The sequence below is a fragment of the Melanotaenia boesemani genome, chromosome 2 (genome assembly GCF_017639745.1).
Source record: "Melanotaenia boesemani isolate fMelBoe1 chromosome 2, fMelBoe1.pri, whole genome shotgun sequence".
Taxonomy (NCBI): Eukaryota; Metazoa; Chordata; class Actinopteri; order Atheriniformes; family Melanotaeniidae; genus Melanotaenia; species Melanotaenia boesemani.
The window spans coordinates 6,757,279-7,045,636 of NC_055683.1; the positions used below are offsets into that span (position 1 = coordinate 6,757,279).

General features: G+C 41.5%; 6 protein-coding genes and 8 long non-coding RNA genes across 18 annotated transcripts; 5 read left to right on the plus strand and 9 right to left on the minus strand.

Moving 5' to 3' along the window:
- Nucleotides 1-36,476: 36,476 nt before the first annotated feature.
- On the minus strand, nt 36,477-39,247 carry LOC121655436. Of its 5 annotated transcripts, XR_006013201.1 has the most exons (6): nt 39,205-39,245; nt 38,219-38,424; nt 37,756-37,908; nt 37,488-37,569; nt 37,208-37,388; nt 36,477-37,069 (listed from the first exon to the last, which is right to left on the minus strand). It is a non-coding gene; the product is annotated as an uncharacterized LOC121655436 (long non-coding RNA). The 5 variants fall into 5 exon arrangements; XR_006013198.1 differs by having other exon boundaries at nt 37,208-37,569; nt 39,192-39,247; XR_006013199.1 differs by having other exon boundaries at nt 37,208-37,569.
- A 14,887-nt stretch (nt 39,248-54,134) lies between these two features.
- LOC121653840 (NLR family CARD domain-containing protein 3-like) lies at nt 54,135-178,952 on the minus strand (the record flags this gene model as incomplete). Its single annotated transcript, XM_042007537.1, has 13 exons — nt 178,687-178,952; nt 177,785-177,862; nt 173,632-173,724; nt 173,444-173,548; nt 100,398-100,478; nt 100,068-100,169; nt 99,218-99,296; nt 98,853-99,057; nt 96,909-98,706; nt 89,359-89,532; nt 78,415-78,588; nt 54,826-54,872; nt 54,135-54,694 (listed from the first exon to the last, which is right to left on the minus strand). Coding segments are annotated over exons 3-13 (3,375 nt in total), but the record flags the coding sequence as incomplete, so codon positions are not given.
- On the plus strand, nt 110,364-117,142 carry LOC121655763. Its single transcript, XR_006013294.1, has 3 exons — nt 110,364-110,657; nt 116,375-116,378; nt 117,111-117,142. It is a non-coding gene; the product is annotated as an uncharacterized LOC121655763 (long non-coding RNA).
- Nucleotides 126,732-130,261, minus strand: LOC121655263. Its single transcript, XR_006013118.1, has 3 exons — nt 130,056-130,261; nt 127,993-128,167; nt 126,732-126,822 (listed from the first exon to the last, which is right to left on the minus strand). It is a non-coding gene; the product is annotated as an uncharacterized LOC121655263 (long non-coding RNA).
- Nucleotides 131,356-138,737, plus strand: LOC121655778. Its single transcript, XR_006013303.1, has 3 exons — nt 131,356-131,373; nt 135,919-135,922; nt 138,390-138,737. It is a non-coding gene; the product is annotated as an uncharacterized LOC121655778 (long non-coding RNA).
- On the plus strand, nt 142,710-151,489 carry LOC121655816. Its single transcript, XR_006013310.1, has 3 exons — nt 142,710-142,840; nt 148,933-148,936; nt 151,365-151,489. It is a non-coding gene; the product is annotated as an uncharacterized LOC121655816 (long non-coding RNA).
- Nucleotides 178,953-182,344: 3,392 nt separating the features above from the next.
- On the plus strand, nt 182,345-185,143 carry LOC121648663. The gene is made up of 8 exons (XM_041998919.1): nt 182,345-182,360; nt 182,879-182,944; nt 183,152-183,307; nt 183,582-183,897; nt 184,139-184,337; nt 184,474-184,519; nt 184,652-184,743; nt 185,137-185,143. The coding sequence occupies exons 4-8, from the start codon at nt 183,627-183,629 to the stop codon at nt 185,141-185,143; spliced, it is 615 nt and encodes a 204-aa protein (XP_041854853.1). The 5' UTR covers nt 182,345-182,360; nt 182,879-182,944; nt 183,152-183,307; nt 183,582-183,626.
- Nucleotides 185,144-187,415: 2,272 nt separating this feature from the next.
- Nucleotides 187,416-189,052, minus strand: LOC121648670. Its single transcript, XM_041998933.1, has 6 exons — nt 188,945-189,052; nt 188,461-188,714; nt 188,152-188,280; nt 187,926-188,066; nt 187,669-187,789; nt 187,416-187,423 (listed from the first exon to the last, which is right to left on the minus strand). Exons 1-6 carry the CDS (start codon nt 188,979-188,981, stop codon nt 187,416-187,418), a joined length of 690 nt encoding a protein of 229 aa, XP_041854867.1. The 5' UTR covers nt 188,982-189,052.
- An 801-nt stretch (nt 189,053-189,853) lies between these two features.
- Nucleotides 189,854-190,754, minus strand: LOC121655434. Its single transcript, XR_006013197.1, has 3 exons — nt 190,722-190,754; nt 190,120-190,229; nt 189,854-189,931 (listed from the first exon to the last, which is right to left on the minus strand). It is a non-coding gene; the product is annotated as an uncharacterized LOC121655434 (long non-coding RNA).
- Nucleotides 190,755-196,827: 6,073 nt separating this feature from the next.
- On the plus strand, nt 196,828-200,401 carry LOC121654513. Its single transcript, XM_042008690.1, has 4 exons — nt 196,828-197,356; nt 197,496-197,731; nt 198,343-198,528; nt 199,044-200,401. The coding sequence occupies exons 1-4, from the start codon at nt 197,101-197,103 to the stop codon at nt 199,203-199,205; spliced, it is 840 nt and encodes a 279-aa protein (XP_041864624.1). The 5' UTR covers nt 196,828-197,100; the 3' UTR covers nt 199,206-200,401.
- Nucleotides 200,402-212,519: 12,118 nt separating this feature from the next.
- Nucleotides 212,520-218,209, minus strand: LOC121648676 (G2/M phase-specific E3 ubiquitin-protein ligase-like). The gene is made up of 9 exons (XM_041998943.1): nt 218,166-218,209; nt 217,962-218,087; nt 217,690-217,860; nt 217,372-217,595; nt 216,893-217,203; nt 216,543-216,721; nt 215,256-215,428; nt 212,919-213,133; nt 212,520-212,800 (listed from the first exon to the last, which is right to left on the minus strand). The coding sequence occupies exons 1-9, from the start codon at nt 218,193-218,195 to the stop codon at nt 212,556-212,558; spliced, it is 1,674 nt and encodes a 557-aa protein (XP_041854877.1). The 5' UTR covers nt 218,196-218,209; the 3' UTR covers nt 212,520-212,555.
- Nucleotides 218,210-218,324: 115 nt separating this feature from the next.
- On the minus strand, nt 218,325-219,691 carry LOC121655578. Its single transcript, XR_006013244.1, has 3 exons — nt 219,625-219,691; nt 218,462-218,539; nt 218,325-218,391 (listed from the first exon to the last, which is right to left on the minus strand). It is a non-coding gene; the product is annotated as an uncharacterized LOC121655578 (long non-coding RNA).
- A 9,854-nt stretch (nt 219,692-229,545) lies between these two features.
- On the minus strand, nt 229,546-230,574 carry LOC121655432. The gene is made up of 3 exons (XR_006013196.1): nt 230,461-230,574; nt 229,931-230,111; nt 229,546-229,792 (listed from the first exon to the last, which is right to left on the minus strand). It is a non-coding gene; the product is annotated as an uncharacterized LOC121655432 (long non-coding RNA).
- A 19,764-nt stretch (nt 230,575-250,338) lies between these two features.
- LOC121653939 (NACHT, LRR and PYD domains-containing protein 3-like) lies at nt 250,339-266,830 on the minus strand. The gene is made up of 6 exons (XM_042007730.1): nt 266,782-266,830; nt 264,841-266,635; nt 260,425-260,598; nt 254,303-254,464; nt 251,992-252,041; nt 250,339-250,911 (listed from the first exon to the last, which is right to left on the minus strand). The coding sequence occupies exons 1-6, from the start codon at nt 266,816-266,818 to the stop codon at nt 250,388-250,390; spliced, it is 2,742 nt and encodes a 913-aa protein (XP_041863664.1). The 5' UTR covers nt 266,819-266,830; the 3' UTR covers nt 250,339-250,387.
- Nucleotides 266,831-288,358: the final 21,528 nt, after the last annotated feature.

Consider the following 288,358-nt stretch of genomic DNA (forward strand, 5'->3'; position numbering starts at 1 on the left):
TAGGTAGAAGTGGATGAGACAAATATCTTTTCCTTCTTTTCCTGATGTTTCTGTATCATCGTCCTTAAGAATGTCCTTTCTTTTTAAGTGGAAAGGGTAATAGTGGCTGTTAAGCCGTTTCCAATGAATCTGTTATTGAAGTCAAACTGTTCAAGTGTCGCCGCTGATCCAGAGCGGCTTCAGTTCTACTGGAATATCAGAACGCTCCCTGGTTTGTTGGATCATTCTTCTCACAGTAATGGGAACTGCTTTTAACTTTATTATACTCTTGAATTGTGCAGTGAAATTTCAGTTAATTACAGGAATCTGGATCATTTAATAGTTCACCTGTATCGTCCATTAGGCGGGTGATAGACCAGATTCCCTTTCCATCCGACTTCTTAAGAACATTGATTTTCTATTCCAAAGGATGCATCGGTTGTTCCAAAGGGGTGTATTGTGTGGTGTAACATGATGGCAGAACAATAACTTCCAGTAGAGGAGAACTTGCTGGTGGAAATCTGATCATTTGCAGGTAGTTTGCGTACATCATCGTCACATCGTAGTACAAAGTCAGTACCTCCCATTTTTTGGAAAACTGTCCTGGGAATGCAGAACCAGAAGGAATCTCTGTGTCTAGTAAAGGAATTTAAGCATTTAAGTTTTAAAGCTCCTTTCATTACAGCAAAGTCTATGGCGTGTACACCAGAGGCGTTTCTAGCCCATTGTGGGGGCTGAAGCCCCTGTAGTAAAGACTGGGTTGTGGGTGTGTAGGACTGAGCCTCTGTGACGGTGGGAGGGAAGTGACGTAGTAGAGTTGGGGTTCGTTCCGGTTTTAGCCACGAGTGAAGCAGACGAGTTCTGCTGTAGAAGTTCTCCTCTGCCTACGTGAGACGTCCTACAGAGGTTTATGTCAGCTGGTTCATTATCCTGAGTGTTAAGTTGATGAGGAAAGTGAGGATTTCCTGTTGGCTCAGTTCTATCTGATATGAGCGAAGTTAAGCTCAGACATTTACCCGTAACAGGGCGGAGTCTCTGTTAGGTGGATGTATGGGTGTTAGTCAGCAGACACTTCCATAAGTCTGCCTAGATATCCGTGTTCTTCCACGGTGCAGGTGAGGGTTTCGTTAGGAGGAAAGGAGACACGGTGCCATGTTCATGACGGGAGAGCGTGAGCGGCACATGCTGCCACCAGGTGGTGCCAACGCTCCATCTGGATTAGTCCAGCCAGCGAGACGCTCCTTAATAGTAATGCTGACATTATGTGGGGACCAGTTATCTGCTTGGGGCTCTTCAGGCAGGGGGATGTTTATCCTCTACTCCATCCGCCTCCTCCCTGTATTCTGACCCATACACCATCTTGTTTAACATAAAGCACCTAAACCAACTGGTTTGCTCATCTATCTACATAACAACCCCTAAACGGAATCCCAGCCCCCCTAACATTTCTAGTTTTATTTAACAAACTAGAAATGTGTAAAAATCATACTGTGCTTGGTTGAAACATAATATTTTAACAAGAAAAATATTATTCTTGTTTTCTCTAACATGGTGTGATCCCGCCTGCCTTCCCCACCTCGGGCTCTGAGCTCTCTGCACAGAGCGATGCTGCCTTCCTGAGTGTCTGCTGTAGTGGTGGAAGAACCTGGCTTAAACCAGGAGATGTGGCACAATTCTTAACTTCTACCACTCAATACCAACACATTCTTCTCATCAGCAGTCCTCATGTTTGCTGCATTTAAGCTTAGGTTACTCTTTATGTTGGTAGGTAGGAGTTAGCCAACGTTTTTCTAGCTAAGAAACGTTAGCAGTGGTCAGTACCACTGTCCTCTGTTTGAACTGGAATGAGAGAAGCTGCTGTTATGTATGTGCATGTGTTCATATTAAAGCCAAGATGCTACTGACCAGCTAGCTAACTGACTGGATGCACATTAACATTATAACCCTGGTTTTGTGTGTGTGTGTGTGTGTGTGTATGTGCGTGTGTGTATACAGACACACAGACTCATCATGGACATAAAATGTTATTTTTGTAAAACAGAGTCAGGTTCAGGTAAGAGTGTGAGATCAAATGGTGTGTCTATCAAGAATAAGTAATAAGTTGTTGTAAGTTGGATCAGTGTATCAGTGTTTTTATCTCTTATTAGATATAAAACACATCGTTCACATGTACATCCATACTGTTTGTGTATGTTGAGGAGCTGCTGTATCAGAATGAGTCGTTTTTCTCCAGAAATTACAGTTACAACTAGAAAAAGCTGTTATTAGCACAACAGCATGTGTGAATGCTTTCATGCTGAATGATTGGACTGAAATGTTGAAAGATGGTTAAAAATGGTTAAAAATGGTTGTTGAAGAAGTATTTATGAAGCTGAACTGACAAGTTGAAGAATTTAAAGCTCAAACTGGAGTTAAAAGGTGTTGAAAGGGTGAAAGGTTGAACTGAAATATGTTTAAGATTGCTGAAGATGGCTGAAAAGGGCTGAAATATGGTTGCTGCTGAAGTATATATGAAGCTTAAGTCAATAGTTGGAAGGACTTAAAGCTCAAACTGATGATTAAATGTAGTTAAAATGGTGGAAAGTTTACCTGAAATTCGCTTACGATAGTTGAACATGGCTGAAAATGGCTGAAATCTGCTTGTTGAAGTATCAGCTGAAGTAATCATGAAGCTGAAGTGAATAGTTAAAGTATTTAAAGCTGAAACTGAATATTAAATGTGCTGAAATGGTGGAATGTAGGACAAATTATTGTAAAAGGCAGAAAGAGCTGAAACAGAGTTGAACTGGCAGCTGAAATATAGTCCATCATGTAACTGAGCAGCAAAGAACATAATGAGAGGACAGACAGAGAGGAGGACATGTGGTCTGTTGTAATGTGAAGGACAAGGAGGAGACGGGGAAAAAGGATAGAGACATGCCTGGGCTCATTACAAGGACAAAAACAGGTAAGAAGTCCATAATCTGGATCAATAGAAACTGAATGAATTAGGTCAAAGGTCAGCTGGCTCCTGAGCTAAGAGAGTTCAGTGAGTTGTCATGACGACGGCCCCGAACTCTGTTAACAGGCACACAGAGAGGAGACCAGAGCTGCACTGTTCCAATCACTCTGCACACCTCCCGAACAACTCTTCATCAAGAGAAAACTATATGAGATATCAAAATAATTTTTTCACCGTGAGCGCCAGGAGGGTTTGGGGAACGCAGGGATGTGATTTATTTTACTGTAATGCGAACAGAATTTAAATGGTGGCGAGTTAAAAACACATGAGAAATGCATTTTCCTCTTAGAATCCATATTTGAATGGAAGTCTATGGGAGAAGAAGTAGACTTATCCTCGCTTGGAGAGGCATAGCTCAAAATCTGTAAATCCCAGCTCTGTCACGCTTGGTTCTCTTCGAAGCCACTCAAGATTCCTCCGTTTTGATGTATAATTTATGTCTCTACAATGGAAATTGTAGGAATTGTGAGAGTTTGTTTTGAGTATTGGAACAGGCTGAAAAGTTAGAGTGGAGTGAACATTGTAAAATTTCTTGATTTTTAAACTGTCATGTTTCAATAACAGTAAAAGATATCCATCCATTCCTCTTCTGCTGCGGCTCAGCATTTAAATAACCTTTATCAGATTTAATGGTTTCGTCACAGACTTTACCAAAAAGTGTTTTACTTTTCTTTCACAAATGTGGGAATGAAATTGTGTTAAAATATATAAAATGGTGAAATTTCTCTAGCCTGTGTGGTGCTCAGCCCCCCTGAACCTCTGATCCTAGAACTGCCCCTGGTTTACGCCGCCATCCTTGATGGTTTTCACTCTGCTTTCCTTATATAGTGGCATTTATTTTTCAAAATAAAGCTGAAATTAAAGCTGTTAATAAGATGGATTATCTTGTCAGAGATTTCCAGTGAGAATGCAGGATAAATAACCTGATAAACTTTCCATCTTAGTTAGAAGCACTCTTCCACATATAGTTGTGTCCCTATGAAGCCATGAATTAAGAATAGATTTAATTATTTCATTATATTTTACATGCTATCTTTTTTTCTTGTTTCTTTTTTTTTGTGATGGTGATACCCAAATATTTTACTCCAGTTTTAATTGTGATATTACAAACTGACTGAGCTGTTTGGTCATGTAGAGTAAATATCTCACATTTATCAGTATTTCATTTTACAGCTGGTGTCTTAGAAAACTAATTAAATTCAAGGACAATGGGAATTTCTATCTCATCTTCTAAAAATAAAAATGTTGTGCCATCTGCAAATTGGCTTATCAAAATGTTTCTGTCCAAACTGTTAATACCTTCAACCCCATTGTTTGTAAGGCTGATAGCCAGCAGCTCAGCGACCATTATAACCAGCGAGGGTGAGGTGTTGCATCCTTGTCTGATCCCCTCCTGACTGGAAACCTCCGACATGTACCGGGTAGTGATGTGTAGTGAAAAACCCCGACCCGCGGGTCCCGCTCTTTTAAAAAAATTGAACCGCACCAACCCGCCCCGCACCTCCGCTTCTATTTTTTTAACCCGACCCGCCCCGCCCCGCCCCAATAAAACACATCTTATGACATTGACGAATGCTTTTATTTAGTCTGAGAAAGGTGGTCTCCTAAATTGGCACTGGAAACCGGCAACACAAAATGTATTTTCATTTGAACGTTAAGCCTATAAACATAAATAGGCAAATAAATAAAGTGTTTTAAAGCGTTTAAGCGTTTAAGTGTTATAAAGCACATAGCCAATGCTGCTGTTGTTGTCTGCACTGATTACCTCGTTGAACCTGTCCCAAACCTGTGATTTAGCCATTTGACCCTCCTTCTTCTTTTTAAGGACGTAAACTCCCGAACGAATATTATTCAACACTCCTTCCATCTTTTGTTGCTTGTCTGCTTGGCGCTTTCTGAACGTAGTCTGCGTAGCCTACTACGCGCCTACGTGGACATTACGTTATAAAACGGGACCTGTGTTTAAATAACTGATAAATATTTTGTCTTACATATTATAGTAACAAAATGTAGACACTGATTAAGGTCTTTATTTTCAGTTTGACAAAAAAATTAAATTAATAGATAGAACTAGATATTTCAGAATAGTAAACCACACCAACCCGCCCCGCAGTGAAGCGAAAATTCTTTGACCCGCCCCAACCCGAACCGCGGGACCCGCGGGTTAGGGGGCGGCCCGCGCATCACTAGTACCGGGCTCCAAAGCTACACAGCTGTTGATGTCATTGTGTAGCATATCTATTAGATCAATACATTTATTTCCAAAGCCAAATTCTGTGAACGTTTCTAAAATGAAAGGATGTTCAGCTGAATCAAAGCTTTCTAGAAGTCCAGGAATAAAAAGTAGCCACTTCCTGTAAACATGTCACTGTAGGCAGTGAAGTCCAGGACCAACCTGATGTTACTGTAAATTATTCTTCCACCAAGGAAGCCAGATTGTGTTTCACTGATGATCTGATTTATACCGGTCTGAAGTCTTGCTGCAAGTTTCCTGATAAGAGTTTCTACTCTGTGTTTAATAGTGTGATTGGTCTCAGGGTGTCCAGTAGTCTTTGTCCTTACCATGTGTTGGGATTAGTGTTATAAGAACTTGTTTCATGCTTGGCAGTAATTTTTTTTTTCTTTGCATGTGTTACAGCTGCCACTCATTGCCTCCACATGGGGCTCATCCTGCAGGTAAACGCCTGCCCTCTGTTGCCTGTTTGGAGTCGGCTGGTACTGTCACACCTTCGCCTTCACCCGCCTGATTGGATAACTGCTGGTCCAATCCCTGCTCCTGCTGCCTTCCACCAGGAAGTAAAAGACTGCTGCGACCGCTCAGTCAGTAGCAACTGTTTGCACAGACCATGGATGTATTATAGGAACTGGATAACGGACTGAAAAAGGACGGCACGCCGATTTTTCCCAGTGGCCACTCGTGGTACTGCAACAAAAAATCCCATGGGGCCCAAAAAGCATTTTTCCCATAGGCCACAATGGTAAAAGACACGGCTATAAAACTGTTGACAGGACGTCTTCAGCTTTAAACACAGCTAATTACTAATCTTTCTATTCAATATTTTTAATTCATGGACATTTAATCCGTCAATTATTTTTCAAAAGGCCATAAAAGCCACAGAAAAGTCTCTATTTCTCCGGTGACGTCACGGCTGTGCACATGCACTGCCGAAGCGCGGTCATGCTGTGTCGGGAGCGAGGAGGACGGCTGTTGACTTCAATATGATGGGAAAGCTGTTCGTAAAAGTTAAGTTAAAGTTAAGTTTCTTTTTTCTGATATCGAGTAACTAACTGGTCCAGGAGAAACGTGACGTCACAGTGACGTGAAGCATGATGGGAGGTGACACTACTGCGCATGCTCTATGGGCCCAATATGCGGAAGTAACCCGGAAGCCTGAGAACTTTTTCGGCGTATGCGCTGGGTGAGCAACTTCCATAGAAATGAATGGGCCGCCATTTTCAGTCCGTTATCCAGTTCCTATATTACATCCATGGCACAGACAGGCTGCCCTTGGCTTGTGAACTTGATTGTGACCGTGTGCTTAGTTGGTGGTTTTGAGAAGCAAGATTAGTATTTGTTTCCAACAGCGTTAAAACTGTTTGGCTTTTGTGTTCTTCGTTTTGCTGACTGACAGTCTTTTGTTATCTTTGTTTGGTGTGTGGTAATACGTAAAGCCCTTTTGGCTTCTCCTTCAGCTGTATTAGTTAAAGTTGTTAATTAGTTAGTTGTTAAAGTTAGAATGTGCTGGGCTAGGTTAGTTTTGTAATTGTAAGTAGAGTTTTATATCAGCATAGCTACTGAAACTGCTTCACTCTTCGTTAACTTAGATTAGTAGGCCAGTTTCCGTCCTCCCGTTTGGTTATTTCTGGTTTTTGCATTCAACTGGCAGATTTTGAGTTAGACCATAGCGGTTATTTTCTGTTTTTGCTTTGAGCAGCTTCGCTAACCCCAACACTTTTCATTTACCACCATTTGTTTGTTCTCCATTTCCACTTGTTCCAATAAGATCTGTTAGCTTACGTCATGAACATCTGTCTGCAGTTCTCTTCTTTTGTTACGCCTCTCTTATAGAGAGATAATATGGTACGATGACTTTAATATCAATTGGTCTGACAAAAACTGTAAACAAAAACTAAAAGCAGTTATGACACAATTCAATTATCAACAGATGATTCAAGGGCCGACAAGGAAAACCAGACAGACTAAGACCCTCATTGATTCGACATTTACTAACAAACCAGAACGTATAACAAGGACTTATATTCTGATAACAGGAATCTTGGACCACAACATGACTGACTGTTAGGAAACTGACTAGAAACCTGCAGTATTTTGGTAAACCTGATAGTGAAAAAATAAAATGCATTATTCCAAAATCTAAAACTGTACAATTTGAAAGAGAAGTCACTAACATAAACTGGGAACAGATTACGGCTCTAGATGATGTAGAGGAGTGCGGTAATTATATGACAGCAGCTATCACAGGACTAAAAGAAATTTACAAAGCAAATAAAATCTAGACAAAAAGAATTCACTGTAGCCTGGATAAATAATGAAATATACAAACTGATGAAGCGAGATTTGGCTCTGAAAACATCACAATGTTCAAAACTTAAAACTGACCTTTTAATTTATAAAAGCCTAAGAAATAAAGTAGTACTGGAACTGCGCAAAGCAAAAGCAACATTTTACACCCAGTTAATTGACAATGTTAAGGGTAACAATAAAACACTTTGGAAGCATTTAAGTAATTTAACTAACAAATCAAATTAACAGGAAGATTGCAGAACTTACCATTAATGACAAGAATATAACCAACAGAGTCACCATGGCTAATGAGTTCAATTCATGTGTTGTATAATCAGTTGAAGAACTAGCAAAACATTTTCAGCCTGCAGAAAATCTAAATTAACAGAAAAAATTGTCCCAACGGATGTTTTTATATTAATGAGGTCCAGGAAGCGAAAGTTGCAGAAATAATTGCTGTACATGCATGTTAGCATGGGCACCGGCCGCTCCTACTGCAACCAAACCTATAAGCTCGCTATACAATCGAGCACTAAAAATTATGGACAAAAATCCAATCATCATCATTGTATCATCAGTAAATAATATAATCTAATGAGCTTTGATAGCTTTAGCAATAATTGTTTCATTAAATTAATTCACAAATGTATTAATTGTTTCGCACCTTAGCCACTAAGTACATTTATTGAGAGACAAAACAGCAACAGATTCAGCAGAATTGCCACAAATCACAACTGTAAAATCCTGTACTGCAGGACTAGCTTTGGACAGACAGCGTTCTCTGTTAAGAACTCTAAGCTCTGGAACTCACTACCATCTGACATTAAGACCAAACCTGATGATAAAAGATTTACTTCCAGACTTAAGAACTGGCTAAAGACAAACCAGGACTGTACTAATTTTTAAATACTGTAATTTCCTGTGTGGGTGTTAAATGGGTGGGATTGTTGTATGCGCTGATAACTGAAGACATTGTTTATTTTTTTATAGTGTTTTATTGAGGGGTGAGACATGTGAACGTCCCATGTTGTATTTGTGATGTTTTATTGTTTTGTGTTGTAGTGTGTATAGACAATGTTGTCTGTGTTTTGTGTAAAAGCCTAACTAGGGACGGGCATTGAGAATTAGCCTTGGCTAAAATGCTGTTGTGTGTGACATGACCCATGAAACATACTTGTCCCTACCAAATAAATACATTTTGATTTGATAAAAAGAAAATGCAGTAAATTTTGGTTTACAAACACTACATCAGGGGTGTCCAACCTGCGACTCTGGAGCTGCAAGTGGCTCTCTGGACCTTCCACAATGCCTCTAAATACGTGGCTAAAATATTCTTGTCATTAGATTGGAAATTATGGACTTTGTTGTTTTTACTTTACATCATTTTCCACAAATATCTACATCCCTTAGAAGAAAGTCTGTCTATCCTCTTTTTATACAAGTTTTATGTTTTTCTTTATTTTAAAACCGATAAATGGAAATAAAAACGAGACTGAAGATGGGTTTAGCTTTAACTGTCATGTGCACTGTTGCATGTTCTACTAGTTTAGCAGCAACCTGTACACACATGGATTATGAAGAAAAAAGTTGTGGTGTAAGAGACCTAAATCAGAGACACACAAACATCTGATATTCATACAAACAGCTTCCACAAGTTTGGTACTCAGGAATAAAAACTCTTTTAAACTTTTAGTTTGATGAATTCTGACCTGAGAGTTTCCAGTCTGCAGTCTGGACTCTTCAGTCCACCACACAGCTTCTTTAGTCCTGAGTCCTGCAGGTCGTTGTTACTCAGGTCCAGTTCTGTCAGACTGGAGGACTGGGAGCTAAGGACTGAGGACAGAGGTCCACAGCTTCTCTCTGAGAGACCACACGCACTCAGCCTGGAGAGAAAGTTACAGAGAAAATGTAAGACATGAAAAGACTGAATCAGCACTCATGTTGAACGTCGACTCAAAGAACACCTGTAGAGAAAATCAGGTGTAACTCCACAGTGTTTTACCTGTTTCATAGTGTTCTTACTGTTTGTTGACTGTTTCATTTTACACGTGTTTAACTGGTAAAAGAGGTGTTGGTAAAATAATTCTAGTTCAGAAGGACCAACCTGTGACCTCAGAGATGAGTATTAGACACTGATTTGTGCAGCCTCCACAGATGGTCCAGTCAGAACAGATGAGGTATACAGCACCAGTCCAACACACTTCTCCTTATGCCACGCTTTATTGTTGCTGAGTCACATTCTATGTATAAACACATGTATATCTGTAAGTCTGTGGTTTCTATCAAAAGAAATAAAATACACAGAATGATCCTACGAAAGCTGAGAGTGGTCACGCTCATGTTTTTTAACACTGCCTGCCAAAAACAACACTGGCCGGAGAAAACCCACGCAGAGATGGAGAACATGCGTCAGACGTTTTCTGTTATCTTTACTCCTGTTCACAGAGAACCAAAAGACGTCCCATTCTCCTTCAAAAAAGACATCTTCTCTTCTTGTGTCCTTTTATCCAGAAGAAGACAAATATCCAAAGAATGACCAGCTCCACAAAACAAACTAACGAGTTCTCTCCTTTATTCACAGGTTCCACTCTCTTCTGAACAGATGTTCCAGTTGTGGCAAAACTACTGCTTCTAGTTTTTAAACCAATTTGAGACTCGACCATTTTCAGTTATTTTTTCCTCATTCCAAGTTCATCTTGGATAATTTTCTTGGTGATTGCAGGGGATCACCATAAAAACCTGTAGCTCTCGTTTAGGTAAAAGAAAAAGCGACTGTTGTTCAACCAATAAAGATGTTATTTCATTCTGCTTTTCCAGAACTGAGAGGAAACGTTGATCTGTGTTGCTCTCTAATGCAGATACAGATGAGTCAGGAGAACTATGTGTAGCTGTTTGATGTAAAGCACCATTTGATGTTATAGGTAGACCGGCCCCAGTCACAGCAGCGGGAAGCCCAACATTATTATTTATCTTTGGTTTCACAGCAGCGTAACTGAGAGAAAGAACATCATCTACAGCCTCTGCAGTCAATGTTAGCGTGTTAAACTCAGGCACAAACGTTGCAGCATTAGCATTCAACTGTGTTCTCTTTCCTCTTTTCAGTTAGCTGTTCATCCCGTCTGCAGAAACATGACACACAAGAACCTTCCGACGCCTTTAACACACTCACTTTAGCCATAGAAGCAGCCAGTTCCATGTCTAAATCTAGCTCCTCCTTCTTTCTCCGCAGCAACTCCTGCTGCTCCTCTAAAACATGCTTTTCTTTCAGCAGTCTCTGATGAGCCAAAAGAGCGGCTGTCAGTCTTTAATCCAGCTGATGATGTTGTGGAGGAATTGGACTTGCTTACCACTGTACTACGTCTCTTTGTTCTACTAGACACATTAGAAACGCTGTCACCTGGTCTAATGTCATCTATTACATTTTCAATATTACTCAACATCATTCCTCTTTATCATTGGAAACATTGGATCCTTGACATGATGAACCAACAGCACCCACTGCAACAGGTTCTTTTGTCACCTCCAACAACCATTTCTTTGTTTCAGCCACAAAAGCAATTTTATGTTATTTAACACTATCAAACAACATATTTTGCTTTTCTTGTTCTTCAAGACGAAGCATAGGAACTTCCATAGCATGAAGATGATCTGCCTCATTATACAGACTTGATATATTTTCAAGACATGACTGTATTTTTCCAACATTATCAGCACTTTGCATAAGATCTGTAATTTCTCTTATTGCACCTTTGATCCTTTTTACCTTTGCTTGACGTTTTTCTTGGAGCCTTTAACTTTATTTTCAAAAGCTTTAGCTGTAAGTTTTGTTTGTCTCTTCCTAAGTGTTTCATTTAACTCCATTTTTCATTCAAAAAATATCCAGTAACCACAAAAATATTTGCTAATTTCCAACTATACACAGCCTTTATTTATTTATCTATTTATTTATGACTTATGTTTCCACATATACAGTGCGTTATTTTAATTTAATTCCCCTCTACCTCTTCTCCAGGACTATACTAAACTCAACCCTAGTCTTCTGTGTGTACTAACGGTGGGTATTTATGTACCCAAATACTGATAGCCTCGAACCAGACTGACCGTCTTAGAACCAGAACTACGGCAGCATTCCCAAACGCAACGCTTCAGCCGCTTGACACACGAACAAAAACACTCACAAAATCCCAAAATAAACAAACCAGTACAATCACCTTATGTTAAAGTACCGCTCAGCCTAACAGGGGAAACAAAAACATCCTTTATTAAAAAACAACCATAAATGTTTTCAAACACACTGTGTGTGTGTGTCGTGTTATAGCAACGGCTACGACAGCAAACAAACAGCAGCAAATTGTGAATGAATGGGCTTTACGAGACTTCAATGCACGTTCACGTCTACCGCTCACAACTTTAAAAGCAAACTCAAACATCCAGGGTTGTACCGATAATACCATTAAATCTGCTTCAACAAGTAGGCGAATATCTTCTGTTAACAAGATGCTTTTTGTTAACTAAATAACAGAATAATCTCCGTTGACGGATAAGTTACTAGTTGACATTTTTTCTCTTGACAAAAATTATTTTCTGTTGATAAATAATTACTTTCTATTGACAAAATATTGCAGCGCACCAACTTAAATTTGAACCCAATCACCGCGGCAGGATAAGACATGAGGATTTGTATCAAAGACGTGTCACTCTAAACCAGTGCACTTGTCACCATGTTTTATTTTTCTTTATCCATGTTACAATAGTAAGAAACAAGCACTTACTTCAACTGATGAGCTTCAAGTTGTACAAGGATATATCAAACGGTGCATTTAGATGACGGTTAATAGAAAACATCTCCCTAAGCTCACCGTGCCTCCATGCTCCAGGTCCAAACCAGACACAGGTGAGCGTTTCCATTAATGATGATAACACACCCACAATCACCGGTGATGTCACCACGCATGTGCACACACACATTTTATGGGAAAAATAAATAACCTGACATATGTCTCCCAGAAAGGATGCTACCGTGGAGAGGGTTGTCGTGAGAAAGGCAGAAAATTATGAAAAGACAACCTAAAAATTTTAAATAAATAAATAAATGAAAACTAAAGCAAAATTCTTCAGTCAATATTTTCTTTGTTTTTAAAGTTTAATTTTAACAAGTGTAATTAATTTTTTATTTAGGATGTTAGAACACTTAACTTTTTAAATATGTATGTCCACACTCTTCATTAATAAACATTAATATCTGACGGTAAGCCAGCGCGGGATCAACCAGCAGCAGCTTTGTACGTTTCATTTCCAGCCTGGAAAGAACATTTTTATCATGACAGCAGATGTGGTGAACTATTAGCAAATCAGCTCAAACAAATGCAGGAAAAAACAACCATCTCCAACATTAAAGACTCAGCAGGAAAGCCGACCCAGATACCCGAAGAGATTAATAACATGTTTAAAGAATTCTATGCAAACTTAAACTCATCTGGGAAAACAGATGAGGAAAGAATGAAGTTATTTCTAAACAACATCAACCTACCACAGTTAAATGAAGACCAAGTTAACATGCTGGACTCACCAATAACACATGAAGAACTTTACACTGCTTTTAAACATCTGCCTAATAACAAAGCACCAGGACCCGACGGCTTTCCTGCTGACTTCTACAACATTTCTGCTCATTCTAGCTCCCCTAGTTTGCTGAGTCATGTCTGAAATACAACATAATTCCAATATACCAGAAAACATGAATAAAGCTACAATCTCATTCATTTTAAAACCCAACAAAGATCCAACATGACCAGTTAGCTACCGTCCTACATCTCTCCTTAATGTAGACTTAAAATCATCACAAACTGGCTCATAGAGCTGAAAATATAATCTCACCTATCATTCACCCTGATCAAACCGGTTTCATTAAAGGCACACACTCATCCAACAACACACTTCTTAACCTTATAGACCGCTCAATATCACAACAATCCAAAACCATTATAGTCACACTAGACACAGAAAAGACATTCGATAGAGTTAACTGGTCATTTCTCATTTCCACATTGTAAAAATTTGACTTTGCGGAATCATTTATTAACCAGTCAGGCTTTATGTCCAGAAGACACATAATAAACAATATCAGTCTTGTGCTGAACGTTCTTGATCCAGAAATAGTAAATGATAACGGTTTTATGTTATTTCTAGACTTTGATAAGGCCTTTGATACGGTGGAGCATCAATTCATTTTACAATCTTTAAAAACCTTTGTTTTGGGGATGACTGAAAACAGTAACAGCTTTATTAAATTAAAAGCTGGTAAATCCCCAAGATTCAGTTTATCTAGAGGTATTAGACAAGGCTGTCCTGCCTCTCCACATCTTTTCCTGTTAGTTGTTCAACCCAATCTGGAATAAAATACCTCTACATTTTAAAAATCTGTGGCATTGATTCCTTTTTAATGTGTAATTATCATGTTGGTAAAATCCACTCAAACTGTCGGCTTTCATCACCAAGCCTTCTTATCATGGTCACTTATCTATAAACACAACTTTCCACCACACACACTATATCTGGAATAACAAGGACATCTTATATAAACACAAACCACGTTATAGAAAACTGGTTTCATACCAGTATTATACTGGTAGATCAGCTGTTTAACAACGAGGGCTTCTTTTAACTTATGAAGAATTTCTGTATAAATACAACATCCCTGTAACGCCTGTGGAGGACGCCAAGGTGTTTGCAGCTATCCCCTCTGGAGTGTGTATGCTTTGTAAACACCAACAGAGGATTGATACCAGTACACACCCCTGCTGTCTCCTCTTCATCCTCCTGTAGGGAAGGCCTGTCTGTCCAGTTATTCCAGAAATAATAATAGATCAGGAAGAACATTATTTCTAAAGAATATTCTATCATTACCTTGTGCTGTTGGTCAGTGGAACATGTTTGTGGATGATGTGCCATGGAAGCAGGTTTATCTAATTCCTAATAAATCTCTGATCACTAATAAAAGGAAAGAAATCTCCTTCAGGCTCGTCCATAGCATTTACCAGCTAAAGTCTAGATTCAGAACAGATTTACATGAAATATTCATATACTCTGCAGTTTTAGTAAAAACTCTCCTGAAACGATGGTCCATTTATTTTGGTTTTGTCCAGCTGTAAAAGTCTTTTAGCAAAAGATCTGCAGTCTGATTCAGGATGAAATTGATTATGTTTTTGCTTTATGTGGAAGGATGTAGTGCTTGGTCTTGTAGCGAAGGATCTGCACAACAGTCCTAGTGTAAACTTAATTAATCTCCTTATTATTATGGCCAGATTTCATGTTCATAAGTGTAAATTTACAGGTAGGAAACCAGGCTTCATTTCTTTGTTTAATTAATTCAAACATTACATCCTCTCTATACATTATTCTAAAAAACAAAAAGCAGTTAAAACTGTGTGTGTGTGCAGGATGTTTAATATGTAGACATAGTCTTTAATCCCCAGTATGTCTTTTTTCTTTTTCTTTCTCACTTCTCTCTGTTCTCATGTTGAACAAATGTTTCTACATTTAGATACAATAAGTTTTCTTTACTATTTACATATTTAAGTTGTTTATTTTTTTATTATTAGATAGACAACTGTAGTTATTGTCTTTGTAAATGCTTCACGTGTAATAAAGTAGAAATAAATAAAAAGTAAGCCGGTGTCCTGCTTCTGGTGCCTCTGGTCTGGGCTCTGGCCGCCATCACAACCGGCTGCACAGAGCAGCAGTTTTTACTCAATATTAACCTCTTTATCACTTTTTATTCATCTATCTACATCAACTGTACACTATTCATTCTCTTTTTGGTCTTAATCAACGGACATGAACTGTTCAATGTATCATATACAGCTATAAAATTAGTTTTTTAAAAAGCTAACACACAAAATGATGTGGATATGAATTTTAAAGGGTTTTAGATTTTCCCACCGCTTAATGATTAATTAAATGACCATCTCTCAATAACTCCACAGCACACTCTTATATACCTCCGGTTGGTTTTAAACATTGTTTTAGAAGCATAATGACACACATAACAATAATATATCCACAAAATGAGCAATTACTCGTGGTCGGCAGCAGCTAGCATGCTATGCTAGGCGCTAACAGTTATCACTCACTGGAGTTTTCTCTCCACAAAAACACAATAACACAGTGATGTCCGACAACTCAGAAACCTCCTCGTGGGTGTGGACACCTTCCAGAATCAATAATTCCACATGAAATGAAGCTTTAACCACTCTTCATCCAGTTATTAGCATTAGCATGCTCTCTATGGCTGAAGTCTGTTCTCACTGGCATCAGTGCAGAAGAACTAAAAGCGCCCTCTGCTGGTGAAAATAGAAACTACAAACTCATTTAGTCTATAAATGAACATTGTTAACTGGAAAATTTCGGGATTATGCTGTGTGTGTAACTAATGGGTATTACATGCTTCTCTCCCAACACCTTAACTGGTGGATCTAAGTGCATCCCAGTACAGAGCTGGTCTGTACTGGATGGTGAATGGTCTGTATTTGTATAGCGTTTTTCTCCAAAGCGCTTTACATCATACATCACATTCACCCATTCACACACACATTCACACACTGATGACAGAAGCTGTGCTCAACCACAACCCATCATGACCAATTAAGGGTTTGGTGTCTTGCCCAAGGACACCTCGACTTGAACTAATTTTGTCCGAGGATTGAACCGTCAACCCTCAGGCTACAAGACCACTTTACCATGCTGAGTCACGCCACCTCAGTACAGCAAAGAACGCAAGCTGACGTCACATCAAGAAACATCCATCACTGATCAATGCTTCTGATTTTACTCGTATCAAGTCTAACAAAAGGTTGAAATTGCAACATGTCTGACTATTAAGTTTTACCAATCACTCATTCACAGAATTACACATATACACCTGGACTGTAGCTGCTCCCCATCTGTCCTGGGGTCTGTTTTGATCAATTAAAGAAGGTCCAACACTTGCTTTTGAGCCCACCTTAATTGTCTTATCTAGCTAAAACAAACTTTGTTTTGTTAAGATAACAAGATAAATTATCCCGTTATTATGAGAAAATGATTCTCTTCATCTCGAGATAATAATTTTTAAAAGATTAATAATCGATTATGTCTTCTCTGGGCTTCCGTATAGTTCAAATAAAAAGGCTTAATTCCTCAAATGAATGCAGTTCAAGTAAAGAAACATCTGCTTTTAACAATGTCCAGAGATCTTAGTAAAGAAATTTGCTCCAATATAAGATGATGAATTCAGTGACAGTGCCTTAAAAAGAAACACGGCCTCACGTCAAATTTCCACCGGGTCCGAGTGCACCGCTGTCTCCAGAGCTAATTGTGGCAGTTTTAGTAAGAGGAGCAGAGAAAAGCATCTGGTAAATCTAAAAATGAAAGCCCACATGCAGATTTACATGCCTGAACTTTGTAATCATTACATCATTACTGGTGACACCAAGTTAAGCAAATTCAGCGAAAGGCTCCAATAATCTAGAAACACGTAATCACAAACAGACCAATAACAAGGGAGAACTTCCATGTAACCGCACTGCAAGCAGGGATGCACGTCGGGTCTGGAAGATGTCCGTATCAAGCCTCCGCAGACCTACACGGAGCATACGGCAGTGACGCCATAACTGACCTTAAGCAGACGCAGCACGAGTATAAATACAGCTTGAAAAGTCAATCAGTCAGGCCAGGTTTTTTTTTTTTCTTTTCATGATGGATGATGAGACATTTATTCTTGAAGTGGAAAATCCAAAGATTTTATATGACACCACAGATCCATTTTACAAGGACAACAGCAGAAAGGAGAAGGTCTGGACCGAGATATCAACAGTTTTAGGAGCAGATGGTGAGTTTAACATGCTTATTAACATAAAAACATTCTTTTTACAGCATGCTACCCATTCAGTCAGGTAAGCTGTAATACTTGTTAAAAGACGAGTTAAAAGGTCAGTGAACCAAAAGACCAGAAAATGAACGTCAGACAGGCAGAGTGATCTTCTGTTTACATGCAGCCATCTTTATCCATGGTTGTAATTGCGTGAACTGACGGCATCTTGCGTAATCTCGCTACTCTCCTGTGACTTCATAATCTTGTAGAAGCAGATATGTGAACTGCACTCGCGAGCACTTCGTGTCTGACACGTTCCTGGTGACTTGATACGCCACAGAAAACCAGGACGCAGCACACACGGACCCGATGGAAATCGGTTGCGACTCTTCAGCTCTGCAGAAGCAGGTTATAATACCCTGAACTAAGTCCAGAAATAAACTGAAGATTAAAACCAGAATTACAATGACTGGGCTGGTGTTCTCTGCAGAGCTGTGGTCCCTCATCGAGGTGTGTTAACAAGCTGGAGGTTGGAAGCATTTTTTCTTCAGTGTTCACTGTGAAATTTGGGGAGAAGTCTTCAAATAAACTAGCAGCAAGAAAGCCAGAAAGCCTTTGCTTCAAGGGAATTATAGTGGGATGACTGCTTGGAAAGATTGGTTGAGTCCTGAAGTGTGAGGGACCATTAAAAGATTAGATGACCTCAGACTGCGACAGCATGTGTAAGGCTGCAGCAGTTTATATATAGAGGAGACCATGTAATGCTCTGAAGGTTGAGAGCAAAGTCTTAAAATGAATTTTAACATTAAATGGTACCAGTGAAGTTTCTATAAAACATAGAAATCTTCTGTTTGGATGAGGCAGAGGTCTCATGGCAGAGTTCTGGACCTCTTCTTTAAATCAGCATACTGTGACTGTAGTCTAATCATGAAGAGATAAAAGCATGTTTTATCATCTCAGATTCACTTCTTGACACTATTATCTGAGTCTTCTGATAATTCTCCACATCCTGCTATATATGTACTTACAGAGCTTTGCTGGAGGCTTTGACCACTGGCAGCAGCCTCAGAAGAACCTCCTCTGAAGGAGAGTATTTCTGCAGGTCAAACACCTCCAGATCTTCTTCTGATGACAGTAAGATGAAGACCAGAGCTGACCACTGAGCAGGAGACAGTTTATCTGTGGAGAGACGTCCTGATCTCAGGAACTGATGGATCTCCTCCTCTAGAGAATGATCATTCAGTTCATTCAGACAGTGGAACAGATTGATGCTTCTCTCTGCAGACACAATCTCACTGATCTTCTCCTTGATGTACTGGACTGTTTCCTGATTGGTCTGTGAGCTACTTCCTGTCTGTGTCATCAGGCCTAGTAGGAGACTCTGATTGGTCTGTAGTGAAAGACCCAGGAGGAAGCGGAGGAACAAGTCCAGGTGTCCATTTGGACTCTGTAATGCCTCGTCCACAGCTCTCTTTTGGAGCTGTTTTGAAGCTGGTGATTGTTGTTCTTCCATCAGGTTGATTCCAGACTTGATGAAGGTCAGACGGACATGAAGAGCAGCCAGGAACTCCTGAACACTGAGATGGACGAAGCTGAACACCTTCTCCTGGTACAGTCCTCTCTCCTCTTTAAAGATCTGTGTGAACACTCCTGAGTAAACTGAGGCTGCTGTGATATCGATGCCACACTCTGTCAGGTCTGATTCATAGAAGATCAGGTTTCCTTTCTGCAGCTGATCAAAAGCCAGTTTTCCCAGAGACTCAATCATCTTACTACTCTCTGGACTCCAGTGTGGATCTGTCTCAGCTCCTCCATCATACTTGACCTTCTTGACTTTGGTCTGGACCACCAGGAAGTGGATGTACATCTCAGTCAGGGTCTTGGGCAGCTCTCCTCCCTCTCTGGTTTCCAGCACATCCTCCAGAACTGTAGCAGTGATCCAGCAGAAGACTGGGATGTGGCACATGATGTGGAGGCTTCGTGATGTCTTCATGTGGGAGATGATCCTGCTGGCCTGCTTCTCATCTCTGAACCTCTTCCTGAAGTACTCCTCCTTCTGTGGGTCAGTGAACCCTCTGACCTCTGTCACCATGCCAACACAGTCAGGAGGGATCTGATTGGCTGCTGCAGGTCGTGTGGTTATCCAGAGGCGAGCAGAGGGAAGCAGTTTCCCCCTGATGAGGTTAGTCAGCAGCACATCCACTGAGGTGGACTCTGTAACATCAGTCAGGGTCTCATTGTTGTGGAAGTCCAGAGGAAGTCGACTCTCATCCAGACCGTCCAAGATGAAGACAACCTGGAACTCTTCAAAGCTGCAGAGTCCTGCTTCTTTGGTTTCAGTAAAGAAGTGATGAACAAGTTCCACCAAGCTGAACTTTTTCTCTTTCAGCACATTCAGCTCTCTGAAAGTCAGTGGAAATGTCAACTGGATGTCCTGGTTGGCTTTGTCTTCAGCCCAGTCCAGAGTGAACTTCTGTGTTAAGACAGTTTTCCCAATGCCAGCCACTCCCTTTGTCATCACTGTTCTGATTGGCTCATCTCTTCCAGGTGGGAGTTTAAAGATGTCTTCTTGTCTGATGGTTGTTTCTGGTCTGTGTGGTTTCCTGGATGCTGTTTCAATCTGTCTGACCTCATGTTCATCATTGACCTCTGCAGTCCCTCCCTCTGTGATGTAGAGCTCTGTGTAGATCTGATTTGCTTTAGCAATCCCCTCAAACACACACTGGAACTTCTTCTTCAGACCACATTTTAGTTTACGTGGACAAGCTGCAGCCAGATGTTCTGAAAGAAAAGAAGAAATAAGAAGAGTCAGTAAAGATTTGAAGCCTCTGAGGAATGAGGATGTGAATATGTGATGTTCATGTGTTGAGACATCAGTAAATGTGTCATTTATCTAGCAGCTTCAATCTTTAGAGAAATCCTCTTACTGCTCTGCAGACGCTCAGCCAGCTCCTCCTGCTTCATCCCCCTCAGGAAGTCCACTGTGATCTTCACTAACGCCTCTCTGCTGCTCTTCCTCTGCTCCTCATCCTCACCCTCCAACACTGAGCATTCTGGGTAATCTCGACTCAGAAGGTTCTGGAACTTCTTCAGCTCCTTCTTCATGAAAGTGATCATGTTTTTCTGCAGCAGCTGGAAGAGAAACGATATGAAGGACACAATCAGACTGAAATCATGGAGCCAAACATCAGATCCATGTTGGACACACTGACAATCCACTGGTCTACAAAGGTCAGCATGGAGATGATGTGGACAGAAGAGATGGAAAAGTAGTTGTTGTACATGTACAGACCATAAATATGGAGTCCAGCTGTGTTTGATGCTGCTGGGCAGACTGACCACTGGGAAGCTCTGAGCTCTGCTGGTCCAGTCTGTGGAGGAATCAGGAAGAATCACATCACATTCTGTCACATGGAGAAGCTGCTTTCAGCTTTTAGGAAGCTCTCACCAACACCTTCATGAAGCTCTGTGCTGAGGTGCCCTGGAGCAAGGCAGCCACAGCCAGCGTGTGCTTGGATGAGACTGACTGATATCAGATGGAGAACCATGAGAGGAACTGTTAGAGTTTAAAACCAGAAATAGTTTTGGTTTGTTTGTGAGTCAAAGGGAGTTTTAGAGAATATTCTTTCCATGTGGAACATGCAGGAATTCTGTTTCCTGGAAGGTTTGGAAGTTTTCTAAAATAAAATAAAAACTTAAATCTGCCTCTGAATGTTCAAGTAAAATAACTCAACATCAAGTTTAAACTACTATTTTCTCCATGTTCACAGAGCAGCTTTACTGTGTTTAGGAAATGGAAACAAAGGTTTTATTGGAAGCAGCAACACGTTCAGCTAAAGTTGTTAAAGAGACAAAGTCAGCCAGAAAAAGAAGCTCTACATGGAGCAGCATGTTATTTCCTAACAGTGTCAGGACTGGATATCATATGTAACACACAGCATGAACAGTAAGGAGGAGCTCGTTCACACTGGAAACATGAAAACATGAAGCTTTCTGAATTCTTAGAGAAATCTGTCTGAGTTTGGAAAGAACTGGATCAGACTGGTCTGACTGGGTTTAGGGATCAAACTGCAGCTGTTTGCTGGTTGAACCATCTGATCCAACTCGTCTTAACACACTAAGCACATAGAGCCTGACAGGGGACATCTTACATCAGCTGAACTCCTCTTGGACATCCTGCCCACAGGTTTCTTCAGAAAGGTCTCAAAGACTCTGGAGCCAGATCTGGTAGATTGTTAACTTGTCTTTAAAGGGGCCCCGTTCTGCTATCTGGACTTTTTTGAGCTTTCTACAGTGTTATAGTGCTAAATACTCATCTGATTACACTCATCCTGGAACAGCAACAGTTCCTGTCTCAAGCTGCATGTCATATAACTCAGATGGGCTGCTGCAAGTTCCAACCAAAGTTCTCATATCCCCAACAGCGAGTATGAAGTCCTGAGTCAGACCTTCCAGTTATTCTAAGCCAGGGAGCTGCACCTTGTCTAAGAGGGGGAAGTTTGTCTTGCATCAGTTGTAAATCTGTAAATTTCCAGGGTTTATATACCGGAGGTTTTCTGAGGTCAGTGCTGGCTTGGATGAGGGGAGCCTCCAAACGTGGGGTGTTTATCATCATTGATCTGGTGGTCATTATGTGGGAGGATGGAGGGATTTTCTGTAGTTTAGTTACAGGAATAAATCAGAGAACTAAAATATAATTTCCCAGTTTCTACCAATTGCAGTGTTTTTATAATCCTCATCCCTACAGTACATGTTGCAATAAGCTGGTGTTTCCACCTCTTCTGCCCATGGACGAAGCCTCAAAATGTGTCAAAAATATCCTAAATTAATAAAAGCAAGGGATACACAAGCAGAGGAGCATGCCTCTGTTGAGATCCACTACACATGTCTTGTCATATGATGGCTACAATGTTATGAGTGTTGTTATTTTTTGGAAAATTCTTCTCTTTAGTATGCCTTTTGTGAACAGTAAGGAAGAGCTCGTTCACACTGGAAACATGAAGCTTTCTGAGTTCTTAGAGAAATCCAGCTGTCTGAGTTTGGAAAGAACTGGATCAGACTGGTCTGACTGGGTTTAGGATCAAACTGCAGCTGTTTGCTGGTTGAACCATCTGATCCAACTCGTCTTAACATCTGAGCCCATCTCACAGTCCTGATTCTCAGAAACTTTAGAAGCAAAAAGATTCACAACACAAAGTAAAACCTGATTCTGAGAGTTCAGCTTCGACTTTTACATTTTAATACTGACAACTACTTACTGTTTGATAGATCCACGACTTTGATGGAAATAAATTAAATTTCCCATCGAGTGGCTGCCCTTCATGGACACACAGTAGGATTTAGGTTCAGATATAATCTTATTTCTACATCCAGGATCAGATCTAGGTCTAGGTATAGGTCTCAGTCCAAGTTCAAATCCAGGTCCAGGTCCAGGTCCAGGTCCAGGTTGATTCCTGTGAATAAAGATGGTTTAATGATTTTACAGCTGAATTCTGAAATTGTTCAACATTTAGTTTGCAGAAGAATCTGGAAGACAAATCAAATCTATCACATGACGATCATGATGCTGCAGATTCGTCTCAGCAGAGACGTCCAGAAATGATGAACCTGAAACTGGTTTTCATCTCAAACCTGATCCAACCTCCACAAACCAGTTCAGAGCCAAACAATGATGGTGGAGATGTTCCACCTGTACGCTCTGAACCAACAGGTGGTCTGATCACATCATCACATACGTGTGTGTTCAGGTGGGAGTTGTGCATAAAAACACACTTTTCATACATCAACACAAAGTGTTTCCATGACAAAGTATATACGTTCTCTCACACACTAAGCACATAGAGCCTGACAGGGGACATCTTACATAAGCTGAACTCCTCTTGCTGCTTGGACATCCTGCCCAAAGGTTTCTTCAGAAAGGTCTCAAAGACTCTGGAGCCAGATCTGGTAGATTGTTAACTTGTCTTTAAAGGGGCCCCGCTCTGCTATCTGGACTTTTTTGAGTTTTCTACAGTGTTATAGTGCTAAATACTCATCTGATTACACTCATCCTGGAACAGCAACAGTTCCTGTCTCAAGCTGCATGTCATATAACTCAGATGGGCTGCTGCAAGTTCCGACCAAAGTTCTCATATCCCCAACAGCGACTGTGAAGTCCTGAGTCAGACCTTCCAGTTATTCTAAGCCAGGGAGCTGCACCTTGTCTAAGAGGGGGAAGTTTGTCTTGCATCAGTTGTAAATCTGTAAATTTCCAGGGTTTATATACCAGAGGTTTTCTGAGGTCAGTGCTGGCTTGGATGAGGGGAGCCTCAAAACGTGGGGTGTTTATCATCATTGATCTGGTGGTCATTATGTGGGAGGATGGAGGGATTTTCTGTAGTTTAGTTACAGGAATAAATCAGAGAACTAAAATATAATTTCCCAGTTTCTACCAATTGCAGTGTTTTTATAATCCTCATCCCTACAGTACATGTTGCAATAAGCTGGTGTTTCCACCTCTTCTGCCCATGGACGAAGCCTCAAAATGTGTCAAAAATATCCTAAATTAATAAAAGCAAGGGATACACAAGCAGAGGAGCATGCCTCTGTTGAGATCCACTACACATGTCTTGTCATATGATGGCTGCAATGTTATGAGTGTTGTTATTTTTTGGAAAATTCTTCTCTTTAGTATGCCTTTTGTGAACAGTAAGGAGGAGCTCGTTCACACTGGAAACATGAAGCTTTCTGAGTTCTTAGAGAAATCCAGCTGTCTGAGTTTGGAAAGAACTGGATCAGACTGGTCTGACTGGGTTTAGGATCAAACTGCAGCTGTTTGCTGGTTGAACCATCTGATCCAACTCGTCTTAACATTTGAGCCCATCTGACAGTCCTGATTCTCAGAAACTTTAGAAGCAAAAAGATTCACAACACAAAGTAAAACCTGATTCTGAGAGTTCAGCTTCGACTTTTACATTTTAATACTGACAAATACTTACTGTTTGATAGATCCACGACTTTGATGGAAATGAACTAAATGTCCTATCGACTGGCTGCCCTTCATGGACACACAGTAGGATTTAGGTTCAGATATAATCTTATTTCTACATCCAGGATCAGATCTAGGTCTAGGTGTAGGTCTCAGTCCAAGTTCAAATCCAGGTCCAGGTCCAGGTTCAGGTCCAGGTTGATTCCTGTGAATAAAGATGGTTTAATGATTTCACAGCTGAATTCTGAAATTGTTCAACATTTAGTTTGCAGAAGAATCTGGAAGACAAATCAAATCTATCACATGACGATCATGATGCTGCAGATTTGTCTCAGCAGAGACGTCCAGAAATGATGAATCTGAAACTGGTTTTCATCTCAAACCTGATCCAACCTCCACAAACCAGTTCAGAGCCAAACAATGATGATGGAGATGTTCCACCTGTACGCTCTGAACCAACAGGCTGTCTGATCACATCATCACATACGTGTGTGTTCAGGTGGGAGTTGTGCATAAAAACACACTTTTCATACATCAACACAAAGTGTTTCCATGACAAAGTATATACGTTCTCTCACACACTAAGCACATAGAGCCTGACAGGGGACATCTTACATAAGCTGAACTCCTCTTGCTGCTTGGACATCCTGCCCACAGGTTTCTTCAGAAAGGTCTCAAAGACTCTGGAGCCAGATCTGGTAGATTGTTAACTTGTCTTTAAAGGGGCCCCGCTCTGCTATCTGGACTTTTTTGAGCTTTCTACAGTGTTATAGTGCTAAATACTCATCTGATTACACTCATCCTGGAACAGCAACAGTTCCTGTCTCAAGCTGCATGTCATATAACTCAGATGGGCTGCTGCAAGTTCCGACCAAAGTTCTCATATCCCCAACAGCGAGTGTGAAGTCCTGAGTCAGACCTTCCAGTTATTCTAAGCCAGGGAGCTGCACCTTGTCTAAGAGGGGGAAGTTTGTCTTGCATCAGTTGTAAATCTGTAAATTTCCAGGGTTTATATACCAGAGGTTTTCTGAGGTCAGTGCTGGCTTGGATGAGGGGAGCCTCAAAACGTGGGGTGTTTATCATCATTGATCTGGTGGTCATTATGTGGGAGGATGGAGGGATTTTCTGTAGTTTAGTTACAGGAATAAATCAGAGAACTAAAATATAATTTCCCAGTTTCTACCAATTGCAGTGTTTTTATAATCCTCATCCCTACAGTACATGTTGCAATAAGCTGGTGTTTCCACCTCTTCTGCCCATGGACGAAGCCTCAAAATGTGTCAAAAATATCCTAAATTAATAAAAGCAAGGGATACACAAGCAGAGGAGCATGCCTCTGTTGAGATCCACTACACATGTCTTGTCATATGATGGCTACCATGTTATGAGTGTTGTTATTTTTTGGAAAATTCTTCTCTTTAGTATGCCTTTTGTGAACAGTAAGGAGGAGCTCGTTCACACTGGAAACATGAAGCTTTCTGAGTTCTTAGAGAAATCCAGCTGTCTGAGTTTGGAAAGAACTGGATCAGACTGGTCTGACTGGGTTTAGGATCAAACTGCAGCTGTTTGCTGGTTGAACCATCTGATCCAACTCGTCTTAACATCTGAGCCCATCTGACAGTCCTGATTCTCAGAAACTTTAGAAGCAAAAAGATTCACAACACAAAGTAAAACCTGATTCTGAGAGTTCAGCTTCGACTTTTACATTTTAATACTGACAACTACTTACTGTTTGATAGATCCACGACTTTGTTGGAAATAAATTAAATTTCCCATCGACTGGCTGCCCTTCATGGACACACAGTAGGATTTAGGCTCAGATATAATCTTATTTCTACATCCAGGATCAGATCTAGGTCTAGGTGTAGGTCTCAGTTCAAGTTCAAATCCAGGTCCAGGTCCAGGTCCAGGTCGATTCCTGTGAATAAAGATGGTTTAATGATTTCACAGCTGAATTCTGAAATTGTTCAACATTTAGTTTGCAGAAGAATCTGGAAGACAAATCAAATCTATCACATGACGATCATGATGCTGCAGATTTGTCTCAGCAGAGACGTCCAGAAATGATGAACCTGAAACTGGTTTTCATCTGAAACCTGATCCAACCTCCACTGGACTCTGATACTCACTGCTGGTCTGATCTTAGATCAGGAGGATTCTCCATCGGCCAGTCGCTCTTCATGGAGACACCAGGTCCAGATCCAGGTCCAGGCTGGTTCCTGTGAATCCAGATGTTTGGTAATGTGAGTTGTGATCTCTGACATGGAGAAGAGTCATGGACAGTTAGAGATGGACATCTCACCTCTGAGTGGTTTTAGAGGGAGGGACTCCCTCCTCTCTGTCCTGATCCATGATGCTGGATTCACATCAGCTCACACACACTTTCTACCTTCACCTGCAGAGGAAACACACATCATTCATCTGAACATCAACTGAAATCCTCCTTTCCATCATCTGCTGCTCCTCCTCTGATTGACTCTGAGTTTCTGCTTCATATCAGAGTCAGATGGATGCAGTCAGACAGCAGTGAGGAAGAGGAAGCTGCCTTCAGCTGCTGGACTTCTATCAGGACACCAGATGGAGGGATGGAGCTGCAGACCAGCACAGGCCATGATGATGAAACTATTTACAAGACAAAGAGGACCATAATATGCAGAATAATTATAATTCACTTCACTCACATTTTCATAGCAAATACAAAGAAGAAGATAAAACAACAGAAGCACATTAAACACAGTGGAAGTGGGACAGTTTGAGTTAGAAAATATCTCTGAGTGGGTGAACCAGATGTTGGAGCTAAAAACAATCCTCCAGATGAGCTGAGAGTGAAAGTTAAAGAGTTCAGCTTTAAGAAACCTGAAATGAACTGAGGAGCTTGTCCATGCAGAGCATCTAGAAGTTCTCACCACAAAACACATGAACTGGAAACCAGTAAGAAGACCATCAAACAGGAGCCATGTGAGCTCTTCTGTTGCTTCCAGAGCTTTGCTGCAGCATCTTGTACAGTCAGAATGATCCAGACAAGTTAAACATGCATCGCTCTGATTTAAATCAGAAGAAATGAAAGTGTGGAAAATCCTTGTAAAGCCGAACACAATCCATCAGAGACTTCTATCCACTCAGTGTCCACTGAGAGCAAGAAGTTTTCACTCCCCAGTTACAACCACTCGTCTGTTCTTACTCAGCAGATTCAACATGGATTTAAATTAAAGTTCCACCAAACATCTCTTTTCATTTCTGACCAACATGTTGATCATTTTTCAGAAAACTGACGTTTTGTTTGTAAAATGTTTGGAATAAATTCCAGAGATGAAGCCGATGTTTTGTGATGAACAGCATTTAGTTAAAAACCCTTTCAGATATTTAGTTTACCCACATGTGTGAGCAGTCAGTAGATTTTCTGCTGATCAGTGATAAATGGACTGATTCTGGCAGCTCTAAATGAACTGCAGACTAAAGAGGAGAGGGAGCATCCAGCTTGTTATCAGTGGACAGGTGAAAAGCTGCATCTCTGATGGGATGGGGCTGCATTAGTGCCTATGGCGTGGGCAGCTTCCACATCTGTGAAGCTCCATCAATGCTGAAAAGTACATGGAGGTTTTAGAGCAACATCTGCTCCCATCCAGACAAGGTCTCTTTCATGGAAGACCTTGTAGATTTCAGCAAGATGATGCTGAACCACATCCTGCATCCATCACAGCAGCATGGCTTCACAGGAGAAGAGTCCGGCTGCTGAACTGGCCTGCCTGCAGTCCAGACCTTTCACAAATACACAACATCTGGAGTATCATGGATGGATCATACACCGTGCCGAACACCACCCTGGAACTACTTTTTACACAATGCCGAACATCACCCTGGAACTACTTTTTACACAATGCCGAACACCACCCTGGAACTACTTTTTACACAATGCCGAACATCACCCTGGAACTACTTTTTCCAGACGTGTTGCTGCATCAGATTTACTATCAGCTCATATTTTCCATCACATGATATAATGTCTCTATTGCATCATCTGACATGTTGTTTATCTTCTACTGAGAATAAAATATGACCTGATGAGGTTTATAAATCAGTGAATTCAGGTTTTCCACACTTTTACTAACGTTATTGTAACTGGAGCTGTTTATGTGAAACAAGGTGGAAGCGGATTATAATCCAGGAAATAATGTTGCAACAACTTAATTTAAAGAACAGAAACCTGAAAAACCTGCCTGACTGTTTTAACTGTGAACACAGAGAGAAAGTCAGAGTTCAAGTTGTTCTGTGTTTGTTGTCTGGTGATAATGTGGATTGAAGGGTCGTTTTCCTTCTGTCTGTGATCTTTTTGTCTCCTTTCTTCTTTCCCTTTTGTTTGTTTTTTTTGCTATTTTCCATCTTTTTCTGTCCCCTCCGGTCAGGTCCAGCAAGATTACATAGATTCCGTGATTCAAAGTAAATAAATAAATAAATTAATCACATTATCAAGAGGAGCCTTACCCATAGGCCTCCCCTTGGCAGAGCAAATTTGTTCAGCACGATACAGCAACCAGATTATCATTTTGCTTGCTATGATGCTGGACAGGACAAGTTAAAAAAAAAATATATAAGTTGTTCTGTAGAGCCACATTCCCGCCTCATTACACATCAACAAAACCACAGTTTGATCCTCAGAGAAATAACGATCTGATCATCATGTAGATTTGTCTTCAAACAGCAGAGATCAAAGTTGGAGCTGAAATCAGAAGTGAACACGTTCTCCAAACATTCCAGAAACAAAGAGGAAAGTTCACACTTACAGTTTGTTCAGAGAAGAAGAAGAAGAAGAATCTCCACTGATACACAGGTGAGCTGCTTCCTGGAATGAGTCACATTTCTACCTGTGATGGAGGGAGAACAGGTAGGAGGAGAACAGGTAGGAGGAGGAGTGGTAGGAGGAGGGCAGGTAGGAGGAGCAACATCAGATCTTCCTCCTCCTCTTTACATGGCTCATATGTTTTAGTCAGTTTAATCCTGAAGTTTCAGATTTTTCTCATCAGTCTTGTTTTTATCTGTAAATCCACACATCACCTGTCTGGTTCTTCCTCCTGTCAGTCCCAGCTGTTTTTAATTTCCCACATTATTTAACTCGTCTCATATGAAAGTAGAATGAGATCAGATTGGTAATTGATCTTTGGGGGGGGGGGGGGGGGGGGGGGGGGAGTGACCACAGTTTGATCCAGACACCTGTACAGCCACATTGGCTCTGCTCCACCACTTCTTCCTTCTGGATCAGTTCCAGCAGGAAGTGATGTAATCAGCAGATTGGGGCCACATCTGGTGGATGTGTGGTTCGGTTCAGGCAGCCATGTTCTCCTGCCTCTTCTTCTGGATGATGGATCAGCTGACTGGGAAATGTGGAAAACATCCTTCTATGTGAGTGTATTCAGAGGATGAAGAGAGAAACAGAGTTACAGTTTTTACCAACATTCCCTGAAACCTCCATCATTTTCTCACAAACACAAACCCAACAAATTCAAACTACGTTCACAAAAGCCCCGACTTTACCATGAAAACCACACAATCACCTGGAAACCAGTTCAGAGCCAAACAATGATGATGGAGATGTTCCACCTGTACGCTCTGAACGAACAGGCTGTCTGATCACATCATCACATACGTGTGTGTTCAGGTGGGAGCATAAAAACACACTTTTCATACATCAACACAAAGTGTTTCCACGACAAAGTATATATGTTCTCTCACACACTAAGCACATAGAGCCTGACAGGGGACATCTTACATAAGCTGAACTCCTCTTGGACATCCTGCCCACAGGTTTCTTCAGAAAGGTCTCAAAGACTCTGGAGCCAGATCTGGTAGATTGTTAACTTGTCTTTAAAGGGGCCCCATTCTGCTATCTGGACTTTTTTGAGCTTTCTACAGTGTTATAGTGCTAAATACTCATCTGATTACACTCATCCTGGAACAGCAACAGTTCCTGTCTCAAGCTGCATGTCATAACTCAGATGGGCTGCTGCAAGTTCCGACCAAAGTTCTCATATCCCCAACAGCGAGTGTGAAGTCCTGAGTCAGACCTTCCAGTTATTCTAAGCCAGGGAGCTGCACCTTGTCTAAGAGGGGGAAGTTTGTCTTGCATCAGTTGTAAATCTGTAAATTTCCAGGGTTTATATACCAGAGGTTTTCTGAGGTCAGTGCTGGCTTGGATGAGGGGAGCCTCCAAACCTGGGGTGTTTATCATCATTGATCTGGTGGTCATTATGTGGGAGGATGGAGGGATTTTCTGTAGTTTAGTTACAGGAATAAATCAGAGAACTAAAATATAATTCCCAGTTTCTACCAATTGTAGTGTTTTTATAATCCTCATCCCTACAGTACATGTTGCAATAAGCTGGTGTTTCCACCTCTTCTGCCCATGGACGAAGCCTCAAAATGTGTCAAAAATATCCTAAATTAATAAAAGCAAGGGATACACAAGCAGAGGAGCATGCCTCTGTTGAGATCCACTACACATGTCTTGTCATATGATGGCTAAAATATTATGAGTGTTGTTATTTTTTGTGCTCAATAATAGTAAAAATGTCATATGTCAGTCCCTATATAATGTTGTTTTAATTAGGAATGGAGATTGTAGCTTGGCAATAAAAATCTAAAGCTGATCACGGAAGTGACAGAACAGAGATTGAAAAGATTTTGCAAAGTGTTGGAAGTATCAAAATGGGATTTCTGTTATTGCTTTGGTTTTTGTTCCCTCCCAGTTTTTCCATTTTCTTGTTTGTCTCCCCAGCTCTCCCACATAAAAGGAGGCCATTATCCATCCATACGTGTTACTTCTCTTGTTTTTTTGTCTCTCTTTCAACAATAATTTGACCTTTAAGAACCGTGTTGCCTCGGTTTCCTGGTCATGCCGATTTGCTCTCTACAACATCAGGAGGATCAGACCCTACCTGACTGAACACACGGCCCAGCTCCTGGTCCAGGCTCTGGTCATGTCACGCATTGACTACTGCAACTCCTTACTGGCTGGCCTGCCTGCATGCTCAGTTAAACCTCTGCAGATGATCCAGAATGCAGCAGCATGTCTGGTCTTCAACCAGCCTAAAAGAGCTCATGTCACTCCACTGCTAATCGCTCTTCAGTGGCTTCCAGTTGCAGCACATCAAATTCAAAGCTCTGCTTCTGGCTTACAAAACGATAACCCAAACGGCTCCGGTCTACCTTCACTCCTTAATCCAGAGCTACACTCCCTCTCCACAGTTACGCTCTGCCAGTAAAAGACGCCTGGTGCTCCCACCACAACGAGGCGCCACATCAGTAGCTAGACTCTTCTCCTCTGTTGTTCCCTGGTGGTGGAACGATCTACCAAACTCCGCCCGATCCACAGAGGCCTTATCCACTTTTAAGAGCAAGCTAAAGACTCAGTTGTTTAAGGAGCATTTCCACATTTAGCTTAACGTGCAGGGGAAGAAAAGATATAAAACAAGTGCATTAGAAAATCAAAGATTAAAAAGATAAAATTGATTACATAAAAACAGCAGGAAAAAGCTCAGATAAAGAAATAAAGTTAAGATTTCAGCGTAAAGGACCAAATGCAGATCTGGACTCTAAATAAAAACTAGTGAAATGCAGCAGAGAACAGGTGGGTCTTTAACCTGGATTTAAATAAACTGAGTGTTTCAGCTGATCTGAGGCTTTCTGGGAGTTTGTTCCAGACATGTGGAGCATAGAAGCTGAATGCAGCTTCTCCATGTCTGGTTCTGACTCTAGGAACTGATAAGAAACTGGATCCAGATGACCTGAGGGTTCTGGTAGGTTCATACTGGGTCAAGAGGTCTCGGATGCATTTTGGTCCTAAACTGGACAGACAGAAATAACTGGACAGACAGACCTTCCCTACAGGAGGATGAAGAGGAGACAGCAGGGGTGTGTACTGGTATCAATCCTCTGTTGGTGTTTACAAAGCATACACACTCCAGAGGGGATAGCTGCAAACACCTTGGCGTCCTCCACAGACGTTACAGGGATGTTGTATTTATACAGAAATTCTTCATAAGTTAAAAGAAGCCCTCGTTGTTAAACACCTGATCTACCAGTATAATACTGGTATGAAACCAGTTTTCTATAAAGTGGTTTGTGTTTATATAAGATGTCCTTGTTATTCCAGATATAGTGTGTGTGTGGTGGAAAGTTGTGTTTATAGATAAGTGACCATGATAAGAAGGCTTGGTGATGAAAAGCCGACAGTTTGAGTGGATTTTACCAACATGATAATTACACATTAAAAAGGAATCAATGCCACAGATTTTTAAAATGTAGAGGTATTTTATTCCAGATTGGGTTGAACAACTAACAGGAAAAGATGTGGAGAGGCAGGACAGCCTTGTCTAATACCTCTAGATAAACTGAATCTTGGTGATTTACCAGCTTTTAATTTTCTTCCCCAGGCTTTCTGGGAGTTTGTTCCAGACATGTGGAACATAGAAGCTGAATGCAGCTTCTCCATGTCTGGTTCTGACTCTGGGAACTGATAAGAAACTGGATCCAGATGACCTGAGGGTTCTGGTAGGTTCATACTGGGTCAGTAAGGAGGTCACTGATGTATTTTGGTCCTAAACCATGAAGAGCTTTATAGACAAGCAGCAGAACTTTAAAGTCTATTCTCTGACAAACAGGCAGCCAGTGTAAAGAAATCAGAGCTGGACTGATGTGGTCCACTTTCTTGGTCTTAGTGAGGACTCGGGCAGCAGAGTTCTGAATAAGCTGCAGGTGTCTAATAGATTTTTAGGTAGAACCTGTAAAAACACTGTTACAATAATCAAGCAGACTAAAGATTAAAGCTGGACTAGTGTTTTCAGGTCCTGCATGAGATCTTTTAACCTTGATATGTTCATAAGGTGAGACAAGGCTGATTTTGTAATTCCCTCACTCAGCAGTAGTAAGAACAGACAAGTATGTGAAACAAGGTGGAGGTGGATTATGATCCAGGAAATAATGTTACAACACAAAACTTAAAACCTGAAAAACCTGCCTGACTGTTTTTACTGTGAACACGAAGAAAAAGTCAGAGTTCAAGTTGTTCTGTAGAGCCACATTCCCGCCTCATTACACATCAACAAAACCACAGTTTGATCCTCAGAGAAATAACGATCTGATCATCATGTAGATTTGTCTTCAAACAGCAGAGATCAAAGTTGGAGCTGAAATCAGACGTGAACACGTTCTCCAAACATTCCAGAAACAAAGAGGAAAGTTCACACTTACAGTTTGTTCAGAGAAGAAGAAGAAGAAGAAGAATCTCCACTGATACACAGGTGAGCTGCTTCCTGGAATGAGTCACATTTCTACCTGTGATGGAGGGAGGACAGGTAGGAGGAGGACAGGTAGGAGGAGGACAGGTACGAGGAGGACAGGTAGGAGGAGGATAGGTAGGAGGAGGACAGGTAGGAGGAGGACAGGTAGGAGGGATTACAGGTAGGAGGAGCAACATCAGACCTTCCTCCTCCTCTTTAACAGCCTCACCTGCACCACTGAGATGTTCTCCAGCAGTGTTTCTCCATCCTGGTCCTCAGGACCCCGTCCTGCATGTCTCCATGTTTCCACACTTTAACCCACCAGGCTGAGATGAAGGACTCATTAACAGACCTGAAAAGACCTAGACCTGGACCAGGACTTCATTTCATCTGAATCTGAAGGGTCAGATTTTTCTCCATCAGTCTTGTTTTCATCTGGAAGCTGACCACACATCACCTGTCTGTCCACGTCTACCTCACCTGTCTATGAGGCCGTAGAGGCCAGGATTCATTCTCCTCTCACATATACACACATTTACCCTCTTACACAAATATATTGTCCTCACACACATATATATTCTCCTCTGACACACATATTGTGTATTTAACCCTTTTTGTTGTTTGCTTGGTTTCTCTCACTTTCACTGACACAGGAAGTTCTTCCCTGAACAGGAAGTGACTCTCAAACCAGGAAGTCCTTTAACAAGACTCGCTAAGCGTGTCCACGTGTAGTAATAATACACAGAACTACATAAAATACATACAAATGTAAATCTATCAGTACAAGTACTGGATCCACAGTTTTAGGAAAATACAACTAAATGAAACTTTGAAAGAAAAATGTCATTAAAATAGTTTTGTCTTCAAGTTGTGATGTATAATCTGGGCCTTGTTCTGCTTTTCCCACTAATAAATCACTGATGTGACTTTCTCTCAGGCACATAGATGGATAGCACACGCTGGTGAGACTGAAGATGATGTTTCACGGCTGTGTTGATGCTTCAGTTGGACCATTATCTACCTCGCTGGTCCAGACAGCAGCAGAGCCTCAAGTGTTTTGTCCCTTTTCATTGTGGCATCAGAACTTTGGAAAAGCATCTAGAGTGAGACGTGATGACAGACTGGAAAACACTGGTGTTGCCGTTTCATGCATCACAGGAGAGGATTAAATAGACGGCGTTGTTACTGGCAGGTCAGAGCAGAAGAACTGAGAGATTGTGGGCAGAACTGAATCCAGTTGTGTGGTTTCATTTTGCTGATCTGTTCAGTTTTATGGAGGAGCAAGGTGTACTAGTTTCTCTTCATGAGCTACGTTTGTCTTCATTACATCTATTTGCCACCAAGTCAAAGGGCTGCCAGTGAGTTTCAGAATGGGTGGAATAACCATGTCTTTCACCACAAGGAGGACAAACTCCTCTTCAGCTGTGGCAGCAGGGTGTTAACAACAATGCAGGAACACATAACCCAAGTATGAAGGACACTTTTACCTTAGTGGCTTTGGCAACGATGATCCTGCAGCAGTTCCACACAATAATATTGTTATTCATCTATTAATATTCCTCTCAGTGATGCCACAACGTCTTCTCTTCAGCACCTTCATCCATGTGAAGGTGATGGAAATCATGGTGTATTTATTCTGCAGCCTTGTGCATTTTCTTGGAAGGAGGAATTCCTGGTTTTATCCATATGATTGATGCTGAGAAGCTTTTTAACAGTTTTCCATCATGTGACAAATAGAAAATGAATATCATCCAGTTTATAAAGTTCCAGTCAAATAACACTGTGCCAAGCTTTGTAATGGATCCATTTCAAGTTTTTTATTGGTCTGTTCAGAAACTTTGTCTCTAAATGTGACTCCAAGCTCAAACCTCCATGTTGACATTGAAAGATATTTCTTTTATACAGGTTCCTGGTATGAAAAATAGTCCCACAGGAAACATTTTATTGAAGCTTCTGGCTCTGGAGAACTCACTAAACTGCCATAAAGAAATAATCACGTTAACATTTAACATCCTTTGTTGAACAGAAAGACTAAAACAAAAACATCATTAATGCTAAATTTGTGGACTCTGATGTGAGACTAGAAGTTGGGAGAAAAACCGTCTAACAGCTGAAGAGTCAAGCAGAAACAAACATTTCACATTACATGTGCAACGAGCCGCAGAAACAAAGCTTCAGCTTTTATGCAGGAGAAAAATAGAGCCCTGCTCGGCCGCTAGAAGAAGCTTGTTTCACATCGTTCACAAAGCAGCACAAATATATAGAACTTACCAGATGAGCTGCCCTTCTTACTGTACAATATGCCACATGTGTCCATCTACATTTCATAGAAGCTGCACTCAGACGCTCATGAAGATGTTCATGTAAGAGGAAATGGATTGCACATCGCATTAAATCACATCCATGAACTTCTTCTAATTGTTATCCATAAATCAGTTATTATACAGATCATTTAGAAGCACACAAGTTTCATGTAAATGTGAGTTTCATCAGACTGAAAGTTCTGCTTCGTCTTTGCCGGGCTGTCCAGCTCCAGTCCTCCAAGGCTGAACTTGTGCAGGTTTCAAGAGATTTCCTTCACCAGCACACCTAATTCACTTTAAATGGCTTTTCTCAGCAGCTTGTTTTTAAAGTTCTGCCAAAGCATGTTGAGCCATTAACCTGATTCAGGTGTGCTGCAGCGGAAACATCCAAAACCTGCAGGATAGTGGCCCCTGAATAGCAGCCTGGGAGACCCCGTCTTATTGTAAACTTCATTCCAGTTTGTTGCAAAGCCAGAAGATTCTTTCACTTAGTGGCTCATGTGGATTTTACATCATTGTACAGTAAAAATAAAGGCAGTAAGACTTAATGAACCCTAAAACTTTTCCCAAACATAAAAACTGCAAACAAACAAAAGAAGAAGTATTTCAAAGTGTTTGTTGGTTGATCCGTTTGAAAAGCAGGCGATAAAATCAAGAGGAAAATAGTGAGCTGTAGATAAATTTAGAAGTGGAATAGTGTCTGACTAAAAAGCTGCAGTGAAGTTCGATTTCAACATTACTTGCAGAAAGCAGCTGAAAATGTGAAGCGTTCTTCACATCTATTAACTTCAGTTTGACAAATATGCAGCAGGTTTGTATTTATTGTACAAAATCACATAAAAACAAGAGAAAAGAAGAAAAGTTTCACGTTGCTTTGTGTAATTAACTGAACATGAACTTGACCTTAACACAGAAGACTTTGATCCAGACCTGTACACATATTACGCTGGGCTAAAACCAAGGGTCCCGCCCACCGCAGAGCCCCTGTTTTCCTGAAGGTCTCCGTATGAGGTCTGCAGCGTAGCTTCAAGCAGTTAGTGCAGCTGTTTGCAGCGGCAGCTTTGCAGCTTCCTGAATCCTCCTCTTTGTGGAGGAGAGAACCCAGTCGGTGAAGGAGTGTTGGCTCCTGTGGAAAAGGCGAGGATCGTTCCCAGTTTCTGTTCCTTCCTCATCTGGTGGAAAAGGAAGAAAGAAACTGGACAATAAACAGAAAGCAGAACATCTCTTACTATTCTAAACTGACACACAATGACCAGATGCAGCTAAATATTTCAGTTAGAAGAAGAAATGGTCAGATTCCATGGATTTACTTCTGCGTGTGTCTCCAGAAAGGAAGAACTTCCTCAGCAGCTTCTGTTGCTGCCAGCTGGAGATGGCGGATAATGAAAAGACTGTCAGCCACATCAGCTGAGAGGCTGCAGGAGACCAGCACAGAAGAGCTGAGCTTGGATTTAGTCCAGCACACCAAGTGTTTTCAGTCCATCTCTGAATCTAAGACAGAGACAGACAGATTGAAGAGGTTTTTATTGGTTTAAAAAGAAAAAAACTCAAATAAAATTCAGTAAAAATGCACAAAAAGACGACATTTACACGTTAAACTGAAAAGTATGTGAAAAGTCAGCAGTTGGTTTCTTTAAAAGCTGTGTTGTCCAGACTTTGGTGATCGGCATCTCTGTAGAGCACCAGATTCCCTCATTATTAGATCTCAGTCAAATTCCAGAGCAAAGCCCCACATTTACTCCTCGCTAGAAATTTAACACGTCTTCAGTTTGTTCATAGACACAAAGTTTAAAGAAAGTTCATGAAGAGCTGACGTTACAAAGATTAGTGCTGACTGACAATGTTTAGCTTGTTTCACCAAGAGAGCAGAACATCCCAGAATCCGCTGTGTTGGTCTGATGGACACAACTTTCCATTTCTAGACTTTGTGTATCAGATCTGCATCCAGCTGCTGTCCAGCTGCAGTTTGGCTGAAATCAGTCTGTTGCCACATGCCGTCAGAAGCTCTAGGCTGGAAAACATCAAGTACAATGTAGAAAAGTTTCAAGTAAACAGTCCTTAAAAAACACAACAACAACAAACTTATTAATGCACAACACGCAGCTCCAATAAAGCAGCGACACATCTGCTTGTTTTCCATCCTTCATGAGGACATGACTCAGCAGGTCTACCGTCAATAACATGAGTCAGCAGGAATTTACAGGAATTTACCACACGTACTTTATTAATTACTACATGAATCATGAAGGTAAATCCATGTCAGTAGTCAGTACAGCACGTTTACACATTGATAGAAAGAACAATGACATATAAGTGCAGACCTGACATCAGCTGACAGCTTCCCTCCAAAGGCGTCTCTTATTGGTTCAGGAACTCCGTTGGTCCCAGATTTCTGGAATTCAGATCCGTTCAGTTCATGCCCTCGTTCAGCAGCTTCTGCTTTGTGCCACGTTTGATGACAGAACAGCTGGATGTCCCGGAAGAAGGACGACGTCCTTGTTTCCAGTATCATGATCCTGATTTTAGCCTGAAAATAGAACACATTCATTTTATAGTTAATATTTGATGTTTGTAGAAAGTTCCCACAGTTGTTAAATGTTAAATGAATCATGCAAACCTTCACTAACTAAATCAAACTCTAGCCAGTGTAAATACTTTGAGACGTCCTCATGTTGCCGTGGTTACGGAAGGAGCAAACGACCGCTAGTTGTGTAAAACACACACTAAGCTCCAACAGTGATGTGACTGGACTGATGGAAGCAGTTTCCAGAACTCTTTATCTGAACTGACAGAAACATGTTTGATAAAACTCAGCCTAAAAGAAAAGTCACTTTTCTTTGTGTTTTACTGAAAGACTAAAAATAAAAGAGCAGCTTCATTTTACCAGCTTTATTTTTATCCCATCAGCTTGTGAATAAACTAATTATGTAATGTGTGATCCAGATAAGTGGTGGAAAGACGACTGTAACAGCTGCTCTGGTGAGGAGAGTGTGTTATTAAAATAGTCCCATTAACTGGGGCAGGAAGAATGGAGCAGACCCCCAACTGGACCGGGTCTAGAGTCTGCAGGTTATTAGGTGTGAACGCAGCCTCCAGCAAAGAAAGAGTTTCTGTCCTCTGACAACATGTCATACAACACGTTATTCCCCAGCTGCCACTGCTGATGCTTCTATGACTCTCAGAAGTGTGTTTCTCTTTAATGGGAGCAGCAGCACAGCCTGCAGCTACATGAGCAAACACACACTACAGGACGGACTTAGTCCACTGGAACTAACACTTGGAGATTCTATTCACATTTTATTTTCACCTTTTCCTCGGTCGGGACGTCCAGCTGCCAAAGTGTTTGTGAGTTTTGTGTCTTAAAGACCGTGGCGACCCTCCGGTCCAGGTCTTGAGTTCATGCCTGGACTGCTGAGGCTTTAGGTCTGAAGAGTTCTCTCATCTGATGCTGGACCCGGTCTGAGTTTTATTAGGGACGGATGAACCGTCCTCTGCTGCTCAAGAGACCAACACAACCATGTCATGATGAAAGATTTCTGAAACCACTGCGTCTCATTTCTTCCATCCATGTCAGGCGGGAACTAGAGACAACCTGCACCTGCTTCTCAGCCAATCACAGCGCAGCATAAACTGCCTGCCTTTTCCACCAAACTCCTTCCGTTTCCACCAAATCTTTCCTCACACACACACACACACTCTTCTTCTACATACATGTTCTATTCTTACATGCAGATATTACCGTATTAACTACGTCCACTGAATTAGAGAAAATAAATGAAAGAGGGAAAGAAAATGTGAGCATGTGAGAGTAAGAATATATGTACAGTATGTGAGAGAGAAAATGTGTGTGTCTGAATAAAACTGTGTGTGTGTGTGTGTGAGGATGAATTATGGCCTATACAGCTCCTCATACCTGTCTGTCCACTTCTACCTCACCTGTCTAGTTTCCTCCTGTCAGCAGCATCTTTTCATCTCCTCCATCATGTCCTCACTGAGGAGTCTCATATTAAAGTAGAAGCAGGTCAAAGTGGTGATTGGTCTCTTAGAGGCTGGGGGTGAAAGCTTCTCACACACAAGGAGCTCAGACATTTCATTCATTTCCCTCATGTTTGATGAAGCTGCTTAAAAACAGTCAGATGTAGAGGAGAAGGGATTAGATGGAGACAGAAGCCAAACCTGACCCCCCTCCTCCTTTCAGAGTGGAGCCTATTGGAGAGCGATGGCTGAGACCAGGTCTGAGAAAGTGTGTGTGTGTCTTTTCATTGGATTCATCACTTTCAAAGTCAGCATCAAAGTGTCAATAGATCAACACCTGAATCTGGACTGGTTCTGTTCTCTCCATCAGATTCCTGGAAAGTCAATGGAAGCAAACACGGTGAACAGGAAGCTCCACCTGTCTGACAACAACAGGAAGTTTCCATTAGTGGACGTCCCTCAGTCATGTCCTGATCATCCAGACAGATGTGATGGCGCCCTCTTCAGGTTCTGTGTGGAAATGTTCTGACTGCTCGCTGTTACTGGGATGTTAGTGGAGAGGAGACGTTTGTCAGTGAGTTCCAGAGGAACCAGAAGGAGAGGAACCAGTAAAGACGGCGTGTTGGGAGGAAATGAATCCTCATGGAGTCTGAGCTGCTCTCATCGTCATGGTTACGCTGTCTCTCACTATAACAGATGAACAACATGTCCTCCTCCTCCGTCTCCAGCAGTAGCAGCGTATGTGGAGCGTCCTCCTGGAACTCTGTCCTTCTACAGAGTCTCCTCTGACTCTGATCTTCCTCCACATCTTCATCAGCACCTTCATCATCCTCTGCTTCCTGGGTTTGGCTTCTTGTTCAGCTTGTTTTCTTCCTCAGTGTTTGTGTTGTGTAAAGAGTTTGATCCTGTCAGACATTATTAACCAGAGTTCAGTCTGGAAGCGTCTGTCTTCTTCAGAAACAGCCTTTCAGATTCACGTATGAAACTCTTCTAGATGATTCCTTGGATGTTTCCTGTTTTCCCTCCTTTAAAGATAGAAGCTGGGATTCTTCCAGGATCAACTGGACATAGTTTGTGTTTAGTTCTTGTCACTTTCACTTCATGATGCTGGAAATGAAAATCCTCCCAGTGCGTCGCTCTGTTTGCCTCATTCTGTCCTTCATTTGACTTTTTCACTCTTTCACATGTTGAATTAGAGATTTTTTCACATCAGAAATAGTTTCTGAAACAAAAAGTCGAATGTTCAGTTTTCCCATTCTGTCTCCAGATGTTTGACTTTGGATTAAATTCTTCAAACTCCACATTTCAAATAAACTTTCATGAATCTGTTTTCAGTCAGCAGGTGAATTTTAAATGTTTGAGCTGAAAACTTTCACTGTTTCATTTAAATGTAGTTTATCAGCTTCAGTCAGCTTCATGTTTCTTTAAATGAAGATTTTGATGCTTTTATTTGAACATTCCTGACTTTCTTACAGGGATAATTGAAGGTTGGAGCTTCTACCTCACCTGGCAGTAAAAGCTGAACCTGCATGAACCATCAGGGAATTTAAAGATGGAAAAGCAGCTCATTTGTGCACATTGAAATAATTCAGACCTTTAAGGCCTTTGTGAAGTATTGATGCATGTAGCGGCTCAAACAGGGAGAGCAGCTGCTAATCCTGCCATCACCTCAACCAGAGTTTACACTTCAGAGCTAAACTAGAAACTTCTGCCATTTCTACACAATCAAGCCAACAGTGATGCTGAAGCAGAAGAGCTCATTTCTGACAAACCTTTACACGGAAAAGAAGCAGCGACACTAAACCAGCAGAGGAAGTCTGAGGAAACCTTTTAGAAACACTCAGCTTCTAAAATCAGCTTCAACATGAATCACTGATGGGATTAAAAGATGTTTCCATCAGCAGCAGGAACAACAGTTTCCTGCACTTTGTTCTGATTCTAGCTGCCATTTTATCATAGAAAGAAGAGCCAGCAGGACCTGAGACTGGACTCATGAGACTGGACCGCTGTAGCCATGCACACACAGCTGGATGATGCAGATGTTAGAGGGAACGATGGAGACTCAGAGGAGAAAAAGCTTTGATCCTCTGAGTTCAGAGCTCATCTCATGGCTGTTTGAAGGCTCATCATGATCTAAAGTTGGACTTAAACCTGAAACCGAGTTCAGTGTGAACAGTTCTAATGATGCTCAGATGATGCATTAATCCCAGCAGGAAAAACATCTGGAACGTTCTGGCCTTTCCATCAGATTCTTTCCTGCTATCAACATGTTGGTGCTTGTGTTGTGATGATGTCGTTTCAGACTGGAAACTTCTGGAAACTGCATCATGAAGATTCTTGTGTTCAAACTGGAACAAAGACGTGACAATAAACACATTTCATTCTCCTCCACTTCCTGTGTATGAGCGTGACGGCCAGCCACACATGCTAATATCTCCACCTCACCACCAGTAGATTTCCACTTTCACTGTCTCTGCAAGTAGAAGTCTAAACACGATACACACTATTTCACACACCTCTTTCCTTCCTTTCATTCCTCATACCTACAATATTGAACACACCTTCACGCTGTGAGGTCAGATTATGTTCGTATTCATGTGTTTCTTTTCTTTCAGGTACCTGGGTTCAGTCTCTCCTTCCTGGTGCAGCAAAGGCCTGGTCCAGGTCTGAGGACTGATAAACTACTGCAGCTTCATTGGATTCCACCACAACCCCCCTATGACACTGCAGAGTCATTGGGGGGGTTTGGGCTTCATTTTGAGGTTGGTTCAAAATGTAGTAGCCATTTTATTTCCCCTCTTTGTGTTTACTTTGGCTTTTCTAAACTGGTATTTAACTTCCTGTTTGATTGTTCAGGAAGTTTGTTTCTGTTCATTTATTCCTTCATTTCTTTCACTTCTCTTCACTTCGGATTTTCACTCTACTTCTATTTATTTGGCCTCTTGTCAGGCTGTTTAGTTAAATCCTGGATGTGGTGACAGGTTTCAGGTTTTGGGGTAAATGAAGCAGTTTTGAAGCAAACCTGCATCCTGCTGCCTTACTGCTTGGTCCCTGACGGAGCATTAGAGGAGAAATAAACGCTGGGAGGCCTGGAAGTGGACAGGTGGGACATCAGCATGATTACAAATCCAAACTTTGGTCCTAGAGTCGGGAACAGATGGAGGAAGATGAGGAACTTTCCAGGGATAAATAAATAAAAGCAACATATGGAGGCAAACACACGGCAGAAGCAGCAAATATGCAAGTTTGATGCCAAAAAACCCAAAAAGTGGAAGTGAACATTTAAATGAAGAAAAATAAAAACTTCTCAGTTTACTTTCTGCTTCCAAAAAGGCTCTAAAATCTACTTTCACATCCAGGAGCCGTTGCAGGGATTTCACTAAATATTTATTGTAGCTGGACATAGAATTTCACCTTAAACCAGATAATCTGAAGTTTTACGTTTTTATTTCCAGTGTAAAATCCACCTTTATAAAAAGATAAAAACCAATGATTTCTCCCTCCAAAGTCATTTCTAAAGCATCTGTGACCTGGTCCCAATGACATCAGCTCAGTTTAGCTTTACAATGGTGGAAATACGCCTTCAGACAGTCTAGTGCTGCTTCATTCTGATCACATGTTCAAAGCGAACTCACTTGTCATTCCATCAAATGAAGCACAGAGCTAAAAGAAAACAGAGACGTCTGTTTGAGGCCATGAGGAGGTGGACAACTTTCCAGCAGCTGCTTTTATGTATGAATCAAACACTTCAGGCTACTTTGTTAGCATGTATTCCTTCAGGCTGCCCACACACACATCTGAGTCTATTTAGTGGAAATACAAGTCTACTTTTCTTCAAGGCCTCAATACTGTGTCAAAGATTCCCACCGATATAAACTCCCCTGCAGGTACTATCGTCTCCCAGAGAAGGCCCCGTGGTCAAACCTCAGCTATGTGGAAGTTTCCTCTTCACTTTGCCCATGTGGGCTTTTCCCAGGATCTCTGCTTTCTTCCCAAAGTCCAGAAACCTGCATGGTAGGTTTGCTGCTTCCAGACTGGATGTTTTAATGTGGGCATGTTTGCTTTTTAACTGTTTTTACCGACTGCAGCTGGAAGCTCCAGGCCACCATGACTGTAAAGCAGAATACTGATGTTTAACCCGTTCACACTTTGTTTCAACATGGCCTCCAAAAACCAGAGTTTAAGAAAAATTTAATACTTCACGTTTTTATCACAAGCTAAATGAAAATAAAAGCTGGTTAAATGTGTCTTGTTGGTTTTTTAGCGTTCTCTCATCAGTTGTAATAAACATGTAATAAATGTGTTAAAGCAGCGAGTGTGAAAGGGAGACGGCAGCTTTGCATCAGGCTGGAACGTGCTCATAATGACGGATCAAAGCTGGAAACATCACTGACAACTTGCACCATGCAGGAATTTACTGGAAACATTTTACCTGCACATAGAAACATGCAGTTTAATAACTAATTCATCTGAGCTGAAACTGAGTCTAAATACAAGTTTTTATGACGTCTTTGAGCTGAATGGATCCACTGATTTCAGCATCAACTTTTCACTCAGCATTTCTTCACAGGGAAAAGTAAAACATGTACAGGCCGTCTGAAAACATACGTCTACCTACCTGGATATAAGCAATAATCCCTGTTTACTGGTCAGAATGATGCATGCTGGGAAAAACATGACCGTGGCTGGACTAAAGTGAGGCAACCTGAAATATAAAAACATGTCAGAGTTCTTTAAAGGAAGCTTCAAAACTGAGCTTAAAGGTGCAGCGTGGAACAAAAACAAAGGTCACTGACAGAAAATGTCACATATCATCAGAAACTGCTTCTATTGGCATCTAAACACTTTACTAAAATAACATGTTTTATTCTTTTACAATGAGACGTTTATATCTGCGTGGCGTACGTCCACAGACATGCAGCTGCCACATTTGTGCCACCATTTTTACTACGGTGTCTCTGAACGGACAAACTGTGTGAAGTGAGAACCCTCTCAGCTTTAAAACTGCAGTAGCAGCTTTGTTTGATAGGGGCAGGAGCAGCGTTTGGGATAAGTAAGCTCTTAAAAGCACCATAGAAGAAGACAGTCCACATGTAGACAGTGTGGAAGTAGCTACTGTAGTGCAGTCAACGCTGCACCTGAGGCCACCAGAAACACCTGACCTGGACTGCACCAAGAGAGTCAACAATGACGTCTCTTGTTCACAATAAACCTGTTCTCTGATGTTCTCCAGGTTCTGTCCAGACAGGTCCTTCTTCTAGTGGTCCTGGTCTCTTGGTGGTCTTGGTGTCAGCACTCTTTCTGGGTCTGCTGCAGCTGGACGTTACAGGTAGATGTGATGGATCAGGCCGACCCAGAGTTTCTTTCCATCACACATAAAGAGTTCACACTCTAAACATGAAAGCTGAACATTTGTTCTTTTAAATAAAGAAATAAATAAATCTTTATTTGTATAGCACTTTTAACAAACAAGGTTTACAAAGTGCTGAACAGCACACAGCAAAGTAAGGTAATAAAACCAACAAAGAAAAGACACATGCATGAGTACATTTCCACAGACAAATAGAAGTCTGACAATAAATAAGTCAGAAATAAAGTAAATAAGTAAATAAAAAGGTTATAAAAAGGCCAGTGGATAAAAGTGTGTTTTAAGAAGTGACTTAAAGATGAAACTGATGGTGCCAGCCTTATCTCCTCAGGCAGGTCGTTCCAGAGTCGAGGGGCTCGGAGCCAAAAAGCTGGGTCACCTCTGGTCTTGAGTTTGGACCCTGGCACAGCTAAAAGGGACCTGCCTGAGGATCTAAGGCTGCGGGGAGGCTCGTAGGGTGTCAGTAACTCTGTCATGTAGCCGGGTGCCAGACCTAAACGAGCTTTAAAAGTAATCAGTAAAACCTTCAAATCAATTCTAAAACGTACAGGGAGCCAGTGCAGCGAGGCTAAAACAGGGTCATATGTTGTCTTCTGCTAAAACCAGTGAGAAGCCGAGCTGCTGTCTTTTCAACAAGTTGGAGGCGAGAGAGGATTTATTGTCAAGACCAGAGAGGAGGGAGCTGCAGTAGTCGAGTCTGGAGAAAATGAGAGCATTGATAACTTTTTCTAAATCGGGCCGGGAGAGGACAGGTTTGATTTTACTGATGGTGCGGAGGTGAAGGAAACAGGACTGGGTGACTTTTTTCATGTGAAGATGAAAATTAAGACTGGAATCAAGTTTAACACCCAGGTTTCTGGCAGAGGGGGTGATGTTAGAGGAGAGAGGACCAAGACTGTCTTCAATATAGGCGGTGGAGTGAGGAGGGTTGATGAAGATCATTTCAGATTTAGAACTGTTGACTTGTAGAAAGTTTTGTGCCGTCCAGCTGTTCACATGGTTGAAACACTCGAACACAGCAGCTCGGCTTCCAGTGTCTTTGAAAGAAATTAAAACAAATAAATCACAAATAAAAGTCCAGCAAACAAAGAACTGAACACTTTTCTACAAGTCGTCCCGATCCTGGAAAACCCTGATTATAAACACGGATCCTAATTAAATACACAGAACACTAATGAAGTACATTAACTGGTCATACAATATCTGCTATCTGGACGTTTCCTGGTCATGTTGACTGGGAATAAATAATTCTCTACATGTATTTATTTACCAGCCAGAAGGGACATTTTAAATGGAAATAAAAGCTAATAATCCTTTACTCTCAAACATGTTTATTGATCCATACGCTCTTTAGTGTATACTTTTAGGTGTATTGAGGACTGGAGCGTCCTGGGACAGAAGTAAACAGCCAGAACCCAGTCCTCAGTGGAGAACTGCTCCAGTCTGACACAGCTGCCCAGAATGAAGGAGATCAGGAGCTTATATAGAGGAGTCTTCCTGACTGGCCAATCACAGAGACAACGGAGCTGCTGGCGACCAATCCTGGAAGAGGGCGGAGCTGCAGACACAGGATCAGCAGCCAATCACCTGCAAGCACTGGCACAGTCCATTTACTAACTGCTTCATGAACATGGTGGTATCATCTGCTCGCTGGGTGATTGCTGGCTGTTTGCCTCAAACATGAAGTTTCCCAAAGTCTACATGTTTGTAAGGGTCTTTTCAAAAAGCCCGACTATGTGTAGGGCTGGGCCATGTGGCCTATAACTGATATCAAGATTTGTTTTTTCGCTTTAGCGATACATAATATATATCTTGATGTTTTAAATCTCTAAAACAGTAGTTCCCAATCTGGGATCTGGGACCTCCCCCAAAGAGCACAAGGGGTCCCTGTTAATAGTGTCGAATAAGCCAATATGAGCTGGAAGGCAGGTGTATGACACTTAAATAAAATATTCATTCGTTCATTTATAAATAAATGAAACCCAGTGTTTCCCAGATCATTATATTAGGGGGCACCCCAACCCTCCAACATCAACCCCGACCAAATAAAATCCATTTTATTTTCTATAATTACTCATTTAATAACTTGTATATTTTTACATGGAATTATTTTAATGTGTATTCAAATATTATTTTATTATTTAGGTTTTTTCTATTTTCCACCAGATCCCATAGATAGACAGACAGACAGACAGACAGACAGACAGACAGACAGACCCACCCACCCAAATGCAGAAACACTCAGTGAGACAAGGTGGGAGATGCAAACAATGTTTATTACAATGAATGTGGGTGGATTGGTCCAGGTCTGGGAGCTCTTCCTGCGAGGGGACAGAGGATTAATGTGGGTCTGAGAAGGTGCTTGATAATATCTGTTATGGCAGCGGCTTACTGTAATCCAGAGGAAGACTGATGATGAAGGAGTAAGCCAGGAGTTGGTTTATGGTGGTAGTGAAAAGAGTTTGGTTGCAGGCAGGGCGAGCAGGCAGGCAGTCGACTTGGCATGAGGGACAGTCCTTATCCAAGGTGCTGTGGTGATCCAAGGAAGCAAGGTCTAAGGCTGAGGAATAAAGATGACAAGATAAGTTTTACTGAGAACAAGGCACAAGGTAAGACTGGGAATGAGGCCTGGTTACCACGCAGTAAAGTGTGACAATCTGGCGAGGGCTGGAGCTCCTGCTTGCCCCTAAATAGCAGGGAGTAGAGCCAGATAACGAGCCTGCTGATGAGCTGCAGGTGGCGGCAATTGTGGCTCCAGACTCCGCCCTCAGTCCCCATGGTAACCTGCTCACCCCTACCTGCAAACTCATACACACACACAGAAACATGACATTGTACTTCAGAGTGGGACTTTAGCAACAAGGAAAATTTTTTCCCTTCAGCACATAAACACAGCTTTATAATAAGTATTCGTCTTTGAAGAGACTGTGTCAGAAACTGCAACTATTCAGGAGGAGAAACCAACTTGGAAGACGTGGCTGCATTCCTGCAAGATGAAACAGCCGGTAATGGACAGATGCAAGGGTATCGATGGCTACACCTGGTGCAGTACAGAGAGGATATGTGGTAACACAAGACACAGTAAGACAGCTGATCAAGCTGTTTGACCCTGAAGGCGTTGAACTCAGGCGGGCACGGCGCCTGAGACGCAGGCATCACCACAACAAAGGCCCAACGCTCTATGGCATGTGGATTCTTATGATAAACTGAAGCCATATGGCACTGCCATTAACGGGTGCATTGACGGTTTCAGTTGCTATGTTGTGTGGATGGAAGCCTACAGAACAAACAACCACCCCAAAGTAATTGTGGACTATTTCATTACTTCCATTGAGCGCTTGAGAGGATGTCCAGAGCGACTACGTGCTGACAGAGGTACTGAGAACGGCCACATCGAGAACATGATGGTCTTTTTGTGCAGGAATCAAGCAGATAGTTTAGCAAGAGACAAAGTTTCCTCTACGGCTGCAGTACTGCAAACCAGCAGATGGAGTCGTGGTGGAGAATCCTGAGGAAACAAAGGGCACCACTTTGGATAAACCTTTTCCAAACTCTCCAAGGTGATGGACGTTTCTCTGGTGACTTCTTAGATAAAAGTCTTATCCAATTCTGCTTCCTAGATCTAGTTCAGGTAAGTCTCCAGACATCTGTCCTCTTATTCTTCTATAGCTTACTGTCTGTCATGACTGCCCCATGGCCAAAACACACGAACCAACATTTTAAAGGTAAAACCTAGTTTACAGAATAACAATGGGAATAGCAGCTAAATGCACGATGCTCTTCATGTGGTAATGATATAATAATGATGCACAAAGAAAAACAAAACTGAAACATTTTTCTATTAAATAGAATTAAAGAGTAAAACTGTGATGCTGAGAGGAGCGAGCAATCTTACTAAGCAAGTGAAAACTACATTTTGACAATAAAAGCTTTGGCAGTTTGAGTGGCAAAAGAAAAAGAGCATTTTGACCATAAACATGTTTCTACCTGTACGCGGGTCAGCACCTTGGAGAGCAGCGACTCGCAAAGTCCTGTCACCGTCAATTTTAACTTCATGTCTTTGTTCCGTGGCTTTATTACAAAAAATCCCACATCAGTTGGTTTTACGTAGCAACGGTTGGATTGTGTGTGTGTAATGCAAACATTGGTTTATATAAAAAGTTTTTTGTTTGTTTGTTTTTATGCAGGATGAACTTGATGAATTCACACAAGATAAGAGCAAAGTCCGGCCATGGTGTTATTGGAGGTCGTCCTGTTCTCATGTACACACTTCCCGAGATGTATGGTGCCGAGGACAGCATGAAACCCGGTGACATGGTGGAGTTGGTCCTTTGCAAGCAAGAGTGTTCACCCAAAGGCCAAAACCCATGTGATGAAAGTGTGTTTGAGCTCTGCTGTCTTTTAATGCAGGAAAAGGGATGGATGCTCCTACAGATGCATCTTCTGCTGCTGAACTGTTCACCTTATTAAGAAGTGAAATTATGATGAATATCTAAGGCTGGACAACTGTACCTGAGCTCTGGAGGAGCACTAATGCAGACTTCATCATATAAGACTCCATACAGGCCACATAATTAAAGCAGTATTCAAACAGACTGGATAAATGTGATGCTGTAAGATTCTAAAACAAACTTATACAAAAAAAAAAAAAAAAAAGTAGTGCTGGGCAACGATTAAAATTTTTAATCCCGATTAATCACATTGTTACGTGCAAAATGTCTCTTTCCTTTAAAAGAAGGCCTACAGTTATATAAATAAAATACAGTAAATGTTGGTTTACTAACACGACATCAGGGGTCTCCAACCTGCGACTCTGGAGCTGCAAGTGTCTCTCTGGACCTTCCACAATGTCTCTAAATACGTGGATAAAATATTTTTTAAATATTTCTTTCTTGTCATTAGGTTGGAAACAAACTTTTTTTTCTTTTACTTTACATCATTTTCCACAAATATCTACATCCCTTAGAAGAAAGTCTGTTTATCCTCAATTTTTATAAAGGTTTTATGTTTTTGTTTATTTTAAAACCTAAAAACAGAAATAAAAATGTGGTTCTTTAAAAATAACAAACATCCTATGGTGGCTCTTCATTAAAAATATATATTAAGTTTCCTTTTTGAAAAGTCTGGTAACATTTGCAGCTCTAAAGGAGTTTTATTTAGCTGGCTGAGGGAAAAATGGCTCTTTGGATTGGAAAGGCTGCAGACCCCTGAACTAAACACATAAACAGGTTTAGCAGCAGTTTTCTCTTTAAACACCAACAGTTAAAATATTTCTTCATAAATATTTATAAAATCACATATTTATGAGAAAGAAGGATGAAATGTTCAGGATTTACTAACTAAAAGGTAAAAAGTCAGCAGGATGAATTTAAAGCTGTGAAGCTGCTTCCTTCTAAACACAGAAGGAACAATATGTGATGAATATCAGCATCAGGTGAACAGACAGAAAGCAGGATGAGAATCTCACAGCTTCTAGATGGTGAGGAGAGAGAAATAATCACAATATGCACAATAACTTCCATCCATACACCTTCACTGCTTCATTATCCAGATTTTTGCCTATAAATTCTCTAAACTTTCATTTTTAGCTTGACTGCACCTGCAGCCTCCGCTACTGGGAGTTAAGGGTTAACATCTCGTTTCCGGGTGTAACGTCAGGTCTGTAGACGTAAATATAAACATGTGTGGTATCCACAGAAAGTCCAGAATCTCAGCTACCAGCTCAGTAAAATCATTTCTATCACCACCAAACACAGTTAAGACAGCAAATAATTCAAAGAGCAGCTACATAAAGTCTGAAAAATACAGAAACACAGTTTCCCCATGAACACGAACAAACGGCTCCTCTACTGAAAGCTCACATCTCGCCTATCTCTGGGGCTGAGGTCGCTGAGGTGGTTAAAAATCTCCTTGGTGGCAAGGCCCCGGGGGTGGATGAGGTCCGCCCAGAGTTCCTTAAGGCTCTGGATGCTGTAGGGCTGTCTTGGTTGACACGCTTCTGCAGCATCGCGTGGACATCGGGGACAGTCCCCCTGGACTGGCAGACTGGGGTGATGGTCCCCCTCTTCAAAAAGGGGGACCGGAGGGTGTGCTCCAGCTACAGGGGGATCACACTCCTCAACATCCCCGGTAAGGTCTATTCAGGGGTGCTGGAGAGGAGGGTCCGTCGGATAGTCGAACCTCGGATTGAGGAGGAGCAGTGTGGTTTTCGTCCCGGTCGTGGAACAGTGGACCAGCTCTACACCCTCTTTGGGATCATTGAGGGGGCATGGGAGTTTGCCCAACCAATCTACATGTGTTTTGTGGATTTGGAGAAGGCATTTGACCGTGTTTCCCGGGGACTCCTGTGGGGGGTACTCCGGGAGTATGGAGTGCCGGACCAGCTTGTAAGAGCTGTCCGGTCCCTGTACGACCGGTGTCAGAGCTTGGTCCGCATTGCCGGCAGTAAATCAGAGTCTTTTCCAGTGCAGGCTGTCCTCTGTCACCGATTCTGTTCATAACTTTTATGGACAGAATTTCTAGGCGCAGCCGAGGTGTGGAGGGGATCCGGTTCGGTGGCCTCAGGATTGGGTCTCTGCTCTTTGCGGATGACGTGGTTCTGTTGGCTTAATTGGGACGTGATCTTCAGCTCTCACTGGAGCGATTTGCAGCCGAGTGTGAAGCGGCTGGGATGAGAATTAGCACCTCCAAATCCGAGACCATGGTCCTCAGCCGGAGAAGGGTGGAGTGCTCTCTCCGGGTCTGTGATGGGGTCCTGCTCCAAGTGAAGTTTTTTACATTTCTCGGGGTCTTGTTCACGAGTGAGGGAAGGATGAAGCGGGAGATCGACAGGCGGATTGGTGCGGCGTCCGCAGTGATGCGGACTCTGCATCGGTCTGTCGTGGTGAAGAGAGAGCTGAGCCAAAAGGCATAGCTCTCGATTTACCGGTCGATCTACGTTCCTACCCTCACCTATGGCCATGAGCTGTGGGTAATGACTGAAAGAACGAGATCTCGAATACAAGCGGCCGAAATGAGTTTCCTCCGCAGTGTGGCCGGGCTTAGAGATAGGGTGAGAAGCTCGGTGATCCGTGAGGGGCTCAGAGTAGAGCCGCTGCTTCTCCACATCGAGAGGAGCCAGATGAGGTGGCTCGGCCATCTGGTTAGGATGCCTCCTGGACGCCTCCCTGGTGAGGTGTTCCGGGCACGTCCCACCGGAAGGAGGCCCCGGGGCAGACCCAGGACACCCTGGACAGACTACATCTCTCGGCTGGCCTGGGAACGCCTCGGGATCCCTTCGGATGAGCTGGTGAATGTGGCCGGGGAGAGGGAAGTCTGGGTTTCCCCGCTTAGGCAGCTGCCCCCGCGACCCATTCCGAATAAGCGGAAGAAAATGGATGGATGGATAAACCCGTCCAGTGGGACCTGGACACAGTTCAGTTTCCACCTGTGAAGCAGGACCTGGATCCTGTTTTCCTCTTAGGAACACAGGAGTTTACGAGTAGAAAAGAAAAGGATAGAAAGATAAAGAGTAAGAAGAGATGGACTTCATTGTTATTAAATCACTGCAGATCAGCCTGTCAACAGGCAGCAAACCCTGATGATGTGATTAGAAATATAGTCGCCCTGACTGGAGGCCACTTTCATTCATCTCCTGTTCATTGGAAATTAGCTGCTGATGTAACTCACACAATAACATTCATCCTGAAATTATGCTGCTGGTAGTTTTATTTTCTTCTTCATGTCTCGGAGGGAAAAGTACAGAATCTCTCTCATCTACTGGTTCACTGGAACATCATCATCATCATCATCATCATCATCATCATCATCATCACAATCATAAAGAAAAATATTCAAGACGAGTCACAACAGAAAGAAAATTTTATTTAAGATCAGCTTTTTTCATCCCCCAAAGGAAATTTTTTTGCCACTAAAAATCTCAAACATTTTCAAAGAGGAAAAACATGATAAAAACTTAAATATGTAAATATACTAAAAACATGGTTCAACACAAACAACAAAACAAACAAAAAGCTACAGATTCATTAAAAAATCTGACAGCTGCAGGAACCAAAGACCTTCTGAAGCGTTTGGTAGAACATCGAGGTACAACAAGACGTTTCTTCTCATGAAAACAACCTCAGAATAAAAGTTAAATGTTTATTAAACAAAACAAAGAATTAAACATGATGGAAAATATTTAAAAAATTCAAAGAATTCCAATGAGTTACTGGATTGAAACAAAAAATAAAATGAAATTTGAAATAAAATATCAAAACCACATACACTGAAATCCAAGTGAGAGAAATTATAACATTTATTTTTCATTAAACATCAAATATTTTCATAAACCGTCTAAAATAATCTGAATGAAAATAAAGATAAAATTTATATGTGAAAGTTTGAATGAAAATTCTTTAAATTCTACATTTCAAGTAGAAAGTCAAACATTTGTGGTGAAAAATGAAGCAAAACATGAAATTTGTGACGTGAAAATGAATCTTTAATTCAACATGTGAAAATGTGAGAAAGTCCAAATAAAGACAGAATGAAGCAAACAAACTAAGAGTGAAACACTGGGAGGATTTTCATTTCCAGCATCATGAAGTGGAACTAACTGCAGCTGACATGAAGTGAACACAACATCCTGATATTCAGTGTGAAGCTTTGACTGGAAACAACATGTGGATCCTGGAAGAAGCACAGCTTCCATCTTTAAAGGACTGGAAGAGGAAGAAGTTTCCAAGGAATCATTTAGAAGAGTTTCACACACAAACTGATTGAATCCATGAATCTGAAAAGATGTTTCTGAGTGAAAGAGACAGACATGTACAGACTGAACTATCTGTTCACCAGTCAGAGTTTCTCTGCTACCATCACACTCTTTACACTCAACACACACACACCCAGGAACCAGACCAGGGCCAGAACCCAAATCCAGCATAGAGAGGATGAGTGAATGTGGTGATGAAGGTGTGGAGGTGGATCAGTGAGTCAGAGGAGACTCTGTAGAAGGACAGAGAGCCAGCAGGACAGTCCACATACACTGCTACTCTGTTAGAGACAGAGGAGGAGGAGGAGGAGGAGGAGGAGGAGGAGGAGGAGATGCGTGTTTCTCTGTCTTTGTGCCAGACAGAGTAACCTTCATCATCAGAGCATCTCAGACTCCAGGACTGATCATTGAATCCAAACAAACAGTCATATCCTGTGAGGAATGTTCTTAATTTTGTGAAAATGTCTCCTCTCCTTCTGATTTCTCTGTAACTCACTGATATAGAAACGTTTCCTCTCCACTCGACCTCCCAGTAGCAGCGACCAGTCAGAACATTTTCACACAGCAGCTGAGGCCTGTTAAATCTGTCTGGATGATCAGGATATGACTGATGCTTCTCCGTATATGTCACCTTCCTGTTGTTGTCAGACAGTTTGAGGTTTCTGCTCACTGTGTCCATGTGGATGGTGAGTGGACAGGAATCTGATGGAGAGAACAAACACAATCCAGCTGCAGTTATTGATCTATTGACACTTTGATGCTGACTGATGAATGAGTGATGGGACAGTGTGAAGATGGTTGAATGTGATGAATCCAATGAAAAACACACTTACACTTCCTCAGACCTGGTCTCAACCATGGTTCTCCAGCAGACTCCACCCTGAAAGGAGGAGGGGGGTCAGAGCATGCTAACATGGACATTACATGGCTCTCATACACACTTTGTTCTACACTGAGAAAGGAACAGTCCAACATCTGGACACGTCCACCTGATTGGAGCATCTCCAGACTAGAAGGAGCAGAATCAGGAAGCTGATTGGTCCACACCCACACCAAGAAAACTGCTTTGTGGAAGTCCCAGTTTCTTCTTTCAACCATCTTCTCCTTTTCATCTCTTCACAGATGAAGAACTCTGCAGAAACTCCTGATCTAACCAAGAGCTGCATCTTCTCTCTGCCCTGAAGTCTTATTGATCAGCTTCTGACAATAATCTCCTCTGCAGAGCAGATTGGCTCAGATTCTTTGTTGTGACTCAGCTGGGAAATGTTAAAGTGCTTCTTTTCCTGCACATGAAGCTAAATGACTGTCAGAGACTCTGTTTGAGGCCATGATGTGTGTGTTTGGAGCTGTGATGGCTTGTTTCCTACTGACCACTAACAGCTGCTTCATCATCACACTGAGGATTTGTTCCCTCACATTATTCCTGCAGATCCTGCTGCTGTGTGGACACAAACACATTTCTTTCTAAAGCAGGAACAAATCAGAGGGATCAGCAGCATCAACTCACCACACTTCTTCCACATCTGATCCAGTCTGCTGATTCATTTCCAGTTTGAAGTGCAGCCACATCACCAGCTTCTACTGACTCCAACATCTACACTGTTATTGAAGCTGATTGATCATCTGATGGATGATTGAATTAGTAATTACTGAATCAGCAGCATGAGATCATCAAAGCTCTAAAGTCCTGAGTGAAGAGGAGAGGTTAGACTGCCTCTGGTGGTCAGACATGGAGCTGCAGCTGCTGAAATACAGGATGTGACAGGGTTCAGGAAAGTCTGTCTCATCTTTCCTCAACATCAGCTGTGAACATACTGAGTCCTTTCACGTTAACCAGGAAACCTGATGTAACATCATCATCTTCATCACAACACACACACACACTGCCATCTCCATCACCTCCTCCAGCACCCGATCCAGCCGTTATCACATGACTGAAGCAGCATTATCAGTGGTTATCAGTCCATTCCTACGGGACAGTAGGGCTCTACTCCGCCTCCTAGTGGCTCCAGTAGGTCCTTATCATCTATTTACACCACTGATCAGCAGCACTGATACAGGAAGACTCCTGATCCAGTCCCACAGGAATCCAGTCCACCGGCAGGTCTGAAATCGTTAGCATGACGCTGCATTTTCTGCTAAAACAACCAACATTTAAGTCATGTGACTGCTGAGTGAATATTGAGTGTAAAGTGACAAAGTCTGGACAGAAATCCAGTGACTCTCTCAGTCATTTTCATTCATGTCCTCATTATGAGTCCAGATCATCAAACACTAAGCCAGACTTCAGGAGCATGAAGAAGTAAAGAACTTGTGTTTTCCTGTCTAACTCCTCTTTTCAGATCAGATCAGGGGGAGGGGCTCCACTGACTGTCTCCATCATTGTGATCAGCTGTGTGCAGCTAATTGAAGGAAATTGATAAAAACTGCAACGACACTCATGTGTGACGTTGCACGGAGCACCGGCACCAACAGAAGACGACATGAATGAAAGAATCTAGAGCGAACGAGTCTTCAGGGACCAGAATACTTCCTGCTCTATATGTGTCTCATCTAAATTCATGTTGTGGGTCTGTTGCTGTGATTCAGCATCAGGAGCCTCCAGTAAGTGGGAGAATCACTGAGCATCATCATTCATGGGAAGCTTTTCATCCATCATGTGTTTAAATGTATCTATACAGAGGTAGGAATACAGGTCTGATCAACACGTGCACATTTCCACATGGACTGATTTCTAAAGAGAACTTTACAAGAACATGACTGTTCCAGGCCCGGACTGGCCATAGGGAGAACCGGGAGTATTCCCGGAGCGCCGGTCTAGGATTGGCCTGCTGGCCTGCATCTCTTTTTTTTTTTTTTTTTTTTTCCTTTTCTTTCTCTTCCCGCCCAGGAGACAGGCCAGGCCAATCAGAGGCCACTCAGGCCAGTAGAATGTAAGGAGGGCAAGACGATTGGTTTATTACAATTAACACCCGCCCTAATAGTCCGTAGCAACCACACAGACAGCGCGTGTCGAGGGATGAGACGTGTGTCTGGTGCTACGGTGTGGGGGTGTAGCTACTGCTAGCAAACAACGGGATGGACTCCTCCCAACGAGGAAAAAGGAAAGGCGGCGCCGAGAGGGAGAGAGAGAGAAAAAGAAAGGCGCTGGAGGATGATGCGGCGAAATGCCTTAAAGTCACAGACTTATTCAGGCTCCCCATACCATTAAAAAAAGAAGATGCGTCTACAAGTAAGTTACTTAAAAAAAACACACAAAACTTTGATACAAAATACTCTTTTAAACACAGTATGAGGTCCAAGGACCCAAGGGTCCTTGAGGCTGTACACTTTCAGGCTTCACAGTGTAAATATGTAGCCTGTGTAGCCCTTGCCTTGAAATGAAGATAAATAAGACATAGGTTACACCAGGGGTTCTTAACCTTTCATGCACTGGGGCCCAACTTTTCCAGTACAAACTGGTCCGGGGCCCATTCGAACTGGTTTAATTGGTCTCATTTTTGGTATAATTTATATTGAATAACTAAACCAGATCTGCTTCCAGTTTAACAGCTAAAGCCTTTTAAAGTATGACATGATGCAATGACACCACCACAATGATACATATATCATTGTATATATGTGTTATATATATGATTGTATGTGACACTTCACATAAAACAAGAGGCCTGATATGTTGATAATTCATAGAATGTAATCAAATCAACTCCTACAAGAACACATTTAAAGGCTCAAGTCAGGCCGACAGACACAATATATGTAGTAGATTTAACTACAGCAAAAAAAGGGACTTGGAAAAATATGCTAATTTGATCAATAAAATGGTGAAGTGATTAAATATATTCGAACAATACTAGGTTTCGAATTAAATACATAAAAGTAAATTAATTTATCAAATATTTAAATGCATATAAAATATTTAATGACACTGATTTATGTATTTCATAAACTTTTCTTACAATTTTAAGTTTTAAGAGACTTACAATTGAAAGTTGATAACCATGACAGATGTTTTTTGCTCTCTAATTTTGATTCTTCTCTTTTTTTTTGTTTGTTTGTTAAAACTTCCACCATCTTTCCCTCCAGTATTGATATTTGGTTACTAGATGCTGTTGAAGGCTTCAGTACTTCACTGCTAGTTAGCGTTAGCTTTCCCTCTATGTTGGTGTTTGGTTACTAGATGCTGATATTCTACATGACATGATTATGTTTAGCTCTAACCTTGGCACTACTTATTATGTAAAATATTTATTCTCTTAGTACTATCACAAATACAGCATTAAAGTTACTGTATATTTCAACCTTAAAAACTACAGTAGGTCCCATAGGTGGTCTTTTATCTGGAATTCACTATAAGTGTGAGTGTGTGCGCCCAGGTATGCGTGCAAGTTTGCATGTGTTGTGTGCATATATGTGCCACTGCCATGTGTAATAAGGCTGTCCCTCTGTAGATTAATTGTTAGGTTTAGTCTTAGTTGGCTTTGCTAGTTGAGTCATTTGTTATGCTTTCTTCTTGTACATTCTTGTAAACTTTGCTACTGGCCATTGCAAAATTGATATTAAAATATATTTCTATGTTTCCTATGCAAAGGTGAAAATATTACCAGCTCTGGTGCTTTAGATGTTGTGGCCAGTACTAGTTCAGAGCAACTGACAGGTAAAGAACAGACAGTCATCTACAATTGCATGTGTCAGTGGTTTAAGATTTAATAGGCTATGACTATGAAACATTTGAAAAAAAACCCAACATATTTTTGACAATATCATTATTTTAGTATTGATTAAATATATTATTGACAATAATATAATAATTATACTGGTTATTCTTACACTCCCAGCAGATGCTGAGTATACTGAAAAGTCATGTACATGTCCAGGGAGCAGTGCTAGGGAAAGGCCTACTGAGGACAGAGACAGACACTCAGACTCAGAGAGACAGTTTGATTATTTTGCTCGCCCTCACTCTGGAGATTTTGATTTTTTTTTCCGGTACCATCCGCAACAAAATCCCAAGAAAGCCATTCCCAAAGTGTTTTACACTAAGGATGGGACACATAGACAATGGCTAACCTACTGTGATGATTCTCATTCACTGTATTGTTCTGTGTGTCTTATGTTCGCCAAGTCTTCTGATAACTCTTTTGTAAAAGGAGGCATGCAGGCATGGAAGCATGTCCACCAAAGAATAGAGGAACATGAAAAGAGCAAGTTGCACAGAGAGAGTGCAGAGGTTTATTTCCTGAGGGCTAACAAGGCTGACATCCGTAGCCTAGTGAGTGACAAGCAGATGTCAGTACACAGAGAGCAAGTGAGGAAGAAAAGGCAAGTCATGGAACGTGTGGTCAATATCGTCAAAGTGCTTGGTAAGCGTGGCCTCAGCTACAGAGGGGATAAACACGAAGCTGCTTACAGCCTGGAAAACATGGCCTTGGACCATGGAAATTTTTTAGAGATGATATTGCTGCTGAGCAGATATGATGTTTGCTTACAAGAGCATGTCAATGACTGCATAAAGCAGAGCAAGACGGCACATGAGACTGGAGGGGGTAAAGGAAGGGGGTCCCTTGTAACTCTGCTCTCAAAGCAAACAGTTAACAAAGTCATTGATACTGTCAGTCATCTAATCCAGCACACTATTGCTGATGAGGTAAGGGAGGCAAAGATGTTTTCAGTCCAACTGGATACAACCCAAGACCTTACATCTAAAGACCAGTGTGCTATAGTCGTGAGATATGTCACTGATGTTATCCATGAGAGGCTACTAGCTGTCATTGATTGTGAGGCATCGACAGGTGCATACTTTGTAGAGCTAGTGAGAAAAACCCTTGATAAAGTAGGCATTGAGATAAAAAACTGTGTTGGTAACTCAACCGATGGAGCTGCTAACATGCAAGGGCAGTACAGGGGGTTTTCTGCATTGCTCACAGGAGAGTCTCCCAAGCAAGTCCACATATGGTGTTATGCTCATGTGCTTAACCTTGTGTTGACAGACACTACAGGAGTCGTTGTGGAAAGTGCATCACTGTTCTCATTGTTAAATGATGTAGCAGTTTCATTCGGGAGTCATACAAACGCATGCACCTGTGGGAGAAAGTCAGTGAAGACAGGAGAAACAGAAGGCTTGCTCCAATAGGTGAAACTCGTTGGTTGGCGAAAGATCAAGCCTTGAGCAAAGTTTTTGGTTCATTTGGAAAGCCTGAACATGCACTTTTCACTGACCTGGTGATCACAATGAAAAGGATTGAGGAAGATGACACAATGAAGCCTGCTGTACGGGTCAAGGCCAGAGGATATGTGGAGGCACTTCTGAGATATGAAACCATACTCACAGCACAGATATTCCTCAGGATATTTGAAGTGACATCCCCTGTCTCCAAATATCTTCAGACCAGTGGCATGGATATACTAACTGCCCAGCGCTTAATAACGGGAACAGAAGACAGTCTGAGAAAGTGTTCCAGGGACTTTGATGGTGTCAAGGAAGCAGCAGAAGTGTTTGTGCAGTGGGCAAACACCACTCTCCAGGAACAGGATGACTGTGATGTTGAAGTCCAGACTGCGCTCCCAGAGAAACGCACACGAAAAAAGAAAACCATGCCAGGTGAAATGTCACAAGAGGAACCTGTTTTGGATGTTGAGAGTAACTATAACATCAAAGTGCATAATGTAATCCTCGACACAGTCACAGAGAGCATCCACTGTCGTTATGCAGCTTGTGCAGTGCTCTGCTCAGACTTTGCCTGCATGGACCCAAGAAACTTTCCAGACATCAGGGATAAAGGGCTTCCAAAAACAGCTCTGGGAGAGGTTAGCAAATGCCTGGCCAAATTTGATGAGCGTGCCACAATTCCAACCTTGCAGGCAGAACTGACTAGCCTTGCTAATCAGTGGGAGACACTGAAGATGGCATCTGAACCTGAACCTTCAGAAGAGGGTGTGCACACTGAGGATCCTGAGGAGGGCCTGGAGTTAAAGAACAGTCACTGCTCCTCTTGTAATAACTGTCCCATATGCTGCTATCACGTCCTGTCTCATTTCAACTTGCTCACAGATGCCTACCATGTCATTGGTCTGGCATACAAGTTCTTGCTGACCTTGTCTGTAACACAAGTGGCCTGTGAAAGGACCTTCTCCACATTGAAATTTGTGAAGAACAGACTTCGGACCTCCATGAGCCAGGACCGCCTAGAGGCATTTCTGTTGATGTCGACAGAGAAGGAAATATTGATGGAACTAGACAGTGATGGCATTATTGATAAGGTGGCAGAATCCAGTGCTTTGATGCGCCGCATGCTGACCTTCTAAGGAAGCATTTACAAACTTTGGGGTCCAGACCTATAAGTGGGTCAGAGCAGGGGACAAAGTCATATATTTACAGCAGTTTATTTTTGTTATTATAATTTGTTAAGTTGTTGTTTCAATCTAAAAAAGAAATAAAGAGATTGTCTTGTCTACATTATTATTTTATTCGTTTTGAATCAACCAAAAACGTGTGTGTGTGTGTGTGTGTGTGCGCGCGCACATGCATGTGTTTTGTTTGTGCCCATGCATTTAGGTGTGGGTGTGTGAACATGCGTGTGTGGTCAAGACCAGGGTGGCCTGATGCATGAATGACTCTTGGCCTGACAAAGTTTCCCAGTCCGGCCCTGGACTGTTCACACGCTTTTATAAATATCTGTGCTAAGCTAAGCTAAGCTAACATTTCCTGGAGCATCTCTGTGTCTGATCCAGGGTCAGAGGACAGAAAAGATGTTTCTATGACAGAATGTCCCTTTAACCTGCAGAGATGTTTTCAGACTGAAGAAACTCTGAGCAACAGACAGTTATCACTGTTGTTCCTGCAGATGTTCTCCTTGGAGACTCTCCTACTCACATATCGGCTGTGAGCAAAGGAAAAAGGCTCCTACATGTGTGATGGTTCATATAACACTCATATCCAGCATGAAGCAGGACTGAGTGAAGGACAGAGAAAATGTCTGCAGATCTTCCTCCTCTATCAGACATTGTGTGGCTGCAGCAGCCTCTCCATACCTGAGTCTGTGTGGATCCTTCAGTGCAGCCATCAGCAGCTTCACTCCTGAGTCTCCTGGATGGTTGTATCTCAGGTCCAGCTCTCTCAGATGGGAGGGGTTGGAGGTCAGAGCTGAGGCCAGAGAAGCACAGCCTTCCTCTGTGATCAGACATCCTGACAGGCTGCAGAAAACAACACGTATGACAGAAACTCTGAGAGAACTGCTGTGAAACTAAAGCTGAACGTCATCAGATGTTCAGAGAAACTGGACCTGTCTCACATTATTGGCTTTGTGTCTTCATTGTTTTTATGCTTTATTCAAACCTGACAAACAATAAACAGACAGTGAAAGTAAATCCAGTCCAGTTTGTACAAGATGCACATGAAGAAAGAAACGGAATGAAGAGGAAAAATAAAGTAGAAAATAAAATAAAGTATAGAAAGTAAACAAATAGAAAGAGAAATGAAAGAAAAACTGGCGTGACAGACTTCATAATATTCTATATATAATAATAGTATTTGTGACAGTTTATTGGCTGAAAAGCTGTGAATGAATATTAATTATTAATCTGCATTTCTGATTAGAAATCAGTTTTATAGACTTAAAGTAAAAATCAGCTTCAATCAGAAACAGCTTAAATGCTGCTGTTGGATTGTGAAATGTACTTTTATGGATGTGGAATTTTCCTCCTAAAATATAAAGATTGACAAAAGTGCATCATTTTTTTCTTTGGTTCAAACTAAGTAACGATGTTCTTCCTTCTGTCTTCATTTCATGAGTTGTTCTGCACAGAACATCGTTCTCACCTTCTTTCCAACATGCTTTATTGTCTGGAACCAGAAAACAAGCTGCTTTTAATAAAGCTTTATTGCTTTACAACATGTCTACAAACATGTGGGAAAAGCCACTATATCCATGTTATCCGTGTTCTATGTGTTAAGGCGGCTCTTGAACTCAGAGGAATAACATAAAGGAGAACAGAAAGGGGATTAAGAACAAACAGCAGGTGGGTCTCAGCCTAGTAACATGAACAAGTCCATCCAGGAAAGAAGTCTTTGGCTTCTTTTCATTTTCTACAAAGACATTCTGAGAAGATTTTCACTTCATTCTTCCAACCATTAAAGTGGGTTTAGTTCTGGCAGATTTACATCTATGAATAAAATGTTTGGCCAGCAGATCAAGTTATTCCCAAGAAATTCCAAGTTCTTCTCCTTTAATGTTCCAGCAGTGACTCAGCACATATTCAGAGGGGCGCTGGGATATTTTCTGAGTGAAGCCACTTTGAAAGACGTCCGAGATTCATACGCTTGTTTGCAGTAGAAAAATAAGTTCTGTTGTTTCCATTTCTATCTCACAGAATCCACATGAGTTGTTCTCCAAGTTAAATTTCTCATGTAGGAAGTTGTGTGATGGGAATATTCCATTTAGGATTTTAAAGACACTTCTTTAGTTGTAGGTAGAAGTGGATGAGACAAATATCTTTTCCTTCTTTTCCTGATGTTTCTGTATCATCGTCCTTAAGAATGTCCTTTCTTTTTAAGTGGAAAGGGTAATAGTGGCTGTTAAGCCGTTTCCAATGAATCTGTTATTGAAGTCAAACTGTTCAAGTGTCGCCGCTGATCCAGAGCGGCTTCAGTTCTACTGGAATATCAGAACGCACCCTGGTTTGTTGGATCATTCTTCTCACAGTAATGGGAACTGCTTTTAACTTTATTATTCTCTTGAATTGTGCAGTGAAACTTCAGTTTACGTACATCATCATCACATCGTAGTACAAAGTCAGTACCTCCCATTTTTTGGAAAACTGCCCTGGGAATGCAGAACCAGAAGGAATCTCTGTGTCTAGTAAAGGAATTTAAGCATTTAAGTTTTAAAGCTCCTTTCATTACAGCAAAGTCTATGGCGTGTACACCAGAGGCGTTTCTAGCCCATTGTGGGGGCTGAAGCCCCTGTAGTAAAGACTGGGTTGTGGGTGTGTAGGACTGAGCCTCTGTGACGGTGGGAGGGAAGTGACGGAGTAGAGTTGGGGTTCGTTCCGGTTTTAGCCACGAGTGAAGCAGACGAGTTCTGCTGTAGAAGTTCTCCTCTGCCTACGTGAGACGTCCTACAGAGGTTTATGTCAGCTGGTTCATTATCCTGAGTGTTAAGTCGATGAGGAAAGTGAGGATTTCCTGTTGGCTCAGTTCTATCTAATACGAGCGAAGTTAAGCTCAGACATTTACCCGCAACAGGGCGGAGACTCTGTTAGGTGGATGTATGGGTGTTAGTCAACAGATGGCGCCACTGCTCCATCTGGATTAGTCCAGCCAACGAGACGCTCCTTAATAGTAATGCTGACATTATGTGGGGACCAGTTAGCTGCTTGGGGTTCTTCAGGCAGGGGGGTGTTTATCCTCAGACCTGCTGGTTTATATGTTACTGTTTAGTGCAGATCTGCTTGAGGGTATTGTGTGTATCATGCTTGTGTAACACAGCCTGTAATATTGAGTCCAGTTACTGACTGATGTCTGCTTGTTATTGCAGGACTGGTATGACACTGCTGAGCTGAACTACTGTAAATAAACGGAGCTGGACCCACAGTTCAAGATAAAGATACTCCATCCGCCTCCTCCCTGTATTCTGACCCATACACCATCTTGTTTACCATAAAGCACCTAAACCAACTGGTTTGCTCATCTATCTACATAACAACCCCTAAACTGAATCCCAGCACCCCTAACATTTCTAGTTTTTTTTAACAAACTAGAAATGTGTAAAAACCATACTGTGCTTGGTTGAAACATAATATTTTAACAAGAAAAATATTCTTCTTGTTTTCTCTAAAATGGTGTGATCCCGCCTGCCTTCCCCACCTCGGGCTCTGAGCTCTCTGCACAGAGCGATGCTGCCTTCCTGAGTGTCTGCTGTAGTGGTGGAAGAACCTGGCTTCAACCAGGAGAGGTGGCACAATTATCAATTTCTACCACTCAATACCAACACATTCTTATCATCAGCAGTCCTCATGTTTGCTGCATTTAAGCTTAGGTTACTCTTTATGTTGGTAGGTAGGAGTTAGCCAACATTTTTCTAGCTAAGAAACGTTAGCAGTGGTCAGTACCACTGTCCTCTGTTTGAACTGGAATGAGAGAAGCTGCTGTTATGTATGTGCATGTGTTCATATTAAAGCCAAGATGCTACTGACCAGCTAACTGACTGGATGCACATTAACATTATAACCCTGGTTTGAGAGTGTGTGTGTGTGTGTGTTGTGTGTGTGTGTGTGTGTGTGTGTGTGTGTGTGTGTGTGTGTGTGTGTGTGTGTGTGTGTGTGTGTGTGTGTGTGTGTGCGTGTGTGTACAGACACAGACTCATCATGGACATAAAATGTTGTTTTTGTAAAACAGAGCCAGGTTCAGGTAAGAGTGTGAGATCAAATGGTGTGTCTATCAAGAATAAGTAATACGTTGTTGTAAGTTGGATCAGTGTATCAGTGTCTTTATCTCTTATTAGATATGAAACACATCATTCACATGTACATCCATACTGTTTGTGTATATTGAGGAGCTGCTGTATCAGAATGAGTTGTCTAGAAAAAGCTGTTATTAGCAGAACAGCACGTGTGAATGCTTTCATGCTGAATGATTGAACTGAAATGCTGAAAAATGGTTAAAAATGGTTGTTGAAGAAGTATTTATGAAGCTGAAGTGACAAGTTGAAGAATTTAAAGCTCAAACTGGAGTTTAAAGTTGCTGAAAGGGTGAAAGGTTGAACTGAAATGTGCTTAAGATTGCTGAAGATGGCTGAAAAGGGCTGAATTATGGTTGCTGCAGAAGTATTTATGAAGCTTAAGTCAATAATTGGAAGGATTTAAAGCTCAAACTGATGATTAAATGTAGTTAAAATGGTGGAAAGTTTACCTGATATTCGCTTAAGATAGTTAAACATGGCTGAAAATGGCTGAAATCTGCTTGTTGAAGTGTCAGCTGAAGTAATGATGAAGCTGAAGTGAATAGTTAAAGTATTTAAAGCTGAAACTGAATATTAAATGTGCTGAACTGGTGGATTGTAGAACAAATCATTGTAAAAGGCAGAAAGAGCTGAAACAGAGTTGAATTGGCAACTGAAACATAGTCCATCATGTAACTGAGCAGCAAAGGACATGATGAGAGGACAGACAGAGGAGGAGAGAAAGGAGGACATGTGGCCTGTTGTAATGAGAAGGACAAGGAGGAGACAGGAATAAAGGATAGAGACATATCTGGACTCATTAAAAGGACAAAACCAGGTAAGAAGTCCATAAACTGGATTAATAAAACTGAATGAATTAGGTCAAAGGTCAGCTGGCTCCTAACAGCTGAGAGCTCAGTGAGTTGTCATGACGATGCCCCAAACTCTGTTAACAGGCACACAGAGAGGAGACCAGAGCTGCACTGTTCCAATCACTCTACGCACCTCCCTAACAACTCTTCATTAAGAGAAAACTATATGAGATATCCAAATAATTTTTTCACCATGAGCACCAGGAGGGTCTGGGGAACGCAGGGATGGGATTTATTTTACTGTAATGCGAACTTAATTTACATTTTCCTCTTAAAATCCAGATTTGAATGGAAGTTTATGGGAGAAGAAGTAGACTTATCCTCGCTTGGAGAGGCATAGCTCAAAATCTGTAAATCCCAGCTCTGTCACACTTGGTTCTCTGCGTAGCCACTCAGATTCCTCCGTTTTGATGTATAATTTATGTCTCTACGACGGAAATTGTAGGAGTTGTGAGAGTTTGTTTTGAGTGGGGCTAGAGTGGGAGAGAGTGAACAACATTCTAAAATATATTGATTTTAAATTGTCATATTTCAATAACGGTAAAGATATCCATCCATTCCTCTTCTGCTGTGGCTCAGCATTTAAACAACCTTTATCAAATTTGATGGTTTCGTCACAGAATTTACCAAAAAGTGTTTTGCTTTTCTTTCACAAATGTGGGAATGAAATTGTGTTAAAATATATAAGACGGTGAAATTTCTCTAGCCTGTCTGGGTGCTCAGCCCCCCTAAACCTCGGATCCTAGAACCGCCCCTGGTTTACACCCCCGTCCTTGCTGGTTTTCACTCTGCTTTCCTTATATAGTGACTGTGACAAAGTGGGTGAGGTCACACCATTTGCCACTGTTTCGGCTGTTGAAGCGGGAGTCAGTTCTCTGTTTAATACCATTAGGTCTGTTTATTTGGTTAAAACAGTTTTGTTTGTTAAATGTCATTTGAATGCTACTCACCATACTTACCATGTGTTCCAGGGACAAAAGGAGGGAAAGTACATCACTTCCTGCATTTATAGGGTTTGCCCTGATTTGATGATGTCACTGGAAGGGTTTAAGTATGGGGGGAGATTGATTTAGTTGTGTTACAGGAATTGTTTGATTTCTCTATTACCTAGTTCTGTGGGTGGTACCAGGATTAATTTATTACCAATTGTGTTTGTTTATTTAAGTTGACAGGGATTTGGTAATTTAAATTGTATGTTGTATTTAGGTTGAATGAATAGACTCACCTGTTAAGTGAGAGGAACCCAGGGAAGCCATTTTGGTGGATAGAACTCAAGCTTATATAAGGCTGGCCTTTAGTCTGTGTTGGGGGGACCATGATGATGCAGCAGGGTGCATGTCTACTTTATGTTTGGTTTATTAGATTTCAGTTATGTTGGTTAAGTTAACTGTTAAGTTACATTATGTTTCTTTGCTTCTGTTGCGTATATATTTTTGTTGAAACATGCACCGTGGAGAATAAATTCTTGTCATTTTTGGAAGACCTCTGCCTACTGCCATCTTTCTGCCACTCTGGTCACACAACCTACAACATTTGGTGGCAGCGGTGGTTTTGTCCAGGCCAGAAGGAGGCAGTGAAAGGATGTCAACCAGACAAAAGAAAGGCCCAGCAGCTGAATGCCAGCCTAATGAGCCCCAAGATGGAAGTGCCCAGCCAGAAGTGGTGAGTGGCCAATCTTCAGGACAAGAAAGTGTAGCTGATATTTCAAAACTTCTGCAAAGCCTTCTGCAGCAACAGGCTGATCGGGATGCCAGAATTGAGCAGGAGCGCAAGCACCAGGAAGACAGATGGCGGCGGATCCAGCACCAGTTTACCCAATTGCAGCAGCAAATGCAACAGGGAAGTCAAGGTCGTCAGCAGTTCTCAGATGTCCCAGCGACAGCATCTGCTTCACCCAGAGAAACCACGGCAGATTCAACACAGCTTCCAGTGGTTCAAAATCAGTCCCAATCATTGCAGGCACCTGGTGAGTCCCGGCAAACTAACCTGAGGCAGTCTGGCCGGAAAAGTCCAAAAATGCAGCCTTACAATGAAGGTGAGGATATTGAACATTATTTAATCACCTTTGAAAGAATTGCTCATGCTTGTCAGTGGTCGCAAGATGAGTGGGCTCTTCATCTAGCACCACTGCTAACTGGTAAAGCTAGATCTGCATATGTTGCAATGGACATTAATGATACCATGGACTATGCAAAAGTGAAATGTGCTGTTCTTGAGAAGTTTGAAATAAGTGCTGAAACCTATCGTGTGAGATTTCGTTCCAGTATCCTGGGAGAGGAGGAGACTCCAAAAGAACTTCAGGTCCGCCTTAAAGACTTGTATGTGAAATGGCTGAACCCAGAATCAAAGACAAAGGAGGAAATCGGGGATGCCATCATTATGGAACAGTTTCTGAAAGTCTTGAACCCTGAACTTCGCACATGGGTAAAGGAGCGCAACCCAAAGACCTCAAAAGAAGCAGCAGAAATGGCTGAGGCTTTCTTGGCTGCTCGTCGATCATCAAACGACCGTTTCCAAGTTAAGTCCCGTCCTCCTACTTCTTACAATAAATCTTTTGATAATGACAATAAAACTAGACATACAAGACAAAATATTTACCCTCTTAGTTCTGCTAAACCTGAAAACAGAAACCAGGCCCCAAGAGCATGTCATGTTTGTGGTCAGGTTGGTCATCTTAAAGCAGAATGTCCAAGGAAATATGCTAGCAAAAACTACATGTGTTCATCTCCCCAAGTGTCTTTCAGAGAGATTGAAAAGGATGATGTCTTTGAATGTCAGCGTGAAGAGCTTTCAATTGGAGTGTTTATTGATGACAAACCGTGTGTAGCTCTGCTGGATTCGGGGAGTAACCGTACCCTTGTGAGGCAAGATGCTATTCCAAGAAATGCAATTTTTTGTGGAGACATAGTGGATGTTTCTTGTGTTCATGGTGATAAAGTGTCATATCCCATTGCAGAGGTACCTATTCAAGTGGAGGGACGACTTTTCACACTTGCAGTAGGGGTGCTAGAACGACTCCCCTATCAAGTGGTGTTAGGTTGTGATCTTCCCATTCTTACCCAGTTGATAACTAAACATTCTTGCCAAGCTAAAGCTAATGAAGGTTTGTTAGCTATCACCAGGTCCAAGGCTAAGCAGGAGCAGGCAACTTTAGTTGGATGGGAGGAGCTGCCGTTTGCCAAGGAGGATGTGCCTATGGCTGAGTACAGTACACAAGGTAAACCAAAGAAAAGCAGGAGACAAAGAAGACAAGAAAGAGTGAGGGGTACAAAGATAGATGAGTACATTGCAGAGCCTGTGGAGAGTATGCATTTTCCTGTAGATAGTGATATAGCTGGACTGCAGAGAGAAGACCCCGCACTTAAATCTTTGTTTGATAAATGTGCACCAGAAACGACTCAAGTGAAAGGTAGAGAGGAAGTGTTTGTGATCAAAGGAAACCTACTTTATCGCCGTAGTCAGATTGGTGATCAGCTTGTCATTCCCCAGAGTTTAAGGTCCACAATTCTGAAACTGAGTCATTCTGTACCCTGGGCAGGACATTTAGGCCAAACTAAAACATTTGCTAGAATGGTTCCCCGGTTTTACTGGCCCCATCAGTACGCTGATACAGTTAAATATTGCCAGGCTTGCCCACAGTGCCAATTAACGGCTCCAGGCAGGAAAGGAGATAGAGCCCCTTTAGTTAACATGCCCATTATTGATATACCCTTCTCTCGTATTGCTATGGACATTGTGGGCCCACTAGAACGGAGCAGTGCAGGTCACAGATATATTCTTGTAATCTGTGATTATGCCACAAGGTACCCAGAAGCATTTCCTTTGAAGAAAATAAAAGCTCGCCAAATTGTTAACTGCCTCATCCAGCTGTTCTCTAGAGTTGGGATCCCAAAAGAAATCATTACTGACCGAGGTACCAACTTCACTTCAAAACTGCTGAAAGAGGTATACAGTCTGCTTGGAATTCATGGTGTTAAGACCAGTCCTTACCATCCACAAACAGACGGTCTTGTCGAGAGGTTTAACAAGACTTTGAAGTCCATGCTGAGGAAGTTTGTGAATGATTCAGGGTCTGACTGGGACCAGTGGCTTCCATTCTTGCTGTTTGCCTACAGAGAAGTTCCACAATCATCCACTGGGTTTTCACCTTTTCAGTTATTATATGGACATTCTGTTAGAGGTCCCATGGACATTTTGAAAGAGGCTTGGGAGAGTCCCATGCCACAACAGAGGTGTAATGAACTCTCATATGTTCTGAAAATGAGGGACAAATTAGAAGAGTTTCAAGAGCTTGCTAATAATAATCTGGCTCAGGTACAACAGCATCAGAAGCAGAGATATGACCAAGCCTCAAAAAGGAGAGTTTTTCAGGAAGGTCAGAAAGTCCCTTTTGTTGTTACCCACTTCTGAAAGCAGTCTTCTTGCCAAGTGGCAGGGGCCATATAAGATCATGAGAAAAACCGGCCCAGTCACTTATGAACTTTTGCTCCCAGAACGCCGGAAAAAACATCAGGTTTTCCATGTGAACCTGTTAAAAGAATGGAATGATCAATCGCAGCTGGGTACATGTTGTTGGGCTCGCTCTATTGAGGATGAGGAGGACGTTCAGGAGCAATTCCTCCCTTCTTCAGCTGATGTAACTGTGTTTCCCAACATTAGTCATTTAACTCCAGACAAGCGTCATGAACTTCAAAATCTGATGACAAATGAACTTTTTAGTGCGAAACCAGGTCTCACACACCTTGTTGAACATCATATAACTTTGCATTCCCCAGAGCAGAAACCAATAAGAGACACTACATGCCGCATTCCTGCTAAACTTTTACCTGAGTTGAAGCAGGAAGTGGAGGAGATGCTTGGTTCTGGAATCATTGAACCTTCTTATAGTGAATGGTGTAGTCCTGTGGTATTAGTTCCAAAGAAAGATGATCCAAACCTGAGATTCTGTGTGAACTTTTCAAAACTTAATGCTGTGTCAGCTTTTGATCCCTATCCAATGCCAAGGGTTGATGAGTTGATTGACCGCTTGGGAAATGCTAACTTCCTGACAACCCTTGACCTTTGTAAAGGGTATTGGCAAGTACCTTTAACAGAGTCTTCAAAAGATTTGACCACTTTCCGAGTGCCAAATGGCCTGTACAGATTCACGGTGATGCCATTTGGTCTGCATGGAGCACCTGCAACTTTTCAAAGGTTGGTGGACCATGTGTTGAGCGGAGCGGAGGACTATGCAGCAGCATACATTGATGACATCGTCATCTTCAGCCGTACATGGGAGGAGCATGTGCGACATCTTGCTGATGTGTTTCAACGTGTCAAGGATGCTGGTCTGGTCATTAATTCCAAGAAATGTCACATTGCCAAGCCGGAGGTTCAGTATCTTGGCTATGTGATTGGAGGTGGGGGTATCCGTCCTCAGGTGGGGAAAGTTGAGGCGATTCTTTCATCACCACTACCAAATACCAAGAGAAGGCTGAGATCGTTCTTGGGGTTAGTAGGATGGTATCGGCGCCTGATCCCCAATTTCTCATCCAGGTCTGCGGTGCTGACTGACATGACGGGGAAATCAAGTCCGACAAAAGTTAAGTGGACAGAGGAAAGCCGGAATGCTTTCAATGATTTAAGGAACTGTTTGTGCCAAGAACCTGTTTTACAGTGTCCAGATTTCACTCTTCCTTTTACAGTGCAAACAGATGCTTCAGGAGTAGGTCTGGGAGCTGTGCTACTGCAAGGAGAAGAAGGACAACTGTTGCCGGTGCAGTATATTAGCCGTAAACTCTTTCCGAGAGAAAAAAAGTACTCAACTATTGAGAAGGAAGCACTGGCTATTAAATGGGCCTTGGACACTTTAAAGTATTATCTCATTGGTAATGAGTTTGTTCTTCAGACTGATCATCGTGCATTGCAGTGGATCCAGAGCATGAAAGACACGAATGCAAGAATTACGAGATGGTATTTGTCTCTTCAGCCATTTCGGTTTCAGGTCCAGTATAAACCAGGACACAAGAATATCATTGCAGACTTCTTGTCCCGTGACTCAGAGGAGTAACGGTTTTAAGGGGGGGGGAGTGTGACAAAGTGGGTGAGGTCACACCATTTGCCACTGTTTCGGCTGTTGAAGCGGGAGTCAGTTCTCTGTTTAATACCATTAGGTCTGTTTATTTGGTTAAAACAGTTTTGTTTGTTAAATGTCATTTGAATGCTACTCACCATACTTACCATGTGTTCCAGGGACAAAAGGAGGGAAAGTACATCACTTCCTGCATTTATAGGGTTTGCCCTGATTTGATGATGTCACTGGAAGGGTTTAAGTATGGGGGGAGATTGATTTAGTTGTGTTACAGGAATTGTTTGATTTCTCTATTACCTAGTTCTGTGGGTGGTACCAGGATTAATTTATTACCAATTGTGTTTGTTTATTTAAGTTGACAGGGATTTGGTAATTTAAATTGTATGTTGTATTTAGGTTGAATGAATAGACTCACCTGTTAAGTGAGAGGAACCCAGGGAAGCCATTTTGGTGGATAGAACTCAAGCTTATATAAGGCTGGCCTTTAGTCTGTGTTGGGGGGACCATGATGATGCAGCAGGGTGCATGTCTACTTTATGTTTGGTTTATTAGATTTCAGTTATGTTGGTTAAGTTAACTGTTAAGTTACATTATGTTTCTTTGCTTCTGTTGCGTATATATTTTTGTTGAAACATGCACCGTGGAGAATAAATTCTTGTCATTTTTGGAAGACCTCTGCCTACTGCCATCTTTCTGCCACTCTGGTCACACAACCTACAACAGTGACATTTATTTTTCAAAATAAAGCTGAAATTAATGCTGTTAATATGTTGAATTATTTTGTCAGAGATTTCCAGTGAGAATGCAGGAAAAATAACCTGATAAACTTTCCATCTTAGTTAAGAGCACTCTTCCACATATAGTTGTGTCCCTTTGAAGCCATGAATTAAGAACATATTTCATTTTGTTCTATATTTTTTACATGCTCCCTTTTTCTCTAGCTTCTTTTTTGTGATGGTGATACCCAAATATTTTACTCCAGTTTTAATTGTGATATTACAAACTGACTGAGCTGTTTGGTCATGTAGAGCAAATATCTCACATTTATCAGTAATTTATTTTACAGCTGGTGTCTTAGAAAACTGGTTCATAAATTCAAGTACAATGGGAATTTCTCTCTTATCTTCTAAAAACAACGTTGTGTCGTCTGCAAATTAGCTTATCAAAATTTTTCTGTCCAAAATGTTAATACCTTGAACCCTATTGTTTGTAAGACTGATAGCCAGCAGCTCAGCGACCATTATAACCAGCGAGGGTGAGGTGTTGCATCCTTGTCTGATTCCCTCCTGACTGGAAACCTCCGGCATGTACCGGGCTCCAAAGCTACACAGCTGTTGATGTCATTGTGTAGCATATCAATTAGATCAATGCATTTATTTCCAAAGCCAAATTCTGTGAGCGTTTCTAAAATGAAAGGATGTTGAGCTGAATCAAAGCTTTCTAGAAGTCCAGGAATAGAAGGTAGCCACTTCCTGTAAACATGTCACTGTAGGCAGTGAAGTCCAGGACCAACCTGATGTTATTGTAAATTATTCTTCCACCAAGGAAGCCAGATTGTGTTTCACTGATGATCTGATTTATACCGGTCTGAAGTCTTGCTGCAAGTTTCCTGATAAGAGTTTCTGCTCTGTGTTTAATAGTGTGATTGGTCTCAGGGTGTCCAGTAGTCTTTGTCCTTACCATGTGTTGGGATTAGTGTTATAAGCCCTTGTTTCATGCTTGGCAGTAATTCTTTTTTTTTTCTATGCATGTGTTACATCTGCCACTCATTGCCTCCACCTGGAACTCATCCTGCAGGTAAACGCCTGCCCTCTGTTGCCTGTTTGGAGTCGGCTGGTACTGTCACACCTTCGCCTTCACCCGCCTGATTGGATAACTGCTGGTCCAATCCCTGCTCCTGCTGCCTTCCACCAGGAAGTAAAAGACTGCTGCGACCACTCAGTCAGTAGCAACTGTTTGCACAGACAGGCTGCCCTTGGCTTGTGAACTTGATTGTGACCGTGTGCTTAGTTGGTGGTTTTGAGAAGCAAGATTAGTATTTGTTTCCAACAGCATTAAAACTGTTTGGCTTTTGTGTTCTTCATTTTGCTGACTGACAGTCTTGTATTTTGTTATCTTTGTTTGGTGTTTGGTAATACGTAAAGCCCTTTTGGCTTTTCTTTTAGTTAGTTAAAGTTGTTAATTAGTTAGTTGTTAAAGTTAGAATGTGCTGGGCTAGGTTAGTTTTGTAATTGTAATTGTATGTAGAGTTTTGTATTAGCATAGCTACTGAAACTGCTTCACTCTTCGTTAACTTAGATTAGTTGGCCAGTTTCTGTCCCCCTGTTTGATTATTTCTGGTTTTTGCTTTCAACTGGCTGATTTTGAGTTAGACCATAGTGGTTATTTTCTGTTTTTGCTTTGAGCAGCGTCGCTAACCCCAACACTTTTAATTTACCACCATTTGTTTGTTCTCCATTTCCACTTGCTGCAATAAGTTCTGTTAGCTTACGTCATGAACATCTGTCTGCAGTTCTCTTCTTTTGTTACGCCTCTCATACCCCTGAAGTGGGTCGTAACAGCATTCCTGTATTGTATGAAATATAAGGAGTCTAACGTCGTTCCAAGAGAATTTATAAGTCTGCTGTAAGACCGTCACGACCAGGGGATTTGATGGATGCCAGTTTCATAACAAGTGCGAATGAGCTACACTTTCCAGTTCAGTTTTACAAAAGGTACGTTTGTCATCAATGTCTCGAAAACTTGAGATAAAAGTGTTAGATGGGTTTAAGTTATGTAGTTTTTTAATCATCATAAAAAATTTTTTAATCAGGATTAATTGCATGACATGTTGCATTTAATTGTGATTAATTGCATTGTTCTGTGCAAAATATCTCTTTCCTTTAAAAGAAGCTCCACGGCGCAACATCATGCCGGGGAGCGGAGCGCATCAGAGACCCGTTTAAAGACAATGGACTGCGGCCACACCGGTGAGTCACCCCGCCTGACAGATCCCCATCCGAGGACTGAACCGGAAACAACTCCGGCTACTAACCGCGAGGCTGTGGGTGGTGGCGTGGGCTTTTGCTGTTGGTCGGAAGATGGAGCGGCAGCTAACACGGGGCGTGCCGACCTCGGTGGGGGAAAAGACAACACGCTACAAATGCGCTCAGATGGCTCTGACTGTCACGCTGCACAAAAACAAAAGCAACATTTATTCTTTCAAACTGTCAATCACGCTCGTGTGCTCTGGGACGTAAAGTGTAAACCAAAGGGAATACTAGGCGGTCAATTAAACATACACAGCCTTATTTCCAAATACGATCAGATCTCTGCACTTCTGCTGGACTCAAACTTGGACTATCTCTGTTTAACAGAATCATGGCTTCATAGCAATATACCAGCTAATATGATAGACATTGCTGGGTGTCAGTGCTTTAGAAAGGACAGAAACACAGGCAAGGGGGTATTAATATACATCAAAGACAAATTTAAATGTCATTTAGTTGAACTGAATACCCCACAGGAATGTCTAGCCTTGAACATAATTTTATGACCTACTATGAACTTTAATATTGTTGTTCTCTATAATCCACCTTCACATACTGTTACCTTTTATGATGAATTAAGTTATGTAGTGAAGCAACTTGACTCTTATAGAGAGACAATATGGTACGGTGACTTTAATATCAATTGGTCTGACAAAAACTGTAAACAAAAACTAAAAGCAGTTATGACACAATTCAATTATCAGCAGATGATTAAAGGGCCGACAAGGATAACCAGACAGACCAACCAGATAGTTGTTTTCTTAAAAAATACAGAGGTGTGCTAGTTAATCCACTGACACATCTTGTTAACACCTCCATAAGAATTTGTGCATTTCCTAATGCCTGGGAAAAAAAAGCAGTAATCATCCCAGTATTCAAAACAGGAAGTCAGGACTCTGCGTGTAAATATCGCCCTATATCAATTTTACCAGTCTTATCTAAAGTCATTGAAAAAGTTGTAGCAGCACAACTGATTGGGTATTTAGCAGCCAGACAGCTCCTCCACCCACAGCAGTTTGGTTTTAAACCAGGTTATTCAACTGAATTAGCAAACTGCTGTTTAATTGAAAATGTAAAGAAGTCCCTGGACAAGGGCAATGTGGTGGGAGCTGTATTTATCGACCTTAAAAAGGCTTTCGATATGGTCAACCATACTTTGCTTTTATCTAAAATGTCAGGTTTTAATTTCTCAGCTGAGGCAGTAATCTGGTTTACATCTCATCTTCAGTGTAGAGCACAGTGTGTTAAAGTAGATCAGGACATATCTGTACTTTCAAACATAAAAATGTGTATTCCACAAGGCTCGATGCTCAGCCCTCTGCTGTTTAGTCTTTTTATAAATAACTTACCTCTGCACTGCTCAGGTGCCAGCTGTCAGCTCTATGCAGATGATGCTGTTCTTTATGCACCCGCTAAGTCACCTGAGCAGGCGGCAGACAAACTGTCCATCTGTATGTCTGACATCCAGCAGTGGCTCATCCAAAATCAGTTAGTTCTAAATCTTTCAAAAACAGTGTCTATGTGTTTGTCTGTTAAGAAACTAGATTTAAAAGAAACATTTAAATTTACCTAAAAAATTGAAATAATTAATACTGTAACAGAATTTAAATATCTTGTATTAGTCCTTGATCAATTTAAATACAATAAACATATAAAGAAAATCTAAAAAAACAATACAAAGTAATCTAAACTGTTTTAAACTAATCAAAAACTACGTACCAAACCAGGCTGCCCTGCTGTACATGCATGTTAGCATGGGCATCGGCCGCTCCTACTGCCACCAAACGTATAAGCTCGCTATACAATCAAGCACTAAAAATTATGGACAAAAATCAAATCCGCCATCATCATTGTATCATCATTAAATAGTATAATCTAATGAGCTTTGATAGCTTTAGCAATAATTGTTTCATTAAATTAATTAACAAATGTATTAATTGTTTTGCACCTTAGCCACTAAGTACATTTACTGAGAGACAAAACAGCAACAGATTCACCAGAAGTGCCACAAATCACAAATGTAAAATCCCGTACTGCAGGACTAGCTTTGGACAGACAGTGTTCTCTGTTAAGAGCTCTAAGCTCTGGAACTCACTACCATCTGACATTAAGACCAAACCTGACGCTAAAAGATTTACTTCCAGGCTTAAGAACTGGCTAAAGACAAACCAGGACTGTACTAATTTTTAAATACTGTAATTTCCTGTGCGGGTGTTAAATGGCTGGGATTGTTGTATGCGCTGATAACTGAAGACATTATTTTATTTTTTATAGTGTTTTATTGAGGGGTGAGACATGTGAACATCCCATGTTGTATTTGTGATGTTTTATTGTTTTGTATTGTAGTGTGTATAGTCACTGTTGTCTGTGTTTTGTGTAAAAGCCTAACTAGGGACGGGCATTGAGAATTAGCCTTGGTTAAATGCTGTCATGTGTGACATGACTAATAAAACATACTTGTCCCTACCAAATAAATACATTTTTATTTGATTTGATAAAAAGAAAATACAGTAAATTTTGGTTTACAAACACTACATCAGGGGTCTCCGTCCTGCGACTCTGGAGCTGCAAGTGGCTCTCTGGACCTTCCACAATGCCTCTAAATACGTGGCTAAAATATTTTTTTTAATCTATTTTTCTTGTCATTAGGTTGGAAACTATGGCCTTTTTTCTTTTTACTCTACATAATTTTCCAGAAATACCTATATCCCTTAGAAGAAAGTCTTTCTATCCTCTTTTTTATAAAGTTTTATGTTTTTCTTTATTTTAAAACCGATAAATGGAAATAAAAACGAGACCGAAGATGGGTTTAGCTTTAACTGTCATGTGCTCTGTTGCATGTTCTACTAGTTTAGCAGCAACCTGTGCACACATGGACTATGAAGAAAAAGTTGTGGTGTAAGAGACCTAAATCAGAGACACACAAACATCTGATATTCATACAAACAACTTCCACAAGTTTGTTACTCATGAATAAAAACTCTTTTAAACTTTTAGTTTGATGAATCCTGACCTGAGAGTTTGCAGTTTGCAGTCTGGACTCTTCAGTCCACCACACAGCTTCTTCAGTCCTGAGTCCTGCAGGTCGTTGTTACTCAGGTCCAGTTCTGTCAGACTGGAGGACTGGGAGCTGAGGACTGAGGACAGAGGTCCACAGCTTGTCTCTGAGAGACCACACGCACTCAGCCTGGAGAGAAAGTTACAGAGAAAATGTAAGACGTGAAAAGACTGAATCAGCACTCATGTTGAACGTCGACTCAAAGAACACCTGTAGAGAAAATCATGTGTAACTCCACAGTGTTTTACCTGTTTCATACTGTTCTTACTGTTTGTTGACTGTTACATGTTTTTTTTCTTACTTTTTTCATTTTAAATGTGTTTAACTGGTAAAAGATTGGTAAAATTTATAATAGTTACATTATCTATTCAAAACGTTATCTACTGCAAATATATATGATCCAAATGTTGACGACCCCCTCCTTCTTTCACTTCCTCTTCGCCCCACTCCATGGTCACTCAGATAACACACTAATTGTAGCAGGTGATTTTAATATATTAGACAAACACATAACCACAGGAAGTAATCGAGTCTGGAAATCCTCAGAAACTGTAAAACAGTGCATGAAGGATTTTGGTCTCTGTGATGCTTGGCGCTCTCACCATCCCACACTAAGAGAATACACCTTCTTCTCTTCAGTTCACCATTCCTATTCTAGATTAGATTATTTCTTAACTAGCAGCTCGCTGATGAATGACATGTCAGAAATCAGAATCCATCCTATTAGCATTAGTGATCACGCACCAGGATCATTCACTCTGAGAAGTAAGAGCAATAAACCAGCAACTAGAAACTGGAGATTTAATACCTCATTACTTAAAGATCCTGAGTTCATCAGCTCTTTTAAAAGAGAGTGGTCCTTATATCTAGAAAACAATGACTTGCCAGAAACTTCAGCATGTGTTCTTCGCGAAGGAGGAAAAGCAGTAATGAGAGGAAAAATAATTTCCTTGAGTTAAACTCAAGAGTTAAACCTAGCAGTCTGGATGAAACATGGTTAGATGTAGAGCAAGCATTGTGTGAGGATGTGTTTATCTCTGATCTGCCATTCATCAGCTCAACCATCAAAACACATAAGTGTTTTAAAAGCATTAATATCAGTTCCTCTTTAGTGGCTTGGTGGGATTTTCTAAAAGTAACCAAATCCTCACTTTTTCCATGTAAGTTTACACCCCTCTGGAACAACCCTGACATCCTGCAAAACAAAAAGCTTATCAATTTTACTCAATGGAAAAATAAAGGAATAAAACAGTTAGAACATATAATAGAATATGGAAACTTCTTATCATTTAATATTCTCACTTCACAATATGGAATCAGTAGCAAAACATTTTTAGAATATCACCAGCTTAAATCTATTATATGTAAAAAATATACCATTAATCAATTAAACTTACAGCTACCTATTAGGGTGGCAGAATTCATGAATCTCAATGCCCCAAAGCTATTATCAAAAACATATAGACTATTATCTAAACTAGAAGACTCAATCTGTCTTCCAACTTCAAAATAGGAGGGTGACTTATCCAGTAACTTTAATAAAGATAAATGGTCACAAATATGTTTAAACACATTTAAAATGACTAAAAATTCAAATATGCAACTAATACAATTATGGTGCAGCATGTTCTTTAATTATGCTCTCTTCAAAAAATTTTCGATCCATTATTCCCTCGAATATGATCATTGGGCCCGCACCATACCGGGAGATCATTCCCCACACATGCAGCTTCAATGGATGTTTAGGCTGAGGTTTGGCAATGACATGATCCTTCCTGTGGAAACTCTGTCTGGCGTAGTGTTCCAACGCAACTGTTGTTTCATCTGTAAAAAGAACATTATGCCAGGTCTCTCCAGAGGTGTTCCACGTAATTGCCTGTTGCAGCCTTGCTCCTTTGTTGCGTTCTTTCACCATTTTTCTGCGAGCCGAGCGTATGCTTGTCAAACCAACTCGAACACCGAAATCTGACAGGATTTTCTGCTGCACTGCAATGGCGGTCATCTCATCGTTTGACTTTGTCATTTCATCAATGGCAACCAGAATGGCTCTGTGAGAAGAAGGAAAAGAGACCAATCCAAAATCATTAGACTTGACTTGCAGAATACAAGTAAATTTAGCCTATCAATATCAGTTTTAGCTTGTTTTACATGGATGAAAAACTTACCCGTGCATTTTCCTTGGATGTGAACGGCGAGGTTGCGGCTCTTTGAAATGCTTTCTTATAGCTCTTTGTGAAACTTTGATGCCCCGGTCAGCAAAATTTGTCTGAATTTCCCTCGTTGATTTCCCTGTTGCTCGCATCTGACGTACTTGCTGAGAACTTTCTTTGTTAATGCGCGTCATCTTAGATGCAATTAGGCTCCGACTCCGAGTGTGATAGTGTGGGAAGGGGAGCGTTTTGTGCTCAGGTATGTAAATGATGTGTCGTAAATGCATGCATCTGATTGGTGGATGCATTCCCCAGGTGTAAACAACCAATGAGGTTTCACTACACCAAAGAACAATTGTGCAGGTAGACAACAAATAGCGGATAAAATCATCATCTTTGATCATCGACTTTGCAACAAAGATGGAAGCTGGCAGATTCTACGATTCAGCTGCCAAGAGGCCAAAACGTGTGGTAAGCTATAATACCCTATTTGTCTTTCTTTAAACATTTAATCAGAATTAACTAGGCCTACCTTGTTTGGTGAACATACCAAATTAATCTAATTCTACCCTCCAGACAAAGCAGCCGTCACCATCATCACGGAAATCTAAAACTCCGGTGGTGAGAGGAAATGTGAGGCTTGTGAAAAAAAAGCGGTAAGTTATTGAATTAACCCCTAAAACAATAACAATGACCTGTGTGGAGAAAGGGTGAATTTATTTTAATGTTCTCTCTTTATTTTTTTCTTATACAGGCTAACATAGTAAATTCTGCTGGAGGAAGCCATGCTGGTTCTATTAAGCCATTTTTTGAAGCAGAGGTCCGGGCCCTAAAAAGCCGGGTCGCAGCAATGGAGTCTGCGAGGGACAGTTGCCACGGGAATTGTATCACAGAAACAAATAACATTGTGGAGAGACTCGACCAGCTGGAAGCGTCAATAAAGAATATTGAGTCCCGCTTAGAATGTCTGGAGAGGCCCGCACCACAGTCCGCACCACAAACTAGTCCTATTGCTAGACGTTGTCTGGATTTTGGTGTAAGAGAAGAGGACCCCCTCCCACCTCAAGAACCTTTCCCACATACTACGACGGATTTTGAGGTCAGAGCTCTCCCCGCCGAACGTGAGGAGGAGTTTTTCAGACTCTGCCACCGTGGAGGCCACCCTCGACCCGAAAGCTACGCTGCCGGTGTGTTTATGGCGCTCACACCTTTTAGACTTTACAAGGACTGGGGAAAGACCGTCAACAGGAGCGGCTCCAACGGAAAACAACCTCTGCCCGAAAGTCTAAAACAGCGAATCCACCAGCATGTTTCTCAGCGCTTCCCCAACTTGTCTCCGGATCAGTGGCAGAAAGTGAGAAACAGGATAAACGAAAGACTGAGATCTCCCCGCAAGACAGATCCCGAAACGCAGCGCCCAGGCTTTTGCCGTTAAAGGGACTTACTGTATAGGCTACTGTAGGCCTACATCTTTGGTTTTCTGTGTGTTATTTGCTGTGTGAAATTTGCTGTGTTAAAATAAAATATTTTTGAAAGTACTTACACAGACTTATGTTTAAAGGCTGTCTTTATAGGAATTCTTTGCAACATAGCGGATCCATAAGTAACCGGACTGTTAGAAGGCTCGTTGGCTTTCATTATTATGCGATATTGGCAAGTTAGCTTACCAATAATAGATAATATAAATATAGATATTTGTGTGTCTTTTAACACTATATATATGTACAGGAAAGACAGAAAAAAAAAAGAATTGCAGACCTCACTGAGCGAGGAAAGCGTGCCCAGAGGAAAAAGTGGAAGTAAGAAAGAGAGAGGCGCAAACCAGGGAAAAGGCTAGGGCAGCGATACCTTCTCCACACGAATCACCCAATACCCTTAAAACGAATACAACTGCATGTTAATTATGTCTTTTGATTTCTTTCTGTTATAGGCAAAGACAGTTAGGTCAAAGTCAGACAAAAAGGAATAAACAAAGACTGGAAAGAGAAATAGAAAAAATTACAGCTACCTATCACCAATCCTTGTAATACCTGTCATTTCAGATGGCAAAATGCAGGACAATGAGGAAAATCATCAGAATTTGGAATTGGGAACAAATATTTTCCACCCTGTTATATTCTGTTCCACTCTGTTATGTTCCATTCCACCCTGTTAGTAAGGTGTTTTTTTTTTTTTTTTTTTTTTTTACTAAAAACATTGAGGACTGTGAATCTTGTTGCACCATATTAGGAAGTGAGGAACATTAAATTGATTTTGCTTTTCTGTTCCCAGGTCAAAAGGAATGTAATTATCTCACATTTGAAATACTTGATTATGCTTTCCTTCTTGCCTTTGTGGAAACAGAAACGTGATAATCTCTCACTTGAAAGCAAGCTGGGCGTACAATAGTGTGATGACGATGAAAACTCACATGACCAATGCTCAATAAAGGGTACATGAAAATGTGAGAAATGGTCAAAAGCACATATACCGTTTGTGGTGAGTGAAACTATACAGCACAGTCCCTAGCTCTTTTCAAGCACACTCCTCCCCCCAAGGAGTATGCTTGAACAGCTAACGGCAGGTAATGGCTGTGTTTACAAATGTAAAGGTGCTAATTGTTGGCCATTGAATTGTTAATTTCAAACCGGGCAGCCTTTTGGTTGTACTCTGGGCATGGTAGAGGGGTAAGAAATCTCTGGGTTTTCTAGTGTTAAACACTGGAAGCGCCGCCAGCGGTCTTTTGATGACCGCCAGCCATGCTATCATGCTTATAGTGTATTAAAAACTAAATGGCTGAACCTGGTATTTTAGGACTTTTATTAGATAGTTGTTGTCTATAGTTTTACCTGCTTACTTGTTTGGAAAAGTAAACACATCAATATTTACGAGCAGTTTAGCACGTCTAAACTTCCACAGAGTCGCTCAGGGAGACTCTTTCTCAGCCAAACTGTCGTATATAACAAGGCTACGGACTTGTAATAAATGCCCGCCCTACTCTGCTTCTGATTGGCTGTAAGATCACAAACCCTGTGTGCTGATAGGCTGCTGGTTCCTGTCATTCCTACCAGCCTTTGCGCATGTGCCTGCTTCAGACAGCAGGCAGGCGGCTGTCCCACCACTGAGACACAGCTGTATGACGTTTTATCACGTTTTATCACTAGATCGCTATGAATAAAATCCAGGGACACTTCATTTCACAGTATAAACCATTTATTTACTTATCTACTTAGGATAATAGCACTTTGAGGCCTAATTCAGAATATAGGTTGGGCTGGGTCCGGACTTTTGTGATCCCTGCTTTACACATTATCAGTATTAAGTTATTTTTACCTGCCGATATTCCGTTATGATTTTGTCAATATTCAGTTATGCAGCAGCTGTATCAACCCCCACTGTGAATAACTTACGTTGCAGTCAAATGACCGCTGGCGGCGCTCCTCGGGATGTTTAGAAAGCTCGCTGCTAGTGACATTCACCACTTACCCGACTTGAGGAGGTTGTGCTTTGCCTCATAACACCATTAGCTACACATGTCGGCTTTTTTGATACATTTATTTGACGCCATTTTCAAATCAAATCATTTTTTAAATGTTGGCAAAAATGCAACAAATGAGCGACACAGCTCATTATAAACTGTTTAGAGAGCAGCAAGATCAAATCACTGCTCCTCCCCGTGGACAAAAGAGGGATTGCAGCTGTTTTTTTACTTGGGCTGCTTAGGGGCAGAGCCTCGCTGACGACGTCATTGCGGGGGATTACATTACCCCCACAGACCTGTGAAGGATCGGCCAAGGATCAGTCAAGCACCAGTCAAGGACCAGTCAAGAACCAGTCAAGGACCCATCATGGAAACAGGGGAACTTTTAAACCGCTACTACTGTAGATTCCATGATTCAAAGTAAATAAAAAAATAAATTAATCAGATTATCAAGAGGAGCCTTACCCATAGGCCTCCCCTTGGTAGAGCAAATTTGTTCAGCACGATACAGCAACCAGATTATCATTTTGCTTGCTATGATGCTGGACAGGACAAGTTAAAAAAAAAAAAAAAAAAAAAAAAACTCAAAGAGTTAAATCCAAAGAAAATGCTTACCATGTCTCCCCAGAAGAACACACACTGAACCATATAAGGACAGCTAATCATGAACTTAATGGAATAATAGATAAAAAGACACAAATTCTTGATGCAAGGACTTTGTTTGGAGAACTTTGAGCATGGCAACAAATCTGGAAGGTTCCTGGCTAAACAATTAAAAACAAACAAGGAGAAAACAACCATCTCCTCTGTCAAAGATCCAGAAGGAAACATCAGCCACGACCCTGACAAGATAAATAACACTTTCAAAGAATTCTATAAAACATTATATACATCACAACTAACTACAATGGATGACAATACTGATAAATTTCTTAGTAACATCAATCTTCCAAAATTAAAACATGAAAATAAAATGGTCTTGGATTTCCCTTTCAGTCGGCGAACTCCATGAGCTCCAGGTCCAGATGGTTACCCAGCAGAATTCTGCAAAGAATTCTGGACAATGCTGGCACCCACTTTCTACAATATGATATTAGAAATAAAGGAAAAACAAAAAATACCTTCAAATATGAACCTAACCAATATTACTCTACTATTAAAACCAGGTAAAGACCCGACACTTCCATCCAGTTACCGTCCAATTTCATTAATAAATGTAGATCTCAAAATAATTAGCAAAGCTTTGGCCAGAAGGACAAAAAAAAAACTAGAAAATTTCAAAGAAATTTTGATGGGTGCCAATGCGCCGGTTGCCCCGCCGCCCCCCCCGGCGTGCCGGCCCTGTGGCCGCCGCGAGGGAGCCAGCCGGCGCGAGGGAGACGGCGCGAGACGGAGGCAAACCCGCCCCTGAATGCGATGCCGTTAAACATCCCGTACGGCCACTAGGTGGCGCCGCAGTCGCCGCGCGTGCACGAGCGCGCTCGGATCGGGTGTCAGATGAAAACTGCCAAACGTCAGCGTGATCGGAAAATCTGCAGAAATCAGGCGGCCACTAAGTGGCGCTGTAGTCATTGTTCATGTGCAGAAATGTTTACATAGGGACTTTCAATAAAACTGGAAAGTTTCAAGTTCTTTGCTCAGCCCAGTCCAGAGTTAGAGTCACTTCATGTTTCCAGGGGGGGGGGGACATCTAGATGTGTCCAGGATAGAAAAGTCATAGAGAAAAAAAAAAGTTTAATCTTTGCATGATTGCAAAATCTGCAGATTGACAGGTATGAAAGGGATAAACAGTGGCAATCTGCAGAATGACAGCAGCTGAGACTGCTTCCATGGCAACCAAGCCCCCACCCTTTCCCCCAGACAGGCAGCAGAGAGCCACACATGTAGGGGCTCAGGTTACACATACACACACACAGGGACAGGCTGCTGTAGAGCACAGGGAAGTCACTGTCTGCAAGCCTCCGAACTTCTTGCTGCTGAAAGCAAACCGTAATACATATCAAAATAATTCTTTCACCGTTGCGTGCAGGAGGCTTTGAGGAACAAGAGGATATAAGTCTTTTCACTGTACTGCAAACAGAACTTAAATGGCAGCAGTTTTAAAAATGGTTGCATCTCAGCAGAGTCAATGGGGATTTTGCATGGGGAGAGAAAACTTGGTGTCTTTCCAAGCTCTGTAGCTCCAAATCTGTACGTCCTAGCCCAAAATGAGCACATGATAAATTGAAGCCAACAAAAAAACCTACGTTTTGATGTAAAAATTGTGTCTGTAGAGCAAAAACTCTGGCCGTGAGAGAACTTTGTTTAAGCATGTGTTTTTGAAGCAAAAGCTTGAGTGGAGGAGATTGAAGCAGAGGGAGAGGATTTTGGCACTTTTTACTAAAACTTAAACAGTGATTGTGATTAAACTGTGAAAGATATGAAACTGCCCTTCACACCAGTCATAGACTTATCTTTCGTGACCCGTTTAAACTTTGAATGGTGTTTCTAGGTGAATGTATGGCAGAGCTGTAGTCTTCCAAAGTGAGCTATGTTTTTGGACTGATCTGACCCAAATCCCATTCATTCCAATGGGACCAAAAATCGCGGTTTATTGCGATTTACTCGAGAACCGCCAGACTTTTGTACAAGAAAAGTCATACCACACATGTCCCGATCGAGACGCACAATTTGATGTAACTTTTGTGGGGGTAGAGTGAAAGCTGTAGGAGGAGATAGCTGCCAAAGTTAGGAGCGGAAACGGAAAAATAAGCAGAATATACGCAGAGCGATAGTAATATGTGGCCAATGCCGAACTTTTGTGGGGGTAGAGTGAAAGCTGTAGGAGGAGATAGCCGCCAAAGTTAGGAGCGGAAACGGAAAAATAAGCAGAATATACGCAGAGCGATAGTAATATGTGGCCAATGCCTTCAGCATTGGCACCCATAATAACCCCTCTAATAATACATTCTGACCAAATTGGCTTTATTAAAGGTAGCCATTCCTCTGCTAACACGCAGATTAATTAACATAATAGATTATTCTAATCAATAAAATCTGAAATTGACAGTAATTTCTTTAGAAGCAGAAAAAGCATTTGACTGAGTAAACTGGAAATTTTTATTTGCAACATTAAACAAATTTGGGTTTGGGTCACCTTTCATAGATTGGATAAAAAAATATTATATAACAACCCAAATGCATGTGTGAAGACCAATGATCAAACTTCTCCAAGCTTCTGTTTGCAGAGAGGAACCAGACAGGGCTGCCCGCTTTCTCCATCACTCTTTGCTATTTTTATTGAACCCCTAGCTGCTGCCATAAGACAAAATAAAGAGATTAAAGGAATCCATGCCAAAAATATAGAACACAAGATAAGTCTTTATGCTGATGACGTATTACTTTTCCTCCAGAACTCACCGACGTCTCTCCCCCAGACAATCACACTTATTAACACATTCTCATCAATATCTGAATACTCTATTAACTGGTCTAAGACTATTGTTATGCCATTTACTGTGACCTACAAAACACACCCAATACTACAATACAGTCTGGAAATAGATATTTAGGGAACATTTCCCCCAGGTTATCAGAACTAACAAAGCTAAATTATGTCCAGGTGCTTACCTATATCACTCATGCGGAGGGTTGCCACAGTTAAAATGATGGTTCTATCTAAAGTCAACTACCTGTTTTCAATGATACCCACTAAACCATCCTCCAGCTGGTTTAATTCACTGAACTCACATATATCTAAATTTTTATGGAAAAACAAGCCATCACGTATCAGTCTAAAAACTTTACAAGAGACTAAAGACAGAGGTGGATTGGAGTTACCTAAATTCAATCACTTTTTCTTAGCTAACAAGATGCAGTATATCTCCAAATGGCTTAAACCTAGCAGTCTGGATGAATCATGGTTAGATGTAGAGCAAGCATTGTGTGAGGATCTGTTTATCTCTGACCTGCCATTCATCAGCTCAACCTTCAAAACACATAAGTGTTTTAAAAGCATCAATATCAGTTCCTCCTTAGTGGCTTGGTGGGATTTTCTAAAAATAACCAAATCCTCACTTTTTCCATGTAAGTTTACACCCCTCTGGAACAACCCTGACATCCTGCAAACAAAAAGCTGATCAATTTCACTCAATGGAAAAATAAAGGAATAAAACAGAACATATAATAGAAAAAGGAAACTTTTTGTCATTTAATATTCTCACTTCACAATATGGAATCAGCAGCACTAAAATTTTAGAATAAGACCAGCTTAAATATATTATATGTAAAAAATATACCATTAATCAATTAAACTTACAGCTACCTATCAGGGTGGCAGAATTCATGAATCTCAATGCACCAAGCTATTAATAAAAAACATATAGACTATTATCTAAACTAGAAGACTCAATCTGTCTTCCAACTTCAAAATGGAAGACTGACTTATCCAGTAACTTTAATAAAGATGAATGGTCACAAATATGTTTTAACACCTTTAAAATTACTAAGAATCCATACATGTAACTAATACAATTCAAAATTCTGCATAGAACTCATTATACAAGACAAAGGATGTTCATGATGGGTCTGTCACAATCAAACATCTGCTCACACTGCACTGACAACATGACTAACAACTATCTCCATGCCTTGTGGACCTGTACACCTGTCCGCAGGTTCTGGCTTCAGGTATTTGAAGCCAAACCCCACACTGTGTCTGCTAGGTGACTTGGGTGAAATAAACATGGTAATTAACTCTACACGCATGATCCTCATGGTCTTATGCATTGCAAAGAAAACTGTTTGTAAACTGGAAAACCAAAAAAATTCTAGACATTCAGCAATTTAGGAACCTCTTACTAGACCACATTAGCAATGAGAAATGTCTGCCTCCTCAAAGAACCATTTAGCCGAGTTTCATTCCATCTGGTCCCCTGTGATTTTTTCCATCACTCAGTGTAGGTGGATGATTGTGACCTAGTCACTTTGAGGGCTGGATGATTGTGGGGGCTGCTTTCTGGCTGCAAATCTCTCACGGTTTACCGGGGTGGGGATCTGGACTGCTCCGCTGTGGGGACGGCCCTGCTGGGATGTGCTGCCACGGGGTAGGCTGGTGCATGCCCTGATGTCTGGTTGCCGCCCTGGTACTCAGGGTATGGCACGGGGGTAGGAGGGGTGTAGGGGTATGAAGGGAAGCTGAGTGGGGCTTGGTGGATTATAGGGGGAGACACTGAGGTATGGTTAAGGGTGATATTGAGAGGTTGGTGTGTGCGTGTGTGTGTGTGTATGTGTAGTTTGATGAAGTCTGACCTGAGAGTTTCCAGTTTGCAGTTTGGACTCTTTAGTCCATCACACAGCTCCTTCAGTCCTGAGTCCTGCAGGTCGCTGTAACTCAAGTCCAGTTCTGGCAGACTAGGGGACTGGGAACTCAGGACTGAGGACAGAGATCCACAATTCCTCTCCGAAAGACCACACACACTCAGCCTGGAGAGAAAGAGGGAGATAAAATGATGGAGAAAGTTTTACACACAGTTAGTGCATGCACCAACCTGTGTATAGCCTGCTGCAGTCACTCCTTAGCTTTTCCTGTTTCTTTAACTTTTAACCAGCTTTTTGTCTTAATTGTTACTTTCTATATTTTACTTTTCATTGAAGCTGCACCCACTCCTACAGGTGAGGATGTTTTGATGTAAAACAGCCGAAGGAGGTGATATTACAAAAATGGTCTAAGTCAATGTCAGGATCGTAGTGGTGGTTTGTGTCCATGGTCTGATACAGCTTTGCAAATGGAAACACAAAACGCTGCATATGGACCCCTAGTAGGAACCTATAACCCCGTCCATACATGGAGCCCAGAATTCACTGACTCTTAGCAAATAGGTGCTGCATCTGCCACCAAATATAGTCACATATTTTTTATACTCAGGTTCAGTTTTATCAGCCTAGAGGACTGGAAGCTGAGAACTGAGGATAGAGCTGAACACCATTCATCTGAGAGGGAACATTCGCTGAGTCTGAAGAGAAGGAATTTAACAAAATGAATAATATTTGTATTAAACACATGTTACATTTAATGTTTATTAACAACTAAAATACATTCCTCAAAATAACAAATCCAGAATTTGCTCTGTACAGGCAGAATATCTACTGAACTTCTAATGGGGAGCTTTGAAAAGTGGAGATACACAATCTAGTTTCATTGTTAGTTCTCTATCCACAAGTTTTATCTGACTTTCTAACATTTATAGGAGAGATTGTGCAAATATCTCCCATCAGCTACAAATATCTCACTATCCACAAACATGTTTAATGTAATTAATAACAGCGTCTACATCTTCAGTTCACCGTGAAATGAAAGTGTTAAAGGTAGAGCTGGTTTCACAGCAAAGACCTGTGTGGACTGATAATTACATGAAAGTCTGATAAACCATTCCTACAAGTGAAATGTATTTCACACATCTTTAAATCTCTTCTCGGTCTGTGGATGTTATTTGTGGCAGAGCAATAAACCTGCAGAAGATCTGGGGCCTCGTTTATAAACCTGAGCGTAGCAAAGCAGACTACAGGCGGCGTCCGCAGGGAAACAAGGAAATGCAGCACAAAACTTCCAGATTTATAAAAGCATGCGGACGCACGTCCCACGCCTGTTTCCGTTTATAAATCACAATCAACTCTAACGTTGGTGCAGGTGAGGGAGCGCCTTGCTCCGCCCACATGGTGGCTATAAAAGGTCAGGTGAACGCCTGTAATACATTTTCATCACATCATTTCCATGATGGCTCAGGAGGGAAATGATGGAAGAGGAGGATTTCTTTGGAATGTTAGACTGAGATCCTGATGGACCACGTTGGAAAACTAGAACAGGTTTTATCTGGTGGGGGGGGGGGGGGGCGTGGTCATCACCAGGGTCAGAAAGGTGGAGGAGGGCAGCAGGTAGAGATGCTGTCAACGCTGTGTCAGAGGGAAGACACACCAGAGAGGAGGATGGTGCGGCTGGACGTCACAGCTGGCAGGGCATCCGTCTGTCATGTGGGAGACCATATTTCGAATCCCACAGTGGTGAATATTAACTCCACCCTAACGCTACAGCCTACGGTAAGTCGCTTTGGTGAGAAGCGTCTGCTAAATGACAGTAATGATGCCGGTAGTTTAGTCTTTAACATATAAAATAAATATGTACAGATACATCTGAGATTGGTAGCAGTTTATTTAGTGTTAAATAATTCTTTCTAGTTCCTGGTGTTCCAGCTGGGTGGGTGGGGCTCCAGCTGGGTGGGCGGAGCTGCAGCTGTGGTTGGAGAGGGTGAGGCCAGAGGCTCCACCCAGCACCGCAGCAACGGTGTCCTCAGAGGAAGTCCTGCAGGTGCAGACGGACACCATCACCGTTATTAACCAGGTAGACGAGTTGTGGGAAATGTGTGTTTTCTAAGCGTTGCATCACTTCTAGACCTCCAGCCTCCAGTCTGCGTCCCGCTCTGATGGATCTTAGAATGAAGGGCCGAAGCTACTTTTCATATTTTCTTTTACTGACTGGTTCATGCTGGCAGCAGACTGTCCGCCTTATTTAGCTGGATGGATTTTATAACCTCCTCCCTGAGCCGCCACCTTATTGTGGTGGAGGAGTTTGTGTGTCCTGATGATCCTAGCGGCTATGTTGTCTGGGGCTCATGCCCCTGGTAGGGTCACCCATGGCCAACAGGTGTCTAGGGGAGGGATCAGACGAAGTGGAGCTCAAACCACCCCTATCATGAAGAGAAATCAAGGACCAAGGTTTCCCTGGCCCGGACGTGGGTCACCGGGACCACCCTCAGGAGCCAAGCCTGGAGGTGGGGCACGGAGACGAGCGCCTGGTGGCCGGGCCTTTGCCAAAGAGGCCCGGTCGGGCTCAGCCTGAAAGGGTGACATGGGCCTCTCCTCCCGTGGGCTCACCACCTGCAGGAGGGGCCATTGGGGTCGGGTGCATTGTGAGCTGGGCGGCTGCCAGAGGCGGGGACGCTGGCGGTCCAATCCTCGGCTGCAAAAGCTAGCTCTAGGAATGTGGAATGTCACCTCTCTGGCGGGGAAGGAGCCTGAGCTGGTGCGCAAGGTTGAGTGGTTCCGGCTAGATATAGTTGGACTTACCTCGAAGCATGGCTTGGGCTCTGGAACTACTGTCCTCGAGAGGGGCAGAACCCTTTTCCATTCTGGAGTTGCTCCCGGTGAGAGGCACCGAGCAGGTGTGGGCATGCTCACTGCCCCCCGACTTGGCGCCTGTACGGAGTTTAACCCGGTGGATGAAAGGGTAGCCTCCCTCCGCCTTCGGGTGGGAGGACGGGTCCTGACTGTTGTTTGTGCTTATGTACCAAATAGCAGTTCAGAGTACCCACCCTTTGTGGAGTCCTTGGAAGGGGTGTTGGAGAGCACTCCTTCTGGGGACTGCCTCGTTCTGCTGGGGGACTTCAATGCTCACGTGGGTAATGACAGCGAGCCCTGGAGGGGCACGATTGGGAGGTACGGCCCCCCTAATCTAAATCCAATTGGTGTTTTGTTGTTGAACTTCTGTGCTCGTCATGGATTGTCCATAACGAACACCTTGTTCAGACATAAGAGTGTCCATATGTGCACTTGGCACCAGGACACTCTAGGCCGCAGTTCGATGATCGCCTTTGTAGTCGTGTCATCGGACTTGCGGCCGCATGTTCTGGACACTCGAGTGAAAAGAGGGGCGGAGCTGTCAACTGATCATCACCTGGTGATGGGTTGGCTCAGATGGTGGGGGAGGATGCCGGTCAGGTCTGGCAGACCCAAGCGTGTTGTGAGGGTCTGCTGAGTCCCCTGTCAGAAAGAGTTTCAACTCCCATCTCCAGCAAAGCTTCAACCAGGTCCCGCGTGAGGCGGGGGACATTGAGTCCAAATGGGCTGTGTTCCGTGTCTCTATTGTCGAGGCGGCCAGCCGCAGCTGTGGCCGTAAGGTCGTCGGTGCCTGTCGTGGCGGTAACCCCCGAACTCGTTGGTTGACACCAGCAGTAAGGGATGCCGTCAAGTTGAAGAAGCAGTTCTATAGGGCCTTTTTGGCCTGTGGGACTCCAGAGGCAGCTGATGGGTATCGACGAGCTAACCGGAGCGCAGCTTTAGCGGTCGCTAAGGCTGTGCTTTGTGGACTTGGAAAAGGCATTTGACCGTGTCCCTCGGGGACTCCTGTGGGGGGTACTCCGAGAGTATGGAGTGCCGGACTTGCTTGTGTGAGCTGTCCGGTCCCTGTACGACCGGTGTCAGAGCTTGGTCTGCATTGCCGGCAGTAAATCAGAATCGTTTCCAGTCCAGGTTGGACTCCGCCAAGGCTGCCCTTTGTCACCGATTCTGTTCATAACCTTTATGGACAGAATTTGTAGGCGCAGCCGAGGTGTTGAGGGGATCTGATTCGCTGGCCTCAGGATTGGGTCTCTGCTCTTTGCGGATGATATGGGTCTGTTGGCTTCATCGGGCCGTGATCTTCAGCTCTCACTGGAGCGATTCGCAGCCAAGTGTGAAGCAGCTGGGATGAGAATCAGCACCTCCAAATCAGCCAGAAAAGGGTGGAGTGCTCTCTCCGGGTCTGCAATAGGGTCCTGCCCCAAGTGGAGGAGTTCATGTACCTCCGGGTCTTGTTCACGAGTGAGGGAAGGATGGAGCGGGAGATTGACAGGTGGATCGGTGCGGCGTCTGCAGTGATGCGGACTCTGCATCGATCTGTCGTGGTGAAGAAGGAGCTGAGCCAAAAGGCAAAGCTCTCGATTTACCGGTCGATCTATGTTCCTACCCTCACCTATGGTCATGAGCTGTGGGTAGTGACCGAAAGAACAAGATCGTGAGTACAAGCGGCCGAAATGAGTTTTCTCCGCAGGGTGGCCAGGCTCTCCCTTAGAGATAGGGTGAGAAGCTCGGTGATCCGGGAGGGGCTCAGAGTAGAGCCGCTGCTCCTCCACATTAAGAGGAGCCAGATGAGGTGGCTCGGGCATCAGGTTAGGATGCTTCCCGGATGCCTCCCTGTTGAGGTGTTCCTGGCACGTCCCACCAGAAAGAGGCACCAGGGAAGACCTAGGATGCGCTGGATGGACATCTCTCGGCTGGCCTGGGAATGCCTCGGGACTCCTCCGGTTAAGCTGGTGAATGTGGCCGGGGAAAGGGAAGTCTGGGTTTTCCTGCTTAGGCAGCTGCCCCCGTGACCCGACTCCGGATAAGCGGCAGACAATGGTTGGATGGATGGATGGATTTTATAACATCTACGTTTTGTTTCACAACAACAGAACATATTTTAGTGGTTGAGGTTCTTATTTATACCATCTCCCTTTTTCTTGGAAATCCTGTTTTTATTTCTGAGCGTGAACTTTTAGGAAAATTAATATAGAATTATTAATTTCTGCAAAGAGCTTTAATATCTAACACGTGATGTGAAAGGTAATAGTGGATTGTGTACAAATGTCTCACATTTCATATCCTTGATTTTATTCTGGACCGTTGGTGTCGCTGTTTCCCGTTTTCCCAGATTTTGTGCGTACGCCTGGGTCAGAGTTGCTGTGGAGGTAGGAACATTTTCCCACCAAGTTTGGTTTTTATAAATCCCAAAAGTTGACTATGAGCGGCGTACGCTGGATTTTGTTGCTGCAGCTTGATGCAGCAGCAGATGGCAGCATTTCCCACATGAGCTGACAAAACTACAGTCTCCACTGAGAGAAGAACAAGAGTCTTTACAACACCTGGTCTAGTCTAGTCCATCTAGTCTAGGGACAGCAGTACCAAAATCTTCACCGTCAATACAATAGCATTAGTTTATGGAACTTTTCATCGATACTGATACCGATATTGATGCTTCTTGGCCCTTAAAGGAGAATCATGATTGCACAGTGTGCATTATTATCTTTATTACAACAGCAGCATGAAACAAAAATAAAACTCACAAATGTAAATACTTCAGAGGTTTTTAAAGCGATAATAAATTATACTGATTTACATTTAAAAATCTTTTTAGAATAATGGGGGCGGCGTGGCTCAGCAAGGTAGAGCGGTCGTCTTGTAACCCAAGGGTTGCCGGTTCGATCCTTGGCCAAGTCGTGTTCATGTCGAGGTGTCCTTGGGCAAGACACCGAACCCCTAGTTGCTCCTGATGGGTCGTGGTTGAGCGCCTTGCATGGCAGCTTCCGCCATCAGTGTGTGAATGGGTGAATGTGATGTATAATGTAAAGCGCTTTGGGTATCATTCCAGGTACAGAAAAGTGCTATATAAATACGGACCATTTACCATTTTACCATTTAATGATAAAAATAGTTAAACTACAGATTAATAAGATTATTCTAATTAAATGGGAAGTTAATAAACTATAAGTAATAGTAATATGTTAAATATAATCAAATATAATGTGTAATAACCTGCATTAAACCAGTAAAATATCTAAACCTCATCATCACTTACAGAAGCAGCATCGTCATGACATCCTGACATCTGAAACCACGATCAGCTGCCATGATCATGTGACACAGAAGGAATAACTGTTGCTGGACTTCACACACAATTTTAGTGTCTAAAACTCTCAGAAGTGAAAACAAATGGCTTTTTGTCTCAGCAGAGCGGTATCTCCATATTCACACAGTATCATACCTGATATCTGACTGGCTGAAATCAAAGTATGGACTCCAGAGTATGGATACACCATCCCTGGTCTGGTCTAAGTGTCCAGTCTGCTCCAGAACCTTCCTTACAGAGTGAAGAACCTGGAAGTGTGTGAGCAGCAGCCATGGTAAGAGCTGTCTGAAACCATCAGATGCTAATGAAAGCTGCTCCAATGCTTTCTTTATGACCTCTTTGAGGAAATGAAAGGAGATAATTCCATAACACACTTCATTCTGGCTGCAGCCTTGGAAGCAATGCTGGTGTTTATCCAGTTGTACTAACTGGTAAATGTGTGGACATATATGAGGACAGTGGGGTGAGTGTGAGCAGCTGTGACAACATATTTTACTTTTCTTTCCCTTTAATCACCAAGCTTGATTATAAAGTCATATTTTATATCTGAACACGTTCACATGACATATAGTTTCCATGTCAGTGTGATCAGACTGCATTAGATGAAATATCTGAATCCCTTTCTGTAGAATATTTATTGAACATCTGTAGTTTCAGAGCAGCAGAATAAAACCACAGGTGAGACTCATTGTGGTCGGATTCTCAATGCAACGCTGTCATCTTTTCTTGGATCCTCTGAATTTATCCCACCACCTTTCCTAAACTCCATGATGTTTTCCATCAGGGTAAAGGAATTTAGGCAGGAAAAAGCATTGGGGGTGATTCTGTTTACTATGTGACTGAACCACTGGATGGAAACAACGTGATAAACAAGCAGGACGAGCAACGTTTCAACCAAAGCTGAGAGACAAAGTAGAGAATCTTTATTTAACCAGAGGCTCATTTATACCTTTAAGTCCTAAATAAAACACATGTTCCTTCATTTTAAAAGATGCGTTACTCTGGACATATTTCATTCACAATATTTCAAAGTAGTTTAGAAAACATTGCAGATTATTCCATCACAGAGATGTTTGAAGCTGAAACAGAGGAAAAACAGGTGAGAGCAGCAGAGAAACCTGACCTGAGAGTTTCCAGTTTCCAGTTTTCCAGTCCATCACACAGCTCCTTCAGTCCTGAGTCCTGGATTCTCAGGTCCAGGTCCTTCACTCTGGAGGACAGAGAGCTGAGAGCTGAGGACAGAGCTGAAAATCCTTCATCTGAGAGGAAACAGCTGCTCAGTCTGAAGAGGAAATAATAAGACAAGTAATAATCTGTCCCATGATGTACGCTTATACCAGCAGCAGTATATTTCTCCACATCCTGCTATATATGTACTTACAGAGCTTTGCTGGAGGCTTTGACCACTGACAGCAGCCTCAGAAGAACCTTCTCTGAAGGAGAGTATTTCTGCAGGTCAAACACCTCCAGATCTTCTTCTGATGACAGTAAGATGAAGGCCAGAGCTGACCACTGAGCAGGAGACAGTTCATCTGTGGAGAGATGTCCTGATCTCAGGAACTGATGGATCTCCTCCTCTAGAGAACGATCATTCAGTTCATTCAGACAGTGGAACAGATTGATGCTTCTCTCTGCAGACACATTCTCACTGATCTTCATCTTGATGTACTGGACTGTTTCCTGATTGGTCTGTGAGCTACTTCCTGTCTGTGTCATCAGGCCTCGTAGGAGACTTTGATTGGTCTGCAGTGAAAGACCCAGGAGGAAGCGGAGGAACAAGTCTAGGTGTCCATTTGGACTCTGTAAGGCCTCGTCCACAGCTCTCTGATGGAGACGTAGATCTGGTTTATTTAATAACTTAGACCAAACAGAAACTGTTTGTTCATCTTCCATCAGGTTGATTCCAGACTTGATGAAGGTCAGACGGACATGAAGAGCAGCCAGAAACTCCTGAACACTCAGATGGACGAAGCTGAACACCTTCTCCTGGTACAGTCCTCTCTCCTCTTTAAAGATCTGTGTGAACACTCCTGAGTAAACTGAGGCTGCTGTGATATCGATGCCACACTCTGTCAGGTCTGATTCATAGAAGATCAGGTTTCCTTTCTGCAGCTGATCAAAAGCCAGTTTTCCCAGAGACTCAATCATCTTCCTGCTCTCTGGACTCCAGTGTGGATCTGTCTCAGCTCCTCCATCATACTTGACCTTCTTGACTTTGGTCTGGACCACCAGGAAGTGGATGTACATCTCAGTCAGGGTCTTGGGCAGCTCTCCTCCCTCTCTGGTTTCCAGCACATCCTCCAGAACTGTAGCAGTGATCCAGCAGAAGACTGGGATGTGGCACATGATGTGGAGGCTTCGTGATGTCTTCATGTGGGAGATGATCCTGCTGGCCTGCTCCTCATCTCTGAACCTCTTCCTGAAGTACTCCTCCTTCTGAGGGTCAGTGAACCCTCTGACCTCTGTCACCATGCCAACACAGTCAGGAGGGATCTGATTGGCTGCTGCAGGTCGTGTGGTTATCCAGAGGCGAGCAGAGGGAAGCAGTTTCCCCCTGATGAGGTTCGTCAGCAGCACATCCACTGAGGTGGACTCTGTAACATCAGTCAGGGTCTCATTGTTGTGGAAGTCCAGAGGAAGTCGACTCTCATCCAGACCGTCCAAGATGAAGACAACCTGGAACTCTTCAAAGCTGCAGATTCCTGCTTCTTTGGTTTCAGTAAAGAAGTGATGAACAAGTTCCACCAAGCTGAACTTTTTCTCTTTCAGCACATTCAGCTCTCTGAAAGTCAGTGGAAATGTCAACTGGATGTCCTGGTTGGCTTTGTCTTCAGCCCAGTCCAGAGTGAACTTCTGTGTTAAGACAGTTTTCCCAATGCCAGCCACTCCCTTTGTCATCACTGTTCTGATTGGTTCATCTCTTCCAGGTGGGAGTTTAAAGATGTCTTCTTGTCTGATGGTTGTTTCTGGTCTGTGTGGTTTCCTGGATGCTGTTTCAATCTGTCTGACCTCATGTTCATCATTGACCTCTGCAGTCCCTCCCTCTGTGATGTAGAGCTCTGTGTAGATCTGGTTCAGAAGGGTTGGGTTTCCTGCTTTAGCAATCCCCTCAAACACACACTGGAACTTCTTCTTCAGACCACATTTTAGTTTAAGTTGACAAACTGCAGCAAAATATTCTGAAAGAAAAGAAGAAATAAGAAGAGTCAGTAAAGATTTGAAGCCTCTGAGGAATGAGGATGTGAATATGTGATGTTCATGTGTTGAGACATCAGTAAATGTGTCATTTATCCAGCAGCTTCAATCTTTAGAGAAATCCTCTTACTGCTCTGCAGACGCTCAGCCAGCTCCTCCTGCTTCATCCTCCTCAGGAAGTCCACTGTGATCTTCACTAACGCCTCTCTGCTGCTCTTCCTCTGCTCCTCATCCTCACCCTCCAACACTGAGCATTCTGGGTAATCTGGACTCAGAAGCTTCTGGATCTTCTTCAGCTCCTTCTTCATGAAAGTGATCATGTTGTCCTCCAGCAGCTGGAAGAGAAACGATATGAAGGACACAATCAGACTGAAATCATGGAGCCAAACATCAGATCCATGTTGGACACACTGACAATCCACTGGTCTACAAAGGTCAGCATGGAGATGATGTGGACAGAAGAGATGGAGAAGTAGTTGTTGTACATGTACAGACCATAAATATGGAGTCCAGCTGTGTTTGATGCTGCTGGACAGACTGACCACTGGGAAGCTCTGAGCTCTGCTGGTCCACTCTGTGGAGGAATCAGGAAGAATCACATCACATTCTGTCACATGGAGAAGCTGCTTCCAGCTTTTAGGAAGCTCTCACCAACACCTTCATGAAGCTCTGTGCTGAGGTGCCCTGGAGCAAGGCAGCCACAGCCAGTGTGTGCTTGGATGAGACTGGTTAGACTGGGCAGCTCCCAGTATAAATGTGTTTGATGTTGGAGTTTTCCACTAAGAAAAAGTTTGGTGTGTTTGTGAGGAGCCAAACTGACTGCAGGTCACTTAGTAACTGAGGTTCAGAGAATCTCCTGAACTTCTGGAAAACGTCCAGAATCTGTTTCCTTTTTCCAGAGGAGGAAAAACTCTCGTCTGCTTCTACGTTCCACAGATGAGAAAGTTGAATTATGGAGATTCTATGTTTCCTGCACTGAGACAGAATCCTCCTGATTATTCTCAGCTCACAAGAAATATTTAATAAAACTCACATGTTTATTATTAGAGCTTCATCTGGATATTTCACCTTAAATACTGAAGATATCCTTTATTATTATTATTATTATTATTATTATTATTATTATTATTATTATCATTAATTATTATTATTATTATTATTATTTTCATCATTATTATTATTATTATTATTATTATTATTATTATCATCATTATTATTATTATTATTATTATCAGTATTATTATTATCAGTATTATTATTATTATTATTATTATTATTATTATTATTGAGTTGAAACACAAGATGGAATAAAACTAAACTGATGCAACAATTTTACACAGCTCACCTCTGTGGCTCTGATTTAAACTCAGGAGGAATACCCATCGACCAGTCACTCTTATAGGACAAACAGCTGGGTTCAGGTCCAGGTCCAGGTCCAGGTTGATTCCTGTGAATAAATGAATTTGAATTTAATGATTTTACAGCTGAATTCTGAAATTGTTCAACATTTAGTTTGCAGAAGAATCTGGAAGACAAATCAAATCTATCACATGACGATCATGATGCTGCAGATTCGTCTCAGCAGAGACGTCCAGAAATGATGAACCTGAAACTGGTTTTCATCTGAAACCTGATCCAACTTCCACTGGACTCTGATACTCACTGCTGGTCTAACCTGAAATAAAGACGTTTATCTATTGACTGGTCGCTCTTCATGGAGACACAGCTGGGTTCAGGTGCAGGTCCAGGCTGGTTCCTGTGAATCCAGATGTTTGGTGATGTGAGTTGTGATCTCTGACATGGAGAAGAGTCATGGACAGTTAGAGATGGACATCTCACCTCTGAGTGGTTTTAGAGGGAGGGACTCCCTCCTCTCTGTCCTGATCCATGATGCTGGATTCACATCAGCTCACACACACTTTCTACCTTCACCTGCAGAGGAAACACACATCATTCATCTGAACATCTACTGAAATCCTCCTTTCCATCATCTGCTGCTCCTCCTCTGATTGGCTCTGATTTTCTGCTTCATATCAGAGTCAGATGGATGCAGTCAGACAGCAGTGAGGAAGAGGAAGCTGCCTTCAGCTGCTGGACTTCTATCAGGACACCAGATGGAGGGATGGAGCTGCAGACCAGCCTCAAAAGAGGAAACATTTCTCCTCCTTTTATTACCATGAACAGAAAGTGAAACTAAATCAGATGAAGATTTAAAACAGGAAGCAGGAAAAAAAGTTTGACATTTTCTGTCAGAAACAGAAACTAAAGGATGAAGTTAAAGAAGGAAAAATGAAGTGATTCCAGTTTGGATGGAAAGTCTGACTGAAGGAGCTGCAGAATCACACACTGTAGGTTCTGATCCGTTAACCTGCTTCCTGTCAGCCACTCCTCATCTTCATCATCTTCACCTCTACAGGTGGATTATCTGCTCCATCACAGCTGCTCACACTGAAGCTTTTTTCCACATTTAGGATCAATTTTCATTTCAGCTGTTTCACTGAAAATCTTCCTGCAGCAGTTTGACTCAAAGAAGGTGAAAGTGTTCAGATCAGAGCGGAGACCAGTTCTACAGAGAAGCTTTACTGGTAATCTCCTGGAAACTGGAATAAAGACAGAAATAAAATGAGGGTTTAGTGTCAAACAGCAGATGAATGTGGTTCAATCAGCGGTTCCAGCATCAAACTGCAGGTGTGACGAAGTTCAGCAGGAAAAAGTCAAATATTTTTCATGGTTGAAATTACGGGGAGCTACGGGGAGCTCGGCTCCCCTGGAAAGCAGAAGACCTCTGAAAACCTCACCTGGGACACTGAGGGGCTTTAACCCCTTGTTGTCTGTTGCATCAAACTTCTTCTGGGGCCTCATTCATAAAACTGTGTGTAGCAAAGAAAACTACAGGCGGTGTATGTCGGGAAAAACGGAAATTTGATGCACAAAAACTTTCATATTTATCAAAGCGTGCTCACACACGTCCCACGTCTGTTTCTATCTATAAATCAGAATCAACTCTAATGTCAGCGCGTGTGAGGGAGCGCCATGACACGCCCTTATAATGACTATAAAAGGTCAGGTGAACGTCTGTAATAAATATTTATCACATCATTTCCATGATGGTTCAGGAAGGAAAAAATGAGAAGAAGCAGAATTTTTCAGAATGTGAAACTGAGGTCCTGGTGGACCATGATGAAAAACATAAGAAGGTTTTATTTGGTGGGGCGGCGTGGTCATCAGCACTGCAGCAATGGTGTGATGTAACACTCGGGATAGCTGCAGTGTATTGTGGGTAAAATCAGTTTAGCTGCACCAGTTCAATTAATGAAAGCCACGAAACGTACTGATGTCTTCTTCGTTTATTTTCCTTTGTTCTTTTTCTCTCTCTCTCTCAAAGTCGACACCATGTAAACTACAATAATAAGAAAAACAAAGTAAATTCAAGCTAACACCTGAGAGCTCACATACCAAAACCATAAACATTCATACATTAAACAAATCTACATTGTCCATACTGCATCAAGAAAACAGAAATATAAGGGAAATAACAAATCACCGTGTGCGCCTCAATGAATTCGGTGTAGAATGCTGCTTCTTCAAGTTCAGTGTCTCTAACACGCACTGGTCATGCCATGTCTCTTTTCCAATTATATTAATATTTTTATATATATATATATATATATATATATATATATATATAATATAATATAATAATATATATTAATATTATATATATTAATCCAAGTTATATATTTGGTAAGTTTCCCTTAGAGTGTCTACGGTGAGCAACATATTATTTTGTGGTTATGTTTTCTATGTAGAATAATTTAAGATTATTGAATTCTAACGGTCAAATATTTCCTTATTTTAACATCTAATTTTACATTTGAAGACAGAAAAGTAATTTATAAATATACAAATGACTGCATTCAATACAAACTTCCAAACAGCTTTTCCGTCATAGTTGTCACCGTTTTTACACTTTAACCTTTTATTTATTGGTTTAAATTGATATTTTACGTGGTCGCACCACCTGACAATTAAAGACAACAACAATGCTGAGTTATTATATTTTTCATTTCAAATAAAAAAAAAAAGCTTTTGTAAAAAGGTAAATGGTCTGTACTTATATTTTATACAAAGTGCTTTACATTTACATCACATTCACACATTCACACACACATTCACACACACATTCACACACTGATGGCGGAAGCTGCCATGCAAGGCGCTCAACCATCAGGAGCACAAAGGGGTTCGGTGTCCTGCTCAGGAAAACCTCGACATGAGCTCTCTGGGCCGGGATCGAACCAGCAACCCTTGGGTTACAGGACGACCACCCACTGAGCCATGCCGCCATGTCCCCCCATCTGTCAACAGTCCAACAGATGATAGAAACATCAGCTTAAATCCATTTTAATTTTAATTTAATCCAAATCCCTGTGATTGACGGGTAAACCTGTCCAGGTGTACCTGCCTCTCACCTAACAGTTGCTGGGATACGCCGCAGCTTCCCCGCAACCCTGAACTGAATTAAGCAGAATAGAAAATGAATGGATAGACGGTCAAATCTAAAGTATGACAAGATTTTAAAACATTCACTGTAACTGAGATGAAACACTAACCACATACTAAATAAAAATAATTGTGTTTTAGCTTTAACAGCTGTGATTAACAAATATTTCAGCACATTTTGAAATGTTTCTTCAACAGGGGTTAAGGTAGAAACCCTGTTTCAGGTGTATGTAAAGGAGTCTCAGTCTGCAGGAGCAGCTGTATGTGCTGTGGATTAAGAGCTTCAGGCTCTGAGACTTTGAGGACATTGGTTGTGTAGTAAAAACTTACATCAGCAGGATGGAGTCATACCAACTTATTTTGTCCCAACTGCTGCATGTGGCTCACTTCAATCTCATCACCAAGTACCTGAAGTACATGTAGTACTTTTCAGTGAAAGTCAGTCATGAATGAATTTAGCCGCCCTCTACATTTACCCACATGTATAAAAAAGGTCGCTAAGTTGGCAACACTCACACACCAACAACTCACACACCAACTTAGAGACCTCTTTTTATTTGTTTTTCTAATCTATCGACTTTTTCAGTATTGGAGACTTTTGTAGACTGACGTATATGAAAGTAGTTTATTCTTCTTAATGAGGACTGGGTGCTGCTGTGCAGGCCCCTCTCCTGTCCTAAAGCAACCAGAAGAGGCTTCTGGCAGCAGCAGCAGCTGCATTCAGAGCAGGAGATGATCACCTGTTTCATGACCAGGCTGAAAATGAAACGTTCAAAGCTGCTGCAGGATGATCTCGCGCTGGCTTACCGTCAGATATTAATGTCTATTAATGAAGAGTGTGGAGGGAAACAAGTGTTGTTAAATGTTACAGCCTCCTAATTAGAAAACAACCTACACTTAATAAAATTAAACTAGAATAAAAGAACATATTAACCAAAGAATTTGTTTTATTTTTATTAGTTTTGCCTTTTTAAACGTATTTAGCTTGTCTATTCGTCCACTGTTGCCTTTCCTATGACATTCCTCTCCACAGCCGCCTCCATGCACATTAGATGATGTCATTTAACGATTTCTAGCGACTTTTAGGAGCCACTTTTCTCACTCAAGAGTTAGTAACAGTGGGTGTGTGAGTGTAATGTGGAAATTTTTGCCCTTTACTTTGAATTTTAACGAGGTTAAAGGGCATGGCCAAGGCAGATGGCCAACTTCAATATCACGACATGACGCCATAAATCCTTGTAGTTACTCCAGTTTATCTGATCACCATCAAACTGACAGCGTTTAATCATCCTTCTTATTCTTCCTCCAGACTGGTGACTGAATAAACGTTTTAATACCTACTACTAACTAAACTACTGCTCCTTGTCTCTGGTGTTTATAACGGATACACCCAAAACAGTGCGTGTCCGCTGGTTAGGTCACGTGACTGACAAAGATTCCGAAACCCTCGGAATGTGTGACGTCATTACCAGGCACCCTGAGACACTGTTGCCAACTCCTCAGTAAGGAAAGTAGCTATTGGCTGTCCTGAAAGTCGCTAGAAGTCGCTAAATGACGTCATCGCCTAATTTGCATAAATCGCCATTTGCATGTAATGTAATGGCCATTGTAGGAGAAAGAAATAACATCATGGAGAGACAAAAGGAGAGTCAAAAACACCCTAAATATGTTTAGAGCTACAAATAATTTTTTCTGTTGATTCTTGGTTTGTTTTTTGTTTTTGGATTTTTGTCATTGAAATTGGACATCACTTTAAAAAATAAGCTTTGATAACCTTTGTCGAGATCCACATTACATAAATCATTGTCCTTTATTGTTAATTGTTAGAATATCAAATTTAACCCAAGGACTGTTAAGTTGCGTGGAACTGCTCTATGTCTATGCTTCCACCTTTATCCGGGCTTGGGACCGGCAAAGTAACACAAAAGAGACAGTTTGGCGGAGTTAGTTTTTTTTTTTTTTTTCTTTAGTTTTCTTACTTTTAGTTTAGTTTCTAACCTTATGTTGCACTTAGAAGCCTACAACTGATGTATCCATCAATTGGCTCTTTGAGCACATCAATATTTGCCATTGGATTCAGCACCTTGCTACTCCCAGACTTTATCAGGCTAACCAAGCTGTCAAGAAGTTTAGGAGGATCTACCTGCTCACCCTCAAAAGCCTTGATGGCCAACTGTACCTCACCAAGCACTGACTTCAAAAAAGTCAGATACAAGATGTTTTGAGGATCACTGTACATGGAGTATAAAACTTCAGCCATGTAACAGTGTTCACTGGACTTATTCACTGCAATTTTTTTTTTAGTATGACAGCGAAAAAAACATTTACATTTACATCCCGCTCTGTAAGCCAGGGCGGGATCAGCGGCGCCTTTGCGCATCACAATTCATTTTCAGTGTGTAAGCGGAGCGGTGTGGGTCTCCTCTCTGCTGCTCTGACTGCAGCCGCTACCCGAGCTGCTGTGTCAGTGCTTTGGGACGGGGAGGGGCTCCTGCAGCACACGCTGCTCGTTCACGACAGTAACTGCAGAAAAATATGGGCTTTCAAAGAGTCTCCAAAACACCAGAAAGTCTCCAAAAACTACAGTAAAAGTCGCTAGATTTGTCGCTAGTCGCTTTTGACAAAAAAAAAGTCGCCAAATTTAGCGAGAAAGTCGCCAAGTTGGCAACACTGCCCTGAGATATGAAGCCAATTTGGGTTTTAAAGATTAATAAGACACATATTGACTCGACATTTGACAAACAACTCCACCATAACAGACCTCGTTCACAGCAACAGATAGTTCTGGTCTTTGTCCCCTCATGTCCTCCTCTCTGGTTCTGTTGGACCACTTCTCCTCCGTCCTGGTTCTGGATTGTTCAGGACCCTCAGTCTGATAAATTAAACCAAATGAAAACGGCTTTTTTACCTTTAGATGGAGGATTTCACGGAGAATCTCAGCTGCGCCACAACGACCCGAGAAAGAGAAAAATAAACCCAGAGAGGCGTTTACTGACCCAGTTAGAAATCCGACACCACAGTCGCTCAGAACAGCTGGAGGTTTCCAGCGAGACTGAAACCTGATCCTGGACCGGAATCTGAAGCTCTGAAAGTCTTTAGTTCTAGTTCCACCCAGATGGAGGAGAACGAGGAGTCCTCCACCCCAGGGTCTCCACCTCCTTCATGTTGGTGGTCTCATCGTTGTTGGAGACGAGACCGAGCAGCGATGTGTCTTCAGAGCAGCGAAAGTAAAGATAAAGTAAAAACACGGAGCACAGGAAGACGTCTGACCACGGCCGCGCCATCTTTTTACACTCATACATTTATTAGTAGAAACATTAACTTTATTATTAATAAGTACACATGTGTGTGTGTGTTTTCTATTAAAGTCTGGCTGCTGTACTTCTAGAGGTGTGTGTGTTATGAAGGAAATGTAAAATAAACATGTTCAGATGTCTCTTCTTTACTCAACAACATCAGTAAACCTGTTTATTGGAACCTTTTCATAGAAAAAAGAAAATCCAGGTTTTCCTTTTCTCACACAAAGCTGAGCTAAACTGGGCTTGTTGTTCAGCTGGTTTGTAATAAAGTTTTTCTATAAAATGTCCATAAATGTTGAAACAATAAAATGTGGACAGGAAGTCCAGCGCTGTACTGGGAAATGACCAGTATGGGTGGAAGTCCATCTGCTGCTGCAGGACACAATAAAACTGGAAATGAGTCCTGCAGCCAAACTGCTGGACTCAAACACCTGGAGGTTTACTTTTATAAAATGAAAGATGAGCTGATTCAGTCACAACAAGGATGAAATATTTCAACGTACGATCAGAACATAAAGTTTATGTAGCAGCTGCTTTCAATAAGAAGACACCAGCAAAGGTTTTCACTGGAAAGAAAAACACTAACAGTAAAAATCTGAAAGAAGAGCTCCATTATTTCTATTTTAATAATTCTTTACTTCATCAGTTCATTAAACTGACATCCTGCTGTTCACATTTCCACCAGCAGAGGGAGACAAATCACCATCAATGAAGACTCCACTTCCTCCATTCACACATCTGAGCTAACAGGACTGTGTGTTGGTGTTTTTCTTCTATGGGCAACAAAAGTATTGTTTCTAGCTCCAAATAAAAGTCCCTCCACCTGCTGTCATTCAGCATGTTGCAGCTATAATCTTCACAGTGGAAGGTCTCAAACCTTCATGAGTCTCTTCAGTCTTCATACATTCAAAGGAAGAAACTCGCTGCTAAGATGTGACGACCACATCCTGAGAGCTCTGAGTTCCAGGAACAGACGGTGGGAACAAGATGATGGAAAAGCTCAATTCAGCCGAGCACATCAGGGTTTATCCACACAAAGCTAACATGGAAATATCAGTGATACTGGGAAAGAACGGCTTCCTGGACTTTTCATTTAGTAAAGACGTCCTGATACCAACAATAGAATCCATGTGCAGGAATAAAAAGCAGATTTCTGGCAGACCTAGCAGTGGAAACGTCTTTCTAAATGTCTTATTTACCTGGTAAAAATATTGCTGAGTCATGTTTCCATGTGTGTAAAAATGGAATAGTGAGCGTTTCCATGTATTACAGGATGTTTTACAGAATATACAAACATTTACATACAATAGTTCTATGGTTCATTAAAGAGGGAAAAATAGAAAAAAAGGAAAAATATCAAGAACAAATCCCTGATTTAAACAAGTTTTATATCTGAACTTGTTTTTCTAACTAATCACATGACCTTTCTTTCTAGAAACAACTTCACCAAATTCTTAAAGGTGATTAATAATTAATAGAAACATTAAATGAATGCTGCCATGTATTAAATGAGCAGTGAGGATCATTTTTAAAAGAATCTAAACTTTAACAGTGTTGTTGTAAAGAAGAAGCTTTACTTCTTCTGTGCTGGATATTGAGTCTCTATTTTTATCTATTATCTATTTAGTGATGAGCAGAGAAGTGAAGTGTTTGCAGCATCATCAGACATCAGAGCTGATATAGCAGATGTATATTTGTAGACATTTTACAGCTGCAGCAGCTGATTTAAGATGAAAACATCAGATGGAAACAGGAACGCTCCTGTGTTTTTACCACTTCATCCATTATTAGCTTCTAGGCTTTATTTAGCATCTACTGGCTGCAGTGGAAACTGGGAACCTTCACATTAGTGCAACACAGAAAGAAACTGTTCTCTGCAGCAAGAATTTCATTGGAACAAAGACTTTTTCCACAGAGATTTTTATGCTGTTTAGTTGTACGAGAGCGGCTTGATTCCAAATATTCCTTCTGATGCTGGTTTCTCCACATTAAGCTGCTTTTTACTAGATAAGCTCGTTTATCCTGTTATCTGCTTCCTGACTTTCATCTATTGAGATAAAAGCCAGAATGAGAAGAAAAGTCAATCTTTTCCTCCAGATGTGGAGATGTAGCTGCTGCAGGTTGGGCCAGTCTAGGCTTCGTTATTCTGAAGACAAAGACCTTCAGAGAACAAATGAAAACACTTCTAGTTCACCCCTGAAACAGCAGCTTGTTGCTGGAAACTCATTTTAAATGGAAACAAACTTCAAACTGAAATCATATGATAAGCAGACGTCTGATATGAGCAGAAAGGGGAGAATTTGTCTTTCCCATGTTTGCATGTTCCACATCTTTACTGGTGAAATCTGCTGGGAGCAATTCTCCCAGTGTTCATTTCTTTTCCTTTTCTTCACACAAAGATTTTTACAGCAGAAAAAAAGACTGACAGGATTTATTTTTGTCCTCCAGACAGAAAGTAAAGAAAACCTTGTGCAGCTTGGCCTCAGATTCCTTCAGTGACATAAGCAGAAGAAGAGAATTGTGTGAAAAGGATCCTAAGTGGAAGGAAGGGAGGGAACAGAGTTAAAGACAGAGCTGACTAAATGGAGCAGAGTTCAGCCATATTAAGCAGGCAGAGAATAAAGGTAAGGCCTTCCTGGAGTTTATGAAGAGCAGATTCACTCAGATGTCTGCAGACAGCAAGCGTGCAGAGCTGGAGAAGGAGCTGCTGAAGTGTTGAAGGACACTCTGGAAGGTCTGGAGAAGCTCCACGTCTTCCTGGATGCCGTGGAGAAGCTGGCCGCCACCTCACTGCATGTGTTCGCTGAGAAGCAGGTGTTACACCTGCCTGAAAAGATCCCACTCAGTCATGTTCAGGCTGCACCACTAATCTGTCCTCTCCTCCTGGAGGTTCAAAGAGATGCACAAGTTTCCTTCCTTCCCAAACTTCCCAATGTGGAGGTGTTGGCTTCCCAGCTGGACAGATACATGCACATCACCAAGACCATTTGTGAGGAGATGAAGAAAAGCTGAACTCATATTTAGTCAGCAACACGTTTTATTCTTTATACACACATTTTTAAAGCTACACTAGAATAAAAGTGTGATTTTATTGGAGATGATTTTAACAGGAAACTGAAGTCAGTCGTTGATGCTGCAGCTCCACTTAAAACCAGAACTAGAAGATCCAAACTCACACCATCGCGGAGAAACGAAGAAACCAGAAACCTGGAAAGAAGCTGCAGGAGAGCAGAGAGGAAACGGAGGAAATCAAGATGAACTTTTCATTTAGAAAGTTTGAAGGAACAAGTCAGAGTTTACAATAAAGCAGTGAAACAGGCCAGAACGCTCCACTTTTCATCTGATTCCACACAATAAAAATAATCCCAGATTCCTTTTTAAAACAACACGTCTTTTAATAAACCCAGATTTGAACAAGTCCTCCATGACAGCATCACATGCTGCATGTGAGGACTTTGCAGACCACTTCAGAAGTAAAATCAATGCTATTAGATCCAGTTTTTATCTCAGCGACATGTTGATCTTAACAGACCTGAAGCTTTGTTTTTACCCGAGGAAACACTGGAGAGTTTGTCCTGGTTGATGCAGAGATGCTGCTCCAGTTTCCTCCCAACTCAACCAACAAGCTGCCTTTTAGATCCATTCCCACATCACTTTAAACATGTGATGCTTTCTTTGAGCGTGAGCTTGTAGACGTGGTGAGGTCCTCCTTCAGACGGGCGTCTTCCCATCTGCCTGTAAAACAGCAGTGGTGAGGCCCCTTCTGAAGAAGAGGAATTTACACCCAAACCTTCTGGAGAACTACCGACCTGCATCCAACTCACCGCTTTTAACTCACATGATAGAAAAAGTTCTTTTTATTCACTTACACAAGTTTCAGAATAAACAGAATATTTTAGAAGGATCTGAATCTGGTTTTAGGACCAACCACAGAACCGAGACGCCCTTTTAAACATTGTTAACCACCTCAGGTGGAACTTGGACACACAGAAACTTCCAGTCCTGGTTCTACTGGATCTTAGTGCCGCCTTTGATCCAGTAGATCAGCAGGTTTTATTAGACAGACTCAGAAGTCTGGTGGGCCTCTCAGGTCCTGGTCTTAAATGCTTTTACTCCGATCTCACAGATCCACAGTTTCCAAGCTTGAACTGAGCTTTTGTTCCTGGACTTGAACATCTGCGAGTCTCAGAACATGATGATCCCACCACTCTCCTTCTGTGGGACACTTCCACATCCCAAACATCCCGTTCATCCACAGGAACTCAGTACACTCCTTTTCCACCAGCACTTTACTTTCTACAAGGCTTGAAAGCAGCTGGATCTCGTCTTCTCAACACACAACTAGCAGCGTGAAACTTTGACACGTTCCCTCATCTCTGCAGCTGCACAGCTGAACATCTTTGAATCAGGAGTTGTTGCTGCATCTTCAGGTAGAAAAGGATAGAAAATGGTCAAACGTCTTGAGCCCTCAGATATGAAGTGCTGCATTCTACCATTATTCCCATTAGCTGAGCAGGGCCACTGGCCGTGTTTGTGTAGGTTCTGGTTCAGAAAATCCACTTCTAGTGTCTCATACAGCCGTTCACAGATGCTGAAAAGCTGTCAGTTTAACAGCTTGATGTGTGTCCAGCTTGTTGCTTTCCTTTCATTCTCACATCCCCCCGTTCCATAGAAGGAATCTGCAGCTGCAGGAAAACTTGTCCAGGTCATCTTCTCCACACTGAGTAGAGCAGCAGCTTTCTGGAAGGATCACAATGTGAAAACATCACCAGTGAAGCTACAAGATGTTTGAACTGGCAGCTGGATCCATTTCTTCTGATCACAGTTCATTAGTTTCATCACATCCTAAGAGTCATGAACATCTTTGCTTGTGTAAACTGCAGACGTCAGATCCTGGTTTCAGTGAGTATATTTATCTTCCTGTTCTTCTCTCTCCATGTGTGAGCAGTGCCAGCTTGATGAAGCTCCAATAATTAAGCCTCGTTGTGGATTTTAACATTAACAGCTACTTTTCTTAAACCATTTCAACTTTGTTAGCAGCTCCATTTCCTCCTTCTGCTTTCCTCTTATCTCTGGTCCGATCCACGTTTCAAAGATCTGCAGCCCTTTCATCTTCAGGCAAAGCGTGTGTCTTCTGAGCTTTAATCGCCATGACGACACATGCACCGCTTCACTTTCTGCATGTTGCCAGTATCACCAAGACCTTGTTGAGATGCTTTATTCTAGTGTTACACTCCTGGCTTGATGAGCTTCTGCAGAGCTTCTTCTCTACTGGGATTTTTCTTCTAAGGCCCTCAATCCTCTTGAAGACACCAAAGTAAAGTCTTACTGCATCAAACCAGGACGTCCGCTAGACTCAGTACGACTGGAGAACTGTTCAGTTAGGGGGTCAGGGCGAGTCATTTCTCCCGGCCAGAGCCGCATATCGTCTCACATGCCCGTATGTTCTGGTTGCATTTACCCACAACGCACTTTGCTTTGTAGTCCACTTCTTGGATTTGGTCCACTTGAAGCAGATCGAGATTCTCATCAGTACGCAGACTGAGTCCACCTTCTTTGATCCAGATCAGAACTGATTTGTTCACAATTCCCCAAACGAAGAGGACTTTCCCACCAAACTGAGCAGGATTCTGATCAAAAAGGGCTGGTGTGAACGCGCCGCTTGGTTCCCTTCCACGTTCCCCAAGAAACCAGATGTTCCAGTTCCTCCTGGTAAATGTCCTTCCCTTCCATGTGGATGAAACATGTTCATCATCAAGCATGTTTACTTCTACATTAATGATGGAATAAAGTCCAACGTTTGTTAGAAGAAAAAAATATTTCCAAGATAAAACAGAAAATTTTCAATCAGAATTTTTTAAAGAAGCTCACGTATTTTTTATTGTTCTTAAAGAACCATGTATCCATGGCAACCACCAGCTGCTGGGCCTGTTAGCTTCTCCTGGTGCTGGGACTGGTTGCAGCCACTTCAGCTGATTACACATGAATTTAGATTAAAACTACATCCAAACTGGTTCATTATTCACCAGAATATTGATCATCTTTCAGACATTTTACTGTTTTCTACAATGTGTGGATCATTTCTAGAGATGAAGGTGATGTTTTCCACCTTATTTAGCTGGAAATGCTTCAGATATTTAGTTTACTGTCATGTGTGAACTAGTGTAAAATATTCAGCTTTTTCTAGCTGAAAAATGAGCTAAAGATGAATTTATTTCTACTGATCCACAGATAAATGGACGTGTTCTGGAAGCTCTAAGTAAAGTAGATGTAAACATAGTGGAGGTGGAGGCCTTGCTGGCTGCTTGTGAGATGGAAGGAGATTTTTAAGAAGACATGAAACAGAAAAGACGGATGTTTCTGAAATAACATGAAGGTGAACGATGATGAAGTAATGAAGATGGAAAACTGTCTTCATCTTCCTACAAGCAACACTTGTCTTCCAGGTCCGGGGGGCTAATGGGGAGGACAGGTGCTGGTTCTAAGTTTTATATGGTTTATGAAGCTCTCCATGTTTAATGGCAAGTATTTCAATCAGTCTTATTTCTTTATCAGTTTTATTTATACAACTCTAGTTGATCAGAGTGCTGGACAGCGATAAAAACAAGAATAAAAATATAAAACACTTATAAATGATAAATATTACAAGTTTCTCAAGTGACACCATCATGTGTCAAAGGCTGATCTGAAAAAAAGGTTTTCAGTTTTTCTTAAAGAGGAGCAGAGTTAACATGTAAGTTACATGTAAGGAACCCACACCGATGAGTCGAAATAGACTCATTATAATGGAGGAAACTCATTTCAACATTACCTGTTTAGATTCCAGCACAAGAAGGAGGATGGATCATGTGGTAGATCAGATTTTAATACAAGTATGATGCAACACAACATAACTGGAAACTTTGTCTTGTAGCCCCTCAGAGTCAGAAACAAGATCCAGCACCAAGCAGCAGCCATGAGCCCACAAGTCCAGAGTGGGCAGGTAGGATTACTCATTAAGTAAATATTATAAGAATGAATAGAATGAAGAGTTTGGTGAAGACCTGATCTATATGAAAAGTGTCCTGAGCGCTCGATGATTCAGCTCTACATGAATTAATCTGACCTAAATGGATCAGGTTTTGTAAAAAGGGAGATTTGTGGTGAGAAATATGAACATTTTTAAAATGTGATTTAGTGTCAGAAGCAGAGCCAGGAGCCAGTAGTGATGAGGGGATGGCTCCTGTCAGTATGGAAGGAGGAGGCGACGCTGGACCGGACCTGCTGCTTCCTGGAGAGAGTTTACCGTGAGGACGTCTACCCTGTCTCACCTTCAGCAAGAGTGAGGGACACACATGGAGGTTTTCCTCTCCACTGCAGGCTCAGGATGGAGGATTAAATCCAAGAGAACATTTCATGGAATCTGTTGGTTTCCTCAGCTGGACAATTATTTTATTATTTGTTGCCTTGCCAGTGTCAATTCATGACAAAGTACAAATAAAGCTAAACTGAACTGAACTGAATGGATCCAGTTTATTTCCAGCTTTATTTAGACTGAGGCTGATGAGATTCCTCTTACTTCCAGAGGTGGAAATCCAACTTTTAGGAAGGTTTGAGCATTTTCCTCCTTGAAACTGAACACGTGACTTCCAAGTACAAATGTAGCTCATGTTGGTTTAATGATTAGAAAAAACTGTTTTCTTCTGCAACAAATGAGAAGGAATTTCTTTTTTTGATGAGTCATGATTTGTAGAGCAGCTCTACGCTGCCAGTGGGGGTCTGCAGGGTTCATGAGTTTAACCGAACCAGTCTGTATGTACTTATACTTGTGGTTTGTTAGGTATGATTATTATCAGACAAATAATCCCTGTTATTCTGTCTTCATTTCCTAACACCATAAATGTGTAAAACCACAAACACAACTTGGGGGATCTTTACTATTATTATGTTTAGTTATGTGATTAATAGTGAAATGAAGTAATCGTGACATCTTTTGAGTTCATGGAAGAACCTGTTTGACTAAACCTCTCCATCTTTTTTTAGCCCAAACTTGTGAGTGTTTGTAACATCAGTCAGAAACTGAATCCTGGAAAAATGTTTCACAAACACAACTTTCACTGTAAAATGAATATTTATCTGTTTTTATTTACATCACAGCTGTGTGTCATTTCTTCACCTACATTCGCTGCTTCCATCAAGAGCTGGTCAACCAGCAGGACGGTAAGACACACACACACACTCACACACAGGCCTTCTACCCGAACCAGTAGAAAAACCTGTCATCATTTCTTTATTAACTATTTTTATATGAGCTGAAATAATAGAAAAGGAACCAGAAATGGGAATAAAAGGCATCATGATGAGAAAATAAACCTTCAGATGGAGACTGACTTTAAACCAATCGTATCTTCTCGTCTGGTCTGTAGGCTCAGGACGTCTGTGTGAGATCTTTGGTCATTTAGAAATGGATATCAGGTGTAATCTGCCGTGTCCTGCAGACTAAAGAGGAGAGGGAGCATCCAGCTTGTTATCAGTGGACAGGTGAACAGCTGCATCTCTGATGGGATGGCTGCATTAGTGTCGATGGCGTGAGCAGCTTCCACATCTGTGAAGCTCCATCAATGCTGAGAAGACCTCGTTTAGACGCGTCTTAGTGAAACAGTAGTGATAGTCGTCTCTTTTTATGGAAATGTGATCAGTAAACACGCTATCATGGATCACTCATTGTGGATTTACCAGATAGTTTCTGAATAAACGCTGAGCTTGACGGGATAAAAATCCCAACCTTTCTGGGACTGGGGTTGTATTCCAGTGAGTTTTTTCCACTAGAAGCTTTACTGTCCAGCTGGAAGGTCTTCAGTTCGGTAAACTCTGTTTGGCTCCGTCCAATAATCCGACTGTAGGAACTATTGATGAGCGAGCTGCAGATAACAGGATCAGTTATCCATCACATTGATCAGAAGATGCTCTTCACTGTGTGTTTGCAGCGGAGCGGATGTTCTGGGAGGTGATGCAGCTCCGCAGGGAAACGTCCTTCTCCAACCTCGGTACTACAAAGACCAGCCGTGACCCACAGCCCCATCCTCCAATCACAGCGGACTCTTACAGAAGCCCCGCCCACCGCCTCCAGTTCTGGTTTCCAAAAAAAAAGAGACTGAAAGCGTTCCGTTGATCCAGATCTGGACTGGAATCCTGTTTGATATTTTCTCCTCACCAGTTAAATCCAGTATTTTAAGACATGAAGCTACAAGGCAGATCTTTAACATGAGAAGAAAAATGAAGCTGACGTCTTTAAATAATACAAGTTCAATTTCTCAAATAATGCTTCAAGAATTATTCAAATTTACTAGAAATTCATTAAAGTAAATTAGTTAAAAACACAAAAGGGTGAATGAAATGAAAGATTGTGTTTCCGTGGAGACGAACATTCAGTGTTTTATAAATAAAGTTGTAATATTTCAGGACTGTTTAAAGGAGGGATGTGTCAACACAGATACACCTGTGACACAATGAGGTGATGATGATGTAACTCATGTACCTCATATACTTCACTACCTGGACTAATAGTTGCTGCTACACACGTCTGTAACATGTTGCATCTGTATATTCCAGCATGTATGTAGTAAGTATGTTCTACTGCACATACCGGTCCAGTGGGGATGACGGGAAGGATCGCTCCCAAAGCCAACACATCATCCCGTTCATTCCCTCTCTCTCTTCTCCTGCAGACTTCAGTCGACCATCTTCAGCTTCTATTTTCCTTTAGTTCTAGTAGCCGACAACACCTGTTCCAGTCTGGCTGCTTCTCTGTACATGGTGTTTATTTAATAGAGACTTTTGTTGTGTTATGTTGGTTTCTTCTAGAAGCCAGTCATGTAGCAGTGTGTCGTCATCAAGCTGCTTCTTCCTTTCAGTAACTAGTAACTGTCTGGAGTAGCTTGTTGTCGTGTCTAAGCTAGCATGTTATGCTACTTCTAGATGATGTTTGGAAAGTTTGCCACACTTTGATGGTGCCAGTAAAATTCCAGCCAGGTGTAGTTTCCGGATGTATAACCCCTACTTGTACCCTCCCAGAACACAAGGAGGGAACACGGCCCCCTCCCCAACCCACCGGAGGAGGATGGTTTTATGATCCAGGTACCAGAAACGGGCAGGATTTGAACTAGACGCTGCACCACTGGCGACTTACGGTTCTCCACCAACCCCACCACGCCACCGAGGACCTTCACACTCACACTTGTTCTCGTGGTGCTTTTATCTTTTCGTTTTGGCCGTTGGACGTGAAAACTGATGTGGTGAATGAAGAGCTTGGATCCCAGGTCCTCCTGCCTCCAGAGTCTTCTCCTACCAGCCTGAGCTGTTCTTCCAGATATGTGAAGCTTCACTCTTTACTTTAGACTGAACTCTTAGAGGAGTTAAGAAGCTTTAAATTCATGGAGTTTAAACTGTAATTCATCACCTGCAAGCTGTAAGATTTGAACCTGCAGCTTGTTGAACTTCAGCCAGGTCTCCATGCCCCTGAGCTTTCCTCTCATACAGCTGCAGCCTCTGCAGCTTTTCTAACTCCTTCATTTGGCATCCAAAGGGTTAAAAAGTCTTTCCATTAGAAGGTTTGATCACAGTTCTACTGATAATCCAGGCTTCCCCATCAGGGTGAGCCGTTCTCCCAGACACTCTGATAAACTTGAAGTTCTTCACTCTTTATTTTTGGCTGTTGGTCTTAAAAACCAACATCAGTGTTTCTACAACATTTAGAGGATCTGAACTGGAAGCTTCTGCTTCCAGCTGCAGCTGAACATCATCCTGAGCTGCCCAGTCACAGCTTCCTCAGGGTTTCTGAGCAGGTTCGACTCTTTAACTCAGGAGCTGAATTCAGAGCTTTGATAACATCTTCAGCAACGAGAATCTGTCCTCTTACCAGCTGAGCTGCTCCGACTTCACATTCATCCGTCTTTTCATGGATAATTAAACATGTAAATACATAAAAACATCTATAGAAGTATCAATAAATAAAAATACCACTGAAAAATGTACTTTTTTACTTCGCTATGTATAATATCAATACTTTAAAATTTCCAGATTCTTTAAAACCCTTTTTTCTCATTTTTTACTATCCAATAAACATTTTCACGATTAACAACTACATTTTTATTTTATTAATTTATTCTGAACGCATTTAATTGGCACGTTTGTTTATTGAATTAAATACTAATTTTCTGTATTTATATATTTAATTATAAATGAAACAGCTCTCCATACATTACAGCTTCACAATGGAGCTACAAAACCACAAAACCTTTATTCACTGCTATCTGGAACTGAACAATCCAGTATTTCACATGATGATTAAATTGTCAAGAGCTAAGAGTTTTCTTTACATTAACATACATGTACATTTACACGGTTGTAGTAATCCTAACCGCCTGAACTGACTCACCTTATAATACGTACAGAAGTCAGATTTATTAAGTAAGAAATATATAAAAGATAAAACTAGTTCTCTCCTGCCTTGGAAATGTTTTAACTCCCCTTGAGGAGCTTTATGGATATAATGTGACAGGACAGCAGAGGTGAGGACCCAAACGCAGACTGATGAGGCAAGAGACAAACCAACGCCATTATCCAGGATTTAATATCAAGGAACAAGGAAACCGATACAGACTGAACACGAAACAACAACAATGATCTGGCACCGAGTCAGAGAAACCAAGGCGTAAATAAACAGAGGACGACTAACAGGGAACAGGTGAAGTGAGGGAGCAATCAGACCAGGTGAACTAACGAGCCGCAAACAAAACACACAACACACACGGGAACGAACAAAACTGGAAACTAAAGTAAACACGACAAAACCAAGAACATCACCTATGACCACGACATATAAGGCTCCTCTGATACTTCAGTATTATTCATTTCTTTTATTAGTTTTTTGCTGAATAAAGATTTAAAAGCTGGACCTGACACAGGATATGAAAGAAAGGAGCCCTGAGAGGACTTTGTTGTAAAGAGCTGCTGTACAAATAAAGCTGGATTGAATTAAACAGAAGAGAAAAGGAGAGTAAAAAGTGGAGAGAGGACAAAGATAGAAACAACAGAAACAATAGAACAACCAGCTGCAACACCGGTAGAGAAACAGAAAACATCCTACGGCCTCTATATGAAAACACAGCAGACAATCATCAGGAGCACCTGCAGAAAGACACACTGAAAACCATGAAAACAGCAGCAGAAAGTGTATTCTGTCCTAGCAGATACGTCATCAGTATTGCTAGACAGATAGCTAACACAAAAGACTCAGTAGGCTTGACTCCAGATTGAGCTGATTTTACTGAGTTCTTCCAAGTTTGTAAAACTGCAACACAAAATCAAAATATACAGTATATTAACATCAACTAAAATATATGCAAAGTTCCAGCTCAACCTTTCTCTTACTCCTTATAGATTAATGACAATTCAAAGTAACCAATCTTTAGGCAACAATATTTGATAAGATGAACACAAACATTGTAACAATAGAATCCACCCACAGGTAAGAAATAAGGCATAAGACACAGTAAAGCAAATGTGCAAGGACACATAACAGAAATGAGGCCCAACATTAGGCAACACAGCCTGCAGCTACCTATGCTAACATTCAGCTCCCGATTAGCATTAGCATAATTAGCTCAGTTTTACAACTGAAAATACAAAGCTTCAGAGACTATTATGATGCTCACAAGTTGGAACTAACTTAAATAAACACGGAGCAGTCATACTCACTGACAGATCTACTCCAAGGATCAGACAAATGACTGTGGTGGAGCACTCAGCCTGCATGTGCTGTGGTTCAATACTGTTCTGCATGGCGTAATGACACAAGTCACCACCAGAGGTCTCTTACATTTGCTGACTACCGACAGGAGTCAGAACACTCCCCGCTTGATATAATCGTGTTATATCACTTTACTCTATTACTTTGGGTACAAGTAAAACAATATCACTGATGGGCCTAAGAAATTCCTTAATTACCCCATGGCTAAGAGTCTTCACCATAACCTTACGGATTTTGGTGTCTGAGCTGGGGATGGTCTTAACTATCAGACCAAGAGGCCACTCATTACGTTTGACTTGAATGTCCTTTATCACAACAACGTCACCCTCCTGAAGGTCGGGCATGTTTTTCGTCCACTTCCTCCGGGGCTGAAGAGTTGCCACATACTCCTGTCTCCACCTTTTCCAGAAGGAGTCTGCCAAGCTCTGAACCTGGCGCCACTGCACTCTACATCGATGGTCCAGTTTGAAGTCACCTGGAGGGGTAGGAATAACACTTGCCTTTTGGGTTAGAAGAGTGGCAGGTGAAAGCATTTCAGGAATCTCGGCATCATATGAGATTGGGACTAGTGGTCTGGCATTCATGATGGCCATAACCTCAGCAAGCAAGGTTGTTAGGACTTCATGTCAGTCTGGTAGCTCCATCCTTCACCAGCAGTGAATCCAGGATACGCCTAACCACTCCTATCAATCTCTCCCAGGCCCCTCCCATATGCGAGGAATGAGGTGCAGAGAAGGTCCATGTACAGCCCTGCTCTTGCAGGTAATTTTTTACTTCAGGGTCATTGGTGTTGATCTGAAGCTCTCTACATGCACCAATAAAATTAGTGCCTCTATCTGACCTTAAGTGCTTGACAGGTCCACGTAGTGATAGGAAGCGCCTCAACGCATTTATGAAGCTCGAGGTTGACATTGATTCAATAACCTCAAGGTGAATGGCTCTTGTACTAAGGCAAGTGAAAATGACAGCCCACCTTTTACTGTCAGCAACACCACCTCGCATGCGTCGAATTACAACACTCCATGGACCGAAAACATCAAGTCCTACATGAGTAAAAGGGGGGTCCGTACTTAGTCTGTCTTTGGGAAGATCAGACATCTTTTGAACCTCAAACTTTCCCCTCAACCTTTTACAAATGACACATTTGAATATGATGCTGGAGATAAGTCTCTTCCCTCCTACAATCCAGACACCAGCAGTGCGCAGTGCGCCCTCAGTAAAGTGGCGACCTTGGTGAGCTACTTTATCATGATAGTGACGAACTAGGAGGGTGGCTACATGATGACCAGCTGGTAGGATTAGTGGGTGTTTCTCTTGGTCTTCCACCTCTGCTTTGTGTATCCTACCCCCCACTCTAATTAATCCACTCTTGTCAACAAAGGGATCCAGCTTAACAAGGGTGCTCTGGCGATGAACTTTGATGCCCTGAGTTAGGCATTTTAGTTCCTCCCTGTACACATCCACCTGGACTGCCTTTATGATATCTAGCTTCGCTTGAGTGCGCTCTGTGGTGAGTTGCTGACTGCATCGATGCCATCCTTCACAACTACCAGTCCCTTGCTCACTGGAGAATGACTTGGACACATGAATGAGACATGCCATTCCTCTAACAAGGCTCTTCCAAGTAGAGAAGCGATGGAATCTTGCTGATCCAAGAGACTGCACTGTGACCTTTGTTGCAAGACAGGTGACTTGGGGCCGAACATCCTTATCTGTGTCTGGTTGCACAAGCTCCAATGATTCTGTTTCATTATCCTGATCTGTGTTTGGCTCTCTGAGAAAGGTAGGGCCAAGCAACCAACTGGATGAGGCCAGAGAAGATGTTGGAACTGGCCTGGTCCCATGATCTGCGGGGTTCTTGTCAGTTGACACGTGTTGCCACTGCTTTGGTTCAGTGGAGCACCGGATGCGAGCTATGCGGTTAGCTACATAGGTATAAAACCTTTGTGAACTGTTGTGGATGTATCCTAGCACAATGCGACTGTCTGTGTAGAACCTTACTGCTTGCAACTCTATATCCATCTCAGACTGGATCAGTTCTGCCAGTTCAACTGCCAATACTGCTGCGCACAACTCCAAGCGTGGCATGGTCTGCATGGGGTAAGGAGCCAGCTTTGATTTTCCCATTATAAACCCTACGTGCCAAGTTTCATCCGAGTCCAAGACATGCAGGTAGGCCACAGCGGCTATAGCCATATTGGAAGCATCTGCAAAAACACACAGTTCTGTCCACTTGTGACATGACATGGAGACTGGAATGTATGCTCTCTGAATGCTAACCAGTTCCAGTTCAGATAAGGAATTAGTCCATTCTGTCCACTGTGTCTCTTTGTCTGGTGGGAGAGGTGTGTCCCATTCATACTGCTCTGAGGAGAGGTTTCTTACTAATGCCTTGCCTTGCACTGTAATGGGGGAAGCAAAGCCAAGGGGATCATAAAGGCTGTTTACAGTGGACAGTATACCTCTCCGCGTGAATGGTTTAATATCTCTAGGAACTCTGAAAGTGAAACTGTCTGTCTGGAGTTCCCAGCTTAAACCCAAACTTCGCTGGAGGGGCAAGGGGTCTGCTCTTAAATCTAGATCCTTAAAGTCACTTGCTCATTCTTCAATAGGAAAGGCCTCCATGACCCTTGCACTATTTGAGGCTATCTTGTGTAGCCTTAAGTTAGACTCAGCCAGTAGCGCCTTAGTTCTCCATAAGAGGTCAATCGCATCATCCTCCTTTGCCACCGAGGCGAGTCCATCGTCGACATAAAAATTCCTGAAGACGAAGTGCTTTGTATCTGTACCATGTTCCGTTTCTCCATGTTCTGCCGCTTTCCTCAGCCCATATGTAGCAACAGCAGGAGATGGACTATTTCCAAACACATGCACGGTCATCCAGTAGTCGATGATCTCCTTATCCGGATCATTATCTTTATGCCACAGAAACCGAAGGAAAGTGCAGTGGTCCTCTCTGACCTTGAATCCATAGAACATTTGTTCCACGTCAGCTGTGATGGCTATTTTCTCCCTCCTGAATCTTAGTAGCACACCCACTAGTACGTTGTTGAGGTTAGGTCCACTAAGAAGCATGTCGTTCAGTGATGTTCCTCTGTACACTGCGCTGGAATCAAAAACTACCCTAATCTTTCCAGGTTTCTGGGGATGGTATACACCGAAGATAGGTAAATACCAACATTCTTGCCCTGGCTGTGGTTGAGGAGCTGGCTCTGCCTGGTGGTTATCAATAACTTTCTGCATAAAGTCAAAGAAGTGCTTTTTCATGTCAGGTCTTCTTCTAAATGAGCGCTGGAGAGAAGAGAGTCTCTGTGCAGCCTGCTCTTTGTTATTAGGAAGGGGCTTGCGAGGTGAGCGAAAAGGTAGAGGTGCTACCCAGTGGTTTTGATCATCTATGTACATTTCATTTTCCATTATTCTGAGAAACGTGTTGTCATCCACTGACATGGCTGGTTTGTCATCGTCAGGTGTTCTCTGAAACACACTTTCTCCCAGACCATCTAAACATGTCTCGTGAAAGTTCTCCTTGCCTTGAGACAATGTTGGAAGATGTTGGGTCGGACTTTTTAGTTTCTCCTTTATGTGGATATTGTTGGTGCATGGCTTAAGGAAAGAGGAGCGTCCATTTAGAAGAATATGTGTCTTGTAGGCATTGACTTCCTCTGTCTTGTGAGTACCACCCAAGCACAACTCACCAACTATGACCCAGCCAAGGTCAAGACGCTGTGCATATGGTGAGTTGTGAGGTCCGTTGCGCTGTTCGCGTACCTTATGCAAACTCAAAATGTCTCTGCCTAACAGAAGAAGAATAGGAGCACTGGTGTCAAGAGGTGGGATCTTGTCTGTCACAGATTTGAGGTGAGGAAAATCTTGGGTGCACTCAGGAGTTGGAATCTCTGACCTGTCATCAGGTATGTGGTCACATTCCAGCAAGGTGGGAAGTTTCACCTTGGTTTTCCCATCAAGTGACTCCACTATAATGTTACTTGCTTTCCTCCCTGCAGTCTCTACTGTTCCAGAGCATGTCTTAAGAGTGTAAGGTGACGCACTACTGTTAATGTCTAGTAGATCAAAGAATTGTGGTTTTACTAGAGACCGGTTGCTTTGGTCATCTAGTACTGCATACACCCTATGACACTTGTTGGGATGATTGGCGTGGTAAACATTTACCAAGCAGATTTTTGAACAGGATCTGGGCTTGGGGACGCCACCACATATCTGTGTGCACTTAGAAGTGACTGTAGGGTTTGCAAGGTTTTCATACTCCCCGCTTTGCTTTGCGTTAGATGTGTGTTCAGTCATTGCCTCAAGTGCGTGCTCAGTCTGCTCTCCAAGCAACCAAGGGGCTGGACCAGGATGCAACGCTGAGATATGCTTGTTGCTTTCACACTCTTTACACTGGATTTTGGCCTTGCATTCCTTAGCAATATGCTTGGTACTGGCACAACATCGAAAGCAGATTGAATTTTCTTTCAGGTATATTTTCCTCTCATCAAGATGTTTCCCTCTGAACCCACAGCATTTTGACAGCGGATGAGGTTTATTATGTATGGGACATTGCTTGTCTGGCTCATCCTTTTTGGCAGCTGTGTTAGCTTGTGGGGCAGTAGTTGCAGCAGTGATTTCAGTCTTTCTTACTGACACAGTTGATTTTTGGAGGTATTTGGCTGCCCTTTCAACCTTGAAGTGGCTAGGGGCAGGGGAGAGGTTAAATGCAAAACTGGGGTCGTTGCGGGCCCTGGCCTGGGAACACACAAAGTCTACGAAAAAGCTGAATGGTGGGAAGGGGACATGATAGTTCTCTTTATATTGGGATCCCTGTGTGATCCAGCGTTCCCGTAAAGAGAAGGGAAGTTTTTCAACTATCGGATTCACACCCCTTGCTGTGTCTAGATATGTGAGTCCAGGCAAGAATCCCTCAGCCCTCGCAGCTTCAAGCTCTTTTAACAAATCACCTAATTCCCTGAGGCTGTGTGTGTCTTTATTAGTTATGGCTGGGAAGGTATCTAATTTTCTCAGCAAAGCACTTTCAATCACCTCTGGGCTTCCGTATGTTTCCTCTAAGCGTTCCCATATCATACACACACCTGCTCTTGGATTATTGACATGTACTGATCTTATCCTTTTGGCTTGAGCTGATGATTCTGGCCCAAGCCATTTAAGCCATCTTCCTGATCAGTTAAATTCAGGTCACTTGTGGCTGCTAGGAAAGAAGATTTCCAAGCCCAGTAGTTTTCTGGGTGATCATCAAAGGGCACAAGACCAGAGCTCACCATTTCTTTTCTCATCAGATAGTGGGCTAGGTCCATGTTCTGGGGAGTTGAAGGTGAGTATTTCTTAAATTGGACCTGAGGAGGGGCCTGGCAATTAGCAGCTGCATATTTCTTTGGAGTGCCAGGAGTCGCAGGTAAATTTTCCTGCTTTGGGAGAAATACCTTCGGAGCAGGAGGAGGTAAGTAGTGTTCACTCCCCACATGTTTGTGATCATCTTCCTCCTGGAATGACTTATACTCTGACTCTTGTGGCTTGTTGATAGGCACTTGAGTTTCCCTGCTTTTCTCATGCAGGTTTGGCGGCAGTGGCGTAACCTCTTGAGGCTTCTGTGGCACATGTTTTCCAAATGGCTGCGTTTCTATATAGTCTTTGGTGCGTTTCATTGGGTCTTCAAGAGTTAAACTCTGTAACTCACCAAGAGATTCTCTTTCTTTACTTTCAGCTGCTGCTGCTTCTTCGAATATTGCTGCTTCTTTTAATGCTGCAGTAGCTTCTTTCTCTTGTTTTAATACATGAAGACTTGCTTCCAATAAAGCCTTTTCTTTTATCATGGCTGCCTCCCTTTCTGCAAAGGATACTTTTATTTTGGCTGCTTCGGCCTTGGCTCTAGCCTTTGTCGCAGCAGCACTGACAGATGTCCGGGTTGAGGTTCTGGTGGACTTGTCAGAAGCTGAGACCCGAGACCTGGTCTGGAGCTGAGACTGACGTTCTTCACCGCTGTTATTACTCATCTCGTCAGAGTGTTAGGCTTCTGTGTGCTGTTCACAATTATTTATGTTGCCTTTTCCCGCTGTGTGGATGTCATTTTACTATTCTGTCCTAGCAGATACGTCATCAGTATTGCTAGACAGATAGCTAACACAAAAGACTCAGTAGGCTTGACTCCAGATTGAGCTGATTTTACTGAGTTCTTCCAAGTTTGTAAAACTGCAACACAAAATCAAAATATACAGTATATTAACATCAACTAAAATATATGCAAAGTTCCAGCTCAACCTTTCTCTTACTCCTTATAGATTAATGACAATTCAAAGTAACCAATCTTTAGGCAACAATATTTGATAAGATGAACACAAACATTGTAACAATAGAATCCACCCACAGGTAAGAAATAAGGCATAAGACACAGTAAAGCAAATGTGCAAGGACACATAACAGAAATGAGGCCCAACATTAAGCAACACAGCCTGCAGCTACCTATGCTAACATTCAGCTCCCGATTAGCATTAGCATAATTAGCTCGGTTTTACAACTGAAAATACAAAGCTTCAGAGACTATTATGATGCTCACAAGTTGGAACTAACTTAAATAAACACGGAGCAGTCATACTCACTGACAGATCTACTCCAAGGATCAGACAAATGACTGTGGTGGAGCACTCAGCCTGCATGTGCTGTGGTTCAATACTGTTCTGCATGGCGTAATGACACAAGTCACCACCAGAGGTCTCTTACATTTGCCGACTACCGACAGGAGTCAGAACAAAGTGTGTGTTCTACTATTCTTACACTTATACTTCACAGTCTGGACGGGGCTCAGCTTACATGCATGTTGTACTTGTATGATGGAGCATGTTACAAAGAAACTTCTAGAAAAAACTAAACGTGTTGCTTTGCGTTGCGCGTTGCTGTTACACACTGGATGATCAGACACATGTGGAACTAACAGTTCTGATCTTTCCTACGTTTCTCAGGCCTCCATCTATTGGTGGTTTTATTGTCATTAGTTGAATTTATTTCAGCCAGTGATGAAAACAAAGAAGCTTTGTTAGGCGTCATTCACACACAAACATGCAACAGAATGAAAGATGAAATCACAACAAACATCATCATCTGTTCTACAGTTTTTCTTCCTCTAACTTTATACCATAAAACAATAATAATAAATTCTATAAAGTCCTTTGTGCTGAATTCATTTAAGGTAGATTCTCTCCTGGAGCATTAGAAGCACTGCTAGGTATGCGGCATAATGGAGTGAATAAAGAAGATTTATGGTCCTGTTAACAGTTCTTGGCAGATGTTGGTCACCACCATGCACCTCTGGAGGAACGTCAGTGTGTCTTCAGGTGTCTCGGGTTTGCCAGCTTGAAGACAAAGTCAGTGCAGAAGGCAGAGATGACCCCTTCCTCAACATCGTCTGCTTTCACAACGTTTGGAGCTCGTTTGGTGAAGAAGGACATTTTCCAGTCTTGACCAGTCAGGAGAATAGTTGTGTGTGGAGATGGAAGGTCACGCTACAATCACACGGAACAAACACAACGAAGCACATTAGAGCTCATTTTTTAATTCTTTGTAACGTAAATAAACTATTTAGTGTGTAGTCAAATATAATTAAATAAGAAAAAGTTTATGTATCCTTTCAACTATTTGTTTTAATTGCATAATTTCAGTCATACAATCAATAAGAAAAGTTAACTTGCTAACTTTGTTGTGTGTGTTTGGTTCAGTTAAACACCACATGTCTGCATCAGAGTCTCCAAGAGGGATAAAAAGGTTCATGTTCTCCTTATAGACGTATGGGAGAAATATAAAGAGTCAATACTAGGGATAGTCCGATCCGATCCACTGGATCGGTATCGGGTCCGATCCAGGTCAAAATGACTGGATCGGGCATCGGATTTTTTTATTAGAACCCGTCTGATCCGATCCATAAGCCCAAACTATCTTTGGGGGGGAAAAAAAGTCATACATCTTAACTTGACTTTGCGCGACCTAAGCCTCTAATCTCGGTCAAACTGGACAAACCATAGATGTCTTTCCATCTGAAGCTCACCATGACCCCAGATCAGTGCAGAAACAGCCCGTGCCGGACACTCACCTGTCGTGACTTCAGTGCTGCAGACCAGAAGCCCTCAGCGAGCCGCAGCAGTCAGCTTTTGCAGCGCGGATCCTCCTTTTCTCGTATATGTGGTCTCTTACAGGGACTGCGAGGAAGACCGCACGTAACCGCACGCACTTGTTTTCATTATTTATTTCGTCTCTGATCAGCCTATTAGAAACGGCAGCGCTGGGATGCCGTGACGTCGTCCCGCCTTCTTTCTTTCTCTAGGGGACCAGAATAGTTGTTGTACAGTGAATTAGGTGTTTTTTAGATGTCAGTATCAAACAAATTACATCCACGACATATTGTAAACAGCGTTTAGAGTGACAAAAAGAATCGGATCGGTATCGGCCGATCCTCAAAGCTGCAGTATCGGTATCGGTATCGGATGTGAAAAAGTGGTATCGAGCCATCCCTAGTCAATACCTGCAAGAGAAACAATACATTTAACGCCTAAACCATGTTTTAATGCTGGAAATTCTTGTTTCTGTATTTCAAAGGTTTCAGAAAGCTGAAGACAGCAAGAGGGTGATGTAGAGAAAATGTTGCTTCACTGGTCTGGGCGACATGGTTTAATATGCACCTGTTAACTCCTGGTAACTCTTCAACGAGAGCCTCCTCTCTGGCCTCCAGGTACAGCTGGTATGGCAGAGATTTCTCTGGAGGCAGGTGAAGCACTTTTTGCAGACGCAGTCAAATCTTTGTCACTTCTTTCCCAAAGCTGGATGTTTTCGCTCCACTTCATCACAAACCTGCAGCTGAAGAAATATCAAACTGTCTTCAGTTTTACAATAATTGTAAATTTGTCCTCAACTAATCTGTGGTTCAGTACAGCCGAAGAAGGTTTGTAGAGATGGTTTCTGTAGAAATTGGCCCAGCAGCTTACTATTTAGACTAAAATCAGTTTAGAAAATATTTTCTGTAAACCTGAAACAGCTACACGTCAAAGAAAGGCCCAGAAAAATAAATAAAAATTAAATAAATGCTAAAACACTGGCTCTGTAATTGCTGAAACTTCATTTACAACGTGAAGGACTGAAAGTGAAAAAGTTTCAGCAGGAAGAGAAAGGGAAGGAGCAGAAACAGTTGAGTTTGTGTCCACATGGGGACGAGTTTAAGTGTAGCCATAAAAAATGTCCAGTGTTTGGACATTTTGTCCTCATACAAGCAGCATTTTGGAAGCTTGTTAACACTCATTTTTGGAAGCAGGTCCCAAAGTGAATTAATCTGAAAGATACATAGTTTTGTTTCTGCGTCTGTAGGAGCCATTTTTAAGTATCTGTATATATCTTGTTTGGCCACCAGGGGGCAGCATTGTACAGTCTTTTGTCAGCGCCTATATAAGCAGGAACCTTCCTGCAGGAGACAGCAGGGCCGGAGTGGGACTCATTTAATGCCTCAGACCGGCCGCTTCAGATCACCACCTATTATTATTAAAATCATGTAATTATAACCTTACATGTTACGTCTACAAGAGCACAATGTTCTGTAAAACCTGGTAATTCAGTATAATTTTCTACAATATTTCTAATCCAATGTAAGAAAGGGTTGCTTCACAATGTAGATTTATTTCAACATGAGTCCTCATCTCCAACATTATTCTTTACATCCTTTCAACAACATCAGAATCTAGATTCTGTTTCAATAAGTGTTCACAGATATTCAAACCTTAAAAAGAATAAATAGAATATTAAATAAGATTAATAAAATACAAAGTGTTTAAGTTTATGAAGTTTTATTAAACATGGTTTAGAAGCTTTTAGAAAATAATTTTTATTTTTCTCAAAAGAAATGATGAAATCTCCATTAAAATATGAATCAACCTGAATTAAACTACAAGGGAAGTTTATTTGTACTAAAACACATTTCACATACGAGACAATTCAAAGTGCACATAAAACATTAAAATCATTACAAATGCTGCAAGAAAGCAGAAAAGACAGAAACAAACAGCAAAAATCACAATAAAATGATAAATTAAGTTAAAATGATTAAAAGCCAGATAAGTTAAAAGTTAGCTGCAGATTTCATGCATAGGTGCAGGAGAAAAGAAAAGTTTTAACCTGATTTAAAGTGTCTACGTTTGTGTAGTGATGTGATGTATAAATTTAGTGGCGCTGTCGCTGTATAACGCTGGGAGGTAGAGAGAAGAAGTTCTCCAGAGAAAATGTGTGTTCTGAACAGCACGTTAGCTGTACGTTGTGGAGATTCCTGTTATGGAATAAAGTCATGTAGTACTTCAAAACGTGTCAAGTTACTACAGTTTGGTGAAAGTTTAATCTCCACTGGCAGTTTGTTCCACTTGTTTGCAGCATAACAGCTAAATGCTGCTTCTCCATGTTTAGTCTGGACTCTGGTCTGGACTAGTGGACCAGAGTCTACGGATCTCAGAGCTCCGCTAGGTTTATATTCTCTGAATTTATCCCAGATGGATTCTGGGCCTAGACTACAGCGTTCTTTGTCTTTCCCAGGACGAGCTGTTAAAGACCAGCTTCAGCCAGACTGTGTGCTATATCTCTCATCAACCAGCAAGACAAGACTGTGTTGTTTTCAAGGGACAGACTGCATGTGGAACACTCTGCACACAACATGCAAAAACACATGAACAGGAGTTAACAGGTGCATATTAAATGATATGATCCATACCAGTGACATAACCCTGCTGCTGTTTCCAGGTGTGTGAAGCTTTGAACTCCATGTGTTACACACGGGATAAATTCAGCCATGCTCCGCTTCATGAAAGGCTTTATTCATGCTGATCCCTGGAAGGACGAGGAACAGTATAGATCAGCGGTGGATGCTGTCAGCTGTTCTGCCTGACCGGCTACTTCCTCTAAGAAATTCCAGCTCCGGACCGGTCACCCCCATTAGTAAAGCGCTACTGCCACCTACTGGTGGAAAGCAGCGCAGCTATCCTCTCTAAACCAGCTACACATTAACTGGAACATAAACATATGTAGACGTCCGAGTACGGATCTCACCTGGAACCACAAGGAACAGTATAGACCTGCGTCCCAATTCAGGCTCTGAACACCTTTTAGATTTTATAACAGAAAACATTTTACATATAAGATGCAACTTAAACAGCTTCAACTGAACAAGGCCGAAGACAACAGATACAAACGTGGAGTTTTTATTTATTTTATTTTACATAGAAAAATGAAATAATGTGCAGTTTCTTCAAAATATCAAGAGTTCTTGTTGCTTTCTGGTTCTTCACGTTTTCAGCTGAGCTGGTTTAAGATTTCAGATCCACAATAAAAAGATTAAAAAGGTTTAGATCCAGAACATTTACACTTGTGGACATGAAACCTGCCAAGAATGATTAATAGCTGAAAACAGAGTTTACATCACTGACAATCCTTTCAATATAAAATATAAGATGAAAACATTAATGTGGATATTGATGTTTAACTGAGCCCAGACGAAGCTTTCCATGTCGGACCAGAACTGTTTGGTGGGAACACGTTGGAAAATATCTGGAAAATTGTCTCTTTGTTAGCTTTGCAGAACACACAGGCATCATCAATATTTATCTGGAATCTTTGAAGTGTTTCCTGAACAGGAAAGTTAAACCTTAAAAGAAACTTCTTCCAGCTTGTTGTTAATCCAGTAATTATGAAGAAGTTTAGCAGCTTTTTCCCTGTAAAGCAGCCGTGGTAGAGTCCCAGAAGAACTCTGCAGCAGCTGGAAGTGAACCGGACTCTTCATTCCTGATTAATTTGTTGCTCCAACGTTTGTCTGTGAGATCAACATCAGCCATGAAAACGTTGTTAAATTCCGTGTTAATCTCTGGGAATGACGTGTTCTTCAACATGTGACGAGCCTGCAGGAGCTGCATTTAAGACAACAGCCAACTCTTCAGCTGTTCCAGGTAAATGACTTTTTTAAGGAATTCTGAATGTCAGAAGTCCCGTTTTTATCCAACAACTGACCTACAACCACAATTCCTTTTCCACACCATGTCGGATTGTTGGGGAAATTTCATATTATTCCCTTTATTATATTGTGTCTACTGATCACTCTCAGGGTAAACAGGTTGTTTAGGTTCTTGGTAATTAAGTTTAATACTGAGTAGCCTGTTGCTATCGTAAATGTGGATGCATTCTTAAGAACAGTTCGCTCTGACCTGTGTGACTTATCTGATACCAGCCAGGCGCCTCAGGATGACCCAGCCGGGCATCCTGCCTTAATGTCACTGGGGTTGTTTATGTGCTCAATAAACTGAAAAAAAGCTCATTAGGTTTGCTGAAGTGTCTAATCCTGTGTGAGGAACAGACAATCTCTTTGTTTGTATTTCATGATGTGTTGTGACTGATCATTCTACTTAAAAGATGCTGCATGTGTGTTTCTTATCAGATTCTCTTCAGATCTCTGTGCTGTCAGACCTCTGAACAGTGTCTCGGATTGCAATTCTGTTATTTTATATTTTAATCCTGTGTTCAATAAACTTGTAATCATTTTTCACTTCAGAACCAGACTCCTCATCCTTGACAGAGTAACTTTTTTTGCCTCAACAACCTGGTGTCAGAAGTGCTCCTGCGTGGTCAGTTTCGGGTTTTACGACGGGTGTCTGATCAACCTGAGTACATCTCAGCCTCTGTTTCTGGGGGACTCCTCGTGGATCTGTGTGAGTGGGTCTCTCGCTGGAAAGCAGTGAGATAGAGTGGACGGATTAGCCGTTATTCCGTATTCTACAGAGACGTCTGTAGTCTAAGGTGTGGGAATATTCCTCCCCGTGCTTAAGTGTAAACATGGGTAATGTAGGCTCCAAAACACCGGCGACGCCCCGCGATGAACTCTTTGAGTTCATGGAACGTAAGTATGGGAAAATGTGTGTGGAGGTGTGTGCGGAGTGGATTCAGAATGGTATTTTTCCAGCCGAAGGCTCTTTCAGCCCGGCGGCATTAAGAATAACTAAAGAAGGATTAGATAAGATGAGGGACAAATTAAAATCACAGAAACGGGTGAAGGTCTCAGATTGGGACCGCTTAGAAAAACATCAGGCGGCTTTAACAAACTGGCTCGCAGAATGTGAGCGTCGGCAGAGAAAACAGAACGCCAGAGTTCTTCCAAAACTTACTGACCCTCCACAGACTGACCTGCACCGACCTGACAACAGCCATGATAAGCGGACGACAACCTCTGTTGCTGTGTCTCATTTTTCTCAGCTGAAAACTAACTCATTGTATCCCTCTCTACCTGCATGTCCACCATCGGGCCCGAGGGGCCAGAACACCTCATTCCCGTGCCCAGACCTGACGATGCTGGGAGCCTCTCCAGATCCAGACTTGGATTGCCTCCCCCCAGTCCCACCACCTCCTCTCGCTGACCACGACGACGATCCATCCCTGGAGGGAGCTGCTGCCCCTGAACTGATACCGCCCAAGGCCGAACCACAGCCCGATCCACAGACCACAGAGGAAAAGAAAAAGTCCAAAGCCCCTCACAAAAGCGGCAGAACCTCCCCGGTGACCCTGAGAAAAGATGGCCTGAAATCTGATTCCACCACTCACCTATGCCCCATGGTTGAAGTGGCGGGTCCCACTGGGCCCATTCTGGTCTTCCGAACATGGACTGAGACAGAGGTGGCGGAGGTGGGGGCCCAATTGCCTGACCTGGTCACTTCTGGGCCAAAGTTTGCTGATGAATTTCCTCTTTTCTGCCAGGAGTTCCGCCCCACAGGTGCAGAGATCCACCGGATGATGGCCAGACGGCTTAAGGTGACTGAACTGTCTAAGATCCAGGACAAACTCCCTGCCGCTGATCTGAGGCTGGGGAATCCTGACTGGGGCCATGCTGATAATCTCCTTTACAAAACCGCGGTAGATGAACTGGCAGAGGAGGTACGTACCAATTTCCCGGCCTCAATGAACATGACCAAAGTTTTCACCTGCAAACAACAGGCAGGGGAGACTTCAGATGATTTCATCCACCGAGTCTGTGTCACAGTCTCAACTTTTGGAGGACAGACTGCACCCTCACTGGGCTGGGAATCCCGTTCCTCTACCCCTTGGGAAAATATGTGCGCTGATGCTGTCATTAAGGGCCTCCACCCTGAAGTCGCGGACAAACTGAAGCAACAGTTGGTTGGGTGGGATGTCAGTCCACGTATTGGTGACGAAGAATGGTTGACCGCACCCCTTGGGTGTAATTTGCTCTCGGGGTGTAAATTTAAACATTCATTTCTTCTGTCTGAAGTTTGTCCGGTCAACCTTTTGGGTAGAGATTTGATGTGTCGGTTAAACATTTGTCTCACATCTTCTCCTGATGGAGTGAAAGTTATGGCCAACCCTGACTCTGTCATCACTGCATGGACACACCCTGGGAGATCCTATGTGCTATTGTTGGGAGTTCCCGAGTGAAATTTTTCTGCAGCAGCTGACTGAGGTAAATCCCTCCCTCTTGGTCTCAAGCCCTGCTCAGAACTGTGTGTGCATTGCTAACATCTCACGGGAGCCCGATGAGAGATAGGAAACACAATGGTTTAATCATTCTCCAGAAACTTTAAAGGTGTCATCTGTTCTGTGGAATGAGCACGTGGCTGCAGCTGTGCTCAGTCTGACAGAAGAACAGAAGGAATGCTTCCGCATTCCATCCCACATGTTTCTCTCTCCAGCTACACAGACAGACGGAAGAGCTGTGAGCTGGGGGACACAGGGGTAATGCATGATTGTGAGCCGGCTGGTGAAAATGTGTGCAACTCTGAGTTTGTGTGTCTGCAGGGTGATGGCTGTGGGACTGATGACGTCAGCATGTGGTTGAGTGTGTGTGAGAAGGCCGAACACTGGAATTCCTTCATTCTTGAACTTGCAGTCTTGTATTCTCCCACAGTGAAAGCTTACAGAATGGATGTCCAGCTTGAGGTCAGCTGTCAGAGAACAGTCCAACTGATTTCAGCCAACATGTTTCCTGAGGAAGATCTTAACCACACGTGTTTGTCAGAATCTGAACTTGAAAACATTCCGGTCCTGAAGGCTGTTCCTAAATCTCTGTGGGCTACCCCTAACTATGATGTAGGGCTGATTAAGAACTGTCCTCCTGTTGTTATCACTCCACGTTCTGATTACCGCCCTCATCAGAAGCAATATCGTTTGAAACCTGAAGCTGTGCTTTGTATCATGCCTGTGTTTTCTGCTCTTCGACAGGCAGGAATTGTCAAACCCTGTGCTTCCTCTCCTTGCCGTTCTCCTATGTTTCCTGTAAAAAAGGTCAGGGATGCTGGTCAGCCTGAGGAGTGGAGATTTTGTCAGGACCTTCAAAGAGTCAACTCTGCGGTTCAACCCCGTGCACCATCAGTTCCGAACCCTTGCACGGTACTGTCTCAGATTCCACAGGATTCTTCTTGGTATAGTGTCTGTGATTTGAGTAATGCTTTCTTCTCCATCAGGATACATGAAGACAGCCAGTTCTGGTTTGCTTTTGAGTTCCTAGGTCAAACCTGGACCTTCAGTCGTTTGTGCCAGGGGTTCTGCGAGAGCCCCACCATTTTTAAAGCAGCCATGAGGGAAAGTTTGTCTGGCTTGGTCCTTCCTCCTGATACCCCTCTATGTCAGTACATGGATGACCTTTTGATTGCTTCTAAAACACGTGAGGAGTGTGAGGAAGCCACTATTGCACTGTTGAAACATCTAGCTGAACAGGGTCACAAAGCTAGTCTGAAAAAGCTGCAATTTGTGCAGCAAACAGTTACATTTCTGGGTCATGTGATCTCCGCAGGTAGCCGTGCCATCTCTTCTAAGCGTGTGTCTGCTATCCAGAACATTCCTCGACCTCGCACTAAAAAACAGCTCATGTCTTTTCTGGGGACAACTTCCTATTGCAGGAATTTCATTCCTAATTATTCTATCATGGAAGCACCGTTGTCAGCACTCAGGCATGGTAAGGGACTGAGACCAGGTGATGCCATCTCCTGGAATGAGGATGCAGAACGTGCATTTGTTGATCTGAAGCTGGCACTACAAACTGCCCCTCTCTGGGCCTGCCAGATCCTGAGAAACCATTCGTTCAGGCAGTGGATGAGAGGAATGGCTCGATGACTTCAGTCCTGCTCCAGACTCACGGAGGTAAGTTACGCCCTGTTGCTTATCTCTCAGCTAAACTGGACCCTGTCGCTAGGGGCCTCCCGTCCTGTTTGCGAGCCGTGGCCGCCGCCGAAAAAGCTGTGCTGGCTTCTCGTGACATTGTGGGTTATTCTGATTTAACCCTTTTGGTCCCTCATGCTGTTTCTATGATCTTGCTGGAGCAGAAAACCTCTCATCTCTCTGCTGCGAGACATCTCAGGTCCTGTTGGACATGCCCAACATCACAGTTAAGCGGTGTACCGTCTTGAATCCTGCTACCCTGCCCCCTTACTGAGGACGACGGAGAGCCGCACTGCTGTGTGGCTGCATTGGAACAAACGTGCACGCCCAGGCCAGATCTTAAGGACACCCCACTTCAGAATCCTGATCTTGTCTTGTACGTCGATGGATCAGCACGACGTGACCCCAGGACTGGGGTGAACAAGGTGGGTTTTGCTGTCTGCACTGACCATTCTACTGTTGTTTCTGCTCCTCTGCCAAGCCATTTCTCTGCCCAAACAGCTGAGCTCGTGGCGCTGACAGAAGCCTGCCGTTTTGGGACGGGGCGGAGAATCACGGTCTTCACGGTCTTCACGGATTCGCGGTACGCTTTTGGGGTGATTCATGATTTTGCAGCACTCTGGAAACACAGAAATTTCCTAAAATCTGACGGTAAGCCTATTCTGAATGCAACACAGATCTCAGACCTCTTACAGGCAGTTTTGCTTCCTTCAGAGATTGCTGTGGTCAAATGTCAAGCGCATGACTCTTCCTCCACTGCTGTGGCCAGAGGTGACGCCCGTGCGGACGCTGCAGCGAAAGTGGCAGGGGACAAGCCCCGTTTGCACACTCCTGTTTCATCTCTGAACACCTGCATGTCACTGTCTTCTCTACAGTCAGATCCTCCTCCTGTCTCTGTTCCCCCTCCTCAGCAGTTTCTCTCTCCCCCTGTGTCTCTCTCGTCCCTCCTCCATGACTCCTCCCTTCCTCCTCCCTCCCCCTCGGGGGAATCACCGGTTCCTCCTCCTTCTCCTGTTTGCCCTGCAGCTGTTTCTCCCCTTGATGATCTGAAGGCTTTACAGAGCTCTGCCACTAAACCTGAGATCCAACTTTGGGAAAAATCGGGATCGATTTTTCAGGATGGGGTTTGGCTGGGTCCGAATGGACTCCCCTTTCCACACTATGGTACAGTTAACAATGCTTTTCAGATTGATGCATTAGCTGTAGATTTAGAAAATCTCACTTCTCTGGTTACTAAGGGGTTTGACGCACTAACACCTGAGTTAAAGGCCCTCCGGGTCATGACACTGCAGAATAGGATGGCTCTGGATTTTCTCTTAGCTGAAAAGGGGGGGACCTGCAAGGTTATAGGGGACAAGTGTTGTACATTCATTCCGGATATGTCTACTAATCTGTCTTCTGTTCAGGATCACCTAACAGATCTGTTATCTGGGATGGAGGCTCGGGATAGCTCTGGTTTTTCTTCTGAGTTATGGTCTTGGTTTCAGTCAGGTGGCTGGTGGCATATCTTGTACGCAGTTTTAGGCCCTATTTTTGCTGTTCTGATTGCCTGCTGGCTTGTGGTGACTTTCCTCCCCCGGTGCCTCAAGGTTATGATAACATCTGCGTTTCCTGGTCATTCCCTCCAGATGTTTGTTAGTGCTTAGCGCGATTTTTCTAACACCCCATTAGATTTCCTGGCTTCTCCACCCGCTTACACTCCACGGATCTGTTATGATGATACTGGTCTTCCGCTTGATTTTTCTAATGATGATGAAGTTTAGATTGTGTGGATAGTTTTCTGTTTAGTCATTTTAGTTTGCTCTGATTCTCATTCCTATGTGTTCTGATGTGTTTTTTTTGCTGGTAATCACATGTGTTGGATTGATTTTGATGTTTATTTCCCCATTCAGAGTTATGATGAAGTTTCTCGAATCCTCGTGAATTGCATCTTCTGATGTTTTGTCTGAATGTATATTGGGTAGATGGTGATTGGACTTGATTGTTGAATATAATCATTAAGGGTTTTTTTTTTCCCTAAATTTACATTACATTTATTACATTTCTCTTTTATGGGTTTCCTGTGTTTTGTTTCTCTGTTTCATTTCTCTTTTCATTGTTTTGATTTTATTTGTTTCCTTTGTATTTTTTCTTTGTTTTTATGTGTTCATTAGCAGTTTGATATCACCGTAAGAGTTTTTGGGTTCACTAGTTGATTGTGGTGTTCTCCTTTTTTGTCCACTGTACAACTCTGCTCCAGTGGTTATCCTTGTTTGATGCATTTTTGTGTTTTTCCTTTTATGCTTTAAATCTTATTAAATTTTCTTTTCTGATGTGATCAATATGAAATGGGTTTCATTATGATCAAAAGAGGGGAATTGTTGGGGAAATTTCATATTATTCCCTTTATTATATTGTGTCTACTGATCACTCTCAGGGTAAACAGGTTGTTTAGGTTCTTGGTAATTAAGTTTAATACTGAGTAGCCTGTTGCTATCATGCATTCTTTAGAACAGTTCGCCCTGATCTGTGTGACTTATCTGATACCAGCCAGGCGCCTCAGGATGACCCAGCCGGGCATCCTGCCTTAATGTCACTGGGGTTGTTTACGTGCTCAATAAACTGAAAAACAGCTCATTAGGTTTGCTGAAGTGTCTAATCCTGTGTGAGGAACAGACAATCTCTTTGCTTGTATTTCATGATGTGTTGTGACTGATCATTCTGCTTAAAAGATGCTGCATGTATGTTTCTTATCAGATTCTCTTCAGATCTCTGTGCTGTCAGACCTCTGAACAGTGTCTCGGATTGCAATTCTATTCTTTATATTTTAATCCTGTGTTCAATAAACTTGTAATCATTTTTCACTTCAGAACCAGACTCCTCATCCTTGACAGAGTAACTTTTTTTGCCTCAACAGGATAAAACAGATTTATTCTGGTAAAGAAGTCCTTGTTGTTCCAGATATAACATCTACGGGGCTGAAGTTATGTTTAGAAACCAATAACCAGATAAAAGAGCTTGTTTGTGGAAGTCAGCCGGATTTAAAGGAATTTTACCAACAGAAAAATGAGCTTTCAACAGAAAATTAAAGCCACCAGGATGATTAAACAGAGAAGCTGGAAAAGTGTTCCAGATGCTGTCGGGTTCTTCAGAAATTCCAGAATCCGTTTCATTTTAAATGTGTTGTTTAGGGAGTTAAAGTCCAGAACCTCTAGACCTCCTTGTTCCCTACAACCTCTGATGATGTCTTTCCTGAGATAACGGGCTTTTTCCTCCACATGGCATCATATAGTATTTATCCAGTTCTTTAATGATGTTTTGGGATGTGAAGTGACGATGAGACATTTATAGATCTGGATTTACCTTCTGCTTTAGAAATGAAGACTCTGCCACATAGAGAGAGATCTCTCATTAACCAAGAACTCAGTTTAGATCCTATTTTTTCAATAATTGGATTAAAATTTAAGTTGTAACGTTCCTGTTTATCTTTACAAATTATAATTCCAAGATGTGTTACTTCCTCATTAACTGGTATTCCAGCGTAATGGGACCAGTTCCAGTTTTCCAGAGGAAACTAAACAGATGTGTCTACATCCATTTGAACCCTGATACATCACTAAATGAATTTATACAACTCACTGCGCTTACTATGTGATGATGATCCCTTAAAAAACTGCCGTATCATCAGCGAGCTGACAGGTTTTAAACTCCTTACCTACAGCAGGAATTCCCAGAAAAGGGGACGTTTTGATATGGGTGCCATTATTTGTGCTACTACCAGAGAAAGAAAAGGAGATCCAGGGCAGCCTTGTCTACGTGGAATAATGAATCTGGTTGATGAGCCAGATTTCAGTTTAACAGAACCAGAACAAACATTATATAAAGTCCCAACTGCATTATGAAAATAATTTCCACATCCAGAGAAGGAAAAGATTTTACAATAAAGTTCTGCTTCGTGGTGTGAAAGGCTTTGTAAGAAGCGATGAGCAGAATGAAGCTTCTATCAGGTAACAGGTGATTGTAATCTATCATGTCTGATATTAAACGGATGTTGTTGCTAATGAGCCTTTTCTCCATAAAACCAGATGCTCTTCGTCTGTTTTCTGACTCCAGCCGTGTTTAAGTCTTCCAGCAACAATCAGAGCAAATAACTTTCATCATTGTTCAGTAAACTGACGGCTCTCCAGGTTTCACTCTGGAATTTTTCCTTGTTTGGTTTGGGAATTAGTGGGATTATCCCTGTTTTAAGGTGGGGGGGGTCACCTTTTCCAGTGGCTTCTTGGAATCCAGCTAGTAAGAAGGAGGAAGTTTATCAGTGAATCTTTATAAAACTCCCAGTCAGGCCGTCATTCCCGGGAGCTTCATTTTCTTCCAGATGTTCCACACATTCCACACGTTCTGGTAAGGAAATCTGTCCATCACAAATATCTCTAAATTCCTCATTTAGGTTTTGACATGAGTAGAAATGTTGTTTAAAAAGTTTCTGAGTCAGAAGTTGTGGGGCTGAAGAGCAGAACTTCTGATAACAGCTGGCCACATGTTTGGAGATTACATCCTGATCACTGGGACCGTTCCCGTTTACCATCACGTTACTTACTGGAGCATATTCAGCGTTCCACTTTTCTAATCCAAGCAAATATTTAGCATTTTCTCTCCCTGCTCCATCCGTCTGAGTCTGGTTGTGATAAAGGCGGCTTTGGTTTTGTCCACATACATGTTGTCTAACTGGCTTTTAATAAACTCAGATGTTCTGTCTCCTGCTCATTAATGAATGAAATGAAATGAAAAATACTTTATTAATCCCAAAGGGAAATTCAATATTGTAGTAGTAGTAATTTTTTTTTTTTTTTTTTTTTTTTTAAAACAATCACATTAATTAATTAAGGGCTTTGTTCTTGAGCCTGATAGCTGCTGGAAGGAAGGATCTTCTGTATCTCTCTGTCTTGCATCGGACTTGAACAAGCCTCCCACTGAACACACTCTGTTGTTTCGTCACGGCGTTGTGTAGAGGGTGTGAAGGATCTTCCATTATCTTCGTCAGCTTGTACAGAATTCTTTTTTTGATGATCAACTCCAGCGGCTCCAGAGTTACTCCAAGCACAGAACCAGCTTTCTTGATCAGTTTGTTAATTCTTTTCAAGTCTCTGGTTCTGATGCCGCTGCCCCAGCAGATTGCTGCAAAGCTGATTGCACTTTCAACAACAGACCTGTAGAACATTTGCAACATTTTGGTGCAGACGTTAAAAGATCTCAGCTTCCTTAAGAAGTAGAGTCTGCTCTGACCTTTCTTGTAAATGTACTCAGTGTTGCTTTTCCACTCAACTCTGTTGTCCAGCTGAACTCCAAGGTACTTGTATTCCTCCACCACCTCCACCTCCTCTCCCATGATGGAAACACATCTATGTGTGTTCTTGTTCCTCCTGAAGTCAACAATCATCTCCTTTGTTTTCTTGGTATTCAAGATGAGATGATTGTCACCGCACCATTTCACAAACTGACCGACCAGTTCTCTGTACTCTGCTTCTTGTCCATCACTGATACACCCAACAACTGCTGAGTCATCAGAGTATTTCTGCAGATGACAGAACTCAGAGTTGTACTGGAAGTCTGAGGTGTACAGCGTGAATAGAAATGGTGAAAGTACAGTCCCTTGTGGTGTTCCAGTGCAGCTGACCACCATCTCAGACACACAACCTTTCAGTCTCACAAACTGTGGTCTGTTTGTGAGGTAGTCGTAAATCCAGGTGGTTGTGGAGGGATCCACCTGGAATTTCTGCAGCTTCTCACACAGCAGAGCAGGCTGAATCGTATTAAAAGCACTTGAGAAATCAAAGAACATGACCCTCAAAGTGCTGCCTGACTGGTCCAGATGAGAGTGGGCTCTCTGAAGCAGGTATATGATGGCATCTTCAACCCCAAGCCCATTACGGTATGCAAACTGTAATGGGTCCTGAAAGGTGTTCACCTGCTTGCTGAGGTGAGCCAGTAAGAGTCTCTCCAGGACTTTCATGACGTGAGATGTCAGGGCGACTGGTCTGTAGTCTTTTGGTTCAGCTGGTTGTGGTTTTTTAGGCACTGGAACAAGGCAGGATGTTTTCCACAGCACCGGGATTCTTCTCTGGCTCAGGCTGGTGTTGAACAGGTGCTGGAGAATCGGACATAGCTGTTTTGAGCAGGTCTTGAGAACTCTGGGACTGACACCATCTGGACCTGCAGCCTTGTTCTGGTTCAGTTTCACCAGTTGTTGCATGACTTGGTTACAGGAGACAGACAGAGTGGAGGTGGAGGCAGAGGAGGTTTCAGGAAGTCCTGATGTGGAGGGAGATGAGGTTGTGTCCAGGTCCTTGACTGAGCTGCAGGGTGACAGAGTGGAGGTGTGACAGGAAAGCTGTGGGCTCATGGAGGGTGTGTGGCTAGTTGGGGTTGAAGCAGGAGGTGAGCTAAACCTATTGAAGAACATGTTCAGTTCATTCGCTCTGTCCAGACCTCCATCAGTCTGATCCTCCTTTATCCCGAAGCCAGTGATCTTCTTCATTCCTGACCACACATCCCTCACATTGTTTTTCTGAAGCTTACTTTCCAACTTCTTCCTGTAGTCCTCCTTGCACTTCTTCATTTGTGTTTTAAGTTGTTTTTGTGTGGACTTCAATAACTCCCTGTCTCCATCCCTAAAAGCTTTCTTTTTGATGTTCAGCAGCTTTTTCAGGTCACTGGTGATCCAGGGTTTGTTATTGGGGAAGCACCTCACTGTTCTTGTTGGAACGGTGCTGTCCACACAGAAGTTAATATAATCTGTCATATTAATATGAATATGAATATTAAGCTTCCATTAGTTTTCTTTTCATAATTTACTTTTGCTTCAATAATGTTTGATTCATTTTCTCTTTTTGCTTTGACAATAATTTACCTTTTTTAATAGCCGTCATTTGAATTTCATATTTCATTCATTCCCAATAACAACCATGTTTACCAGAGTCACATGCTTGTTTCCAGAATCTACCAATGATGGCGTCAACGTCCCTTTTTACATCCAAATTATTAAGTATTGATCAATTTCCAATATCCTGAAACAATGTTCTGAGTACAACAATCATTAAGAGCAGTTCTACTGAATATTCCCTGATGAGCTGTTAAGATGGAGGCTTCTATCATCACGTCTTTGACCACATCCACAAGATGGTTGGAGATGAGCCAGAAATCTGTTGGTGATTGAAAGGAAAGGCTCCTGTTGCACCAAGTACACCTCCTCTGTTCTTCCTTCCTGTCTCACCACAGACCCACAAGTCCCAGTCACACACATTTATTTTAAGCTTGGAGTCTGTATTTGTGGTTTTTAGAGGCCATCAATCCACATCATCATCATCATCAGTACTAAAGTCGCCTCCACACAGAATTTTATCTTGAGAGGATTTTAAATGAAGTTGCTTCGTCTCATCTCAGCAGTTTGGAACAGAGTCTGATTTCTAACTTTATCATTGGAGCATAAATATGAAGCATTAGAAATAGTTTCTGATCTATTTCACACACTAAAATAATGATTCTTCCTGAAGCTTCTTCCTCACTCTGTAGTGTCTGACCTTTAAATGGAGCTTTTAAGATGGCTGCTCCTATTCTATTCTATTCTATTCTACAGTCATTTAGCAGACGCTTTTATCCAAAGCGACTTACATTTGAGAGGAAGAACAACACAAGCATGAATTCAAACAAGATGGGACGTCATAATTAAGTGATAGTCAGACCGCTTTTGAGTCCAGTTGGACCCAGGTGCTGTCATGTAGTGCTAGTGCAGTGCATATAATTTTTTTTTTTTTTTTTTTTTTTTAGTCATTTTATTTAAATACAGGATCACGATTTCATCACACAATATCAACTAGGTCATAAGTGCATGATTTCATCACATAATATCAACTTGGGCATAAGTGCATGATTTCATCACACAATATCATCTTGGGCATAAGTGCACACAGCTTCTTCAGTACTTGGTTGAGCCAAAAAGCTGGACAAATCTTTCTGACTCATTTAGTTAAGCTAAATGTGGAAATGCTCCTTAAACAACTGAGTCTTTAGCTTGGTCTTAAAAGTGGATACGGACTCTGCGGATCGGACGGAGTTTGGTAGATCGTTCCACCACCGGGGAACAACAGAAGAGAAGAGTCTAGCTACTGATTTTGCGCCACGTTGTGGTGGGAGCACTAGGCGTCTTTCACTGGTAGAGCGTAAGTTTCGATAGGGAGTGTAGCTCTGGATTAAGGAGTGAAGGTAGACCGGAGCCGTTTGGGTTATTGTTTTGTAAGCCAGAAGCAGAGCTTTGAATTTGATGCGTGCTGCAACTGGAAGCCAGTGAAGAGCAATTAGCAGTAGAGTGACATGAGCTCTTTTGGGCTGGTTGAAGACCAGACGTGCTGCTGCGTTCTGAATCATCTGCAGAGGTTTAACTGAGCATGCAGGCAGGCCAGCCAGTAAGGAGTTGCAGTAGTCAATGCGTGAAATGACCAGAGCCTGGACCAGGAGCTGGGTCGTGTGTTCAGTCAGGTAGGGTCTGATCCTCCTGATGTTGTAGAGAGCAAATCGGCAAGACCGGGAAACCGAGGCAACGTGGTCCTTAAAGGTCAGCTGGTTGTCTACCATGACACCAAGATTCCTGGTAGAAGATGTAGGCACTAGTGTGATTGAGTCAAGCTGCACACTTATCTGTGGTGGTAAAGAAGGACTGGCTGGGAAGACAATGAGCTCAGTCTTGGACAGATTTAGCTGAAGGTGGCGATCCTTCATCCATGCAGAGATATCAGCAAGGCATGCTGATATTCGCATTGAGACGGTTGTGTCATCAGGTGGGAAAGAAAGGAAAAGCTGAGTGTCATCTGCATAGCAGTGGTAGGAGAAACCATGAGAGCTAATGACTGCACCGAGTGAGGAGGTGTATAGGGAAAAGAGAAGAGGGCCGAGCACCGAGCCCTGAGGCACCCCTGTTGTCAGCCCATGTGATCTGGACACGCCCCCTCACCAAGATACTTTGAATGATCTCCCTGTGAGGTAGGATGTAAACCACGAGAGGACAGATCCTGAGATGCCAAGCTCTAAGAGTTTGGAGAACAGTATATGATGGTTGACAGTGTCAAAGGCAGCCGACAGGTCCAGCAGTATATGGACTGAGGATTGACCAGTGGATCTGGCACGCTCTAGTAATTTAGACATGAATGGAAGCAGTGAGACCGGCCGGTAGTTTTCAACCTGGGCTGGGTTGAGTGTGGGTTTCTTCAGCAGTGGGGTAACCCGAGCTTGCTTGAAGGCAGAAGGAAAGACACCGGATTTAAGAGAGGAGTTGATAATATGAGTTACTGCAGATTTGACTGTAGGTAAAATGCTCTGCAGGATGTCAGAGGGAACAGGATCAAGAGGACAGGTTGTGGGTTTTGAGCTGACTAGAAGTTTAGAGACTTCGTCCTCATTTAGAGAGCGGAAGGAGCATAGTGAGGCACCAGTAGCTGGTTTGGTAAGGCTGAGTTGGTCAGGCTCAGTGAATTGGTTACTGATGGTAGCAACCTTTTCAGTGAAGTAGGAAGCAAACATTTCTGCAGTCAGCACAGTGGGAGGCTGAGCAGGTGGTGGAGATAGAAGAGAGTTAAACGCCATGAACAGTTGTCGTGTGTTGGGAGCATTGCGGATCTTGTTCTGATAAAAGGCTATCTTGGCCGCCTTTAGGCTGGATGTGAAAGTTATAAGTTTTTGCTGGTACTCAGACAAGTCAGTGTGCTCTTTTGATTTGCGCCACTTTCTTTCAGCCGCCCTGAGTCCGGCTCAGCTCCTGCTGATCCATGACTTCCACTGGAGAACCACATCTCACTGCTCCACTCATTTTTCCACAAAGTCTCATCTGCTGCACGTGCACGGCTTTCTGGAAGAAAATAAAAACCTGCATTTTTACTTCTGCAGAACAAAAATCCAGCTTCCCTCCTTAATAAATCTCTTCAGCCTCTGACATTAACAGAACAAGCAGAAAAAGACAGAAAGAAAACGATCTTACAATTAACTGTAAAAGCTGAAATAAAACCTTTTCTAAAGGCATCAGGAATTTGCCATAATTACTCTGAATTTCTGCTATAAAACATTTATTCTCATTTTAAAATGATGTATGTAGCGTCCCAGTGGAATAAACACTCTTAACTGATGGTCTGTAGAGGTTTTTATTCCATCTAAACATTCTTGAACCAAACCTAAACCAACGTATGAGCTAAACAAGAAAGAAACACAAAAATGACGCATTTTAGCTCCATGAAATACACTACACCGTTTGAGCTACAACCCTTTCAAAACAAGACATTTCCGGGTTTACAGGAAGTTCCAGAATAAAATCCACGAACGATACAACCCGTCTGTGTCAGCTGACGTCACACTCGGGATAGCCGCAGTCCAGCGCCATGTTGGTTGTAGAGATGGGATTTATGGCTCTTTGAAGGGAGCCGGTTCTTGAGGAGCCGTTCCTTTCAAAGAGCCATTCAAAAGACTGGCTCGTTCTCACAATATCTTACAAAATTTAAAAATATATAAGAATGACAAAAATCAAAATATGTACCTATATAAAATCTACTATACAGGATTAAATAATTATAGGAAAAATATAGATAAAAAGGATAAACCTGAGCAGTCAGTGCAAATTCTAGTAAATGTTTTGAATAGAACTCACAGTATTTGTTTCCAAACAATACTCTCTGTCCACAGATGCTTCACATGAATGGAGTGTGTTGGACATCAGACTTCTATGTCACACGTTATTTATTTTATTTTAATTTTACTCAAACTACTACTTATTTACTTATTTACTTATTTATTCATTTATTCGTTCATTCAGTCATTTTTAGTTGGAAGGGGGGTGGGGGGGATTGGGCTTGGCGTGTGTGTGTGTGTATATGTGTGTGTGTGAATGTGTGAAAGATTTCATTGAGTGTTTTTATTCTTATGTTTATAATCATGTAAAGAACTTTGTGTTACCTATGGCATGAAAAGCGCTTTATAAATAAAGTTTGATTTGATTTGATGAAGGCAGTGTCAAAAATTTGTATATAAAAAGAATGGTTCACAGCTGTGAATCAGTTCCCATTGTTCATTTAAAAGAGTTCAAAAGAATCGATTCATTCATGAACGTCACATCTCTAGTTGGTTGCATCCTCCTTGTAAATGACTGTTCATGTCTTTGCTGCGTTATAATCTTTGATAAAATGGGAGTCTCGTGTTGTGTGAAAGAATGCCAAACTAAGTCACACTACATAAAAGGTAGAAAAGTAGCCACAACGTTAGATTTGTTGGGTTTCCCACTTTTAAAGAGGCTTTGCACAGCAGGTTGAGGATGTAACCGAGGCGTTGGATGGCCCCTGTCACAGCGGTGAGGGAAGGACATCACTTTCACCACCATCTCCCTTCATGTGTGTTTGCTCTCAGCATTTTCATAAAGGAAGAAGGAGAGTTTTTGTTGTTGCTGTTGTTTTTATTGTGTAAGTAATGTTAACGAATAAACTTTATTTGGCTTTTTAAAGTCACTATATTCACATTGGCTTAACTTGTAAACTAGAGGCAAAGAGGGAGGGAAATAGAAATGAGTTCATCTGTTTGTGTTTGATCAGTGTTTATTTTATTTAATCATCTTATATCAAAACATCACAGAGGGAATGATTTTAGAGATGCAGGTAAATACCAAGGGGCTGAGTTATGACGAGGGCAAAACTGCTGCGCTATTTAACATTTGCTGCGCAGTTTTGCTCTGGTTATGTTTCCACGATTAGCGCCTGATCTATTAAGACTGCTCCTGTTATCATTTGCGGAGCAAACAGCAGTATTTAAATGAGGATTTAGCGGCGCTGTTTGCTCTGTCATGTAAGGTTCTGGAGAGCAAGGAAACCGCAAACGCAAAATTAACTTTTATCCGATAGAAGTTGAGACAAATAAAGGAGACAAATAAAAATATTGCGGAAGTCGAGGAAAAAAATCTAAATGTCACCAGAAATGCTGCAATATAGTTTCATATTCAAGTTCAATTTATTTATAAGGCACACTAACAACAACCTTTAGGAACCAAGGTATTGTACATATAAAAACATGCAAGGAACAAATAAGAAATAATAAAGGTTTAAAAGCTATAAAGAAATAATAATAATAATAATAATAAAAGACAGGCATGATAAAGTCTTTAAACTTATCCAGCAATTCTAATATTGCAACGCTGGATCGTCTCCACAATCCTCTTCTCTGGCATTCTAAATATATTAATATAATAGAAAAAAATGCATTATCTTAGTCGCCTTTCATGGTGTCTGTGCCTCCTCCTTAAAATTATTACTGCAGCCATTGCACGTATACTGTTGTGCCAATTAGCACCTGCTTTTCAGAAACGCTATTTTTAGAGCAAACATAAACACCGCAAACTATTTGCGGGCTACATGAATCCCACTGCTGCGCAAACCAGATTTATTTGCATAGTCTCCTCCCACTAATGTGCACTTTCTGGCCGGAACGCCCATAATGCATATGCAGTAGCTTCAGAAACGCAAAGCGGAGAGCGGCGCAGTTTTGCCAGGATAACTGACGCAGTTCCATGTTTGCGGCTTTGATAGATAAGCTTGGGCCGATTTTAGCGGAGCAAAGCCGTCTGCACCTGTTTTAGTACACGCAAAGCGTTAATAGATCAGGGCCCAAGAGTGCTCTGTGAGGTCTGATGGGATGTTAACTGGTTGGATTAAGTGGTTAAAATTGTGTAATGTAATGAAGCATCCAATGTTAACTAGTTTTTTAATAACACCAAACATGTGGTTGCAGGTCACCCAGCTTAAGAAATGATGGAGGCTCAGATTGTTCACCATTCCTGTTTCTAGGACACACATCAGCTACACCCACAAACGCTGCACGTCTGCAAGATGAAGAAGACGGATCAGCTGAGGAAAGAGACGCTGCAAGCAGCAGAGATGGAGTCCACCAGGATGCAGACCCTGGAGAGCTACAGACCATGAAGAGGACGCCTGATGCTGGAGAGGAAAGCTTCATCTACAGACCAGAGGACACATAAGGCTGGAGAAGATGGTGATCAGCTGATCAGAGGATGAGACACATGATGAAGATGATGTGTGTGTACAGTCAGACAGTTAGAAGTTTTTTTTATATTACTTGTGCAGCAGTTTATTTTTGTTTTTGTACATGATTTAAACATGAATAATAAAGTGTGTCAAAGGCATTTTTGAAGTATTTTGACTTTTCGTTGCCTCTTAAACACATAAATAACCAGTGTCAGTTTAATAATGAAAATTACTTTAAATTTTAATTACATTAAAAATCTTGTGGAGATAAACACTGAATAGAAACATGATTGTTAACCAGATGAGAAGCTTGACAGTTTTACTTTTTCATAAAAGTTTTTATTGTAATTCTCACACGATATAATAAAAACACTGAAGTTGTGGCAAAATATCTTCAAGTCATGTAGAGAGAGAATTCCACATCTTTGATGTCAACACTGAAACAATAAAGTGCAATTGTGCTAAAATCAGTACAAAAAATGTGCAAATTAGTCACCAAGAGGACCAATGAGAGCAGATCCAGAAGTCTTCTTTATCTGCTGCAGGCTGTAGACCTCCATGATGACCCAGAGCTTCAGTGGAGAGTCGGTCAGGTGCTGGGAGTGCAGGACCTGTAGACACACACTGCAGACACACAACAAGCGTTTACAACAGTGTTCAACCGTTTGCTTTATTTAGCTTCATTTATAAGGACGTTTATATTATTACAGTTTCTGTTTACAGGCTGATGCCAGACTGACGTGTTAGCTGAGTAATTATGTTGTATGAACATGTGGTAGGATTATTAGATCATTTAAAACTTTTTCTGAGTTATGTAATATAAATATGAAGTTGTTTCTTTTACAACATTGTAATGTACATGAATCATTTATGCTCAGAGTTTAAATAAGTAAAGAAAACAGACAAAACAAGTAAAGTAACCCTAACCAGCATCATAACTTCACTAACAGCAGGTGAGCTTACCTTTGCAGTGAGACGCTGTTGTTCAGTCCTGCGGTGGAAATGTGAACAGATCCTGCACCCAGACATTCCTGAAATGTCCGTGAGCTTCCAGAGATTTGTAGTTTCTCAACTGTTTATGGGTCAACGACAAATGAAGCTTCTAAAAAGGCATTTTTAAAAAGTATTTTCAAAATAAATGGCATGCATATTTTAGAGTCTAGAAAATGTATTTAAACATGTCATGTTTGTTAAATAAGATTTCAAACTATTTTAATATTCTTTTTTACAGTGTCCTTGGGTGTTTTGAAAGGTGCTTTTAAATAAAATGTATTATTATTATTTAAATGCATTTACTTTTACAGTAATATAAGCTGAAATATTTTCTGAAACTGGGACTAACATCCACTCAGCTTGTAATATTTCCTGTCAACCAGGACAATGTCCTCTTTAAACTGGTCCCCCATGGTTGGACATCTTGTCTGCAGTTACATCCTCTTAAAGAATTCATGTCACGTCATGAACAGACCCAGAACAGGATTTAAGTTAGCAATAAAATACCAGCAGAGCAGCATCTACTAACAGCAGCATGTTATTGGATCAGAATGAGATTAAAGAGGATGGAATTACCTCTGACAGTTATTTAGGGTTCCTGCCTCCATCAGCAGCTGCTGCCTGTTTTCCAGGCCAGACGCAGCTCATCTCCATAGAATCTGATGAGAATCAATGCATCAAAAATGGTTTTATTTATCACAGCGCAGTTAAAATGCTGAGAAAACCAAATGCTGACCATGTGTTTAAAGGAACATGGAATCTCTCATGTAACACTGAACAGATCCTGCAAATCACTGCAGAAGCTGAGAGACCAGGGATCCAGTGATCATCCAAAGGAAGTGTGTGTAAAATGTCCCCAATGTAGTCTTTGGACCCACCAAGCTCGTCCTTCAGGGCTTCCAACTTTCATTTGTCAATATTGTGATTCAGAATAAGAACATAGTCAAACAAAACATGAACACACTGGCCTGTTTTTTTTCTTTATTTTTTATATGTAAAAAGTATATAAACTAGATATCACACACGTATCTTTTTTACACAAGTGCAGATTGTTCATTAAGCAGCCACACTGTTATTAAAGTTTGTTCAAGTAGGCTTATTTACACACACATTCACACACTCCTGAGTTAAACATTGAATGTTTGAGCTGTAGTCAGTAAAAGAGAAAGATTTTGTTTGGATTTTCCTTTTCAATAAATCCATTTTTGAAGCATATTATATGTTGTGGCATCTGTTTACGCTTCTTTTGTGTAATTGTTACGACTCTCCCCAGTATGTGTTACAACCACACCCGGTAGTGGGGTAGGTTGTAACAAAGGACGACCGTGTGTTTGACATTAACATGCCACGTCTGTCATATTCTTGCAGAGTTTTGAATTGGTGCTTTTTTAGTGAACAAATGTGGGTTTTTCATATAAAAGTTTGAGAACTATATTTAAAAATTGAATGAGTTACAGGTGTTGTAGTAAAAAGTGTTACAACCATCCCTGGTCCCCCCTATTTTAAACATGGAAGTTTTGTTTCACCATGAATGAACATGTTTTAGTGGTTGAGGTTCTTATTAATATCATCTCCCTTTTTCCTGAACAGTTGAGTTATTAAATCACCGCAGATCAGATCAGCCTGTCAACAGGCAGCAAACCCTGATGATGTGATTAGAAATATAGTCGCCCTGACTGGAGCCACTTTCATTCATCTCCTGTTCATTGGAAATTAGCCGCTGATGTAACTCACACAATAACATTCATCCTGAAATTATGCTGCTGGTAGTTTTATTTTCTTCTTCATGTCTCAGAGGGAAAAGTACAAAATCTCTCTCATCTACTGGTTCACTGGAGCATCATCATCATCATCATCATCATCATAAAGAAATAGATTCAAGAAGAGTCACAACAGAAAGAAAATTTTATTTAAGATCAGCTTTTTTAAAGGAAATTTATTTATTTGCCACTAAACATCTCAAACATTTACAAAGAGGAAATACATGATAAAAACTTAAATATGTAAATATACTAAAAACATGGTTCAACACAAACAACAAAACAAACAAAAAGCTGCACGTTCATTAAAAAATCTGACAGCTGCAGGAACCAAAGACCTTCTGAAGCGTTCGGTAGAACATCGAGGTACAACAAGACGTTTCTTCTCATGAAAACAACCTCAGAATAAAAGTTAAATGTTTATTAAACAAAACAAAGAATTAAACATGATGGAAAACATGAAAAAATATAAAAATTCCAATGAGTTACTGGATTGAAACAAAATATAAAATGAAATTTAAGATAAAACATCAAAACCACATGAATAGAAATAAAAGAGAAATTACATCATATTTATTTTTCATTAAACATCAAATATTTTCACAAAAAGTCTAAAATAATCTGAATGAAAATAAAGATAAAATTTATATGTGAAAGTTTGAATGAAAATTCTTTAAATTCTACATTTCAAGTAGAAAGTCAAACATTTGTGGTGAAAAATGAAGCAAAACATGAAATTTGTGATGTGAAAATGAATCTTTAATTCAACATGTGAAAATTTTCATTTCCAGCATCATGAAGTGGAACTAACTGCAGCTGACATGAAGTGAACACAACATCCTGATATTCAGTGTGAAGCTTTGACTGGAAACAACATGTGGATCCTGGAAGAAGCACAGCTTCCATCTTTAAAGGACTGGAAGAGGAAGAAGTTTCCAAGGAACCATTTAGAAGAGTTTCACACACAAACTGATTGAATCCATGAATCTGAAAAGATGTTTCTGAGTGAAAGAGACAGACATGTACAGACTGAACTATCTGTTCACCAGCCAGAGTTTCTCTGCTACCATCACACTCTTTACACTCAACACAGACACACCCAGGAACCAGACCTGGAACCAGACCAGGAACCAGACCTGTACCAGAACCCAAATCCAGCATAGAGAGAATGAGTGAATGTGGTGATGAAGGTGTGGAGGTGGATCAGTGAGTCAGAGGAGACTCTGTAGAAGGACAGAGAGCCAGCAGGACAGTCCACATACACTGCTACTCTGTTAGAGACTGAGGAGGAGGAGGAGGAAGAGGAGGAGGAGGAGATGGGTGTTTTTATGTCATTGTGCCAGACAGAGTAACCTTCATCATCAGAGCATCTCAGACTCCAGGACTGATCATTGAATCCAAACCAACAGTCTCTGTTGTCTCCTCTCCTTCTGATTTCTCTGTAACTCACTGATATAGAAACGTTTCCTCTCCACTCGACCTCCCAGTAGCAGCGACCAGTCAGAACATTTTTACACAGCAGCTGAGGCCAGATAAATCTTTCTGGATGATCAGGATATGACTGAAGCTTCTCCACACATGTCACCTTCCTGTTTTTGTGAGACAGTTTGAGGTATCTGTTCACTGTGTCCATGTGGATGGTGAGTGGACAGGAATCTGATGGAGAGAACAAACACAATCCAGCTGCAGTTATTGATCTATTGACACTTTGATGCTGACTGATGAATGAGTGATGGGACAGTGTGAAGGTGGTTGAATGTGATGAATCCAATGAAAAACACACTTACACTTCCTCAGACCTGGTCTCAACCATGGTTCTCCAGAAGGCTCCACCCTGAAAGGAGGAGGGGGTCAGAGCATGCTAACATGGACATTACATGGCTCTCATACACACTTTGTTCTACACTGAGAAAGGAACAGTCCAACATCTGGACACGTCCACCTGATTGGAGCATCTCCAGACTAGAAGGAGCAGAATCAGGAAGCTGATTGGTCCACACCCACACCAAGAAAACTGCTTTGTGGAAGTCCCAGTTTCTTCTTTCAACCATCTTCTCCTTTTCATCTCTTCACAGATGAAGAACTCTGGCAGCAGCATCAACTCACCACACTTCTTCCAGATCTGATCCAGTCTGCTGATTCATTTCCAGTTTGAAGTGCAGCCACATCACCAGCTTCTACTGACTCCAACATCTACACTGTTATTGAAGCTGATTGATCATCTGATGGATGATTGAATTAGTAATTACTGAATCAGCAGCATGGGATCATCAAAGCTCTTAAGTCCTGAGTGAAGAGGAGAGGTTAGACTGCCTCTGGTGGTCAGACATGGAGCTGCAGCTGCTGAAATACAGGATGTGACAGGATTCAGGAAAGTCTGTCTCATCTTTCCTCAACATCAGCTGTGAACATACTGAGTCCTTTCACGTTAACCAGGAAACCTGATGTAACATCATCATCTTCATCACAACACACACACACACTGCCATCTCCATCACCTCCTCCAGCACCCGATCCAGCCGTTATCACATGACTGAAGCAGCATTATCAGTGGTTATCAGTCCATTCCTACGGGACAGTAGGGCTCTACTCCGCCTCCTAGTGGCTCCAGTAGGTCCTTATCATCTATTTACACCACTGATCAGCAGCACTGATACAGGAAGACTCCTGATCCAGTCCCACAGGATACCAGTCCACCGGCAGGTCTGAAATCTTTAGCATGACGCTGCACTTTCTGGTAAAACAACCTACATTTAAGTCATGTGACTGCTGAGTGAATATTGAGTGTAAAGTGACAAAGTCTGGACAGAAATCCAGTGACTCTCTCAGTGATTTTCATTCATGTCCTCATTATGAGTCCAGATCATCAAACACTAAGCCAGACTTCAGGAGCATGAAGAAGTAAAGAACTTGTGTTTTCCTGTCTAACTCCTCTTTTCAGATCAGATCAGGGGGAGGGGCTCCACTGACTGTCTCCATCATTGTGATCAGCTGTGTGCAGCTAATTGAAGGAAACTGATAAAAACTGCAACGACACTCATGTGTGACGTTGCACGGAGCAGCGGCACCAACAGAAGACGACATGAATGAAAGAATCTAGAGGGAACGAGTCTTCAGGGACCAGAATACTTCCTGCTCTATATGTGTCTCATCTAAATTCATGTTGTGGGTCTGTTGCTGTGATTCAGCATCAGGAGCCTCCAGTAAGTGGGAGAATCACTGAGCATCATCATTCATGGGAAGCTTTTCATCCATCATGTGTTTAAATGTGTCTATACAGAGGTAGGAATACAGGTCTGATCAACACGTGCACATTTCCACATGGACTGATGTATAAAGAGAACTTTACAAGAACATGACTGTTCACACGCTTTTATAAATATCTGTGCTGAGCTAAGCTAAGCTAACATTTCCTGGAGCATCTCTGTGTCTGATCCAGGGTCAGAGGACAGAAAAGATGTTTCTATGACAGAATGTCCCTTTAACCTGCAGAGATGTTTCCAGACTGAAGAAGCTCTGAGTAACAGACAGTTATCACTGTTGTTCCTGCAGATGTTCTCCTTGGAGACTCTCCTACTCACATATCTGCTGTGAGCAAAGGAAAAAGGCTCCTACATGTGTGATGATTCATATAACACTCATATCCAGCATGAAGCAGGACTGAGTGAAGGACAGAGAAAATGTCTGCAGATCTTCCTCCTCTATCAGACATTGTGTGGCTGCAGCAGCCTCTCCATACCTGAGTCTGTGTGGATCCTTCAGTGCAGCCATCAGCAGCTTCACTCCTGAGTCTCCTGGATGGTTGTATCTCAGGTCCAGCTCTCTCAGATGGGAGGGGTTGGAGGTCAGAGCTGAGGCCAGAGAAGCACAGCCTTCCTCTGTGATCAGACATCCTGACAGGCTGCAGAAAACAACACGTATGACAGAAACTCTGAGAGAACTGCTGTGAAACTAAACACCTGTTCCTCATCCGCTCATCAGTGATCTAGTCAACCTGCCACACCTGTCTTCCTTTGTTCCCCAGTCCTTTATATACACCAGCACCATAGTCATTCCCTGTCGGACCTTAACCTACACACGTCATGGACTCACCCCTTCTCCATTCCATGGTTCCTGTCCCTCCTATCGGCGCCTTCAGTTCAGTATCCATAAGACCTCTTCCTGATATCCTGTCTTGTAAATAAAGAATGTTTAACCTGCCCTTGTCTCCGAGGAGTCCTGTGTAACACTTTCCATCCGAGTTCTTAAGAACATTGATTTTCTATTCCATAGGATGCATCGGTTGTTCCAAAGGGGTGTATTGTGTGGTGTAACATGGTGGCAGAACAATAACTTCCAGTAGAGGAGAACTTGCTGGTGGAAATCTGATCATTTGCAGGTAGTTTGCGTACATCATCGTCACATCGTAGTACAAAGTCAGTACCTCCCATTTTTTGGAAAACTGCCCTGGGAATGCAGAACCAGAAGGAATCTCTGTGTCTAGTAATAGAATTTAGAGTTAACAGTTACTGACTGATGTCTGTTTGTTGTTGCAGGACTGGTATGACACTGCTGAGCTGAACTACTGTAAATAAACGGAGCTGGACCCACAGTTCAAGATAAAGATACTCCATCCGCCTCCTCCCTGTATTCTGACCCATACACCATCTTGTTTACCGTAAAGCACCTAAACCAACTGGTTTGCTCATCTATCTACATAACCCCTAAACTGAATCCCAGCACCCCTAACATTGCTAGTTTTTTTTAACAAACTAGAAATGTGTAAAAACCATACTGTGCTTGGTTGAAACATATTTTAACAAGAAAAATATTATTCTTGTTTTCTCTAAAATGGTGTGATCCTGCCTGCCTTCCCCACCTCGGGCTCTGAGCTCTCTGCACAGAGCGATGCTGCCTTCCTGAGTGTCTGCTGTAGTGGTGGAAGAACCTGGCTTAAACCAGGAGATGTGGCACAATTCTTAACTTCTACCACTCAATACCAACACATTCTTATCATCAGCAGTCCTCATGTTTGCTGCATTTAAGCTTAGGTTACTCTTTATGTTGGTAGGTAGGAGTTAGCCAACGTTTTTCTAGCTAAGAAATGTTAGCAGTGGTCAGTACCACTGTTTTCTGTTTGAACTGGAATGAGAGAAGCTGGCTGTTATGTATGTGCATGTGTTCATATTAAAGCCAAGATGCTACTGACCAGCTAACTGACTGGATGCACATTAACATTATTACCCTGGTTTTGTGTGTGTGTGTGTGTGTGTGTGTGTGTGTGTGTGTGTGTGTGTGTGTGTGTGTGTTTGTGTGTGTACAGACACACAGACTCATCATGGACATAAAATGTTATTTTTTGTAAAACAGAGCCAGGTTCAGGTAAGAGTGTGAAATCAAATGTTTTGTCTATCAAGAATAAGTAATAAGTTGTTGTAAGTTGGATCAGTGTATCAGTGTTTTTATCTCTTATTAGATATAAAACACATCTTTCGTTTATTTGCCTTTTGGTTGATGGTACAAAGAGAGAGAGGAGCAGAGAGGACTTTATTTATTAGTATTCTTAATAGTATTTTTCATGTTCATACAATGTTTTCACCGAGTTAAATAAAATCTATTTGTGTATGATTGTCAGTCCAAAGAGCGAGAAATGAAAAAGGAGGAGAGGAGAGAGACTCAGACTCAGAACATGGCCACACCTCTACAAGGACCAGACATGAACAGGAAACAGATTATTTGCATTGCAGTGAGCTTCAGGGAGCAAGATCAGCCACAGAGAGCACTGAGCTAGAGCTAGGCCAGCCACTCCACCTGCACCTGGACCAACAGGTGAATTTATCTGTCCACAATATAAGAAATGGATGGCTACAGGTTAAATCATCTTAATAAATCTGTGGTTAAAACATGTTTAGACTGAGTGAAGACGTTTCATGTTATTATATAAAAACTTTATGATTCACCTTGATCAGTAGTTGAAGAAAATAGAAAAGCCATTATTACAATGTAATTACAATGATGGACACTGAGTTTGTCACCATGTCTATTAAAATTGTTCTTTTTTATTTTAAAATCCAGTTCAATTATTTTTATTGTATTCTAGATCTTTCTCAGTCAAGCGCAGAGGGACCAAAACAGTCACAAATTGTCATGGGGTGGTTGGTTGGACTGGTAATTGTTTTGGAACAGAGTCTATTCAGATTAATTGCTTTCAGCTGCAGGAGGTGTAGGGGCCTGTTTGGATACTCTCTCTACCACACCTGTCTTTTATCTGCTAATCAGGTGGCTGGGTATGTCAAGCTGCAGCAGTTCATTGTCAGATCGTCTGCTCTACTCAGCCTGAGACTGCTCCAGGAAAGCTTCTGCCTGCCCTTTGTCTACCTTGCCTGCCTGATCTTCCGCAGTATCCCCCAGATTCCACCTGCCTTTCTGCTGCCCTTCCTACCACCATACCCAGTACGGAGACTATTGGATTTTCACCTTCCAGCGCTCCTGAGCCCTGGATCCTGCAAAACTAAGTAGGACTGGTTCGTTATGTCCAGATTCCAACTCTATTGACTTGTGTGTTAAACTCCATAAATTCTGACTCTCTTTCCAGGCAGAATTTACCGTGCAGTGAAGACCTCCACTCTTTTGTTCCGCTGTACCTGCCAGTGGGGTTAAAATACAGTTTCTTTTTTTTTTTGCATTTAGGTAGTTCTTTGTCTGCTCCTTGGGTCCATCATCTTTCCTGCATTATGACACAACTGAAGGTTTTCTCCAGGACTCTTCAGGAAGACAGAAGACACAGTTTTAATAAACAGTGGTATTCTTACACAACTGGCTGAATATTCTCAGGCCAAAGACTCTGCCTACTGCTATGTTGTCGGCATTTCAGTCGTTCTTCTTACAGCAACACTAAATGATGCACAGCGAGGCCACAATCAAACAGAAGGTGAGAACAAAGGTAATTTCCTGTCCGTTATGGAACTTTTAGCCAAACACGATAATCATGTGAAAAGGAAAATGACAGGCCCACGAAATGTGACCTACCTTGGTCATGGAATTCAGAATGAAATAATCGACTGCTTGGCAGAAATGATCCGCATCTCAATAAGAAGTGAAGTTTCCCAAACTGATGCTGTTAGGGTTCCTGTCTGTCTCCCCTGTATGTGTGTTTCCCTGGATTACACTAGTGTGTGCGTCTGGCTCCCCCTGTCTGTCTTGTGTCTCATGGCCAGGAGAGCTACCAAGGCAACAATCACCTCACCTGGGCTGATCTCCACACCAGGACCTCATCCACCAATCAAACCACCACAGTTCTTAAATATCGGACCTTTCTACATTCCTCGTCGGATCGTCCAGTTACCCATCTGGTATATCGTGGCCTTTCTAGTTCTCAGCTTGATTCAGTTCATGTTTTATAACTTCTGTCCTGTGTCTAGACTCCTGGTGTCTAGATTCCTGGTGCCTTGGATCCTGTCAGTCCTGTCTGCCTTGCCAACCTCCTGAACTGTTTGCCCCTGCTCCGATCCACTCCCTCGTCTCCGGCTCCTACCAGCTTCATGCCCCGCTCTGTCTGCCCATCCGCCCGTTTAGTCAGCAGCGAACCACCGTGGTCAACGGATCTTGAACTTGGATTGAACTGCTGAGCTCCAGTCCTTTTTAAACCCTTTCTATTTGAACATCCTCTGTCTTTTGGTTGCTCTGTGTCTGCACCGTGGGGGTTCAGAAAGCATTGCCATTTTAGTTGATTAAACTAAAGACATAAGCAAGAAGGAACAGATGTCCTCTGTCATTACGTAATATTACAAAGGAAAGGTATGTGAATGTTTCCTAACATTTGAAGCTGCTGAGCGTCTTGATACAGCAGCACTTGCACAAAAAATAAAACAAGTACTGCAAAAGAATGGCCTGGATTACAAAAACCACCTGGTAGGGCAAGCTTATGATGGCGCCTCAGTAATGAGTGGTAAAAACACTGGTGTGCAGGCAGCATTAAAGCAGAGGCTCCATTAGCTTTCTGCTTTCACTGCAATGCACAATGCTTGAACTTAGTGTTAGTTGACACTGTAAAAAGCTTCCCTGAAGCAGACCATTTCTTTCCTCTTCTACAGAAACTGTATGCATTTTTCTCAGGGTCATATGTGCACCAAAGGTGGCTAGAGGAACAGAGGGAGATGTTCCCAGGGAAAGTCCCAAGAGAGCAGCAAAGGCTGAGAGACACATGGTGGGCACGTAGGTAGAAGTCTTGCAAGACAGTAGTCAGTAGTCGATTCTGTAGTTTACGTTTCGTTATGCCGAAGTTACCAGTAAACAAATCACAACATTCAGTTGTTTGCTGTATCAACCCACACAATTCCTTATATCACCCCCCAGCATCAAAGCCTCTTCGTGCCTGGTTGGATTGAATTTTTCAGGAAATGTACCAACATCAGTGGGGAAAGTCCTTTTTGTTTGCACAAAGCACTTCAAGGCCGAGTGCTTCAGCAACCTCCACCAGTAAGATGGATTTGTAGAAAGACTGCGTCTGAATGAGGGGTCAGTTCCTCCTTATGCTAACTTTTAGCTTCCTACCTGAGGATATAACTGTACTGTGTGCTAACTTTTACCTTCCTACCTGAGGATATAACTGTACTGTGTGCTTTGAATAAAATTATTTGGCTTTGTTTTTGCCATTTTGTATAGGGGAACACATGATCCAAATGCATTCAGTGACGTTCTTGAAGCTCGCGTTAGCTAACTCATTAACAATGTCGAGGCCTTGTTTATCTTACTCATACTGTGGTAGTGTGGAAAAAGTAGTGTTGGGGTGGGGGGACAACAGCTGGTAGAGACTGCATCTCTAGTAAACTTGCCAATAAAACATTTCCCTTCCGGTAGATAATCGTATCGCTGCTATCCAACTACAAATATAGCTTAATGGGATGGAGTGGAACTCTCTGCGACCTGGAGGGAGGCAGGGGATGAAATGCCTCATTAACATTTAAAAAGGCCAAAACACACCTCAGAACAGGGGTTAATAAGGGGTGTGTGGAGCTAGAATTACCAGGATTTCAGACCAAAGCATTGCGGTTCTGCTTTATATAGACCATGAATTAATGATTTATATGTGAAAAGGAAGAATTTAAAAGCATGATATGTCCACTTTAAGACAAGGAGGACCAATTTGGTGTGCCAGCCTAAAATTTTTACTGGCCCCATCTGGCCACCCCTATGAAAAGTTTCTGATAGCGCCACTGAATACAGCAAAAACAGGCAAACTTCAGGCATAAAAAAATACTAATTAATCATGATTAACTTGTAAGTTGTGATTAATTTGAAATTGAAAAATCATTTCACAGCCCTAATATAACAAAGATACACACACACACACACACACACACATATATATATATATGTATATATATATATATACACACACACATGAACCTGTAAAAACTGACCTTTCATGCAGTTTAACTTTTTGCTTTTGTTCTCTTGCCATTTCAGGGCTTTTGATTTTTAAAATGAGGGAATTATTTTTGGCTGAACCAGTCCGGCCCTCAACTTGTTTCAAATTTTTATTTTGGCCAGTGTTGTGTGTTTTTGAGTTTGAGTGGTGGTGGGGGTATGAACACTACTCTGCTGACTCTTCTGTTTACAAGATGCTCAGTGGGATAAATATAAATATATTATTATATAAAATTTTCACTGGCCCCATCTGGCCACCCCTTTAAAAGTTGCTGAGGCGCCACTGATGAGACTGATGATGGGTTTAGCTTTAACTGTCATGTGCACTTTTGCATGTTCTACTAGTTTAGCAGCAACCTGTACACACATGGACTATGAAGAAAAAAGTTGTGGTGTAAGAGACCTAAATCAGAGACACACAAACATCTGATATTCATACAAACAGCTTCCACAAGTTTCTTACTCATGAATTAAAAACTCTTTTAAACTTTTAGTTTGATGAATCCTGACCTGAGAGTTTCCAGTTTGCAGTCTGGACTCTTCAGTCCACCACACAGCTTCTTCAGTCCTGAGTCCTGCAGGTCGTTGTTACTCAGGTCCAGTTCTGTCAGACTGGAGGACTGGGAGCTGAGGACTGAAGACAGAGGTCCACAGCTTCTCTCTGAGAGACCACACACACTCAGCCTGGAGAGAAAGTTACAGAGAAAATGTAAGACATGAAAAGACTGAATCAGCACTCATGTTGAACGTCGACTCAAAGAACACTTGTAGAGAAAATCAGGTGTAACTCCACAGTGTTTTACCTGTTTCGTTGTGTTCTTACTGTTTGTTGACTGTTTCATTTTACACGTGTTTAACTGGTAAAAGACGTGTTGGTAAAATAATTTCAGTTCAGAAGGACCAACCTGTGACCTCAGAGATGAGTATTAGACACTGATTTATATATGTGCAGCCTCCACAGATGGTCCAGTCAGAACAGATGAGGTATACAGCACCAGTCCAACACACTTCTCCTTATGCCACGCTTTATTGTTGCTGAGTCACATTCTACGTATAAACACATGTATATCTGTAAGTCTGTGTTTCTATCAAGAGAAATAAAATACACAGAATAATCCTACTACGGAAGCTGAGAGCGGTCACGCTCATGTTTTTTAACACTGTTTTCTCGTGATAATGGATTATTTAAATACAGGGTAGCAGGGGGCCTGGACATGTTCCTGGTCCATCACAGAACCAACACAAAGAGAAAAACGTTCAATTAGACTCACACTCACTCCTGGAGAGAGTTTAGAGACTCAAACCAGCCTAACATGCAGGTCTTTCCTTAGTCCGTCCGTGTGTATTAGACTTTCAATGTAAGATTGTGAAAGTGTTCATGTAACTGTTCATCTACCCGGGTAGTGTGATCTGGTTTCTGATCTGTATGGTGCAATAGATGTGCTTTCTCTAGATGTACGATGACGTCACCAACATCACACCCTCCACGCATGTAAGCCAGTGTCCTGCTGCTGGGGCAAGATGGCGGCGTGACAGGGTGGTTTTTATCGATCTTTCAGCACCAACTATTAACGTTGTTTTAACGCAGCAGATATACTTTTCCTGTGGAAAGTGACAGAGCAGTTGTTTGGTTTTCTATTTTGGTGTAATATCTGAACCAGTACCGAGCAAAATGCCTCAGTCTGTAGAAGAAACACGTCCTGCAAAGAAGCAGGAAGCTCCGCTAGCTTGTTTACTAAAGAGCACGACTACAACAGCAAGATGGATGGAAATCTGCAAGCAGTGATGGAAGAGGAGTTCCCTCCACTGACCTCAAGTAAGGCTCCCCTTGCCAAAAAACCCTTTTTTTCTCACGCCTTAAACTCTGATGATGCTGTTTGCACGTTGGCTAACTTGATAAACACCAGGAGTGATGCATTGGAGAAAATGGTGGACACCATCCACTCTGAAACTAAACTCATAAATGAAAAGGTTGCTCACACTGAAAAACATGTGGAAAAAAGTGAGGAATCTGCTTTGAAATCCATGACTCGTGGCAGACCTGGAAAGCTATGGTCGTCGGTGGAATCTGAGGCTATACGGAGCTCTGGAGACGGAAAAGGGAAATGTGTGTGAGGAGGTGGTTTGTATCTGCCAAAAAACCTTTCCATCCAGTAAAGAAAAGTTGATCTTACCCATCAGATGGGGGGAACCAGCCAGGACGACTTGAAGTCTCATGGCATTATCATCAGGTTTATTTCCTGACGTCTGAAGGAGGACTTCTGGAAAGCTGCTAAGAATAGCATCTTTCTCCAATCTAAAGGCCTACGCTTCTCCCAGGACTTAACAAAGGAGGAAAGGGATAACCGACAGAAGCTGTGGCCAAAGATTAAGAAAGCTGGTGAAGAGGGAACGGCTGCATACTTCGTGAGAGGTGGTGGTTTTATCAATGGTTCAGAGATTCACCCATAATCCTAAAAACTACGTCTATGAGATGGGTCCCTGTGTTCTGCCCCCTCTGCTCTCAGGTATTTTATTGAGCCTCGATTCTGAGCATCTGAGTCTGTTTTTTTTTTATCCAGATATTATAAGAAGGAAAAAAGTTTATTTAGTTCCTGTTAGCGTTAAATAATTCTATCAGGGTAACTCAACGTGGAATAAAATACCTCTACATTTTAAAAATCTGTGGCATTTATTCCTTTTTAATGTGTAATTATCATGTTGGTAAAATCCACTCAAACTGTCGGCTTTTCATCACCAAGCCTTCTTATCATGGTCACTTATCTATAAACACAACTTTCCACCACACACACACTATATCTGGAATAACAAGGACATCTTATATAAACACAAAGCACTTTATAGAAAACTGGTTTCATACCAGTATTATACTGGTAGATCAGCTGTTTAACAACGAGGGCTTCTTTAAACTTATGAAGAATTTCTGTATAAATACAACATCCCTGTAACGCCTGTGGAGGACGCCAAGGTGTTTGCAGCTATCCCCTCTGGAGTGTGTATGCTTTGTAAACACCAACAGAGGATTGATACCAGTACACACCCCTGCTGTCTCCTCTTCATCCTCCTGTAGGGAAGGTCTGTCTGTCCAGTTATTCCAGAAATAATAATAGATCAGGAAGAACATTATTTCTAAAGAATATTCTATCATTACCTTGTGCTATTTGTCAGTGGAACATGTTTGTGGATGATGTGCCATGGAAGCAGGTTTGGCTAATTCCTAATAAATCTCTGATCACTAATACAAGGAAAGAAATCTCCTTCAGGCTCGTCCATAGCATTTACCAGCTAAAGTCTAGATTCAGAACAGATTTACATGAAATATTCATATACTTTGCAGTTTTAGTAAAAACTCTCCTGAAACGATGGTCCATTTATTTTGGTCTTGTCCAGCTGTAAAAGTGTTTTAGTAAAAGATCTGCAGTCTGGTTCAGGACGAAATTGATGATGTTTTTGCTTTATGTGGAAGGATGTAGTGCTTGGTCTTGTAGCGAAGGATCTGCACAACAGTCCTAGTGTGAACTTAATTAATCTCCTTATTATTATGGCCAGATTTCATGTTCATAAGTGTAAATTTACAGGTAGGAAACCAGGCTTCATTTCTTTGTTTGATTAATTCAAACATTACATCCTCTCTATACATTATTCTAAAAAACAAAAAGCAGTTAAAACTGTATGTGTGTGCAGGATGTTTAATATGTAGACATAGTCTTTAACCCCCAGTATGTCTTTTTTCTTTTTCTTTCTCACTTCTCTCTGTTCTCATGTTGAACTAATGTTTCTACATTTCCATACAATAAGTTTTCTTTACAATTTACATGTTTAAGTTGTCAATTTCCTGTATTTAGAACCTTTATTTTATTATATAGACAACTGTATTTATTGTCTTTGTAAATGCTTCACGTGTAATAAAGTAGAAATAAATAAAAAGTAAGCCGGTGTCCTGCTTCTGGTGCCTCTGGTCCGGGCTCTGGCCGCCATCACAACCAGCTCATACACCAAAAAACAGCCTGCACAGAACAGCAGTTTTTACTCATTATTAACCTCTTTATCGCTTTTTATTCATCAACTGTACACTATTCATTCTCTTTTTAGTCTTAATCAACAAATATGAACTGTTCACACTGACAATGTATCATATACAGCTATACCCATTCACACACCCACTCACACACTGATGACAGAAGCTGTGCTCAACCACAGCCCATCATGACCAATTAGGGGTTCGGTGTCTTGCCCAAGGACACCTCGACTTGAACTTATTTTGGCGGAGGATTGAACCGTCAACCCTCAGGCTACAAGACCACTCTACCATGCTGAGTCACGCCGCCTCAGTACAGCAAAGAACGCAAGCTGACGTCACATCAAGGAACATCCATCACTGATCAATGCTTCCGATTTTACTCGTATCAAGTCTTACAAAAGGTTGAAACTGCAACGTGTCTGATTATTAAGTTTTACCAATCACTCAATCACAGAATTACACATATACACCTGGACTGTAGCTGCTCCCCATCTGTCCTGGGGTCTGTTTTGATCAATTAAAGTAGGTCCAACACTTGCTTTTGAGCCCACCTTAATCGTCTTATCTAGCTAAAACAAACTTTGTTTTGTTGAGATAACAAGATAAATTATCCTGTTATCACGAGAAAATGGTCCTCTTCCTCTCGAGATAATAATTTAAAAAAGAACAATAATCGATTATGGTTTCTCTGGGCTTCCAGATAGTTAAAATAAAAAGGCTTAATTCCTCAAATGAATGCAGTTCAAGTAAAGAAAGGTCTGCTTTTAATAATGCCCAAAGATCTTAGCAAAGAAATTTGCTCCAATATAAGATGATGAATTCAGTGACAGTGCCTTAATAAGAAACACGGCCTCACGGCAAATTTCCACCGGGTCCGTGTGCGCCGCGGCCTCCGGAGCTAAATGCTGCCGTTTTAGTCAGTGGTTTGGCTCACACAGCGGCGCGTGTTATAAGCATGCTTGAAGCTATTGTCACGGCTCTTAGCTAAACGTACTTCAGGTCTATTTTGCTTCCAGATCATGTGAAGCTCAGCAGGTCAGATAGATCTAGACAGGAAAGCAGACCAGGGAGCAGAGTAAAGCATCCGGTAAATCTAAAAATGAAAACCCACATGCAGATTTACATCCCTGAACTTTGTAATCATTACATCATTACTGGTGACACCAAGTTAAGTAAAGTCAGCGAAAGGCTCCAATGATCTACAAACACGTAATCACAAAAAGACCAATAAAAGAAAAGGGAGAACTTCTGTGTAACCGCGCTGCAAGCAGGGATGCACATCAGGTCTGGAAGAGGTCCGCATCAAGCCTCCGCAGACCTACGCGGCGCATACAGCGGTGACGCCATAACTGACCTTCAGCAGACGCCGCACGAGTATAAATGCAGCTTGAGAAGTCAATCAGTCAGGCCTCAGTGTTTTTTTTTTCATGATGGATGATGACACATTTATCCTTGAAGTGGAGAATCAAAAGATTTTATATGACACCACAGATCCGTTTTACAAGGACAACAGCAGAAAGGAGAAGGTCTGGACCGAGATATCAACAGTTTTAGGAGCAGATGGTGAGTTTAACATGCTTATTAACATAAATACATTCTTTTTACAACATGCTACCCATTCAGTCAGGTGAGCTGTCTGTAATACTTGTTAAAAGACGAGTTAAAAGGTCAGTGAACCAAAAGATCAGAAAATGAACGTCAGACAGGCAGAGTGATCTTCTGTTTACATGCAGCCATCTTTATCCATGGTTGTTATTGCGTGAACTGACGGCATCACACGTGATCACGCAGTTCTCCTATGACTTCATAATCTTGTAGAACCAGATATGTGAACGGCACTTGTGAGCACTTCGTGTCTGACACGTTCCTGGTGAGTTGAAAGGGGGAGGAGAAGCTGCCTTATTTAAAGATTCATTCCAGTGTAAAGAAATTTCATTTGCTGATTTTACTTCTTTTGAATATCTTAGTTTTATTTTAAGGGGCATTCCTAAAATCCTATTTCTAATCATCTACAGACGTCCAGGACATTGTGTAAATTTTATTGATGAATTTTCTGAATCATTGACGGTTATCTCTACTGATTTTGACTATTTCATCTTAACTGGGGATTTTAACATTCACATAGATAACATGACGGATGGTAAGGTCAAGAAATTTTGTTCCATATTAGACATGTTTGGTTTGTGGCAACATGTAAAAGAACCGACCCACATTCAAGGTCACATTCTGGACCTGGTTATTTCAAAGGGTGTGGATATTTCTTCTGTTGTAGTCACTGACTTGGCCTTGTCTGACCATTTTTGTATTTTGTTTGGTTTACTGATCACTCAGAATGTCCAACCAACCTGCTCCTCGGTTAGGAAGAGTGCAGAGTCAGTTGATGGACTCCTGGATAATTTCAATCTGAAAGTCTTGAATGTAATGGATGCTGTTGCACCGATAAGAATCAACAGCACTTTGATCAAACAGAAAACAGCATGGAGAAACACCACTGTGGTTACCAGCTTAAAAAGAGAATGCAGAAAAACTGAGCGGAAATTGCGGAAAAATAAACTTCAAATTTACTATGAGTTGTACAAACAAAGCCTACGTAACTATAACAATGAGCTGTGAAGGCCAGAGAGCTGCATTTATCTGAAATGATTAACAGGAACGTCAACACTTCTCACATTCTGTTTGCTATGATTGAAAAACTTACAAATCCTCCTATACAGATAAGCCCAGAGCTCCTTTCCATTGAGAAATGCAACCAATTTGCAAACTTTTTTAGCCAAAAAAATTTAAACAATTAGGCAAAATATTAATTCAACACAGTCACACAAGAAAAGTAGTCTGTGTCTAAAACCCGGAAATAATTCTGATGTCATATTGCAATTTAAAATGGTGAATTTAAAAGTCCTACAAGAAACAGTTTGGCATTTGAAATTAACCACATGCACTCTGGACATGATACCATCCGACTTTTTAAAACCAGTTTTTACCTCAGTAGAAAGTGATCTTCTACTGATAGTTAACAGCTCACTGGCATCAGGCATTTCTCCCAAGTCACTAAAGATAGCTGCTATTACGCCACTCCTAACGAAAAGGACTCTAGACGCCTCTATAATGAACAACTATAGACCCGTCTCTAACCTCTCTTTTATTTCCAAGGTTATTGAGAAAGTTGTATTTCACCAGCTTCATGACTTTTTAAATGAAAGTGGAAATCTTGATAAATTTCATTCCGGCTTCCGACCTCATCACAGCACTGAAACAGCTCTGGTCAAAGTGTTAAATGACATTAGGTTGAATACTGAATCTGGTCAAGTATCAGTCCTGGTTCTGGTCTAGTATCAGTCCTGGTTCTGTTGGATCTCAGTGCTGCGTTTGATACTGTAGATCACAAAATCCTGTTGCACAGGCTGGAAAACTGGGTTGGACTTTCTGGAGCGGTTCTTAACTGGTTCAGGTCCTATTTAGAAGGCCGGAGTTATTTTGTTACGATCGGCAGCTATGAATCCGAGCAAGTCGCCATGACTTGTGGAGTCCCCCAGGGATCAGTCCTTGGACCTCTTCTGTTCAACTTGTATATGCTCCCTTTGGGTCAAATATTACAGAACTATAGCATTAATTATCAAAGTTATGCAGATGATACACAACTTTATGTGTCTCTGTCACCAGATGACTGCAGTTCAATAGACTTATTGTGTCAGTGTCTGGAGCAAATAAACACCTGGATGAAGGAGAATATTCTACAATTAAATGAAGACAAAACTGAGATTATTCTGTTTGGTAGCAAAGAGAAGAGGGTCAGCATTGGCAAACACCTGGAGACTCAGGCTCTTAAAATCACTGACCAAGTTCGTAACCTTGGAGTGTTGATAGACTCACCTGACTTTCAGCAGCCACATCAAAGATTCGCTAAGACAGCTTTTTACCAGCTCAGAAACATCAACAGAATTAAAAGTTTAGTTTCCCAGAAAGACCAAGAGAAACTCGTCCATGCATCCATCTCCAGTAGGCTGGATTACTGTAATGGTTTTTTAACAGGACTTTCAAAAAGAGCATTAAACATCTGCAGCTCATCCAGAACACTGCTGCTAGAGTTTTAACCAGGACTAAGAGATCTGAACACATCACACCAGTTTTGAAATCTTTACACTGGCTTCCAGTCAGTCACAGAATAGATTTTAAACCCTTCTGATCGTTTACAAATCCCAGAATGGTTTAGGCCCAGAATCCATCTGTGATATGTTCAGAGAATATAAACCTAGCAGAGCTCTTAGATCCAAAGACTCTGGTCAACTAGTCCAGACCAGAGTCCAGACCAGAGTCCAGACCAGAGACCAGACCAGAGTCCAGACTAAACATGGAGAAGCAGCATTTAGCTGTTATGCTGCAAACAAGTGGAACAAACGGCCAGTAGAGATTAAACTTTCCCCGAATGTAGACATTTTTAAATCCAGGTTAAATACATTTCTTTTCTCATGCGCCTATGCATGAAATCTGCATGTTAACTTTTTTTTTTTAACTTATCTTGCTTTTAATCATTTTAATGTAATTTATTATTTTATTGTGATTATGTGTTGATGCATTTTACTATTTCTAAATATCTGTAATGCCTTTGTTGTATGTAAAGCACTTTGAATTGTCCCGTACATGAAATGTGCTATACAAATAAACTGCCTTGCCTTGCCTTGATGCGCCACAGAAAACCAGAACACAGCACACACGGACCCGATGGAAATCGGTTGTGACTCTTCCGCTCTGCAGAAGCAGGTTATTATACGCTGAAATAAGTCCAGAAATAAACTGAAGATTAAATCCAGAATTACAATGACTGGGCTGGTGTTCTCTGCAGAGCTGTGGTCCCTCATCGAGGTGTGTTAACAAGCTGGAGGTTGGAAGCATTTTTTCTTCAGTGTTCACTGTGAAATTTGGGGAGAAGTCTTCAAATAAACTAGTGGCAAGAAAGCCAGAAAGCTTTTGCTTCAAGGGAATTATAGTGGGGGCGACTGCTTGGAAAGATTGGTTGAGTCCTTAAGTGTGAGGGACCATTAAAAGATTAGATGACCTCAGACTGCGACAGCATGTGTAAGGCTGCAGCAGTTCATTTATAGAGGAGACTGACCATGTAATGCTCTGAAGGTTGAGAGCAAAGTCTTAAAATGAATTTTAACGTTGAATGGTACCAGTGAAGTTTCTATAAAACATAGAAATCTTCTGTTTGGATGAGGCAGAGGTCTCATGGCAGAGTTCTGGTCCTCTTCTTTAAATCAACATACTGTAACAGTAGTCTAATCATGAAGAGATAAAAGCATGTTTTATCATCTCTGATTCACTTCTTGACTCTATTATCTGAGTCTTCTGATAATTCTCCACATCCTGCTATATATGTACTTACAGAGCTTTGCTGGAGGCTTTGACCACTGGCAGCAGCCTCAGAAGAACCTCCTCTGAAGGAGAGTATTTCTGCAGGTCAAACACCTCCAGATCTTCTTCTGATGACAGTAAGATGAAGGCCAGAGCTGACCACTGAGCAGGAGACAGTTTATCTGTGGAGAGACGTCCTGATCTCAGGAACCGATGGATCTCCTCCTCTAGAGAACGATCATTCAGTTCATTCAGACAGTGGAACAGATTGATGCTTCTCTCTGCAGACACATTCTCACTGATCTTCTCCTTGATGTACTGGACTGTTTTCTGATTGGTCTGTGAGCTACTTCCTGTCTGTGTCATCAGGCCTCGTAGGAGACTCTGACTGGTCTGCAGTGAAAGACCCAGGAAGAAGCGGAGGAACAAGTCCAGGTGTCCTTTTGGACTCTGTAAGGCCTCGTCCACAGCTCTCTGATGGAGACATAGTTCTGGTTTATTTAATAACTTAGACCAAACAGAAACTGTTTGTTTATCTTCCATCAGGTTGATTCCAGAGTTGATGAAGGTCAGACGGACATGAAGAGCAGCCAGAAACTCCTGAACACTTAGATGGACGAAGCTGAACACCGTCTCCTGGTACAGTCCTCTCTCCTCTTTAAAGATCTGTGTGAACACTCCTGAGTAAACTGAGGCTGCTGTGATATCGATGCCACACTCTGTCAGGTCTGATTCATAGAAGATCAGGTTTCCTTTCTGCAGCTGATCAAAAGCCAGTTTTCCCAGAGACTCAATCATCTTCCTGCTCTCTGGACTCCATGTTGTATCTGTTTCAGCTCCTCCTTCATACTTGACCTTCTTGACTTTGGTCTGGACCACTAGGAAGTGGATGTACATCTCAGTCAGGGTCTTGGGCAGCTCTCCTCCCTCTCTGGTTTCCAGCACATCCTCCAGAACTGTAGCAGTGATCCAGCAGAAGACTGGGATGTGGCACATGATGTGGAGGCTTCGTGATGTCTTCATGTGGGAGATGATCCTGCTGGCCTGCTCCTCATCTCTGAACCTCTTCCTGAAGTACTCCTCCTTCTGAGGGTCAGTGAACCCTCTGACCTCTGTCACCATGCCAACACAGTCAGGAGGGATCTGATTGGCTGCTGCAGGTCGTGTGGTTATCCAGAGGCGAGCAGAGGGAAGCAGTTTCCCCCTGATGAGGTTAGTCAGCAGCACATCCACTGAGGTGGACTCTGTAACATCAGTCAGGGTCTCATTGTTGTGGAAGTCCAGAGGAAGTCGACTCTCATCCAGACCGTCCAAGATGAAGACAACCTGGAACTCTTCAAAGCTGCAGATTCCTGCTTCTTTGGTTTCAGTAAAGAAGTGATGAACAAGTTCCACCAAGCTGAACTTTTTCTCTTTCAGCACATTCAGCTCTCTGAAAGTCAGTGGAAATGTCAACTGGATGTCCTGGTGGGCTTTGTCTTCAGCCCAGTCCAGAGTGAACTTCTGTGTTAAGACAGTTTTCCCAATGCCAGCCACTCCCTTTGTCATCACTGTTCTGATTGGTTCATCTCTTCCAGGTGGGAGTTTAAAGATGTCTTCTTGTCTGATGGTTGTTTCTGGTCTGTCTGGTTTCCTGGATGCTGTTTCAATCTGTCTGACCTCATGTTCATCATTGACCTCTGCAGTCCCTCCCTCTGTGATGTAGAGCTCTGTGTAGATCTGGTTCAGAAGGGTCGGGTTTCCTGCTTTAGCAATCCCCTCAAACACACACTGGAACTTCTTCTTCAGACCACATTTTAGTTTACGTTGCCAAACTGGAGCAAAATATTCTGAAAGAAAAGAAGAAATAAGAAGAGTCAGTAAAGATTTGAAGCCTCTGAGGAATGAGGATGTGAATATGTGATGTTCATGTGTTGAGACATCAGTAAATGTGTCATTTATCCAGCAGCTTCAATCTTTAGAGAAATCCTCTTACTGCTCTGCAGACGCTCAGCCAGCTCCTCCTGCTTCATCCTCCTCAGGAAGTCCACTGTGATCTTCACTAACGCCTCTCTGCTGCTCTTCCTCTGCTCCTCATCCTCACCCTCCAACACTGAGCATTCTGGGTAATCTGGACTCAGAAGCTTCTGGAACTTCTTCAGCTCCTTCTTCATGAAAGTGATCATGTTGTCCTCCAGCAGCTGGAAGAGAAACGATATGAAGGACACAATCAGACTGAAATCATGGAGCCAAACATCAGATCCATGTTGGACACACTGACAATCGACTGGTCTACAAAGGTCAGCATGGAGATGATGTGGACAGAAGAGATGGAAAAGTAGTTGTTGTACATGTACAGACCATAAATATGGAGTCCAGCTGTGTTTGATGCTGCTGGGCAGACTGACCACTGGGAAGCTCTGAGCTCTGCTGGTCCACTCTGTGGAGGAATCAGGAAGAATCACATCACATTCTGTCACATGGAGAAGCTGCTTTCAGCTTTTAGGAAGCTCTCACCAACACCTTCATGAAGCTCTGTGCTGAGGTGCCCTGGAGCAAGGCAGCCACAGCCAGTGTGTGCTTGGATGAGACTGGTTAGACTGGGCAGCTCCCAGTATAAATGTGTCTGATGTTGGAGTTTTCCACTAAGAAAAAGTTTGGTGTGTTTGTGAGGAGCCAAACTGACTGCAGGTCACTTAGTAACTGAGGTTCAGAGAATCTCCTGAACTTCTGGAAAACGTCCAGAATCTGTTTCCTTTTTCCAGAGGAGGAAAAACTCTCGTCTGCTTCTACGTTCCACAGATGAGAAAGTTGAATTATGGAGATTCTATGTTTCCTGCACTGAGACAGAATCCTCCTGATTATTCTCAGTTCACAAGAAATATTTAATAAAACTCACATGTTTATTATTAGAGCTTCATCTGGATATTTCACCTTAAATGCTGAAGATATCCTTTATTATTATTATTATTATTATTATTGTTATTATTATTATTATTATTATCATTATTATTATTATTATTATTATTATTGAGTTGAAACACAAGATGGAATAAAACTAAACTGATGCAACAATTTTACAAAGCTCACCTCTGTGGCTCTGATTTAAAATGAAGAGGAATATCCATCGACCAGTCGCTCTTAAAAGACAAACAGCTGGGTTCAGGTCCAGGTCCAGGTTGATTCCTGTGAATAAAGATGGTTTAATGATTTTACAGCTGAATTCTGAAATTGTTCAACATTTAGTTTGCAGAAGAATCTGGAAGACAAATCAAATCTATCACATGACGATCATGATGCTGCAGATTCGTCTCAGCAGAGACGTCCAGAAATGATGAACCTGGAACTGGTTTTCATTTGAAACCTGATCCAACCTCCACTGGACTCTGATACTCACTGCTGGTCTGATCTGAAATAAAGACGATTTTCCATCGATCGGTTTCCCTTCATGGAGACACAGCTGGGTCTAAGTCCATGTCCAGGTGCAGGTCCAGGCTGGTTCCTGTGAATCCAGATGTTTGGTGATGTGAGTTGTGATCTCTGACATGGAGAAGAGTCATGGACAGTTAGAGATGGACATCTCACCTCTGAGTGGTTTTAGAGGGAGGGACTCCCTCCTCTCTGTCCTGATCCATGATGCTGGATTCACATCAGCTCACACACACTTTCTACCTTCACCTGCAAAGGAAACACACATCATTCATCTGAACATCAACTGAAATCCTCCTTTCCATCATCTGCTGCTCCTCCTCTGATTGGCTCTGAGTTTCTGCTTCATATCAGAGTCAGATGGATGCAGTCAGACAGCAGTGAGGAAGAGGAAGCTGCCTTCAGCTGCTGGACTTCTATCAGCAGGACGTTTTACTCCCCAGTTACAACCACTCGTCTGTTCTTACTCAGCAGATTCAACATGGATTTAAATTAAAGCTCCACCAAACATCTCTTTTCATTTCTGACCAACATGTTGATCATTTTTCAGAAAACTGACGTTTTGTTTATAAAATGTTTGGAATAAATTCCAGAGATGAAGCTGATGTTTTGTGATGAACAGCATTTAGTTAAAAACCCTTTCAGATATTTAGTTTACCCACATGTGTGAGCAGTCAGTAGATTTTCTGCTGATCAGCGGATAAATGGACTGATTCTCACAGCTTTAAATGAGCTGCAGAGTAAAGTTCATGTAAACATGATGGAGGTCAAGACCTTGTTGTTGGTAAGACTGACTTTTATGTACTAAACTAAAACCTGGAGGACAGTAGGCCTCAAGGGTCAGAGTCTGTGATCCCTGATCTGCAGATTGTAAGATCATCCACAGACTGAAAGAATCAGGAGGAATCTCTGTATGCTTGGGACAAGGCTGGGTGCTGGTGATCTTCTGCATTAAAAACAGACATGATTCTCTACTGGAAACCACTGCATGGACTCAGGAAGACTTCCAGAAACCACTGTCTGTGAACACAGTTCACCCTGAAACCCACAAATGCAGGTTAAAGCTCCATCATGCAGAGAAGAAGCCAGATGTGAACAGGATCCAGAACCAGCTTCTTCTGTCTTCTCTAGACTAAAGCTCATTTAAAATGATCTGAGGCAAAGTGGAAACCTGGATGAAGATGTGAACTAGTTTGTGGAAAGCATGGACGTCGTGTCCTGCAGACTAAAGAGGAGAGGGAACATCCAGCTTGTTATCAGTGGACAGGTGAAAAGCTGCATCTCTGATGGGATGGGGCTGCATTAGTGCCCATGGCGTGGGCAGCTTCCACATCTGTGAAGCTCCATCAATGCTGAAAAGTACATGGAGGTTTTAGAGCAACATCTGCTCCCATCCAGACAACGTCTCTTTCAGGGAAGGCCTTGCAAATTTCAGCAATACGATGCTGAACCACATCCTGCATCCATCACAGCAGCATGGCTTCACAGGAGAAGAGTCCAGCTGCTGAACTGGCCTGCCTGCAGTCCAGACCTTTCACCAATACACAACATCTGGAGCATCATGGAAGCAGAAATACAGCAACCAAGGTCCAGGACTGTAGAGCAGCTAGAATCCTGCATCAGACCAGGATGGGACAACATTCCTCTCCTAGAACTCCAGCAACTGGTCTCCTCACTTCCCAGATGTTTCCAGACATGTTAGAAGAAGAGATGCTACACCATGCTGAACACCACCCTGGAACTACTTTTTACACCATGCTGAACATCACCCTGGAACTACTTTTTACACCATGCTGAATACTGAAGTATCTTATTCTAAGCATTTCATAGTTAGACTTGATTAAAATGACATAGATTAGGATAATTCTGGGATACAGCTTAACCAGACTGCAGTTTGCTAAGAGTAGTGAATTTTAGACTCCATGTATAGACAGGCTGATGTAACGCTGACAGAGGTTTTACCATATAAGGCAGGAATGGCCAACGTCGGTCCTCGAGAGCCACAATCCTGCACACCGACACACCTGACTAATGAGTCATTGTGCAGATCCTTATAGGCTGTTGGATCCATTTAATTTGAGTCAGGTGTGTTGGTGCAGGGATGCATGGAAAACCTGCAGGATTGTGGCTCTTGAGGACCGACATTGGCCACCCCTGATATAAGGTGCTTAGGGTCTTAGGTACCCTGAAGACTGGACTTACACACAACACAGTGTGTGTAAACATATGTGTTTTCAGAAGATTGGTCACTTCAGGACATCAGGAATGTCTTTGTCTGAAACGTATATAAGGAAGCCTTAAACATGTTTTCAGGGGGATTCTCAAAATTGGCCTGAGACCTCACAGAGATGCATATCTGTTTAAGATGTCACTTTTTGTAATAAACCATCATTTATACATCAAGCTGATGTCCAGAGCTCTTCTTTTTACCTGAAAGTATTTTTGTCACATCACCTGCATCCACAAAATAAACAACCCTGGAACTACTTTTTACACTGTGCTGAACATCAAATCAGCTCATATTTTCCATCACATGGTAAAATGTCTCAGTTTATAAATCAGTGAATTCTGGTTTTCCACACTTTTACACAGAGTCCCAACGTTGTTCTAACTGGAGCTGTTTATGTGAAACAAGGTGGAGGTGGATTATGATCCAGGAAATAATGTTGCAACACAGAACTTAAAACCTGAAAAACCTGCCTGACTGTTTTTACTGTGAACACGAAGAGAAAGTCAGAGTTCAAGTTGTTCTGTAGAGCCACATTCCCGCCTCATTACACATCAACAAAACCACAGTTTGATCCTCAGGGAAATAACGATCATCATGTAGATTTGTCTTCAAACAGCAGAGATCAAAGTTGGAGCTGAAATCAGAAGTGAACATGTTCTCCAAACATTCCAGAAACAAAGAGGAAAGTTCACACTTACAGTTTGTTCAGAGAAGAAGAAGAAGAAGAATCTCCACTGATACACAGGTGAGCTGCTTCCTGGAATGAGTCACATTTCTACCTGTGATGGAGGGAGGACAGGTAGGAGGAGGACAGGTAGGAGGAGGACAGGTAGGAGGGAGGACGGGTAGGAGGAGGGCAGGTAGGAGGGAGGACGGGTAGGAGGAGGGCAGGTAGGAGGAGGACAGGTAGGAGGGATTACAGGTAGGAGTTGTCTGTTCTAACGCAGCAATGCTGTGCACCATTTCCTGAACTCTCTGTTTTAACCGTTCTTCTGTAATCCTTCAGGTTCTACGTCTTCTATTTCTACCAGCCCTGACAGTTGAACCACTGGGGCCTGCACTGACATGGGTGGAGCAGTAGGACTACTGGAACTATATGATGGGGTCATAAACTGGGATATAATTTTGTGGATCCTGGAACTTGTGGGGTATCTTTGGGAGGATCCTGTTTGTCTCCATTATTAGTCCTAATGATTGTGTCCAGAGCAGGTAATACTGTAATACACTGACAGTAATGCATATCTATCAGTGGTCTTTGTGACTGTCTCATTTAGTTTTGTCTTGACTGTTTTTACTCTCTGACAATTCCCTCTGAGCATTATCCTGATCCTGGTGAGCCTGTTGAAGTCCAGCAGTTAGAGGCCTTTTACCGGCCTAAAGTCATGGTCCTGAGGAAAAAGCTTTTTATCTTGGAGGCCCTTTTTTAAATAGCCATGGAACCTTTGACATTTTCTTTGATTTTACATTCAGCAGTAATTATTTCAACTAATAGTTGCCACACTTCTCCCAAATTATTTGGCTTTGGTTTAGTCATGTCTCACAATTATTAATGCAAAGCTGATTTCAGCAGGTTGAATGGATGAAGTTCCTTGTTTGTGGATCTAGTTCAGAAGCTTCTACAACAGTCCTGGGAATTGTTGCACCAAACTACTGTAGGTTCTATCCCGATCCCACACCCAGTTTTAATTCAACCAGGAAAAGAGACACAAAAAACAACAAATCCACCAAATGACCCACAAAACTCTTCAGAGAACAATAACCTGAGTTACTGTTTTAAAGATTTCAAATGAAGACTCACCCAGCCCTCACAAACAAACTTTTCTTTCACCCTAACCCTTCAGACGGTGGGCCTCTTAAGCCCTATACACAGTGTTTACACTGTTTTCCTTCTTTTCATACTTATTCTTTTCAGAGAAGGGCCTCTAACCCTTCGGACGGAGGACCTCCAAACCCAGATTTTACCTTAAATATTGTTTGCCTTCGATCTGTATTACATAAAAGACACGTGTTTTTCAATGACAACAACTTATTTTAATGCAGTCAGTCATGAAGAACTTTATTTAAAAGGTTTCTGCTTACCTTTTTTTCTCTGATGTCACAATTTATTGTTGTCATTGAAGTCTGGACGTCTTTCTTTAGGCTCCGTTATCAGCTATTCTATTAAAAAGAAAACTCATGTTAAAATAATATCAAAAGATTTCTAAATAAAAATGACTCCTCGTATTTTCTCCTTTTTGATCACATAAGGTTAAACATTTTCATAAAATATCTGACTCCAATGAAACTTTACTCAGCACTATTCGTTAAATCAGAAATGATGAGGATGATGTCAAGCATCAGGTGAACAGTTTATTAAAAGATCAAAAGCAATACAATTATAGAGTCTTTGGGTTCCAAGTGCAAAGCTCTAGCACCAACAGTTTGCTGGGACTTTAAACTAATTCTGGACTCTACAGCTGACAGGCTTAGTAACACAGAAACCATCAGAACTGGCAACACAAACACTGTTAAACTACACATGGCAGACCAGCCAAAAAACCCAAAAACCCAATCAGCACCAATCCTGGAGCACGAACCCCAGACACCCCACACCAAAGACCACCTGGACCCCAGCAGAGGAAGCCCCCCTCCCCCCCCCCCCCCCCCCCCCCAGCACACACACTGTTTCAGCCACACACCCTGAACACAATCAACCCATCACGGTTGTCCTGGTTCAACAAGGCTGCGTGTCAGGGGCAACATACAACCGTATGAAACTCTACAGAGTCACATTTTAAACAAATATCCCAGTTCAAGCACTGAAAACTGATGTCTCATAAACTAACATGTGGATACATCACATCACTTTTTTTCCTGCTTCATTTTCTCTCATCCTGTTTCAAAGTTTCTTCCTGCAGGGATATAAAATAAAGTTTCTGTCATTCTGATCATTTTATTTGCTGTTAAAGCAATAAAAGAAGCTGGAAATGAGGAAGACTCACAGCAAACGCTGACGGACTCAGTCCTGCTTTTCCTCAGAGATTGAAGAGTTTGGTGAGTGGATCTGCGGAGCTATGGAGGACTTCATTACATCTCTGCTGCAGATACTAACTGATGCTCCAACAGGAACGCTTTAGGAAGACGCTTCTCTTTGTTCTGGTTTCCTGTTCAACCTGAAGGTTCACTTCTGTGGAACATTCTGCTTTCTGATGGAGGGAAGATAAAATACCTGAACACACGACAGAAACAGAAAGAAGTAAGAGGCCATGTTTACATGAGAGTTTTAATTCCCCTTTAATTCAGAATAAAAACTAAATCCTCTTTAAAAACATTTAAGACCTTGTAAACACCTGATTCCCAATAAAAATCACCATTCTGGAATAAACTTAAATCTGAAGAAAGTGGCTGTTTTATTCTGATTTTAAATCAGAAGTGAATAATTTGTAAAAATGTACATTTATTCCTCTTTAACTCGAGTCATTCCGCGCATGCTTGTTTCCTTGTCCTGTCACAATGATGCACATATTACACACTCTGAATAGTCTTGTACATGAAATGTGCTGTACAAAAACACAAGACATCCTTTATTTACCAATGTTCAGTTCAACATTGAAAGAGAAATTAATGTGTTCATTTGAGCTGGTTCATGCACAACTCTGCACTTCAGCAGGATGAAAATCTGAACAAACAACAAGTCCTTCTTGTTTTGGGACTTTTTGTAGCTCCACCTGAAGAATTCCTGAAATTTTACTGCAACACCTGTCAGATGATCAGATCCCTGACACACTCCACACTTACCAAGAATGACAAACACATCTCTGCACCGTGTCGCCTTCCCTGAAACATTCCTGCCATCTCTCACCCCATAAATATGTTTCTAGCTCCGCCCCTGCTGCACAGTAAAAAGATCCAGGCAGGTTTTTCAAGATGGCAGAACCTCAGAAAATAAATCATCAGTCATTATAAAGCAGAGACCCAGAACTGTCCATCCTAAGACGTATCTGCTTCTAAAAGCTAGTAAACACATAATTTCATTCAGAATGTCGTCTCGGTGATTCTCCTCCTACAGTGGAGGAACTACATGAAGCCCTTAAACATATGTCCTGTAACAAAGGACCAGACAGCTTCTCAGCAGAGGTCTATACAAAGTTTTGGACACTGGCACCAACATTTTTCAACATGGCGACACAAATAAAGGAAAATGGCTGTACCCCCAAAACATGATGCCTGCTTCCATCATTGTACTTTTAAAACCAAGCAAAGACCCCACACTACCATCTAGTTACCAACACATATCACTGATACATGCTGACATTAAGAAAATCTGTAAAGCAAAAGCTGGAAGGCTGGAGAAAGTAACGGACTGACGTCCATGTCCCTCCCGGCCTGCTTGGTATCTAGCGTCTTACTTATGGGAGAGACAGCTGATGATTGCAATCAAATACAATCTGCAGCATGTGTCTTTGTTTAGAGTTCATGATCAGGTAACCATCCAAGTCCAACACACATAAAACACACAGCAATAAAATTATTAAAATTTGGGGTTACCTGACCATGTTGTAAGAACTGGGCAATGTTTTGCCTCCTGTGACATTTTATTTAATTTCTTTTTTTCTTTTAAGTTTGTTTTTAATAAACTTGTTATTGCTTCCTTCACCCTGCTGTAATTTTACCCAGTGGAATAAAGAAGGAATAAAACATTCAGCAGCAACAGATTTTTAGAATATCAACAACTCAAATCCATAATAAGCACAAAATTCCTCTTTAACCAAACAGACCTGGAACTTCCTCCCATGGCAGCAGAATTTATCGATCTCTGAACTCCAAAGCTTCTATCAAAGATATACAGATTAAGATAAAAACTAGAGGACTCTATCGCCTTACCAACTTCAAACTGAGAGACAGATTATCCATGAAATGCCTTCAGTATGACAGACAGCCCAACTCCACAACTTATACAAAATCCTTCATAAAGCCCCAGGATCTAGGCTGCTTCCTTCCGGACTGGGGTTGACCTGTCTGGGCTGGGGGGGATCTTGGTTGCCCTCGGCATCCCATCGAGGTTGTGCTGCCCTGGTGGCTGACTGGGGACCTGGGGATTTCCAAGTTTCCATACGAGGACAGGGACGGGGTTCTGCTGGGAGATATAGGTGGCTCTTGGGCCAGCGGGGTGCTGGTACCCGGTGCCCACCGGCATGCTCGTCGTTGTCCTGTTCTGCTCGGCCCCCCTGCCCAGGGGACCAGGGGGGCTTCCTTTGCTCTGAGCTGGGTTGGTGCGCAGCCGTCTCTGCTTTGGCTGACCTTGGCTCTGTGGGCCAGACTTGGATCTCAGACTCCTCCCTGCCTTTCCCTGATCTTTCGGGGTTGGGTGTGGTCGTGGTCCCCTGGCGAGCACATGGTTCATCTCGCCTCTAAGTGTGACTCCAAGCTCAAACCTCCATGTTGACATTGAAAGATATTTCTTTTATACAGGTTCCTGGTATGAAAAATAGTCCCACAGGAAACATTTTATTGAAGCTTCTGGCTCTGGAGAACTCACTAAACTGCCGTAAAAGAAATAATCACGTTAACATTTAACATCCTTTGTTGAACAGAAAGACTAAAACAAAAACATCATTAATGCTAAATTTGTGGACTCTGATGTGAGACTAGAAGTTGGGAGAAAAACCGTCTAACAGCTGAAGAGTCAAGCAGAAACAAACATTTCACATTACATGTGCAACGACCCGCAGAAACAAAGCTTCAGCTTTTATGCAGGAGAAAAATAGAGCCCTGCTCGGCCACTAGAAGAAGCTTGTTTCACATCGTTCACAAAGTAGCACAAATATGTAGAACTTATCAGATGAGCTGCCCTTCTTACTGTACAATATGCCACATGTGTCCATCTACATTTCATAGAAGCTGCACTCAGACGCTCATGAAGATGTTCATGTAAGAGGAAATGGATTGCACATCACATTAACACACATCCATGAACTTCTTCTAATTGTTATCCAGAAATCAGTTATTATACAGATCATTTAGAAGCACACAAGTTTCATGTAAATGTGAGTTTCATCAGACTGAAAGTTCTGCTTCGTCATTGCCGGGCTGTCCAGCTCCAGTCCTCCAAGGCTGAACTTGTGCAGGTTTTAAGAGATTTCCTTCACCAGCACACCTAATTCACTTTGAATGGCTTTTTTCAGCAGCTTGTTTTTAAAGTTCTGCCAAAGCATGTTGAGCCATTAACCTGATTCAGGTGTGCTGTATGGGCTCAATATTAAGTCATAAAGATTTTGCAGTCGTAAATTAATGCTTGCACATAATCTCAGAGTTTGCGTCTGTAAATCAAGCTTGTCACCCTGTAAAAACAATCTGCCTGTAAAATTAAGTGTGCAAATGTGCAGAAAAGTTGTTTGGGTGGTTGTAAAAAAGATTTGTATTTGTGGGGGGAAAAATAAAGTTCTTTTGCGAAAACCCTGTTCATAGATGCAAAGCACCAAACTGCGTGCGAGCCTCTGAAGTTGCGGTTGCGAATTATGTCTCTATCTTTACACTTCTATCTGATTGGATGGTGACAAATCGAACTGTCCAATCAGAGCGCAGATGGCTTCCTGTCCTTCCGCACCGATGCAGACTCTTAAAGGGGAGTAGAGTTTCAACAATGGACGGAGGCGCGAGTACGTCTGTTACACCGGTGGGTTCTAATTTTAAATATTGCTGGAATAAAAGTTTGTATTTTATGTCACAACTTTATTGAAGCATTCAGTTGTTTTAGTATCGCTCCAAACAAGTTGTCCTTGTGTCTCTTCTTAGTTAAGAATTGCTAAGAATATATTTTTTTTCTCAAATGAAGATCAGCTTTTCCGGTTTATATTAGCCTCACGATGTGCTAGCTGACAAATCAGCAATTACTAAATCCAGTCGTCTACGGTCGTTTTCTGCAGGTTATGGAATTTTATTTCAGTCAAAGGGTCATTACGGGGTTTGTGTATAATTTGATAACAAGCTATTGGTAAACCATATAATTAGGATCAGGATCGTGTCCCAGAAAGCGGAATTCAGACAGTAAAGAGATCTTCTCTGTCTGTATGTATCCCAGTACAGAGGCTTCTCCTTATTATCCTCTTCCTGCTCCTCCTGTGAGGAAGTATTACATTGTCAGAATACATTACACAGGACAGACATGCACTTGTTTATTGTTTGGCTTCATAGGTGACTGTAGACCCAGAGGAATCTGGTGTGTTTCTATCCAATATAGATGCCTCCTCTGACTCCTTGGTAAGTTGATTCAAGTTGTTTGCACATGTAAATTATACTGGTCTCAGTTTTATCTTTTTTTTTTTTTTAGTAAACTGTTGTATATCTAGTAAACCATGAATATACTAATATCTGTGTAATTTGTAATTGCACTTGTACAGTTCAAGCTGCATGCAACATATTTCCCGTTATATCAGTAGATTAATAACTGCATTTTCTATTTATCAGGTGGATTTAGGAAAACAGGTCCTAGAACAATTACAAAACAGACTGGAACAGGCTTGCCAGCAACAGCCGTTGGACCTTGACAATGTGGAGTTTATCACTACAAGTGCAATGACTCTGATACTCTCCCTTTCAGCTCATCTAAACTTTCCACTATAGGTGCGTTAACTGAACTTAATTAATTGTGGTACCACTTGTAATATACAATATGTGTTTCTTTACTAACATTTTGTTCACAAAAATTAATATACAGTAAACATCCATATCCCAAATATTCCATATTCCCAAATTTCCCTGAGGGCTCTCTGAAGGGATTAATAAAGTATTTCTATTCTGTTCTATTCTATATCCAAATATCCATTATGTAACAGGGATATATTGCTAAGGAATTTTTAAATAAATTTATTTTTCGTATATGATTGTTTTTTTATAGGTACTTGAAGGTCTGGAACAGCTTATTGCCCTCATTCAATCTGAAATGGACAGGAGGCGGCCAGCTATTATAGTCGACAGGATAGCTAGTGCACGGGGACGCCCCAGGCTGAGCATTTCTAACGACCATCTTCAAGACCTAATTGAGATGGACCTTTCTGTGTCTTGTATCTCCAAGATTCTTGGCGTGTCAGTGAAAACGATCCACCGTAGAATGAGAGAATGGGGTCTTTCAATAAGAGATACCTACAGCTCAGTGTCAGATGATGAGCTTGACAGCTTGGTATCAACAATCAAGCAACAATCAAGAAATCTGGGTCAGTTTGAGAAGTTAACTTGTTCATGATGTTACAGCTTTTCCTGTTTTTTTTTGAATCACGTTATTCTTAATACAGTGACAAAGGGTTAAGGCTTTTTCTAAGCTGCACCATGTAATAGTGTTGAAATTGGTCTCAATAAAAGTGTGTCATATTGTTTGACTTAAACACTGCACTGTCAATTTACATAAATTTCAGATGTATTGTTCTGCCATGATATTTAAAATATGTCTTCCTATAGGTCACAGAATAGTGAAAGGACGTCTGAGGGCACTGGGCCACAGAGTGCAGTGGACCAGAGTATGGGACTCCATGCACCGGGTAGACAGTGTAGGAATACTTGAGAGAATGGCAAATCTTGGTTGCGTTGTCAGAAGGACATACAGTGTTCCTGGTCCTCTGTCTCTTATACACATCGACACGAACCACAAGTTAATCAGGTGAGCTTAATATACAGTAGAACTCAAAATCTAGAACGCACTGATGCAGTCCTGTATACCTCTGTGCATATACCAAATGGATTACAATGTTAACAGTCCTCTGTCTGTCTATCTGTGTTTGTCTATAACTGTACAGATACGGGATTGTAATGTTTGGTGGTGTTGATGGCTTTTCAAGAAAGGTTTGTGTCCTCTTTCATTTCTTTAGTTGTTGTTATTCTTCAAGTCACTGAAATTTAGTTTAAGCAGGAATGGAAACAGTTTTAACATGGAACCAACTTCAGTGTCTGTAAATTCAAAATGTGTTCTCATAGATCCTGTACCTGAACATAGCAAACAACAACAAGGCATCTACAGCTCTGGAGTTCTTCCTTAAAGCTGTAGAGAATTATGGCTGTCCATCTCGGTATGATGCTGACTTTTGTGTGTGTGTGTTTTACCATTCACATTAGAGCCAAAGATAAATGCAACTTGAAAGTGTTTACTTAACAAACTTTTTTGTATTTAACACCTTCATAATTGTTACTCATTCATATTGCCTTAGGGCTGCATATTTCCTACTCACTTCATTTACAGTGTGCTGTTTTCCATGTTAATTTTCCATGAGTAAAAATTTTTAGTATACTTAACACCTGGTCACCTTTCAAATATTGGTAAAATGGTGCATTAGGATTTCATACATATTTGACACATATTTACAAATATACTTGTAGAAGATGACGCATTGGCTTGTTTTTATTGCTGCTGACCATTCACTCAGACACAAGCCTTTAGTCTCTCAAACTGTATTCTCCGTCAGTCAGTGAATAATTCCGTCAGGTTATGGAGGTGTCCACGTGTATCTCTGGGAGGTTCTCACAGCAGTGCAAGCAGATATGTATTAAAGTGCCAAAGCAGGGATCTCTAACTCCAACACACCTGATTTAAATAAAATGGATCCAATAGTGTCAGGTTCTGCACAATGAACCATTAGTCAGAGTCAGGTGTGTTGGAGCAGGGAAACATCTAAACCCTGAAGGACAATGACCTTTGACGACCAGAGTTTGAGATCCCTGGGCTAGATAAAGCCAAACTTCACTGTCACATTATCGTACCTGCTTTGTCTAAATGGATGTGGACCTGTCGGGAAAATGGTGGCATTGAGCTGCTGCAGTAAGCCCACTCCCATCTGGAAACCTGCACAACATTTTAGACCTACATTAGAGAGTGCTCTCACCTCTACCGGACATGTCATTCAGCTCATTCTGATGAGAGACATTTATATCCTATAAGTTCCTGCTACATAAACAAATGAGTAGTTTAGAAAAAGAAAACATTTTGTAATTTTAGGTTGTACAGTTTTTTTTATTAAGTATATTTGAAAGATTCTTCGTTTGTGTGTTTTTATGGCTGTTATTACTGTGAGAGGAGATCAAGGAGTTGAGAATGTGGACGTTGCTCGATACATGTTTGATGTTCGAGGCTGTGGAAGAGGAAGCTTTATGTCTGGAAAAAGTGTCCACAACCAAAGGTAATTATTTAAAGTTTAAGTGAGCTGTTGCATTTGCTGGCTTTATTGGTTTGTTTGTCTCAATGGAAAATCCATGAGCTGTATAATTGTTGCAGTTTCTCATTTGAATGAATCAGTTAATTTATAACTGATTGAAACTATGACTGTATTTCTGTTCCAGGAGATTAAGAAATTGTAGTTTAAAATCTATCATTAAAGAAGTACTTCTGACTTTTTCCCTCATTTTAGTACTTCTGATATGCCATTTCTACACATTTTCAATTCTATTTTTCTATATCATTTGTTTATTATACCCCCCTTTTTCTTTGCATTCTTAAATTGTGTTTTTCAATAAACACAGGTTTCTGCAAAATATGTAAAATGTCTTTTTCCAGGATTGAGCGGCTGTGGCGGGATGTTTGGAATGTTGTGTCAAGCATCTACTACGATGTCCTTCATGGCCTCGAGGAGGATGGACTGCTGAATCCATCAAACTGCACAAACCTTTTTTGTGCACAGTATGTGTTTTTACCCCGTATCCAAGGAGATCTGGATGCATTCACAGAGGGTTGAAACAACCATTCGCTACGGACTGAGCAGAACTACACCCCAAATCAGCTCTGGGAAATTGGGAAGACTCAGAGTCCAGTCAGCCCTCCTGAAAATCTTGATGTAAGATTGAAAGCTTACAGAATTCTTATTTTAGTAAAAATGCATGCTTGCCATCTTTTAATGTAATTATTCTCTTAAATTCATTTCAAAGCCCACAGTTACTCAGTGTTTCATTTCAGGCCAGGTTTCTAGATGGAGATGTTGCAGACATGGACCATGCTGGCATTCATATCCCAGAGCTGGTGTCGCCCCTTAACCCTGAGCAGTTGGAAATGCTGAGTCAGCTGTTCGACCCCATGGCTCCGTCTTCTTGTTTTGGGGCAGACATCTACAGCTCTGTTGTCCAGTATGTAGAAAGTGTTGAATCATAATACTCCTAAAAAATTAAAAAGTTATTAACACTTAAAAGTCTCCTCATTTGCTGCCACCTCTGATCGCCATCACTTGTGTTGTCAAGTTTCTCAGGATAGGTAGTGTGTAACTGTGTGGTAAATTGTGACTGATACTTGTAAGCAAAGCTGTTAATAGTCTAAATATTGATTATTAAATGGCATTAAAACTGAAAATGCAATAAAAGCCAAGACAACCCAATCATTTAAAACACTAACAGCTTTAATATTAAACCAATCAGTGTACATGTTGAACATATTTTCAGTCATTTTAAAACACATTTTAAATATTTTGAGTTATGCTGTTCTCTGTAATTCTCTGAAGAGACGCATTAACAAGTGATTTAACAAAAAATCTTTTCCAAAGACCATTTGATTGAAGACAAACTTCAGGATATGGTAGGCTTGAATCTTATTTTTAACATTTCAAAACTGACTCAGCTTGAACCTTTTGTAACACGAGCCATATTTGGATCAACAATGGGGATGGGCAGGGGACTAGCATGGGAAACAGCCACGCAGCCATGCAATAGGCAATGTTGTGAACCAAAAGGGTTTAAATTAGGCCAAAACCTGTAGCATAAGTTCCTATGCAGCTATCCACATGTTTGGAAAAGACACTGTACTCATGGAAGTGCCCAGGAACACGCAATGTAGCAAAGCATGTGGAGGACGACAGATAGTCTGCCTTGACTACCTCGACTTTCATCTGGCCAGTAGGGATTTCCCACCCGACCCAAAACTTCACCAGCTGGCTGAGCTGGAGTGGAGTGGCTGCAAGATATAATAATAATAATAAATATGATGTCAAATTTAACTTAAAACTAAATAATAAACTTGCCTGTTTCAATAAAAGTTCTCAAGAATCCTGCTCTCTCATTCTGGACCCTCAGTGTGTAGGGAGCATCATCATCATCATCATCACTGTCATCCCCTGGCCAAACAATGTGACTGAGAACTGCCTTAAAAGGAAGAAAATGCAGAAACAATGTCATATTTCTTTACAAACCTAACAAATACTGAACTTACAAACATCTGCTTCAATTAAACATGGACTTGTGTACATTGACACTGATCCCAGTCAAGGCTGGGCTGTACCTGGACAGTGAGAATGCTTTCAGCATGCCGGGGGAAGATGATCGGAGCAGTTTCAGGCCTGTCTTGGAGCAGATTCCACAGTCTGGTGTCCTTCAGTCCCTTCCTAATTTGCTTTGTTTGCCTAATGGTTCGTCCAATCACCTAAAGAATTTGACAATAGTTTTAATGGAGACTTTGGGTCATTTAATGCCAAGTTTAGAAAAAGAAAGAAATGCACAAATCTCACCGCATGATGGAGTAACTGTTGGAGCAGCCATTTACGATTTTCTGTGTTAACAGGTGGCAAGTCCCAGGAAATTGCAAGAGTGTTAACTTCATTCTTCTGCTCCTCAGACAGGGGTTTGTCTCCATCAAGCTTAATTAAAATAAAAAAAAATAAATAAAAATCACAGTTGCTAGTTTAAATGTTTGCCTTAATTTTGATCATATTTGCAGGGTTTTATTGTCCCAGCAAAAAGAGAGGACTAAACTAACATCCATGAACAGTCATGTGAGAAACGCTGACCAAGGCTTTCAATAAGTCAGTATCATTTACTATTTGGATTGTTGTTCGTATGTCAAGATCTGGCACATCTTCAAGGTTTACAGTGACAGTATCTCTGTTAGCATGCAGAAGCATGTGAACAATTGCATCACTGAGCCCATGAAGACGAGGTCCATCGTTCAGGAATGAATGCCCAATCATTCTTCCCGCCACCAGAAAGAGGTCACTGTCAACCAAAATCCGAGATGTACAGGGGATAAGGTGGTCCTGTTGTCCCTCAAAAAGAAGGGTTGTGTCAGCTACACCTGTGAAATAGCAAAAAATCTAATAAATAAACTGTTTGGGCGTTACAAATTTCAGGAGTCAAACAGCTCTTAAAATATAAAAGACTTTTAAAAATGCATCATTTATAGATCACTATAATTCTGTTCTGTTACAGTCATGAATTTGCAATTGTGTCAGAAAACAGAAGTAAGTAAGGAAGGAAGAAAGAAAGAAAGAAAGAAAGAAAGAAAGTTAGTTTATGGAAGCATACCACTGTTTATGTTAAAACCATGCTGCAATTTTAGCATGGCTAAACTGAGAAAATGTCTTTGGACACCAATGCCAACAGCTGTGTCACCTATAATATGCAGCAGAGAAAAAACAAAAAGGAAAACAAAGTCATTATCCTTAACGCAAGATTCACAACTAGATACTTAATTTAAGATCAACAGTTTACAATTAATTTGATTAAAAAAAAAGTATTTAAGTAAAGGCCACAGCTATGCTAATTTCATAATTACATGAATTACAAGAATGTTAAAGGTTCCATATTATGGAAAATTCACTTTCTAAAGGTTTTCTAACGCTCATGTGTGTCCTCATAGCCTGTGTATGATGCCAAAAAGTTTGAAAATTCTGTATCCTCTCTCGCTTGCTCCACTTGTTCGCGAATGTGTGCTTAAACGGGCAAGTCTTAGATCTTTCTCTTTTTTCCTCACAAAGGAAAATGACCACTGTATCTGGTAGTGGATACTGCCTTTTATTCCTGGGGCTTACCCTCTAAAATCACAAAGTGGGCACCAGCAAAACCCAGATCTTCTCCCAGAGAGGGGCGTGGACAGGCACCACTCATGAACATTTAATGATTCAGACACAGAAACAGCCTGCTCTCAGTAGAGCTCACTAGAGCCACTTTTGGAACAACTGAAATTAAGGACCAGGGCTGAATTTGGGGTAATGCACTTTGAAAACACTGTTGTTGGACCTCTGACACCCATATAAAATTGTTGAAAAAATGTATAATATGGGACCTTTAAAACACAAAAAGTATTACCTTGTAACAAACAGTGAAATGGTCTGGTCCAGTCAATCTTTGGCCTTTTGTAGAAGGCAAGGATGTCACGACTTTGGGAAGTTTGATCATCACGGATGTCAATGCTTGCCATGATCGAGGGTTCGTTCTCCTTTTCTCGCATTAGGTACTTTTTAAACAGTGTAGCAGCTTCTTGGGGAGAACTAACATTTTTCCAAAGTTCAACTGAAGAAATATACAGGAGACAATTGCAAATAGACAACAACATTCCTGTTAGATATTTTATATTAAGTCAAAATGTCAAATTCTTGTACATTTTAATATATTAATATATTGTAAGATATTAAACAATATCTTAAACACATTTTAATCAGATGCTAGTAAGCCAGATGTCCAGCTTATTTATCGAGCACCTTCATGGCAGGTGACTTCACACAATGTTGCAGCACTGAGGTCGTCTCCATCGCTGCTCAGTGCAGCTCCACCTTGTGGCCTTGATGTTGTTGGAAAGTCTTCCATTACACTTTAGTACAATGGAAAGAACAATTAGTAAATATAAATGTATTGCTAAATGAGTATTGGATAGCGAGGTGGTGGTGCATGCTCAATAAGTAATCAAAGCAATTCACTCACATATTGGAGACTTTGACACTAATTAAATGAGAGTGGACATTAGAGATGCGAGATATAGAAGATCCCATAAGATGGGAAAGATTAGGATGAGTAAATCTGTGTGAAATCCTAAATTCAAAAGCTACTAAAACATTTTACAAGGTGAGATTCAGATGGTTTGGGTATATTGAAAAATGAAATTATATATATATATATATATATATATGTGTGTGTGTGTGTGTGTGTGCTGCCAGGCAAAGAAACAGAAATGAAAATATGGAATAGATGATCCATTGTCATCCAGTTTTAACCCTTTATAAGGTAAAAAAAAAAAAAAACACATGCAAGTGTATCACCTGTGTTTGATCTGTTTATTTCCACTTGTACAGTAAAATGAACTTACCTTTCACCACATGTACTGGCATGCAACATTAACGCCTCTCTGGAAAATTGCTTGCCACAAACAGGACAGGAAGGCTGAGGAGAAAACCAAAATTCAAATTAGTCTTCTTTAATAACTTGAAGTATGCAAAGTGGAGTTGATTCATATGTTAGACAAATCAACACAATAACGGATTCTGTGAAGTAAAGGCTGGAAAACACCAGCCTTGAACGACACAAATCCAAAATTATTTTGCATTAAAATCTCCTTTACCGCCAGGTTTATAAATATTACCTTAACACGGGCCTATTTGTTCTGAAGTCAACAAATATTTAAAGCCATAATGACAGACAGTTCTGATATTACAAAAAAAATACCACCTGGTCATTCACTGGTCAACAGACTGGTAGTGTAGTACACAGAATTTTAACTTTCTGAATTTTGCTGAAATTTTTTCATGTTAAACATTAAAATTATACATTATGATTTTAATTAGGATAAGAAAATTACAAGTCCCAGGTTAAATTCCACAGTATCGTACAACCATGCTCCCTGCTGATAGACAGCAGGATGGACCCACATTGCACACTTTTTAAAATGTAAGATTACAATCCCTTTGAGCTCTGTTGGAAAACAGTTGGCATACGCTAACCTGGTATACACTAGCCTGGTATATGCTAGCCTGCCTGCTATGTAGGTTGTTCTGCTACTTTCTGGACATGATCTCAATTATCAAAACATACATTGCAGCACCAAGCTTTCTACTGGTGCTAGGAAGGGTACGCGAAGTCTGGAGTGATCCCACACTTTTATTTTTCCGGATTAAGTGATTAATGATTTTCATTTGATTAAAGACGAATGTGCAGATATATTCCAATATTAAATTTTGAATGAATTTACCTGGACTTGAACTTCTGTAGAAATAACAGGTTCTATGTGTGGTGCCTGTTCAGGGATGTCATCAAAGTCAGATTCCTGAAAAATGACAATTTTGTGAAAACTTTTCCATAACATGTACTGTTTACCACAAGGTTTGTACATTTTGTAGTGTCTTTATCAAGCATATACACAAATCACAACTACATATACAAATATAGTATAAACACCCTTTTGTAAAGTCTAAAAAATTACCACATATTAGAACATTTTTCTGAAACAGCATAAGAAATAAGTTAATTTTAAACACTTCTATGTTTTAATATGTCCTTTATTTAACTAGAAAGGTGTTGTATAAATACAAGATCCCTTCCTTCTGGTCATTTACTGCATAGTATAGTTATGTTACAGCCATACTTAGTGGTCTATATTTTTCTCCGTGAACTTACCTGTCCACAGCTTTCAATGTGATTAACAAGTAGTTGAAGAGGCATATTCAATCCACAGTTCTTGCACTGGGACTTGGGCATTTTCCTGAACTCTGCAGCATCATGAGGAAGAGGTGTAGTATCAATTTCTTCCTGGAGCGGAACAATGTAAAGCATGTGCTTCCCATTGCTGGTGGCCATCTTCAGCATCTTTGACGTGTAGCCCTGCGATCCCTGAGCCACAACAGACAAGTTCCTCTGTCCATTACCACCTTGGATGTAGAAAACAGACACAAAATTAAACCCATAACACACAAAAGCAGTAAACATGCAGTCAATATTGTAAATTGCATTAATTAGAAACATCGATCTGGGTAGCGACCATAGATGGTATATAAAAGATGGACAGAGCCTCCGTGACGTCACCCATAGGTTTCTGAAGAGCAAAAGTGAAGCTCATTGGGCGTTCCAACCGTCGCCATCTTAGTAGCATCAAGTGTCTCGTTAATCCAGGAAAATCCAAAATTGGGCAAAGAGGTGGAGCTGAGAGGGAGGCTGTGAAGGTGGGGTGGATGATTGACACCCCATCAAACTCTGAGCTGCCTGTAGCTAAGAGACAGCCCCTAGCGGATGAAGGGGGAACTGCAATTTTTTTGCACATCCGCATAGGCTTCACATTTTACCAGCGGAGGTTGCCGCTTGATAGCAACACTACAAATTGAGATATTTTTTACAATGCATTGCATTCATATAAGCATTTTTGCAGTATAATTTTACGAAACTTAAATTTAGTCTCCTTTATAAGTCATCTAGTACAATTAAAATGGTTGTTACCTGCAGATTTATACAAAAGCCATCCTCCGGTTAGGGTCTTCATTTTGGGATATTCACCATGAAGAGCTTTGGTGATCTAGGTTAAGAAAAAATACATAAAGACTAATGTGATAATCCAAAGATCTGTCTGATAAAGTCCAAAGATCTCACTAGGGTATTCCAGGAGATGCAATTTCCAATTCCTGTCAACAGACACCAAGAATCTAAGACCAAGAAAATTACCTGTTCATGATCAGCATTATCAGCTATGCCAATTGTCCGTCTTCCCAGTCCAGCTTGAAGGAGCTTTATTTCATTTTTGGGAGTTTTTGTTGTTGAACCAGGCAAAAGACAGAAACTGAGCTCTACATGGCGAGCTGCTGGTATGACAACGCTTGGTGCTGGAAAAGGTCGCTTTCCTCTGTTCTGTCTTCTTTGAAACATTGCTGGAAATGACCTAACATTCATTCAGTAATTTATTAATAAATATACAAATGGGGAGAAAAAAACAACAAAAAAACTAAAATCAATCACAATATTTAAAAAAAAATAGAGCCAAATGGGCATTAATAAACTTGCAGTTCAACAAGTTGACACATACCTTTGCATTTCCCTCAGTGTGTTCTCTCTGGTGGTCTGTGGGCCGGCTGGTATGGCAAGCCGTTTTGACATTTATTAGGTAAACGGGATATGTATTTCAGATATCTGTATTTCAATTCTTCCTAGTCAAAATGGACATTTCAGATATCTTTAATTCAATTCTTCCTAGTCAAAATCAACATTTCAGATATCTAAAATGACATTCTTACTAGGACAAATGACGTCACATTCTCCATTCATGTGTATTGTGTTTTTACTTCCAGCTATCCTAAATGGCATTCCTCCTATCTAAAATAAACATTCTGGATATCCGAAACAGTATTCTTACTAGGAAAAACGTGAGTTTCTGATATCCAGAATCCAATTGTTTCTAGTCATAATTTTCATTTCAGATATCAGAAATGAAAAACACATTTCAGATAGCTATAAAATCATTTCAAACATCTACAATATTTTTTAAATAGTAACAATGTCATTACAGATGTCAACTACTGCTAATATGACTTGTTAAAATTACATTTCAGCTATCTACAATTATAATTACAGTCATGGACAAAATTGTTGGTACCCTTCGGTTAATGAAAGAAAATATCACAATGGTCACAGAAATAACTTGAATCTGACAAAAGTAATAATAAATAAAAATTCTATGAAATTTAACCAATGAAAATCAGGCACTGCTTTTCAACCATGTTTCAACAGAATTATTTAAAAAAATAAACTCATGAAACAGGTCTGGACAAAAATGATGGTACCCTTAACTTAATATTTTGTTGCACAACCTTTTGAGGCAATCACTGCAATCAAACAATTCCTGTAACAGTCAGTGAGACTTCTGCACCTCTCAGCAGGTATTTTGGTCCACTCCTCATAAGCAAACTGCTCCAGTTGTCTCAGGTTTGAAGGAAGCCTTTTCCAGACGGCATGTTTCAGCTCCTCCCAAAGATGCTCAATACGATTTAGGTCAGGGCTCATAGAAGGCCACTTTAGAATAGTCCAATGTTTCATTCTTAGCCATTCTTGGGTGATTTTAGCTGTGTTTTGGGTCATTGTCCTGTTGCAAGACCCATAACCTGCGACTGAGACCAAGCTTTCTGACACTGGCCAGCACATTTCTCTCTAGAATCTCTTGATAGTCTTGAGATTTCATTGTACCGGCACAGATTCAAGACACCCTGTACCAGATGCAGCAAAGCAGCTCCAGAACATAACAGAGCCTCCTCCATGTTTCAAAGTAGGGACGGTGTTCTTTTCTTCATATGCTTCATTTTTCCATCTGTAAACATAGAGCTGATGAGCCTTGGCAAAAAGTTCCATTTTTGTCTCATCTGTCCATAGGACATTCTCCCAGAAGCTTTGTGGCTTGTCAACATGTAGTTTGGCTTTTTTATGATTTGTTTTCAACAATGCTGTCCTCCTTGGTCGTCTCCCATTAAGTCCACTTTGGCTCAAACGACGACGGATGGTGCGATCTGACACTGATGTTCCTTGAGCTTGAAGTTGACCTTTATTCTCTTTAAAAGTTTTTCTGGGCTCTTTTGTTACCGTTCGTATTATCCGTCTGTTTGATTTGTCATCAGTTTTCCTCCTGCGGCCACGTCCAGGGAGGTTGGCTACAGTCCCATGGATCTTAAATTTCTGAATAATATGTGCAACTGTAGTCACAGGAACATCAAGCTGCTTGGAGATGGTCTTATAGCCTTTACCTTTAACATGCTTATCTATAATTTTCTTTCTAATCTCCTGAGACAACTCTTTCCTTTGCTTCCTCTGGTCCATATTGAGTGTGGTACACACCATGTCACCAAACAGCACAGTGACTACCTGTAGCTTATATATAGGCCCATTGACTGGTTACAAGATCATAGACACCTGTAATGCTAATTAGTGGACACACCTTGGATTAACACGTCCCTTTGGTCACATTATTTTCAGTCTTTTGTAGGGGTACCATCATTTTTGTCCAGGCCTGTTTCATGAGTTTATTTTTTTAAATAATTCTGTTGAAACATGGTTGAAAAGCAATGTCTGACTTTCATTGGTTAAATTTCATAGAATTTTTATTTATTATTACTTTTCTGAGATTCAAGTTATTTCTGTGACCATTGTGATATTTTCTTTCATTAACCGAAGGGTACCAACAATTTTGTCCATGACTGTATGTCTAGGAATAATGCAGTTACAGATATCTACAAACATATTTTAGTTATCTTGAGACAGAATGGTGGGGCACCATTTTGACATAAAAAAGACTAACTGACTCTCCACATTTCTATTTTAGGTAGCATTAAAGCATTCTTCCCAGTTAGAATAATTTTCTTGCTCGTCTGAACTGCTTGTTTCCTGTTCAGAATTACAGTGTTCCTAGTGACAATTGTGATTAAAGACATTCTATGGCAAGCAGTTTTGACATTTATTAGCTTACTTGGATATGTATTTCAGATATCAGTAATTCAGTTCTTCCTAGTTAAAATGAACATTTCAGATATCTAAAATGACATTCTTACTAGGACAAATGAACATTTCAGATATAACATTCTTACTAGGACAAATGAACATTTCAGATATAACATTCTTCCTAGTTAAAATGAACATTTCAGATATCTAAAATGACATTCTTACTAGGACAAATGAACATTTCAGATATCTAAAATGACATTCTTACTAGGACAAATGAACATTTCAGATATCTAAAATAACATTCTTACTAGGACAAATGAACATTTCCGATATCTAAAATAACATTCTTACTAGGACAAATGAACATTTCAGATATCTAAAATAACATTCTTACTAGGACAAATGAACATTTCAGATATCTAAAATAACATTCTTACTGGGACAAATGAACATTTCAGATATAACATTCTTACTAGGACAAATGAACATTTCAGATATAACATTCTTCCTAGTTAAAATGAACATTTCAGATATCTAAAATGACATTCTTACTAGGACAAATGAACATTTCAGATATCTAAAATGACATTCTTACTAGGACAAATGAACATTTCAGATATCTAAAATAACATTCTTACTAGGACAAATGAACATTTCCGATATCTAAAATAACATTCTTACTAGGACAAATGAACATTTCAGATATAACATTCTTCGTAGTTAAAATGAACATTTCAGATATCTAACATAACATTCTTACTAGGACAAATGAACATTTCCGATATCTAAAATAACATTCTTACTAGGACAAATGAACATTTCCGATATCTAAAATAACATTCTTACTAGGACAAATGAACATTTCAGATATCTAAAATAACATTCTTACTAGGACAAATGAACATTTCAGATATCTAAAATAACATTCTTACTAGGACAAATGAACATTTCAGATATCTAAAATAGCATTCTTACTAGGACAAATGACGTCACATTCTCCATTCATGTGTATTGCGTTTTTACTTCCAGCTATCCTAAATGACATTCCTCCTATCTAAAATAAACATTCTGGATATCTGAAACAGTATTCTTACTAGGAAAAACGAGAGTTTCTGATATCCAGGATCCAATTGTTTCTAGTTATAATTTTCATTTCAGGTATCAAAAATCATTACTAAAACAAACTAATGTAATCACCCGCGCGTGACCCATAATGCTTAGCGACTCACATTCCGTATTTAACACATTCAGCTTCGTTAACTCCGTTTCCTCCATGAGTTGTAATGGCGTTATCGGTCATTGACAGGATCACAAGAAAAGGTCATGAAGTAGAACGATCCCTCAGCCAGAGACTTTGTGGTGACAGAGAGTGTCGTTCAATTGACAGTTGTCTGAGAAACCTTCAGAGAATTGAACATTTGTTATCTACAGAAACTTATAACGAACTGAAAAACAGTTTGACTGAACTTCGAACGCTAGCAACGGCTAATTTCCAGGGTGACGAAGATCGACAATTCTCCGTAAGGCGAGTTAATCCAGGTAAATCCGTCACCAAAGTTATTGATATCTTTTATAGCTTATCTGTTTTTATTTTTAGAGTTCTTTTTATCTGGTATCATTTACTTTTACACAACATATGGGATTGCCATATGTGTAATCTACTGTTTTCCTCTATTAGGACGAAGAGGCAGACCAACCATTGAGGTTACCAGAGAGCAGATAGAATTCCTTATGAACCAAGGACATACAGTTAAAAAAATAGCAAGAATGCTGGGATGTTCCTCGTCTTTTCTGTATAAGAAGTCGAAGCTGATGGGCATACCCATTAGAAGTAGACTGTCTGTCATAGATGACGACCAGCTGCAAGAGCACGTGAGGGGACTGCAGGGCACATACCCAAATTCTGGGAACGAGGTTTGTCTTTATGGTTTTTCTTTCTTGCTTTCTTTCTTGCTTGCTTTCTTTATTGCTTTCTTTCTTGCTTGCTTTCTTGCTTTCTTTCTTTCTTTCTTTCTTTCTTGCTTTCTTGCTTTCTTTCTTTCTTTCTTTCTTTCTTGCTTTCTTGCTTTCTTTCTTTTTTTCTTTCTTGCTTGCTTTCTTGCTTGCTTTCTTGCTTGCTTTCTTTCTTGCTTGCTTTCTTTATTGCTTTCTTTCTTGCTTGCTTTCTTGCTTTCTTTCTTTCTTTCTTTCTTTCTTGCTTTCTTGCTTTCTTTCTTTTTTTCTTTCTTGCTTGCTTTCTTGCTTTCTTTCTTTTTTTCTTTCTTGCTTGCTTTCTTGCTTGCTTTCTTGCTTGCTTGCTTTCTTTCTTTCTTGCTTGCTTTCTTTCTTTCTTTCTTTCTTTCTTTCTTGCTTTCTTTCTTTTTTTCTTTCTTGCTTGCTTTCTTGCTTGCTTTCTTGCTTGCTTTCTTTCTTTCTTTCTTTCTTTCTTGCTTGCTTTCTTGCTTGCTTTCTTGCTCTTTCTCTTTTTCTCAATGTCTTTCTTTCTCACCCACTGTCTCACTCACTCATTTCTGTGTGTTTCTCAGATGATGAGGGCGCTGCTGCGTGCACAGGGTGTGATTGTCACACGGGCCAGGGTGCGTGAGGTGTTGACAAGGATAAACCCCACTGCTGCTGCAAGAAGGTGGAGCCGCACTGTTGCAAGACGGGTTTACCACGCACCGTACCCAAACAGCTTGTGGCATATTGATGGCAACATGCGACTTATTCAGGTTAATAATCAAACATCACACTTTTTAATATGTTGATTAGTAGGCTTTACATTTTCAGGATAGTAAATACCTGTGTTTATGTAAAGATATTAGCATTAGTTAAATATTAGGATAGCTGATATTAGTATCAGCTTCTAAGTAAAAGTTTTATAGTTACATAGCACCTGTGGTACTTTGAATTTTTGCTTTCTATTTAAAATAAACTGAATCAACACAGTAGGCTTCAGTAAGTGTTTAATCGTGAATATGTTTAACACATTGTTGTTAATCTTAAGTTTTGCCTAAAATTGATAACATCATATAAATATTTGCTTTGCCTCAAATACTAATGACTTGATTTTTATTAATTATTGATTATTATTATTTTTGTGTGACAAAGTAACATTTCAGCAAAAATGTTGAAAATTTAAATTCCTTTTGTAATGCATTGTTTCTGAGTATCATTATATATTGTGTCCAGGTAAGTGGCCGTATTATTTCAAGTACTAATTTTATTTTCTGTTCAAATATTTTAGATGGGGCTTTGTGATACATGGTGCAATAGATGGACACTCACGACTGATTACCTACCTAAACTGCAGCACAGACAATCGGGCCACAACAGTACTTTCTCATTTTTTGAAAGCAACATCTTTCTATGGACTACCATCAAGAGTCAGATCAGACCATGGTGGTGAAAACCTGCTTGTTGCCTTATTCATGCATCTTGTTCAAGGACTGGAACACAGAGGTTTTATAACAGGAGAATCGGTTCACAATCAGCGAATTGAGCGCCTTTGGCGTGATGTTTTTTTGCATGTGCTGCAGCCTTTTTACCATATTTTCTACTGTCTGCAGGACTCTGATAATCTTAACCCAGATAATGATATCCACCGACTTTCTTTATATATCGTTTATCTCCCCGAGATTCAAAAGAGGCTGGAACACTTCCGACAGGCTTGGAACCACCATGGATTGCGGACAGAAAATAATCATACACCAACTCAGCTTTGGACAGAGGGCATGCTCACAAACATTGAAATTGATAACACAGCTCTCAACAATGTGTTTGGGGAAAATTCCTACAGCAGCCAAAACATTGAGGCTATCCTGGCTCAGCATGGAATCGAGACGCTGCCAACATCTGATGACGAAGACTTCCCAGCGGTGTCTGTAGAGCCACTTCAGCTCATCCTAACTGAGGAACAACAAGCATCAGTGCACAATGCAATCCAGCACATTTCTGATCTTCAGGTAAAATATCGGGCATGTTGTGCTGAAGTTATCAGTATTTTACAAACTTAGGTACAAGCCTTGAAAGTAGGATCCACTCAACATTACAGGACATAGGATTTCATATGCCACAGACATTTCAAATGGCTATTTAACTCTTGCATATTTCAGCCATTAAAAACATTTTGAACTAGCAGTAACATTACTTTACATAACTTTGTCACTTAACATTGTTTCTCAAAGGGAATGTGTAAAGTGTATGTGCAGTACAGTGTACTGTAGGTGTAATTTAACATGAAATTCATGTCTGAATATACTTTGCTTATTGAAATTTTGTGTTTGCATCAGAGACTGTTGACAAATGATAGATAACAAAAATATTTCATTATGATCTACAACCATTACAGTTTCAGTGCTTTATTTTATAAACCTCCGTAGCTATACTACATGGGTTGAAAGTCTTATGTTCCTTCAGTGCCTTTGTCAATGATGGAGCTGGAGAGTATGATACCTAAATCTTAAATATGTGACTACTAAGGACATTTTTTCAGTGATCCAAGTTTTGTGTCCCATAAAGAACACATTTGTCATTTTTTTTGAAGGTTACTTACCTCACAAGGCTACAAATACTTGTTTAATAAAGGTAATAATATGAACAGTGTTCTTCTTTGCAGTGGTTTTTATGCAAATAGTTGTAGACTATAAAACCATGTAGGGTAGGCATAACAACCCCAGCAGTGTGAAAAATCCACTTAGTCCCCTCACTGTACGATCAGTGCCGTGTGTTAGCTACCCATTTGTAAATAATTTGTCTTGCTTCCATTTTTTTTTAATACCAAGTGGAAACATTTTAATATAGCCTTTCTAGTTTGTGTGTGTGTGTGTATATATATATATACATTTATAGATATATAGATCTACACTGCTCAAAAAAATAAAGGGAACACTTAACACAATGTAACTCCAAGTCAATCACATTGGTAACACTTTACAATACTGGACGCAAAATTTGCTTCGTTACTAGGGAACACCTTGGGGGCGAATCAGTAAGTAATGGGCAGTTAACCAGTAGTTACTGGTGACCACAAAGACCAGGCTTATTAGGGAACTACTGGTTAATTATTTGCTTCATTACTAGCGAACGCCTTACAGGCGAATCAGTAAGTAATAAGTAGTTAACCAGTACTTACTGGTAGCCACAAAAACCAGACTTATTAGGGAACTACTGGTTAATTATTTGCTTTGTTACTAGTGAACACCTTACAGGCGTAATTGGAAGTAATGGGCAGTTAACCAGTACTTACTGGTACCCACAAAAACCAGACTTATTAGGGAGCTACTGGTTAATTATTTGCTTTGTTACTAGCGAACGCCTTACTGGCGAATCAGTAAGTAATAAGTAGTTAACCAGTACTTACTGGTACCCACAAAAACCAGACTTATTAGGGAACTACTGGTTAATTATTTGCTTCGTTACTAGTGAACGCCTTACAGGCGTAATGGGAAGTAATGGGCAGTTAACCAGTACTTACTGGTACCCACAAAAACCAGGCTTATTAAGGAACAAAAGAGAAATTCTTCATGTGAGTACTGGATTACTCTTGACTAGTTGAGTGAACAGCTCATTTAGTCAAAAACCTGTTTCCTGGTGGTTTTAGAAGCCTTTGTAAGGATGAAAAGCAGTTTTATTTATTTATTCTTGTACTGCTGTGTCATCTTACCTTTACTTGTTCATCACTTACTAAGTAATAAGTCATTACTTAATCATTGACTGGTCATTATCTATTATACTGTTTACCTTCATAAAAAAGTCAAACATCATACCAAGTACTTACTGAGGAACGCATCACTAACTAATCAGTACCTGACCAGTACCTACTAGTTTTGTGTACATTATTGTAAAGTCAAACATCATACCAAGTACTTACTAAGGTCAGGGATCTGGCATTTTCAGTCCCAGATAAAGCCTCATTTATGTTTGACATTAAATGCTAACAAAATCTTCTTTCCTTTACTTCAGTCAGTTTTCAGGGAGCTTGTGGATGCTAGACGGCGTAAATGGAGCGGTACCACCAGAAATTATGGGGATAGTGTTGCACAGCATAGCTAACGTGCAACCAGTGAAAGGAAAGTGGAAGAAGATGCAACATATTTAGAGGCCACACAGACCACCAATCAATCAGCTACAAGAAGTTTTTGAGGACGCTGGAAATATCCCCACAAACCGCCTGGAATACTCCTTCTGTCCGAAGTACTGTTTGGAGTTTAAACCCGATTAACGGAGCTCATCCGAAAACCCAGGAAACGTTGGAAAGTGAGATTAAAGGGAAAGAGAAAAGGTGAGCTTGAACTGAATCAAGCCACCCAGGGAGCGTGGGAAACCTGCTGTCAGCCAGCCCCAACTACTGTTAGCTAGCTCATAACAGCTAACATCAACCGAGACAATAATGGCATCACTAACCTCTCCACCCTCGTCTGGCTGCGTGGACTGTGTGCACATGGCTGGGAAAATATCCGAGCTGGAGAGGAGGATTTCCAATCTACACCAGATCCGGGAAGCCGAGGTCCTGTTGGACACCATTATCATCGGAGCAGCGCAGCCGGACTCCCAGGAGACTGACGTCGCGGCTCCCTCCCAAACACCGAGCGTCGTCGGAGCCGCATCCCGTGGTGAGCCTGGGGACGTCGACCACCATCCGACAGCTGAGGTCCCTCCACCAGCAGCCACCGCGCACGGGTCCTGGGCACAACTTGGAGCCAGGCCCAGGATCCCAATGAGCTCCACACCGTCCCAGGAGGAACCCTGGTCTGTCGCCGGTCCTCGACGGGGGAGAGGGGGGCGTTGCTCCGGCGCACCTCCGCCCGACCACATACATCTGCAGAACAGATTTGACCTCTCCAGCCTTGAGGAATTTCCTCCCTTGGGCGACGGAACCCGGCCCATTCGGTCCCCGCGCCTGGCGCCGCGGGCCTCCCCTCCCGCTGTACACGAGCGCCCCGCCGGTCGCAAGATTCGCCACTCCATGCCTATCTTCACACCAGCTCCGCAGAAAACTTTCACCCGCCGTCCACTCCGCCAGTCTCCAGCACCTCCAACACCCCAGCTACTACATCCCTCCCATGGACATCACCCAGACGCACTCATTGTAGGAACCTCCATCATCAGACATGTCCGTGTAAACAGGTGTAACACATTCTGCTACCCAGGTGCTCTCGTCAATGACATCTCACACTCCGCCCACGAACTTTCACAAGAGAATCCATCAGTTTCCACCATCATCATCCATGCAGGCATCAACGATCTCAAACTACAGCAGTCAGAGACTCTAAAAATGGACTTCATCTCACTCATCCAAACCATCATACGCTTAAAGAAACACTGCATCATCTCTGGTCCACTTCCATCACCCCGGTTTGGAGACGTCAAATTCAGCCGTGTACAACAACTCCACATCTGGCTTAAAGGTTACTGCACCACACACAATATTCCATTTGTAGACAATTTCACAACTTTTCACAATAGACCATATCTTTTCAAACGTGACGGCATTCATCCAAATCACACAGGTTCCAGACTCCTATCCACAAACATAAATCTGACTGTACATTCCCATAAACCATTCACAGATTGACAATATACCAACCCCACATCCCCACGCAAACCCTCACCTCCAGTAAAATCCATTCCAGCACTCATCACTAGCAGAAATCACCAGCACCCCCATCCACATACCAGGTCCACAATCAGACATCTCCGCCCCATCCATCTGGTTTCTACAAATAATCCAAACACTACACAAAAAAACCTACCTACAGTATTTAACATGGCACTTTTAAATGTCAGATCTCTTTTAAATAAGACTTTTATCATCAATGACTTGATTTTAGACAACAAGATAGACTGTCTCTTTTTAACTGAAACGTGGCTTGGCACCGACGCCCCGGCTATTCTCACTGAGGTATCTCCCCCAAATTTTAACTTTTTATTTTCTACCAGGGGAGGCAAAAGAGGCGGGGGCACAGCATCGATCGCTCACAACTCAATTTTAACAAAGACAATCCTTTTATATAGTTACTCTTCTTTTGAGCATCATGCATTTGTTTTTAGCAACCCGTCCATTTTATGTGTTACAGTTTATCGACCACCAAAGCCTCCATCCTGTTTTATTCAAGAATTCTCTGACTTTTTAACATCTATACACTCAAGTCATGACAAAATTTTAATAACTGGTGATTTTAATCTACATATTTTTAACAGCTCTGATCCTTATGGAAGAGAGTTCTCAAACCTTTTAGACAGCATGGATTTCAAACAACTTGTCACACAGCCGACTCATAACAGAGGACGCACCCTGGACTTGGTCATTACGTATGGCCTGTCCACGGGTGTGTCCTCTGTTGTTGACCTGGCTGTGTCTGACCACTACTGTGTGTTTTTTAACATCACCAGTTTTAGGCAGCGGGAGGCCCCAGTGAGAACTGTGAGGAAGCGATATATTACTTCTGAAGTGGCTGCAAATTTTATTAACATTTTACATCATACCTCTGCTCAGTTTTTACCTGCATCCTGTGATCTTATTGTTGATCATTTTAACTGCAAACTTAAATCCGCTATTGATGCTGCTGCTCCACTAAAAACAAAATCTATAAAAGATAAAACCAAATCACCATGGATAAATGAGAGCATCAAAGAAATAAAAAGGAAATGCAGGAGAGCAGAACGAAAATGGAGAAAAACTAAATTAAACATCCACTTTGAGATTTTTCATGAACAACAGTACATCTATAATAATGCAGTAAAACAAGCAAGAACCCTCCATTTTTCAGACCTTATTGCACAAAATAAAAATAACCCCAGATTCCTTTTTAGAACAATAGATAATTTAATAAACACAGATTTTAATAAGTCCTCCATGCCAGCATCAGAGGCTGCATGTGAGGGCTTTTCAGACCACTTCACGGGTAAAATCAGTGCTATCAGATTGAATCTTTTATCTCAACAACACGTTGATTTTAACATATCTGAAGCATTTTTACCAGAGGAAACACTGGAGAGTTTTGTCCTGGTTGATGCAAAGATGCTTGGTCGGGTTTCCTCCCAGCTAAAGCCAACTACCTGCCTTTTAGACCCAATTCCCACATCTCTTTTAAAAAGGTTTTATGGTTTCTTTGAGTCTGAGCTTTTAAACATAGTAAATTACTCTCTTCAGACGGGTGTCTTCCCATCTGCCTATAAAACAGCGGTGGTCAGGCCCCTTCTGAAGAAGAGTAATTTAGACCCTAACATTCTTGATAACTACAGACCTGTATCCAACTTACCGTTTTTAAGTAAAATGATTGAAAAAGTTGTTTTTAGCCAATTAAATGAGTTTTTAATTGAACAAAGTATTTAAGAAAGATATCAATCTGGTTTTAGGATGAACCACAGTACTGAGACAGCCCTCTTAAAGATTGTTAATGACCTTAGGTGTAACTTAGATGCACAGAAACTTTCTGTTCTGGTGCTGCTGGATCTTAGTGCCGCCTTCGACACAGTGGATCACCAGATTTTAATACACAGACTCAGAAGTATGGTGGGCCTCTCAGGCACTGTTCTTAAATGGTTTTACTCCTATCTCACGGATCGTAAATTTTTCGTAAGTATGGATACATGCTCCTCAAGAATCCATGAAATGCAGTGTGGGGTTCCCCAAGGATCAATTTTAGGCCCAATACTTTTTAACCTGTACATGTTGCCACTTGGGGACGTGATCAGGAGACATGGCGTTGCTTTTCACAGCTATGCTGATGATACGCAGCTTTACATCGCTGTGTCTCCTGATGACCTAGAACCAGTTAACACCCTTTTAAACTGTATTTTAGATATAAAGTCATGGATGGCAGAGAACTTCTTACAGCTCAACCAGGACAAGACTGAGGTTTTAATTATCGGTCCTGAAGACAAGAGAGGGAGCATCTCATGCAAACTACAAGACTTTAAACTTTCTCAGTGTGTGAGAAATCTGGGTGTTCTTTTCGACTCTGAGCTGAACTTTACTACACACATTAGAAATGTCACAAAGACAGGCTTTTATCATCTTAAAAACATCGCCAGAGTCCGCCCGTTTCTCTCTCTTGCCAGCACGGAGGTGCTGATGCATGCTTTTATTTTTAGTAAATTAGATTACTGTAATGCCCTGCTCTCTGGTCTTCCCAAAAAGAGTACTTCTAGCTTACAGTTACTCCAGAACTCAGCGGCACGAGTTCTGACGAGGACCAGGGGGCGGGAACACATTACACCAGTTTTAAAATCGCTGCATTGGCTCCCCGTGCGTTTCAGGATTGATTTTAAGGTTCTCTTACTTGTTTATAAATGTCTTAATGGTCTTGGGCCTTCTTATTTATCTGACCTGCTTTTAGACTACAAACCCTCGCGGACCCTGAGGTCCTCTGGTACCGGCCTTTTGGTCATTCCTAAGTCGAGGACCAAAACACATGGCGAGGCCACGTTCCAATATTGTGGTCCTCGCCTGTGGAACGGCCTGCCAGAGGGCCTCGGGTCTGCAGAGACTGTAGATGCTTTTAAAAAGAGGCTCAAGACACATCTTTTTAGCTTAGCTTTTAATTGAACTTCTTAATCATTTAGTTATTTGACTAACAATATTATTAGTTTATTTATTCAGTTATTTTAATTAATTTATTTATCTATTTTGTTTATTTTTATCACTCATTTGTATCTTGGTCTTAAATTGACTTTTTAATATATATTAATTTTCTTTTATTGTTCTTATTACGTTGATTTATTTATGCTCTTTTATGTATCTTATACTGTGTTTTATTTTCAGCTTTTATCTTTTTTATCTTTTATCCTCTAGCTCCGGTGTTCCCTCATGGGGATCCTCCACATCGTGGGCTGTCTCTCCGGCCTGCAGGGTTGTCGCTGCGGGGGTCGACCTGGACGGGATGGCTGACGGGCCCTGCATTGCAGTCCTGTGGCTGTGGTGGGGGCCCTCGCCTGACCCGATCTTGGCGGCTCCTGTGGCGATGGCCTCCGTGGTTGCTGGTGGGGCGCTCATGGTGTGGATGGGTCCCCAAGGTATTGCTTCCTCACAGTGGTGTCAAGCCAATCGTCTTTTATCTTGTCTTTTAGATCTCTCTCTCAAACTTTGTTCTTAAACCGTTTCAGTTAAAGAGACAGGAACTAGAAGGAATAGTTTTAATTCTATGAAAAGAAGAGTGGCATCATCTGTTTGTGTTGTGTGATGCGCGCTTGGGTGTGTGTGTGTGTGTGTGTGTGTGTGTGTGTGTGTGTGTGTGTGTGAATGTGCGTGATTTCAAATGTAAAGTAGATAGCATTTGCATTATTTTACTCTTAGATTTTTAATATATGTTTTTACACTGTAAAGCACTTTGTATTGCATGACAATGTATGAAAAGGGCTATACAAATAAAGTTTGAATTGAATTGAATTGAATTAAGGAACGAAGCATTAGCTAATCAGTACCTGACCAGTACGTACTACTTTTGTGTACATTATTGTAAAGTCAAACATCATACCAAGTACTTACTGAGGAACGAAGCATTAACTAATCATTACCTGAACAGTACCTACTTCTTTTGTGGCATTTTTTCTATATTGAAAATAACAGTTTGATCTCTTTAGGCTTAATGCATATAGCTATCTAACATGTGCAAACCATTCAAAATTGATAACAACTGCAGAAGAGACAGTATTTATTACACAAAATGTACCTTAAAGTTAGACACACACAAGCAAGCAAGCATTTCCCCCAATAAATGGAAACTATCGTTTCCATATATTTTAAAACTTTGTACTGTTTGCATATCTCGTGAAGCATATGTCCAAGTGCACCATTCTTGTGAGATTTGGCCACCCAATGTGTCCACTCTATTGAGGCAAGCTGTTTCTTCAAGGTGTTCTCTGTTCGATTGCCAGGCAGTCTCCAGACCTGGGATTTGTAGGTAGACCTCTCACAGTCAATGTTCTTTGTATGGGCACCTGTTTCTGCATTTACAAATGACCGGCTGTGGTTTACTGAATAGTGAACATATCCACTATTAGCCAGTGCCGTCATATAAACCCTCCATTGATCTGAGATGATAGTGGTCCCTTGGCAATCATAACACCTTATGACTGGGATCAAGTGCCACCAGGACTGTTTTCTGACTAGCCTCAGAATGGGCCGCCTTGTCATGCCTGTTATGCCTAGCATTCCAAAGACCCATGTTCGCCTCCTCCAGATTCGTCCAAATCTTCCCCGACCATACTGTTCAAAATAAGAAAACATGGTAGTAAAAGAAAGTTTAATATTGTCCACAAATTCACAAAGTTCTTTGTATTTACTTGTAAAAACACACAGAAATATCGCATAATTGGATATACTATTAGATCATTTAATTGGCTGTGTAAATATCAGAGTTAAAAAGTACAAAAACAATGTATAAAAAAATCACTTATAAACATCTTTACAAGATATTATCATTCCACTTTTAGATCACAAAACCAAAGTGTGGTCACATTTTTTCTTTTAAATGAAGATAAAGTTGTAAAATTACACTGGTTTGCAACAACATTAAAACATGACATCCGAAATAACATTATCTTGTTACAATAGTGTTGAGGAATCTGACCTCTGATGCTGATTTTTTTTGCCTAATTGACCACTGCAGGGCTTCGGTCTGAAAGCACTTAAGCTATCAGTAAAGTGTGTGTGTAAGTCTTGTAAATTAAATACAGTGTCCTAAAGAAACACTTCATGGTAAATAAAATACTGCTGCTATAACACTTAAACATATAGCATGCACATGTTAGCTTAAAGTAATCTGAAGTTAACAGTCATACGGTTAGCTAAACAATGCTAAATCGCGATCATGCTAACGGGCAGAAATGGGCATTTTAAAGAGTGCAAACATACACAGGAGCGGGACAACACTAGCAGAAAGAGTAAGTTACATTTAAAAATGAATCTTGTCTCAGAATAAACACAACTTACATCGTCAGTGACCGCCGTACCGCTGGATACATGTCGAAGGTAGAACTTGAAGAAAAGGAAGAGGAAGTACATAAGCCGTCTTCAAAATAAAATGCCTACTTCAAATTAAAGGTATGAATACATGGACATTTATAATTGGAAGAATTCATAACAAATTGCATAAAGCTGTTTAATACGGAAGCGTGGAGCTGTCACCCAAATAAAAAATAAATCGGACCATATCACGTTATAACGTGATATGTTTATTGTAAAAACGTAAACCGTATCACGTTATAACGTGATACTTTATTGTAATAACGTAAAACGTATCACGTAATATCGTGATACTTTATTGTAATAAAGTAAAACGTATCACGTAATAACGTGATATTTTATTGTAAAAACGTGAAACGTATCACGTTATAACGTGATAAGTGTATTATAAGAACGTAGCATACTGTATGCAGATGTTGTTACGACCTATATTGGAGCAAAATACATTTTATGGAAAATATACTCATCAAGCAGAAACTTTCAATTGAGAGGCTGGTGCAGACCTGGTTTATTATTGTACACAAGGCCGTTATAAGCAACACGGTGCGTCACTTGCCTGCGCACAGTGAAACGGTGCGTGCCTGTGTGTCTGAATTGCCACAGAGCAGGCATCCCCAACTTGGGACCTCTTGAGTCAGGTGTGCTGCAGGTTTTCAGTATATCCATACTGCAGCACACCTGACTCAAATAATGGGTCATTAAGAGGCTGGTGCAGACCTGGTTTATTATTGTACACAAGACCGTTATAAGCAACACGGTGCGTCACCTGCCTGCACGCAGTGAGACGGTGCGTGCATGTGTCTGAGTGGCAATAGAGTGTGTGCGCTGCTTTCAGTTAATAATATGTTGTCTCCTGACAATAAAAATGAAAATTATAAAGGCTATATGCACCGCTGGGACTGGGAGAAATAAGTTGCCGACACAAAGACGTGGTCCTGTCTACTTAAAGGGTGCAACGTCAACAAATGTCCTCCAAGCTTCATCTCTCCAATGAAGTAAAACTTAATCCCATTTAGTAAATTAGGAATTTCTCTGGAAATAGTAAACCGGGTTTGCACCAGCCTCTTAACGACCCATTATTTGAGTCAGGTGTGCTGCTGTATGGACATACTGAAAACAGGACACTGGCTCAAGAGGTCCCAAGTTGGGGATGCCTGCTCTGTGGCAATTCAGACACACAGGCATGCACCGTTTCACTGTGCGCAGGCAAGTGACGCACCGTGTTGCTTATAACGGCCTTGTGTACAATAATAAACCAGGTCTGCACCAGCCTCTCAATTGAAAAGTTTCTGCTTGATGAGTATATTTTCCATAAAATGTATTTTGCTCCAATATAGGTCGTAACAACATCTGCATACAGTATGCTACATTCTTATAATAGTGTAGTGAGTTTTGGGGGATTTAGTGAGGGGGAGGAGGTGCAGCAGCACTGGGGCAGAGCTGTCAGTACCTCAGTGGCAGCACCTGATTGCCTGAGTGGCAGCACCTGGGAGTGAGGTGAGTCTTTAAAGAAAGCTCAGTCAGTGTGTGTGGGGGCTGGAGAGAGGAGCTTGGTGACTGCTATTGGGCCTGAGTTCAGCCAAGCAGACGGTCTGGTGCTCAGTGGATTTGGGGGGAGGGTGCCGATCGTAGCTGGTTAGGGCTGCCGGCGGCGAAGAGAGTTAGGGGGCTATAGGGCAAGGCTGCGGTGTAGGCAGGGCAAGTGGGAGTTAGAGGGGCCATCTAGGAGCACGCTGTCCGCTCTCCAGCTGTGGGAGAGGTTTTCCAGCCGCCATTGGAAACCTCACGGCGCTGGGGCGGTGTTCCAGACAGAGACTCGATCGTGCCGGACCAGTGCCAAAGCTCAGACCCCGGGGGAGGGTCTTGAGCCCCCGGAGAGCTAAGTGGCCTTTTAGAACATTTATTTGTGTGTATGAGTGTGTGATTGAGTGTTAGAGTTTTAATTATAGCCAGTGGGGAAACCTGTCCGGGGGGAATCCAGGGAAGCCAGCGTAGTGGGAAGGTTCGGTGCTGCCCGCGTCTTGTCTTAGAGACACTTGGGGTTGGGGAAGATCATGTTGGTTTGCAGTGTAATGCTTGCCGTGTGAGATGGCTTAAGCTCTTTAATTGCTGTGCTATTGCTGTGCCTTATGGGGGTGGTTTGGTTGCTTGGTTTTGGCTTCTTCTGTGACTCACGTGCATGAAATGCAAGTACTGGCGCGGCCCTGTGCTGGATGAAAGAACTGACTGATCCTGGCTCCTTTACAGGTTGAAACAGGCTGCCTAATGAGTGTCATAAATAAAGTTGGTTACTTGTAATTATACTCACTCCCTCTGTGTTCTTTGCATCTAAAGGGACCCCTCAGCAAACAAATATTACAATACACTTATCACGTTATAACGTGATACGTTTCACGTTATTACAATAAACTTATCACGTTATAACATGATACGTTTCACGTTATTACTATAAACTTATCACGTTATAACGTGATAAGGTCCGATTTATTTTTTATTTGGGTGACAGCTCCACGCTTCCGTACCAGAGCATGGAGGCGCTACCAGGAGATGTGGAGGAGGCCGTAGGAGGGCAACAACCCAGCAGCAGGACCACTACCTCAGCCTTTGTGCAAGGAGGAACAGGAGAAGCATTGCCAGAGCCCTGCAACATGACCTCCAGCAGGCCACAAATGTACATGTGTCTGCTCAAACGGTCAGAAACAGACCCCATGAGGGTGGTATGAGGGCCCAAGGTCCACATGTGGGGTTGTGCTTACAGCCCAACACTGTGCAGGACGTTTGGCATTTGCCAGAGAACACCAAGATTGACAACTTAGCCACTGGCGCCCTGTGCTATTCACAGATGAAAGCACATTCGCACTGAGCACATGTGACAGACGCGACAGTTTGGAGACGCTGTGGAGAACGTTCTGCTGCCTGCAACATCCTCCAACATGACCGGTTTGGCAGTTGTGTGGGGTGGCATTTCTTTCAGACCTCATGTGGCTGGAGTGTGTCAGCAGTTCCTGCAAGACGGATGCATTGATGCTATAGACTGGCCCACCTATTCCCCAGACATGAATCCAATTCAGCACATCTGACACATTAGTCCAGATCTGGGAGATCGCTCATACCATCCACCACCTCATCAGGAGCATGTCCAGGTGTTGTAGGGAGGTCATAAAGGCACGTGGAGGCCACGCACACTACTGAGCCTCAAAGTTGCATCAGCCTGTAGTATTTTCCACTTTAATTTTGAGTGGGTTAATAAATTTTATTTTTGTGATTTTGTTGTCAGCACATTCAACTATGTAAAGAACAAAGTGAAGAATATTTCTTTCATCCATTCAGATCTAGGATGTTAAGTGTTCCCTTTATTTTTGGAGCAGTGTATATACATACGTACACAGAAATTGTTCTATACAAAAATGAAAGCCTTTCATCATTGAAGAATAAAAAGAGGTTCAAAGGTTTTATTTGTCAGAGTTATTTTATCTTGAATTGTCCTTCACTTAACTGATAAACTACTTGAAAAGCTTAACATGAAACAGCCTAACTCATTTGAACAGACATTTAGCTCAGAACAAACTGAAATCACCTTGGTTTAACAGATTCAATATGACATTAACTATTTGAACTTTTAATTGGTGAACACATGGTGAAATTTTCAGTATTTTGTTAACAAACACTTAACGCCTTAAATTCAATTAACAACAATTAATCAACTTATAAAGGATAATAAAACTGGCTATGCAAAACTGAATATTTTTAGTCATTTATGTGACCTTTTATTGTCACATAAGTGAAAATTTATGCAACTCCAAAGGTTGGAGCTTGCAAAATTCCTTCCATCATGTATTTTTTAAAAGCTTCATAGGAAGAGTGTATCGGCAGATAAAGTACAACAACACAAGTATTTGCTTCTGGGTAGATTTTAGTGTGGTCGTGCAGAAACTGAATCTGTGGCTGATAGGGAAATCCAAGTGGGGGAACTGCTGAGGCTCCAGAAGTGAACTCCAGGACTGTCTCAAGGGTGATGGGACCAGCTTCCTCTTCTATTGGAGATAAAATGCAAGAGTAATTGTTAAGACATGAAATGTTGTTTGCCCCAAAATGTTAAATTGTACAAGGGATTGGTGTAGTTTTTAGTTGAGAAAGACACAAAATACAGACCTTCAATATCTATTAACCAGTCTCTCCAAAAGCATATTGACTGGTTCTCCTGAACCCGTCGATTGCTGCCCTGCACAGAGAAGGCTACTGTGAAAAGGCTGCTCAGGTCCTTGGCTGTGAGTGGCTTTTCTTCACAGACAAACAGGTCATGGAAAACTGTAGGGTGCTTCTGGAGCTCTTCGAGTAAACCAAGAGTTTTGAAGCCCTCTACAAACCTTAAAGACAGGAATATTACAATTATGTTGATAAAGCACCATAAAAGCAATTTATGTAAGCTTACAGCACTTTACATGGAGAAAACAGAAATTTTCATTTAGGCAGACTTTGTGATACTGGGGATAGACAGAAAAAAAAAAACGTCAGTGTGGGGGTAAAAAAAAAAGCAGGGTTCTTTTTAGCTTAAAAAATTGGCAAGTGAGGGTGTGAGAAACAGAATTAGGGAAAAATAACTGAAATGTGCGAAAGACGGTCAGTAACTCCTGTTTAGTCGCTAAGAATAAGGGTGAATGGATGAATGTGAAAAAGCGCTTTCAGTATGACTAGAAAAGCACTATATAGGTACAGTCCATTTACTACTTAACTAAAAAATATAAAAATTGGGAGTGAGGAGAATTCAGATTCAAGATTCAAAGCGTTTATAAGTTTATTTATTATAAGTTGCTGAGGATCTTCAGTGACATGCCGAACTTCCTCAGCCTCCTCAGGAAGTACAGCCGCTGCTGAGCCTTCCTCACCAGCTGTGTGGTGTTAAGTGTCCAGGTGAGGTCCTCGCTGATGTGGACCCCCAGATATTTGAAGCTGCTCACTCTCTCCACTTCCAGCCCGAGGATAAGCAGTGGATGATGAGGGTTCCTCTCCTTCCTCATGTCTCCTTGGTCTTGTCTGTGTTGAGGGTGAGATTGTTGTCCTCACACCACATCACCAGAGAGCCACCTCCCTCCTGTGTAGTCTGCAAACTTCAGGATGATGTTGTCCTTGTGGGAGGCTGCACAGTCGTGGGTGAACAGGGTGTAGAGGATGGGACTGAGAACACACCCCTGTGGTGTGCCAACATTTGTGATGATCCTGGCTGAGGTTCTGTTCCCTATCCTGACAGACTGAGGCCTGCCAGTCAGAAAGTCCAGAAGCCAGTAACAGAGGATGGGGTGTAGTCTGAGGGAGAACAGTTTGTGGGTGAGCTTGTGAGGGATGACCGTATTGAATGCAGAGCTGTAGTCAATAAAGAGCATCCTGATGTAGGAGTCTTTATTCTGCAGGTGTGAGAGGGAGATGTGCAGTGCAGGGGCGATGGCATCTGAGGTGGACCTGTTGGGCCTGTAGGCGTACTGCAGGGGGTCCAGTGTGACAGGTAGGTAGCTATGAATGTGGGTCAGCATCACTCTCTTGAAGCACTTCATAATGATTGGAGTGAGTGCTACTGGCTTGTAGTCATTCAGGCAGGTCGGGGGGCACTTCTTGGGAAGAGGGACAATGGTGGTGGTCTTGAAGCAGGAGGGAACAGTTCTCTGGGTAAGGGAGAGGTTGAATATGGAGGTGAGAATGTCTGTCAGCTCGTTGGCACATGCTCTGAGGGCTCGTCCAGGGATGTTGTCTGGCCCCGCCACTTTGCGTGGGTTGATCCTCCTCAGGGCTTTGTTTACCTGGGCTGGTGAGACAACTGGTGAGGGGGAGGGGGGTGTGGAGGTCCAGGTGTCTGTGTCCCTCCTCTCTGTGTGGGGGAAGGAAGGCTTCAAAGCGGGTGTAGAATGTGTTGAGGTCATCAGGCAGGCTGTCTGTGGCGCTGATTGTACTGGAACTGCTCCTGTAGTCGGTGATGTGTTGCAAACCCTGCCACATGCGCCCGGACTCAGCAGTGGAAGTAGAAGCCGTCCAGCTTCTCTCTGTACTGCCTCTTGGCTGCTGTGATGGTCTTTCTCACTCCGTACCTCGCCGCTTTGTACTCCGCCTCATCACCAGATGTAAAAGCAGTGGAGCGAGCATGCAGCATGTGACGTACCTGACTGCCATCTTGTTTAACAGAATGGATGGAATGTGCAAAGTGCCAATCTTGGCAGCATGCAGCTGGAACACTAAAGGATAGCTCCAGATTACCTCAGCACATATATCCAGTGAAATATATTTAATCTCTGGTTCTTGGTAGTATTACAGTATGTACATCAAAATAAATTATGCCTTGCATAGAGTAAAATAAACATAATTGAAAAAGACACCTGCTATTATGAACATATAAACATAACAAAATTGAAAAGTAATGATCAGTGAAGGTTTGGAACAGGTTAAAATGTGCACGTAAACCCCTTGATGTGCATTAATAATACAAGGCTTGGAATTGCTTACTGGTCAGTAGCATCCCTCATTCGTCCATTCATGAGGAACTCGACAGCAGAGCGAACCAGGGAGTCCTTTTCTTCCATTTTAGTGACACGTCTAAGGGAACCTATGATGTTTAGGCTATCAGCTGCTTCTTCAACGGCAATGTTTGCCTCCTCAATAGTTTCAGCTTCTTGTACCTGAGTGAATAAAACTCTAATTAAAGGTTGCAGGGAAGCTGGAGCCTATTAGCCAGCAATTAACAGGTACACCCTGGACAGGCCACCCGTCCATTAAAGGTCCAACACAAACAATCCTTACAGTCACTTTGAAGGAGAATTTAGAGTGACTAGTTAGCCTAACATTATTTCTCTGGATGACGGAAGGAAGCCGGAGAACCTGGAGAGAACTCACAAAATCATGAGGAGAACAAACAAAGTCCACACATTGCAGCCCAAAAACATGTTCAACTAATGCTGGGCTCACACCAAACGATTTTCAGTCGCAGACTAAAAACGCAAGTCTTTGGGAAATCTGGGGAGTCTTACTGCAGTCACAGCACGGTCCCATTATCTTGATCGTTAGGTTTAAGCTGGTAATCTGCTCTAACGTCAATCATTCCTTAGTCTTGGATCTGCGACAATATCAAATGTGTTTAATATTATCTTAAGTCGCAATAACAAAACACAGTCAACAACCAATAGATGAACACTGACAAAAGCAGAAACATGAATCCTGTCAATCAGAACAAGGGCAAAAAAAAGAAAAAAAAAAAAGAAAATAGATGAACAAGAACCGGTTATGAATCATCGTAGGTGGACCGTCCCGAAAGAGGAGCAGATGTTATTAAGAAGTAAACGTCTGCTGTGGATCATTTATGTGTAACAGTATAATGGTCTAACCAATGAGAGAAGAATAGAAACTCATTCATCCTCCAGATTCTGATGAATCGGTGTAACACCTGGTGGAGATGTAAAGGCACACTTAATGAAATAATAGTAATGTGTAATTCCTTACTGATCCTAGAAGGAAACTCTCCCCTTGTTTGCTTTGCTGTGGGCAGACCAGCCTTGTTCCATATCAGCTGTCCAACATATCACAAAAAATGCTAAAAGAATCTAGTTGTAGTCTGTAAATAGTGATTCACAGTCTTTGTCAAATCTCAGTCTGAGACTTAAAACTCTAAACATTTGTCTTTAGGTGTGAGCTGTTAGTTTTCTAGAGTCTTTTGCAAATCTTTTAAAAGTCTTCTGATGTAAGCCCAGCATAATACACTTTAAAATGAGTAGCAAAATGACTGCTAATAATACTTACCTTCATCAGCTGCTCCCGGAGTTTATGATCGCTGACATCTTCCACTTTGACAGGGGCTGTTGGTAGCCCACAAATCTGCTGATACAGCCTCTCCGAGAAAAAATGGGGGCCAACTCCTCCGTGAACAACACATACCGAAATCATTTTGGCAACAAACAAGTACATCTTTGTCTCCAATGCTGCAGAGAAGAGTCAATTACAGTTAGAAAACAATTCCACAAACTATTAGCTCAAGTGCTTATGATAATAGACCAAATTATTAATGAAACACATTCACCAAAAAAAGGAAGAATGAATAAAAATCTGTAGAAAACGTACAAAATCCCAAATCACTGATTTGTCTTCCTAACCTTCTGTACTCAGTGCCAGGTGTCGATCTTTTTCATGGCCTTCAAAGACGCAGCAACCATGGATCGCTTTCAGGAGTAGTCTCAGGAACTCTCTTGTGGGGCCTCCTTCATCCACTGCCCCCTCTGCATTCATCTCTTCGTCAACAAAGACCACGTCGAGTTTTGCCTTTGGGTTGAAGCGTTGACGCTGGAATGCTTTCAGGCTGCCTTGAGGGATGTTGTGCCTGCAGACATTTATCTGATTGCTGGTTGGACACATACTGAAGTCCACTCCTCTGACCAGTTTGGACAAAATGGTTTGCAGATTAACTCTAAAAAGAGCGATGACAGGTAAAAATGGTATTATCTTTTTCTTTGTTCTTTTGGGGAGCACAGTTTTATTGACTGAACATATGAAAAATGAACAATATTCTTAATATAGTCGCAATATGCATTTTGTATATTTTGATGTACATCAAAAGAACAATCAGAACACATACTCATTCATAGCTTCCTCTTGTGGAGACAGTAAAAAGTGAGTCTCAGGATTCTGAAAGCCAGGCGAGACAGGGACCTCACTTTCATCATCCTCTATCAGAATTGGCATGCAGGCCAAGTCTGGTATTTGGCTGGAAGAAGGAGGACCTTGTGGATTCCACAATAGCTCAGAGGAGGTCACTGTAATTGGTGGCTGTTCAGTGTCCATATGATTGGAAATCGATTCCTAACAGTTAGAAATGTCCAAATAAGAAGGCTGAGCAATGTTTGGAAGTGTAGAAATGCCAAAGATGAGAATTCAACAAAAACTTTAGTCTTACCTCAACATCTGCGCTTGACATCCAAAGTACATAGAATGTGGAGTTTGTTCTGATCCCTTGCTGCGAAATAACACCACGTGAGGTGCTTTCAATGGATGTGCTACAAGTGGCCTCCTGCAACTTAAAAACTTCACTGGCTTCCTCAACTTGACCAATAAAGTCAAACAGAACCTAGAATAAAGAAAACAACTAAATGTTCTTGGGTAACTGCCTTTCATGTAATCATTTTGGCAAGTTATTAGTAACATAAAATGCTAAATGGAAAACAGTACCTGAACTGGCTCAGATTCACTAAATTTGCCTATCTTCACTGAACCATCAGGGAACTTAAACTTCAAGGAAATCCCATCCTTTGGTTCCTCTCGATTAGCCATTCGATGACAGCGCTCCCTGATGACCTTGAGTGTACACAAATATGTGATCGTTTACAGAGTGTGCAAAAAAAAAAATCAAGCAAGTTCTTAAACATAACTGACCATTCTTCGCCTTTCTTCAAAAGTCTCCATGGCCCGTATCCTGATTTCCTGTTATTGTAGATGTCAATGCAACACACAGTCACATAATTTACATAATTTAAAAAACAAAAAGGAAACTAAAAATCTAACCAAAAAATATAAAACAAACCTTCTCCTTGTCAGCCAAGAGGGACCTCTGGTATTCTTCATCCTGTGCAGAGCGTAGGGCCCGTGATTCCTGAAGGGTCTAGAAAAGGTTTATATCACATTAGTAGCAAAACAGTGTTGTGTGTTAATTAGAAGAAATTATAACATACCTGGTAGATCAAACCTGCATGACTTTGGCCTAGTGCTGTGGTGGAGTCAGACATGTAAGAGCTCTCTGGTATCACATCCTGTAGCATTGAATTCAGACATTAAAATTTGTTGATTGCACTCAATTTATTATAGGGGAAATCTTTTAAAGCACCCCCCCCCCACCCCCCACACCCCCCACACACACACACATACACATACTGTTTCACTTTTAGTATACTTGTTTATAAAAAAAAGTGCAAATATAAATTCAAACTGACTGCACCAACAACATATCTCCTGGGTATATGAAACAAAAATAATGGCACAATCAAAGATTTTCACAGTACTAGAAATATAAAAAACTTCAATGGATACTTCAATGACTCTTTCATCCTAAACTTGCAAAAAACCTTTTACTGTTGAATTAATTTGATCTAATTGGTTATAGTTTCTAAATCATCCATGCCATAGTAAGTCTAAGAGCTTGAATAAAGGGAATTGGAGATGCATTCATCTCCAGTAGGCTGGATTACTGTAATGTCTTTTAACAGGACTTTTTTGAAATCTTTACACTGGCTTCCAGTCAGTCACAGAATAGATTTTAAAACCCTTCTGCTTGTTTACAAATCCCAAAATGGTTTAGGCCCAGAATACATCTGTGATATGTTCAAAGAACATAAACCTAGCAGAGTTCTTAGATCCAAAGACTCTGGTCAACTAGTCCAGACCAGAGTCCAGACTAAACATGGAGAAGCAGCTTTTAGCTGTTATGCTGCAAACAAGTGGACCAAACTGCCAGTGGAGATTAAACTTTCACCAAATCCAGGTTAAAAACATTTCTTTTCTCATGCGCCTATGCATGAAATCTGCACGGTAACTTTTTTAACTTATCTTGCTTTTAATCATTTTAATGAAATTTATTATTTTATTGTGATTATGTGTTCCTGCTTTTCTGCCTATTGTAAATATCTGTAATGTCTTTGTTTAATGTAAAGCACTTTGAATTGTTCTGTATATGAAATGTGCTATACAAATAAACTGCCTTGCCTTGCATAATCCAAAAAGCCTTTTTGGCAGAAAGACCCTTGGAATAAGAGGTGAAATGTCACAGTAGTTGAACTAGGCTGTTTTTTTTTTTGTTTATTTTAATCAGAGAGAGTACAAGATGTTTAATTAAAAGTACCTGATCAGGCTCTAGAATTTCTTCAGACATCTGAAATGTTTCTATGGTTGAAGGAGTGGCCATTGTGCCAGAAGGTATTTCAATAGCTGATGCAATCTGTGGATACAAATGAAGGATTCTGAGTTTTAGTTCTAAATGTCTATAAAACAAGTGTGACAGTGTTTTGAAACTGGATGTATCCAAACCTGCATTACTTCTACACGAGGCAAGATGTAGAGCCTGCTTTTCCCAACAGACTTTTTAAGCTCTCTCACAGAGCCTGACTGGACCTTTTGAAGCTTGCGCCTCTTGCCTACCCTTGCCAATTCAAACCCAGTCAAATTTAGACTTATCAGGGGATAACACTGGCAGATGAAATTATTTAAGTCAGACAGTGTCCAGTTCAAGTCTATCTTAGAACATCCTTCACCAACTGATGAGTCATGAGCTGGTTGGCCTAAAGAAACATAAACAATTAAAAAAACACATTAGTGACAAATATTTAAAACTGACTCTAGGAGCTCATAGCTCTGTTAAAACTGACTGAATACAAGTTAGGGTCAGCTACTCAGTTTTCAAAGCACTTTATTTTCATGGTGAAAGCTTTTATATTAACATGTCTTGTTTGATCTACTTTTTTCAAGACAACCATTGTTTGAATATATGAACAGATAAACACTCATCTTCTAAAGGATAAAAGTTCAATGCCAGTATCCACAGAATAATGAAATGATGTTCGACACAAAACCACTATATGGAATTTAAAGGTTCCCATATTTTACATATTCTAATCTAAACTTTACCTAATCCATGTTTGGCAAATTGCTGAAGATCACGTGCAGAGGGAAGAAAATCAAAATTTGGACCAGGAAGAAGAAAGAGTCTTGTCTGCCAGAAAGGATTTGTTCTTCTTCCAGTGGTTCCTAACAAACAAACATATGTAAATATATATAGCTATAATTACAGGAAAATAATCTACTGAACTATACAATGCCATCTTTATTTTTTTCATCGATTTGCAGTCTCGTACAAAAAAGATCAACCAAAGTAATCAGTCTAATATTGAATATGTTTTTCTACTGCCACAGAAACCACTCTGGCCTTTGACCATGAATATGAATTTTAATAATAAACCCTTCAGCCACCGGGAATTGTGAAGTGAAAGGGTGTTTAAATTGGGCTTTCTGCCTACAAATGCTATCAAAATTGAGAGTTTGGATGCTAGGTGAACTTTGCCATGCTCTTTGAGCCATTCCTATACTTAGTGGACCCAGCTGCTGGGGGGTGTGATTAGTCAGGTGACTGTTGTAGATGAAAAAAAATAATTTAAGGCAGCAGCAAATGTCAAAGTAACACCCATGTTTGGAAATAGATTTCCTCAAAATATTATTTTACTGGCACAAAATCAGCAGTGGTACACAGTAGTAACGTTATACGTGGTTACTGAAAGATTAAATTCCTCTTTTCGTCTCACTAATCTGCCAGGTGAAAAGAAAGCTGGTAAAGAAGCGCAAAACTAAGTTTTGTGGATTTTTTAAAGTAACCAACCGTGTTTCTAATCGTTAGACGAAAAACAGTTTTTAGTACTCACTGCCGTACGCTGCCATCCGGTCTGTTTTTCTGTGCTTCCCAAATACAAGCACTGTTCTTTATTGTTAAACGTTACAGGTAAAAAGCACGAACCAAACGGTTAGCTACAACCAAGCAAGCTAATAGTCGTTATCCTTTCTACTTAAATGTCTGGTGTTTTCAGTCCTGCACATATCAATAAAACACATTTCTGTTTACATTTGTTTAGATAATAGATAGTTACGAGATTCCGAGTTAACTATTTCCACTAAATAAAATAAAATAAATTTATTTGACTAATGTACAATTTGCTAACTTACCTTGTCTGAAGGGCCGACGTCGAAAAAGTTGCCTTGTAGCAGAGAGTAACTCCTCTGGATGTGTTTGTTCGTTCCTTGCACGAGAAAGTGCACCAAATAATCTATCGAAAGCTGATGGTCTTTCCCTGCCTGCGTCCATTTTACGAGTGCTAGGAGAAAGCGGCAACTGCTGGAAAGCGGGAAAAACCGTCCTGTGTTCATGTCTCAGCCGCGTCATAACGTTTCATCTAAGATCGATGTCTTTAACTGGAATCAGGGATATCCACAATTCAGATGTGGATATGGGCAACGTGAGTTGCGGATATCTGCAACTCAATTATGACTATCTGTAATGATACACTACACACACACGAATGGGAAAAGTGACATCATTTGTCCTAGTAAGAATGTCATTTTAGATATCTGAAATGTTCATTTGTCCTAGTAAGAATGTCATTTTAGATATCTGAAATGTTCATTTGTCCTAGTAAGAATGTCATTTTAGATATCTGAAATGTTCATTTGTCCTAGTAAGAATGTCATTTTAGATATCTGAAATGTTCATTTGTCCTAGTAAGAATGTTATTTTAGATATCTGAAATGTTTATTTGTCCTAGTAAGAATGTTATTTTAGATATCTGAAATGTTCATTTGTCCTAGTAAGAATGTTATTTTAGATATCTGAAATGTTCATTTGTCCTAGTAAGAATGTCATTTTAGATATCTGAAATGTTCATTTGTCCTAGTAAGAATGTCATTTTAGATATCTGAAATGTTAATTTGTCCTAGTAAGAATGTTATTTTAGATATCTGAAATGTTCATTTGTCCTAGTAAGAATGTCATTTTAGATATCTGAAATGTTCATTTGTCCTAGTAAGAATGTTATTTTAGATATCTGAAATGTTCATTTGTCCTAGTAAGAATGTCATTTTAGATATCTGAAATGTTCATTTGTCCTAGTAAGAATGTTATTTTAGATATCTGAAATGTTCATTTGTCCTAGTAAGAATGTTATTTTAGATATCTGAAATGTTCATTTGTCCTAGTAAGAATGTCATTTTAGATATCTGAAATGTTCATTTGTCCTAGTAAGAATGTTATTTTAGATATCTGAAATGTTCATTTTAACTAGTAAGAATGTCATTTTAGATATCTGAAATGTTCATTTTAACTAGTAAGAATGTCATTTCAGATATCTGAAATGTTCATTTTGACTAGGAGGAATAGAATTACAGATATCTACCTAGCTATTAAATGTTAAAAAAGGCTTGTCATTACTGATAGGAAAAAATGCAGTTATGGATATCCACAACTTCATTGTTCCTAGTAGAAATCCCATTGTGGATATCTATAATGACATTGTTACTAGTCAAAATATATTTGTGATAATAGAAATGATTTTGTAGCTATCTGAAATGTTTTTTCATTGCTAATATCTGAAATGAAAATTATAACTAGAAACAATTGGATCCTGGATATCAGAAACTCTCGTTTTTCCTAGTAAGAATACTGTTTCAGATATCCAGAATGTTTATTTTAGATAGGAGGAATGTCATTTAGGATAGCTGAAAGTAAAAACGCAATACACATGAATGGAGAATGTGACGTCATTTGTCCTAGTAAGAATGTCATTTTAGATATCTGAAATGTTGATTTTGACTAGGAAGAATTGAATTACTGATATCTGAAATACAGATCCAGTCAAGCTAATATATGTTAAAAATGGCTAACTAAAATTTGTAAAGATTTGTGCATATCTGAAATTCTGTTCTTACCAGTACATTTGTAATTGTAGATATCTTAAAATTCAGTTTCTGCAAGCAATAATGTGATTGAAGATATCTTTAATTAGAATTCTGACTAGTAAGAATGTCATTTTGACTAGGAAGAATGTAATGTAGACATCTACCAATGGGAACAATGAGAGGAGTGCGCTTTGAATAAATGTTAAAACGGCTTGCCATAGGCTGGTGGCTGACTACTCTGTCTACTTACAGTTTCACCCCCCACTTCTGACCGGACATTAGATAGAACATCAACAAAGCTGCGTATAGCTCTCTCTACAGCAGATTGTTGTTCCTGTCGAAAATACACATACATCTACATAAACACTAGCATGAAAACACCATCTGAAACTAAACCAGGTGGGAAAACATCAAACCCTGAACTTTATTCAGTGTTCAGCAGATTGTAACTGTCTAAGTTATTAATAATTAGTGTTTCTGCATCATAACGATGACTCACTTCTGTCAGTTGATCGTGGTGAGGATGTTCCTCTATATTGTGTTTTCAGACATGTTTTAACATAACTTTACTCGGGAGAAACCTGAAAGGGCACATGAAAACAGTAGCTGGGGCTCTATTAACATGGCCGACCAAGCCCCGGTGACGTTTGGTGTTTCAAGAGGCTACAAATACATCGGTGCTAGGAGAGGCCACTTCTTAGCTAATTGTAAACTAATATTTAAACACACTTTGTTGGATAAATTAAAAATAAACGGCAAACTTAATAATCGTTATCACGCTCTTCATTTAACGGGACTATTCACAGGAGTTTAAAAAACATCTTCAGCCTGCTTTGGAAAATCGGTTTTGGCTAGAGTCTTTTCTGCAATTGATCTTAAAAACTGTACAAGGACAACTTGTTTGGAGCGATACTAAAACAACTGAATGCTTCAATAAAGTTGTGACATAAAATACAAACTTTTATTCCAGCAATATTTAAAATTAGAACTCACCGGTGTAACAGACGTACTCGCGCCTTCGTCCATTGTTGAAACTCTACTCCCCTTTAAGAGTCTGCATCGGTGCGGAAGGACAGGAAGCCATCTGCGCTCTGATTGGACAGTTCGATTTGTCACCATCCAATCAGATAGAAGTGTAAAGATAGAGACATAATTCGCAACCGCAACTTCAGAGGCTCGCACGCAGTTTGGTGCATTGCATCTATGAACAGGGTTTTCGCAAAAGAACTTTATTTTTCCCCCCACAAATACAAATCTTTTTTACAACCACCCAAACAACTTTTCTGCACATTTGCACACTTAATTTTACAGGCAGATTGTTTTTACAGGGTGACAAGCTTGATTTACAGACGCAAACTCTGAGATTATGTGCAAGCATTAATTTACGACTGCAAAATCTTTATGACTTAATATTGAGCCCATAGTGCTGCAGCGGAAACATCCAAAACCTGCAGGATAGTGGCCCCTGATGAGCAGCCTGGGAGACCCCGTCTTATTGTAAACTTCATTCCAGTTTGTTGCAAAGCCAGAAGATTCTTTCACTTAGTGGCTCATGTGGATTTTACATCATTGTACAGTAAAAATAAAGGCAGTAAGACTTAATGAACCCTAAAACTTTTCCCAAAACATAAAAACTACAAACAAACAAAAGAAGAAGTATTTTCAAAGTGCTTGTTGGTTGAAAGTAGTGTGCCTCTAGAGAGAGAGTGGCGCCATCTCCGTTCACTGCAGTGGTTCAGTTTTTTCAGAGCAATGGCGGCGTATGGAGCCCCTCAAAAGTTCCCGGAAGTTAGCAAAAGCTAAGCGACGGTCAATGTATTTCAATGGAGCAGATTGTCGGAGCTACACTTCTTCAAGGTAAAATGTTTTAATAGTCATATTTCCATATCAGTTGTGCATCGAAATCAACTTGACAGGAGTAAATAAATATGTTGATGGATTGTCACCGTGTGGTGTTTTGTTGTTGGACTTCTGTGCTCGTCATGGATTGTCCATAACGAACACCTTGTTCAGACATAAGAGTGTCCACATGTGCACTTGGCACCAGGACACTCTAGGCCGCAGTTCGATGATCGACTTTGTAGTCGTGTCGTCGGACTTGCGGCCGCATGTCCTGGACACTCGGGTGAAGAGAGGGGCGGAGCTGTCAACTGATCACCACCTGGTGGTGAGTTGGCTCAGATGGTGGGGGAGGATGCCGGTCAGGCCTGGCAGGCCCAAGCGTGTTGTGAGGGTCTGCTGGGAACATCTGGCAGAGTCCCCTGTCAGAAGGAGTTTCAACTCCCATCTCCGGCAGAGCTTCAACCAAGTCCCGGGTGAGGCGGGGGACATTGAGTCTGAATGGGCTGTGTTCCGTGTCTCTATTGTCGAGGCGGCCAGCCGCAGCTGTGGCCGTAAGGTCGTCGGTGCCTGTCGTGGCGGTAACCCCCGAACTCGTTGGTGGACACCGACAGTAAGGGATGCCGTCAAGCTGAAGAAGGAGTCCTATCGGGCCTTTTTGGCCTGTGGGACTCCAGAGGCAGCTGATGGGTATCGGCGGGCTAAGCGGAGCGCGGCTTCGGCGGTCGCTAAGGCAAAAGCTCGGGCGTGGGAGGAGTTTGGAGAGGCCATGGAGAATGACTTCCGGACGGCTTCGAGGAGATTCTGGTCCACCATCCGGCGGCTCGGGAGGGGAAAGCAGTGCTCCGTCAACACTGTGTACAGTGGGGATGGGGGGCTGCTGACCTCGACTCGAGACGTTGTGAGGCGGTGGAGGGAATACTTCGAAGACCTCCTCAATCCCACCAACACGTCTTCTGATGAGGAAGCAGAGTCTGGGGTAGCTGGTGCTGGCTCGCCTATCTCTGGGGCTGAGGTCGCTGAGGTGGTTAAAAATCTCCTTGGTGGCAAGGCCCCGGGGGTGGATGAGGTCCGCCCAGAGTTCCTTAAGGCTCTGGATTCCGTAGGGCTGTCTTGGTTGACACGCCTCTGCGGCATCGCGTGGACATCGGGGGCAGTCCCCCTGGACTGGCAGACTGGGGTGGTGGTACCCCTCTTCAAAAAGGGGGACCGGAGGGTGTGCTCCAACTACAGGGGGATCACACTCCTCAGCCTCCCCGGTAAGGTCTATTCAGGGGTGCTGCAGAGGAGGGTCCGTCGGATAGTCGAACCTCGAATTGAGGAGGAGCAGTGTGGTTTTCGTCCCGGTCGTGGAACAGTGGACCAGCTCTACACCCTCTTTGGGGTCCTCGAGGGGGCATGGGAGTTTGCCCAACCAATCTACATGTGTTTTGTGGATTTGGAGAAGGCATTTGACCGTGTTCCCCGGGGACTCCTGTGGGGGGTACTCCGGGAGTATGGAGTGCCGGACTCGCTTGTAAGAGCTGTCCGGTCCCTGTACGACCGGTGTCAGAGCTTGGTCCGCATTGCCGGCAATAAATCAGAATCGTTTCCAGTGCGGGTTGGACTCCGCCAAGGCTGTCCTTTGTCACCGATTCTGTTCATAACTTTTATGGATAGAATTTCTAGGCGCAGCCGAGGTGTCGAGGGGATCCGGTTCGGTGGCCTCAGGATTGGGTCTCTGCTCTTTCCAGATGACGTGGTTCTGTTGGCTTCATCGGGACGTGATCTTCAGCTCGCACTGGAGCGATTCGCAGCCGAGTGTGAAGCGGCTGGGATGAGAATCAGCACCTCCAAATCCGAGACCATGGTCCTCAGCCGGAAAAGGGTGGAGTGCTCTCTCCGGGTCTGCGATGGGGTCCTGCCCCAAGTGGAGGAGTTTACATATCTCGGGGTCTTGTTCACGAGTGAGGGAAGGATGGAGCGGGAGATCGACAGGCGGATCGGTGCGGCGTCCGCAGTGATGCGGGCTCTGCATCGGTCTGTCGTGGTGAAGAGAGAGCTGAGCCGAAAGGCAAAGCTCTCGATTTACCGGTCGATCTACGTTCCTACCCTCACCTATGGTCATGAGCTGTGGGTAATGACCGAAAGAACGAGATCTCGAATACAAGCGGCCGAAATGAGTTTCCTCCGCAGGGTGGCTGGGCTCTCCCTTAGAGATAGGGTGAGAAGCTCGGTGATCCGGGAGGGGCTCAGAGTAGAGCCGCTTCTCCTCCACATCGAGAGGAGCCAGATGAGGTGGCTCGGGCATCTGGTTAGGATGCCTCCTGGACGCCTCCCTGGTGAGGTGTTCCGGGCACGTCCCACCGGAAGGAGGCCCCGGGGCAGACCCAGGACACGCTGGACAGACTACATCTCTCGGCTGGCCTGGGAACGCCTCGGGATCCCTTCGGATGAGCTGGTGAATGTGGCCGGGGAGAGGGAAGTCTGGGTTTCCCTGCTTAGGCAGCTGCCCCCGCGACCCGATAAGCGGAAGAGAGAATGGATGGATTGTCACCGTCTAGATTAATATATTTAGAGATTATAAACCGATAAAAGTTTATGCTAGCACACTGATAGCAGCAGATGCCACAGGCTGATGAATGTAAATTCTGTTCGTCAATATAAATTGATCCAACGCCGTTTATAGCGAGGTTAGTGTGTAGGGAGAGCGATTGTAGTTACATTTTTATTTAATTTTAATATATTTATAAGGCTGTGGAATTATGGACAAAGATATGAAAATGAATACACAGTATTAGATAGCACAATACTCTTAGTATATATGTTTACAATCTTTGCAACTATAAAACCTAACCTGTTAAATGTAACAAACATGTTAACCTTAAGAACTTAACAAAATATACAAATACAAAATAAGTGGCTGATTGTTCTTAAGTGCATTTGCTGCACTAGACAGCACTCAGCACTCTCCCAGTGTGCAGGATGAGAGCAGAGAAGCAGAGAGATGCTTAAGGGAAGTATATCACTCTTCCCTCGTGCAGCATTGTCCTGAAGAACTTTCAGTAGTTCTGGGGTTGCCTGACGTTAACTGGGATACTGTTCTTCTTCACCTTCCTGGTTTGGCCACTTTTAAGTGTTGTTTCCTGTCTTTTTTTCTACATTCTGCAACCTCAACCATATAAATCTCCCTGTGATGTGTTTAATTTAAAAATAAACTTCCCAATGATATGGTCTTTGAAAATGTGTAAATGCATTGTTTTAATATGATTACCTCACATATTTTTTTGTTTTCACAGTCCCTGATGGTGGTCAAATGTATCCTGCTGACTTTGGCCATCCATATTTTCCTTCTGTCCCTGTCTTTGGGGAAGCCATACATACGCACGCCTTTCTCTGAGCGATTGGAGCATCCCCATGCAGCACAGCATACCATGGTGAAGACTGTATTCAAGGATAGCAGAGAAAAGAAATGGCTAGACATGCTGATCTAGTCGAGTTTTATGCTATTGTAAAGGAATTCTTTTAGGTATTAAATGCATTTGGAAAACAAAGGGTGTTTGTCTGATTTATTATGTATATGTAGGGAGTTAGTCTTGGGATAGTTAACAAATAGTGATAGAAAGCCATGTATTTTCCATGAATTGAAATCAAAATTTTATTTATTTGCCATGGATTTTCTGTTAGAACACATTATATTGTGAGTCCAGACTTGTGTAGTTATCAGTCTGCCTCAGTCAAAATAAGTCTTAAGACTTAAAAGCAATTCACACAAGTAGATACTAATAAGTAAGAATAGATAACCCATTTATTTGAAATGAATTGGGATCTAAATTTTATTTATTGGGTATAGATTTCCCGTAAGAACAGTTATCATTATGCTGTGAGCCTAGATTTATTGTGTAGTCACTTGGTAAATCATTGTCTTCACCTGTTGGTATGACACAGTCAAGTCTGAAAGATAAAGTTAAAAAAACAGAAAATATTACATTGCTGTTGATGTCATACAGGTTTAGTAAACTTAACATGATTCATATCAATGAACACAACTATAAAAATATTGCAAAGCAAAGCCTTCATTGCTCATTATTTACAGATTATCGTAGTTTTCTTATTATTTTGTATTGGCCGCCAAGCACTTCCTGGACCTTTGGGAGGCTACATGGACCACGTGATCGGCAAGCGTTTTGAGCTTCCGGTGGCGCCACTCTCTCTCTAGAGGCACTCTAGTTGAAAGCAGGCGATAAAATCAAGAGGAAAATAGTGAGCTGTAGATAAATTGTGTCTGACTAAAAAGCTGCAGTGAAGTTCGATTTCAACATTACTTGCAGAAAACAACTGAAAATGTGAACCGTTCTTCACATCTATTAACTTCAGTTTGACAAATATGCAGCAGGTTTGTATTTATTGCACAAAATCACATAAAAACAAGAGAAAAGAAGAAAAGTTTCACGTTGCTTTCTGTCATTAACTGAACATGAACTTGACCTTAACACAGAATACTTTGATCCAGACCTGTACACATATTACGCTGGGCTAAAACCAAGGGTCCCGCCCACCGCAGAGCCCCTGTTTTCCTGAAGGTCTCCGTATGAGGTCTGCAGCGTAGCTTCAAGCAGTTAGTGCAGCTGTTTGCAGCGGCAGCTTTGCAGCTTCCTGAATCCTCCTCTTTGTGGAGGAGAGAACCCAGTCGGTGAAGGAGTGTTGGCTCCTGTGGAAAAGGCGAGGATCGTTCCCAGTTTCTGTTCCTTCCTCATCTGGTGGAAAAGGAAGAAAGAAACTGGACAATAAACAGAAAGCAGAACATCTCTTACTATTCTAAACTGACACACAACGACCAGATGCAGCTAAATATTTCAGTTAGAAGAAGAAATGGTCAAATTCCATGGATTTACTTCTGCGTGTGTCTCCAGAAAGGAAGAACTTCCTCAGCAGCTTCTGTTGCTGCCAGCTGGAGATGGCGGATAATGAAAAGACTGTCGGCCACATCAGCTGAGAGGCTGCAGGAGACCAGCACAGAAGAGCTGAGCTTGGATTTAGTCCAGCACACCGAGTGTTTTCAGTCCATCTCTGAATCTAAGACAGAGACAGACAGATTGAAGAGGTTTTTATTGCTTTAAAAAGAAAAAAAACTCAAATAAAATTCAGTAAAAATGCACAAAAAGACGACATTTACACGTTAAACTGAAAAGTATGTGAAAAGTCAGCAGTTGGTTTCTTTAAAAGCTGTGTTGTCCAGACTTTGGTGATCGGCATCTCTGTAGAGCACCAGATTCCCTCATTATTAGATCTCAGTCAAATTCCAGAGCAAAGCCCCACATTTACTCCTCGCTAGAAATTTAACACGTCTTCAGTTTGTTCATAGACACAAAGTTTAAAGAAAGTTCATGAAGAGCTGACGTTACAAAGATTAGTGCTGACTGACAACGTTTAGCTTGTTTCACCAAGAGAGCAGAACATCCCAGAATCCGCTGTGTTGGTCTGATGGACACAACTTTCCATTTCTAGACTTTGTGTATCAGATCTGCATCCAGCTGCTGTCCAGCTGTAGTTTGGCTGAAATCAGTCTGTTGCCACATGCCGTCAGAAACTCTAGGCTGGAAAACATCAAGTACAATGTAGAAAAGTTTCAAGTAAACAGTCCTTAAAAAACACAACAACAACAAACTTATTAATGCACAACACGCAGCTCCAATAAAGCAGCGACACATCTGCTTGTTTTCCATCCTTCATGAGGACATGACTCAGCAGGTCTACCGTCAATAACATGAGTCAGCAGGAATTTACAGGAATTTACCACATGTACTTTATTAATTACTACATGAATCATGAAGGTAAATCCATGTCAGTAGTCAGTACAGCACGTTTCCACATTGATAGAAAGAACAATGACATATAAGTGCAGACCTGACATCAGCTGACAGCTTCCCTCCAAAGGCGTCTCTCATTGGTTCAGGAACTCCGTTGGTCCCAGATTTCTGGAATTCAGATCCGTTCAGTTCATGCCCTCGTTCAGCAGCTTCTGCTTTGTGCCACGTTTGATGACAGAACAGCTGGATGTCCCGGAAGAAGGACGACGTCCTTGTTTCCAGTATCATGATCCTGATTTTAGCCTCAAAATAGAACACATTCATTTTATAGTTAATATTTGATGTTTGTAGAAAGTTCCCACAGTTGTTAAATGTTAAATGAATCATGCAAACCTTCACTAACTAAATCAAACTCTAGCCAGTGTAAATACTTTGAGACGTCCTCATGTTGCCGTGGTTACGGACGGAGCAAACGGCCGCTAGTTGTGTTAAACACACACTAAGCTCCAACAGTGATGTGACTGGACTGATGGAAGCAGTTTCCAGAACTCTTTATCTGAACTGACAGAAACATGTTTGATAAAACTCAGCCTAAAAGAAAAGTCACTTTTCTTTGTGTTTTACTAAAAGACTAAAAATAAAAGAGCAGCTTCATTTTACCAGCTTTATTTTTATCCCATCAGCTTGTGAATAAACTAATTATGTAATGTGTGATCCAGATAAGTGGTGGAAAGACGACTGTAACAGCTGCTCTGGTGAGGAGAGTGTGTTATTAAAATAGTCCCATTAACTGGGGCAGGAAGAATGGAGCAGACCCCCAACTGGACCGGGTCTAGAGTCTGCAGGTTATTAGGTGTGAACGCAGCCTCCAGCAAAGAAAGACTTTCTGTCCTCTGACAACATGTCATACAACACGTTATTCCCCAGCTGCCACTGCTGATGCTTCTATGACTCTCAGAAGTGTGTTTCTCTTTAATGGGAGCAGCAGCACAGCCTGCAGCTACATGAGCAAACACACACTACAGGACGGACTTAGTCCACTGGAACTAACACTTCGAGATTCTATTCACATTTTATTTTCACCTTTTCCTCGGTCGGGACGTCCAGCTGCCAAAGTGTTTGTGAGTCTTGTGTCTTAAAGACCGTGGCGACCCTCCGGTCCAGGTCTTGAGTCCATGCCTGGACTGCTGAGGCTTTAGGTCTGAAGAGTTCTCTCATCTGATGCTGGACCCGGTCTGAGTTTTATTAGGGACGGATGAACCGTCCTCTGCTGCTCAAGAGACCAACACAACCATGTCATGATGAAAGATTTCTGAAACCACTGCGTCTCATTTCTTCCATCCATGTCAGGCGGGAACTAGAGACGACCTGCACCTGCTTCTCAGCCAATCACAGCGCACCATAAACTGCAATAAACTTTTCCACCAAACTCCTTCCGTTTCCACCATATCTTTCTTCACACACACACACACTCTTCTTCTACATAAATGTTCTATTCTTACATGCAAATATCACCGTATTAACTACGTCCACTGAATTAGAGAAAATAAATGAAAGAGGGAAAGAAAATGTGAGCATGTGAGAGTAAGAATATATGTACAGTATGTGAGAGAGAAAATGTGTGTATGTGTGAATAAAACTGTGTGTGTGTGTGTGTCAAGGTTATTATAGTTAACGAAAAATAACGAAGAAACGAAAATTAAAATTAAAAAAACATTCTCGTTAACTGAAATAAAAATAAAAATGAGAGGTTTTAAAAAAACGAAAACTAACTGAAACTGTATTGTGTGTTTACAAAACGAACTAAAACGAACTAAAATTAAAGCAAAAATGTCCTTCGTTTTCGTTTTTAGTAAATTTATTTCATACATAAGGCCTCGGGGTTGGTATGAAATCTATTTACTTCGCTCTGCCGGTGTTCTGTCAGTTTAGCATACGCATCAGAGTAGCATACATTACGTTAATGCGCATGCGAGTTAAGGTTAGGGTTAGGGTTAGGTGCAGTTAGTTTGCACTATGCGTATGCTGATCTGACAATGTATGCTAAACTGACAGAACACCGGATTTACGCCAGGCGTCTGCGTCATACGGCCGTGACGTCACGTGTCAACCGCGTGTCCGCCCGCGCCGGCTAGCGTGATGCTACGGAGAAAGTTAGGAGAAAGCGAGGAGAGTCCTGTTTGGGATTTCTTTCATTATGACCATGTCAAAGATGAAGTGTCTTGTAGAAGAAGCAGGTGGTTCAATATGTGGAAGGAAAAACCACGAATCTGAAAATCCATTTGAAAAGCTGCACATGAAGGTTAACCAGGAGTACCTGGACCAGGTAGTCTTTCTGCCCCCCTCCACGGATTGATAAGCTTCAGCCAGGCCAAGCAGCATGGGGAGGGAACGTGAGTCACAGACACACTCTCAGTAACACACACACTCGCACACACATACGCAAACAGACCTACACATACAGTCACACACAAAATCTTGAAAAGCTGAATTTGAGAGGCTTAAATTAGTTTTGTTTACAGTGTTGGACAGCAGGTTATGTATGTTTAGCATAGAAGGAAAGGTAGTTTATTTGTACAGCACATTTCATTTACAGGACAATTCAAAGTGCTTTACATAAAACAAAAGCATTAAAGATATTAAGAAATAGTAAAAGGCAGCAGCACATAGCAAGAATCACAATAAAATCATAAATTACATTAAAATTATTAAAAGCAAGATTATGGGGCGCCAAGTGTAAAAATTCTGTATAAAAGTTGTAGCTGACACATTTTCATTATTTATCTCACTTTTCTCACATTTAGCACATTTTTCCTACATTTTCCTACATTTAACATAACTTTTAACCACATGTATAATGGTCAAATAGAACATCTAAATCTAAATTTTAAATCTAAATCTAAATGCTATATGGTAAATCTAAATGTTATATGTTATATGTTATATCTAAATGTTATATGTTATATGTTATATCTAAATGTTATATGTTAAATCTAAATGTTTAAATCTAAATCTAAATGTTATATGTTATATCTAAATGTTAAATCTAAATCTAAATGTTTAAATCTAAATCTAAATGTTATATGTTATATCTAAATGTTAAATCTAAATCTAAATGTTTAACCTAAATGTTTCGAATATATGCTAATTAACCCCGCCCCTTTTAACCTCAACCAATACGCTAGTAGGGAAACACTCGCTCGCACGCACACACACACAAACACAGGTCTTTACTGTGAATGTCTTTCTGCATTTACGAGCTGCACTTCAAAGTACACTTCCAACCAACCACTCACACTATTAATGGTAAGATGCATATATTTATTTTTAACTTTCTAAACAACATTTATCAGCTTCAGTCAGCTTCATGTTTCTTTAAATGAAGATTTTGATGCTTTTATTTGAACATTCCTGACTTTCTTACAGGGATAATTGAAGGTTGGAGCTTCTACCTCACCTGGCAGTAAAAGCTGAACCTGCATGAACCATCAGGGAATTTAAAGATGGAAAAGCAGCTCATTTGTGCACATTGAAATAATTCAGACCTTTAAGGCCTTTGTGAAGTATTGATGCATGTAGCGGCTCAAACAGGGAGAGCAGCTGCTAATCCTGCCATCACCTCAACCAGAGTTTACACTTCAGAGCTAAACTAGAAACTTCTGCCATTTCTACACAATCAAGCCAACAGTGATGCTGAAGCAGAAGAGCTCATTTCTGACAAACCTTTACACGGAAAAGAAGCAGCGACACTAAACCAGCAGAGGAAGTCTGAGGAAACCTTTTAGAAACACTCAGCTTCTAAAATCAGCTTCAACATGAATCACTGATGGGATTAAAAGATGTTTCCATCAGCAGCAGGAACAACAGTTTCCTGCACTTTGTTCTGATTCTAGCTGCCATTTTATCATAGAAAGAAGAGCCAGCAGGACCTGAGACTGGACTCATGAGACTGGACCGCTGTAGCCATGCACACACAGCTGGATGATGCAGATGTTAGAGGGAACGATGGAGACTCAGAGGAGAAAAAGCTTTGATCCTCTGAGTTCAGAGCTCATCTCATGGCTGTTTGAAGGCTCATCATGATCTAAAGTTGGACTTAAACCTGAATCCGAGTTCAGTGTGAACAGTTCTAATGATGCTCAGATGATGCATTAATCCCAGCAGGAAAAACATCTGGAACGTTCTGGCCTTTCCATCAGATTCTTTCCTGCTATCAACATGTTGGTGCTTGTGTTGTGATGATGTCGTTTCAGACTGGAAACTTCTGGAAACTGCATCATGAAGATTCTTGTGTTCAAACTGGAACAAAGACGTGACAATAAACACATTTCATTCTCCTCCACTTCCTGTGTATGAGCGTGACGGCCAGCCACACATGCTAATATCTCCACCTCACCACCAGTAGATTTCCACTTTCATTGTCTCTGCAAGCAGAAGTCTAAACACGATACACACTATTTCACACACCTCTTTCCTTCCTTTCATTCCTCATACCTACAATATTGAACACACCTTCACGCTGTGAGGTCAGATTATGTTTGTATTCATGTATTCTTTTCTTTCAGGTACCTGGGTTCAGTCTCTCCTTCCTGGTGCAGCAAAGGCCTGGTCCAGGTCTGAGGACTGATAAACTACTGCAGCTTCATTGGATTCCACCACAACCCCCCTATGACACTGCAGAGTCATTGGGGGGGTTTGGGCTTCATTTTGAGGTTGGTTCAAAATGTAGTAGCCATTTTATTTCCCCTCTTTGTGTTTACTTTGGCTTTTCTAAACTGGTATTTAACTTCCTGTTTGATTGTTCAGGAAGTTTGTTTCTGTTCATTTATTCCTTCATTTCTTTCACTTCTCTTTACTTCGGATTTTCACTCTACTTCTATTTATTTGGCCTCTTGTCAGGCTGTTTAGTTAAATCCTGGATGTGGTGACACGTTTCAGGTTTTGGGGTAAATGAAGCAGTTTTGAAGCAAACCTGCATCCTGCTGCCTTACTGCTTGGTCCCTGACGGAGCATTAGAGGAGAAATAAACGCTGGGAGGCCTGGAAGTGGACAGGTGGGACATCAGCATGATTACAAATCCAAACTTTGGTCCTAGAGTCGGGAACAGATGGAGGAAGACGAGGAACTTTCCAGGGATAAATACATAAAAGCAACATATGGAGGCAAACACACGGCAGAAGCAGCAAATATGCAAGTTTGATGCCAAAAAGCCCAAAAAGTGGAAGTGAACATCTAAATGAAGAAAAATAAAAACTTCTCAGTTTACTTTCTGCTTCCAAAAAGGCTCTAAAATCTACTTTCACATCCAGGAGCCGTTGCAGGGATTTCACTAAATATTTATTGTAGCTGGACATAGAATTTCACCTTAAACCAGATAATCTGAAGTTTTACTTTTTTATTTCCAGTGTAAAATTCACCTTTATAAAAAGATAAAAACCAATGATTTCTCCCTCCAAAGTCATTTCTAAAGCATCTGTGACCTGGTCCCAGTGACATCAGCTCAGTTTAGCTTTACAATGGTGGAAATACGCCTTCAGACAGTCTAGTGCTGCTTCATTCTGATCACATGTTCAAAGCGAACTCACTTGTCATTCCATCAAATGAAGCACAGAGCTAAAAGAAAACAGAGACGTCTGTTTGAGGCCATGAGGAGGTGGACAACTTTCCAGCAGCTGCTTTTATGTGTGAATCAAACACTTCAGGCTACTTTGTTAGCATGTATTCCTTCAGGCTGCCCACACACACATCTGAGTCTATTTAGTGGAAATACAAGTCTACTTTTCTTCAAGGCCTCAATACTGTGTCAAAGATTCCCACCGATATAAAATCCCCTGCAGGTACTATCGTCTCCCAGAGAAGGCCCCGTGGTCAAACCTCAGCTATGTGGAAGTTTCCTCTTCACTTTGCCCATGTGGGCTTTTCCCAGGATCTCTGCTTTCTTCCCAAAGTCCAGAAACCTGCATGGTAGGTTTGCTGCTTCCAGACTGGATGTTTTAATGTGGGCATGTTTGCTTTTTAACTGTTTTTACCAACTGCAGCTGGAAGCTCCAGGCCACCATGACTGTAAAGCAGAATACTGATGTTTAACCCGTTCACACTTTGTTTCAACATGGCCTCCAAAAAGCAGAGTTTAAGAAAAATTTAATACTTCACGTTTTTATCACAAGCTAAATGAAAATAAAAGCTGGTTAAATGTGTCTTGTTGGTTTTTCAGCGTTCTCTCATCAGTTGTAATAAACATGTAATAAATGTGTTAAAGCAGCGAGTGTGAAAGGGAGACGGCAGCTTTGCATCAGGCTGGAACGTGCTCATAATGACGGATCAAAGCTGGAAACATCACTGACAACTTGCACCATGCAGGAATTTACTGGAAACATTTTACCTGCACATAGAAACATGCAGTTTAATAACTAATTCATCTGAGCTGAAACTGAGTCTAAATACAAGTTTTTATGACGTCTTTCAGCTGAATGGATCCACTGATTTCAGCATCAACTTTTCACTCAGCGTTTCTTCACAGGGAAAAGTAAAACATGTACAGGCCGTCTGAAAACACACTTCTACCTGGATATAAGCAATAATCCCTGTTTACTGGTCAGAATGATGCATGCTGGGAAAAACATGACCGTGGCTGGACTAAAGTGAGGCAACCTGAAATATAAAAACATGTCAGAGTTCTTTAAAGGAAGCTTCAAAACTGAGCTTAAAGGTGCAGCGTGGAACAAAAACAAAGGTCACTGACAGAAAATGTCACATATCATCAGAAACTGCTTCTATTGGCATCTAAACACTTTACTAAAATAACATGTTTTATTCTTTTACAATGAGACGTTTATATCTACGTGGCGTACGTCCACAGACATGCAGCTGCCACATTTGTGCCACCATTTTTACTACGGTGTCTCTGAACGGACAAACTGTGTGAAGTGAGAACCCTCTCAGCTTTAAAACTTCAGTAGCGGCTTTGTTTGATAGGGGCAGGAGCAGCGTTTGGGATAAGTAAGCTCTTAAAAGCACCATAGAAGAAGACAGTCCACATGTAGACACTGTGGAAGTAGCTACTGTAGTGCAGTCAACGCTGCACCTGAGGCCACCAGAAACACCTGACCTGGACTGCACCAAGAGAGTCAACAATGACGTCTATTGTTCACAATAAACCTGTTCTCTGATGTTCTCCAGGTTCTGTCCAGACAGGTCCTTCTTCTAGTGGTCCTGGTCTCTTGGTGGTCTTGGTGTCAGCACTCTTTCTAGGTCTGCTGCAGCTGGACGTTACAGGTAGATGTGATGGATCAGGCCGACCCAGAGTTTCTTTCCATCACACATAAAGAGTTCACACTCTAAACATGAAAGCTGAACATTTGTTCTTTTAAATAAATAAATAAATCAATCTTTATTTGTATAGCACTTTTAACAAACCAGGTTTACAAAGTGCTGAACAGCACACAGCAAAGTAAGGTAATAAAACCAACAAAGAAAAGACACATGCATGAGTACATTTCCACAGACAAATAGAAGTCTGACAATAAATAAGTCAGAAATAAAGTAAATAAGTAAATAAAAAGGTTATAAAAAGGCCAGTGGATAAAAGTGTGTTTTAAGAAATGACTTAAAGATGAAACTGATGGTGCCAGCCTTATCTCCTCAGGCAGGTGGTTCCAGAGTCGAGGGGCTCGGAGCCAAAAAGCTGGGTCACCTCTGGTCTTGAGTTTGGACCCTGGCACAGCTAAAAGGGACCTGCCTGAGGATCTAAGGCTGCGGGGAGGCTCGTAGGGTGTCAGTAACTCTGTCATGTAGCCAGGTGCCAGACCTAAATGAGCTTTAAAAGTAATCAGTAAAACCTTAAAATCAATTCTAAAACGTACAGGGAGCCAGTGCAGCGAGGCTAAAACAGGGTCATATGTTGTCTTCTGCTAAAACCAGTGAGAAGCCGAGCTGCTGCCTTTTCAACAAGTTGGAGGCGAGAGAGGATTTATTGTCAAGACCGGAGAGGAGGGAGCTGCAGTAGTCGAGTCTGGAGAAAATGAGAGCATTGATAACTTTTTCTAAATCGGGCCGGCAGTTTATTAGTTGCATGCCCTCTACTGGCTGATGGTGGAACTGCAGTTTATTTGTTGAGTCATTCTATGAAACGCGTGTCATTTCCACTTTGTAATAAAACTATTCCACAGGTATAAAATATTTTAATATTACCTTTAATTTTAATATTACTTATAATTATTCAGACCTGGGAGTCATTCTTGTACCACCCTGTTATGGACAATATGCACACAATGACCACTAATACATTAAATAATTTCTAAAAACTGTGTGTTTTCTTACCAGTAAAGTGTCCTTTATTAGACATTAATATTTGAAAATGTAATTCAAGTTTAAAACAGCTGCACAGGTATATATGCTTCATCAGTACCACCCCTTCATAATAAAAAACGTGAGAGGGTGGTAAATTTCAACATTAATTAGCTGCCAGTTCACTACATGGTAAGCTAGCTGACTCAGCATATCTGATTTCAATCTGAAACATCATTTAGTTTTCTTTAATATCTTTCTTCTTAAAAAAAAAAGTTTTCTTGATCTATTTTGCGTGATGGGGTGGTGACATCAAGCTTGACTTATGGCTTCATGACATTAATCTGATAACTGAAAGCATGTGTCTGTGGTTTGTTCTAAAAGAAAAACAATTTCATTATGAGGATTCTTGCCCCCCTCCCCTCTTTCTGTTTCCCTGCTAATGACAGTTGCCAAGAACACCTGAACATAAATGTACAAATGAGCATTTCTGTCTTCAGGTGGATATTGAGAAGCTGGATTACAACCTGCCACTGTTTTTTGACGGATTATCTGAAACTGATCATCCGTTGGAGCTCTTGGCCTTTAAGGGAATCCATGAAATGCTGGAATGCGGAGGGTCCAAGATCCTTCCTGTCATTCCTCATCTGATTCAGCCCATCCGCAGTAAGTCTGAGACCTGTCACCTCTTACATTTTACCAAACACATAACACATTGCCTCTATCTGTGTTTTTTCTTTAGTGGTGGAACTGCAGTTTATTTGTTGAGTCATTCTATGAAACGGGTGTCATTTCCACTTTGTAATAAAACTATTCCACAGGTATAAAATATTTTAATATTACCTTTAATTTTAATATTACCTAAAACTATGACCAATAAAACATTAAATAATTTCTAAAAATTGTATGTTTTCATACAAGTAAAGTATCCTTTATTAAAAAATTAATATTCGAAAACATTATTCAACTTCAAAACAAATTCACAGGTATATATGCTTCATAAATAACCCTTCACAATTAAAAATGTGACAGGATGGTAAATTTCAACATTACTTAGCTCCCAGATCACTACATGGTAAGCTAGCTGACTCAGCATATCTGATTTCAATCTGAAATATCATTTTGTTTTCTTTAATATTGTTCTTCTTTAAGAAAAAAAAAGTTTTCTTTATCTATTTTGCATGACAGGGTGGATCTACAATTCTAAGGTTGCTTTTATTAAAAAGAGATTTCCTTCCTTAAATTCAGGAAGGAACAATTCATGTGGAAACTCTGGCAATCAAATATCACTAAGTCTGCTAATAATTATGAAGAAGTGTTTGCTTTTTATTTGTGATATCTACAGCATAAAAACTCATATTTATATATGAATGCAGTCAATCTCTGCTCAAATACTTTTCACTTCTTGGTGGATTAGTAAATTCAAAATATAAGCAGAAAAATTGTTTTTCCTTAAAGTGAAATTCAAGTAAATTTTACTTTGACTAACATATAAGTACATTTAGAAAAGTCAGCTTATAAAGTGTAAGGAAAGACTTTTTGCTCTCTGACACACTGGTTTGTCCTTTCAAGCTCTAATTTTCATCCCATGTGGAGACTATCACTGGTATCTTCACACTATGAGGGATGAGAGCCACTCCGCTCGGATAAAGCAGCGCACTAACAAATCTGAGCGCAAGAGGCCGGAGCCAATTTATGGCACTGGTACTCAAAGTCATATAAGAGCAGTCCGGACAAAGCTTGTTAATGTATTTGCCACCAAATTCCTTCCTGACCTTGATTCCGAGGCACTCAGGAGTTATCTTAAAGAGAAACTTGGCCTTGATGTGCAGTGTGAACGTATTGTCACTGCGAATACCAGATGTAGCTCTTTCAAAGTCAGCGTTGAGTGTGAGGATGTTTCTGAGGTGTATAACCCGGAGTTGTGGCCCGAGGGATCGCTAGTGCGGCGATATTATGAGCCAAGGAAGATGACGCATAAAGCAGCTGCTGTCACCACTGTGGCACATTCTGCAACGGGGTCCGCTGGAGCAGTGGCTGCGCTATCTCATTAAACCATGCGGGTCATCTCTTATAACTGTCGCGGACTGCGTGTTGGAAATACTGCAGCGGACAGAGCACGGCGTCTGGTTGTGGATAACTTGCTGCAAAAATGTGATATACTTTGTCTTCAAGAAACATTTCTGTCCAAGCAGGATTTGGGACAGTTGAACTCTGTTAGTGGCTGTTTCCATGGAGCTGGGGAGTCCACAGTGGATTTGACTATGGGCATTGTGAGAGGACGGATAGCAGGGGGCGTGGCTATCCTATGGCGCAAAAAATTGGACTCAGTGATAAATGTTGTCAGGACTGGAGTTGAGTGGTGCATAGCTGTACATTTAAAGTTGGAAAACAAGGGGTGTGTCCCAAACCGCGCACTTCTATACTTCGAACACTACATTTAAGTGCTTAGTGCGCTGACACAGAAATTTCAGTAAAAGCTCAGTGCACTGAAAGTACCCGGATGCTGCCCTAAACTCGGCCAAAAATCTAGTGCGAAACGATGGACACTACACGCACTAAACGGACGCCATTTTGCTGACGTAGCGGAAGGGGAGGGACTTTCAACCAGTTTTTCAGAGCTTGCAGCCACCGACTCAGCGGTACCGATGCAGGCGGAGGCTGTTTTCTACTGTTGTAAGTATGAAGTTATTTGATCATAATTCTAATATAAACTGCAGCATGTTTCTTATCTCTTCTATCCCTGATGACAGTTATGGATCTGATCACTTGTTGGAGGCTGCAGTAGAGTTAGCAACGTAAATGTTAGCAGTTTTATAGTCGATTTCGCGGATCTAGATGGGCTATAAGTGTTAAAGATGATTAATGCTTTAGGTTCCGTATGTTTATTCATGATTGCTGAACCTCCAAATTAAGCACTGCGGGGTCTCTGGCGTAAACGAAATGGTCCTTGATCTGAAAACTGATTAGGAAACACCGCTGGTTTAGAGAACCGGCCCGTTTCCATGGTACCGCTGACGAAGCCATCGCTGATTGCAGACGCTTATCTAAAGTGATGTACAAAGTACCCATAAAGTACATAATACTGCTTGCTTTTATATAAACTGCCATTCTGTGTTCACCGTAGATCACTGTGGCATCAAACTACCGAGCCAGCAGTGGCACTGAGGCATTTACCACCTGCGGGCTAGGACGCTGCTGTGGAGAAGAGGAGGTGGCAAGAGAGAAATGTTTTAATAAAAATTTTAAATAAAATGTTTTCTGCATCCCTGTTTTAGCGTCTTCATTACTGCATTTCATATTTTAAATGATGATTTCTAGTAGAATCGGTTTCCTGTTGCAGACGTGAACGTATCAGTGTAAACACCAATGAAAACAAATGTATAATGTAAAGTACTTTAATTCAGTTAAGATATCTTTGCTTATTTAAAAGCTGTTTTAGCATAAAAGTATGACATGCAAACACGTATGTTGACGTGATTTTGGATTTTGGAAGAAAAAAAAAGTATATTAACAGAGCGGCGCTGCTAAGCTGGTACGTCACTACCGGTAAGTGCAAAACTTTAGTGCTCAATTTGGATCAGGACTTACCCACGATAGTGTCACTACAGAAGGTAGTGCTTAGTGCGCACTACGCACTACCTTCCAGTGCACTCATGTAAGTGCGCGGTTTGAGACACACTCAAGGAGTTGGTCATTTTGAACGTTTACACACCATATGAGAGTTTACAGAATGAAGATTTATATCTGAATAGACTTGCTTTTATTAATTCTTTTATCCATGAGCATCATTTTACATCTATTTGTGTGGTAGGTGACTTGAATGCTGACATTTCAGATAGCCAGTCTGTGTTTGCTAAGCATATGTTACAGTTCTGTGAAGATAACCATTTTATTCTGTCCAGTCAGTTATTGTTACCAGATGACAGTTATACCTTCATAAGTGAAGCATGGCATACGACGTCATGGCTTGACCATTGCATTAGCTCTGCTGATGCACATGCTGTTCTGAAATCTATGGAAATACTGTATGAGTATTCCATGTCAGATCATGTACCGTTTGTTATGCTGCTGGATACAAATAGTCTTCCTGAGTTGATACACAGAGTAAATGATGGCTGCAAGCTCAAGTTGGAATGGTTCAAACTTTCAAAGGATGATCTTTTGTCATATTGTATGAAAACAGGCATTGCTCTAAGCAATATACATTTACCCAGACAGGCCATTATGTGCTCAGATGTTAATTGTAATGATATTTCCTACGGTAAGGACCTTTGTGTGATGTATGAAGGTATTGTTGATGCCATACATAAAAGCGGCAGATCATACCTTACATGTCTAAAGGCTAAAAACAGCAAGCCAGGCTGGAACAAGCATGTGGCGGTACATCATGCAGAAGCTAAACAAGCGTATAAGGCATGGGTACAAGCAGGTAGACCCAGAGATGGACCTGTCCTGGAGGATAAAAAGCTCACCAGTGCAAGGTATAAATATGCCATTCGCTACATTGCTAAGTGTGAACAGAAAATGAGAGCTGACTCTATGGCTGAAAAACTGCTATCTAATAATGTTATGGGCTTCTGGAAGGAGGTGAGGGCTCTTAACAGGGTTAATACATTACTGCCCAATGCCATAGAGGGAGTCTTTGGGGCTGACAATATAGCTGACCTGTGGAGGCAACACTATTCTGCCTTATTTAATTGTGTTAAAAGTGAGCCCTACAAAGTGGGAAGTATTGCTAATGGGGATGCAGTGTTTATCACTCCTTGTGAAGTGCATCAAGCAATATCACAATTGTCTGACAATAAAGCAAATGGCTCGGACAATATTACAGCAGAACATCTAAAGTATGCAAGCCCAAAGACTGCTGTACTGCTCGCTTTGTGTTTCTCTGGGTTCATGACCCATGGACTGTTACCTGACTCCTTACTTTCTGTTACTCTTGTGCCTGTCATAAAGGACAAGGCTGGCAAAGTTGGGAGCCTGGATAACTACCGGCCAATAGCCTTAGCTAGTGTTATATCTAAAGTCTTTGAGAAGATATTGCTTGATCGCCTGTGTCACTGTATAAAAACAACGCATAACCAGTTTGGTTTTAAATCCAAGTTGGGAACAGATCTGTGCATTTATGGTCTGAAGGAGGCAGCACAGATGTATTTAAGACAAAACTCCTCTGTGATAATGGGGTTCATTGATGCATCTAAGGCATTCGACAGGGTCAACCACTTTAAGCTTTTATATAAATTGAATGAAAGAGGTGTCCATAAAAGCATTGTAAGAATCTTGGCATATTGGTATTCAAATCAGAAGATGCAGGTTAAATGGGGCAATACCATCTCAGCATCCTTTGGTGTCAGTAATGGGGTGCGCCAGGGGGGGCTACTATCTCCTGCCCTGTTTAACCTGTACATGGATGAGTTGTCCAATCAACTAAACCACTGTAGAACTGGATGTGTGATTGGTAAGAGTCTGGTGAATCATTTCATGTACGCTGATGATTTGGCCATACTTTCCCCGAGCAGTGCTGGTTTTCAGCAGCTGCTGAATGTTTGTTCTGACTATGGACTAAAGTATGATGTGAAATATAACGCAAAAAAGAGTGTTGTACTAATTTGTCAGACCAAAGGGGACAAAGAACTGTGTTTCCCTGACTTCTACTTGTCTGAACAAAAGTTAAGTGTTTGTTCTAAAGTTAAATATCTGGGTCACTTCATCACAGATCAGCTCTGGGATGATGATGATATATATCGACAGTGTCGCACTCTGTATGCCCAAGCTAATATTTTGTCTCGGAAATTTCACATGTGTTCAGACAATGTAAAAATCCAACTCTTCAGAAGTTACTGTACACCTCTGTACACTGCCCCATTGTGGTGTAAATATAAGAGAGCTAGTCTACAGAAGCTTAAAGTTGCTTACAATGATGCATTAAGGGCTCTACTCAAGAAGCCCAGGTCCAGCAGTGCCAGTTTTTTGTTCTCTCACGCTCGTGTCAGTACCTTTCAGGCACTAATGAGAAATTTGATGTATAGATTTATCTGTCGCTTGAACAACTCTGAAAACAGCCTTGTCCTGATGCTGGTGAATCCTAGTTTTAGTACAGTTCGTTACCAGTCTTCTCTGTGGAAACACTGGTATAAGTGTCTTTTATAACTGTTATTGTTGTTGTTGTGTTTGTTTGATGTTTCTTTTTATGGACCTTGAGTCTGACAAATAAAGATGATGATGATGATGATGACTATTATCATAAAATTAAAGTCTTAAATCAGGACTTTCCAATATCAAGATATGTGGCTGAAAATAATATTTAAATAATCTGGAGATTCTTAAAAAGTATGGACTTTAAATTTGAGATGGCTAAAATAATAATCTTAATTATTTTGGATACACTTTCCTGAAAGAAGGTAAAATGAATATACCTGGTTAGCCAGTATACAAGGCAGTTACCAAGCTGCCATAACACACCTTCTGCTCCTCCATTAGTGCCAGAGCTTCTTCTGGTAAACCCCGACCTCCAAGAAAGTCCATCACGAAGATCCACATTTTACAAGGTCCAGTCTTGCTGCTTATGATACTATCAAAAATATCATAAACAAGTTACGTGAGGTTGACTTAAGGTAATCTTCGATAGCTAATGAAGTTAGAAACAATGGTGTGTGTTTAGCTAACGATACCTGATATAGTTCATGTCATTTCCACAGTTTAAACCTGTTCACAACGTGAAGAATCACAATAAAGAGATACGATGAGGCTTTAATAAAACTCAACCGTGGCTCACTTTCACATCAAGAAGCTGCTCAAACACGTTGTATCTGGCATGTGGTCGTCCTCTGTCTTTATTTCTTTTACTTTATTCACATTTCTACTTTATTCTCTACATTTCTACTATATTGTACACCTTTCTACTTTATTCTCCACATTTCTACTATATTGTACACCTTTCTACTTTATTCTCCACATTTCTACTTTATTCACATTTCTACTTTATTCTCCACATTTCTACTTTATCCTCCACATTTCAAATTTGTTCTCAACATTTCTACTTTATTCTCCACATTTCTACTTTATTCTCATTTCTACTTTATTCTCCACATTTCTACTTTATTTTCCACATGTCTACTATATTCTACACATTTCTACTTTATTCTCCACATTTTTACTTTATTCACATTTCTACTTTATTCTCCACATTACTACTTTATCCTCCACATTTCTACTTTATTCTCAACATTTCTACTTTATTCTCCACAGTTCTACTTTATTCTCCATTTCTACTTTATTCTCCACATTTCTACTTTATTCTCCACACTTCTACTTTATCCTCCACATATCAACTTTATTCTCCACCTGTCTACTTTTTTCTCCATTTCTACTTCATTCTTAACTTTTCTAATTTATTATCCACATTTCTACTTTATTCTCTACATTTCCACTTTATTCTCCACATTTCTACTTTATTCACATTTCAACTTTATTCTCCAAATTTCTACTTTATTCTCCACATTTCTACTTCATTCACATTTCAACTTTATTCTCCACACGTCTACTTTATTCTCCACATTTCTACTTTATTCACATTTCAACTTTATTCTCCAAATTTCTACTTTATTCTCCACATTTCTACTTCATTCACATTTCAACTTTTTTCTCCACACGTCTACTTTATTCTCCACATTTCTACTTCATTCACATTTCAACTTTATTCTCCACATTTCTACTTTTTTTTCTACATTTCTACTTTATTCACATTTCTACGTTATTCCCCACATTTCTACTTTATTTTTCACATTTCCACCTTATTCTCTACATTTCTACTTTATTGTCAACATTTCTACTTTAGTCTCATTTCTACTTTATTTTCCACATGTCTACTTTATTCTCCATTTCTACTTTATTCTTAACTTTTCTAATTTATTCTCCACATTTCAACTTTATTCTCCACCTGTCTACTTTTTTCTCCATTTCTACTTCATTCTTGACTTTTCTAATTTATTATCCACATTTCTACTTTATTATCTACATTTCCACTTTATTTTCCACATTTCTACTTTATTCTCCAAGTTTCTACTTTATTCTCCACATGTCTACTTCATTCTCCATTTCTACATTATTCTCCACATTCCTACTTTTTTCACATTTATATTTTATTCTCCACATGTCTACTCCATTCTCATTTCTACTTGAAATGAGATGAATAGCCGCTGTGGAGTTGACGCAGCCGCCAATCAGCGAAGTAGGAGGGAGGCAAGTCGTCATCACGTCGGCGTCCATTGGATTGAAGTCTCGGCAGCCAATCCCAGAGGGTTTGAGCGACAGTCCCTCCCCATCCGCATGACGTCATGGAGTGACAGGAGCGACAACGAATCCAAAACGGCTTGGGCCGTAACAGTACCACTAAGGTTTTGTGGTGTAGGTAGTTTCTTGAGAACATCACCTCTAGGGATGACTCCTTCATCATCCTCTCTAAATGTGAAGATGGGCTTTCCATCAACAGACCTCTTACAACTTTGCTTCAGAAACTTTGCTCTGATCTCGTCACCTTCAACGTTCTCCACCAATCCAACATAGTTATAGGATTTGGATGTTTTACCTGCAAACTTCACAATGACAGTCACCAGCAGACAGATAGGCTGCTTCAGGAACGCCACATGCCAAATGGTAGCGTACTTTAAAGGCATTGAATCCATCAAGTCTAGAAAAGGTTCAAAGTTTATCAGCACATTGTAATTTACATTCAGCTTTGGCTAAGTTGAAGCTATCCACTCCAAATAACGATCCAGTAGCCTATACTTGATCTAACCTGCTTGTTTGTCTCTGGTCCAGCTGGCAGGCATGTCCATGTTATTTCTTTGTGCCAACTCAAAAGCCAGTTCACGGCATTTCATGACACCTATGGGTAACCGGAAGTAGTGAGCGATGCACTTCCGGGTTAGCGAACCGCGCACACACCGGTTCAGTGATTGATGGCTGTTATAAAGACAGCTAGAACGCCACAGCGGTAGAGGTTGTAAAAATTTTACTCTCTCAAGCCATGTGTCTCCCTTCTTTGGAGATTGAGTGAAATGGATGCCGCTTGAAAAATATGTGGTCACATGACCAATTTCTTCCATGGTTTTCTAGATAACAGGGGGGCACTATTTGCCCCTTGGCACAAATGACCCCACTCTCCCCTACAGAATATAAAGTGATTTTTGATCCGAGAAACATTTAGATTTGGTCAGAACTGCAGTATTTCTTGCTATTTTTGTCTGAACAAACTTAATATGTGACTTCCAGCATTTTCTGTAGTTGATAAATCACAGCAAGAAATTTATAATCATAAACCCTTTCACTTATTACATCCTCTATTTTCACTTGTCTCCCAGCATCTGTACCACAGCTTCCAAAAAACATCATCTTTGTTTTATTTCAATTCACTGCTAATTTATTTCTATCAAACCATTTTTTTACTTCCTTCATTTCCTGTGGGATTGTTCCAGAACCTGCTGCAAGTCTTCTCCAGGACATAAAATACTGCTATCATCTGCAAACAGGATTAGTTTCATGTATCTGAGACTTTCCACATATCATTTATGTAGAGAATAAAGAGCTTTGGGCCCAACACGGACCCCTGGGGGACTCCACAAACAAGGTCCAAACAATGTGATTGTGTTCACCAATCATCACATACTGCTGCCTCTTAGTTAAACAGCTCTGAATCCATGTCAGCACAAGCCCTCGTAGCCCACACCGCTCCAATTTATTCATCAAACACCATGATCAATAGTGTGGAAGGCTTTCTGAGGTCAATAAATAACCTGCTGCAGAGAGTTTCTGATCTATACAGTTAGTAATTTCCTCTATTAAATGCGTCATCACCAGAGATGCTGATCTGTTGCTTCTAAATCCGAACTGACAGTCTGATCACATATTAGTTTGTCAATAAAGTTATCCAGTCTTTTTATAAAGAACTTTTCCAGGATTTTAGAAAACTGTGAAAGCCATGAAACGGGCTGTAGTTTGTAAACTGGTGTTTGTCTCCTGAACGACGGTAAAACTTTTTCTATTTTCATTTTACTGGAAATGTTCCTGTATGAAAGGATAAACTGCAGATGTGTGTTAACAGTTTAGAAATTCCCAGAATAACCTTTGTGAGTATTACAATGTCACTTTCATTCCAGTCTGCTGGTGTCTTCTTTCTGCATTTACTTACTATATTTATTATCTCATTTCCTTGGACTTTACATGTAAATACGGAGCTAACGTTTCCTGCTATTGTTTCTTCATCATCATCTTCAGGCACCACTTTCATTCATTTCTCTGCAGCTTTGGTCCAACGGTCACAAAGAACTCATTAAAGCTGCTGCTTGTGTTTATGTTGCTCGTTTTTTTTTTTTTTACAATTTTCAGTAAAATAATCAGAAAATGATGTTTCCTTAGACCCATAGTTAATAACATTTAATATTTTCCTAATCTCTTTTATGTTGCTTCTATTTTCCTCTAATATTTTACAATAATAATTGTTCTAGCATGTTCTCATTATGGTGCTTCATTTATTTTTATTCTTCTTATATTTTACTTCTGGTTTCATTGTTCTACAAGTTAGAACAGCTTTATATTTGTTCTTTATTATAAAAACTAAACAGCCTGGTTTATTTATCTTACTCTTCATCATCACCATCCTCATCATCATTAAGAAAAAAGATTCAGGACGAGTGACAACAGAGAATTTTTTAATGATGAAAGAGAAAATACATCATTTATGTTTCATTAAACATCAAATATTTTCTCAAAAACTCTAAAATAATTTGAACGAACATAAACAGAAAATTTACATCTGAAAATTTAAATGAAGCAAAACATGAAATTTGTGATGTGAAAATGAATCTTTAATTCAACATGTGAAAATGTGAGAAAGTCCAAATAAAGACAGAATGAAGCAAACAAACTAAGAGTGAAACACTGGGAGGATTTTCATTTCCAGCATCATGAAGTGGAACTAACTGCAGCTGACATGAAGTGAACACAACATCCTGATATTCAGTGTGAAGCTTTGACTGGAAACAACATGTGGATCCTGGAAGAAGCACAGCTTCCATCTTTAAAGGACTGGAAGAGGAAGAAGTTTCCAAGGAATCATTTAGAAGAGTTTCACACACAAACTGATTGAATCCATGAATCTGAAAAGATGTTTCTGAGTGAAAGAGACAGACATGTACAGACTGAACTATCTGTTCACCAGTCAGAGTTTCTCTGCTACCATCACACTCTTTACACTCAACACACACACACCCAGGAACCAGGAAACCTGAATCCAAATCCAGCATTGAGAGGATGAGTGAATGTGGTGATGAAGGTGTGGAGGTGGATCAGTGAGTCAGAGGAGACTCTGTAGAAGGACAGAGAGCCAGCAGGACAGTCCACATACACTGCTACTCTGTTAGAGACAGAGGAGGAGGAGGAGGAGGAGATGCGTGTTTCTCTGTCTTTGTGCCAGACAGAGTAACATCCATCAACAGAGCAGCTCAGACTCCAGGACTGATCATTATATCCAAACCAACAGTTTCCTCTCCTTCTGATTTCTCTGTAACTCACTGATATAGAAACGTTTCCTCTCCACTCGACCTCCCAGTAGCAGCGACCAGTCAGAACATTTTCACACAGCAGCTGAGGACAGTTAAATCTATCTGGATGATCAGGATATGACTGAAGCTCATCCACATGTGTCACCTTCCTGTTGTTGTCAGACAGTTTCAGGTGTCTGTTCACTGTGTTCATGTGGATGGTGAGTGGACAGGAATCTGATGGAGAGAACAAACACAATCCAGCTGCAGTTACTGATCTATTGACACTTTGATGCTGACTGATGAATGAGTAATGGGACAGTGACATTGATTACTGCAATCTCAGTTACTGCAGCACTATTCTACATCCAGCCACTAGGGGACGCTAATCGTGCTGGTGGTAAAGAGTAGAACAGGTCACAGAGTAAGAATAAACCTTCCTTTAAGAAGCTAATGCCAGCCGTGTGTTTCCTCTATTCTTCACCATAGTTCGGTAAATGTTCATTAACATTACCTGTTTGCCAAAGAAGCGGTTTGATAGAAGAAGAGATTTATGAGAACACAGCTATTAAGATAGTCTGCAAGCTAATGCTAATGAATAATGATTTGAATAATGTAGAGTAGTGTGTGTGGTTAGCTATCCCAAAACTGAAAAAACTAGTGGAATCACTTTTAAACTTAATTCACTTGGAACCTATCGAAAGTTGTTCATGCAATATGATATATTGTGATGTCAGAGTTAAAAGTGTCTTCTTGGTTGATACCAAACCAGAAATTACATATTATATGTGAATGAGTGAGTGTATGGTTGCATGAGGAAAACCGAGAAAGGCACCAATAAAGGGAAACAAAGCAGGCAATAAAATGGTTTTCAGTGCTTATGTTTAAAATCTATTTCTTGTAGTTTTAATAGGAGTTATCTTAAGGTTAAAAAAATGTGTCAATTGTTTTGTGTAGACAGTTAAAGGCAACATTTAAGAGCAATTTAAAATTAGTGATGTAATTAATTAGTATTATTGTGTTCAAGTAACTTTTCTGGAAACATGTTCATTCAATGACATGTTCGGAAACTCAGATTATCCTAAAGAGATATTATGGCCGGGTTGTAAATGTAACTGATGGCCATCTGTCAAATAGTTAACGATACCTGATTTCTGTGGAAGAATAAACCTTCCTGTAAGAAGCTCAGTGTGTGTGTCTCCTTTATTCTTCACCACAGCTTGACACATTGAGACGACAAAAACTCAGTTGCCTTCTGACTGTAATGCCAGAGGGGCAATAGTTGAATATGATGAATCCAATGAAAAACACACTTACACTTCCTCAGACCTCCTGGTCTCAACCATGGTTCTCCAGCAGGCTCCACCCTGAAAGGAGGAGGGGGTCAGAGCATGCTAACATGGACATTACATGGCTCTCATACACACTTTGTTCTACACTGAGAAAGGAACAGTCCAACATCTGGACACGTCCACCTGATTGGAGCATCTCCAGACTAGAAGGAGCAGAATCAGGAAGCTGATTGGTCCACACCCACACCAAGAAAACTGCTTTGTGGAAGTCCCAGTTCCTTCTTTCAACCATCTTCTCCTTTTCATCTCTTCACAGATGAAGAACTCTGCAGAAACTCCTGATCTAACCAAGAGCTGCATCTTCTCTCTGCCCTGAAGTCTTATTGATCAGCTTCTGACAATAATCTCCTCTGCAGAGCAGATTGGCTCAGATTCTTTGTTGTGACTCAGCTGGGAAATGTTAAAGTGCTTCTTTTCCTGCACATGAAGCTAAATGACTGTCAGAGACTCTGTTTGAGGCCATGATGTGTGTGTTTGGAGTTGTGACGGCTTGTTTCCTACTGACCACTAACAGCTGCTTCATCATCACACTGAGGATTTGTTCCCTCACATTATTCCTGCAGATCCTGCTGCTGTGTGGACACAAACACATCTCTTTCTAAAGCAGGAACAAATCAGAGGGATCAGCAGCATCAACTCACCACACTTCTTCCACATCTGATCCAGTCTGCTGATTCATTTCCAGTTTGAAGTGCAGCCACATCACCAGCTTCTACTGACTCCAACATCTACACTGTTATTGAAGCTGATTGATCATCTGATGGATGATTGAATTAGTAATTACTGAATCAGCAGCATGGGATCATCAAAGCTCTAAAGTCCTGAGTGAAGAGGAGAGGTTAGACTGCCTCTGGTGGTCAGACATGGAGCTGCAGCTGCTGAAATACAGGATGTGACAGGATTCAGGAAAGTCTGTCTCATCTTTCCTCAACATCAGCTGTGAACATACTGAGTCCTTTCACGTTAACCAGGAAACCTGATGTAACATCATCATCTTCATCACAACACACACACACACACTGCCATCTCCATCACCTCCTCCAGCACCCGATCCAGCCGTTATCACATGACTGAAGCAGCATTATCAGTGGTTATCAGTCCAATCCTACGGGACAGTAGGGCTCTACTCCGCCTCCTAGTGGCTCCAGTAGGTCCTTATCATCTATTTACACCACTGATCAGCAGCACTGATACAGGAAGACTCCTGATCCAGTCCCACAGGAATCCAGTCCACCGGCAGGTCTGAAATCTTTAGCATGACGCTGCATTTTCTGCTAAAACAACCAACATTTAAGTCATGTGACTGCTGAGTGAATATTGAGTGTAAAGTGACAAAGTCTGGACAGAAATCCAGTGACTCTCTCAGTCATTTTCATTCATGTCCTCATTATGAGTCCAGATCATCAAACACTAAGCCAGACTTCAGGAGCATGAAGAAGTAAAGAACTTGTGTTTTCCTGTCTAACTCCTCTTTTCAGATCAGATCAGGGGGAGGGGCTCCACTGACTGTCTCCATCATTGTGATCAGCTGTGTGCAGCTAATTGAAGGAAACTGATAAAAACTGCAACGACACTCATGTGTGACGTTGCACGGAGCAGCGGCACCAACAGAAGACTACATGAATGAAAGAATCTAGAGGGAACGAGTCTTCAGGGACCAGAATACTTCCTGCTCTATATGTGTGTCATCTAAATTCATGTTGTGGGTCTGTTGCTGTGATTCAGCATCAGGAGCCTCCAGTAAGTGGGAGAATCACTGAGCATCATCATTCATGGGAAGCTTTTCATCCATCATGTGTTTAAATGTATCTATACAGAGGTAGGAATACAGGTCTGATCAACACGTGCACATTTCCACATGGACTGATTTCTAAAGAGAACTTTACAAGAACGTGACTGTTCACATGCTTTTATAAATATCTGTGCTAAGCTAAGCTAAGCTAACATTTCCTGGAGCATCTCTGTGTCTGATCCAGGGTCAGAGGACAGAAAAGATGTTTCTATGACAGAATGTCCCTTTAACCTGCAGAGATGTTTCCAGACTGAAGAAACTCTGAGCAACAGACAGTTATCACTGTTGTTCCTGCAGATGTTCTCCTTGGAGACTCTTCTACTCACATATCTGCTGTAAGCAAAGGAAAAAGTCTCCTACATGTGTGATGGTTCATATAACACTCATATCCAGCATGAAGCAGGACTGAGTGAAGGACAAAGAAAATGTCTGCAGATCTTCCTCCTCTATCAGACATTGTGTGGCTGCAGCAGCCTCTCCATACCTGAGTCTGTGTGGATCCTTCAGTGCAGCCATCAGCAGCTTCACTCCTGAGTCTCCTGGATGGTTGTATCTCAGGTCCAGCTCTCTCAGATGGGAGGGGTTGGAGGTCAGAGCTGAGGCCAGAGAAGCACAGCCTTCCTCTGTGATCAGACATCCTGACAGGCTGCAGAAAACAACACGTATGACAGAAACTCTGAGAGAACTGCTGTGAAACTAAAGCTGAACGTCATCAGATGTTCAGAGAAACTGGACCTGTCTCACATTATTGGCTTTGTGTCTTCATTCCGTCCAAGTTTATGATTTCATGAATGAGTATGTGACAAATGTCAAATTTCCAGGTTTCTACAGAAATCCACCAATCATGTTTTCAGGTTTTTATCTTTATAATAGCATCAATCTTCCTTCATTCAGCCTGGTGGAGTTAGAGACAGGCTGTTCTGCTAACTCTACTTATTCTGATTAAACACATGAAACAAATATGAACTTGAAATTATTTTATTGTGGATGAGAACAGAGTTGACCTGGGAGCTTCAGAGTCCTATTAAGTATCTTAGCTGTTTCTAGGATTGATTTTTTTCTGGGTGGAGATATCTGATGTTTCTCCAGGTACAGCGGGGCAAAAAAGTATTTAGTCAGCCACCAATTGTGCAAGTTCTCCCACTTAAAAAGATAAGAGAGGCATGTAATTTCCACCATATGTATATCTCAACTATGAGAGACAAAATGAGAGAAAAAAATCCAGAAAATCACATTGTCTGATTTTTAATTAATTTATTTACAAATTATGGTGGAAAATAAGTATTTGGTCAATAACAAACGTTTATCTTAATACTTTGTTATATATCTTTGGTTGGCAATGACAGAGGTCAAACATTTTTGATAAGTCTTTTCAAGATTTTCACACACTGTTGCTGGTATTTTGGCCCATTCCTCCATGCAGATCTCCTCTAGAGCAATGATGTTTTGGGGCTGTTGCTGGGCAACACAGACTTTCAGCTCTCTACATAGATTTTCTATGGGGTTGAGATCTGGAGACTGGCTCATGATCATTTTGACCCAACAGGGTGAGATCTTGCGTGGAACCCCAGATCAAAGGAGATTATCAGTGGTCTTGTATGTCCTCCATTTTCTAATAATTCCTCCCACAGTTAATTTCTTCACACTAAGCTGCTTACTTATTGCAGATGTAGTCTTCCCAGCCTGGTGCAGGTCTACCATTTTGTTTCAGGTGTCCTTTGACAGCTCTTTGGTCTTGGCCATAGTGGAGTTTGGAGTCTGACTGTTTTGTGGACAGGTGTCTTTTATAACAAGTTCAAACAGGTGCCATTAATACAGGTAATGAGTGGAGGACAGAGGAGCCTCTTAAAGAAGAAGTTACAGGTCTGTGAGAGCCAGGAATCTTGCTTGTTTGTAGGTGACCTTATTTTACTGAGGAATTTACCAAGAAATTTATTAAAAATCAGACAATGTGATTTTCTCGATTTTTTTTTTTCATTTTGTGTCTCATAGTTGAGGTATACCTATGTAATTTACAGGCTTCTCTCATCTTTTTTAGTGGGAGAACCTGCACAATTGGTGGCTGACTAATTACTTTTTTTGTATCTGTTGGAGCCACTTATCCAGTGTTGGGGACATGGCCCCCCAGTGCTCCGACGACCACTGGTACTACTGTTGGCTTCACCATTCAGGCTTTCTCCAGCTCTTCCTTGAGTCCTTGGTATTTGTCCAGTTTGTCATGCTCTTTTTTTCCCAATATTTCTATCGTTTGGAATGGCCATATCCATCACTACGGCTTTCCTTTGCTGCTTATCCATGATCACAATGTCTGGTCGGTTGGCCACCAGCATTTTGTCAGTCTGTATCTGGAAGGCCTACAGGATCTTGGCCCTCTCATTCTCCACAACTTTGGGAGGTGTTTCCCATTGTTACTTAGTGGTCTCCAGTCCATATTCTGCACAGATGTTTTGTATACTGTGTCGGCTACTTGGTTATTGGGTTCCATGTATTCTTTGCCTACCAGTATCTTGCACCCTGCTGAGAGGTGCTAGATTTTTTCAGGGGCCTCTTTGCACAGCCTGTACCTGGGGGCCTGGTTTAGTAGGTCTGAGATCCTGCCTAAGGCTCATTAAAGAAAACAGGAGGCGCTTCTTCCCTCAGGCTGTCAAAACTACGAACTCTATCCTGTAGTGACACTGGCCAGTATCCTACCTTCTGCTGAAAAACATTTACTCATGTCACTTTAACAAGGTTTAAATTTTACGCTATCATTCACATTGTAAATATTGTATATATACAGTGCATCCAGAAAATATTCACAACGCTTCACTTTTTCACATTTTGCTGTGTTACAGCCTTATTCCAGAATGGAATAAATGTGTTCAAAATTCTACACATAATACCCCACATAATGACAGTGTGAAAAGTTTTTTTTTTAGAGATTGTTTTCATTTTATTAAAAATAAAACACTAAGAAATCACATGTACATAAATATTCACAGCCTTTGCTTGCAGCTCAAAAGTGAGTTCAGGTGCATCCTGTTTGAACTGATCATCCTTGAAATGTTCCTAAATGTTCCTATACCTTAAAGGGAGTCCAACTGTAGTAAATTCAGTTGATTGAGCATGATTTGGAATGAACACACCTGTCTCTATACACTACCATTCAAAAGTTTGGGGTTACTTCCCTATTGAATCCCATGGCAAAGTGACCCACAATTGACAGTGCATGATAGAGCACAAACCAAGCCCAGCCAAGTGGCCCAGCCAAGTGCCCAGACTTGAATCCGATAGAACATCTCTGGAGAAATCTGAAAATGGCTGTGTACCAACACTTTCCATCAAACCTGGTGAAACTTGAGTGGTGCTGTAAAGAGGATTGGGCAAAACTCCCCAATGATAGGTGTGACAGGCTTGTGGCATCATATTCAAAAAGACCTGAGGCTGTAATTGCTGCCAAAGGTACATCAACAAATCAATGAGTAAAGTCTGTGAATACTTATGTCCATGTGATTTCTTAGTGATTTATTTTTAAAATAATTTGCAAAACTATCTTAAAAAAAAAAAAAAGTTTTCACATTGTCAATATGGGGTATTACGTGTAGAATTTTAGGACAAAATTTAATTTATTCTATTTTGGAATAAGGCGGTAACATAACAAAACATGTAAAAAGTTAAACTCTGTGAATACTTTCCGGATGCACTGTATGAATATTATTATACATATACAGTATATCAAATGTGCTGAAATATGAATATCAACAGCATCCAAGCTTATTTAAACCACCCCTATGATGACAACAATCCATGGATCCAGGTTTCTCCTGCCCGGACATGGGGCACCGGGACCCCCTCTGGAGCCTGGTCTGGAGGTGGGGCATGGAGGTGAGCACTTGTTGGCTGGGCCTTTACCCATGGGGCCCGGTCAGGCTCAGCACAAAAGGGTGACATGGCCCCCCCATGAGTGAAGATGCTCACGTGGGCAATGACCATCCACCTACCTACTATGCCAGTTTAATCAATCTCAATGAAAGCGACACCAAGGCTCTATTTTCTGTCCTTAAAACTATCACCCAACCACTTGACTTCCTTCCCCCACACATAGCCTCCTCTGCATTCTGTAACAGCTTGATTTCATTCTTCACCTCCAATCCAGAATATTTATCAACAGCTCGTTCTAAAGATCTTGTCAGGGTTTTTCCTTACTAAAACAAGACACGAGAGCTTTTTGGCATTGCAATGGGGAGTGAGAGCATTTGCTGTCAACTCCAAAGTCTCCACCCCAACTCTGCCTTTTTATTAAGCAGATTATGCAAAACAGCCACATCAGTTATGCAAATACATCAAATGGAGAAATACAGCGGTGACTGAAATGTGGGAACACAGCATCCAACACTATGTCCTTATGTTGTATGTCAGCACCCGCCACATCCTGTCTTTTACAGACCTGTGTGGGTGGTGAGCCATTTCTTAGAAGCATCAAAGAGGAACTTTAAATGTCAAAAGGTCATAAGTTTTCAACAGATCTCCTACAATCCACCATCAATATTTCCCCTTCTGCCTCCTTCCCTCTCCCTTTCTACATTCACTCTTCGCACTGTCTCTGCCATCTCTGAATTAAAAAGAAAATCCAAATTATCTACCTCTCGATTAGACCCTCTCTCAACTATCCTTGTCAAGGCGTCTGCATCCTTACTGGCACCTCTCATTATCCACATCATTCACTCCTCCCTCTCCACCTGGATTGGTAATCCTCAAACTCGTTGGTGGACACCGGCAGTAAGGGATGCCGTCAAGCTGAAGAAGTAGTCCTATCGAGCCTTCTTGGCCTGTGGGACAGCTGGTGGGTGACGGTAGGCTAAGCAGAATGCGGCTTCGGTCACTAAGGCAAAAACTCGGACATGGGAAGAGTTTGGAGAGGCCGTAGAGAATGGCTTCCGGATGGCTTCGAGGAGATTCTGGTCCACCATCCGGTGGCTCAGGAAGGGAAAGCAGCGCTCCATCACCATTGTGTACTGTAGGGATGGGGGCTGCTGACCTTGACTCGTGATGTTGTGAGGCGGTGGAGGGAAAACTTTGAAGACCTCAATCCCACCAGCAAGTCTTCCGATGAGGAAGCAGACTCTGGGGACCCTGGCGTTGACTCTCCCATCTCTGAGGCTGAGGTCGCTGAGGTGGTTAAAAAGCTCCTCTGTGGCAGGGCCCTGGGGGGGGGTGAATGAGGTTCAGGGGTGCTGGAGAGAAAGGTTCATCGGATAGTCAAATCTCAGATTGAGGAGTAGCAGTGTGGTTTTTGTCCCGGACATGGAACAGTGGACCAGCTCTACAGCCTCTTCGGGGTCTTGGAGGGGGCATTTGAATTTGCTCAACCAGTCTACATGTGCTTTGTGAACTTGGAGAAGGCGTCCCACAGGAACTCTTGTGGGGGGTATTGTGGGGGTTAGGAGTGCCATACCACCTTGCATAAGCTGTCCGGTCCCTGTACGACTGGTGTCAGAGCTTGGTCCACTTTACCGACAGTAAATCAGAATAGTTTCAGTGAGGGTTGGACTCAGCCAAGGCTGGATGGAGCAAGAGATCGACAGGTGAATCGGTGCGGCGTCTGCAGTGATGTGGACTCTGCATCAGTCTGTCGTAGTAAAGAAGGAACTGAGCCAAAAGGCAAAGCTCATGATTTAAAGGTCAATCTACATTCCTACCCTCACCTATGGTCACAAGCTGTGGGGAGTGACCGAAAGAACAAGATTGCAAATACAAGAGGCCAAAATGAGTTTTCTCTGCAGAGTGGCCAGGCTCTCCTGTAGAGATAGCATGAGAAGCTCGGTGATCCAGGAGGGGGTCGAAGTAGAGTTCCTACTCCTCTGCATAGAGAGGAGCCAGATGAGGTGGCTCAGGCATCTGGTCAGGATGCCTCCTGGACACCTCCCTGAAGAGGTGTTCCGGGCATGTCCCACAGGAAGGAGGTCTTGGGGAAGACCCAGGACACGTTGGACGGACTACATCTCTCATCTGGCCTGGGAATGCCTCAGGATCCCCCTAGATGAGCTGGTGAATGTGGCCTGGGAGAGGGAAGTCTGAGTTTCCCTGCTTAGACAACTGCCCCCACAACCCAACTCCGGATAAGCGGCAGAAAATGAATGGATGGATGGCATTTATTTTATAATTGAATAATATTTAATAATTATCAATGTGGGTTACATAAACTATTGATCAAATGTGCTGAAATATGTGTATCAACAGTATTTAAAATCAGCTTAATTTTGCCTGAAAGATAAGTCTTCCATTAGGACATACAGTACTTTGCTTGGAATTTAAAACGAGCTTGTAAGATATTTAATGGGTTTAGTTAAATTTAAATTATTATTGACATGCAATGATTTGCCATATAACAGATACAATACAAAGTCACACAATCAAACAGGTGTACATGAGAACTTAGAAAAGAATGAAAACAGAAACATGAAATTTCCCCCATTTTCCATTTTATTTTTGTTCCATTCTTTCTCTAAAAGTTTCTGAAGTTTGCAATGATTGTTTGAAAATGAAAGAAAACACGATAGAAAGTTCTGTCCATCGCTGGAAATGAACCTGCAATTGTCAGATTGTCGCCATTGATGAATTGCTGACCTGAGAGTTTCCAGTTTGCAGTCTGGACTCTTCAGTCCACCACACAGCTTCTTCAGTCCTGAGTCCTGCAGGTCATTGTTACTCAGGTCCAGTTCTGTCAGACTGGAGGACTGGGAGCTGAGGACTGAGGACAGAGGTCCACAGCTTCTGTCTGAGAGACCACACGCACTCAGCCTGGAGAGAAAGTTACAGAGAAAAACACAAATAATATATTTGACAAAATAATCAGCCCTCATGGTGGATGCAGACTGAAGGACCACCTGTAGAGAAAATTAGGTTTCTAACCTTGTTATTGTGTCCATGTGGTGGATTTTAATGCTCAAAGACATCATGAGTGAACAAGGTTTCAGCATGGTGGCTGAGAATTTCCAGAGAATCAGTGGTAGTCTGAACATTTGATTCACACAACAAAGTACATCATGTAACTGAAGAACTAATCTATCAGGGTGATGGTGGGGCTGACTTCAGATCAGATCAGTGAGGAAGAGAGTTTAGCATTCATCAGCACATCATCAGCTTTTTAATGGTGGAACTCTGTCAAACCAACAATGAGCCTGTTTACATGGACACCGACAATCTGATCATGATCTGATTCCCAGAGTTAATTCGATTAATAAAATTATCATATAGACAGCATAATCTAATATCTTTTATACAATCATCTGTGTCATGGTTTATGGTGATGATCCCTGGTTCTTGTGTTTGATGTTGTCTGTTTCTGGTTTGTTATATTTTGATCTTGGTTTATAGTACTGGGGGGTATTCCACAAAGCTGGATCAAGGGAAAGCCAGGCTTATCTTGATAAGTCTGGCCCATTTAAGCCAGAGTTCCGTTCCATCTACGTAGCTTATGTGAATGCTTGCTGAGTAACCATGGTAACTGACGCACCAGAACTAGTCTGCTTAGGGGCAGGCTAAAGTTCAAGCTTAGTCTAGCTGTGTCTCAAAGATCTTAAACAGACTCCCAAAAGAATGTTCCACCTGGTAGAACACCTGACCTCCACTGCATCTGGTTGGCTAACAGCCAAGGGTATTTAAAGAGTGCAACAGACAAAGAGAGAGGGACAGATAGAGCGAGATAGAGGGACGGAGAAAGGTATAGCTAGATAGAAACAGGCTTCCATTATGGTTACCATGACTTGGCCTTGATTAATGTCCCTTCAGAGGGCACACGCTTAATTTAAAGCACATTCAGGCCACCATCCCCACTGGTTTTCAGGGGGAAGACCCCCACCAGTAGCAGTGGACTCTGACGTTGTCTTGGTATCTACAGCGCAACATATTTACAGCTCAACATGTTTCAAACAAACATATTTCTTCAACGATACCTCCCACTCTCAAATATGTTCTACTTGTACTGCTGCCAGGTACGCTTTGACTTTTAAGATTTCTTCTGTTGAAATGTAGCAGTGCAGAATTAATGTAGGTCACACACACACACACAAACACGTGCACACACACACACACACACACACACACACACGCACTTGATCATCACAATGATTATGCATATTGATTATTGAGTTATTAGTAAATTGAACAGGGCCAGTATATACAGAGACACTTTAGCCTACTTTATGTAAACAGATTTATAACACAAGAGGAGACCATAATTGAGGACCGTGAAATCAGCAGCAGTGACATTCAGTCAGAAGATAAAAAAGAAAAAAAAAAGAACATAAAATAAATATTAATATTTTCCACTGATCAATGTTAAAAATGCATTTTCAATATGACTCTACATGAAAACTGCCAAATTTGAGGATTTCCCGATCAAATACAGGTCAGACATTGTGGCTTCCACATTAAGCTGTGACGCTGGCTGAGGCGGTAACAATAGGAATTTGATCCCGGTCAGAGAATCAGGGTCCAGAGAAGAGATGTCATTCAACTTGTTTTATTCACCAACATAGAGGCACAGAACATGAGCGTGAAGTAGTTGAGCTTGGAGGTGTATGTGTGTGTGGTCTGCAACAGAACATATTGAGACCGAATTAAAGAAAGCTTTACACAGTTCCTTGAAGGACTAAATTAAGAGGAGGAATCCACAATATTAACTCAAATATACATAGCTGTGGCGATTAGCTACTTTCTCCCGTCACACCTACATCATTAATATGACTATTACAGAACATCTGAACAGTACGGAATATTAATGTGAAGCAATGAATTCCTCAATTGACAATAACTGCTAAATATGCCCGCAGATAAGCATACAGCTACATGCTAATATCCTGCTAACAATGATATGATTAGCTGCTTACAGAATACTGGAAAAGACATTGAATCGCATATATGTTATATTTACAATAATTATGAGAAAATAAAGAACTCTCGATCTGTCTGGTATCTCAATACTTACAAGTTATTCATGAACGCACGGTCAATTCACACTGCACAAGTTTAATTGTTTCGCTAACTGTTAACTGACTCTGCTACTGCTGCTTCTGAAGCTAAAGAAAACCAACAGGTGCACAAGGTGTCCTGTCCATCTTCCAGACAGAAATCCCAGGTAAAGCAGTGGCAAGCTGTGCGTCAGCTCTGACTGCGTGATCCAAAATAAACTGGGTTGCATAAAGCTTGCCTGTTTCTGTTCCTCAGCGTATCGCCAAAATGAGCTTGTTATTTGTTATACACCATGACTCTCCACACTCCGTGTATGTCTTTAATGTGTGTGTGAATTATTCCTGCTTATCGTACAATAAGGTGCAGAGAAATGTCAGCAGGTGAGACAGGCAGTACTCTACCTCACCTCAAGGGGGCATATTTGCACTATGTTGGATGAATAATGAATTAAGATGCTCTTTTCAGTTACAATCGTAAATCTGACTCCAGAGGAGTCAGTGCCTCCCCAGCCATGAACCCCACTGCACATCACTGATCTCCGTCAGCATTCTTCGTTCAGATGCTGAGATAATGACAGCTCTCGGCCAGCTCCTCTTTTCCTTTTTTTTTTTTTTTTTTTTTTTTTTTTTTTTTCAGCTCCTCTTTTCCACCATCCACTCATTCCTCAGTGGTTCCTCAGGACCTCCCACATAGCCAGGCTATGTAAGCCTCACTTGAATTAGCCTCAACTAGATGCAACTGAAATGTATTAGTGGAACGGCTTGAGCCTTAATTCAGAGATATCTAATATGGGTCTTTATTTCTGCAAACAGCTTTAATATCTAAAATGTGGTGTGAAAGGTAATAGTAGATTGTACACAAATGCAAATGTTTTTTATGTACCGTTGGTGTTGCCGTTTCCCGTTTTTCTAAATTTTGTGCGTACACCTGGGAACAAGTAATCGTGGAGGTAGGAACATTCATAAATCCCAAAAGTTGACTATATTTGGTGTACGCTGGTTTTTGTTCTTACGCAAGCTTGATAAATGAGGCCCCTGGGTCTTGGTTTATAGTTCTGTGTTTTTGCCATGTTTAGTTTCTGTTATGTTCATGCTTTAGGTTTTTGTTTTTATCATGTTTAATTCAGTTTTCCTGTTTTCCCTCATGTGCTCTGTATTTTCTTTTCCTGGCTCGTTAGTTTATCTAGTCCAGGGGTGTCCAATGTAGGTCCTCAAGAGCCATAGTCCTGCAGGTTTTCCATGCACCCCGCACTGACACACCTGACTCAAACTGATGAGTCATTGTGCAAATGCTCATAGGCTGTTGGATCCATTTATTTTGAGTCAGGTGTGTTGGTGCAGGGATGCATGGAAAACCTGCTGAATTGTGGCTCTTGAGGACCGATGTTGGCCGCCCCTGACCTTGAGTCTGATTACTCATTCATTTGATCTGCCCCTTATTACTCACTCTGCATTTATACCCTGTGGTTTTCAGTTGTCTTTGTCACATCCTTGTAGTTAACTCACTGTTATGTGTGGATTTTCTGTTCCTGGGTTTATTTTGGAAATAAACCTTTTACCTACTTACATCGTTCTACCTCTTGCCTGATCTGCCTGCATTTTGGGTCCTCACCTCCACTGCATATGACAATCTCGTTGTAAGAAATCACATTAACACACTTCCATTCATCCCTAATACTCTGATATCTTAGTGCATGTAGACACACACACCCATCTGATTTCTTTGGTTTTTTTTATATCTTTGCATGTGCAACAAGCAGTTTCATTAAAAGATAGAAGTGATGCAGTCACAAAAGGAGAGTAACAGAAAAGAAAACTACGATAACATGCAGCAGTGTCAAGCTAGAGTATAAACAAAGTAAAGTTAAATCTATGTTTCATTATTCAATAAAATACTCCAACTTACAGATCCCGATCAGATCTCACAGTTGTAAAACAGATCAAAACTAAAATAATTACCACCAAGAACAGATGTTTTAAAGTCCCCAGGAACAAACTTTAGAGAAACCTGTCTCAGTTTTAACTTCCAGCAACACTTAATTTCTCCACATCCTGCTATATATGTACTTACAGAGCTTTGTTGGAGGCTTTGACCACTGGCAGCAGCCTCAGAAGAACCTCCTCTGAAGGAGAGTATTTCTGCAGGTTAAACACCTCCAGATCTTCTTCTGATGACAGTGAGATGAAGGCCAGAGCTGACCACTGAGCAGGAGACAGTTCATCTGTGGAGAGACGTCCTGATCTCAGGAACTGATGGATCTCCTCCTCTAGAGAACGATCATTCAGTTCATTCAGACAGTGGAACAGATTGATGCTTCTTTCTGCAGACACATTCTCACTGATCTTCTTCTTGATGTACTGGACTGTTTTCTGATTGGTCTGTGAGCTACTTCCTGTCTGTGTCATCAGGCCTCGTAGGAGACTCTGATTGGTCTGCAGTGAAAGACCCAGGAGGAAGCGGAGGAACAAGTCCAGATGTCCTTTTGGACTCTGTAAGGCCTCGTCCACAGCTCTCTGATGGAGACGTAGTAGATTTGGTTTCATTATTGACCAAGGTGAATCTGTATGATCATCTTCCATCAGGTTGACTCCAGACTTGATGAAGGTCAGACGGACATGAAGAGCAGCCAGAAACTCCTGAACACTCAGATGGACGAAGCTGAACACCTTCTCCTGGTACAGTCCTCTCTCCTCTTTAAAGATCTGTGTGAACACTCCTGAGTAAACTGAGGCTGCTGTGATATCGATGCCACACTCTGTCAGGTCTGATTCATAGAAGATCAGGTTTCCTTTCTGCAGCTGATCAAAAGCCAGTTTTCCCAGAGACTCAATCATCTTCCTGCTCTCTGGACTCCAGTGTGGATCTGTCTCAGCTCCTCCATCATACTTGACCTTCTTGACTTTGGTCTGGACCACCAGGAAGTGGATGTACATCTCAGTCAGGGTCTTGGGCAGCTCTCCTCCCTCTCTGGTTTCCAGCACATCCTCCAGAACTGTAGCAGTGATCCAGCAGAAGACTGGGATGTGGCACATGATGTGGAGGCTTCGTGATGTCTTCATGTGGGAGATGATCCTGCTGGCCTGCTCCTCATCTCTGAACCTCTTCCTGAAGTACTCCTCCTTCTGTGGGTCAGTGAACCCTCTGATCTCTGTCACCATGCCAACACAGTCAGGAGGGATCTGATTGGCTGCTGCAGGTCGTGTGGTTATCCAGAGGCGAGCAGAGGGAAGCAGTTTCCCCCTGATGAGGTTAGTCAGCAGCACATCCACTGAGGTGGACTCTGTAACATCAGTCAGGGTCTCATTGTTGTGGAAGTCCAGAGGAAGTCGACTCTCATCCAGACCGTCCAAGATGAAGACAACCTGGAACTCTTCAAAGCTGCAGATTCCTGCTTCTTTGGTTTCAGTAAAGAAGTGATGAACAAGTTCCACCAAGCTGAACTTTTTCTCTTTCAGCACATTCAGCTCTCTGAAAGTCAGTGGAAATGTCAACTGGATGTCCTGGTGGGCTTTGTCTTCAGCCCAGTCCAGAGTGAACTTCTGTGTTAAGACAGTTTTCCCAATGCCAGCCACTCCCTTTGTCATCACTGTTCTGATTGGTTCATCTCTTCCAGGTGGGAGTTTAAAGATGTCTTCTTGTCTGATGCTTGTTTCTGGTCTGTCTGGTTTCCTGGATGCTGTTTCAATCTGTCTGACCTCATGTTTGTCATTGACCTCTGCAGTCCCTCCCTCTGTGATGTAGAGCTCTGTGTAGATCTGGTTCAGAAGGGTCGGGTTTCCTGCTTTAGCAATCCCCTCAAACACACACTGGAACTTCTTCTTCAGACCACATTTTAGTTTACGTTGACAAGCTGGAGCAAAATATTCTGAAAGAAAAGAAGAAATAAGAAGAGTCAGTAAAGATTTGAAGCCTCTGAGGAATGAGGATGTGAATATGTGATGTTCATGTGTTGAGACATCAGTAAATGTGTCATTTATCCAGCAGCTTCAATCTTTAGAGAAATCCTCTTACTGCTCTGCAGACGCTCAGCCAGCTCCTCCTGCTTCATCCTCCTCAGGAAGTCCACTATGATCTTCACTAACGCTTCTCTGCTGCTCTTCCTCTGCTCCTCATCCTCACCCTCCAACACGGAGCATTCTGGGTAATCTGGACTCAGAAGCTTCTGGAACTTCTTCAGCTCCTTCTTCATGAAAGTGATCATGTTGTCCTCCAGCAGCTGGAAGAGAAACGATATGAAGGACACAATCAGACTGAAATCATGGAGCCAAACATCAGATCCATGTTGGACACACTGACAATCCACTGGTCTACAAAGGTCAGCATGGAGATGATGTGGACAGAAGAGATGGAGAAGTAGTTGTTGTACATGTACAGACCATAAATATGGAGTCCAGCTGTGTTTGATGCTGCTGGGCAGACTGACCACTGGGAAGCTCTGAGCTCTGCTGGTCCACTCTGTGGAGGAATCAGGAAGAATCACATCACATTCTGTCACATGGAGAAGCTGCTTTCAGCTTTTAGGAAGCTCTCACCAACACCTTCATGAAGCTCTGTGCTGAGGTGCCCTGGAGCAAGGCAGCCACAGCCAGTGTGTGCTTGGATGAGACTGGTTAGACTGGGCAGCTCCCAGTATAAATGTGTTTGATGTTGGAGTTTTCCACTAAGAAAAAGTTTGGTGTGTTTGTGAGGAGCCAAACTGACTGCAGGTCACTTAGTAACTGAGGTTCAGAGAATCTCCTGAACTTCTGGAAAACGTCCAGAATCTGTTTCCTTTTTCCAGAGGAGGAAAAACTCTCGTCTGCTTCTACGTTCCACAGATGAGAAAGTTGAATTATGGAGATTCTATGTTTCCTGCACTGAGACAGAATCCTCCTGATTATTCTCAGCTCACAAGAAATATTTAATAAAACTCACATGTTTATTATTAGAGCTTCATCTGGATATTTCACCTTAAATACTGAAGATATCCTTTATTATTATTATTATTATTATTATTATTATTATTATCATTATTTATTATTATTATTATTATTATTATTATTATTATTATTAAGTTGAAACACAAGATGGAATAAAAGTAAACTGATGCCACAATTTCAAGCAGCTCACCTCTGTGGCTCTGATTTAAAATAAAGAGGAGGATCCATCGACCCGTCGCTCTTCATGGAGACACAGCTGGGTTCAGGTGCAGGTCCAGGCTGGTTCCTGTGAATCCAGATGTTTGGTGATGTGAGTTGTGATCTCAGACATGGAGAAGAGTCATGGACAGTTAGAGATGGACATCTCACCTCTGAGTGGTTTTAGAGGGAGGGACTCCCTCCTCTCTGTCCTGATCCATGATGCTGGATTCACATCAGCTCACACACACTTTCTACCTTCACCTGCAGAGGAAACACACATCATTCATCTGAACATCAACTGAAATCCTCCTTTCCATCATCTGCTGCTCCTCCTCTGATTGGCTCTGAGTTTCTGCTTCATATCAGAGTCAGATGGATGCAGTCAGACAGCAGTGAGGAAGAGGAAGCTGCCTTCAGCTGCTGGACTTCTATCAGGACACCAGATGGAGGGATGGAGCTGCAGACCAGCCTCAAAAGAGGAAACATTTCTCCTCCTTTTATTACCATGAACAGAAAGTGAAACTAAATCAGATGAAGATTTAAAACAGGAAGCAGGAAAAAAAGTTTGACATTTTCTGTCAGAAACAGAAACTAAAGGATGAAGTTAAAGAAGGAAAAATGAAGTGATTCCAGTTTGGATGGAAAGTCTGACTGAAGGAGCTGCAGAATCACACACTGTAGGTTCTGATCCGTTAACCTGCTTCCTGTCAGCCACTCCTCATCTTCATCATCTTCACCTCTACAGGTGGATTATCTGCTCCATCACAGCTGCTCACACTGAAGCTTTTTTCCACATTTAGGATCAATTTTCATTTCAGCTGTTTCACTGAAAATCTTCCTGCAGCAGTTTGACTCAAAGAAGGTGAAAGTGTTCAGATCAGAGCGGAGACCAGTTCTACAGAGAAGCTTTACTGGTAATCTCCTGGAAACTGGAATAAAGACAGAAATAAAATGAGGGTTTAGTGTCAAACAGCAGATGAATGTGGTTCAATCAGCGGTTCCAGCATCAAACTGCAGGTGTGACGAAGTTCAGCAGGAAAAAGTCAAATATTTCCATGGTTGAAATTACGGGGAGCTACGGGGAGCTCGGCTCCCCTGGAAAGCAGAAGACCTCTGAAAACCTCACCTGGGACACTGAGGGGCTTTAACCCCTTGTTGTCTGTTGCATCAAACTTCTTCTGGTGCCTCATTCATAAAACTGTGTGTAGCAAAGAAAACTACAGGCGGTGTATGTCGGGAAAAAAGGAAATGTGATGCACAAAAACTTTCAGATTTATCAAAGCGTGCTCACACACGTCCCACGTCTGTTTCTATCTATAAATCAGAATCAACTCTAACGTCGGCGCGTGTGAGGGAGCGCCGTGACACGCCCTTATAATGACTATAAAAGGTCAGGTGAACGTCTGTAATAAATATTTATCACATCATTTCCATGATGGTTCAGGAAGGAAAAAATGAGAAGAAGCAGATTTTTTCAGAATGTGAAACTGAGGTCCTGGTGGACCATGATGAAAAACATAAGAAGGTTTTATTTGGTGGGGCGGTGTGGTCATCAGCACTGCAGCAATGTGTGACGTAACACTCGGGATAGCTGCAGTGTATTGTGGGTAAAATCAGCATTTTGGTTGGATACTCGTTGTAAAAAACTCAGTATCGTGCATCATCTTTGCCTGCAGCTTTGTCTTTGATAAAACTGGACACTCGTGTTGTGTGAAAGAATGCCGTACTAAGTCACACGACAAAACTGTAGAAAAGTTGGACACAACGTTCGATTGTTCTGGTTTCCCACTTGGAAAAGAGGCTTTGGACGGCAGGTTGAGGAAGTAAAGAGCCGTCAGATGGCCTGGGTCACAGCGGTGAGGGAAGGACATCACTTTCACCACCATCTCCCTTCATGTGTGTTTGCTCTCAGCATTTTCATAAAGGAAAGAAGGAGAGTTTTTGTTGTTGCTGTTGTTTTTATTGTGTAAATAATGTTAATGAATAAACTTTATTTGGCTTTTTAAAGTCACTATATTCACATTGGCTAACCTCACTGGTAAACTCCAGGCAGAGGGAGAGAAAAGAAACGGGTTCATCAGTTTGTGTTAAATCAGTTTTTATTTAATCATCTTATATCAAAACATCACAGAGTGAATGATTTTAAATAAACAAGTAAACAAGAATGCATAAAAACACAAATATGAATCAATGTATGAAATTTTCTGCTGTGCTATGAAAGATCTGAGGGGATGTTAACTGGTCTGATTTAGTGGTTCAGATTGTGAAATGTAATGGAAGCATCCGATGTTAACTAGTTTTTAAATAAAACCAAACGTGATCCAGGACAAACAGCTTCTAGGACACACATCAGTTCCACCCACAAACGCTGCACGTCTGCAAGACGAAGAAGACGGATCAGCTGAGGAAAGAGACGCTGCAAGCAGCAGAGATGGAGTCCACCAGGATGCAGACCCTGGAGAGCTACAGACCATGAAGAGGACTCCTGATGCTGGAGAGGAAGGTGATCAGCTGATCACAGAGGATGAGACAACAGTCAGGATGTGACCAGACTGAATGTAACCTGTGCGCGCTCAGACATCGTCTTGGCTGACAGAGGTTTGGACATACAGGAATGTGGGCATGTTGTGTGCAGCGTTTACAAAAGGCTGCTGTCAGTTAGCAGCTAGAGATGTAGAGGAAACTAGAAAAACAGCACATTTGAGAATCCATGTTGAAAGGCTCGTTGGAAATGTTTGTCAGAAGTATCACATCTCAGCAGCTTTTGCAGTGAAGTCTATTTGTGTCCTACTTCTGCTCCACTTTACTGATGCTGCATGGTATCATCCAGTATGCAGGTTGTCCAGTTACGGTTATCGTCTGCATCAGGCATCTGTTTGTTAAATAAGATTTCAAAGTGGTTAAATTATTTTTTTACAGTATTTGTAAATTCTCTACATAAAAAAATCAGGCGATGCAAACAATTATTAAAAAAATGTCTGATTTATTTAAGTTATATATTTGGTAAGTTTCCCTTAGAGTGTCTACGGTGAGCAACATATTATTTTGTGTTTATGTTTTCTATGTAGAATAATTTAAGATTATTGAATTCTACTGGTCAAATATTTCCTTATATCAACATCTAATTTTACAGTTGAAGACAGAAAAGTAATTTATAAAAATACAAATGACTGCATTCAATACAAACTTCCAAACAGCTTTTCCATCATAGTCGTCACCATGTCTCGATCTCGAATACAAGCGGCCGAAATGAGTTTTCTCCGCAGGGTGGCCGGGCTCTCCCTTAGAGATAGGGTGAGAAGCTCGGTGATCCGGGAGGGGCTCAGAGTAGAGCCGCTTCTCCTCCACATCGAGAGGAGCCAGATGAGGTGGCTCGGGCATCTGGTTAGGATGCCTCCTGGACGCCTCCCTGGTGAGGTGTTCCGGGCACGTCCCACCGGAAGGAGGCCCCGGGGCAGACCCAGGACACGCTGGACAGACTACATCTCTCGGCTGGCCTGGGAACGCCTCGGGATCCCTTCGGATGAGCTGGTGAATGTGGCCGGGGAGACGGAAGTCTGGGTTTCCCTGCTTAGGCAGCTGCCCCCGCGACCCGACTCCGGATAAGCGGAAGAGAAGGGATGGATGGATGGTCGTCACCATTTTCACACTTTAACCTTTTATTTATTGGTTTAAATTGATATTTTACGTGGTCGCACCACCTGACAATTAAAGACAAGAACAATGCTGAGTTATTGTATTTTTCAGTTCAAATACAAAAAAAAAGCTTTTGTAAAAAGGTAAATGGTCTGTACTTATATTTTATCCAAAGCACTTTACATTTACATCACATTCACACACACATTCACACACACATTCACACACTGATGGCAGAAGCTGCCATGCAAGGCGCTCAACCACGACCCATCAGGAGCACATAGGGGTTCGGTGTCCTGCTCAGGAAAACCTCGACGTGAGCTCTCCGGGCAGGGATCGAACCAGCAACCCTTGGGTTACAGGACGACCACCCACTGAGCCATGCCGCCATGTCCCCCCCATCTGTCAACAGTCCAACAGATGACAGAAACATCAGCTTAAATCCATTTTAATTTTAATTTAATCCAAATCCCTGTGATTGACGGGTAAACCTGTCCAGGTGTACCTGCCTCTCACCTAACAGTTGCTGGGATACGCCGCAGCTTCCCCGCAACCCTGAACTGAATTAAGCGGAATAGAAAATGAATGGATAGACGGTCAAATCTAAAGTATGGCAAGATTTTAAAACATTAATTGTAACTGAGATGAAACACTAACCACATACTAAATGAAAATAATTGTATTTTAGCTTTAACAGCTGTGATTAACAAATATTTCAGCACATTTAGAAATGTTTCTTCAACAGGGGTTAAGGTAGAAACCCGTTTCAGGTGTATGTAAAGGAGTCTCAGTCTGCAGGAGCAGCTGTATGTGCTGTGGATTAAGAGCTTCAGGCTCTGAGACTTTGAGGACATTGGTTGTGTAGTAAAAACTTACATCAGCAGGATGGAGTCATACCAACTTATTTTGTCCCAACTGCTGCATGTGGCTCACTTCAATCTCATCACCAAGTACCTGAAGTACATGTAGTACTTTTCAGTGAAAGTCAGTCATGAATGAATTTAGCCGCCCTCTACTTTTACCCACATGTATAAAAAAGGTCTCTAAGTTGTCAACACTCACACACCAACAACTCACACACCAACAACTCACACACCAACACGGTGTGTGAGTGTTGACAACTTAGAGACCTTTTTTTATTTGTTTTTTTAAGCGACTAGCGACAAATCTATCGACTTTTTCAGTATTGGAGACTTTTGTAGACTGACGTATATGAAAGTTTATTCTTCTTAATGAGGACTGGGTGCTGCTGTGCAGGCCTCTCCTGTCCTAAAGCAACCAGAAGAGGCTTCTGGCAGCAGCAGCAGCTGCATTCAGAGCAGGAGATGATCACCTGTTTCATCACCAGGCTGAAAATGAAACGTTCAATGCTGCTGCAGGATGATCTCGCGCTGGCTTACTGTCAGATATTAATGTCTATTAATGAAGAGTGGAGGGAAACAAGTGTTGTTAAATGTTGCAGCCTCCTAATTAGAAAACAACCTACACTTAATAAAATTAAACTAGAATAAAAGAACATATTAACCAAAGAATTTGTTTTATTTTTAATAGTTTTGCCTTTTTAAACGTATTTAGCTTGTCTTTTCGTCCACTGTTGCCTTTCCTATGACATTCCTCTCCACAGCCGCCTCCATGCACATTAGATGATGTCATTTAACGATTTCTAGCGACTTTTAGGAGCCACTTTTCTCACTGAAGAGTTAGTAACAGTGGGTGTGTGTGTAATGTGGAAATTTTTGCCCTTTACTTTGAATTTTAACGAGGTTAAAGGGCATGGCCAAGGCAGATGGCCAACTTCAATATCACGACATGACGCCATAAATCCTTGTAGTTACTCCAGTTTATCTGATCTCCATCAAACTGACAGCGTTTAATCATCCTTCTTATTCTTCCTCCAGATTGGTGACTGAATAAACGTTTTAATACCTACTACTAACTAAACTACTGCTCCTTGTCTCTGGTGTTTATAACGGACACACCCAAAACAGCGCGTGTCCGCTGGTTAGGTCACGTGACTGACAAAGATTCCGAGACCCTCGGAATGTGTGACGTCATTACCAGGCACCCTGAGATATGAAGCCAATTTGGGTTTTAAAGATTAATAAGACACATATTGACTCGACATTTGACGAACAACTCCACCATAACAGACCTCGTTCACAGCAACAGATAGTTCTGGTCTTTGTTCTCTCATGTCCTCCTCTCTGGTTCTGTTGGACAACTTCTCCTCCGTCCTGGTTCTGGATTGTTCAGGACCCTCAGTCTGATAAATTAAACCAAATGAAAACGGCTTTTTTACCTTTAGATGGAGGATTTCACGGAGAATCTCAGCTGCGCCACAAAGACCCGAGAGAGTAAAAATAAACCCAGAGAGGCGTTTACTGACCCAGTTAGAAATCCGACACGACCGTTGCTCAGATCTGCTGGGGGTTTCCAGCGAGACTGAAACCTGATCCTGGACCGTAATCTGAAGCTCTGAAAGCCTTTAGTTCTGGGTCCACCCAGACGGAGGAGAACGGGGAGTGCTCCACCCCAAGGTTGGTGTTGGTGGTGTCATCGTTGTTGGAGACGAGACGAGCAGCGATGTGTCTTCAGAGCAGCGAAAGTAAAGATAAAGTAAAAACACGGAGCACAGGAAGGCGTCTGACCACGGCCGCGCCATCTTTTTACACTCATACATTTATTAGTAGAAACATTAACTTTATTATTAATAAGTACACATGTGTGTGTGTTTTCTATTAAAGTCTGGCTGCTGTACTTGTAGAGGTGTGTGTGTTATGAAGGAAATGTAAAATAAACATGTTCAGATGTCTCTTCTTTACTCAACAACATCAGTAAACCTGTTTATTGGAACCTTTTCATAGAAAAAAGAAAGTCCAGGTTTTCCTTTTCTCACACAAAGCTGAGCTAAACTGGGCTTGTTGTTTAGCTGGTTTGTAATAAAGTTATTCTTTAAAATGTCCATAAATGTTGATTCAATAAAATGTGGACAGGAAGTCCAGCGCTGTACTGGGAAATGACCAGTATGGGTGGAAGTCCAGCTGCTGCTGCAGGACACAATAAAACTGGAAATGAGTCCTGCAGCCAAACTGCTGGACTCAAACACCTGGAGGTTTACTTTTATAAAATGAAAGATGAGCTGATTCAGTCACAACAAGGATGAAATATTTCAACGTACGATCAGAACATAAAGTTTATGTAGCAGCTGGTTTCAATAAGAAGACACCAGCAAAGGTTTTCACTGGAAAGAAAAACACTAACAGTAAAAATCTGAAAGAAGAGCTCCATTATTTCTATTTTAATAATTCTTTACTTCATCAGTTCATTAAACTGACATCCTTCTGTTCACATTTCCACCAGCAGAGGGAGACAAATCACCATCAATGAAGACTCCACTTCCTCCATTCACACATCTGAGCTAACAGGACTGTGTGTTGATGTTTTTCTTCTATGGGCAACCAAAAGTATTGTTTCTAGCTCCAAATAAAAGGCCCTCCACCTGCTGTCATTCAGCATGTTGCAGCTATAATCTTCACAGTGGAAGGTCTCAAACCTTCATGAGTCTCTTCAGTCTTCATACATTCAAAGGAAGAAACTCGCTGCTAAGATGTGACGACCACATCCTGAGAGCTCAGAGTTCCAGGAACAGACGGTGGGAACAAGATGATGGAAAAGCTCAATTCACCCGAGCACATCAGGGTTTATCCACACAAAGCTAACATGGAAATATCAGTGATACTGGGAAAGAACGGCTTCCTGGACTTTTCATTTAGTAAAGACGTCCTGATACCAATAACAGAATCCATGTGCAGGAATAAAAAGCAGATTTCTGGCAGACCTAGCAGTGGAAACGTCTTTCTAAACGTCTTATTTACCAGGTAAAAATATTGCTGAGTCATGTTTCCATGTGTGTAAAAATGGAATAGTGAGCGTTTCCATGTATTACAGAATGTTTTACAGAATATACAAACATTTACATACAATAGTTCTATGGTTCATTAAAGAGGGAAAAATAGAAAAAAAGGAAAAATATCAAGAACAAATCCCTGATTTAAACAAGTTTTATATCTGAACTTGTTTTTCTAACTAATCACATGACCTTTCTTTCTAGAAACAACTTCACCAAATTCTTAATGGTGATTAATAATTAATAGAAACATTAAATGAATGCTGCCTTGTATTAAATGAGCAGTGAGGATCATTTTTAAAAGAATCTAAACTTTAACAGTGTTGTTGTAAAGAAGAAGGTTTACTTCTTCTGTGCTGGATATTGAGTCTCTATTTTTATCTATTATCTATTTAGTGATGAGCAGAGAAGTGAAGTGTTTGCAGCATCATCAGACATCAGAGCTGATATAGCAGATGTATATTTGTAGACATTTTACAGCTGCAGCAGCTGATTTAAGATGAAAACATCAGATGGAAACAGAAACGCTCCTGTGTTTTTACCACTTCATCCATTATCAGCTTCTAGGCTTTATTTAGCATCTACTGGCTGCAGTGGAAACTGGGAACCTTCACATTAGTGCAACACAGAAAGAAACTGTTCTCTGCAGCAAGAATTTCATTGGAACAAAGACTTTTTCCACAGAGATTTTTATGCTGTTTAGTTGTACGAGAGCGGCTTGATTCCAAATATTCCTTCTGATGCTGGTTTCTCCACATTAAGCTGCTTTTTACTAGATAAGCTCGTTTATCCTGTTATCTGCTTCCTGACTTTGATCTATTGAGATAAAAGCCAGAATGAGAAGAAAAGTCAATCTTTTCCTCCAGATGTGGAGATGTAGCTGCTGCAGGTTGGGCCAGTCTAGGCTTCTATATTCTGAAGACAAAGACCTTCAGAGAACAAATGAAAACACTTCTAGTTCACCCCTGAAACAGCAGCTTGTTGCTGGAAACTCATTTTAAATGGAAACAAACTTCAAACTGAAATCATATGATAAGCAGACGTCTGATATGAGCAGAAAGGGGAGAATTTGTCTTTCCCATGTTTGCATGTTCCACATCTTTACCGGTGAAATCTGCTGGGAGCAATTCTCCCAGTGTTCATTTCTTTTCCTTTTCTTCACACAAAGATTTTTACAGCAGAAAAAAAGACTGACAGGATTTATTTTTGTCCTCCAGACAGAAAGTAAAGAAAACCTTGTGCAGCTTGGCCTCAGATTCCTTCAGTGACATGAGCAGAAGAAGAGAATTGTGTGAAAAGGATCCTAAGTGGAAGGAAGGGAGGGAACAGAGTTAAAGACAGAGCTGACTAAATGGAGCAGAGTTCAGCCATATTAAGCAGGCAGAGAATAAAGGTAAGGCCTTCCTGGAGTTTATGAAGAGCAGATTCACTCAGATGTCTGCAGACAGCAAGCGTGCAGAGCTGGAGAAGAAGCTGCTGAAGTGTTGAAGGACACTCTGGAAGGTCTGGAGAAGCTCCACGTCTTCCTGGATGCCGTGGAGAAGCTGGCCGCCACCTCACTGCATGTGTTCGCTAAGAAGCAGGTGTTACACCTGCCTGAAAAGATCCCACTCAGTCATGTTCAGGCTGCACCACTAATCTGTCCTCTCCTCCTGGAGGTTCAAAGAGATGCACAAGTTTCCTTCCTTCCCAAACTTCCCAATGTGGAGGTGTTGGCTTCCCAGCTGGACAGATACATGCACATCACCAAGACCATTTGTGAGGAGATGAAGAAAAGCTGAACTCATATTTAGTCAGCAACACGTTTTATTCTTTATACACACATTTTAAAGCTACACTAGAATAAAAGTGTGATTTTATTGTAGATGATTTTAACAGGAAACTGAAGTCAGCCGTTGATGCTGCAGCTCCACTTAAAACCAGAACTAGAAGATCCAAACTCACACCATCGCGGAGAAACGAAGAAACCAGAAACCTGGAAAGAAGCTGCAGGAGAGCAGAGAGGAAACGGAGGAAATCAAGATGAACTTTTCATTTAGAACGTTTGAAGGAACAAGTCAGAGTTTACAATAAAGCAGTGAAACAGGCCAGAACGCTCCACTTTTCATCTGATTCCACACAATAAAAAAAATCCCAGAATCCTTTTTAAAACAACACATCTTTTAATAAACCCAGATTTGAACAAGTCCTCCATGACAGCATCACATGCTGCATGTGAGGACTTTGCAGACCACTTCAGAAGTAAAATCAATGCTATTAGATCCAGTTTTTATCTCAGCGACATGTTGATCTTAACAGACCTGAAGCTTTGTTTTTACCCGAGGAAACACTGGAGAGTTTGTCCTGGTTGATGCAGAGATGCTGCTCCAGTTTCCTCCCAACTCAACCAACAAGCTGCCTTTTAGATCCATTCCCACATCACTTTAAACATGTGATGCTTTCTTTGAGCGTGAGCTTGTAGACGTGGTGAGGTCCTCCTTCAGACGGGCGTCTTCCCATCTGCCTGTAAAACAGCAGTGGTGAGGCCCCTTCTGAAGAAGAGGAATTTACACCCAAACCTTCTGGAGAACTACCGACCTGTATCCAACTCACCGCTTTTTACTCACATGATAGAAAAAGTTCTTTTTATTCACTTACACAAGTTTCTGAATAAACAGAATATTTTAGAAGGATCTGAATCTGGTTTTAGGACCAACCACAGAACCGAGACGCCCTTTTAAACATTGTTAACCACCTCAGGTGGAACTTGGACCCACAGAAACTTCCAGTCCTGGTTCTACTGGATCTTAGTGCCGCCTTTGATCCAGTAGATCAGCAGGTTTTATTAGACAGACTCAGAAGTCTGGTGGGCCTCTCAGGTCCTGGTCTTAAATGCTTTTACTCCGATCTCACAGATCCACAGTTTCCAAGCTTGAACTGAGCTTTTGTTCCTGGACTTGAACATCTGCGAGTCTCAGAACATGATGATCCCACCACTCTCCTTCTGTGGGACACTTCCACATCCCAAACATCCCGTTCATCCACAGGAACTCAGTACACTCCTTTTCCACCAGCACTTTACTTTCTACAAGGCTTGAAAGCAGCTGGATCTCGTCTTCTCAACACACAACTAGCAGCGTGAACCTTTGACACGTTCCCTCATCTCTGCAGCTGCACAGCTGAACATCTTTGAATCAGGAGTTGTTGCTGCATCTTCAGGTAGAAAAGGATAGAAAATGGTCAAAGCCCTCTTGAGCCCTCAGATATGAAGTGTTGCATTCTACCATTATTCCCATTAGCTGAGCAGGACCACTGGCCTTGTTTGTGTAGGTTCTGGTTCAGAAAATCCACTTCTAGTGTCTCATACAGCCGTTCACAGATGCTGAAAAGCTGTCAGTTTAACAGCTTGACGTGTGTCCACGTAAATACTCATGAAAACGTTTCTGCTCCAACATTCTTCTAAAACAGCAACGATGCAGGAGCAACAAACGGACTCGTTAAGTACGGACTGATGTGGTCTTCAGGGAGAAATGGTTCACCATGGTGGAGGAGCCAGGGATCAAACCACGGCACAGGGGCCAAGCAACATAGCAGCATTTAAAACCAGGAACGGGACTCACGTTTAGTAGATCTAAATGAAAATGCACACACTCCAACATGAGTCCAAAGCCATCAGATGGACAGATGGAGGCGTATATGAATGTGTAGGAAGGATTGTAGGAAGGAAAAGTGGGATTAACGTGTTCCTGCCTTTAGACGTCTGATCTTGTGATTGCTGCATTGTGTGATAAGGATTTTGTACAGAAAGCAGGAAAAATGCTGCTTTGTGCTTTTTAAGCAAATGCAGGCTTACAAACTCCTTCCAGCTTCATGAAGGTTTCACACTTTTACATTCAATGTATTTGTTTCATTTATGGACCAGATATTTTTAAATAAGCCCCCCCACAATGAAACTCCTGCTTTTATCCATTCCAGCTGGAATTACTACAAGGTACTCAGGGATGTTTAACAGCTTTTAGAAGCTGCTGCAGCTGCATGTGTAAGAATGAGACATTTCAGGGACCCCAACCTCTTTCTGCTTTTTAAAATAGAAACCATGAAGGAACATTAATGTGACCAGAGTAAATCCATTTTAAATTTTCCATTTAGCATCTAGAGTTTAGCTCACATCACCTCTTCTGTAATTCTGACTGATAGGATGAAACGACTCATCCTGCAGGTCAGATGTGTTTGTGTTTGTTGTAGAATAGGATCCATTCTAGATATCAGATATCTGATAGTTGGGAGTGGTGAACTAGAGAAGCCGACATGCTGCTGATGAACAATATTAGCACTAAACCATCCTCTGTGCTAAGAAGCAGAACCAGGACGTTCTGCTGCAAATATCCACTTACTCTTCCAGAGTTCTCCACCTGAACAAAGGTCAGTGAGACACATTTATGATCAATACTGAACCTCCAGAAGCAAATCTTCCAGTCCTCAGTATGAGTTCAGCTTTTAACCTTAATGGCAACGTTGTCACGACTCTTTTAGCCAACAAGCTCTTACATTATGGCACAAACATGCAAACTGGGATCAGACTGGTTTGCCAGCTTGAGGAAAAGGTAATAAAACTACTTAGAGATCTACACAACAATCCTCTGCTTCTTCCAGAATAACAACAAGGTGACCAGTCTGACACTAGTGGAGATAAAATCTATTAAATCCAGAGCAAAGATCGCTCATCCCATCATAGTTTAACAAGCCATGTTCCACCAGATGAACACCAGTAAAGTAGACGCAGCTCTGACCAACATTGAGTCTTCAAAGTGCTGCCCCCCCACAACATGACGAGCCAGAATAGGCCACCAGGCTGAGGGAAGCACCAGTAACTGGCCCTAGATAAACAAAGGGAGGGGATGCTGTCAGACCAAAGACCTGACAGCATCCACATTCTAGAAACAGAGAAACTGAAGCTGCTTTTACCACAATGAGGACTGAACTTAATGCAACCGGCTGATTGGATGAACATATGTAGCAAGTCATCATTAGAGCAACAATTATGACGCCGTGCCCACGAGACACGATTAGAAAGTAGTGGAAAGATGTGGAGTGGAAACGTTTGTGTAGTGAACTGGAACAAAAGACGGATCATTGTGCTGTACGAAGGCTTCAGCATCATTGTAGAATAACGGATGCAAGAAGGACCAATGGTAGACTAAGACACACACACGGAAACCAAAGTGGTGGCACGGCAGCCGTCCACTCCACAGTAGAATAATAAAACACAACTTACCTTTGGTAGATTAAAACCAACATTCATCCAAGCCGGCATTTATACGGGACTATTAGACGATGCTACAAGGTTCAAACATGGCACAGCAGCCACGTCAAACAGCAGCATTTAAGAAGAAGCAGGAAGCAGCTTTAGATCTGACTTTTAAATACAAAAGAATAGAAGATTTTCCAAAGAGGAAATGGATCCATTCCTAAATGAATCCACACCGATCGGATCAATGGATAGACGCACATACAAAAAAGAAACTTCACATTTAGATTTTACTTCACCAAGAAACTTTAAGACTGCACGCGCAAGAGAGTTAACGAGAGAATGTGTGTGTTCATGTCTTTGTTTTACATTTTTATTTCTTCATTTCATTCCAGCAGCTTCTTCTAATTTTACTCTGATTTCTCTATTTTCTGTCTCCTTTTCTCTCAGTGCAGCTCCTTGTTTAAGGAGCACAATTTCCTTCTGGGATTAATAAAGTTTTTCTGATTCTAGATGTGAGACGACTGAATGGAAAGTTATTCTAACAGTTTATATATGAGAGAAGATGTGGAAGAGTTTGTAGAAGATGTGTGAGGGAAGAGCAAGGCTCAGAATAAAGGAGATAAAAATAAGGCTCACCGTGTGGAGATCTACCGAGGAGGGAAAAGTTACTGCCCCAAAACAACTAAATAAGCTCCGCCCTCATTGTGATGAAGCCTCCACATTAATGCAGCTTCAATGGAAAAGCAGACTGGACAGAAATGAAATGACAGAAGCCATGTTGCAGAGATGGGGGGGTCAGGACGGTGGCTGAGACAATGCACACAGCCATGGCACGGAGGCCCAGCAAGACCAGGAGGAGGAAAACCCCAGTGGGACTTACTGGTCTTAGATCAGCTTCAACTGTCTGGAGAAGAGGAAAAAAAAGAAATCAGGTTTTTGTGTCGGACTAATTGAAGCCAAATCTAACATTAAAAGCTACGTTGTGGTGCACAGACAGCATGGTGCACGACTGGGATACAAGTTCTAACAGATGTGAGCTTCATTTAACCTGAAACAGCTGAAGATGGATGAAGATGCAGCATTTGCTCTTTTATCACATGCAGAACATTTCATTTCCATCCCACTTCCTTCATCCAGCCTTTACTCAGTAGCTTCAGCTTTTTATTCCAGTAGAGAAACTTGAGTTTTAGCTTTTATTTTTAGGGCTCAGTCTTCAGAGTTTCCAAGTCACACATCTTCTATCAGATAAAAAGATTCATGTCATGTCTCGCCTTTACTTTGACTCTACAGACTGGATCATTAAAACAATTCATTCCTGCCAATTACTACAATAGATGAGACAGCATGAATCTTTTCCTGGATTTAATCTGATGTTGTGAAGAAGTACAGACATGTTGATGTGGTTTTTATCCAGATTACTGATACAAAGCAGATCAGCATGAAAATGTGAGAGGGAGCGGCTGCAGATAAGATGGCAGATCATGGACACACTGTTGAACAGCAGGTGTCAAAGCTGGAAGAAAATGATCTATGAAAATAGAAGCTGAACTTTGTGCACATCATTTAGTTGAAGAACAAACTGCAGCAACTTTTAGAGGCTCTGACCTGAAAGCAGAAACATTGTCCTGCCTCCACATACAGTCTTCTACATGTCTGGTACCAGAGCAGCTTTCCAGCTTCTGGACATCATTTTGTCTCAGTATTTAAGTGTCAGACCTCATTTCTAAGCAAGACTTTAACAAGTCCTGCAGCACATCTTAATCCGGATTATCAGACCTGTTCCACTGGATCAAAGCTTGAGGTGGTGCCGTCGTCTTAATGCACTTGATCCTCAACTTCATCCTGCATCGTTTTTCCTCTTTATAATAATAAATCCTGATCTGATAGAAATCTAAGCCGTCTCCTATTCATAGTCATTTTACACCATTTCACACCAGTTTTAAAAAAGTGCAGCTTTGCTGATAATCTGACTAAATTCTGACATTTTCCTTTGTTATAATGAAGCGTGACTGAAAGTGTTTAATAGTCTGTAGAGTGGTGGAAGTCACCAATATCTCACATTCAGTGTCTGCAAGCTCTGGTTTTCATGTCAACTGGTTAAAGACCATTTTATGTCCACAAAACTTTAAATTAGCTGCTTTTACAGAGACAAAAAATTACCTCCAGGATTAGATAAAAACTGTAAAGCCTTCAATGGCTCATTTAAATGCTTCCAATGCTTTTACTTTCACAGTAATATAAACTGAAATATTTCCTGTCAACCAGGACAATGTCCTCTTTAAACTGGTCCCCCATGGTTGGACATCTTGTCTGCAGTTACATCCTCTTAAAGAATTCATGTCACGTCATGAACGGACCCAGAACACTTTCCTAAACATCACACCTACAAAGAACTAAATTCATCCATGTGATGACTTTCATAAGAGCTTCCAGCTAAACTTCCTGTTTGGGTCCCAGAATTTACAGTTTCCAACAGAAATGCAGCAGAAAGCAGTTCAAGAGTCTAATAATTGAATCCTCAGTGAAGATGTGAAACTAGTGTTCACCTCTGCTCAGAAAGAGAGTCTACTGCACAGCTAAGCTGGAAAACTGACACATTAAATGCTCACCTTATAAAAACAGGCGCTGCTGAGGAGGGAAGCTTCATTTTTACTCTGACTGGCCCAGCGGATCAGGGGCCTGGAAGAGAAAGGAAAGAGGAAATTAAAATTACATGGCAGTGAGGAATTAAAACAGGAAAAAAAATTTAATAGAAAAGATTGAGCAGAAAATTAGAATTAAATGAGAAAAAAAGGTGTGTAAGGAAGAGGAGAGCAGCCGGGCTGGCATGTTTTTTACCAGCGTTTTCTAGTGATAACGGGATCATTTCTCTGGTTATCTGGAGATAACAGATTATTCAGATGCAGGGTGGCGAGGGGGCTGGAGCTGGTCCTGGTCCTGGTCCTGGTCCATCACAGAACCACCACAGAGACCAACATTCAATCACACTCACTCCTAGAGAGAGTTTACACACTCACACCAACCTAACATGCAGGTATTTGGACATTAAGAAGTTCTACTGGCTTTCATTGAGTGTGTTTGTGGTTTACTGGGAGCAGTACTGGTTTCCATGCTTTGGGTGCAGCAGTCTGTGTCTGAAAGTCTGTGTCTGAAGGAGCTCTGCAGGACTGTCAGGGTTCAGGAGGGGGGCGGGTGGCGGGGAGGGGGGCTGTCCTTCAACATGGATGAGAGCTTAGCCATCATCATCCTCCTCTCCCCTAACACCTCAACTGGTGGGTCGAAGGAGCACCCCAGTACAGAGCTGTTCTGTACTGGATGACTCAGTCCAGTCAGTCCAGCAACGGATGCAAGCTGCCGTCAGATGGAGGAGCATCCATCACGGATCAATACATCCCATTCTACTTCTATCAATGTGAAACTGTGACGTCTCTGACAGTTAAGTTTTCCCATCAATCATTGACAGAATTCCACATCTACACCATGACTTCCCTCCCAGCTGTCATGGCTCTATTTCCATCAATAAAACCAGCTGGAACACAGTAACACCAACTTCTGAACCCACCTTCATCATATCCTTATCTCCAGGAAACTAACTCCCTTTTCTGGAGAAACTATTTAAAAATAGTCCAGCTCGGCTGCTCTGGGCTTCTGTAGGTCCGTGTATCTTTCCTTCCTTTAATATTCAATTCAGCATCAGAAATCAATAAATAAATCAGCTTGTTTTGATTCTTCTTTAGAAATCTAAAAACTAAAAATCCGGCTGTTTTTACACTTTTGATAGGAAGTGAATATTTTAACAAACTAAACTAGAACAACGCCCCACGGTCAGAAACGGACAGGACAGGATGTTTACATGTAATTTGTGGAATTTCCGTGAGCCGGAAGTTTCTGTTTCCTGCTTTGTGTCCAAGTGGTGATAAAACATCATTTGGGTTCAGTGTAGCAGTGCAGCGCTTCCCACAGGTTTTCATCCACCACCCCCAAGATAACATACGATGCTGTTCAACAGGTTTTTCTCATTCTTCCATTGCGCTCTGTTATGTAGGTCAGTGGTTCTGATCCTGGTGTCTGGGGACCTCTAAAGGATCTGCCAAAGAGTCAAAAGTCTGGTCAAGTTGTTTTAATCATCTGGGCGTTTTGTTTACATGGAACTGGCATTCTGGGATAAGTGAGGCTAAATTGTGTCTTAATGGAAGAACAGAATTCAGCCAGAATCCAGTATTTATGTGAGAATCTTGCTAATTAAATCATGAAACCAGCATGGGCTCAGCACGGGGTGTGGCAGGGGGGCCGGGGCTTTTTAGTGTTTGCATGAAGGTGGTCCTCAAGGAAAACAGGTTGCGAACCACTGATGTAGATCGTAGATGAAATGACTTCCTCCTGTTTTTTGGTGGTGGGCAGTGATTTGATGCGGTAGCTCCACCAACTGGTGAGGAGGGGAACCAGAACGTCAGATGGACGACTGAGTGGTCAGTATATCAAATGGGTCATACAGCAGCCATCCTCTAAATGTAAGGCTGGAATGCTGTCAGATTCTTCATAAATGAGGAGGATAAAGTGGATCTAGGATCTAGTTTTAAAAAGCTGCTACAAAAGAAAAAAAGTCCATAGAAGCAGAGTTATGATGCAAGCTGGTGCAACATTTCTGCTGAGATGAAGTGAAGGTTTCACACATTTACTTAAGACTTAAGAAATGGGATGTGTTTATGTCTCCTTGCTACATAGCACCCAAAACTATTCTTAATCTTTTCATACTTTTAGTTTCTTTCTCCTTATTTAGTGTAAACTGGAGTTTTATTTCCCTTTTTATGTTTTCTTCTGTCAACTTGATGTTTTCTGTGTTTTGTTCTGTTTCTAACAGAAGCTTTAAAAAATGTTCTGCTCCAACACGCGATTGAAGAAAAGTCTTCAAAGTGAAGATGCGTTTTAACTCGCTGCTCTGTCATTGATCAGCACACCTGTTTTACATGGTTGGTTCATTGCTGCTGTAAACTGCTCCATAACTGATATGAATCCTTGACATTTTTACATGATTAGAAGCTACTAAATTAAACTCCATTGCCAGAACACTACGTCCTTTTTAGGGCAGCAACTCCTTAAGTTCCCGTTTCTGTAAAGGCTATACCGGAGTACATTTACCAGCTTTATGTGATAACTGGCAACTAAACTATAAAGTCCTGTTTCAGCAATGAGAGAGCTTATTTAAGGAAAGAGTTTACTGGTAACCAGTAGCAACCCAAACCAACAGGCTATACTTCAGTCTTTATCAATCACCCTTTATTTATGAAGCACTTTTCATACAAAAATGCAGCACAAAGTGCTTTCCATGGTTAAAACAATGCCCAGGGCGCACGGCTAAGTGAGAGGCAGAGGAGCCACCCAACCAGACTGAAAGAAACAGGACAGAGCCGCAGCAGCCACAGCCGATGAAAGCCCCCGGTGCAGAGAGCCCCCCCCAAGGAAACACTGGAGAAATAACCTAAAAATAATATAAATAGAATAAAAGCATTGAATTAATAAAAATGGGTTAACATAGAAAAATAAATAGGCTAGGGGAATAGAATGAATAAAAATCAAATGAATAAATATTAAGTAAAAGCTAAAATAAAAAGGTGGGTCTTGAGCCTGCTCTTAAAAACATTAACATTCTCTGCAGCCCTGAGCTCCTCCGGCAGGCTGTTCGACAGACGAAGACCATACCACTGGAAAGCTGCCTCTCCGTGAGTATGTGTCCTGACTTTAGGTACAGTCAAGAGGCCAGTACCGGAAGACCTCAGGGGCCGCGGGGGTTCATAAGGTAGAAGCAAATCTAAAAGATAAGAAGGCCCAAAAGTTTTCTGCCATCCAGGATTTGATATCTAAAATACAGTTGAAAAGGGCATCCGTTGGTCTCGTGTCATCAGGAGACATGGAGATGTACAGCTGAGTATCATCAGCATAACTGTGGAAGTTTACTCCATGCCTCCTGATGACACTGCCAAGAGGGAGCATATACAAATTAAAAAGAACAGGGCCTAAAACTGACCCTTGGTCAAGGCTTGTCTTCAGTTTACTGTTAAAGTGTTCAACAATAAAATCACAGGGTGCAGGTAAAATCACAGGAGGACATTTATCTAGAACTTTGATAAAATTTGCAGCCACTTCAGAGGTTAGATAGCGCTTCCTCACAGTTCGCACCGAGGTCTCCCGCTGAATAAAACCGATGATGTTAAAAAACACACAGTAGTGGTCAGAGACAGCCAAGTCAACAACAGAGGACACACTGGCAGAAAGGCCATAGGTAATGACCAAGTCCAGTGTGTGTCCTCTGTCCTCTGCGTAAAATCCATATAGTTAAGAATGTTTAAAAATTCTTTTGAAACAGGATCTAAAGGATTATTTATGTGCAGGTTAAAATTGTGAAGTTATATGTTTTGTGTATGATTGATAAAAATTCTGAAAACTCATTAATAAAAGCAGCACATTTTTGGGGTGGTCTATAAACAGTGACACATAAAATTGGAGGGCTGCTGAAAACACTGGAGAGTTTGTCCTGGTTGATGCAGAGATGCTGCTCCAGTTTTCTCCCAACTCAACCAACAAGCTGCCTTTTAGATCCATTCCCACATCACTTTAAACATGTGATGCTTTCTTTGAGCGTGAGCTTGTAGACGTGGTGAGTTCCTCCTTCAGACGGGCGTCTTCCCATCTGCCTGTAAAACAGCAGTGGTGAGGCCCCTTCTGAAGAAGAGGAATTTACACCCAAACCTTCTGGAGAACTACCGACCTGTATCCAACTCACCGCTTTTAACTCACATGATAGAAAAAGTTCTTTTTATTCACTTACACAAGTTTCTGAATAAACAGAATATTTTAGAAGGATCTGAATCTGGTTTTAGGACCAACCACAGAACCGAGACGTCCTTTTAAACATTGTTAACCACCTCAGGTGGAACTTGGACCCACAGAAACTTCCAGTCCTGGTTCTACTGGATCTTAGTGCCGCCTTTGATCCAGTAGATCAGCAGGTTTTATTAGACAGACTCAGAAGTCTGGTGGGCCTCTCAGGTCCTGGTCTTAAATGCTTTTACTCTGATCTCACAGATCCACAGTTTCCAAGCTTGAACTGAGCTTTTGTTCCTGGACTTGAACATCTGCTAGCCTCAGAACAGGATGATCCCACCACTCTCCTTCTGTGGGACACTTCCACATCCCAAACATCCCGTTCATCCACAGGAACTCAGTACACTCCTTTTCCACCAGCACTTTACTTTCTACAAGGCTTGAAAGCAGCTGGATCTCGTCTTCTCAACACACAACTAGCAGCGTGAACCTTTGACACGTTCCCTCATCTCTGCAGCTGCACAGCTGAACATCTTTGAATCAGGAGTTGTTGCTGCATCTTCAGGTAGAAAAGGATAGAAAATGGTCAAACCTCTTGAGCCCTCAGATATGAAGTGCTGCATTCTACCATTATTCCCATTAGCTGAGCAGGGCCACTGGCCTTGTTTGTGTAGGTTCTGGTTCAGAAAATCCACTTCTAGTGTCTCATACAGCCGTTCACAGATGCTGAAAAGCTGTCAGTTTAACAGCTTGATGTGTGTCCAGCTTGTTGCTATCCTTTCATTCTCACATCCCCCCGTTCCATAGAAGGAATCTGCAGCTGCAGGAAAACTTGTCCAGGTCATCTTCTCCACACTGAGTAGAGCAGCAGCT

Coding starts and splice junctions, on each gene's coding strand:
- LOC121648663 (XM_041998919.1), top strand. CDS start 183,627: ATGGACAGGAGGCGGCCAGCTATTATAGTCGACAGGATAGCTAGTGCA. Junction 183,898..184,138: donor GCAACAATCAAGAAATCTGG/GTCAGTTTGAGA, acceptor GTCTTCCTATAG/GTCACAGAATAGTGAAAGGA. Junction 184,520..184,651: donor TTGATGGCTTTTCAAGAAAG/GTTTGTGTCCTC, acceptor GTGTTCTCATAG/ATCCTGTACCTGAACATAGC.
- LOC121648670 (XM_041998933.1), bottom strand. CDS start 188,981: ATGCTAAAATTGCAGCATGGTTTTAACATAAACAGTG. Junction 188,715..188,944: donor TGGTTTTAACATAAACAGTG/GTATGCTTCCAT, acceptor GCTATTTCACAG/GTGTAGCTGACACAACCCTT. Junction 188,281..188,460: donor TACGAACAACAATCCAAATA/GTAAATGATACT, acceptor ATTTTAATTAAG/CTTGATGGAGACAAACCCCT.
- LOC121654513 (XM_042008690.1), top strand. CDS start 197,101: ATGGCGTTATCGGTCATTGACAGGATCACAAGAAAAGGTCATGAAGTA. Junction 197,732..198,342: donor ACCCAAATTCTGGGAACGAG/GTTTGTCTTTAT, acceptor TGTGTTTCTCAG/ATGATGAGGGCGCTGCTGCG. Junction 198,529..199,043: donor GCAACATGCGACTTATTCAG/GTTAATAATCAA, acceptor CAAATATTTTAG/ATGGGGCTTTGTGATACATG.
- LOC121648676 (XM_041998943.1), bottom strand. CDS start 218,195: ATGGAGACTTTTGAAGAAAGGCGAAGAATG. Junction 218,088..218,165: donor TTGAAGAAAGGCGAAGAATG/GTCAGTTATGTT, acceptor TGTACACTCAAG/GTCATCAGGGAGCGCTGTCA. Junction 213,134..215,255: donor ATGAGGGATGCTACTGACCA/GTAAGCAATTCC, acceptor CCTGTCTTTAAG/GTTTGTAGAGGGCTTCAAAA.
- LOC121653939 (XM_042007730.1), bottom strand. CDS start 266,818: ATGAAGCAGGAGGAGCTGGCTGAGCGTCTGCAGAGCA. Junction 252,042..254,302: donor AAGGATCCACACAGACTCAG/GTATGGAGAGGC, acceptor TCCTCCTTTCAG/GGTGGAGCCTGCTGGAGAAC. Junction 250,912..251,991: donor ACCAGGAGGTCTGAGGAAGT/GTAAGTGTGTTT, acceptor TCTCTCCATCAG/ATTCCTGTCCACTCACCATC.